This window comes from Neofelis nebulosa, chromosome 8 (genome assembly GCF_028018385.1).
Source record: "Neofelis nebulosa isolate mNeoNeb1 chromosome 8, mNeoNeb1.pri, whole genome shotgun sequence".
NCBI lineage: Eukaryota > Metazoa > Chordata > Mammalia > Carnivora > Felidae > Neofelis > Neofelis nebulosa.
Genome location: NC_080789.1, coordinates 47534128 through 47757651, shown reverse-complemented (window position 1 = coordinate 47757651; position 223524 = coordinate 47534128). Strand labels below are relative to the sequence as shown.

Here is a 223524-nt window from a genome sequence, read left to right as displayed (position 1 = left end):
TTTGCACATTGTTGGGTTGTTTCCTTCATGTAGATGCTTAGATGTAAAATTGTTGGGCCAAGGTGTATGTATATTTTAAAATATTTGATCTGCTTTGCCACATTGCCCTCTACAGCAGTTGATTGTATTTTTACAAATACGATCTGAAGATGACCTTGTTTTCAATCCTGTCTTCAAAGACTTGGTCAACCTTACCTATGGAAGATTCAGTCACCAAAATGGATGGGACTCTACAGACAAAAGGATATTTGAGTATGGAATGGTATGGACTGGTAGAAACCATCACTACCCTGCCCAGTTCAAGAATCTGAAATTGAGCATGAAAAGATCTTTGAAACTAGAATTTTCTGTCCTGATAAATAGTTACTCAAATGTGAAGGCATAATAAACATGTTCTCAGACTTTCAAAACTTCAGAAAATTTTTCACACAAAGATGCAAGTTAAAAGCACTTAAAAAAAGAAAAAAAAAAAAAACTTTTGGAAAAAGTACCTAAGGATGAAGATAAACAAATCCAAGGGATGCTACAAGAGATTTGGGTGATAAAAAGAGATACTTATGAGGTTTGTTGATGACTTTAAAAGAATAAAAAGTAAGGCTAAAGAAAATAAAGTATATGCATAACAATGTAGAATTAAAATTCTTTACAGCATCAATATAGTGGGAGTGAGAGGAAACCAGAGATCTTGAGGGTAAAGTTCCTATCTTATTAGAAGGAAGAGAAACATACTAATTAAATAGGAAAGAAAAAAGAAAAAAAGACCAACTAAAGAAATGAATAGAGTGGTAGGGAAATAATATATTTATACACAAAGCATAAGGACATGGAAAGGTTGAAATAAAAGCATGGAAAAAAGATAGGAAAATACTAAAAGAAAGCTAGTGTGGTTATGCTATTATCCAACAAAACACACATTAAAATAAAAGCATTATTAAGGATAGAGATAGGTGATATATAGTGCTAAAATCTGAGTTCAAAACTTAGTAAGAAAACCAATAGTAATAGAAATAATTGAAGAAACTTAAAAATACTAGGGTGACTAATACCAAACTTGAAATATATAAAGAACTCCTACAACTCAGCACTAAAAAGCTAATAATCTGATTAAAAATGGGCACACATCCAAAATAGACATTTTTCCAAAAGAAGCCATAAGCATAGACGCATGAAAAGGTGTTCAATGTCACTAATCGTCGGGGAAATGCAAATCAAAACCACAGTAAGACAGCACTTTACAGCGGGCAGAATGGCTAGTATCAAAAAGACAAGAAATCATGAGTGTTGACGTGGATGTGGAGAAAGGAAAACCTCATGTACTCTTGGTGGGAATGTGAATTGGTGGAGCCACTATGAAAAACAATATAGAGAGGTACCTCAAAAAATGAAAAATAGAATATCATTCAGTTCAGTAATGCCACCACTGCTGGGTGTTTACCCAACATAAATGAAAACACCAATTCAAAAAGATACATGCACCCCTATGTTTATTGCAGCATTATTTACAGTAGCCAAGATACATCCTAAGTGTTCATCAGTAGACAAATGGATAAAGAAGATACGGTATAATGATACATTACTCAGCCATAAAAAGAATGAAATCTTGCTATTTGCAACAACTTGGATGGAGCTAGAGAGTATAATGCTAAATGAAATAAGTCCGAGAAAGACAAATATCGTATGATTTCACTTAAACGTGGAATCGACAAAAACAAATGAATAAACAGAAACAGACTCAAACACGGAGAATAAACTGGTGGTTGCTAGAGAGGAGGGCAGTGGGCTTCCAGCAAAATGTGAAGGGGATTAAGATAAATCATGGGGATGAAAAGTGTATCATAGAGAATATAGTAATATACAATAATATTCTAGTTATATTATAATAATTATACAATAATATTGTAGTAACTTTGGTGACTGATAGTAGCCATACTTCATGTGGGGAGTATTGCATAATACTATGAAATTGTCAAATTGCTATGTTGTACACCTAAAATGTATGTCATATATATATATATATATATATATATGTCACATATATGTCATATATACTTCAATTGAAAAGTGTAGAGAAAGTAGTGCTTCAAGGAAAATTTTGTAGTTTTAAATCTTTATATATATATATATATATATGTGTATATATATGTATATATATATATATTTTTAAATGAGCTAGTGTTCAATTGAAGTTTCAGAAGGACAAGATAAAGCTAAAGCAAGAGATAAGAACAGAAATAGAAAATAGAATAGAAATAGGATCAACAAAGTCCTATGTTGACTGAAAAAATGAACAAAATGGACAAAAATTTCCGGTAAGTTTATTATGGAGAAAAAGAAAATGCACAAATAACCCATATCAGGAATAAAAAAGGTTATGTCACTATCAATGCTGCAGATTTTAAACAGCTGAATATTGTGAACAACATGCCGATATGTTTGAAAATTTAGGCAAAAGGGCAAAATTCTAGAAAATGTTATCTAGAAAAAAATCAGAAACCTGAACAGTGCCATTACTATTCAAGGAAAGGAAGTAGTTTAAAATCTCACAAATAAAACTCTAGGCATAGATGATTTTAACAAACTTTAAAGAGTGAAGAGTTATTCTAATCAGATACATTCTTCCAGGAATAGGATTAGTATGTCTTGCACATCAAAAACCAATATAATCTTGATAGTAAAACCAGATTGGGACAGTTGATACAAGAAAGGAAAATTATAGATTCATTTTGTCATGAAGATATCTGCAAAAGCAAACACTGTAACACACTGAGTGGCATTTATGCCAGGAATGCAAAAATGGTGTATTAGAAAATTTATAAATGGAATTCACATTTATAGAACAAAAGTGAAAAACCGCCTGCCTGATCAATAGATGCAAACAAACATTTAATGTTTTCAGCTTGATGAAGGATATCTTTAAAAATCTTACAGTAAACACCATCCTAAGGTGGGAAACAGTAGAAGCATTTTCTTTAAAATCAACACTGGGACCAAAATTATTGCTCTCTTCACTTTTATCCAAAATTGTACTGTAACTGTGTTAGTGCAACAAGATGAGAAAAATAAAGTTACAGTGATTGGGAAGAGACTGTCATTGGGATGTGATTGTCTACATAGAAAATCAAAAGTCTTCCACCAATTCGACATAATTGGAGAGTTTAGCAAATGCCTAAATATAGGACCAATGTCTAATTGTGAATTTTACTTATATACAGCCACAGTTAGAAAATAAGGGTTTTAAAAAGACAGCAAATAAGGGGACCTGGGTGGCTCAGTTGGTTAAGCATCTGATTCTTGGTTTCAGCTCAGGTCATGATCTCACGGTTTGTGAGTTCGAGCCCTGTGTCAGGCTCCACACTGAGCATTGCAGAGCTTGCTTGAGCTTCTCTCTCTCTCTCTGCCTCTCTCCCACTCACGTGTGCTCACTCAAAATAAATAAACTTTAAAAAACAAATAATTGCAAAAACAATTCTGATGTATCTAGTAATAAAGCTAACCAAAAATGTGCCAGATCTGTGTACAGAGAGTTCTAAAAGACATTAAAGAAGACTAGAGTGTCCTGTGTTCATTAGAAAGACAATTAAAAAGTCTTTCCAAATGGATGTATAGATTTATTAGTGCATCTCCAAACTAAATCCCAACATTTCTGCTGGAATTGACAAACTGTTCAAAATTTACATGGCAGATTTAAGGATGAATAATGACCAAGACACTTCTGAAGAACAAGAAAGGAAGGAGAGTTCATCCTACCAGAAGGACTTTTTATGAGGTTGAGGTGTTTAAGAAAGTCTTACTGTGCAAAAATAGAGAAAATGACCAATGGATAGAACAGAGAGCCCCAAAACAGGCCCACACATATTTGTAAATTTCATATTGACAGAGATGGTATGGTAGGTCAGTGACAGGACTAATAATTAAATGGAGCTGACAAAAACAAACATACAAGATTGGATCTTTTCCTCATACCACACACGCACACAAAACAACTGTTTAAATGTCCCAAAACTTTAGAACTTTTGACGTAGAAAATCTAGTTAAAATTGTAGGTGAAATATATTTTGAAAATACAGAGGGATACCTTCCTGATCCTGCTTCTAAGAACTTCTTAAACTGCAGGCAAAAGAAACCATAAAAGAGAACCATAAAGTGTGCTATATTATAAATTGTTAATTTAAAACTTCTGTCCCTCAAAAGGCATTTTAAAGACAAGCTACAAGCTATGAGAAGATATTCGCAAAACTCATAACCAATAATAGGTTAGCATCAAGAATATATACAGAAATTATACAAACCAACAACGAAAAAAACAAACACTAGCAGAAAAATGGGCAAATGACTGAAACAGGTACTCCATGAGTTGGCAGTGCAGTAAACCTATTATGGGCCAGTAAACCTATTAAATGGTTTTCATTTATTAATACTCCGGGAAAGCAAATCAAGAGTGCAGTAACAGGTTTACATTCATTCAACTGGCAAAAAGTCCAGCAAAGTCAAATGTTGCAGAGAATTTCAATAGGATTACTCCTATATTGCTGGTGAAAGTGTCAATTGGTATAACTATTGTGAAAAACCATTCATTTGAGAACTTGAACCTTCCCCATGGCCCACCACTCAATTTGTAGGCATATACACAAGAGAAATACTTGCACAAAGTGCCCCAGAATACAAATATAAGAATGTTTTAGAAGAAACCCGATGTCCATCTAATAAAGTGTGCTCACATAGTGGACAGTCACATGGCAGGCAAGATGAATGAACATCAGCTGCAGGCAGCACAGCAACTTAATGTAATGGATTGAGTGAAAAAGCAAAATGCTCAGAAGACAACATGACCTAATGCTTTTCTCCTAAAGTTCAAAAACTAAAACTGAATGAAACTAAGAAAAGTCCAAATAGTGATAAACCCAGAGTTCAGGATAGCGTTACCTCTGGTATGGAGGAGGAAAAGGGAGATAACCGGGGAACTAAATATAAGAGTAAGTCATTGTGAACGTTCTCGTCCCTGGGTTGGATGATGGGTTCATTTGTTATTAAGAGTAAATATGTGGATGGAGAGAATCATGCACAGACCACTGATAATGTGTTACGAACCAAGAGTTAACGATGAATCCAACTATATGCTCCTGCATTCAGAAACAGAAAACAGGACCTGTTGATGAGTTGGATTTGGGACAGAGGGAAGAAGAGAAATCAGGTCTGAATCCTAGGCTTTTGGCTTGAGCTGTTACTGCAATTTATTGATATAGAGATATCTGGGGTAGGTTCAAATTATGTGTGCATGGAATGGAGACAAGAACGCCTTTTGTGACTCATCGAGATGCCCGTGAAGCATCAAAGTGGAGAATTAAGTTGGTATCAATACACAAGTCTAAATTCAATCATAAGGTCAAGGTAGGCCATACATTTGGGGGTAGTTGGCCATAGGATTAGATAGGCACTTAAGGGATATGGAGAAGTATGGCACTGGGCCCTGTGTTACCGTGACAGGGAGAGAAAAATCCTGAGAAGACAGGAGCTAGCAGAAATGGCAAGGCAAAGGGGATGGAATAATTTGTGTGTTGATTAACTTCGGCTCTGGAGAGTATATCTGGACAGAATTCAATTGCCTAGATTGCCAACTCTAAAAAAGAAGAAAAGACTTTTTGATAAGTTTCTATAAATAGGTTCAGAGCTGAGGAGAGAGCCTGACCTCATGGAGAGAGGTTGGATTAGGAGTCACTCAGGAGACCTGCGTTCTTCAGGCTTGGTTCCCAAAGCTGATCAGTTAGGCAGGTCACCATTCCATCTGGTCTCCTCAATAAAGGCTAAACCAGGTGTCCTCTGTCGTGTTTCCAGCTCTAGGACAATCCACAACCTTTGACTCATCGTTTACACTGGAAGAACAGAACAGAGGTTTGGTTTCCGAGCATTGGATCTCAGCACTTAACTTGCCACCACCCACCTACCTACTTAGCACCACCACATGAATTCTGTGTGTTTTTGTTTTGTGCACCCAGAGTCTACAGTAGATGTGCTTTTATTCAAAGCTTTTGTTTTCGAAGGTTTTCTTTGTTGTGTTTTTCCCTCAGTAGTTTTGACACAATGTTTAAAACAAGGAGAGGTCAAAGCAGTGTGAATTTATATTTGTGTCTAACTTTTGTGCTAGAAAATAGTTCTTTGGGGTGCCTGGGTGGCTCAGTTGGGTGTTTGATGATCTCAGTTTGGGTCAGGATCTCAAGGTTCGTGAGTTCAAGCCCCATATTGGGTTTTGCACTGATGGTGTGGAGCCTGCTTGGGATTCTGTCTCTCCATCTCTCTCTGCCCCTCACCTGCTTGTGCTCTCTCTCTCAAAATAAATAAACTTTAAACAAGTAAGAAAGGGATGCCTGGGTGTCTCAGTCAGTTAAGCATCTGACTTTGACTCAGGTCATGATCTTGCGGTTCGTGAGTTCGAGCCCCTCGTCAGGGCTCTGCGCTGACGCTCGGAGCCTGGAGCCTGCTTCGGATTCTGTGTCTCCCTCTTTCTCTGTTCCTCTGCTGCTCGCACTCTGTCTTTCGCTCAAAAATAAACATTTTTAAAAATTAAAAAAGAAAGAAAAATAGTTCTTCATTTTTTTCACAGAGTGCAGTACAATTACCATCTCAGCAGACAAGTTTCTTGTCTCTGATATATAGGCAAATCAGGACCCAGTAGTTTCTATAAATTTTGTGCAGAACTTCTAGAGAGAATTCCACCTCATCGTCCACACACTTGAGTCTCGTGTGTGCCAGCTGCGACTGCAGGTGTTGGAGATACAGCAGTGAGCAAGACTGGGGAGCTCCGTGCTCATGGGGCTAGCTCTCAGTTCCGTGACGAGTGGACCAAGAGACTAATGTTAGAAGATGAAACAGGTGCTCTGTAGGTACTTAAAAGGGGGTAATGGGCTAGAAGGAGAATGGATGACTACTTCAGATTGGGTGGTCGGGAAAGGCCAAATCAGGAGGTGACATTTTTCAGCTGGGCTCTGACCAGATCCAGGCCTATGAAGAGAGGCAGGCAAGGGAGAGCACTCAAAGCTGGTGGGAGGCCCCTGAGGAAGACCTGCACTTGACGTACTTGAAAAATGGCAAAAAGACCTAGTGTACAGTTGGTGGCGGGGAGATTGGTAAGAGAAAACGAGAGGTAGGCAGGGGTCAGACCTATAGGTCCAGTAAGCTACGGTGGCGAATTTGGAAGTTTTCTGTGACAGCCGTGGCCACAACTCTACCTGGCTCTTTCTTAGCTCCGCTTTTATTTTATTTTATTTTTTAAGTTTATTTATTTATTTTGAGAGAGAGAGGGAGAGAGAGAGAGAGAGAATGCACATGCCAGTGAGGGAGAGGCAGAGAGGTAGGGAGAGAGGGAACCCAAGCAAACTCTGTGCTGCCGGTACAGAGCCTGACACGAGGCTGGATCCCATGACTGGGAGATCATGACCTGAGTCAAAATCATTAGTCCGATGCTTAACTGACTGAGGCACCCAGGTGCCCCAGCTCAGCCTTTCAATACTGGAATCACTATAGAGTTTTGCCTGAGCCCCCTTATCATTATCTAAATATTCTCTTTTAAAAAAATTTTTTTAAACGTTTATTTATTATTGAGAGAGAGAGAGACAGAGCATGAGCAGGGGAGGGGCAGAGAGAGGGGGAGACAGAGAATCTGAAACAGGCTCCAGTCTCTGAGCTGTCAGCACAGAGCCTGACGCGGGGCTCGAACTCACAAACTGTGAGATCATGACCTGAGCTGAGTCGCTCAACCAACTGAGCCACCCAGGCGTCCCTCATTATCTAAATATTCTTTAGATCATCTCATCTGGGTCCCTGACCTTGAAAACCAAATATCAGGTCCATATAAAACTACATTTCCAACCCTGACATCCCTTCCCTAGCTTTAGGCTATTGTATTCATTTGCCTATCGGCCACTCCACTTGAAATTTTAATGGGTGCATCTCAAACCTAACATTGACTCTTGGCCCAGTTGCTTAAGCTATAGCCTAGGGCTTATTCTTGGTTTCTGTTGCCACCACCTCCAATCCAGTCCATCAGCAAACCACATCAGCACTGCAAAACATACCTTGACTAGGTATGTCTACTTCTCTCCATGTCCACTACCACCACTGAGTTCAAGCCAGCATCTTTTTAAAACTAAAAGAAAAATTACAATACCACAAATGAGCAAAGCTGCTGAAGTAAAGAGAAGAATAGAAACCCTAATAGCTCTCAAGGAAGTACAGATCCACACATGGTCTAACATCAAGATGAAGCACTGTGTTGTGAATACTGGAGCTGTAGACCTCAGGGACAGACCTGAGAGAGAAAAGGTTCCCATCATTACATTCCCAACTTGAGCCACGTCACCAGATTTAACCACAGCAGCTCAGCTCCTACCTACTTATTTATTGGAGTTCTCTAGGAAACGTCAATACCAAAACAAATCTAAACCACAGCTACATTAGATTACTTCTCAAGAAACTAATCTCCCCCAAATTTGTGCAACATAGGATGCCCAATAGAATTAGAAGATACTAGAGATGTGGAGACTAAAGACCAGAATCAAGGAAATATGGATGGTATTTGTTATTCTCTGAGAGCGAAAAACCTTAAATCCCCATGGCCACCAGCTGGATTGCACCTTTCGCTATGTGCTCTGGACTCATTCATTAATACAGATATATTGTCCAGCCATTCCAACAAATTTCTTCCACATTCTCTTTACTTGCCTCAAACCATGTTGGTTGTTATAGGTTAGGCTCTAACCCGGAGATTGCAAACTGAAGTCCTACAGGCTGAATCATGTTTTCACATATATGCTATTTGCCCTTGACAGTGTTTTGGTTTACTTTCATGTTTGTTTTATTTTAAACAAATTAGTTGCAAAAACTAGAAGATGAATTTCTTTAAGCAACTTGTTGACTTGTCCTTAAAGGTCTGGAACCCGATGTGAGCTTTGAAATAGGATTCTAAGCCTCTTCCCCTCCCCCCACCCCCACCCTCCCCACCCCCAGTATAGAATTAGCTTGCCTGTTTTCAGGGAACCATTTATATGTATGAAGTTTGAAAATGCTAGGAAGCATACCACATCACCTGTACTGAATCTAACAATAATGAAACAGACAAATTCAGAATTGAGACATTCTATAAGACAGTGGGTCTAGATTGTTAAAAAAGTGTCAATGTCATAAAAAGCCGAACAACTAACCAACATGACAAAAGGAGAATGTTCTATATCTTTTAAAAAGACATACATAACCAGGGGCACCTGGGTGGCTCAGTCAATTAAGCATCCCACTCTTGATCTCAGTTCAGGTCATGATCTCACAGTTCCTCAATGTAGGATTGAGCCCTACATCGAGCTGTGCACTGACAGTGTGGACCCTGCTTGGGATTCTCTCTCTCCATCTATCTCTACCTCTCGCCTGCTCATGCTCTCTCTCTCTTTCAAAATAAATAAATAAACTTTAAAAGTAAATAAATAAACAAACATGACCAAATGCAATGCATTAACATTCATTAGATCCTTGACCAGGAAACAAAAAGTCATGAAAGATATTTTGGGGGACAAAGGTATTAATACTAATGAGATATTAGTATTAAATTTCTATTATATTTCTTGGGTATAACAATACTGCGGTCATGTGGGAGAATATCCTTATTTGTTAGGAGACATATACAGAATTATTTCTGGGTGAAATGTCAAGATGTCAGGAATATTTTCAAATGACTCAGCCAAAAGTGTATATAGCAAGTGAGAAAAAGCAAAAGTGGGAAAATATTAACTATAAATCTGGGTGAAGAGTAGGTGGGTATTGCATGGTATTATCCTTTCAGCTTTTCGATAGGTTAAAGACTTTTTCAAAATGAAAAGTTGGGGAAAAAGAAAACGAAGGGTTAAAGAGCCGATTGAATATCCTAATTATATTCTTAGGCTATGAAGTAAATTAGTAGTTAAGCAGTGAAAGCAAAACATTTATTTGCATGTAGTTTTATATTTAGGAGTGAAACCAGCTAAAAGTGAAGTGTATGCTCAACTGTAAGAATTACCGAATCAAATTTGCTCATCAGAGGCACTTCTCATGCTTTCTAGTTTATACTTTCAAAGAAAATAAAATCTGGAGGAGACAGACTAGGTGTGTATCAGGGAATGTAAGTTTTCATTGTGATTAAATTTAGAAATACTTAACAAATCCCAACTCTTCATTATCACAAGTCTGTCTAAATTATCTGCTCCTCTAGGTATCTATAAAAGTGATTATTGATTTGCCCCCTTTCTCTAGGTAAACACACACACACACACACACACACACACACACACTGTATATTTGCCTGGTTATGGCTAAATTGACCTGGTTGACAGAGGGGGAGATATAAATATATTGGTGTAAAAGGACAAATAAGAGATAAGACTATGTATTTATTGCCCATTTATGTAATTACATGTGTCACTAAGGACAAAGGTCCTTAAAGACAAAAGGCAGAGTAGAAACAGTTCCCTACAGTAAGATAGATTTGTTACCACTTCCCTATTCATAAGGTTGTTTTTTTTTTTTTTCCTGCATGGTCCCATAGCCTGGTCTTACAATCATTTGGAGAATTTAACCATCTTTCTGGACACAATTTGTTGGCAGAAGATATGCTTCACTCCAATAAAAAGAAAATGAAGAGTTTTCAAGAGCATTCATAGGCGTCAAGTCCAGAGGACGAGCACTTAGTTCCTGAGGTCTGAGAACCCTTGTTCTGTGAGGAAGCATTACTGGGACCGCGGCACCATGGATGTGGTGGGGGAAAACGAGGCCCTGCAGCAGTTCTTTGAAGGTAAGTGCCCGCTTTCCAACATGCAGTCCCTGCTTCTGAGAACTGGCTCTGCTCGCAGTCGCTGTTTTGCCTTTTTGGAATTCACTTAAACTTAGACTTGGAAGAAATGCTATCGTACTAACTGTCCTGAAATCTGAAGTGGAGGTTTATTTGCTCTGTTCATAGGAAAAATCAATGGTATAGCTAGTGATTTAAAAGAATACAGGATTTCCATCTTCTAGCTTGGTTGTTAAAAGAGTCACAGGGTCAGCATATCTATGTGGCTAGGGTTTGTCTCTATCCTGTGCTAGATTATATTTCTTCTAATCCCCTACATTTCAAAAATTACAGATTTGTCTTGTCTCTAAAGTTTTTGAGTATAGCACCAGAAAGGTGTAAGATTTCATTTAAAATAGTTTTTCTCTTAGTAAAATTAAATATAAAACAGTAAAAGAACACCTCCTTCCCCTTCTCATCTTTGTTTTTCACAACACTTTAAAAATGTGCAACCGAATAATGATTGGTTTTTGAAAGGGGAGCCATACTACAGAAATGAGTACTTCTTTCTTAAGGGAGGGGCATATTATAGGACGTGGTTACAGAGATTTTCTTTCTTTTACAAATCTAAACTGGCAGTATGGCTTCTATTATTTAATTGGGTTGATATTCTAATGGGGGTCTGTTGAAAATGTCAGCAAAGACTCGCCATCAGAGACTTCAGTCTTTGGTTCTTTATCAGCAATGCTCAGACTTCCATGTGAAGGGAAATGTGACCTTAGCTTTTACACATTTCAAAGGTATTTCTCAGGAGGAAGTATGAGAAGAATTGAGGGTAGACCTGTTTACTCACAGAATCCAGAGGGCAGTTACCAGCATATAGAGGAGTCCTTTTGGCATTTCTGGTGATCAGTAAAGTAACTGACAAATTCTAGATGCAAAAAGGTTGAATGGAATTGACCCAACACCAAACAGTACGAAATAACGGAGTGGTTGTACTAAAGAACTAGTGAGATTCTAGGTCACCATCAGAAAGAATCACATACGATATGGTAGTTTCTGTGGCTTGGATTTTGCCAGAAGTGACAAGAAGAAAGCTAAGACCAAGAGAATTATCACATTATCTCAGTCGTGATCTATCCCATTGAATTTTCTGTCTCTGACAGTAGCCAAATCAGTGTGTCTACCTGGGTCAGGCTTTGTACACAGTAGGCATGCTAACGTTGCACTGATCGATTGTTATTGCCTGATTTTATATTCTGTGTAACTTTCATCCTGGCAGGGGGTAGCAAGCCCCAGGCTACAGTTCCATACATATGCTTTATTTAAAAAATTTTTTTTCCTTAATGTTTTTATTTTTGAGACAGAGAGAGACAGAGCATGAGCAGGGAAGGGGCAGAGAGAGAGGGAGACACAGAATCGGAAGCAGGCTCCAGGCTCTGAGCCATCAGCACAGAGCCTGATGCAGGGCTCGAACTCACAGACTGTGAGATCATGACCTGAGCCGAAGTCAGACGCTCAACTGACTGAGCCACCCAGGCGCCCCATATGCTTTATTTTAGAGAAACCACCCATTCATTTTATAGAAGCATAGAGTCTTAGTTTCCTTCTGTAACTGGAGAAGACCTGAAAAGCGAATGTGGTCTACCTTCTGTTCTTTGGAAATTCTGCTGTACTTAGAGGATTCCTATACTATCTTTGTCTTATTTTCAGAAGTCTCCAGGGATATAGTTTCCACCAGTCTTCTCTGTCACTTGCTACAATATCTGATTATTATTTTAATAGTATTTTTCTTAGCTTAAACCAAACCCTGGTCTTCCATTTGAAATCTTTTTTTTTTTTTTTTCATGAGGGAGGGGTCATTTCTCTTCATTTTTAGAAATAAAAAATGGAGACATCAGCTTAAATGATTCTCTTCCCCCTGAAAACCACACAGCTCGTTGTCAAATGTTTATACCTCCACTATTCAGCAAATACTGAGTACCTGCTGTGTGCCTGGTCCAACACCACCTCCCTTAAGTGGTAGCTTATAAGGCTTTGAAGTCTTTCCCTTAGATTTTAATGATTTCCTTTCTCAAGTATTCCTTAGACTGAGGACAGCAGTGATATTCTAGTGAGGAGGACCAGTTGTCGCTCATTGTTCTCCTGTTGATGTGTTGATGTGTCGGTTCTAATTAAATGAGATCTTGTATAAAAAAAAAAAAATCCAGGGGCGCCCCGGTGGCTCAGTCGGTTGAGCGTCTGACTTCAGCTCAAGTCACGATCACGGTTTGTGAGTTCGAGCCCCATGTCGGGCTCTGGGTGACAGCTCAGAGCCTGGAGCCTGCTTCCGATTCTATGTCTCCCTCTCTTTCTGTCCCTCTCCCCCTCACGCTCTCTTTCTCCAAAACTAAATAAACGTTAAACAAAATTTAAAAAAAAAAACAAGGTCTGAAAAATCAAGAAAAGTTTTGGCAATTTGTTACCCAGCTGAAAGCTATTTTTCTGTTTCCTCAGACTCTTTGTTCTAAGAAACTCAGTCCTAGCTGCATTTTTCCTTATGAACGCATTTGTATGAAAAAGTATCTGGATTGACAAAAGTATCTGGATTGACAATAAATGGCCTTGAGGGTCAAAGCTCAGGATGATCTTAGTTTTTATTTTAAATTTCAAATATGTCTAAACCTTTACGATGTGTCTCAGGAAAATGATAAGAGCAAAGGGTGGTTTCGGGTAGCTGGAATTCTAATTCTAATTCTAATTCCCTGTCTGCCCCTGATGCCACAGGTAGGCCCACTAACTAAAGCAGAGGCAGATCAGGTGTGCTAGGGATCCCAACATCCTCTGGAGACTGATACCATGTGAAATGTTTGGCTTTTTCAACAAAGCTGGTACCACTACAAGAGAAAGGGTGTCAGAAGAGAAGCATATTATTTTCTTTTTAATAACTAAAACTTGGTTACAATCTAAATTTCTGATGGTGGTGGATTAATTAAATGAATTATGGTTTTTCCATATAATGGAATATTTTATAGCTATTGAAAATGATGATGAGGAAAAATGTTTATTATATAAAGGGGAAAAGTGGTTTGTAAATTGGTATATACAATTGAATATTTTTATATATGTAGCTTCCCAGAACAAAATTTATTATTAACAGTGATCTGAAAATATTTAATATATATACATACATGCTCACACATATACATAGAAACAACTGGATGAATACACTTCAAGTATTAATAGTTGTTATCTCTTAGTGGTAAAAATATGTCGATTTTCATTTTCTTCTTTATACTTTATTATCTAAGTGCTTCATAATTGAAATGTATTATGTTATAATCCGATTATCTTAAATAGAGGAGAATGAGTTTTAATCCAGCAAAACTCTTCTGTTTAAGATCCACGTCTAAAGAAAAATTACAAAAGACATTGACACAGATGAAAAAGATTATGGACATCTTCCGTAGAAAAGATCACATCCTTCTGGGCTATCTGATTCTGTGGGATTTACACCTTTTATTGTCTTAGAGGTATATTAAAACTCTATACATTGTAGATAACTGATATCAATGCAAATGACTTTTGTCTATAGATATGCAAATGAATTTACTTTTAGTGGGATCAACAGTTCTAGTAAAAGACAGTTTTGCTTTTATTTGTAAATTCATTGCATGGTGTAGCTAGATAGATACAAATGGGGTAGACATAGATCTAGAAATGCCGTTTGAATTCTCCTTGAGCCAGTTGTGACATCTTCCTGCCTGCTTCATTAATTAGGTAGTTGAATAAAATCTTTGATAGGCATCCATTCTATATTTGTATGAAAGTCATGGTTTTGGGGCACCTGGGTGGCTCAGTCGGTTGAGCGTCTGACTTCGGCTCAGCTCATGATCTTACGCCTCTTGAGTTCGAGCCCTGCATCAGGCTCTGTGCTGACGGTTTGGAGCTTGGAGTCTGCTTCAGATTCTGTGTCTCCTTCTGTCTGCCCCTCCCCGCTCGCGCTGTTTGTCTCTCTCTCAAAAATAAATAAACAGGGGCGCCTGGGTGGCTCAGTCGGTTAAGCGTCCGACTTCAGCTCAGGTCACGATCTCGCGGTCCGTGAGTTCGAGCCCCGCGTCGGGCTCTGGGCTGATGGCTCGGAGCCTGGAGCCTGCTTCCGATTCTGTGTCTCCCTCTCTCTCTGCCCCTCCCCAGTTCATGCTCTGTCTCTCTCTGTCTCAAAAATAAATAAACGTTAAAAAAAAAATTAAAAAAAAAAATAAACATTAAAAAAAATTGTTTTTTAAAAGAAAGTCATGATTTTATCTTTAAAAAGAGATGGGTAACTATTTTAAGTTGGTTAACTTGGAAACTTTATCAATTTCACCTTTAGTTTGACCCTGATTACTAACAAACATGTATTAAGCATTTACCATATGCCCACCCCTATGCTGTTGCCTTTACGTTCATTAATTCATTTAATTCCTACAACTCTCTGAGTAAAAAGGAATAAGAAAATGAAATACAGTAAATCTCAGTTCTTCAGTTTACTTCCTTTGTTTTTGAAAGCTGTGACTTCACATTCTTAATTTGTTTTCCTCATCGGTATTTTTGGAGACTGCCATGATATCAGAGGTCTCACTTTTTATTCCCAGGCTTTTTAGAACACTTTATAAAAATTGATTTGAGGGGCGCCTGGGTGGCGCAGTCGGTTAAGCGTCCGACTTCAGCCAGGTCACGATCTTGCAGTCTGTGAGTGCGAGCCCCGCGTCGGGCTCTGGGCTGACGGCTCGGAGCCTGGAGCCTGTTTCCGATTCTGTGTCTCCCTCTCTCTCTGCCCCTCCCCCGCTCATGCTCTGTCTCTCTCTGTCCCAAAAATAAATAAAAAACGTTGAAAAAAAAATTAAAAAAAAAATTGATTTGAGAAGACTATTTAGTTTTTCATTGTATCTAATTTTTAAAGAGGAGGTTTTCTGAATTGAGAAGATATTTAGCTCATGCTCTTGGTAATGCCCTGAAGTAGGTTCTCAAATGCCTGTTGGCTTATCCTGAAAGGAGAAGAGGAGATTCATTCCTGCCCTGATTGAATGGAGTGGGGAAAACCACCTACTAGGAGCAGATAACAAGGAGACACAAGAAAGACACTGAGAGACTGAAACTCCAGCACACTCACTGAAGTTTGTGGGGACAGGGACCCCCAAACTCTAATTGGTTGGTGACTCTGAATTCCCGTGAGAGGAATCAGAAGCTCTGAACAGCTGAAAGCAGGACAGAAGGCCGACGCTGCAGTGCCGGGACTGGCCCTGGGCAAGGCAGTCTTGTGGGTAGAGGGTATCTTTTTTTTTTTTAATGTTTATCCATTTACTTATTTTTGAGAGAGAGAGACAGAGAGAGAGAGAGAGAGAGTATGAGTGGGGGACAGGCAGAGAGAGAGAGAGGAAAACACAGAATCTGAAGCAGGCTCCAGATTCTGAGCTGTCAGCATAGAGCCTGAGGTAGGGCTTGAACCCACAAACCACGAGATGATTACCTGAGCTGAAGTCAGACTTAACCGACTAAGCCACCCAGATGCCCTGGGTAAAGGGTATCTTTGACCTCAGGCCAGCCTCTTAATCCTTTGTCTTTCTTGCACTTGGGGACCACCACTTTCTCACCCTCCCAGCACCCTTATGCCCTCCTCTTTCTGTCCCAATAAAACCTGAGCTTGCTACAAGGTACAAGCAGCAGATAATCTGATGCCACCATACATCTCTATAGAGTCTTACACTCAATGTACTTTCAGAGAACACAAAGATGTTTGGTCAAATGAATCAAAAAAGTCACCTTCTCTAAGGGTAGGTTTGGTTGCTCTCTAATGATGGAATTTTAGACATCCTGTTGTGTCCTAGCAACATCCTCCAATAATAACTAGAAATAAGGACTTAACAAATTTTTTTTTAACGTTTATTTATTTTTGAGGCAGAGACAGAGCATGAATGGGGGAAGGTCAGAGAGAGAGAGAGACACAGAATCTGAAACAGGCTCCAGGCTCTGAGCTGTCAGCACAGAGCCCGACGCGGGGCTCGAACTCATGGGCGAGATCGTGACCTGAGCCGAAGTCGGACACTTAACAGACTGAGCCACCCAGGAGCCCCAAGGACTGGTTTTTTTTTTTTTTTATTGAGCATTTACTATGTGCTAGATATAGAATTTTAATTAGGACCATGGCTTTGGAGTCAGTAATCCTGGATATGAATCCTGGCTGTGCCATGCATTTCCTCTGGGATGATGGAAAAGTAAACTTCTGCAGGTCTTAGTTTCCTTGTTTATAAAATCCGGATAACTGTATCATCTCGAAATGTGGTTGTAAAGGGCTATGCCTGGCACAGAGAGCTCAATTAATGGTAGCTATTATAATTCTCATTGTTGCCCTGTTATCATTTTCTCTGTGTAACATCAAAAGGGCCCTGTGAGAGATTTTTTTCCTCCCATGAGAATCATGAGGCTGGCAGAGGTGAACTTGCTTGAAGGTCATCCAGGCAGTAAGTGGCTACAAGTTCGTCATTCATTCCGATCCTTTGTTTATATTAACCAGCCAATCAGATGCTGCCCTAATGGCTGGGGATTCAGTGGTGAACAAGCAGAGGCCTTTTCCCAAAGCAACTCCTCTTCTAGCTGAAGAAAGAAGACCATAAAGATATAAGCAAGTGAATAAAATGATTTCAGATAGTCATTAATTATGAAGAAAATAAAGCCAGATAGCAGTGCAGAGAGACACTGAGGATGGGAGGGAGACCGGGTTACATAAGCTAAGGTAACCAGTGAATCTTCTTAGGAGGTGACATTCGAGCAAGTTGTCCACCAGTCATCATCCATCATCCATCAGAAGAGCATCCCAGGCAAAGGGAACACCAGTGCGAAGTCCCTGAGCTTGGAGTGGGCAGGTGGAGGTGGGGTGGGGTGAAGAGCGTGCTGGAGGGGGCAGGGGACAGTGTTAACTGACAATGAGGAGGGTGGTAGGGGATGACGTCAGAATTTGAATATTTATTCTCGGTGTGATAGGAAACCCTTGAGAATAGGCAGGACTTGCAGATGGGTAGGATGTGGGGGATGAAGAAGGCAGAGAAGTCAAGGATGATGCCCTGGTGTTGGCACCAATAATTGGTGGATGTTGGTACAATGTACCCAGGTGTGCAAGACTAGGCAGAAGTGCAAGTGTATATGTGTGTGTGTGTGTGTGTGTGTACGTATGTGGACACACACACACATATGAAATCAATAATTCATTTGTGGCACTTCAAGTTTTAGATACCTTTTAGACAGCAAAATGGAAAATATGAGAAGGCAATTGGATGTTTGAATTTGGAACCCAAGGAAGGGATCAGGGATATGCATATCAGTTTGGGGGTCTATGGTTGGTATTTAAAGCCCTAAGACAAGATGAGATCCTGAGAAGGGAGACAGACTAGACCAGGGAGACCCATGATAACACTTTGGGATGCAAGTGAGAATAACTAACAAAGGGATGTTAAATGAGGTAAGAGGGGAGCTTGCGGTGTTGAGCTAGGAAAGGATAGTGTTTCAAAGAGAACATGATCATATGTTTTAAGTGTTTCTGAAATGTCAGATAACTGAGCATAGAATGTGGGAAAGAAGGTTTAAGTGACTTTGACAAGCGGTTTCCATGTAGTGGAGGAAGAAAGCCCAGTCCATGGGGTTGAAGAGGGAACAGACAGTGAGTGGCTAATATGGGTAATGTTTTTGAGAAGTTCTTTTGTCCCATGAGCCAAGGAGTTGAGCCAAAGCCAGAGGGGGTATAGAGGCAAGAGTTGTTGATAATTTTGTTTTTTTAAAGATGGGAGATACTGGGGCACATGGGTGGCTCAGTCGGTTAAATGTCTGACTTCGGCTCAGGTCATGATCTCACAATTTGGTTCGTGGGTTCAAGCCCCGTGTCAGGTTCTGCACTGACAGCTCAGGGCCTGGAGCCTCCTTTGGATTCTGTGTCTCCCTCTCTCTGCCCCTCCCTGCTTGCACTCTGTCTCTCTCTCTCACAAAAATAAATAAACATTAAAAAAAAAACGTTAAAAAAATAAAGATGGGAGATAACGAAGCATGGTCTGCCGGTGGGAATGATTGAGTGTAGAGGAGTACGTGCATGATGCAGAAGAGGGAGGGGCCATTAATTGTGGGAGAGGAACCTTGAGAAGGTGGGTCAGGATGGGATTCAGAGCACCTGGAGACGCTTGCAACGCTTGCTGTCTTGTGATAGCAGCAGAGGTGGAGTATCTGAGCAGATGCAGGTGGTGTGGCAGATTTCAGGGTGGAAACCCATGACAGGTTACTTCTGCTTTGCCTATGAAGTGTGAGGTGTGTTAGGAGGGAGCTGGTGGCCGGAGTGTGGTAGGGGACTATCTGGGGGCGTTAGAAGGGAGAATAAGTTGTGAAATTCTTTTCTTTGAGAGTATATTAGTCTCCTAGGCTGACATAACAAACAACTGCAACATTGATGGCTTAAAACAACAGAAATGTGTCCTCTCACAGTTTTGGAAGTCAGAAGTCCAAAATCAAGGTGTTGGCAAGGTTGCATTCCCTCTGAAGGCTCTAGGGGAGAATCTGTTCCATGTCTCTTACCTAGGTTTTGGTGATGCTGACAATCCTTGGTATTCCTTGACTTGTAGACTAGTAACTCCAATCTCAGCCTCCGTTTTTACATCATCATTTTCTCTGTGAGTCTCTTCTCTTATCAGGACAGTCATCATTGGACTTAGGGCCCACCTTCATCCAGGATGATCTCAGCTTGAGATCCTTAACTTAATTACCTCTGCCAAGACATTTTTTTTCCAAAGTTCACATTCAGAGGTCGTGGGCAGTCAGACATTTTTTTTGGGGGGGGGCATTTTTCAACTCACTACAGAAAATAAAGAAGCAAATAAACTAGGAAATAGGATTGCTGGTCACTGCTGTGTCCACTTAAGAATTGTGTTCAATTACTTTAAGTGAGGCCAGTCAGTACACTTGGATGATTTTCTGAGCAACATTCAGAGGCTTAAGTGCAGGGTTGGGGTGGGTGAAGAATTGGGTTTTTGCAAAGTTGAGGTTTTCCCAGATGAATCCTGCAGATGGAGAGAAGGGAAGAGAGTGACTAGTCTTTGCAAGGGAGTAATTAGAGTGATGGGCCCTGACATCTAAGCTGGGTAAGAAGGGAAATGGGGATAGCAGGGGCATGAGGAGGTGTGGAAAAGTGGTAATAAGGTTCATGAATAGGGGATCCCAGTGGGTGGACTGATTCGAGTAGAGGCATAAGTGTCAGTGAGTGGAAAGGATGGGCCGGTCAGAGAATACAGCAGGTGGAAATGAGATTTCAGAGGTTGATGCAGTTACTGGTTTGATGCCAGGGTTTAGCAGCGTGTCAAGAGAGGAGGTGAATGAGGTGAGGTGGAGTAAAGGTGGTAGAAAAAGTCGTGAGTTGGGGCGCCTGGGTGGCGCAGTCGGTTAAGCGTCCGACTTCAGCCAGGTCACGATCTCGCGGTCTGTGAGTTCGAGCCCCGCGTCAGGCTCTGGGCTGATGGCTCGGAGCCTGGAGCCTGTTTCGGATTCTGTGTCTCCCTCTCTCTCTGCCCCTCCCCCGTTCATGCTCTGTCTCTCTCCGTCCCAAAAATAAATAAAAAACGTTGGAAAAAAAAAATTAAAAAAAAGAAAAAGTAGTGAGGAGTTTATGAATTCAAGAGGCTGGGAAGTATCGGGTGGATGTTGAAGCCACCAGCAGTGATGGCAAGAGTGGTGTTGCAGGGAGGAAAAGAGGGAACCAGACGGTGAACAAAGTGAGCGACCAAGAGGTTGCTGGATGCTCCTACCAGGAGGTGGCCCAGTCATGTGGGATCTGCTTCATTTGAAGAAGGGAGGAGGGAAGCTAATCCGGAAATAGCAGTGAAGACCAAAAACACCTCCCATTTTCAGCCCCCAGGGACATGTGGGAGAACCTCTATTGCGGTGTTTCATAAATGTTTTCAAAATTGGTTTATTTTTGCGGGGGGGGGGGGGTGGCGACAGAGCGAGAGGGAGAGAGTATCCCAAGCAGACTCTGTGCTGACAGCCCAGAGCCCGATGTGGGCCTAGATCCCGTGAATCCGGAGATCATGACCTGAGCCAAAATCAAGAGTTGGACGCTTAACCGATGGAGCCACCCAGGCACCACGAGATGTTCCATAATTTAACCAGTTCTTATTGCTAGACATTCGGGCGTGTTCTAGATTCTTACCTGTGAGAACCTTTAGTTATTTGCTTTGCATGAATTTCCTCAAAATAGAGTTACTGCCATATAGAATTTTTTTTTTTTAATTAGCTCTTTGATAAATATTGCCCAATTATCTTCCAGGAACATTTTTTTTTATGTTTATTTATTTCTGAGACAGAGAGAGAGCATGAGTGGGGGAGGGGCAGAGAGAGAGGGAGACACAGAATCAGAAGCAGTCTCCAGGCTCTGAGCTGTCAGCACAGAGCCCGACGCGGGGCTCGAATTCATAAACCGCGAGATCATGACCTGAGCCGAAGTCAGTCACTCAACCGACTGAGCCACCCAGGCGCCCCTCTGCCAGGAAATTTTTAAAAAATTAATCTGTAGACTCTTACTGTTACGGCTGCCTGATATTTTCATTTTTTGACTTAAAAAAGTTACTCTATTCCCAGAGTCCTTAACCAAGGGTAAGATTCAGGCGGGCTCCAAGCCTCTGGTAGTGAGTGGAAGTAGGTAGTTGTGTAGGTTCATATGTTAAGGAAAGTCTCCACACCTTTTATCGGAGGCCCAGTGAGCTCTACAACTCAGAAGATGTGAGGAACCCCTACGCTGGTCTCAGGCCATTGACGGCTCCTCTCACCTTCCCCTCCTGAAGGAGCCAGAGCCTGGAGCCACCCATGGTGGAGAGGACGTACTTTGAACCAGTAGAAGATCCTGGACTGGGGCATGTTTCAATGATCAGAGTCTACAAACTTATAGACCCTACTTAAAATGTGGTTAAGAGATGGGAAAGGGAGGTTTGATGACATGATTAAAAGCAGTGATGAAAAAAAATAACTGTTTCATCTCTATATTCTGAGTTGTAACTGTATCGGAAAACACTCCTGCCAGAATGATACTGTAACCTAAAAGGGAGTGAATTCTGAAAAGTCTGCTCTCAGTTTCATTGGTAGGTATAGAAAACCACATGACTTCTCCCCTAGCAGTTGACGTGACCAGAAAAGGGTGATTATTTCCTCTGTACTGGGCTTCCTTCTATCCCTGGGGGCTGTTCCAGAAGCACTTGAAGAGATGCTTCCGGAGGCCCAGTTAGCCAGGTGGAAGCTCTTGGCAATGGATTGACGTTTGTTGATTATTTGTGCCTAGCCTGCTTTTGAAAAGATTCTGGGAATACTTTACATTACAGGTTACCTTAAAAATTGGTATAATAAAGTCCCTACAAGGGAAAGGCAAGGGTAACAATATATACTCCCAGGGGGCGGGGAGTAATAGCAAAATTCAGGTATCAATGGGTCAGTGAGGAGATTTAAATCTCTTCTCTCAACTCTATCCCTCCTTCCAGACATTCACTTCTCTTTCTCTTCTCTTTCATCACCAAACTCTGAAAAATACCCATTCTCTTTATTCTTTGCATCTCAAGCCCAATAAAATCTGGCTTTTGCTCTGACTTGGTCTTCTGAAATTTCTTCCAATTGCTAGATTATATTAAAAAAGCCTTCAGCACTCATCTTCCTGGTGTTGTCTCTGGGATTGGTCACCATCGCCCATTGTTTCCTCATGGAAGCTCTCTCCTATTTAATTCCATGGCACCTTCACTCTGGTTCTCCTCCAGCCTCTGTTTCCTCCCGGATGCTTTCAGTAATTCACCCCCTCCTTGTCTGCCCAAGAGTCCTGTCTCAGAAACTCTTTTATTTGAACACCAAAAGCTTACCCTGAGTGGGCATTCCCATGGGTCAGCATATCCCAAGTTTCAGACCTGTATTTGCCAGGTTTCAGACCTATATTTATAGCTGTTTAAGGTACATATATATGTATGGATGGATCTCCATTTTCCCAAATCAACACATTCAATGTGGAACTCATTCCCTCCCTGATTTCAGTCTTCATTGCCTCCGTGTTCCCTTCACTCTCCAACAGACCTCCCAAACTAGAAACTGGGGTACACTCCTGATGACTCCTATACTCTATAGCTAATCCTTTATCAAATGGCTGCTTCCACCCTAAGGTGAAATGTCTCCCTGCTGCAACCTCCCCTTTGTTCAGACATTCATCTCTTGCCAGAGCCTCCTAACGTCTGTCCCTGTGCTAACCACCTTCCACTTTGCCATTGGCTCATGTGGATGCCATTGCTTAAACATTGCTGTTGGATCTCCATTGTCTGAGCTCAGTGTAGTTGTCCCAATATAACATTCCGGGCATCCTTACACTGGGGACTCCCCCCATACTGATATCTATTGCACGTGGTTTGGTACAGGTGGTTAAGAGCATGTTCCAGGGCCAGAGTTCTAATCTTGACTCTGCCTCTTGCTAGCTGTGTGATTAAGCTGTACTTAATCTCTCAGTGCCTCAGTTATGTGTCTATAAAACTGGAGGGTTACTAGTAACCGTCTACTAGGGTTATTGAGCAAGTTAAATGACTCAGTATACATGAGGCTCAGAATAGTACCTGGATTCTGTATGCCTGTTATTACTATTATTATCTTCAGTATCGTTCTTACTCTTATCTATACCCCAGCTACACAGCTTTTCATGGTTTCTTGAATACATTCTTTTACTTTCCCTTTCCTAACGCTGGGTCTTTGTGCCTTCTGCCCAGAATGTACTTTCCTACTTCTTCTTCTTTTTTTTTTTTTTTTTTTTTAACGTTTATTTATTTTTGGGACAGAGAGAGACAGAGCATGAACGGGGGAGGGGCAGAAAGAGAGGGAGACACAGAATCGGAAACAGGCTTCAGGCTCTGAGCCATCAGCCCAGAGCCTCACACGGGGCTCGAACTCACAGACCGCGAGATCGTGACCTGGCTGAAGTCGGACGCTTAACCGACTGAGCCACCCAGGCGCCCCTGTACTTTCCTACTTCTTTATCCAGTCAACTTCCTTGGGCAAAGTTAGAGGTACAGTTCTCCATGCTTCTGCAGCTCTTTGTCCATACCTTTGGATGTGCACCCTTTACATTAAAGTTCAAGTTGTGTGTTTACATGTCTGTTTCCCACAGAAGACACTTTAAGCATCTCCGTGTGAGGATTTGCCTTTGGGTCGTTCACCTCTGCAGGCTCAATGTCTTGCGTGGAGCACTTACTTAGAGAAATGTTTGTTGAATATGTGTTCCGTGAATGAGATTCTTGACCAGAATTTCTGGTGGAGAAGCAGGGCGCTTATTTTATTATACATTAGTGGTTCAGTTTGTGTTCATTTTCTCACCGACATTTTAATATCCAAACCAGCTCTGGAGAGGAAGTCACAGCTCCTCATCAATACTGGTTATGTAGATTACTGTTAGATCCATGACCTATAGTAATGATCTTCCTCTAGTGTATGGTAACTCTGTTTTCCTTAAAAGCAACTATTAGTAGGGAGGGAATGAAGGTGGTGTGGCCCTCAGTAGAAAACATGGAGGTGCTGGCTGGGGACAGGCAGATTCAAAACCCTAGTCCCTTTATAACAGGTTAAGGCTTTAACTCAAACTGGGTCATGAGCTGAGAATCAGAATCAATACTTAGAAGTCACTAGGAGGGGGCGCCTGGGTGGCTCAGTCAGGTAAGCATCTGACTTCGGCTCAGGTCATGATCTCACGGTTCACGAACTCAAGGCCTGCGTCGGGTGAGCTCAAGCCCCACTCCAGTCTCTGCATCCTCTCTCTCTCTCTTTCTCTCTCGCTCTCTGCACCTCGTGGGATTCTCTCTCTCTCTCTCTCTCTCTCTCTCTCTCCCTGTCTCTCTGCCCCTCACTCACTCACACTCTCTCTTTCAAAAATAAATGAATAAATTAAAATAAATAGATCTTAAAAAAAGAAGAAGAAGTCACTAGGAGGCTTTGCAGTCAAAATAGACAGGTGGAAGCTGCAGTCTGGAGAAAACTAAAGGTCCAAGCACCAGGAAACAGTCAAAGTAATGGCCCTGGGGGTTGTGGGAATGATCTTGGGGGGACTGTCTGATTACACAGCTTTCCCACCCACATTGCCCCTGGAAAGTGGGCACCATTACAAATCGCACACATTAACCCCAAGCTCCTGACTCCAATGTGCAAGTGTGGTGACAAGTGACATAGTGGTTAGAGCACAGGTTTGCATCCAGATTGCCCTGGGATCAAATCCCACCTCTACTTATAATGGACTTACAATGCAATCTTGGCAAAGTCTCTCTGAGACTGTTTCCTCATCTATGAAGTGAAGTAGATATTATTTCATAGGAGAGGAGTGAGAATTCAGTAAGCTGATATATGTGAAGTACTTTGCATCGTGCCTGACCCACAGTTACTGCCCAGCGAAGTGGTATTATCAGTAATCTATAATTAAGAAAGTGTTTGTTCTTTTATTTTTTTTTTATTTTTTTTAACGTTTATTTATTTTTGAGACAGAGAGACAGAGCATGAACGGGGAAGGGGCAGAGAGACAGGCAGACACAGAATCGGAAGCAGGCTCCAGGCTCTGAGCCATCAGCCCAGAGCCCGATGCGGGGCTCGAACTCACGGACCGCGAGATCGTGACCTGAGCTGAAGTCGGACGCTTAACCGACTGAGCCACCCAGGCGCCCCAAGTGTTTGTTCTTTTAAAGGAGGTCCCTGTAGCAGCCTGTGTGATCAGGAAGAAAACCACTACCATTTAATGAACACTTGACCTTATGTTAGACACTGTACTAAACTCTCAGGTGTATTACTTCTTAGTTTGTACAACAAAATGAGCAAGGAGATAATATTATCACCACTTGAGAGATGAGGATACAGATTCAGAGAAGGTTTGTACCTTGCCTAAAGCAACACAGCCATTATGTAGCAGAGCTTGAAGTTGGATAGAAATCTTTCTCTTAAGGTTTGATTCCTAGTCACTGTGCACGGTGTCTTCTAGACAGGTTGCGAAGGAACATCTGTAGAGTTAGCTGTGGAAATTATGGCTCCTGTTCAGATAACCAGGGTGTGTGTGTGTGTGTGTGTGTGTGTGTGTGTGACAATTTGCACGTAATTCCCTTCCCTTAGATGAAATTATTCTGGAGTGTGAGTGTTTGGTATATTAGTGCTTTCTGGCATTTTTTTGGCAAAGTCCAGCTCAGGTGTTAGTGGTAAAAGGGCAATAGTTTATGTTCATAGAGGAGGCAGCTACAGACACTCAAAATATAAGGCTACCAATAAGAATACAAGGATATAAGAACACCAATGCTGGCCTACAGTACTGCTCAGTGCAAACCAAAAATTTATAGAGAGAATTTAGGCAGCTGGGTTGCTCACAAGTGTAGTAGCAGATATTAATTCTCCTTGGCTTTTGGAAACCAGAGTCAGGACAAATAGTCCAGTGAGATGATACCCTGATATTTGATACCCTGATATTAGCAGCATACGAAAAAATTGTCGGGGGTGCCTGGTAGCTCAGTCGGTTAAGTGTCCGACTTCGGCTCAGGTCATGATCTCATGGTTCATGGGTTCAAGCCCCGTGTCGGGCTCAGTGCTGAACGCTTGCTCAGAGCCTGGAGACTGCTTCAGATTCTGTGTCTCCTTCTCTCTCTGCCCCTCCCCTGTTCATGCTCTGTCTCACTCTGTCTCTCAAAAATAAATAAATGTAATAAAAAATTGTTTAAAAATAAAAAAGAAACAATTGTAAGGTATAGCCATGTGGGGTCATGTGTTCTAAGGAGAACATTAAATGACTTAATAGTTGGAAATAGTGTCACTCCCATGGCGTTAAAGTGACCAATATCCTCAAATATTAGGAGCCGAGAAATATGCTTCCTATGAATCTATGGCTGTGGATGATGGCATAGGCCTTGGTTCAGGCATACTTGGGTTTGAATCCTGGTTCCTCTGCTCCTTAGTTATGTGACCTTGGGCCAGTTACTCAACATTTTAAAATTTCAGTTTTCTCTACCTGTAGGATGGGTATAATAACATCTGTTTCTTAGGGTTGTGAGGATTAATGATGAAATAAATGATAGTTATTGATTTTATTATAACATTTTCAAGGTGAAGGAACCAAATTTCTTTCTTTCTTTCTTTTTTTCTTTCTTTCTTTCTTTCTTTCTTTCTTTCTTTCTTTCTTTCTTTCTTTCTTTCTTTCTTTCTTCTTTTTCTTCTCTCTTTTGAAATAAGAATGAGTACAAGCTATATACACACACACACACACACACACACACACACACACACACACACACTTTTTTTTTTCCCAAAGAAACACTTCTGTCTCCAGGGAGTTATTACAACTTTTACATGTTCACATTAATTCCTGAGCCTTTATAATCATAAAATCCATTTATAGCCCTTAGTTGCCAAGCAACATAGGACAAAGTACTGAGTATTTCCTTTTATTGCAAAAGGTTCAGCTTTTCCATATTGGTCTTGAAATCAACATTTTTCAGAAAAGACAGAACAGTGAAAGTACTGTATTTCCAAGGTTTCATGAGCATTCCTTGTTTGGGGATAGAATCAAAACTGAAAGGAATATATTGTTATTATTGTACTGTTCTTGAATAGCCTAAAGAATTTTGTGCTAATTATACAGTCCATTTGTAAGAAATTCTGAAGACGGGAGACTGCAAGTTTAGTTTAAGGAGAGAACTTGCTTTGTGTAACCTATGTTCTGAGACGCTCTCACTGTAGGAGAACTAGATCTTTGATCTGTCAGTGTCTTTCCAGAAAGGCTCGGGGGTGGGGGGATGGAAAATTCATATGAGAAGTGTTATCTGCTGATCTTGGTAACCACTGACCTCAAACAGTCATTCAACTGGGCATTGGCAGGGTTTGGGGAAGCTGGCTTTGAGGCACATAACTAAATTCTCTTCTTTGAAAGGTATTAATGCTTTTAATTGTTGTTGTTGTTTTTGCCCGTGGATAATCAGCAAGTAAAGGTTGGAAATCCAAAGAAGGGCACTGTCTGATGTCGGCTCAGGTCGTGATCTTGCTGCTCACTGGTTCGCGCCCCACATCGGGCTCTGTGCTGACAGCTGGGAGACTGGACCCTGCTTCAGATTCTGTGTCTCCCTCTTTCTTCCCCCCCGCCCCCACTCATGCTCTCTCTCTCTCTCTCTCTCTCTCTCTCTCTCTCTCAAAAATAGATAAGCATTAAAAAATATTTAAAAAAAGAAATCCAAAAAGAATCAAAAGAGTATATTACTGTTTAACATCCTATAAAGTACTCCAGTACAACTTATATTTTTAAAAGCCCATAAAAGCATGCATAGAAACAGTTTTTAAATTCACATAGCTATTTTTCTATTTGTGTGTATTAAAACAGTGCAAAAGCAGATTAGAGTATCTCAATGGGAATTCTACCATGCAGTGGGATTCCATAGACGGAAAGAATAGAAGCAATGTTCCTCTTTCCTTTCTTCCCTTGTTGGGTTGGGCAAGCTTGTTGCTTTGAGACAAATCCGTCAAGTCATATACGATATATTATATTCAGGAAGAGGCAGAAAGGACACCTACAAACTATTTCTTATAAATTTTACAAGGTAAGAGCTAGTCAAGTCTCTTCTGCTAAGAGTAAATGTACTTTGGGATGACTCTGTGTGCGGGTATAAAAGAGTAAGATCTGGCTGTTAGCATGAGTAGGCTAATTCCAATCGATCGGTAGAAGGGCACTTTAAAATCTATTATCCACACATCTCCAGAAGAGTTGTGTCTTAAGAAGCAGTTGGAAAAGTTCCATTTCTTCTTTTTATCTGCATGGGGATAAGACCCAGACAATAATCTGCTCCTCTCCCCAGGGGGCATCAGGCTCCTGTGTGAGAATCTGAATTGACCTTTCATGGTAGTGAGGATGTCAGGGCTACAAGCTGTGCTCAGGACTTGGTCTTCCCTTTGCTGGTTGTTTATGGAAATGTTGGGAAAAAAATAAAAGTCCCTACTCGGCCACCAAATTTTTACATTTTCTTATTTCGCCAGCTCCTTCCTACCCATCTTCAAAGTTTTCTTCTCACCCTTCCATTTGTATTATGCTTGTGGATAATAGAGTTTGACATTTTACAGACTTTTTCATTTCTGTCACTCGTTGGTCCCTCTTGCAACCCTGGGAGGAAGGCATTTTACAGATGAACAAAACGGAACCTTGAAGTTGACGTATCTAAAACCACACTGGTAAATGCCAGTGGTCGTGGCAAAATCTTTGTCTTCTCATTCCCAGTCCAATGTTCTTTCCATCTTCATACCACTTTGCTTTCCCAAAGAAAAAAGAGATAACACTGGCCATGACTCACTGGCTTCCATAGTCTAGGGTAGATGTCAGACAAATACTTCAGTAAACTTAGCAGGTCTTTGGAAAACGCTCCTCTATTTTATCGTCCTCTTGCTTCCTGAAACCAAGTTACCACCTTAATTTCCCACAAACTGGCCACTGGCTACCCCACCGCACCTACTCACCAGAGCAGGGCCAGCAAGTTCTTGTTATTTGGGCCTTCGCTTAACACCCTGCTTTGATGAAACTGATCTTCCCTGATTTCAGCAATTGGTTCATTGTTCTGAGTCCTGTGTTTGGGAGTTGGGGGCAAGTAGCAGAGAAGGAACAAGAAAGGAGTGAACATTTATTATGTGCTGAACATTAGCAGTGTTAAAGAAAAAAAAATCAGTGATACTTGTTAAAGCCTAGTAAGGATGACTTTATTCAAGGGAAGGAGTGTCACAACAGGTATAGTGACAGCTGTGATGGAATTTTGCAGTAGGGGAGAGAGACTGGGCTCAACCCCTCATGGGTATAGCCAAGGAGCAGGGTAAGGGGGATTCTGGCTAGACCAACCTAACAGGATTCTTTCTGAGAGCTGACCAAGGTGACCAGACACCCCCTGGGGTAAGGTGGGGGTAAGGAAGCTGATCAGACAGCAAGGGTGATCAGATATGGAGGATGGGGGATTCTGGTTAAGCTGATTTGTCAGGATTCTTGCTCAAATTGGACGATACAGACAGAAACATGAAAGTAGGCCTTGTTGAAAAGGTCAAGGAGGCCTGAGTAGAGTTTGATCTGGGAGTCAGTCTGACAGCAGCAGGATGACACGTCACATTTAGTCTGTGAGCAGTGCTCTACAGTGCTAAAAACTCATCTTTTTTTCCCACCTCCTCCCCCCCCCTCGCCCCCGCCCAAGATAAGGAAACAGGCCCAGAGAGGTTCAGTAGAAGTGGAATTGACCCCAAGTCGACCTGATTGCAGTTTTCCAAATCTCGTTCTTTCCTTGCCTGCAGGTTACATGGGGCTGCCTCCTTCTGGAATGCCCTAGTCTGCCGTGTTCACCTGGCTGATTGCTGTGCACTCTTGAGATTTCCACTTTGGCATCATTCCCCGAGGGCTCCTGTGTATTCCATAGTATTTTGTACTTCACCTCTAAAAGCGTGTATTGCCTTTTTTTGTGTCCATCTCCTATGGACAACAGGAAGGAAGGAAATATGTCTCATTCATTCCTTTAGCCTCAGCAGCTAGGACTGGCACATAGTAGTCGCTCAAACATATTTATGAAACCAGTCAATAAATACCCCAAGCCTGACCTCTTTCCAAGTCTGCTGGGCTTCCCTCCTTATTTCTCCTACCCAAGAAGACGTGAACCTTCATCCTACACTTGACTGAAGACTCAGCCCTCAGTCAGTGCTCTGCTGGGCTGTCCCTTCCATATCCGCCTCCTGCCTGGCTTGGCAGGAGGAAGGCATTGCTGCGGCAGGACAGATACGCCTGAAAGCCACAGGGTGGGCAGCTTCCGCGTTACATTTTCCTTAATTTGTGCCATGCAGGGTCTGCCCACTGGGGCATCAATTTCATATTCAACACTGCCCATTCCAGAGGAACCAAACCACCCGCAAAGACTGTGGGTGGACATCCCCACTTTAGCTGACCTTCCTGTGGGGTGTCTTCCTCTTCGTCTTTTTCCTTTTTCCTCTTCTTCCTCCTTTTTGGCCCTTGGCAACATGAGACCAAACCAGAACAATAATTCTTCAAAATCTTCAACGTAAAACAAATGGGATTCCTTGATGTGTTCCTATACCATTTAAAAGAAAGTTTTCAGGGCACCTGGGTGGCTCAGTCGGTTAAGCATCCAACTTCGGCTCAGGTCATGATCTCACAGTTCTTGAGTTCAAGCTCTGCGTCAGGCTCCATGCTGACAGCTCAGAGCTTGGAGCCTGCTTCAGATTCTGTGTCTCCCTCTCTCTCTGCCCTTCCCCTGCCTGTCTCTCTCTCTCAAAAATAAATAAACATTAAAAAAAAAGAAGGAAAGGCTTCAGCTTCTGTTTCCCAAATGTATCTTCCACAGTTAAAAATTAGTATTGGTTAACATGCAGTTGATCATGATTTATTTATTCCTGTATATATTAATGTTAGTATATGCTATTGAAGAGAAAATTGACAAAGCATAAAAGTTTAATCCTCATGGTGAAGGGCTAGGAGGAAGTTCAGCTGTAAGGTTCCAAAACTCCTTGAAAAATGGATTCCCAGACCCCCAGAAAGTCCAGAGGATCTTGCCTAATTTATATTTCAAATCACTAATTTGAGAGGAAAAGAAGTGTGAACTTGATAAGCAACTAATGAAGACATTGAAATACTTTCATGAAAATTGAGGTCACGTGATGCAATAGACTGACCATTTTCACCTACTTTAAATCCCAGGCAAATTTTTAGATTATTCACTGAGAAGCTATGCAAATCACCACAAGGGCAGCTCTCCAAAGGTACTGAGCAATCATTTATTATTTACACTGAATGGCTCCTGAGTTTGTGAAAAAGCAAATTGGGCACATTCATATGGAATTATAATAACGTTAGTGCTGAAAGATCATAGATCTACTACATTCTTAAGCTGTATATGGCAGATGCTATAAGCTGCCTTCCCAGTAGTGGTCCAGCCACCTTCTTTTCTGCGGGCAGAAGCTTAATCTCTTTAGAGAGAGGAGAGTCCTTGAGCTGAGGAAGGGTAGGCTCTAATGTAATTGATTTAAACCAGTTATCACATTCTCAAATTCCTCCTCTCTCTCCCCTTCTCTTCATAATTCAGCAGCTGTAACTTTTTTTTTTTTTTGCAACCTTCTTCCATCATCCTTTTTATAAAGGGTAAGTTTCTCTATTTGCTGAAGCACCTAACAATATTAATAACTTGACATGTCCTTTACATTTTTATTAGGAATGTTATTATTTCTGTTAGTTTTTGAGTGGTTTGTCCCAACCCTACTTTCCTACATTCTTTCACATGATTTTGCAGAAAGCAAGGTTGTTCAAGAACACATTCATTATGGTATAGTAGAAAACACCTGAGTCCGTGCAAGAACAATTTGTTATTGCAACTTGAACAAGTTATGTAAGCTGGCTAAGAATATTTGCTCCTCTGAAAAATGGGGATAATAATAGGACCTATTTGATAGAATAAAATTATTATGAGGATTGAATGAGAAAGAAATGTAAAATTGTTAGCATGTTATCAGTACCCAAAAAGTGCTCAACAAATCTACCAAGTATTTATTATTATTATTATTATTATTATTATAATTCTACATTGACCATCTCTCATGTGGCTTGATTTGTGATTCTTTCCCACTCTGTTGGATCTCCCTTAGACACCCTATTTGTCAACATTCCTCTGAAATTATGGGGCCCAGGTCATCATGGCTGGACCTATGCATTGAGGAACAGGGACCTCACCATCCTACTTCTGTACTCAGTGATTTTATTAGTATAATTCAACATTAGTTTGTCTTCCCAATACTTCCTCATGATGACCCAACGAAAGGAACTTTGTCTCACCTATTCATCTCACCTATTCACTCATACGCCAAGTTTCCCCATCTCCTATTTACATAATTTAAAAAGTCAATGTAGAGCTTAATGCTACACCTGCTGAATGTCATCTTGTCAAAGTTAGCCATCAACCCAGTCATCGAGATTCGACTTGACTCTTTCAAAACATATTGTGCCCCGCCTACCTCCTTTAGGCCATCTCCATACTTGGCCAATTTGCCTTCTTTATACTTCTAAAAATCACAAATACCCTTATTGACAAGGATGAGAGCAGAGTCATTTTGTGCTGAATTTTAGGATTTTTCTCTCGGTTACCATGGTGGGGTACAGTTGTTCTCCCAGGTATAAGTTCACCTAACGCTAATGTAATTTCCACACCTTTCTCCATCTTAGCTACAAATACAACCATCTTTGACTGCCCCTCCCCACGTTGGATTGGAAGCCCCCCAGGTATCTCGTTGGGCCTGACTTACCACACTATGTTGGTGCTGCCTGTTTTTTGTTTTTTTTTCCTGTGCCCCTCCCTCACCTTGAGGGTAAGATTGAGTGTTGCTCGTTATTGTATACCCAGTGCCTAGCATATACACACTTCATTAAATATTTATCAAATGCTGAATGAATTAAGAATTCTGTTAAGTGTCCAGTTGAAGTCAGGATACACATTTCCATGGAGAGTCTCCTGATCTGCCAGTCTCAGGCAGCTGGACAGGCAAGAAAATGAAGTTCACCCACCTGGCTAGTTTTTGGTGGGCACATGAAGACTCTTCAATGTCTTCTGCTGTTCGTAAGAGTCCGGCAGCCAAGTTTTTAGTGACCCTTTCTAGAATTTTGCATCTGTGACAGTTCTGGAAGCCCCGTGTGGGCGTTGCCATCCTGTTACACAATGTGCTGGAACTATTTATTTACTCAAGTTGCATAAAGGTTAATTTTTATTTTATCGTTTGATTATCAGGCACATAAATTTCAGGTGATTCATATCATGTTAAAGTCCAGACAGTCTTTTAATTTGGTCACATTTCCAACAATGGGTCATGCTCCCTCTGGTTAAAAGAACTGATTAGATTCTTCCTGGATCAATGTAGGACTTCCTGTGCAAGGGGAACTGGGGAGACTCCAATGATTCTAGGTCATTAGGTGGAGTTTTTCTTGGGATCAGTGCCCTGCTGCTCCCTTCTGTCTCCGAGTGCAAAAACAGGATGATATGACACGAGCAGATGAAATCTCCAAGCTCCTTCTCAGGCTCCTCACCCAAATCTCTCATATTTCTTACCTCAAAGCATGAGCACAACCTCCCACCCAATCACCAAAACTAGACTAGACTAGAGAATTATCTAGCTTCCTTCCAGTCAGTCACAAAGTCCAGTAGGTATCCCTTCTCAAATACTACTCTCATCCAGTGGTGTGCTGGTGAACATTCAACAATCAACTCTTTGGGGAAAGAATTCCCAATTTGTAGTGTTTGCCAATTTCCATGGTGTAAACCCTCCCTCGTGGCCAATTGCAAGCTGCTAACACAACACAGCAAATAGGGGTTTGGGAAGAGATGTGCACACGCTTGTACAAGCTGGCTCCAGGACACCAGGGATTTTCCACCTTCCCGACACCCCCTCCCCGCTGCTGCTATACTGGATCAGAGTTTCATGGCATTTAAGACCCCAGGATCTGTCCCTGCTAACAATTCTAGCCTCATGGACCCCTATTCCTGGAAGCTTTGCCTGGCCCCTTTTTGTTCTTATTAGGTCATTTAGGTGACCCATAATGCCATATGTACATCTCTGTTGTCATATCACATTGCTGTGGTATGTGTTTATGTCAGTCTTTCTCACTAATCTGTGAACTTGCTGAGCACAGAAACTGATAGTACTGACAAAGGGTAGTAGTTATTGAGCTGGGAACTATGCTAAGCATCTTAAATGCATTATCTCATTTCATCTTTGGGTGCCTGGCTGGGTCTGTTGGCTGAGCATCTGATTCTTGATTTTGGCTCAGGTCATGATCTCATGGTTTGTGGGTTTGAGACCCGCATCAGGCTCTGCGCTGACAGTGCAAAACCTGCTTCGGATTCTCTCTCTCCCTCTCTGTCCCTAATCTGCTCGTGTTCTGTTTTTTTCTCTCTCTCAAAATAAATAAACAACCATGAAAGAAAATTTAATCTTCAGAACAATCCTATGAGGTAGATGCTCCTATTATCCTCATTTTGTAGGTAAGGAAATTGAGGCACCGAGGGGCTGCATGATTTGCCCAAGGTTGAACAGCTGGTTGCACAAATCTACAGCCAGAGTTGATCCCAGGCCTGATTGTAGAACCAGGACCCTTAACTACTAAGGCCTCTTCGTCTTTGTGTCTCTAGCAGTTGGGACTCTTCCTGGTCCGTAGCAGGTGTGTTGAGTGATTTAATAAGGGAAGGCTCATGTTGGCAGCATCCCTGACTAGTCTCGCTCAGCTTCAAGCCAGTCTCCCAACAGCAAGAAACTATAAACCTGCTCACATTACCCCTCTGATGGAAATGTTGCAATGTCTCCATAACTTTCAAGATAAATTCCTTACCTTGGTACCTATGAAGCTTCATGATCTGGTGTCTGTTAATTTCTCTAGATACCCCTTCCACTCTTCATCATCACATTTATTCATTCAAATTTTATTACTTATCCAACAGATGCAATATTTATTGAATAGCTAGGCCTAAGAAGGTTCCAGCCCTTGTTCTAGGATGTGTACGAAAGAGGCAGTTTATCCCCTAGAGAGGCTTAGAGGTTAGTGAGACAGACACACACCACACAACCACAGGGGTTGGAACAGAAGTGCATTCAGCTTTCACCAGGGTCTGCAACAGGCATTGTCTCCGTCTCTGACGTGTTCTTTACCTGGCTCTGGCCATACTATTGGCACATTTCCACAGGAGTCCTGCTGCTGGTTTTATAAATTCATCTGCACATGCTCTTCTCTGTTCTTAGAATTTTTCTTAATAACTACCTACTTATCTTTAAAAATTCCTCTCAAGTGTCACCTACAAGGAGTCCTTCCCCTCTCCCACCCCTGCCAGCCTAATTGAAAGCTCCCATAGTATTCATGTCTACACCCATCCTAACATTTAACTCGTACGGCTCTAGCTGACTTTCTTGTCCCTCTCACTGGATTGTGAACTCATTTCTGATTTTATTCCCGGACACAAAGTGGACACTAAGTATATATTGAATAAATGAATGGAAAAAGTAGTGAATTAATGATTGGAAATACCATCTTTTCTCATCTAACTCTGAATTGGCTGTGGCTCTAAACACTGACATTAGATTTGAAATCCAGCTTTAAAGACATCCAGATGGCCAACAGGCACATGAAAAGATGCTCAAGGTCACTCCTCCTCAGGGAAATACAAATCAAAACCACACTGAGATACCACCTCAGGCCAGTCAGACTGGCTAAAATGAACAAATCAGGAGACTATAGATGCTGGAGAGGATGTGGAGAAACGGGAACGCTCTTGCACTGTTGGCGGGAATGCAAACTGGTGCAGCCGCTCTGGAAAACAGTGTGGAGGTTCCTCAAACAATTAAAAATCGATCTACCCTATGACCCAGCAATAGCACTGCTAGGAATTTACCCACGGGATACAACAGTGCTGATGCATAGGGGCACTTGTACCCCAATGTTTATAGTAGCACTTTCAACAATAGCCAAATTATGGAAAGAGCCTAAATGTCCATCAACTGATGAATGGATAAAGAAATTGTGGTTTAGGAGCGCCTGGGTGGCTCAGTCGGTTGGGCGGCCGACTTCGACTCAGGTCATGATCTCGTGGTCCGTGAGTTCAAGCCCCGCGTCGGGCTCTGTGCTGACAGAGCCTGGAGCCTCTCTCTGACCCTCCCCTGTTCATGCTCTGTCTCTCCCTGTCTCAAAAATAAATAAAACGTTAAAAAAAAAAAAGAAAAAAGAAAGAAATTGTGGTTTATGTACACAATGGAATACTACATGGCAATGAGAAAGAATGAAATATGGCTTTTTGTAGCAACGTGGATGGAACTGGAGAGTGTTATGTTAAGTAAAATAAGTCAGGCAGAGAAAGACAGATACCATATGTTTTTACTCATACGTGGATCCTGAGAAACTTAACAGAGGACCAGGGGGGAGGGGAAGGGGGGAAAAAGTTACACAGAGGGAAGGAAGCAAACCATAATAGACTCTTAAATACTGAGAAAAAAAACTGAGGGTTGATGGGGGGTGGGGGAGAGGGGAAAGTGGGTGCTGGGCATTGAGGAGGGCACCTGTTGGGATGAGCACTGGGTGTTGTATGGAAACCAATTTGACAATAAATTGTATATATATATATATATATATATATATATATATACATACATACATATATATATATATACACACACACACACACACATCTATACAGATGTATGTATATACATACATCTGTATAGATGTATGTATGTACATGTATGTACATGGATGTATGTATATATACATCTGTATAGATGTATGTATATATATAATCCAGCTTTATTTTCAAAACAAAATGTCCTTAGCAAATGAGAGAATTTGGTTTCTCCTCCTCTCCTCCATCTTCTCTTCTCCTACCCCTCCTACTCCTCCTTTGGAGTACTCATTAGCATTTCTGCTTGAATTTCTCATGAACACTGGTGTATCATAGGGAAACTATCTTTATGTTTAAACCCAAAGGGCAACCATTTAGGGGGATCTTCACTGTTTCTTTTTAGAATCTTTTAAAAACCTAGGGGCACCTGGGTGGCTCGGTTGGTTAAGTGACCATCTCTTGATTTCAGCTCAGGTCATGATCTCATGGTTCATGAGATCGAGCCCTGCCTTGAGCTTCAGGCTGAGCATGGAGCCTGCTTAGGATTCTCTCTCTCCCTCTGCCCCTCGTGCTCTCTCTCTCTCTCTCTCTCTCAACTGAAAAAAAAAACAAACCTAGAGTTGTTGTAATAGACAAATGTTGTCATCTTGGCTGTTGTCTGAGTGCTCTGGACAGGGATGCTGCAGGACAAAAGGTGAAAGAGTCAGTAAAGGAAGGGACAGGTGGCATCTGGGTTGAGGAAAGTGATGTGGGAAGGGAGTCTATCAGAAGGTAACAGGAAAGGACTGGTGGGTGGTGGATGGGCAGGTGGATGGAGAAAGCAGAATAAATAAAAGGAAGGTTCTTGCTCCCTACTCACACTTCTGGAGAAGTATTGTTTCCTAACAAGTCCTGTGTATTCAACTTGGACTTGTCTGTGCTAATCCCTAGTGGATTGATCCCCTAACTATGTGTTTTTTTCTTGTCTGTCCAAGGCCGAAGGGTAGCAGGACAAGTTACCATGTGTCAGCTGTCGCTGTGCCTAGAAGGGGAGGCAGAGACCTAGGGTGAAGAAGGGCTTTCTTTCTGAGAGCAATAAAGAGGGCAGTTCTCTGGCATTCCCAGGAGGCCTGGGCAGCTTCTCCCGTTTTGAGCAGGATGGTGACAGCCACAAAAGACAAATGTAGAAAAGGGTAGAATCCAGGCTTGAAAGCAAGCCTCCCTGACAGGGGGTGGGCTGCCTAACAATGCCATCTCTGCAGGCTTGGGTGTAATAAATAAGTGTTTAAGACATTTATAGCAAAGTGATTATTTTTAAAAGCATGAGATTTATTTAACAGTCATTTAAGAGTTTCCCTGTGTGCGTGTAAAGACTTCTGAAAACAATTTTATCTGACAGTATGGATTTATCTTGTTGAGTAATTTCCTTTGAGTCTGGAAGGAATAGATGTGATTTTAGAGTCCTAGAGAAAGTTGGCTACTGCGGGGATCAACTCTCCTTGTTCATTAAAGTGTTTGGACAGGCTACATGGGGCAGGTCCTGGGAGCTGTGGACCATCTCCTATTTCTGCCTGGGGGATGGAGGTGGGGGAGCATGGGTCATAGAAAGCAAGTGATACATTGGTCAGGTCTTAGCATCTGTTGGCCACCTCCAATTTTTGCCGGGGCAGTGTGTGTGTGTGTGTATGTGTGTGTGTGCACACGAGCACACTGTATAAAGCAGATGGGACACCAGCAGGGGCTTCAGTGGGAAATTAAACAGATCCTTCCCTCCATCTGCTTCTCTTAGCAATTGGCTTGACCAAAGCCCAGTGAAGTAGTAGAAGCAAGTCAGTCCTGTCTGCAATTTGGAGCATGGGATGGGGTGGTGATGGTGGGGAGGGGAGTGGGCGCATGCTCAGGAATCAGGCAGCCTGCTTGGATTCCCTGCATACCACTTACTAGCTGTGAGACCCTGGACAAGCTAGTTACCTATGCAACCACTTTGTCTTCTGTGTAAGCTGGAAACATTAGTGTCCACCTCCTAGGGCTTTTATGAGGATTAATGAGTTAGGTAAAGTGGTTCTCTTTGCCTTGGCTCAGAGTCAAAAATCCAAGCTACCTCTGAATGTCCCTGGACAGCTATGATAGCCCTGGACTTCATTTTCCTTCTGTTCTTATCCCTTTATAGTCCTTTCCCACAAAGCAACCAGAATGGCCTTCTTTTTTTTCTTTTTGTTTATTCATTTATTTTTTGTGGATTCCACACATGGGTGAAATCATATGGTATTTGTCTTTCTCAGTCTGACTTATTTCACTTAGCATGGTACCCTCTAGGTCCATCCATGTTGTCACCAATAGCACTATCACATCCTTTTTGTGGTTGTGTAATATTCGGTTGTAGACATATACCACATCTTCTTTATCTATTAGTCCAGTGATGGACACTTAGGTTGCTTCCATATCTTGGATATTGTAAATAATGCTGCAGTAAACATAGGGTTGCATGTATCTTTTATTTTTTTTAATGCTTATTTTGGAGAGAGAGACAGAGCGATCAGGAGGGTGCAAAGACAGAGGGGGACAGAGGATCCAAAGCAGACTCTGCACCGATGCAGAGAGTCCAACGTGAGGCTTGAACTCACAAACTGCGAGGTCATGACTTGAGCCAAAGTCGGATGCTCAACTGACTGAGCCACACAGGTGCCCCTATAACTTTTCAGATCAGTGTTTCTATTTTCTTTGGGTAAATAACCCATAGTGGAATTGCTAGATCAGATGGTATTTCCATTTTTAATTTTTTGAGGAATCTCCATACTGTTTGTCACAGTGGCTGTAGGGAGGAAAACTTTTAAAGATGTCAAGCATATCATATCGCTTTCAAAAGACTTTCCATTGCTCTGACCACCTCCCCTGGCCCCTTCCTTGTGCTCCTGTGCTTTAGCCACCCTGGAATTGTTTCTCAAACCAGCCCTGTGCTCTTGCCCTTCCTGTTCTCCTCTGCCTTCCATGCACTGCTCTTGGTCTTTGCATGGCTGGCTCTTTTCTGAGATGCCCTTCCAATCAGAAGGAACTCTTTCCTTCTGATATGATAAGCCTGCAGCTTATCATATCACTCTGTTTCACTTTCTTATGAAAATATCCTGTTTACTTATTGTTTCTTATATGTCACATCAGTCCTCCCCTGGCCCCCATTGATGCCACTTTTCCCTCCCTTAGAATTCAGGCCCCCTGAGGGAATTTGTCTTTTTGTCTGTTTTACCCCCCTCTTGGTAGGTGCTTTTTTTTTTTTTTTTTTTTTTTTTTTTTTTATAGAAGAGTGCAAGCAGGGGAGGGGCAGAGAGAGGGGGACAGAGGATCCGAGGCGGGCTCTGCACCAACAGCAGCGAGCCAGCTCACCAACTTTGAGATCATGACCTGAGCTGAAGTCAGACATTCAACTGCTCAAGTGACTGAGCCACCCAGGTGCCCCGGTAGGTGCTTGATAAATATTAGTTGAATCAGTGATAGAACGAATATGTCTTCCCCTGCTCATCTCCATCCTATTCTTTCTTTAACATCTCACTCAAGACTAAACTCCAGTATGTACTATGAGGTCATTTCTCACCATCGCAACACTTAAGAATATCTTCCATCTATTTCCCTCTTAGTTTATGTCACTGAAAAAAGTGGGTGATCTCTCTTCTCATTCCCTCCTCTTCTCTTTCTTCCTCCCTCTCTTTCACCTGTCTCTGATATCCATTAATGTTTCCCATTTGGGAGGTGCTCAAGATTTTAAAAATTTTGTTTTAATTGGTGAAGTAGAAAGCCAAAAGCTAAACATACAATGGTCCTCCTGTCACTAGTGTTGTGATCTGAATATGAGCGTCCCTTGCCCCTGGAAGAATACAAGGAACTGGATTACATGAGGAATATTTGGTGTGAGGGCTAGACAGTTGACGTGTTATATATTAAATTGTGCCTAGGAAAAAACCCACGAAGTTAATAATTGGTGAATATAAGTGAAGGATGCAAGTGAGTTCCTGTAGCTTCTCTTTGGGTTTGAAATTATTTCAAAATAAATTGTTAAAAATTCTTTCCCTCTCAAAAAATGCACAAAGTTAAATTTATCAATCTTTTTCATCATAATTTTTGGCTTTTAGGCTGCGTTTGGAGAAACATTTATCTTAAGATCATAAGAATATATTCTTTAAATTTTTTTAACGTTTATTTATTTTTGAGAGAGAGATTGACAGAGTGCGAGTGGGGGAGAGGCCGAGAGAAAGAGGGAGACACGGAATCTGAAACAAGCTCCAGGCTCCGAGGTGTCAGCACAGAGCCCAACATGGGGCTCGAACCCATGAGCCATGAGATCATAACCTGAGCTGAAGTATGACACTTAAGTGACTAAGCCACCCAGGTACCCCAAGATCATAAGAGTATTAACTCACACTTCTTTCTATAGTTTTATTTATTTATGTTGGAATTTTTGCTCTATCTGGAATTTTGGTGTGGAAGTAGGAAAATAATCCATATTTTACCCCTCATATGTCTAACCAGTGTTCCCCAAAACTTTTATTGAATAATCACTCTTTTCTCACTGCTGTCAAAGGATTTGTTTATTGTGTACTTAAAGTCCTAATATGTTACATGTATATGTGATATTTCTTGATATATCCTGGATATATCCTACATCCTTTGATGTGTCCTTGCATGTATTTCTCAATATTTATTTACCTCCTCCTCCATAATTTTTCTGGTGATTTTTGACTATTTATTCTTCTAGAAGAACTTCAGAACACTCTAATTCGGGGATTAATTTCAGGCAACACACAAACCAGTTCAAAGGGGTTAATAGGGTATATGCAAGAGTTTGTCATCTAATTGGAGTAAAAGTCAAACAACCAGGCTTTAGTAAGGATTAAAAAATCAAGAAGGACCTGGGTTAATGTTATGGAGATATTTAGACTATTACTCTAGTTTGCCTAATAATTATATGACTTAATCTCAATCATCAGCTCTAAAGTCTAGTTCGGGGCACCTAGGTGGCTCAGTCAGTTAACCATCTGACTCTTGATTTTGGCTCAGGTCATGACCTCAGGGTTTGTGAGATTGAGTCCTGTGTTGGGCTCTGCATTGATGGCACAAAGCCTGCTTGGGATTATCTCTCTCTCTCTGTCTTTCTCTGTCCATTCCTCATTCATACTCTGTCTCTCTCAAAGTTAATAAGTAAACATTTATTTTTTATTTTTATTTTTTTCAATATAGGAAATTTATTGTCAAATTGGTTTCCATACAACACCCAGTGCTCATCCCAAAAGGTGCCCTCCTCAGTACCCATCACCCACCCTCCCCTCCCTCCCACCCCCCCAAACCCTCAGTTTGTTCTCAGTTTTTAAGAGTCCAATAAGTAAATATTTTTTAAAAATAATAAAATCTAGTTCAAATTCTTAGGAGAAATAATTGAATTGGTCACTGGCTAGCCAATGGATTGGTTCTTCCTGATTCAGGTGCCTGTAGAGGTTGTGTTACAAATATGGCTGCTAGAGACTATTTTCACAAGGGTAAAGTTCTTAGAAAATGAATGTATGGGTTTGGCAGATGTTATCAATAATGTCTAGTAAAAGTTTTATGATACTGAATCCTTTAGTCTAAGATCAATGTCTTTCCATTTGTTCAAATCTCTTCCTATGACCCCTCATAGAGTTTTTTTTTAATATTGTCCCCAAATATATGTTTAGGTATTTTATACTTTTTGTCATTTTGAATGGAATCTTCTGCACTATATTTATCAGAATAGTTGATTGGTTATTTTTTGTGTGTAAGGAGGTAATTATGTTTTTACTTTTAATCAACTACTTTATTGAGTTTTCCAGTTATTTTGAATTGTTGTCACTTTTTTCTCCTGAATTTACTAGGTATAGAGTAATATTTTCTACAAATATTGTTTCTACAAATTGTTCTACAAATATTTCTACAAATATTGTTTTGTTTCTTTATTATATATTCCTATGTTTTATATTCTTTTTAAATTCTAACATCTTTATTATTATCAGAAAGAAACCAGTAAGTTTATTTTCATTTTTTTAAATCAAGGAAAAGGATAGAAATACTGTGTTACATTTTGTGAAGTCTAACAAAAATGTGAAGCAAGATACTGAACTTCTTGTTGAGCTTAACTGGAAATAATCTGCCCAACCATCCCACCTTCCTCCCTCCCTTCCTTCCTTCCTTCCTTCCTTCCTTCCTTCCTTCCTTCCTTCCTTCCTTCCTTTCATCCATCCATTCATCCATCCATCATCCATCCATATATGCATACATCCATCCCATAAATGTTTATTGCTGCCTTTTTTATATCATAGATTCATGTGGCTACTTTAAGAAGGACAACACCCCTGCTCCTAAAGACTTTAGATGGAGAAACAGCCACAAAGACAAGCAATTATAATAGTGTATAAGGCAAAGCACAGGGTGTTAATGGAGGCACATAAAAAGGGTACCTACACCAGCCTTAGACAGGCGGGGAAGGAGAGTAAATCTAAAAAGATTTCTAAGGAAATATTTGAATGGAAGAAAGATCACACTCTCAGTAAATGTATTATGCCATTTAGTTGCTTTAAAATTCTTGGGTGTAGCCATGTCAATATCTTTAGCTGTTAGCCATTCTGAAATCTTCATGAATCTCAAGATTTTCAATTTGCCTTCGCAGCTCACGGGACCAGTGACAGTCTGGGGAACCCGACGCTGGATACAAGTCTGCTGGAGGAATTCTTGGGCAATGATTTCGATCTGGGGGCCTTGTAAGTAATGAAAGTACTGCTCTCCATTTGATGTTTTAAAAGTTATGAGATGGTTAAGTGAGCTAGGAAGTGTTCTCTCCTCTTCTGTTTTCCAGAAAGGCATGGATGGAGTTGATGTTTCTTCTATAAATCTTTGGCAGTTTTCACTGAGTGAGGTCAGCTGGGCCTGGAGTTTTCTTTATAGGAAGGTCCTCCCTTTCTAATTCAATATCTTTACTAGATACTGGGATATTCAGGTTATCTATTGGTAGTTGTCAGCTTAGGCAGTTTTTGTGTTTCAGTGAATTTACTGATTTCCTCTAAGTTGTCAAATTCACTGGCATAAAGTTATTCATCATATTCCCTTATTTTACTTTGAATGTCTATAGAATCTGTAGTGATGATCCTTTTGCTGTTCTTGATATTACCAATTTGTGTCTTTTTATTCTTGATCCATCTGGCAAGAAGTTCATCAGTTTTTCAAACCCTTTGAAGATCCAGCTTTGGTTAAATTTATATTTCTAATCATTTTTCTGTTTTGTATTTCATTGATTTCTGCTCTTATATTCCGATAATAGCATAGCTACTTCAGCTTTCTTTTATTTTTAATTTACATACAGTAATATTAAATTTTTATCCTGTATATAGTTTTGTGAGTTTTGACAAATTCATAGAGTTGTAGAACTGCTATCATGATCAGCACAAACAATAGCTCCCTCACCTGAAACATTTCCCTGATGCTTCATAAGGGAAACTTATCACCCATCCCAAGACCTTAGTGACAGTTGATCTGTTCTCTGTCCCTATAGTTTTGCTTTTCTGGAATGTTACATAAATGAAATCTATGGTATATAACATTTTTAGTATGGCTTCTTTCACTAAGCATAAAGTCTTTGATCGATAATTCATTCCTTTTTATTGCTGAGAAAGACTCTGTTGACTGTTTATAATACATTTTGTTTATCCACTTGCCCATTGGATTATTTCCAGTTTGGGACAATTACAAATAGCTTCTTTAAATATTAATGCACAGTTTTTTATGTGGTCAAGAGTTTTAATTTCTTTTTTTTTAATGTTTATTTATTTTTGAGAGACAGAGTGCAAGTGGAGGAGGGGCAGAGAGAGAGGGAGACAGAATCTGAAGCTGGCTCCAGGCTCCGAGCTGTCAGCACAAAGCCTGATGCGAGGCTCAAACTCACAAGCTGAGATCATGACCCGAGCCAAAGTCAGACACAACTGATTGAGCCACCAGGTGCCCCAAGAGTTTTAATTTCTATAGGGTAATATTTAGAATAAAGACTCCTGGGTCGTATTTTAAGTGTAAGCCTAACTTTATAGAAATTGCCAAATTTTCTAGCGTGGCCATACCATTTGCCATTACCACCTGCAGCATATGAGACATCCAATTGCTTCTCTTTATTGCCAGTTCTTGGTATTATCAGTTTAAAATTTTTTTCTTATAGCTGTTCTGTAATAAAAAGCCATTCTATAGTGGTATCTCACTGTGTTTTAACTTGCATTTTCCTAATGATGGATGATGTTGAGTATCATTTAATGTGCTTGTTTGCTATTTGTATGTTTTCTTTGGTAAAGTGTTCAAATTTTATGCCCATTGAAGTTTTCTTACCTTTGAGTTTAGAGAATTGTTTAAATATTCTGTGTATAAGAACTTCATTGGATTTGTGATTTGTGAATATTTTCTCCCAGTCTGTAACTTTTCATTCTTTTAACAGTGTCTTTCCCAGAACAAAAGTTTAAAAATTAAAAAAAAATTTTTTTTAACATTTATTCATTTTTGAGAGACAGAGAGAGACAGAGCATGAGCGGGGGAGGGGCAGAGAGAGAGGGAGACACAGAATCTGAAGCAGGCTCCAGGCTCTGAGCTGTCAGCACAGAACCCGATGCACGGCTCGAACTCACGAACTGTGAGATCATGACCTGAGCCAAAGTCGGATGCTCAACTGGACTGAGCCACCCAGGCGCCCCTAAAACTTTTTATAATGTCCAATTTATCCATTTTTTCCTATACAGTTTAAGCTTTATATCTATGCAATATAGATACTCCCTACTCTAAGTTCCCCCAAATTTTCTTGTTTCCTTCTAAAAGTTTTAGAGTTTTATATTTTACTTTTAAGCCTATGATCCATTTTGAGTTAATTTTTGTGTAAAGTTTGAGATATAAGTTGAGATTAATTTCCTTGTGTATGGATGTCCAGTTATTCCAGATTTATTTGTTTAATAACCATTCTCCATTGAATTACTTTTAGTAAAAAATCAGTAGTATTTTTTATCTAGCAAAAAATCAATTGGCCATATTTATGTAGATCTATATCTAGACAAATATTCAGTTCCATTGATCTCTGTGCCTATCATTTTGCCAATACTACACTATCTTTAAGAGATATATTTTCTGGCTAGAAATCTCCCCCCTTTTCAGCCCTGAGAAATAGAATAGAAACAGATGAGGGAGAGGGAGAAGATGAGGAAAAAAAAAACCAACTCTGTCACACAGTGAAGATAAATCAGACATAAAATGAGGCAGTGGGAATATAGGATATGACTAATAGAGAACTTCTGTTTTTTTAATAAATGTCTTCTCATTTGCAAATATCCTCTTTTAATGTGTATTTTTGAAAAAGAGAGAGAGAGAGAGAGCGAGCAGGGGAGGGGCAGAGAGGTAGAGGGAGACATAGAATCCAAAGCAGACTCCAGGCTCTGAACTGACAACACAGAACCTGACATGGAGCTTGAACCCACATTCTGCAAGATCATGACCTGAGCTCAATTTGGGCATTTAACCCAGCTGAGCCACCCAGGCACTCCAGGGAATTTCTATTTTTAAGGGATATATTTTCTGCACATAAAAATTCCCCCCTACTTTTCAGCCCTAAGAGACAGAATAGAAACAGATGAGGAAAAGGGAGAAGATGAGAAACAAAACAAAACTCTGATTTCTATCTTGGTTATTGTGCTTTTATTATAAGTCTTGAAATCATATAGTGTAAGTGCTCCAAATCTGTCTTTTTCAAAATTCTGGCTATTCTAGTTCCTTTGATTTCTCATATAAATATTAGAATTATCTTGTTAGTATCTGTACAGTCCTGCTGGGATTTTGATTAGAATTGTATTAAGTTCAGAGATCCATATGTGGAAAGTTGGTATCTTAACAAAATTGAATCTTCCGATCCATCAACATGGTATATATCTCCATTTATTTAGGCCTTCTTTGATTTCTTTCATCAATGTTTTATACATTTCAGCATGTAAATCCTGCACATACTTTGTTAGATTTATGTCTAAATATTTCATGTTTCTCTTTGAGGCATTATAAATAATAGTTTTTTTCCTCAGTTTTAGGTTCCAATTATTCATTACCAACATATAAAAATAGTATTGATATTTATATATTGGTTAGGTCCTGCAACTTAATGAAGTCATTTATTAGTTCTAAGATCTTTTTTTTTTATATAGATTTTTGGGGATTTTCTGTGTTTACAATGATGTCATATGCAAATTAGGACACTTGTATATCCCAAACTCTATGCCTTTAGATACTTCTTTTCTTTTTTTTTTTTTTTTTTTTTTTTTGCTTTATTGCACTGTGTAGGACTTTGGGTATAATGTTGAATAGAGAAGTAGAGACAGCAGATGTACTTGCCCTGTCCCTAATCTAAGAGGGCCATTATTCAGTTTTTTAAAATTATTGAGTATGATACAATGTTTTTTCCCCCTTTAAAATGTCTTTTTATTTATTTTGAGAGAGAGAGCATAAACAGGGAAAGGGCAGAGAGAGAGGGAGAGAGAGAATCCCAAGCAAGCTCTGTGCTGTCAGCACAGATCCTGATGCAAGGCTCAAACCCACAAACCATGAGATCATGACCTGAGCCAAAACTAAGAGTCAGTTGCTTAACTGACTGAGCCACCCAGGTGCCCCAGTGCTTTTTTTTTTTTTTTTTTTTTTTAACTGAGGGAGATTCTCTTCTGCTCTTGCTTCCTCTCCTTAACTTTTAAATTTTGAACAAACCTTATATTCCTGGGATAAACCTCAGTTTGTTGTGAGGTATTGTCTTTACACGTATTGCTAGGTTCAATTTACTAGTATTATGTTGAGGATTTTGCACCTACATTCATGAGGATATTGATCTGAAGTTTTCATAGATGGTGTTTCTCTGGCTTTGGTGTCAGGGTAAAATAGCTTCTTAAAATTATTTGGGAAGGGTTCCACCCTTTTAAATTCTCTGGGTAAGATTGTGTGGAATTGGATTTATTTCCTCTTTAAATATTTGGTAGACTTCACCAGTGAAACCATCTTTGCCTGTAGTTTGCTTTGTTGGAAGATCTTAACTACAGATTAAATTTATCCAATAGATATAAGACTATTCATGTTATCTCTTTCTGCTTAGTGATTTTGGTAGTTTGTCTTCCTTCTCTGTTGCCCCCAAGGAGTAAGTCCATTTCAAATATGGACACAGTTCAAAGTATTTCTTATTAGCCCCATACGGACTCTGAGTCTGTAGTGATATTTCCTCTTCTGTTCATCATATTGATAATATGCTTCTTTTATCTTTTTTTTTCTTGATCAATCCGGTTAGACACTTAAAAGTTTTATTAGCAGCTTTTGGTTTCATTGATTTTCTGTGTTGTGCTAGTTTTCAGTAGCACTGATTTTTACTCTTTATTTCCTTCTTTGGCTTGCTTTAGGTTCAGTTTGCTCTTCTTTTTCTAGTTTCTTAAGGTGGAAACTTAGTTCCTGATTTGAGATCATTCTTTGTTTTGTAATATAAGCATTTGATGTGTACGTTTCCCTCTCCTTATGGCTTTAGCTGCCTGCTTCAGTTTTTGACATATTTTAATTTTCTTCAGGCTTAAAATATTTCCTAATTTTCCTGAGGCCACCTCTTTGACTCATGGGTTGCCAGAACTGTGCTTCTTAATTTCCAAATATGTGTGATTTTTTTTCTATGTTTTTCTGTTACTGATTTCAAGTTTATTTCTCTTATGGACAGAGAACATAATTTGTATGATTCTGATTCTTTTAAATTTGTTAAGGCTTGCTTCATGACCCAAGATAGAGTCTATCTTGGTAAATTTTCCATGTGCACTTGAAAAGAATGTGTATTCTGCTATTGTTGGGTAAGATCTTCTATAAATGCTACTTAGGTTAAGTTGGTTGACATTGTTGTTCAGGTTATCTCTATCCTTGCTGATTTTTTACTGCTTTAATCTATTAGTGTGAGAGGAATATTAAGCCTTCAAGAATGATTGTGGATTTAGAATTCATACTTCTTTCCCCAACATTTAAAAAATTTTGACCTACTGTCTTCTGACCTCCATGGTTTCTGATGAGAAATAGACAGTTATTTGAATCATTTTTCCTTTGCATATGTCATTTTTCTCTGACTGTGAGATGTTTTATCTTTGGTTTTCAGCAGTTTTATTATGATGTGGCTGGGTATGGGCATAGTTTTCTTTGAGATTATATTGTTTGGGATTATATTGTTTCTGAATTTGTAAATTTATAGCACATTTGTATATGCTGAATTTATAAATTTTCAGGACATCCAGGAAGTTTTCAGCTATTATTTCTTCATATTTGTTTTTCTGTAATAATGTCTTTCTTACATGTTTTTAGGACTCCAGTGATACAAATGTTAGACCTTTGATACTGTATGGGTTCCTTGAGTCTCAGTTGACTTGTTTTTTTCAATTTCTTTTCTTTCTGTTGTTCAAATTAGATAATTTCTATTGATTCACTGTCTTTAAGTTCACTGACCCTCCTCTGTTATTTTCATTTTGTTATTAACCCTATCTTGGCATACCTGAAAATGTCCTCCCTCTTCTCCCCTGTGAAAAGAATGAAACCAGACCTGAATCTCAGTAATGAGAAAACCTATTTGTGGATATCTCTGGTACCTGGCTCTTGCTGCTGTTTGCCAACAAGAACATCCTTGCCAAATGACCATGGAAAAAGGGCAGCTCAACATTTTGCAAGCTAGTTACACACACACACACACACACACACACACACACACACACACACACACACAGCTAGTGGGTTGCCAAATGTGTGAGCCCACACTCTGAGCCAGCTCTTCTGCTGTAGGCACTGCGTGGGTTGAACCTAGACACTAATTACCCTTGTGCCTGCCCTCACATTCCCCCTCACTCCATCCAAACCACTGATGTGAGTCCCTGTAGGAAGACTGGGCAGGATGTATCCTTTCCATCTCTGGCCTAGAAACAATCTGCCAGAAATTGTCTAGTGTCTCTTCTATGTAACTGCTCCTTAAGAGAAAGTACAGCTATTTTTACCAGGGTTCTAATCATCTGGATCACTTTTATAACTAGCAGAAAGAATTTTGGCTGTTTGGTGGGGAGAAGTGAACAAAAGTCTTATTCAAAGAATGGTCTTCTTATCTGGGAAGTCTGAAATCTGCTATATGATCTTAGTCTCCATGATAATAATGGCCCTTCCTGTAGAACCAGAGTTATCTCCTCATGGGCTATCACTATTGGTTTGCCTAACCAGATTCATTCTCTACCTTTAGGGGTGGTTGGGTATAAGAGAGGTAGAGGAGGGAATTAATATTGTTGAGCGCTTACCAAGCAATGGGCAATGTTCTTTGTGTTTTACATATTCATTTATTTAATTACACATTTGATTTTTATTTTACACATTTCATTCTCTGAACAAATTTGCCAAATAGAAACAATAATATCTACATTTTATAAATATGGAGGTGGAACGAGAGTAAGTCCACAGGTCAATAAGTGGCAAAGCTGGGATTAAAATGTACCTGGCTCTCCAACACATGCCCTTTCTTCTATATGCAGCTTTTACATTAATTAGGTGATATTTAGGAGGATGTGAATCTCAGGGAAATACATTCAATGCATCTAAAATTATCTGACAAAAGATGTGACTCAGGATGGATCTGAGCCATAGTTTGCAAAGATTGTCAGAGTTCATGCCCATTAAAGAAAAGTCCTATGATCAGATAACCTGTCATTGCTTGATAAAAACTGCTCAGCTGCATGTAGTTAAATGAGGCTGCAATAAAAGTCAGAGAGAGAACAAGTGGAAACAGTTCCAGTCCATGACCATGGGGCTGTTCAGGTGATTCAATGATGATTAGTGCAGCCTATTCAAATATTCCAAGTGTTGAGTATTTCTAAATACCCGGCTCTTTTTTGCAGGTTATTGCATTTTTCATAACAGCCCTGAGATGTAGGTTTTCTTGCCTGGGCTCACAGCTAATAAGTAGCAGAGCTGGGATTGAAACCTGAGTTTCTACCAATCCTGAGTTACTTCCTCTCTATTATATTGCCTATGAATTGTGCTTTAAAAAAATGTCAGTGACAACTCTTTTCCTAAGCGATCTGAGACTACTGGGCTGCAAAATTGATGAGAGCCAGTTTAAATCTCATAGGGAGACTTTCATGTCTCAGTCATATTAAAAAATGGAATTGGAATTATTGGCCCTCTAAAACAGGTACCCCTAAATGCTGTATGGAAAACTGGTCCCATGAGATGTTGTGGGAAAAAATAAAAGTTCATGGGCACTTGGGTGGCTCAGTCGGTTAAATGTCCAACTTCAGCTCAGGTCATGATCTCGTGGTTTGTGAGTTCAAGCCCTGCATCAGGCTCTGTGCTGACAGCTCGGAGCCTGGAGCCTGCTTCAGATTCTGTATCTCCCTCTTTCTCTGCCCTTCCCCCCGCTCATGCTCTGTCTCACCCTCTCTGTCAAAATAAATAGACATTAAAATTTTTTTAAATAAAAAAATAAAAGTTCCATGATGAGCAAATGAACTTATGATTCACTAGCTTAAAAAATATTAAATGAACTTCGCTGCAGGACTTTTCAGAGCTTTTGATATGCTAATGTGCAACTGAAGAAGGGAAATTGTATGCAGTGTTTCTCAAATTTATTTGGCCATGAACCCCTTTTGGGAGGCATGCACTCATACATGAGCACTGGGATATGCTGCTCAGGACTTTCTCATCTTTCTGTGTAAATCTAATTGGTATGTTGAGCTGGGACAGTCCTGTCAGCACATGGAAATTTCTAAATATTGCCCTTAACCCTTTGTTTCCTTGTGTGGCAGAGTCCAGGGCAGCTGTCTGCCCAGGAGGAGCAGGCTGAAGTCCTCTGGTTTCCCTAGGTTAGCCAGCCAGTTACCTACTAGGTACACAGGTAAGCTGTGGTGGACGTACTGGGAAATGTCTAGGTGTGGAGAGCTGCTTGAAGGGAGGGTGGGTAGAGCTTTAAGAGATAGCATAAACCCTGGAGGATGCAGGAAAAAAGGACAAGAAGTGTGTGTGTGTGTGTGTGTGTGTGTGTGTGTGTGAAAGGAAGACTCCAGAAAAGGGACTAGTGAATCTGAAAACAGGCTTTATTTCTTTCAAAATGCCCAGAGGTTCACCTGCTTCCTTTCTTTTCTCTAAGTGTGGGTCAGGGAGCAGCAGCACCCGTATCACCTGTGAGCCAGAAATGTAGCATCTCAGACCTTACCCTGGAAAAGCTGAATCAAAATCTGCATTTTTCATGAGATCCCCATGGGATTCACATGCACATTATAATTTGAGAAGCCCTGCTTTAGGTCACATAAACATGCCTCCTTCCCCATCCCCTCCTATGTTCCAATCCAAATGATTTAGCATGGTTTGAGTAAGTGTGCTCTGTGGGGGTCATATCATATCAGGCTTTAGGCTGGCCTTGGGGTCCTGATTGTGGAGTAAGAGAGAACTAGCTGAGGGCACTGAGGTAACACCTATTCACAGGTTTGAATGGGTGACTTCACAGGAGGGGGACCTTAAAGGCACATTAAGTCTGTGAGGAATCAACTGTAATCAATATTTCATTCTAATGATGGAGCTTATTCTGGGTTTTACTTAGGACTTGGCTCATTGGGGTTGGACGGCAAAATGAGCTAGGAGTCAATGACCAGCTGTGTGCTTTCGTTCTGCTGCCAGTGGAGTGGGGCTGATAAGCTCTTTACTGTGGTGTTGTGAAAGGGGTGAGGTAACGTGTAGTTCTGTGAGAAGAGCTTGTCAAAGGCCGTGTGACCAGCTTGGCTTCTGGGTTCAAACTGATGCAGTAGGAGAAGGCTAAACAGAATCCTGTGCTGAAACATTACTGGCAGTGTCTCCATTCTAAAGATATTTGTGGGAAGTGAAATCACCTATAGTAATTAATTTGATTAGGAGAGTCTGTGTTTATTTAATTTATTTTAATTTTTTTTAATGTTCATTTATTTTTGAGAGAGAGAGAGACAGAGTGCAAGCAGGGCAGGGGCAGAGAGAGAGAGACAGAATCCGAAGCAGGCTCCAGGTTCTGAGCTGTCAGCACAGAGCCTGATGCAGGGGCTCAATCTCACAAACCACAAGATCATGACCTGAGCCGAAGTCAGATGCTTAACCCACTGACCCACCCAGGCACTCCAGGATAGTCTGTATTTAAATCACTGTGTTCGTTAGAGCATTAACTCTGGTGGGAGACCATTTGACTCCAGCTTGACTACTTGCCAGATGAATAACCTTGGATAAGTTATTTAACTGCATCAAGTCTTAGTTTCTTTGCCTGTGGAATAGGGGCATAGCTTTTCCTGTGATGGTCCAGAGCTTCAATAAGATAACACATGCAAAGGGGTTGCTCAGTGCTTGGACCAGAACAGGTTCTTCATAAAAGTTTATTTCTAAAGCAGCAGAGCAGTGGCAGTAAGAGGCTCAGGGTCCTTGCAGTTTGCCAATAAAAGGCTGGAGGGGTGGGGTGACATCATACTTCCTTTGCCTTGTCAAGAAATTATTTTCTTGGGCTACCTTATCTACTGACAACATTTCTGCCAAGACTCTTGCTCATCCCAACTTCCAGGGAGTGGGTACAAGCTTTAACCAAGCTCGATCAAGTATTTATTGTGTGCCTATGACACGTTCACTACCGGGGCACTATGCAGAACACACACACACACACACACACACACTCACTCACTCACTCACTCACTCACACATATATACACACAGTATTAAGACATATTCTTAATGCAGATATCCATGTGGGAGGGTAAATCGCATACTTAAAACATTGGAGAAAGCATTTTCAATAGCAGTTATTTCTCTAGTTGGTTGATGGGGTACAGCAGTGAACAAAACAGATGAAATCGCTGCTAATGGTTTACCAAGGGCAGTGTGTTGGGAAGCAGTCTTCCCTGGCAGGACACCCAGGAATTTTTCTCTGAGTTGGTGGTGCATGGTGATGATAAAAAGCACACTGGCTTTTTGTAGGTTTAAGTAGTGTTTTTAAGTTCCCAACAGACAATGCATTTCCTTATTGCCTGTTCCTGGGGTGAGCTGTTCCCCTGCCTTCACTCTTGATGCTCCACTGCTGTCATTCTGCTGTAGTGGGAAAAGAAAGACAATGGCATATGTCAGAATAATGGCAGAATTTAGTGTAAAGTCATTCAGTAAGATGAAGAAAAATAAGCATTAGAAGGTGAAGGAATAGGAAAAGGGGATAGGGAGGCCATTATTTTTGATTGGGTGGTCAGGAAAGCCATCTTTAAATATATGAATATATATATATATATGTGTGTGTATATATATATACACATATATATATATATAACAGGTTATATATATATAACATGTTACATATATATAACATATTTATGGTCATATGTTGTATAAAAAATCAGTCATTCATATTTATTAAGTACCAACTCTGTACCAAGCACTGTGCTGAGTTGAGATCACTGTGCAATAGAGTTTAAGAGAAGGCGCAGTTGGTGTGTGAAGGCACTAGGGGAGTCATCAAAGAAAACTGGGGATTGGATTGTGAGTAATCCCAGCTGGGCATTCACATGAAGCCCATGTCTCAATACTGTATTTCCCACGCAGTGCCTGGTATAGTCATGAGCACATAGTAGCCACTCAATAAAAACTTGGTCAAGCCTGGTTACAATCTGAGAGAAATATTGGCTGCTTTGGGCACAGTATGCAGTTGTCATGGATATACATATAATCTCACCAGCTGGAAAGAAGAGTCTATTTTGCACTCCCTCCTTCAGTTTGCATAGCATTCAACCCCCAGGAGACCATATTTATCCATATATCCTCCCAAACACAGAAACAAATTATATATCTGAGAAGAGGAGATTTAGAAGGCAAATTATTCATTTTTCATTAGTAGCTAAGAATCTCTTGATTATTACAACTATCTCCTACAGAAGGTGGAGACAAAGATGGCCACTGAAGGAGTGATCCATGATTCTGTTACTTTCCAAGTCCACTTCATGGAAATTACTTTAGCATAATAGGCAAATTCAGAACACAAAGGCCAGAACAGTCTAATATGCATGACTGGGTGTAAAGAGGAGATTAACAGCTCATTAACAGTCCCAAACAAAAGTATTTTTCTTAAAGTTAACTATTGCCTTTGTTTTAACAATTTGCTCAGTTTCAGAGGTAGCTGTCATTAATTCTTCCTTCAGATTCTCTTAAAAGGACTGTAAAATTTTTCTCAATACTATAAAATGCATCAAGCATGGAATGCAATGAAATAAAGGAGTAGCTGTGGTGAGTTTTGGAAGGGAGAGTAAACTGTAAGGAAAGCATTAAAAAACTTCAATGTTTTCATCTTGAAACCATCACCATATGTTGCTGCCACTCAACACAGGGACCTTTGATTCTCCATGCCTGTATTCCTACATAAAATATTCCATGCCATATTTCTTGAGTGAATTGATAATTTACTTCCGATTTTTAATTTTTATTAACGTTATTAAATTTGGTGGTGCCACTAATGTAGAGGTAACAACTGCCTAGAATCTTGAATGTGGAATTGTGAAATCACAGAGCCAATCAAAAAATTTAATTTATAAATCTATAGAAGTGATACATGTGCAGAATTTAAGAAGTCAAATAGAACTGTGGGTATATGGCTTATAATGAAAATCAGCAATCCTCTGCCCTAGTTTTCACCATGTTTCTGAGTCTGGCTCTCCTAGAGGCAGATACTTTCCAACTCTTTTAGAGATTTCTACCACTTTATATCTGAATGGTGTTGTATATTGCTATTCTTGCTTTATGTATTTTAGAACTTAATATCATCTTCAGGGAGGATTTAACTTTCTTATACCACATCTGACATCCACTTCTAGCACCAGCCTCCCAATATCATAAAGTTGTATAAAATTTTTGGTTAGGTCAGTAGCCAGGGCTTACATTATTATCACTACGTGTTCACATATTATTTATTACAATTATATTTTCTTTCTTGAACTTATTGTTTTTCTCAAACCTAGTCTTGTTTTCATGATTTTCTTGACTTTGAATATAACTATCATTAATTCTTCCCACAAATTCTCTGAAGAGAATTGCCAAATTCCTCCCAGTATTAAAACACATCAATTCCTTTTCTCCCTAAAGAAATTTCTCAGATGATCTTTGCCATTACTGACTTTTTTGTTCTATCAATTTGTACTACCTATTTCTATCAACTGATAAGAGAGGGATGTTAAAATCTCTATGATTGTACAATTATTTGTTTCTCCTTTTATTTCTGCAAATTCTGCTTCATGTATTTTGAAGCTATTAAAGAAACAATCATGATTGCTATGGCTTCTTTTTAAAAAAAAAATGTTAATGTTTATTTATTTTTGAGAGAGGCAGAGACAAAGCATGAGTGGGAGAGGGGCAGAGAGACAGGGAGACACAGGCTCCTGTGTCCGAAACATGCTCCAGGCTCTGAGCTTGTCAGCAAAGAGCCCGACGCGGGGCTCGAACTCATGAACTGTGAGATCATGACCTGAACCAAAGTCAGACCCACTTAACCGACTGAGCCACCCAGGTGCCCCTGCTATGCCTTCTTAATGAAAGAACTATTACTGTGGAATGAGCCTCTTTATTTTTAGTAGTGCTCTTTATTATGAAGTCTATTTTACCTATTATCCATGAAGTCACTTCTGCCTTCTCATACACTTTTTTCTCCATTAATTTTCAACTTACCTGAGTGTTTATATTTAAAGTGTTTCTTGCAGGCAACATAAAGTTGGGTCTTGCTTTTTAAAAACCCATTCTTACAATCTCTACCTTTTATTGGAGTCGTTAATCCATTAACATTTAATGCAATTATTGATGATGTATTTAATTTTGCAATTTTATTATTTGTCTTCTTTTTATCCATTTCTTATTTCTTTGTAACTACTTTCCTACTGTATTAGAATTCCATTTTATCTTCTGACCTTACCTATATACTTCTTTGAATCATTTAAATTTTCATTGCCTACTTAGAGTTAATTAATTAATATTGTACCACTTTACATAAAATGTAGAAACCTTCAACTGTATAATTCTATTTTACCCCCGACTCCCTTCCTCTATGCTATAGTTATCATAAGTGTTACACTTTCATACATTATAAATGCTACAAGATAATGTCATAATTTTTGCTTTAAATAGTCCTACGTATCTTAAAGAAACTGAGAAAAAATGATTTTTTTATTTAGATATATATTTTTTTTTATTCTCTACATTCCTTCCTAAAGTTTCAAGTTTCCATCTGATATCATTTTCCTTTAGCCTTAAATAATGTCTTTAACATTTCTTATTGTGCATGCCTATTCATGGTTTTACCTAAATTTTTTTTAATCTGAAAATGTCTTTATTTTGCTTTTATTCTTGAAGGATATTTTCATCATATTTGAAATTCTAGATGGTCAGTTTTGATTTTCTCCAGCACTTTAAAGATACTGTTGTACTGTCTTCTTGCCTCTGGAGATTTTGATGAGAAGTCATTGGTCATTTGCATCACTGTTACTCTACATGTAATATGTTTTTTTCTGGTTACTTTTGAAAGTTTCTCTTTATTTTTGCTTTACACTGATTTGACTCTGATGACCTATGTGTGGTTTTCTCTATATATCTTGCTTAGGATTTGTCGATCTTCTTGAACCTATAAATTTATGTCCTTTGCAAAATTTGGGAAGGTTTTGGTCACTATATCTTTAATTATTTTTCTGTTATGTCCTCTCCATGGTTCATGAATCTTTTTCTCTCCCTTTTTAAATTCATTTCTCCCTCTCTGTTCTTTAGGTTGGATCATCCCTGTTGATTTTCTTCAAGTTATTCTGTTACACCACCTAGGGATTTTTTCATTTTCTATTTTCATTTCTAAATATTTTCAATTCTAGAATTTCCATTTAGTTCTTTTTTAGTTTCTATTTATTGGCTAAGATTTTGTATTTTTTATTCTTTTTTTTTTTTAACGTTTATTTTTCAGACAGAGAGAGACACAGCATGAACGGGGGAGGGGCAGAGAGAGAGGGAAACACAGAATCTGAAGCAGGCTCCAGGCTCTGAGCCATCAGCCCAGAGCCTGACGCGGGGCTCGAACCCGCGGACCGCGAGATCGTGACCTGAGCGAAGTCGGACGCTTAACCGACTGAGCCACCCAGGCGCCCCTGTATTTTTTATTCTTTACAAACACATTATCCTCTCCTCCATTAGGCTTAGTTGTAACAGCTGTTTTTATAATAGCTGCTGCTAAAATCTGGATTTGTGTGCTAATCCAATATCTGAATCATCTCTGGGTTGGTGTCTTATAATTGTTCTTTTCCTCAAGGCTAGGCCATATTTTCTTGGTTCTTTGTTTGTTGAGTAATTCTTAATTGTATTCTGGAAATTGTGAATGTCTGGCTTTTTTTTTTTCTTTTTACATTCCTCTAAAAAGTATATATACTTTTGCTTTCCAAGTGGTTACTTTCTTTAAACTCAAATATAAACTCTGTCTCCTGTGCAGCAGCTCAAATATTTGTTCAGTTATTTTATTTTATTTTATTTTATTTTATTTTATTTTATTTTTTGTCTTGTTTTGTTTTGTTTTTGGTTGGACTGTGTATAGTCAGCCCCATACATTGATGGCTCAGGAGTCAGCCAGACATTTGGCCAGAGTTTTTATACAGAATCTAGGGTTTCTCCTCTCTGAATCTCTTTTCCCCAAGATTTCCCTTTCACTTTAAGCAGCTGTTTGCCTCCAACTCTGTTCTCTGGTTCTTTAGGTCAGAAAGTGTGTGTTTCTATCAGAGTTTTAGCTGTTCTGTGATTCTGCTGTCAACTGGGTCTGAGGCTAAAAGCTGTAAATAAGTGATTTACCTTATGCTATTTCCTTCATCCAAGTTTCAGTGTCCCTCCAGAATCTTCTTGCTTTTGACCACTTTCCAGTGTTTTCAGGCAGATTGTTTTTTGTTTTGTTTTGTTTTGTGTTGTTGTTGTTGTTTTAAATTTTTCAGAGTTCACAGTTTTTATTTATGGAAGGGTCAGGTCTGGTAGGAGCTCCAGTCATATGAGAAGCAGAAGAGCTTTTTGCGGATTTTTTTTTTTTTTTTTTTGCATCCCTTCTTTATCTATTTGCTTGTTCTTTGTGTTTAATGTTAAAGGTTTCTGGAAACGTCTAGTCCTTCATCTTTTGTTCCTGTGTAAGACGTTCTGTTTGCAAACCATTATTTTCAAAGGATGCGTTTCATCATAGAGTGATCAAGTGGGGATTGGCTATGTTGCGGGGGGGGGTAACTTCAAAATATCCTTTTTTCCCTTGAGGTCATTCAACTTTTCTGGGGAACAATCTTTCAATTTCCTATGGTAGGAAATCTGCTCGGATGCTTACAAAGTCAAGTTGAAGAAGGCTCTCAGGGTTCGGTATTTAGACTTTTAATGAATCCTTCCATTTTTAGCTCAGTAGTTTTACAATCTCCCTGGATCTGTTTCTTCAGAGAGTAAAACTTTCCAACTTGCGTTGCAGTGATGGAGGTAGTTGTCTGGATGTAGAGGTTGGGAAAGCTACTCTTAGGATCCAACCATTCTTTAATCAAGGTTTCAATCAATTCTTTTGTTTTCAGCTCCACCTTCAGCCTGAACTCAGAGGTTCCTGGTGACTCCAATGTCTTGGGCTTTTCTGAAGTTGTATTAAAATTGGATAACTTCTTGTTGGCTCCTATGTCCCTTCTGCCATCCCCAGGCAGTCTTGTTTTTGCCTTTTCCATTCTACTAATTCGAGTTACCATCCATCCTACTTCAGTGTGCCACAATGTTATTAAAATATAGTCTTGTTGTACACTCTCTCTGCACATGTACTCTATGTCCTTTTGTGTTTATGCCTCTTTATTCCTTTACTTTCATTTTTGGTGGCATTTTTGGAGGAAGGTGGTGTTTTTGTTTTTGTTTTTTTTTAATTTTTTTTTCAACGTTTTTTATTTATTTTTGGGACAGAGAGAGACAGAGCATGAACGGGGGAGGGGCAGAGAGAGAGGGAGACACAGAATCGGAAACAGGCTCCAGGCTCCGAGCCATCAGCCCAGAGCCCGACGCGGGGCTCGAACTCACGGACCGCGAGATCGTGACCTGGCTGACGTCGGACGCTTAACCGACCACGCCACCCAGGCGCCCCGGAAGGTGGTGTTTTTGGAGGAAGGTTTTCTGTTACTCATAAAGAGTGAATAAATTATAAAAGACTAATTTGAGGAGAAAGCCTAACTTTTCTTTTTTTTTAATGTTTATTTATTTTGAGAGAGAGAGAGAGAGAGAGCGTGCAATCAGGGGCGGGGGCAGAGGGAGAATCCCAAGCAGGCTCTGTGCTGTCAGTGTAGAGCCCGATGTGGGGCTCAATCTTAGAAACCGTGAGATCATGACTTGAGCTGAAATTAAGAGTCAGACGCTTAACCAACTGAGCCACTCGGGTGCCCCGAAAACCTAACTTTTCTAATAAATAATAAAAACAGACTTTTCATTGTAGGAGGTTGAAATCTTAACCAACCAAGAAAAACACGATAGCTTACTCTTCCAGCAGGAGAATCAAGTAGAGGGTGGTAGTGCTTATGAACGACTTAGAATCATGGAGTTTCTGAGCCATAAGGGACTTGTAGGTTTTTTGGAACAGAAGATTTCACACTTTTTTAGTGGTGGTACTCATTTTTTTCTTAAATGAAATTTTACTTGCACCTCAATATATAAAACAAAAAGTTATGATTTTTTTCCCCCAGGCATTTAAATTTTTTCTTTTGTAAAATCACTGAGCTCATTCCAATCTCTTTGGGATTTCCCAGAGCACAGATGGAAAACCATTGCTTTAGTGGTGACATTTCACAGCGCTTTAGCCTAAACAGTATGCTCAACCTTCTCTCTGGTATAAGAGCTTCAAGAACGTTAAGAAGCCAACAATACGGTTAATTAAACTGTATTGAGCATGCACTACATTTGGGGGTAATTATGTTATGGGTTTTACACATAGTATCTCATTTAATTCTCAACAGTGTTATGAGGAAGGCATGATGATTATTTCCACATGGTAGGTGAGGAAACGGAGACTAAGGTCTTGTTTATGAACACACAGCTAGGAAGTGGAAGAGCTGGGACCCAAACCCAGGTCTGTCTGACTCAAAGCCCATTTCCTTAACACATGACACCAGGCATGGCCTGGTGGGCTTTGGTCCCCATGGTGCACTGTGTGTTGTACCCAGCGGTGCCTCCCATTTGTGGCCAGGGTATAATGACCGCACAGGTTACAACAAAAAGCAATGCATGTCTCTAATCCTCAGGCAAGGGCAGCTTCCGGATACTCCACCTTATTCTGCGTCAGACTCCTGTTCTCCTCCGCAGATCAAAGGTGAGTGCCATCTGCCTCGCGCACGCCTTGCAGCGTCCCTCTTCTTGGACTCTGGGTGGTCAGAAAGAGAGCTCTTCTCACCTGTGTGTTCCCCCAGGTGCATGCTGCCCAGCGGTGAGACCTGCAGCCGGGAGGACTCCAGCTACTTTTCTCCACTCCGCGGCTGCACCTGACTCGCTGCCTGCGCAGCTGCCGCAGAGCTCGCGTGAAATGAGCAACTCTGCCCGCACCCACAGCGGCGTCCACAACTGCTATCCAGGCTCCGGTCATCTTACGACCCCCCCGGACCATTGCGTGTCCTGCCGTCCGGGGATAAGCCGTTCTTACCATCAGCAGCCTCTGTGCCACAGCCCTGGGTAAAGGGCAAGATATTTAGTTATGAAAGACCTCAGAGCAGCCAGCACCCCCCGCAGTGCCGGTAAAGAATGAACAGTGGCGTTCTCTCTCCAGGAGATGGCGGTGTTGAGACATATATCAGACACGGCAAGGCCCCCAGCGCTCTCGGCTTTAGGCCGTCTTTTAACTAAAAACCCGCTAAACCCAAAGTCCTCGTTGGATGGAAAGTGAAAATGTCAGAAATAGAGAGAGACATTCTGAGTGATGGAGAAAGCACTATTTACATTTGTAGTCTCAGCTAGAATACGCAAGTAATTTGTGAATTAACACATAGAGTCCTCAGATAAATATTAAGCATGAACTAATATGCGTTTTAATTTTCTCTCTTTTCCTTCTTCTCCTCCTTTTCTTCTTTTATTCTTTCTTCTGAATCTACAGAATGGCAAGGAGAGTAGAGGTCATCAAAAATTGTGGTGAAATTCCATGTGAAAAAAAAATGTCAGGTGTAAAATGGATACATATTTTATATACTTATATTTATAAGTATACTATAACACTGTCTTGTCTATACTGTATTTATATATAAGTTCATATACTATATTTTAACTTCTCTGTCTCAATATCTTCTCTGCCTTTGGAAACATTGGCAGTTTATTTTTCAGGTAGGTGAGTCTCTGATCCATTGGATATTGGGAAACTAAGTTTCAGACTCGCGGGTTTCTGGAACAGAAGCTTGCTCTTTCCACTCATGCACAACCTAGTGTTGCACACCAGTAGGGCTCAAGGAATCTTAGCTAACTGGAATTAGTCTTAAGAAGTCTGAGAGAAGACACCTGGGAAATTGAATCTGATTTAACGTAACATGGAGAGCACAAACTCCTAACCTGCATTTTGGGTTCTTGATTTTAGAGCCTCGTTGCCACCAACCAAGAAGAGGAAGTGCACACAGGCGCTGGAGGACTCCGGGGACCATCAAGTGTGGGCCCACCGCTCCAGACCAAGTGAGCCAACCCGGGGCCCATCTCTGCTCTCGCCATTAAGACGGGGATTTTGACCAGTCTTGCAGTAGCCCTACAGGATGATTTTCTCTCTCCTAGAAGGGCAAGGATAGGAGTTTCTTTCTTTCCTTTTGACATACAGTTTCATGCAGTCTTCGGTGGGGTCATGTAGGTGCTTCTCTCCTAGGAAGAGGTGCCATTGTCTCTCTCTTTGGTGGAGATGAAATGCCGGTCCTTTCAATTTTAGGGGCAAGGTTCTGATTCAGTAGGCTTGAGGTGGGGTCTGAGATTCTGCCGTCCGAACAGGCTTTCAGTGTTGCCTGCTCGTGGAGGGTACTCTGAGAAGCAGACTTGGGAAGATTTCTCCAGTGGGGCAGGAAGGTAGAGAGCTGAGCTCCTCTAGCATCTGCTTCAGGTTAGCGGCTCCCAAGTAGGTCTTTGAAATTTTGTAAGATCATTTGCGAAGTCTTTCAGCAGACTCATATGATGCCCAAGTGGTGAGACTACCTTATTTTTGCCTTCTACAATATGTGACACATCGTGTTTCAAGCTTAGAGACCTTTTCAAGTTATGAACAAATTGGGGATTTGGAGTCTGAAGCCTTGAGCTTTCAGAAGAAATGCTATGGCACTTATCGGGTGAAAGGAAAATGCTCCATGCCAATTCTGTTAGCCCTGGTAAATAATCAGATGTAGGCAATGTGAATAGAACCCCGGATTCAGGGTACATCTCTTTTATTCCAACATGCAACAGCTTGACGGGAAGGTCAAGATTTCTGTCTTCCAGCTCTCCCTCCCACTATTGTCCCCCAGTTCCAGAGGTTTATACTGCCCTGAAAGGGATGTGGTGGCTTCCTCACCTGCTTGAGTTGCTGCCTTTGTCTTTCACAGCCATATGACAAGTGCTGGTCTTCTGTGCCCATGGAGCCTGCTGGTGCTTTCAGGGATGGCTGGCCTCCGCTCCAGCATGGGCTGGAGGGTCCTTCAGCCAAGGCCCACACGGGGCCATTCCCTGGGAGTGCTGTGGCAGAACTGTGCTGGGTATTGGGCCCTTGCATGAACCAAACCTGTCACTGCCTTTTCTTTCACATGGATCCACCCTGGCCAGCAGGGTGCTTGGTTTTTCTTATTCAACGCTTGAGACACAAAAGGCTAAAGTCTCCTTTCTGGATAATATAGAGCTCACCATCCACCTTCCTGTGCAAAGCTTACTCTAATTTCTTCAAGAGTCCTTGCATCTAGCCTGCAGCCCCTTTGTGATCCTCAAACATAAAAGGCTGAGTGAATTTCTAGCCAGACGAGGGAACCATCTGTTCACTTCCACAGATGCACCAGCTCACTGAGAGGACTGGGCAAGCCACCCAAACCTCCCCAGCGTTTCCTCATCAAACCAGATTGCTGCTCAAATCATCCTGGCTGTCTCAGAGTTAAGCCCCATCCTGTGATGATTTTCTGCTGCCTGTCTCTGGAGAGGCCATTGATTTTTCACCATCTCCAGAGAAAATCATAGAAGAGTAACTGAAATGTCTCAACAGATAGGAAATCTTGAATCCCGTGTTTAAGTCCTATTCCAACAAAGGTCACTGAAAAGCTGACTAAAGATAATTGGCCCCAGACAACTGGGACAGAATGTAAATGAACAGGTGCCCAGGGCTGGAAAAAAAAAAAAAAGACAAAAATCCAAATGCCATGTTTTCCTTACAGCTTATATTTGTAGCAGAAGTTTTCTAGTAGAGAACTCATAGTTGGTGTGGCAGAGGCCGAGGGTGCTTACAAAGTTCCTGGGGAAATGGTACAAGGGCAGAGGAAGAAGGAGCTTATGCGAGTCTTATTAGGCAGGAATTTTGATGGGAAGAGATGTTCTAAATCAATCTAGTGACCGTCTCCTGAGCGGTTTATTTTGCCCAAGGGGTTCCAAGATCCCCATTTATAGGGCTCACGGTGTAGACTCACTGGTTTGCTGTGGGCAGATGTGAAATGTTGCTTAGAGAGAAAGCAGCTGGGGGATAGGCTCTTGCTAGCTGGTTCCAGCCTCACATGGCCTAGATCCCAAATATGAGGGGGTTCTGCTTCCATCTGATCTGAACCCCAACTATGAGAGGATTCATTGACTCACGTAGTTTGGACCTCAAATACAAAAGGACTTTTCAGCCCCAGAGTTATGGCCTTTGGCTCCCAGTGAGAGGTGCACTGGCTGAATTCACACTGGAGAGTCAGAAAAAGTATCTGTCTTGTCTCCTCAGCAGTTGGGGACTTTCTGAGCCTGACTTTTCTTGATTGCCAAATGAGAATCATAATTTCTACTTCACCCATTTCTAAGATTTTTTTTTTAAGTAATGTAGAAAAGAATATTTTGAAAGGCATTAAAATGCAAATATGAGTTTTTCCAAAAGGGTTGGGACTTGGGCAGTTTGCTGCCTTCACACTCCTATTTCTCTTCTGCTACATTTTCTCGAGAAATCCTCGCTGTAGCATGAAAAGAAGAGGGTGGTTTGAATCCTGTCTCTTCCACTTACCAGCTGTGACTCTGGGCAAGCTATTTCAGGTCTTTGAACCCCAGTTGCTGCACTTGTTAAATGAGATTAGGAATCCTTACTTCAGTTTGGCCGCACCTACAAAAGCATATCCTGTGACCCAGTAATTCCACTGCCAGGACTGTGTCTAACAGGAATGTGTACATATGCCCACGAAAAGACATTCACAAAAAAATAACCACAGCGGCATTACTTATAATAACCACAAACTGAAAATAACCCAAATGGCTGTCAAAGGCAGGATAAATTGTGGTATAGTCATACAGGGGAGTACTTACTCTACAGGCATGGGAATAAACAAAACGCCTGCCATTTGCAACAATATGTATATGAGTGAATCTCATAAACATGATATTGGGCAAAAGAAGCCAACACACAGGAATACGTACCATATTATTCCATTTCTATGAGCTCCTCTATGGTATGAGGTGTCAGACTAGTGATTTGTCTTGGGTAGGGGAAAGTAGTAACCGCAAGGGGGCATGAAGGTGTCTTCTAGAGTCCTGGACGTGTCCTATTTCCGGGCCTACTGATAGTTACCCGGTATAATTCACTTTATTAGAAAGTATCAAATTGTGTACTAATGGTCTGTGTATTCTTCTTTATGTATATTAGACTTCAACGAAGAAAGGTTATTGAAGAAAAGGCGTTCTTACTTTGAAGACTGGGTGAGAAACTGTGTCAAGTGTCTTGATACAGACAGGACACGGGAGTAGTAGACATTATTATTAGTGTGAGTAATAGTAAGTCCCAGTATTGGGCTCAGGCTTGTGCCTGGCATTTCAGTGTGGGCCTGGGGTCCCTGGATGTCACCAGCGGATGGCCAGCTCCCAGGGAAGCCATGACTGTGTTGGTGTTGTTAGAGTGACTGCCCCTTAGCTTTGCTGCTATAATGGGAAAAGGCAGGAACTGCTGTTACCCTTGACCTGGCCACCATGCCTGAGTGGGAAAGGGCCCACGTTAGCTGATACTCAGGCACTCGGTGTTAGTTATTTCACATCGGATAGAATTACCACAGAGGCCAAGAATGAAGTATTCCTCAAGGCTTCTTGGGAATAACTGAGTCATCTGAGCCAAAACAAGTGCGGGTGGTGACGACAGTGCCACTAACATTAACCAAAAGCGCCATAGTTTACATCCTTGCTAGCGACAGGCCCTGTGCTCAGCACCTACAGTCATAACTCATTGCGTTATGAGTGAATCTCATCACACAGTGAGCCCGGGAGGTTTCATACTGTTGCCTCCATTTTGTAGATGAAGAAACTGAAGCCCAGAGAGCTGAACCCATTTTCCTAGATTGTACAGCTATGAAATGCACAGTTGTGCCTCAAGCCCAGGCCCATCTGATTTCAGACTCCAAGCTCCTGAACTTCCTTTACCCTCTGTCCCTTGTAGGAGAGAGGAAGCAAAGAAGGAAGAACTGGTTTCTCCTCTTCTCTGAATTTGGTATAAGCAGGAGAACCGTGGAAGGTTTTTGTTTGTCCGTTTGTTTTAAAAAGTTTTTAGGTCTGGTAACTTTTGGAGGAGTGATGGCATGAGGAGGTCCTTGCATTGCTGACCCCCTGTAGTCTTAGCCGAGGTGGCGGGGGTAGGGGGGAAGGTTTTCATGATTCTGAGAAATCTTTTCAAAATGGTTGGTCACAAAAACTGGAAAAAAAAAAAAGAATGTTTTGCTTAGGTGACGTGTTAATAGGGACACCCCAAGAAAACACGTTTTGTATGACATTTGAGATGAAAGACAACCTGAAGCAGTGTGTTGTTTATTTATGTGAGCAAGTCTGCAGTGCAAGTATAAAGAAAGAAAGTTAGGTAGGTGAGTGAAAGAAAACCCTGCATTTTCTAAGCTCTGGGCTAAGTGCACGCTCCCCAGGAGCCCATGTTGTGTTTCTCTGTTGTTGCTTACAGCCTGCACCTGATCTTATGAATGCCCACTATTTCCCTTTCACTCCTGATGTCAGGCATGAGTGATATTAGGGGAGTTAAAAGAAAAACAGAAAACGTACCAATAGAATTTACATAAAAAGTATCTGAGGTTGAACCACACGGTCTGGAAGCATACTCAAATTAAGACAAACAATTTACAAGGATTATGCAAAAATAGTAGCTCGTGTATGTGAAATTGCTGTTATTTTAACATACAAAAGTGGCAATTTCATATCGTCAATACTACATACGGTATTTTGTTACTTTATCTTGGCATTAGCTTCTGAGTGCACTTGTACTATGGTATTCTCTCTGCTTGCGTGATGTTGCAAGATGGGCAAGACATCTGTTTTAATTTCTATTGTGCAGTTGAGGGAAGTAAGACACTAAGTGAATAAATAGCTCCTCTAAGCTCAGAAAGCTAGTGCCACAAGGGACCCGTAACAGAGTAGAATGTATGGGTTGCAATTAACAAAAACAAAGAAACAAACGACAAAACCGCCACACCTCAAACTGCCTTAAGGAAAAAACAAACCAAAAAACAAAACTGGAGGATTTATTGGCTCCTATAACTCAAGAGTTTAGAATTGGATCCCAGAACTCAAATCACGCCATCAAAACTGGGCGCCCTTCGTTCTCAACTCTGTGTTCTGCTGCTGTGGGGCTTCATTCCTAAACATTCCCAAAATGGTGCCGGCAGCTCTTGGGGTTATATCTCAGAGGTTTAAAGCTCGTGGAAAAGAGTCGGCATCTTTGAACCCCTGTCCGCTGAAGTGCAGAAGTGCACTGTGCTTGGATAGGATTGGGCCATGAGCCTACCTGATGGAATTATTGATGCAAGTAGTGAATGTTGTGTTTTAACTGATCCGGTCTGGGTCCCCATACCCTCCTCTGACTGGGAGTAGGCTTCCCTGGAGCCACGTTGGCTGGAAGTGGCTATGCAGGAAGTAGGGTAGACAGATACTGAGGGCAAAATATCCCAAGTACCATTGCATCTTAGAGGTCACTGACCCCAAATTGCTCTTTTTGCAGATGAGGAAACAAGGCTAGCCACACGTCTCCTGCCTCCCAACACTTGTTACTTCCCACGTGCTCACTCTACCTCATCCATGGCCAGTTCATTGGCTCCCTGCAGCTGTCTGCGAATCTAGGAAAAACAGCCTTGGAGGAAGGATCTAACATGCCGATTTCTTTGCAGTGACAAATAGGAGTCACAGCAGTGAAGTGCAAGACTACGACGGTGAGGGACAGAACATGATGCCTGTGGACCAGTGTTCTCCTACTCTGAAGTGGCAGCCGTATCAAAGTGTTCCTTGGCACAGTTTGTTAAATGGTCATTACGAGAAACTGTAAGTGGCCCAGGGATGCCTGGTGCTGTGCTGGAGAGTGAGGGAAGGAAGGCAGTGCTAATCTTCAGGACTAAATCCAAGTATTTGGGCTTTGATGCCACTCCTGATTGAATAGGATGGGCCAATGAGAAAGCGTGCTTTACTCCTTATGTTTTGCGTTCCAACTAGTGAATAGTTGAGACATGGATTTCTGGCCGTTAGGACTCCAAGCTTAAAATTCTAACTCATTATAATTTGCCCACTAAATGATGGAGGGAGAGCGAATCTTTCTGAGATCAATACCCAGTTCACCTAAATGCTGGAAAATGGAGATTTCCCAAATCAGTAACATTTAACCCTGCAGTTAATTTAAAATTCCATAAAATACTGTTTTAGGGGGCCACATTAAATTGCTAGCTGGTGACACCCCTACTTCCCCAATATTTATGCTGTGAATCAGTATTGTCAAGTTCATTGGCAACATCTACTGAAGCAGTCACAGTTGGTGGTGGCTTTGTAGTAAGAGACTGAAAGTAAAACATAGAAAATATCTTCAAACTGGAAAAATTTTCATCCTAATCTTGTGACATTATAGTTTCAGGAAATAAATGTGAACGTACATATTATTACTCTTAAACATCCTCTGAGCCTTCTCCTTATTCCTGAGGATATGTCACCCACTTAAGTCTTCTAGAATTTTTAAGATTAAAAACGCCTTCTTGAATAAACCTAAAACAATGTTAATGGATAAAGAATGGGATTTTCAAGTAATACATATAATATGAAATAAGAAATTTTGGTCTACAAACAAGGGCCTTTGTGGTATTTTCCAAATTCAAATATAGCTTATTTAAGAGCAAAACTTATCACTAGGACTTTCATGTTGGATGAACTAGAAGGAAGAAATCTTTTCCTTCAAGCAAATTCTAAGGACTTAAACAGACTTTGGGAGTTGGTATGTTGAATGGGAGGCAGAAAGAAGCAAATTGCTAATTGTATCATTGAACTGTCACAACTTTTGTCTTTGCCACTGAGTGCAATTAGAAAAAGAAAGGAAGGGTCCATAGGTCTTGGTTTTGAGTCTTAGTCCGCATTTAGTTATCCTTTGGGGAGTATTTCATAGGCTTTCCTAAATATGAGTACCAAGGTATGAAACCTCAACTTCTTGAGGTAACTTCTCTTTCTTCTCACTTGAGTAGATTTTTTTTTTTTTAATTTTTTTTTTCAACGTTTTTTTATTTATTTTTGGGACAGAGAGAGACAGAGCATGAACGGGGGAGGGGCAGAGAGAGAGGGAGACACAGAATCGGAAACAGGCTCCAGGCTCCGAGCCATCAGCCCAGAGCCTGACGCGGGGCTCGAACTCACGGACCGCGAGATCGTGACCTGGCTGAAGTCGGACGCTTAACCGACTGCGCCACCCAGGCGCCCCTAGATTTTTTTTTTTTAAGTTTATTTGAACAGCCAATCTAAACTCCACTGATCTGGAAAAAAAAGAGAACATGGATGGTATCAGCTCAAAGGTATAGAGGCAGATGTATTTTGAATGCTTAGACATAATTCACTTTTCTTAAGTGCAAGAAAAGGACAATATTAATCTACATTAGAATTCAGGTCATCTTAATTCCACTACTCATATCATTGAGACAGAATATCACTTGTCTCAGATTATTATGTCTAATTTGATACAAAAATATTGTTTCCTTAAGTTTTCCTGAAAGCACTAAAGTTAGGGGATTGAAAATTTATCAAAAACTTTTTTCTGAATGATATTTAAAACTTGTGTCAACAGAGCTTTTTAAAAGCCAGTTTAGTTGACTTTATGTATATCTTTTGATACCAAAATCAGAATCACTATTTTTAGGTAAATAAATTTCTATAGCCAGAGATTCGTGTTTAAGATTCACAGCAATCTTCAACATTGGGATTGTTGGTTGATTTAGTTTCTGCTTCTAGCAGTCTTTAAATTTCAGGCTAATGCTCATATCTGAGCTACAAACCTTACCTTCTTTGGAGTTTTTGATAGTGAAACATGGAAGATCACAAAAAGATATTTTACAAAAAGGTATTTCCTATTTTCTCAACCAAGACCGTTCTTATTACCCTCTGCAGTAAAATCTATACGATTCAATTCATCTAGCCTTTAGATGAGCAAATTAGAAGATTAGTTCTAGAAACCTGAGTCAATATGAAGTTCCCAGATGGCATAAGACATGTGGTCTTTATCAAATCCTTCATTCAGTGACTGTTCCCGAATTTGCTGCTGGCAGCCGCGTGACTGTGGAGCCTTTGACATGTCAGCTACTTGGAGGTGATCAATGGCCCAGTGACTTGACCCATTGGGAAGGAGCTTAACTTGCAAAGAACAGGAACACTCTTTTCCCAAGAGACTCATCCATATTTTCTGTCTCTGGAGTTAAAGGAAAATTTAGAAATTCAGTGTTGTTCATTATACTGGCAGCCATCCAAACTGAGATCCCGGGAAGCAGAGAACCACATACACAGCCGCAGAGAGCCGGCAGAGCTCTAAGTCCTGCTCGCCTCTGCTTGTGGTCCTGGGAAGGAGCTTCTTACCTGAGGAAAACCCCACATTTAGGAATCTTGATGAATTAGAAATCATGTTCCGTATCTACAATATGTATGGGAAAAACTTGCCAAAAAGTTTTCACCTTTTATATTCTCTTCTCTATTCATTAAGGATGTTTTATTTTCCTTAACATTGGAAGTAGTTAATTAAACATGTCATACACATAGCATTGATTTTGAACATCATTTTATGGGGCAAATAAAACAAGAGTCTGATTAGCCACCGCACCACTTCTGTTCCCGGCAAAAGTAACCAGCATAGTAGGTTTTCAGTGCTATTACCAGAGCAGGAGGCTAAGAAGGAAATGACTAAACTCTGGTGAAAACAGGTTTCGATCAGTGTTCTGACTGACTCTGGTTAATTTGGTTTAAAGCTATTCCTAGTAATCCTGACCAGTCTGCCTTTTTCTTATGACCACCAACAGGCTGAATCTGAGGGATTCACTCATCTGAGGGAGTATTTGAGTGTGGTGTTGCTGATGACATTTAGAGGCTTTTTTTTTTAAGGTGGAAAAGATGAATTTTATCCCAGATATTTCACAAGTCTGAGTAATGTGGTAATTTCTCAACTTCTGGACTACATCTTTCTATTGTGTGGTGGGGTCAAATTAGAATTCTGGAAAGCACAAAGGGAAAAGGCAGGCCAAGGCGACAGTCTTCCATTTGGCAAGAATTGTGCTTCTTCCTTGTGAGAAGATAAAATGCTGTGAGAAAGCCATCTGTGTTTTGAAATAGCATTTTCACTTCCTCAGCAAAAATTCACCAAATTGATTCAATATAGCAAAAATCACGTTCTACAATGTATTTTCTTGAAATGTTTATACAATTGATATTGTTAATGAAAGAAAATGTGTGGATAATGTTTGTTAAACTGGTTTCTTGATTCCTCTTTCCATAGACCTGATGTCGGTTATCGAGTTATCACAGACAAAGGATTTAATTTTTCACCAGTAGATGAAGCTTTTGTTTGCCAAAAGAAAAACCATTTTCAGATAACCATCCATATCCAAGTTTGGGGAAGTCCAAAATTTGTCCAAACCCAAATGGGCCTAAAGCCAATAGAAATGTTTTACTTGAAAGCTTTTGGGGTTAAGGTGAGTTTTTTATTTAGCTTGGTTTAATTAAGCTAACTTTTATTAAGTGTTCCTGTTATCTGTTGCTGCCTAACAAACTGTCCCCCAAACTTAGCAACCTAAAATAATAACAGCCATCTATTTGGGTCACAAATGTGCAGGCCAGTTAGGGGTTGGCTCTAGCAGTTCATGCCTGTTCAGGGGTCCTCAGCTAGGCCTGGATCCAGTGTCAAGATGGCTCATTTATATGTCTGTCAAGTTTGGACTGGCCATTGGCCAGGAGCTCAAATGAGACCGTGGCTGGGAGGCCTTGACTGTTCTTCACACAGACCTCTCTGTGGGATAGGTTGTGCTTCCTCACAGCATGGCGGATGGGTTCTAAGAGTAAACGTTCCAAGACATAGGAGGCAGAAGCTGCTAATTTCTGAAGTCTGAAACTGGCTCAGAACCTGGGGCAGCATCACTTCAAACCACATTTTGATAGTTTTCAGTATATAAATCTTGCACTCCTTTGACTAAATGTAATTATTTTATTCTTTTTGATGCTGGTGCATTTTCAAATGCAATAGATTCACAGTTTTCACCAAATTCTCAAATAGGTCCCTGGCTTAAAAAACCAAGGAACTGTTAATTTGGTCAATGTCCCCTTTTTTCCAGTTTAACAGAGGAGAGACTGAGTAAAGTTACACAATTCATTCAAGATAAGTGGATGAGAGAGTTGAGTTTAGAGTGCAAGTAGGATGATTTCTGAGGTCAACAACTCTTTCTTAACTTGTGACCTCAGATCCAGCTTCTCAGGGGGAAAAACATCCATTATCTACATATTTTGTTCTGATTATTAACCTGAGCTTAGCACTGAGTCTCCCAAAATGAGGCTTGACTGCTGAACACATCAGCTGCTCTTGCTCCAAACTGAGTTGCTTGCTCCAAACCAAACCCAGAGTAAATACAGATAACAAACAAACAAACAGCAACAAAACATATTTTTCTGATCATGGAAGTAATGTGAATCCATTGTGAAAATTTTGGAATGCAAAAGAAAACTATAAAGAAAGAAAATTCATTCATATTTGGGACCCACCATTTGTTAGTCTAATTTTTCTCTTATTAAAATTAATTTCGGGGTGCCTGGGTGGCTCAGTCAGTTGAGTGTCTGACTCTCTATTTTGACTCAGATCATGATCCGAGAGTCGTGGGATCGAGCCCTGCATTGGGATTCTAACTGGGCGGACAGCCTGCTTAAGATTCTCCCTCCTCATCCCCCTCCTCCTCCTCCTCCTCCTCCTCCTCTGCCCCTCCCCCTGGCTCTCTCTCTCTCACTAATAAAAAGTTTTTAAAATTCATTTCATATTGTTAATAGCATATTATGAAAATGACATGTGATATTAAAGATTCTATAAGGTATTATTTACAAAGATGATACAGTTTCTATTGTATAAATGTATCATATTCCTGCACTATTATAAATTTTGCTTGTTTTCAATTTTTTATTGTTAGTTAAACTTCAGTAAACATCCACGTATACCTGTCTTTGCATGAGGATACATTCCAGAAGAATTTATACATCAAAGGACAGATGTTACTAAAACTCTTGATGTAGATTGCCCAATTGCTTTTCAGAAAAATTGTTATTATGCTAATACCCACAAGCCATATATGACGGGGCAGATCTCACTACCCCCATGCCACTCTTCATTAAGAGCAAGAAGAGTTTTGTAACAAGTACTGAAAAAATACCATTCTCTGTATTTTATTTATTTTTATTGTTTATTGTTTATTGTTATTTCTTCTTATTCAAATGCAAGCTCTTCAAGGGCTGGGATTTCTCTTAATTTTGTCCACTGCTCATCTTCAATGCCTCGGGCAATGCCTGGTGCATAGCAGGGGCTCCTACATGAATGAATAAATGAATGAACGAATGCAGGTATCTATGGAATGAATGGATCAATGAACGAATGAATGCTTGCATCCTTTGAGCTGCCTCGCTGCTGTGTTTTGCTCCTGGTGTTTTAATCACCTACTAGCTCACACTATAATCACTGCTCACCTGAAGTTTTCTGTTGTCTTGTGTTTTCATTGTTTAGTTTTACAGATAATTGTTTCTTTTCTCACAAATAGCATACTGCTTAAGGTTGGGGCCATTGTCTTATATGTCTTTTCAGTGACTTGTTCCTCCTACCCAGTGACTATCATGATGCCTTGGAAAAGTTTTAAAGCACTTGAATGTTGTTTACTAATGAACATTTTTATTAATAAGTTTATGTAGTCAGTAACTAATTTACTTTTTGTTGTTCCAAACAGGTAGAAGCTACCAGTCAAATAATTGCTATTGAACAATCCCAAGCAGATAGAAGCAAAAAGATTTTCAATCCTGTTAAGTAAGATTTCTTTTCTGAATTCCTTTGTGAATGCTATGGTAAAAAGACCTATTGCCCAATATATTTTGTTTATTAAAAATGAATTTCACCGACCATGTGATTTCTCTTACATGTGGAATCTAAAAAACAAAACAAATGAACAAACAAACAAACAGAAAGCAGAAACAGACCTATAAATACAGAGAGCAAACTGATGGTTGCCAGAGGGGAGGGCTTGGGGCATGGTCAAAATGGGTGAAGGGAAGTAGGAGATACAGACTTCCAGTTATAGAATGAGTAAGTCCCAGGAATGAAAGATACAGCACAAGGAATATAGTCAGTGTTACTGTGATAGCATTGTGTGGTAGCTACAGATGTGGTGAGCATAGCCCAAGTAGAGAGATGTCACATCACTATGTTGTACACCTGAAACAAATGTAACATTATTTATCAACTATATGTGAATAAAAAAAAGTAATAAAAAATAAAATGAATCCCACTGCAGAAACTACATTGGTAATAAGATGTTAATATTATGAACACATGCGTATCAACAAAAATAAAATAGGTAAAATGCATTGAAATAATTTCAAACAAACTCTTGCAAAAAGCTTCATTTTTAAGTCATTATTTTCATAACCATTTATTACTGACACCTTTGCTAACTACCTGGGTTCCTTGACATAGGTTACGATGAGACCTTTCTTTTAAGTTACGCTGTGCTTACAATTCATTTTTTCTTATTTTTCAAAGCTATGTTGATAGATTGCCTAATGGGTTCCAGAATAGAAAGCGCACCGCCCTGGGATTATCCCAAACAATATGGCAGTCCAAAGTGAGCATTCAGCCTGTGGAATGACTTGGAGTGTGATTTGCTTTTTGACTATTTGGCTGGGACATAGTTGAGATATCCCAGTGTTCTGACCCTGAGGCAATCCCACTCCGGGTGGCACAAAGATGGTCCTACCGCCTGGAGAGACCAGGCAGGAGCTTGGCCTGACGCTCCGGTGGGAGCCATGTGTACAAGCTCAGCAGTAAAGTCGCCTGGTGCATCTGGTTCTCCCTCTCCCGCCTGGGCGGTCTGGGTGTGGTCTTCCTTAGGGGCCAGGCCCAGAGAGGGCAAATACGTCAAGGGGATACAAAGGAGTTCGAGAGGAACCTAGAGAAATTGCTTGTCGGGAGGCGGTTCTAGCAGCAGTGGCAGAGGCACAAATGAAATGTCTTTTCTCCCCATTGTGGAGTTAAAAGAACCCATATGTGGTATGGGGAGCATACTGCCTTTATGGGTGAGAAACTCCAGGCTCGAGCTTCTGCTGAATGAGCATATCTTACCTTTCAAGAATTATTCCCTGGCAGCCATTCCAGACCATGTTGTGGAGAGTTTATTAAAAATCAGCAACTGGAATAAACTGTCCTCTGCAGTGTGATGGGAATGGGGGACTGAACATACTTGAGACTCTCAGGATGAGTTAGGTATGATCGAGGAGTCCACGTTCTCTCACAGTCTCTCGGTATTTCTGCTGTTTGTTTTAGAATCGACCTGCTGGCCGACCAGGTCACCAAAATTACGTTGGGCCGGTTACACTTCAGCGAAACTACAGCAAATAACATGAGGAAGAAGGGAAAACCAAATCCTGACCAGAGGTACTGGCATCCCTATGTATGCCCCACGGTGGCCGGGTACTCTATCTGACTGGCCATTGCCCTCCAGAGGCCCCTCTGGTCCTCTTGGTGCTGCCAGCCTGCCACCCAGGCTGCCCTTGGCCACTTCCCCCTTCTTGAACTCTTCCTGTTTCTTAACATGTCTCATTTACCCTTACTGTCTTTCCATGCTCATCCCCCACAGTGCCTACTCTCCTGCCCAACCTCAAATCTGCGTGCCTTGACTCCCTCCACGATTCTCTAGAATGACCACATGCTTATGCCTCACTGCTGTCCAAGGGTTGAGGACCAACTGCCCTGCTGAAACCTGTGTGCTGGTCACTAGTGTAAAGCCCCGATTCCTGGAGTTCTGCTATAGCTTCTTTTTGATTAAGAAAGGAAAGGAACTCGGATCAATGATTTACACCTGTGGTTCTCATAGTGTGGCCCCAGACTGGCAGAGATGTTGTCACCAGGATGCTTGTTAGAAGTGTGATCTCTCACCAAAGATCTAAGAATCGAAAGCTCTGGAGCCGGGCCCAATAATTTGTATTTTAACAAATCCTCCAGGTGACTTTGATGCAGTCTCAAATTTGGAATCACTGGTTTTAGAACATACGTTTTGGAGTTGGAAAAAATTGAGTTTAAAATTTGAAACCACCGTTTACTAGCTGGGTGACCTTGAGCATGTGACTTAACCCTCTGAGACTCATTTTCCCATTCTCTAAAATGGGGACAATGTTCATATCCTACTCCAATGGGGTTGTTTTGGGGTTCTAAATGAAATACTATAGATAACCTGCTTAGCCCAGTGTATGACACATTTTGAGGACTCAGATGATAGCTAATAATTACAATGAAAATAACAATTATTACTATGACTGTTTTACTTTAGAGATAGGGGACAACTCCTATTCTCTAAGGATTAGAGAATCTGTAGCGTTGCAGAGGAAGTTGGCAAGGTTTTCTCATGCGGTTCTTAAAACTAAAGCTACTCTCATAGGGATAGTTTTGTTTCGGTTTCAAAAAATGAGCTGATGTTAAAAATGCCTCATCAGTGTTACATATGAAGAAGCTATTAAAATAACCTTGGTGAAAATTCATTGGGAGCAATTGGAGGGAAGGGTCCAGGTTTTTGACTAAGTCATGACATGGGGGTATGTAGCATACAGGGCCAAGAGCAAATGGGGTGGGAAGGGCCCGGTGTGGTTGGGCAAACCCTGCTGTGATAGGGTAGGTGGCTTGGGCAGCTCTCGGTAAGGGGACCTCTAAGATGGCTGCCTGTTGTGCATTTGTTTGTGAGCAGCGCTGTGCTGGGGGGCTTGCGGAACAGCTCGCAAATCCCTCAGACTGGGCAGAGGGTAGACCCAGACCAGTACCGAGTGAATCCACTGCTATTTCCTCTCACAGGAGGGGCAGCTGAAAGCAGAGTAGAAAATCTTTAAATGTGCAAACCTGCCGAGATAAATTCACCATTGATGAACTGTTGTGTGGCATTTGATCGCACAAATTATGTCTCTGTTTCCTTACGCGTTGGCCTTGATCTGTTGTTTTTGACTTAGGTACTTCATGTTGGTGGTTGGACTGTATGCTGCTAACCAAGACCAGTTCTATCTATTGTCTGCCCACATCTCTGAACGGATCATTGTAAGGGTAAGGTTCAGCTCTTTCATCTTTCTGGATCCCACCTGCTTTTCTCGGCTGAAGTGGAAGTTGCATTTTCATTGGCATGCTTGAAGTATGCAATTTCTCAACTGATGATAGTAATAGCAGATATTATTACTTTAGTTTTCACATAATGGTTCTCAACTAGGAGACCTTTTGTCCCCCAGAGGTCACTTGGCAATGTCTGCAAACATTTTTTGGTGGTCACAACGGGGGGGAGATGCTCCTGGCATCTCGTGGGTATAGGCCGGGGATGCTGCTCAATCCCTTACAATGCACAAGATAGCCCCCATGACAAAGAGTTACCCCTTCCAAAATGTCAGCAGTGCCACAGCTGAGACACCCTGGTTTAAATGCTGTATTCCAGGCACTGAGCTGAATAATTTATATATGGCGTCATTTTACATTGGGCCACATTTACGTTACCTTCTTTACATGCAGAGGAGCTGAGGCTCAAGGAGGTGAGAAACTCATCGTGATTGCACAGCTTGTGAAGGATGGAGCCTGAGTTACAACCTAGTTCTCTCTGATCCCAAAGCCCACAGGGTGGGGAGAGTAGTAAAGAAGGAATTTCATACCCAAAAGTGATTGGTGACCCCAGGAACCATCTGGGCCGCTGCCTAGCACATAGTCATGGTTCAGCACATTTTGCTGAATGAATGATTGGTCACAGCTGTGGACAGGCATCTTGGCAGCCACAAAAGCATAAAGCTGTTGGCAGCTGGAAATGCAGCTGTGTGAGGCCAGGCTGGCCACCGTTGAGAATACCAGGGGCATAAGGTAACGGGTCACCACGGGCCTGGCAGCCGGGGAGAAGCTAGCTGTCCTGTGACACAGGGAGGGCATGTGAAGTCCAACAGGAGAAATCGTCCAGTGTGGGCATGCCCACGTACGTGGCTGTGACTCTTAGGCCTGGGGACCAGATCGGCCTGTTTGGGGAAATGAGTCTTTCCTCTCTTGCCTCAAGCTGTTCTGAAACAAAGAGTCCTCTGTGTAATTCTTCCAATCAATTAAAAATAATAAGCCACTTATAAGTGGAAATCCTTAAACTGCATCTCAGACTTTTAATGGGGGGTGAAGTAATGTTGGAAATGAGGTAAAATGCTTGTGTTCAGATGTCCCAGAGTAAGGGCTGGACTATGTGCCTGCCGTTTTTGTGGAACCCGATCTAATCTGTGGCAAACAGGGTGCCACTGGAGCAAAAGCTGGTGGAGCCTTCTTCTTTGGTCATGGAGCAGGGGCAGTGGTTCCCCATCCCTCATCGGGGGGTGGAAGGGTGGGGGGTGGTTTGGGTTCGGGGCCCAGGGCGTGATGTGATCTGGGATTGCTGTGCTGCACTAACAAGTGTGATTTAAAGTAAAGTCACTTAGGGGCGCCTGGGTGGCGCAGTCGGTTAAGCGTCCGACTTCAGCCAGGTCACGATCTCGCGGTCCGTGAGTTCGAGCCCCGCGTCGGGCTCTGGGCCGATGGCTCGGAGCCTGGAGCCTGTTTCCGACTCTGTGTCTCCCTCTCTCTCTGCCCCTCCCCCGTTCATGCTCTGTCTCTCTCTGTCCCAAAAATAAATAAAAAACGTTGAAAAAAAATTAAAAAAAAAAAAAAAAAAGTAAAGTCACTTATTGTTGCTGGTTTTTCATAGGGAGAATAAAGACAGATAATGCCATTCTTTTCAGAGTTAGCATAGATTAGATATTCTGAAAATGTTGCTTTGAGCTGGGAAACTCATGCTTGAGTCTGGCAGCCTGCTAGTCACCTGCACACCTTGAATAATTTACCTGGTGTCGGGTTTCTCCATTTCCTGCTGGCAGGTCTGTACTCCAGCAGAGTGGAGTACAATGGGGGGTGGGGGGGTGGGAAGGGGGAGCACTCTACTGTCTGATGTTCTATTTCCAGAACTCTGTTAATTGGTGCTTGCTCGTATCCAAAACACAATTATCATTTAACTCGTGATGGTAGCTTTGAGAAGGTGTTTCTGCAATTCATATTTGTTATAAATACTAAAAAACATTAAATTATACTTAGTGAAGATTGGGTGCCATGTTATTCACTAAATTTTTATTTTTAAAAAGTGATTCCATTCCAGATTTGATTGCTTTCTTCCAGCCATAATTGTTGGTTAAAGAGAATGCCCTATTTTAGAAGTGTGCTGGGCAACACAAGGGTTATCCTAACAACGAGAAGAAGAAGAATGGTGATAGGGAAAACCATTCTGCCCCTCCCCCAAACTGGAAATATCTTAGTGATACTATTTTATTCTGACCCCAAATGCAGAAGTGAAAATGCATGCACTTTTGAATCTGCTTAATTGTTTAACGTCGAAACCAACCAAGAGAAAAAAACTGAATTTCATTAATGATGATATGTTTGGGGCACCTGGGCGGCTCCGTTGGTTGAACGTCTGACTCTTGATCTCAGCTCAGGTCTTGATCTCGGGGTCATGAGTTCAAGCCCCACATTGGGCTCCATGCTGGGTGTGAAGCCTACTTATAAAAGAAGAAAGGAAAAAGAAAAATGAAAAAAAAAAAAGAACCGGTGATATGTTTGAATCAGTGAGTTTTCAAAATGTCCACAGAAAATATTTCCTGCCCCTAAGTTTCTAGAGAGCTCTATATAGGTATATGCCTTGGATATATATAGTTAGTTAGTTAGTTAGACAGAGCACAGACCAGCTTACATTCTCCAAAAAAGCCAGAGGTGCCCTCCTAGGTTATGGCCTGGGTCTGTTAGTTTGAGCTCCAGAGTAAAGGAAGAAAAAATTGACAACCGAAGATGTTACAAGAGCAGACTATGTTATATAGAGAACTGAAAACTGCACTGAGCAAATGCAGGTTCATTTCGAAGCCTAAGAATCATTCTTCCCAATAGCAGAGATTAACATAAAGGGCAAATGCATGAGGCTTGGACTAGATGAGTTTCAGGCCCCCAAGAGGGGTTCAAGAGACCACAACTGTTAGAATTCTCCTTGGAGAGAGAATGGTGGGCCAGACCCAGTAATTGTTCATCTGGATTGTCAATCAGAACAGCTTTAGAAATATCTTATGGTCCTGTAGTGTAAATTGACCAATTTCATGGAAATTAAGCTTTACTACAAAGACAGGTTTATTTCCCAGGTCTTTGTTTTTGGGAGCATTCTGCAGTGGAGTTCCTTCACATTCTCTTGTTAATGACTAGGTTTTCATTCAACTCCACTTTCCTTCTAAAACATGTGATTAAACCTGGTTTGGAGTGCTGTGTTGTAAGCAGGAGGGATGATTACTTTTGTCTGCCCTTCAAAGGCGCACTGGGGTTTCCTAGTTTTGAAAACTAATACATTATTCCAGTTTCTTTTCCAGAAGAATATAAATGGGCACGTCCCCAAGAAGTCCCCCTTTACTGACCTGCAAACTGCACTGCCCTAAGATGGAAAACTGACAAACAGGGACAGGGAGAACAAAAGAAATAGTGCAGCTGCAGGGATGGAGAGGGATGGGCGTAGAGTAGGGCGTCTTCATTGCTACCAGCTCTCATCCTTTTCCACAAAACCCCCTTCCCTCCCCTAACACACACACACACACACACACACACACACACACACACCTCTTCTGGAGTTCAGATGAATTTTTTATTTACCCAGAGGAATAAGTGTGTGGAGCAGTGTCCATTTCACCCTGTAGTTGGGATTCAACTTGCTGGTTAACTATGGAAGAGATAACTCGACCAGGTGTGTATGGTACAAAGAATCTCCTGGAGAGTAGAACAGAGATACCTGGGTCCCACCTCCGCAGTTGTTGGTTTTTTTGAAATGTTTATTTATTAATTTTGAGGTGGGGGGGGGGGAGAACTTGAGCGGGGGAGGGGCAGAGAGAGAGAGAGAGAGAGAGAGAGAGAATCCCAGTCAGGCTCCACTCTGTCAGCACAGACCCCAACAACACAGGACTCGAACTCATGAACTGTGAGATCATGACCTGAACTGAAAGCGAAAGTTGGACACTTACCCGACTGAGCCACCCAGGCACCTCCACAGTTTTTGATTCAGTAAGTTGAATATACATTTCTGACAAGTTTCCAGGAGATGCCGATGCTGCTGCCTACTGACCTCCAGACCACACGTTGACTAACACTGGTAGGGAGCATTTCTGGGCCCATTTTCCATAGCCCTTTCAAAAGATACAAAAATTGATTTGTTATTAACTGCCTTCCTCAACTCAGGCTCTCCTATTATGCTCTTTGGCTGCTGCTTTAGAAGCCCAAACAATGGAAAGCAAAGAAATTCCAGCTTTCCATTCCAAATTTAGAACAAACCTCAAATTACTGTTAATTGCTATTTCCTATTCCAAGCACCTGCAGAGGGCGCCATTTACATTTTACTCAGTGAATGATGCTCCCTGGCAGAATTTCACAACTTTGCCACTGTGTTGCTGAGGAGAGCAGATTGAATGATTACAGGCATATTTCAGAGACATTGCGGGTTCGGCTCCAGACGGAACCTTTTAGAGATGGCGGAGGGTCCTGCCTCAAAGTTCATGGCTGCTGACTGATCAAGGGGGTGGTTGCTGAAGGTTAGGGTGGCCCTGGCACTTTCTTAAAATAAGACAACAGTGAAGTTTGCCACATCAGTTGACTCTTCCTCTTATGAATAGTTCCTCATAGCATGTGATGCTGTTTGACAGCATTTTACCCACTATAGAACTTCTTTCAAAATTGGAATCAGTCCTCTGAAACCCTGTCATTTTATCAAATAAGTTTATGTAATATTCTAAATCCTTCGTTGTCATTTCAACAATCTTCACAGCATCTTCACCTGGAGTAGATTCCACCTCAAGAGACAACTTTCTTTGCTCATGCATAAGAAGCAACTCTCACCAATAAAAGTTTTAGCATGAGATTTCAGCAATTCATCATATCTTCAGGCTCGATTTTTCATTCTGGCTCTCTTGCTCTTTCTACCACTTCCGCTAAAGCCGTGAGCCCCTCAAAGTCGTCCATGAGGGTTGGAATCAACTTCTTCCAAACTCCTTTAGTATGAATATTTCCACCTCTTCCAATGAATCAGGAATGTTCATAATGGCATCTGGAATGGTGACTCCTAGGGGCACCTTGCTGGCTCAGTCAGGAGAGCATGCGATTCTTGATCTTAGGGTCGTGACTTCCAGTCTCACGTTAGACATGGAGCCTACTTAAAACAAAAATAAAAAGAAATATAGAATGGTGAATCTTTTACAGAAGGCTTTCAATTTACTTTGCCCGGATCCATCAGAGAAATCACTATCCATGCCAGCTGTAGCCTTCTGAAATATATTTCTTACATAATAAGACTTGAAAGTCAGAATTACTCCTTGACCCATGGGATGCAGAATGGATGTTGTGTTAGCAGGCATGAAAACAATGTTAATCTCATTGTATATCTCCATTAGAGCTCTTGGATGAGCAGGTAAATTATCAACAAGCAGTCATATTTTCAAAGGAATCTTCTTTTCTGGGTGGTCTCTACAGTGGGCTTAAAATATTCAGTAAACCATGTTGCAAACAGATATGCTGGCATGTGGGTTTTGTTCCATTTGTAGAGCCCAGGCAGAGTAGATTTAGGGTAACTTTTTAAAAAATATATATGTTTTTAATGTTTATTTATTTTTGAGAGAGAGAGAGAAAGAAAGAACAAGGGGGGGTGGGTGGAGCAGGGAGAGAGAAAGAAACAGAGAATCTGAAGCAGACTCCAGGCTCTGAGCTATCAGTGCAGAGCCTGATGCAGGGCTTGAACCCACGAACCGTGAGATCATGACCTGAGCCAAAGCTGATGCTTAACCGACTGAGCCACCTAGGCATCCCAACTTAGGGTAGCTTTTTAAGGGCCTGAAGCTTTTTGGAATGGTCAGTGAACGCTGACTTCAATATAGAGTCAGCTTGTCCTTTGAAGTTTGGAAGCTAGGCATTGACTTCTCTCTAGCGACGAAAGTCCTAGATGGCATCTTCTTCCAATATAAGACTGTTTCATCTACATTAAAAATCTGTTGTTTAGTGAAGCCATCATCATTGATTATTCAGATCTCCTGGAGAACTTGCTGCAGCTTCTATATCAGTAGTACCTGCTGCTTCACCCTGCACTTTTATGTTATACATATGACTTTTCCCCTTAAACCCTAACCAACCTCAGCTAGCCTCAGACTTTTCTTCTGCAGCCCCCTCACCTCTTTCAGCCTTCATGGAATTGAAAAGTTAGGGCCTCGCTCTGGATTAGGCTCTGGCTTAAGGAAATGTTGTGGTTGGTTTGATATTCTATCCAGACCTCTAAATCTTTCTCCATATCAGCAATACGGCTTTCACTTTCTTATCATTCGTGTGTTCACTGGAGTAGCACTTTTCATTTCCTTTGCATTCACAACTTGGTTATCTGGTACGAGAGGCCCAGCTTTCAGCCTATCTCAGCTTTCAACATGCCTTTCTCACTAAGCTTAATCATTTCTAGCTTTTGATTTAAAGTGAGAAACATGCGTCTCTTCCTTTTACTTCAGTACTTAAATTCCATTGTAGGGTTATTAGTTGGCTTCATTTTAATATTCTTGGTCTCAAGGAATAGTGAGGCCCGAGGAGAGGGAGAGAGATGGGGAAATGGGTAGTTTGTGGAACAGTCAGAATAATACATATAACATTTATTGATTAAGTTATGCCATCTTATGATTTGTGGCATGGTTTGTGGCTCTCCAAATTATAACAGTAATATTAAAGATCACTGATCACCGATCACCATAACAAATGTAATGATAATAAAATTAAGAAGTTTGAAATATTGCGAGAATTACCAAATTGTGGCAGAGACATGAAATGAGCAGACACTGTGACATCCATAGTCTATGGTGCAGACAGACTGGCTTGATTCAGGGTTGCTACAAACTTCAATTTGTAAAAAAAAAAAAAAAAAAAAAATGCATAATCTGTGAAGTGCAATAAAGCAAAGCTTAATAAAAGGAGGTATGCCTGTATTGGTTGGACAGTAGTTGTTATGCACAGCAGTGTTTTAAGGATAATTTGAGATTATTCCTCCTCATTTTTGCAGAGTATTCCCATATATGTGATTTCAGTATATTCCCATGACACTGTGAGATAGGTAAAGAAGTCATTATTACCTTTATTCTTCAAAGAAAAAAGCCAGTACAGAAAGGTTAAGTGACTACCCCAAGGTCACACAGCCAGTTTGTGTCATAACATAGATTAAAATGTTCAGGTTTTCCCTACATATATGGGGCTGTGGGATAAATAATAAAAGTATTTGGAGACTTTGATTCATTTCAGTGTTTGATATCAATGAACCACCAATGGACCATATGGGAACACAACTTCATAATTCCAGAAAGAGCTAGTACATTAGTTTGTTTTGACACATTAAGATTGCGGATACCAGAGAAGGGAGAAGAAAGTTCGCAGATTTTATGACATCTCCCATTAATGACGAGGAGGACTCCTCCATAGGTCTATATATTTAGCAAATTGCAGATATGCGGCCCTTTCCCAAATGATCTGAACATATTTTAGGGATCTGAGTTTTCATCTGATGAAAGCCAAGTGAGATTGTTATAATTGTTCCAAAAAATTGAATCTACCTTATCTGCTATTCCAACATGATATCAAGTTTATGATAACAATTATTCCAAAGCTCATTAAGAAAAAGAAAAATCCATCACTGTCTATTTTGTTTTCTTGTAGTGGCTCCTTATGTTCAAGGTAGAGCAAAATATATCAACATTTATATGGTACACCTTGGTTTTAGTTGGCTGCTTGCTATAGAAGGATTTGGGTCAAAGCCAATTTGCCATTCGCAACCCAGGGGCCTCTAGGGACCTTGCAACAAAGTTCTTTGCTTAACTGACACAAAATGATGTTCAAAGTTGTTACTTCTTTTCTGCTTTCGCCTATCAAATGTCATTGGTTGACTCTTCCAAGTAGCTTGGGGTTCAGACAGGTGAGAATGAAAACCTTGAAGACTCCTACATGTGCTTCAACTGAACCCAAACTAAGAACTAAACTTTATGGGTTTTTAAAAAAATCATTATTTTAAAATCAGTAGCACATGCTTGTGGCAAAAATATTGAAACAATACCAAGAGAGTATAAGTTGAGCAGTGAATCTCCTTCCCAGATCAGTTTCCCATCTCCCAGTTCCTGGCCTTGAAGAAACCACTGTTACTGGTGTCTCAAGTATTCTCCGGAGATGATGTGTGCATATTCAGGTCATGAGTTTGCAATGTCCCCTGGGCTTCCCAGAAAGGCTGAAAGTCAAGACTTTGGTGTTAGCGTTGACTTCTTAGATGATCAGGGTCTATAGTGCTTGTCTGAATTTGTGACAGCCTTCCTCAAACACACAAAAGTTTCACATTTAGAAGAATAGGCCATCATGTTAAAAACATTAATTCTGTTGTGAGGATTTGGAGGGATTCAGAGATCCCTACTTAAAGATATTTGGAAATGCATTCAGCAGCCCCAGGAGGTGGGGAAGAGGGAAGGCAGTAGAGTGAAGAATCCCTCAGCAAAGGATTTCATTTAAGAGCAGAATCTCCAGAACTTTGTCTAATCTCAATAGTTTCACTTGGATTCTCGTTGAAGACTGCATTTGGCCAGGGCTACTTCTGATAGGAGAAGTCAGAATCATTAATAATTAAAGGAAGTATAGGTCCAGCTCCAGAATTTACTAGCTTTGTGGCCTTGGGCACAGAGTCTTTTCGATTATCTGTAAAATGAGGGGAATGGTACACATCTCCTAGAATGGGGATGTGCACTAGACGCAACAAACGTAGCTGTTGTTATCCTTTTTCAATGTCATCTGTGTTTGGGGAATCATTGAGGTGTATAAGTATATTTGTTCTGTCATTTGCTTGTCAATTGTGTATGAAATCATAAAGTGTTTTGAAACTACAAAAGGGCTAGCTAAATGCAAAGTATTTTTATTTATCTGGGCTTTAATAAACTCGTAGTATCTTCTGATGTAAGGTTCTGGTTTTAAATCCTTATTAATATTATCATCCCTGAAAAGAAGGTCGTTTTGAGTTTTCTTCTTCCTTATCGTCCACCCAGTATAACTTACACGTTCTCAACTCCACGTAGTTGCAATAGAGACTGGACGTCCCAAACCATGGCATGCTGAGCTCCTGCTCATGGGCAGCAGAGCAGTTAGGGGCTCTCCTGGTGCCACAGTTATTTGGATATGTCAGAATGTCCCATCCGATATATGATTCGCAGGTGAAAGACTTACACAACATTCTGTTTTCCCCTGCTCTGAGGAATCAAGCAATCATCTATTTGCTACTGTAACTTCAATGGTAACATAGTTCTGTATTTTTTTCCAGGCCTCTAACCCTGGGCAGTTTGAAAATGACAGTGATGCATTATGGCAGCGAGGACAAGTTCCAGAATCTGTTGTTTGTCATGGTCGAGTGGGAATCAATACAGATGCGCCGGATGAGGCCCTGGTCGTCTGTGGCAACATGAAAGTGATGGGGACAATTATGCATCCCTCTGACAGCAGGGCAAAGCACAATATCCAGGAGGTGAGCTCAGGGCAGGCCTTGGGCGCCTCCGCTGACACCTGAGTCAGGTGTGCTGGGCACTCCTGGACTCTGACACACCTCGCACAGAGCGTCTCTATATGTCACCTGTTTATAGGGGATGAACACAATGCGTAATGGTTATGAATGTTGGAGCCGACAGGCATCTCTGCTGAAAGGGTAATGTAGCTCCTACCCAGGAGAATGGATTCACCTGCCAGGAGCAGTGGGCAGTGACAGTATAGCAGTGGCTTCCCAAGCAGAAGTCTCTGAGCTATTTTCCATGGGCCATTGCCCTTCCTTCCACACATTGTCAGCTGTTGAAGCTTGCCTTTTCCTTTCTGTCTCCAAATGTCCATCTCCCTGTTCATCTGAGCACTGTCTCAGTCCAGTCCCTGCCTGTATTTCTACTAGACCCCCAGCCTCTTCCTCCCAGAGTCCCTGGGACCAGCCCTGCCAGCCATTGTCTTCCCCATTCATTGTCCTTCTCCGGGGAGCAGTTGGAGAAGCTCCTCTTCCCACCCCTAGCCTCCACCAAGGTCAATCCCGTCGCCTGAGGCTCCAGACCAAGACCTCCTCCCTCTGTGGAAAGACAGTTACCCAGTGGAAGGCAGAAATCAGGCTCATGAATCAGGTGGTGCTTCTCCACTTTAGGCTCGCCCTGGGCCCAACAACCCCGCCCCAACCCAGTGCCTCTCTGCTTCACCCCGCCAAGTCCTTTATTTGTTTTTACACATTGAGATAAGAAGAAGTGAATCACCATGGCAAGTCACAGCTGCCATGAAGACCTAAGAGATTAGGATTAAGATGCTAATCCCTTAGCCAGGCCACTCCAGGTTCTAGCTCTTCCATCCTTTAAGTCTGTTTCCCATTCACTGCTTCTATCACTTCTCCACCTTTGCACTCACACTGCTGCTCCTGTAAGCGTTTTTGAGGCTGTGACGGAATTGTGTTTTTAACCTCCTTCCCTTATTCTTTTTTAGTGAATAGGAGACACAATCTGTAAATCATTGGCCATTCTTCCAGACCGCATTCCTTTCCCAGTGCAAATCTGCACTGGTGTTTCCAAACCGGCCAAGGAATGTCCTCCTTTGCTGAGTGCATTCCAAAGAATGGTTGTAATTGTAGACTTTTATACTGATTGCAAAGCTGTGGTTCATGTTCGAAGAGCTGTGACCTGCTAGCCGGATGGGAACTCTTAGGGCTAGAAAGTTCTCACGTATATTTCCCGATTCCAGTCCTAGATACTGTGCTTTTTTGACTTCTAGAGAGAGATAAACTGTCTGCGTTTCAGATCACACCAACTGAAACTTATTTTTGCAATTGGCTATACAATTCCCTACAGGTCTTATCTAAATGCAAATGGAAGATAACAAGCTGGGAAAGTCCTCCATAGCTCCTCTCGCCACTATTAGGCTTTCCCCACAGTTCACTTACCAGATGTCTTCGGGCGCTGCCCCTTGTCCGAAGAAAACATATTGTCTTAAATAACAAGCTTCCCTAGAACTTCTCAAATCCCTTCCATGACACCTTCTTGTGTAAATAAAATGTCACCCCAATCCAGGCTCCAAATGTGGAATTTTTGTCTCCCCTGCCTGCTCTGCCTGATGGTGGAAGGAGGTTTAGTCCTGATTCGGGCAAGCGCTGGCCCAGGAACCTTTGCCCAGAGATGTCCTGTGCTTCTGTTTATTCTCCTGTGAGCAGGGAAGGCTCATGTTCAATTCACTTGTGTTAAGGGCTTCTTCTAAGCTCATATACGTGAAGCATTCTTTAGCGGGACAAATAGATATTATCATTACTTACTTGTATAAAATGCAAATTACATGTAATTCATTTATTAACTTATTTCATATTAATATATTTGTTTTTAATAGGTCTATCCACATGTATGAAATATAGATCTCTAGAAATCTTATCGTAGAGGCTGCTTTTAGGCAACAGACTTGAGCAATGAAATGTAGAAAGGGCTCACAGAGACCACGATGCTGAACACAGACAGACCGACCCATCAGGTGACCCACCTCAAAATATCCATAGGCCTTAAGTAACCAATGGGCTACTTACAACCAGGCACGGTTACCAGGAAAAGGAAAATTCCATATGTCCCCATGCCTCCTCGCCTTTCCCATCCAACTACAACCCCCATCCACCTACCTCACTGCAGACAGCCTCTCCCTCACTGCCTGCCCCTCCTCCTGTGGTATTTTCACTAAACTTCTATCTCCTTTGTTCTGCATTGGGTGAATTTTTTCATAGCCCGTGCTGCCAGCCTCCACCCAATCGAGTGGCCCCACATTTGGGGGCCCCCATCCAATGGGGAGAGACGTACTTACCAGTCCTGTTCACCATTACAGACAAAAGAGGCGATGATAATGCTGATGATGGGGCTGACAGATGTGTGAACTTGGTCTTCACCTCCTCCTGACTCAGTTTGCCCAACTTTTAAGAATAACCATTCCTCCAAATGCTCTGGGAAGTGGGCCCTTGGTTGATCTGATTACAAGCATAGGACTCGAGGCAATTTCTCATTGTTAAAGGATGCATGATAACCAGAGCTTGCTTCCAGATGAGCTGTTGCAAAACATAGTGGCCAAACACATTGCCCAGTACTGTGATGATTGGGGGAGGGGGAAATAAATATAAGTTGCTTCCTTGCCCCGGCTCTGTGCATCCTCACTCAGGGCAATGGAGGTTGTTTTGTAGGTATTAAGCACATGAGCACTCTGCATAGAGAGTCCTGGTGGAGATCCCTGTGCTCATCTGGACATGTCTACAAGACATGGAGAAGATAAAGCAGATGTGACCAAAGCCCGTGCCCTGGACCCACTGGGAAAATGAGGTCGGCCTTAATGAGGAGCAGCCTAACATATCCCAACATTGTGTTTACTGATGTGACTACAGACTGCAGAAGGAAATGCAGCTCTTTCAATGGAAACAGCAAAATTAGGGTGGAGATGATATGCTGGAAAACAGAAGAGCGTGAAGATCATCAAGGCCAGTGCAAAAAAAGTGAGGAAGCTGAAAGTTGAACGCATCAATGCAATTTTATGATGAAGGCTGAAAACAAGGTTACAAGAGATTCCAAAATAAAAACCAGGAACGAAATCAGTTAAGATGAAAGGCTCCAAGGGCCAGGAGCCAGATGCAGAAGTTCGTCAACTTGGGGTGAGCCAGTGTTACTCAAGCTGCTCCTGATGCGAGACTAATAGTCTAGGCTGTGGCCAGATGGTGGATAACAGGATCTCCCTCCCTGGACAAACTGTGGAGTCCCACAGACAAGAATGACTTTTCTGTGGTGCAATTTTGGGGTTAATGATAGAGAAGCCTTACAGACGTCACCCGCCGCTGCAAACTGAGTGAGTCCCTTTGATCTGGGCAGCACAGGGGCTGGTCTGCATCGTCTCCCTTGCTGAGGAGTGCACCTCTGAGCCCACCGAGCTGGGAGTGGTGACGAGATGGGCACAGCCCTAGGCAAGAATGCCATGGACTCCTACTGTTCTTACCCAAAGTTCAGCAGTTTTTCAAGAATAAATGCTTCTCAGATTGTAAAAAGAAAGAAAGAAAGGAAGGAAGGAAGGAAGGAAGGAAGGAAGGAAGGAAGGAAGGAAGGAAGAAAGAAAGAAAGAAAGAAAGAAAGAAAGAAAGAAAGAAAGAAAGAAAGAAAGAAAGAAAGAAATGATAGAGAAGCTTTGGGCGTGAGGCAGCATGACCACGATGGCCATGTACATTCAGGGTCAAAACTTTCCGAAACTGCTGTGGGCAAGGTCACCTCAGACACCTGAATTCAGCTTCTAGCTTCTTACTCAACCCACGTGGATGAGCAAGGTGTGGTGTTAAGTGTTGGCCAGTGTTTGGCTCCTGGAGGAGGATTCTGAGAAGGCACAGCCCTTGCCTCGAGGGCTTTCCCTAGGTCAAGTGTACACAGAGGGAGTGTGCAGCATGGGCAGTTTATATTTAACTTTGGAAAGTACAGCCCCACATTAGAAACCAGAAGCACATTGTCTTATAGAAACGTTGTTGCAGAAGGGGTTTAGATCCCCAAACCAACCCTGAAAATTTTCTTCAGCCAAAAATCTCTCTGAAGCACAATGGTAATAATACCATCAAACCCACAATATGCTTTGTCCAGCAATATGCCTTCGGGGGAAAATGCATTAAAGGATCCAGCTTAGTCACCAGGGGTCGTGTTCCCTCTGGGTAGCCTGGACAGCCTCAGTGAGGACACAGCCTCCTCTGCTTCCTGTTGGCAGCAAAGGTCACCCATGAGGGCTCGTGCAGGAACCACAGGGATAATGAAAAGTAGGCAAAGCAGCCACAGGATTCCCAAGGGTGCAGGGAATGGGGAACTGGGTGGGGCCTGGCTAGTGCAAGGCCATGCCACGCTGGCTCCTGATTGACAGGGATTGTTCTGCTGTTTCACTACCTTCATTCTTTCATGGCTTTTTCTTTCATTGAAGGTTCCGGGTGTCTATAACATGTGAGCCACTCTGCTGGGCACTCCAGAGGTCCTGAGATGAACTAGATGTGAGCCTTGCCCTCAAAAATAGAACTTTAATGGGGCGCCTGGGTGGCGCAGTCGGTTAAGCCTCTGACTTCGGCTCATGTCATGATCTCACTCTTTGTGAGTTTGAGCCCTGGGTCAGGCTCCGTACTGATAGCTTGGAGACTGGAGCCTGCTTCAGATTCTGTGTCTCCCTCTCTCTGTTCCTCCCCCACTCGCACTCCGTCTCTCTCTCAAAAATAAATGAAGATTTAAAAAAATTAAAAAAAAAGAAAAGAAAAGAAAAAGAGCTACCAGCATTTTACTTATAGAATAAGGTCATTATAAAAATTGATTCTGCTATTACCATGAATACATTAAAAAAAAACTCAAAAGGAAATCCTTTGAATGAAACATATTTAGCTTTAGGAAAAATTCACTCTATTGTGTATTACTATCATTTTGCTGGGACCCAGTGACATTATTTTGAGGAATTGGCAGTGGAAGTTGGGAATACCTTCAATAACCTGTAAAAGAAGTGAGCTCAGAGAAGCACACCATCACTGACCAGAGTGGTCTGGGGGAGAAGCCGTCTGTAGGAGAGGAAAGTCTGGATCTTGGAAGGTCCAGCAGGTGAACAATACAGCCTTGCAACCTGCCACTTGAGGAAATTTTCTCCAGTGAAATGTCCAAAAGCAAATCAATGGTATAGTAGTTATATCCATTCCTCAAAGGTTGTTACTTGAACTAAGCATTTTCAGTTTGTAAATACAAGGTTGGCCTATATTTATTTGGTGTTTATACTGTATGTCCATTTGGAAATGATCCCTTGCAATCTTGAGTGGCGATTTTTTCTCTCTAACGTGATCAGTCTCCATTCTCAGAAGGAGAGTTCACCCCTCAAAGGAGAGAAAAAAGGCTAGAGTAGTGAATGGGGGAGCTTTCACCCTGTAATTTAGACATAAAAACTCTGTCTCAGTTTGTCAGTGGATGGAAGTCATTGATATGGACCTTGAAGCTTTGGTTTCTCTGAGGAGAAAAACATAAACTTTCCTTAAAATAGTTCGGACAAGAGGAAAGAACCCTGCTGTCAACATTCCTAATTTCTCTGGGTCTCTTTGGGCATTGATTTGAATGGGAAATATCTAAATGGGTGAAATCCGCTCTTCTTTAATTAAATTAGGTTGACACAAATGAGCAGCTGAGACGAATAGCCCAAATGAGGATTGTTGAATATGACTACAAACCAGAGTTCGCATCTTCAATGGGAATAAACACTGCCCATCAAACAGGTAGGTATGCACACAAATTCCCTTTTTAATTTTGTGTTGTCAACTCTTAAAAGTTCAATTCCCTCTTTATGTGGAGATTGTGTGCTATGGCATTGATTTCCTCTGTGAAATCCATAATCACTAGAACAGGAAAGGTGAGAGAAATTTCTGTGTCATCTTGACTCAACACCCCCATCCTTACTCCTACACTCCAAGGTACTGGCAGAATATTTTGAATACATTGTTTCTTTTCACTGGAATCATCTTGCTCAGAGCTTGGGGGGGCAGATCACAGCTCCAGCTGTAAAAGGCAGACCCAGGAGAGGGAGAGGTGTGGAATAGGTCAGTCTAGGTCAGAGAAGGGGCCGAGTGGTGTTTGTACTCCGATCCAGGAATCCTAGAGAAAGAGGGACCATTTAGGTGGCAAATCCTCCTGCAAGAAAAGAAAGGAAATCAAGCTAACGCCCCACCCTTACTTCTATATACAGGGATTTGAAGGTATTTACTCCCTCCTTCCAAAATCCGGCCCAGAGTCTCAAGGAAAAGTCAAGAAAATGACACCCCTGCTTTTAATCCTATGGTGGTTATGGGCTCAAAATTCCTTCTTTGCTTCAAATGTATCATAGATCAAAGCGAAAGCTGTGAGGGGATAAGCATGTATTTGCAAAGATGTCCTGGCGGGGGCTGTCAGCCTTCCATTTTGATGTAGGCTAGGGAGGATATTCTCCAGAAAGGTCTTTTCCTGACTAAACCTGTTGGGAGTGTTTGCGTCTAGGAATGATCGCCCAGGAGGTACGAGAGATCCTGCCCAGAGCTGTAAAAGAGGTCGGTAATGTCACCTGTGAAAATGGGGAGACACTGGAGAACTTCCTCATGGTCGATAAGGTAACCACTGAGTAGATCTGCCATTGGAGCTATGACCCCATGGTGAACCCCTTTCTGTGGTACCACATGCACTGAAACTTCCAACCAGGAAACAAGACAGTAAAAAGAAAGCTTCACTCAGCTATGGAGTAATTGGTATCAGTTATGCTAAGCTGTTCAGAGGTACCAAAAAGAAGCCCCGTAAGGCAAAAAAGAAAAAGGAATATGTAACAGTGACAGTAGAGTGGAGCAGGTCTTAACTGTCGGAGAAAAACTGGCCTGGGGAAAGTCCACTTAACAGGAGCACAACTAAAATGTGACCCAATGTCATGTGAAATAGTGACAGCAAGATTTGATCAGCCTTGTCTTAGAAAATGGAACTCAAACTTGAGGAAGTGTAATTTATCTCATCTAATATACGTTAGGTTGTCATTAGGATCAAATAATTAAATTCTTAGCCTGATTAAAGGCTGAATAGAGTGTTGATTTTTCTTTTCAAGCATAGTTTTTCAACAAAGTTATATGTTCCATTTTCATAACACATAAAGTGGGTCAGTCTTAAAAAGATATTCATGAGCCTCATCGTTTTTTCCCAAGGGCCCATCTGAATTCTTTGATATTCAAATCATTCTCTTTTGAAGGAATGTCCCCATCTTGTAGATGAGCTCCCCTTCTCTTGGTAAGGGGTCTAAGGCTGTCATTCCCTTGCTTGCCATTGCTCTGTGTGTGTGTGTGTGTGTGTGTGTGTGTGTGTCTGTGTGGCTTGAGTGGTTCTCCAAGCTCAGGTTTATGAATTCTGTGAAATCCTGCATTTTTTGCAAGGTTGGCAAATTCACCCTGCTGCTGACATGCTGTACATTGCACTGTTATATTTGATGCTGGAGGGAAAACTGATTGACATGGGGATGTTATAGTTGTAGGGAGAGATGTCTGAGTTGAGACTAATTTGTAATCTGTCAGTTCACGGGGGCAGTGCTTCTCAAACTTCAAAGTGTACGTGAATCAGTGAAGGAACTTACAAAAATACGGACTCTGATTCAGCAATAATGGGGTGAGACCCAAGATCCTACATCTCTAACCAGCCTCTAGGTGATGCCAATTTTTCCACCCTCTCTGGTCAGCAAGCCACACTTGGAGTAGCAAGGTGGATAGATGGTGCCTTTCCATGCTGGGTCCTTCCTCGGTCTTCTCCCTACAAGTGCTTGGACAACAAATACTTAGATAATGGGCTTGGATGGCCTGCTCCGCCCCAAGACTGCAAGGACAGAGGGGCAGAGGTCGAGTTACTTACTCCTGCTTCCCAGACCCATCTCGAATAGAAGCAGCTCTTGGGTCATGCCCTCAGACCTGGGCTACCCTTGAGAGGTTTATCATGAGAAATCTATTTTTAATAATAAAGTACTGAAGTTTCCCAATTACCTACTTAAAATATAAGATAAGGGTGGGGTACCTGGGTGGCTCAGTCGGTTAAGCGTTCAACTTTGGCTCAGGTCATGATCTCGCGGTTCATGGCTCTGCGTTGAGCTCTGTGCTGACAGCTTGAAGCCTGGAGCCTGCTTCGCATTCTGTCTCTCTCTCTCTCTCTCTTTGTCCCTCCCCTGCTTGCACTCTGTCTCTTTCTCTCTCAAAAATAAATAGTAATATATATATATATATATATATATATATACACACACACACACACACATATCATGTATCATATATCATACCTATATGATAAGGGATATTCTGAGGTATTCATGTAATAAGGTCATCCTCACTGTCTTGCATTTCCAGAAGCTTCCTGGGTGAGAGAAAAGTATGTAGGCACAGCCATCAAGCTCAGGGTGCAGTCTTGGGAATGTGTCATTAGGCTACCAAGGTAGGGCTCTTGGGGTTACTCATTTGGTAGCAGCCATATCTCTTTTGGCTGTGGTCCTTTGCTGGAACACCCAGGGAAGAGATTTCTGTGTTTTCTGTGTAGGTAACATCCGTCCAGGGCCTTATGATTGTCACTCTTCAGGAAAATCATTAGTTCTCCCCTGGCCCCGTGTCTTCCCATTCCCAGTTGAGTTGAATGAGGATAGTCAGGATTATTAGCAACAGCAGTTCCGAGGGCTACCCACTCCCTCAGTCCCCCAGAGAGGCTACAACCCAAATTCATTCCTAAGAAGGCAAGCCTAAAGCCCTGAGAAAGTAAGCGTTGGTATTCCTATTGCAGGCAGCCAGGCTCATTTGTCATTTGAGAAGCAATCCATGCCAAGGCAGCATTCAGTTTATAAGTAAATCAAACTGACAGGAGTCCAGAATGGACAGGTTGTGATTCTCTGAGTAATAAGATCTTGTAATGATTCAATCTATGAGGACATCACCAAGACCGCCCTCGTTTACAAAATCTGTAACACTAAGAGCAGGTGAACACCTCCATGCTCTGAAGCCTGGCCTTCCACCTTGGTTCACTTCTGAGGATACATTTCAATTGCTGGTTTAATCCTCAACACTGTGAAATATCCCTCCACTACATTATAAATACTTCACAGAATATCTCCTTTATTCTGTCTTATTAAGAACATGGGTAATGTGACTCCTATTGCCCCATGCTGTTTGTTAATTGTACAATAGACAAGATATACAGGGAGCCTCTTGGTTTCCTGGCCTCCTACCCATTTGTATGGGTGCTATGTTGGCCTTGGTTGCCATATCCAGGACTGCTTGTTTTAAGGAACTTCTTTAGGACTTCCTGGGCTTCGTGTACCATAGTAATAGGTCAGGTTCAGTTACAGTTTCTCCCTCTACACTCTATTTCTCTTCCACTGAATGTCCCATTTTTATTTTTTTATTTTAATTTATTTATTCTTAAATGTTTGTTTTGAGAACAAGCATGAGTGGGGGAAGGCCAGAGGCAGAGGGAGAGAGAAAATCCCAAGCAGGCTCTGGGCTGACAGTGCAGAGCCTGACATGGGTCTCGATCCCACAAACCATGAGATCATGACCTGAGCCAAAATCAAGAGTTGAACGCTTAATCGACTGGTCCACTTAGGCTCCCCTGAATGTCCCTTTTTAATAAAGAAATTTTTGTTGAAGCTGAAGTGCAAACTAGAAATGCACATGAAAATGTTGAAATGTTGCTCTCCGTGACTGCGCTATATTTTCCATATGCACATTTTGCAACGTTATGTCCAAGTAAGAAACAGAAATGGCTGGATCTTTACAGACTGCCCATGTAACCAACCAGAGCTGGAGATTAGTGCTGTCGGTCAAAGTTGGCATAAGTCTCAGGACAGATGACTGTGCACGATGAACTTCTCTTACCTGGGATAATTTGCTTCTTCTTACAAAATCCTCATGGTTCGTGTACCCCAGTGAAAGCTCAGTGATGGGAGGGGGCTGGTCCTGAGAGCCAGGAGCCATGGCAGGTGACCACCGCAGTCTAACCCTGCATTAGACCGTGAGGGCTTCGCTGTTTGGCTTACTCATCTGTCTCTTCGCTTGGCAACTTTATTGATTTCTGTGATTATTTAGGACCAGATGGCTACATTTCTTGAGCAGTATTATTAGGTGTGTTTGGTGTAAGAAAAATGTGCTCAATAAATGTAAGAGTGGCCTGAAGTGAATTTACAACTAAGCTTCTATAAAGATGAGGTTCACTCTGTGAATAACTAGGCCTTGAGTAATGTGTGTGTGTGTGTGTGTATGTTACAATAGCATGATGGGGCACCTGGGTGGCGCAGTCGGTTAGGCGTCCGACTTCAGCCAGGTCACGATCTCGCGGTCCGTGAGTTCGAGCCCCACGTCAGGCTCTGGGCTGATGGCTCGGAGCCTGGAGCCTGTTTCCGATTCTGTGTCTCCCTCTCTCTCTGCCCTCCCCCGTTCATGCTCTGTCTCTCTCTGTCCCAAAAATAAATAAAAAACGTTGAAAAAAAATTTTAAATAAAAAAAAAAAAGATGAGGTTCACTCTGCGAATAACTAGGCCTTGAGTAATGTGTGTGTGTGTGTGTGTGTGCGTGTGTGTGTGTGTATGTTGCAATAGCATGATATAAGCCACCCTACTATGCCTTAATATGTAGTTACTTTTCATTGGTTCTCTTTTCCTTCAACTGTAATGTGGCAGGAACTGTCTGTTTGAGTCATGCAAAGCTCAGTAAGACAGGGTTCCTATCTTCAAGCAGCTAAGCGGGGTGTCTAAGCGGGGTGATGAGATAGGACGTAAGAAATAGAACTCTGAATGACAGTGTGACAAGTACTGTGGGATGCGCAGTGCTCCTGTCTGTGGACACTAGGCAGGGGTTCACAGATGAGAAGGAAGCGGGGGACTGAGAGACAAGTGACAGAAGACAGTGGTGGACCTTGGGGTCCAAAGGTGTGACTGAGGGTGGAACATCACAGATGGCCTTTCAAAGTTTCCTTTTTCTCATGCACAGTATTTGATTAGACACCAAGTGCTGCTGTTCTAACTTTGGTGACATCTCTTGTCTATTATCATCCCTCTTTATTCTCTTTATGTTTCTCACTTTTCTCCCTAAAACAAAACTAAACACCTCTAATCATACGATCTTCCTTTCCCACTTTGGCTCTTCACTGGTTTATTGCTAACCCTCCACAATCTGGATAGAATCTTCTGTTTCTAACTCATTTCCTAACACTCACACCCACTCCCCCCAACCCCAAAACACCTTCATAATACCATGTCTCTGCACACATGGGCACATCTGGTTTGCCTATCCCCTCCCCTACAACCTTCATTTTCTGTTCTCATGCTCACCAAAGTTTGTTGCTGCCTCAGAGCTGTTCTGTTGAGTGTTCTCTGCCCTTAAGACTCTTCCTTTAGATGATCTCATCATTTAGATCTCACTGCCAAGACCTTCCCTGACCACCTCATCTAAAATAGTCTCCACATCACTTGGTTTCACTGTTTTGTAAGATTCAGGACCACTGAGAGGATACGTAGTGCCTTTGCTGTAATTAGAAAAAGGTGCCTCCTCTGGGCCAGTGCAGACCCCATCCAGCCCCTCAGCTCGGCTTCTGTGAAGGGGGCACATTGCAAACTTCTTCATGACAGCCTGGAGACTTCTGCCTCTAGCTGGAATTATCTTATTTGCCTATTTATTCTTTGCCAGTCTCCCTGGTTAATTGTGTGACTCCAAACATCTTCTATATTTTTCAAAGCTATATCTCCTATACTTTATTTGTGGATTCAAGCCCAGGGCTTAGAGTACTGTAAGAATTCAACAAATACTGGTTGAATGACCTAATGAATTCTGTGATGCCTTGATTGATCCTGTCTCTACGTTGGCTTAGGCTTCTGAATATAACATCTTCTAGAGTATTTATCATAGTGTGTTGTCATTCTGTTTCTATTCCATATCTCTTCCACTAGACTGTGAGCTTCTTGGGGTCAGAGAATGTGCCTTGTCAATCTTGTGCTGTTTAGTACGTATTTGGTATATTGTGGGTTCTTGTAAGAATTTGTTTATGTTAATGGCTGAGTTTCTGAATCTCAAATAAAGAAGAGAAGTAGTTCTATTAATATAAGGAAATCTGATGGGAGAAGTGGTTTTCTAGTAGAAAAAATTAGTTCAGTTTTGAGTTTGAGATGTCATCCGAACATTTGGATGAAAATGCCCAGTGGCGAGTAGGAGTGTGGAGACTGAGAGCACAGTAGGGCTTGAGGAGAAGCTGCAGACATGGGTGAAGATGTTAATAAGGGAAAGGTTATGGATGCTGGTCACAGATCAGAAGCCTGTGGCCAAGTCTGGCTTACACTCTTCTTTTCCTCATGGTGTTTTAAAATTTTTCAAATTTATTGCATATCTGTAAAAATTAGGAGATCTTAGGGGCACCTGACTGGCTCAGGCAGTTAAGCGTCTGACTCTTGACTTTGGCTCAGGTCGTGATCTCACAGTTTGTGAGTCCCGTGTCCTGCTTAGGATCCTCTCTCTCTCCTTCTGCCCCTCCCCTGCTCGCTCTCTAAATAAATAAATAAATAAATAAATAAATAAATAACTTTTAAAAATTAGGAGATCTTCACGCAAATTTTGGATTTCTGGCTCCCTTGAAATACCAGATCTGGTGACATGATGCTTAGGAGAAGCTTCCCTACAAGGGCTTCCTGGGCCATCCCACCCCTACTTCCTGCTACTTGCCTGGTCTATAGGCTTTCAGTTCTTACGGAATAAGAAGAAAGTAGACTAAAAGCAGCAGATTTCTTCTAGTTGAGGCCCAGAGAGGAAGGAAAAGACCTGGGAAGGCTGAGAGGGTTGGGCTAATGCAGGAGACTAAGGGGCAAGCACAGTGTCAGAAAGCCAAGTGAGCAGAGAGGATGGATGAGGACATGGGGAGGAAAGAGACGGGATGGGAAGAAAATGAACGTTAACAAAATATTGTTGATTTTGATGACTGAAAAGTCACCGATCATATACGGCAAGGTGGTTAAGAGTATGGATTTCAGCATCAGGTAAGACTTTGTCCAAAACCTGGCTCAGCAAGTTTGGGGGATTATAAAGTCACTTTCATTACTATACAGACCGAATTACTTTATTCTTTATAGTTCTCAGTAAATACAACTTTAGTATGGCAACTTAAAATTCTACCTTAATCACTTTTCCCTCATGGAAGCAATTGCTTTTTTTTTTAAACGATTTTTTTAAATATAAGTTTTCTTAAGACCACAACTTTTGGGGTGCCTGTGCGGCTCAGTCTGTCAAGCAGCCAACTCTTGATTTTGGCTCAGATCATGATTTCACAGTTTGGGAGTTCAAACCCCGCATCAGGCTCTGCTCTAACAAGGGGGAGCTTGCTTGGGACTTTTTCTCTCTCTCCTTCTCTCTCTACCCCTCCCTAGCTCAAGCTCGCACTGTCTCTCAAAATAAAGACAGAAACTTAAAAAAAAAAAAAGACCACAACTTTTAGGTCTGTAATGTAGGATTAACCTAATAAATGGTTAATTGTTAATAGTTTTTTTCCAGATGCCACTCAGAGATGGCTACCACCTCAGCTGTCTTTGAAATGATTGATGTTTGTTTGACAGAATGACACATGCTATGTTTTTATCCAGAATAACTGAGTTGTAAAAAAATTCATATTAGTTTGAGTTCATATGGCTGGCCCAGAATCCAAACGTAGGCATTTATTTATTTATTTATTTATTTTAAAATCATTAACGTTTGAGGAGAGTTGACGCGCAACGTCACGTTAGTTTTAGGTGTGCAATACAGGGATTCAACAAGTTTATGTACATCATGCTACGCTCACCACAAGTGCAGCTGCCGTCTGTCATCACACAACACTATTACCTTCCCACTGTGTACTGACTGTATTCCCTGTTCTGTGCCTTCTATTCCCCTGACTTCTTCATTCCGTAACTGGAAGCCTATATCTCCTGCTCCCCTTCCCCCAAAATGGGGGCTTTTAAATGTCCTAGTCAGCAGCTGGTTTAAAAATCTAATCTTTTCTCATCAAGGGAGGTGGCAGAACTCATTTACTGGCAGTGGCGATAAGTTTCCTGTCGGAGGTAAACGTTCTCTGTTGCACTCACATGATTGATTTGACTCCAAGCCTGATGATTGCCTTACAGCTAGTATGTTATTAAAAGCAACCCTGGATATTTTAACAACTGATCATCTGTTTGTAGGCCATCTTGTTTCCTAAGAGCTCCTCACACTGGAAGCAGGGAGAAAATCCTCTTGTTTCTGGTAGTAAACATTCAAAAAAAATTTTTTTTAAATGTTGACTCATATTTGAGACACAGAAAGAAACAGAGCGCAAGCGAGGATAGAGCAGAGAGAGAGGGAGGCACAGAATCTTGAAGCAGGCTCCAGGCTCCGAGCTGTCAGCACAGAGCCCCATGCGGGGCTCGAACTCATGAACAAGGAAATCATGACCTGGGCCAAAGTTTGACGCTTAACTGACTGAGCCACCCAGGCTCCCCTCTGGTAGTAACAGTTTAAAGAGAAACATGACATTTATTGTTTTCTTGGGAAATTTGGTTTTGTAGGAAAATTTCTTTTTGTAGTTATGTCTTCTTTTAAAAAGTTACTGCTCATTTTTTTCATGTGTCAAAAGTTCAGAAGTAACAGAAGTAAAACCAATGGATCACCAAAATAGTGATTAGGAAAAGTTTATTATGCACACACAAAAAAGATGGTTTGCAAACTGGGAGCGCTGAAACCAAAACATGGAATAAGGATCCAGGGTGTATTATTATGAAACAGCTTATATAGAGAGAAGGCAGTGACTGTTTATTTTTCACTCTGATTGGTTATAATATTAGAATTTTCTTAAATCATAGGGAATTAGTCAACCTTGGGAAACAGTTCATGTTTTGCTGCTGATTTCCAGAGGCACAAGCAAGAGATGACCTATGTCAAGTTGGTTGTGCAAAATAAGTTAAATTAAACTTTGTTAAATGAGTAAACTAATTTTGTCTGCTCAGGGAATTTTCAAGTCTAGTCTCTGTTTGTTTTTTATCTTATTTTATTTATTTTTTTAAATTTGCTAATGATTATCTTTTTTTTAAATATGAAATTTATTGTCAAGTTGGTTTCCATACAACACCCAGTGCTCATCCCAACAGGTGCCCTCCTCAATACCCATCACCCAAATCAGGAGACTATAGATGCTGGCGAGGATGTGGAGAAACGGGAACCCTCTTGCACTATTGGTGGGAATGCAAACGGGTACAGCCGCTCTGGAAAACAGTGTGGAGGTTCCTCAAAAATTTTAAAATAGATCTCCCCTATGACCCAGCAATAACACTGCTAGGAATTTACCCGAGGGATACAGGAGTGTTTTTTATTTTAAAACATGTATTTAAACAAGATGGTTGGATGGATGGAGATATGTGAGAAAGTATGCTAATTGTGGAATTTAAGTGGTAGGATATATGGGCATTTACCAAACACTTTTGAAAACTTTTCTGTGTGCTTGAAAATTTTTGTAATGAAATGTTAGGAAAAGAAGAGGTTATTCCAGACACCTAAGACTGCAATTTAAATATTGTGGCAGCAGGTGGTGGCAATACTTTGAAAATCAGATAGGCCTGTTTAGTCAAGCCACTGATTTAATACCTGGAATTTTATGCTTTACTAAAGTATAACTCAGCAGCCTGCTTTTCTGGCTTAGGGATTCTTTTTTTTTTTTTTTTTTTTTTTTTAGTATTTATTTTTGGAGAAAGAGAGAGATGGAGCGCGAGCCGGGGAAAGGGCAGAGTGATAGAGGGAGACACAGATTCCAAAGCAAGCTCCAGGCTCTGAGCTGTCAGCACAGAGCCCGATGCGGGGCTCGAACCCACGAACCGTGAGATCATGACCTGAGCCAAAGTCGCACACTTAACTGACTGAGGCACCCAGGTGCCCCGCGATTCTATTTTTTAAATCCGTATCAAGGCCTGGCGAGCTATCTACAAAATAAACTCTTGGACAGAGATGTAAAGCTGAGTTTATTCAAAGGCCAAATAATTGCCTGGCACATCCATTGGCTAAAGGTTTTTCTCCCATTGGTAGTCATTTTCATGATGCTCAATTACAGGCTATTTTATTCCCACCATTTTATTATAAAACATTAGTTCATGCAACATCAGATGCCACCAGGAGAAATTTTCAAGTCTGTGACTGTCTCTGGGAAAGAAATAAGAAGAGCCTGTTTCAACTTCTCAAAGCTTGCTTTGTGATCAGACTTCATTCCCCTTATTTAGTGTTCAATAGAGGACAAGTTGCAGCCCCTCAGAGAGAAAAGGAATGAGCTCTGCTGCCTGGCTGCTCCTGTTGTAGGCTCCTTTGTCATCAGAGATGCCAGGGACCCGGGAGCCTGCAACCTGTGTTCTGCAAGGGTTACCTGGGGAGTGAGGAGGCACTGAAGGGCTTTTATCCATTTCCTGAGCCAAACCCTCCCAAAGAGGAAAGGACCTAACCCGAGTGGAAACCAGTTTGCCGGGTACCGTCCAACCAGTCACCCATTGTGCTGAGGGTGTTACACACTAGTATCTCTTTGTTTAATTCACCCACATTTCCATGGACATTTCCTAACATGGAAATGGAATTTGGACCTCAATCTTTTTCCTTTTCTGAGAGCAACCTCAGACAAAAGAATAAACTTGAAGTTTGGCCACTCTTTATTTCACTAGAGAATGGTGCTATGACCGCTCAATGCCACATGACACGAACAGTCCTGGTAAGAATATTCGTGGGGCGCCTGGGTGGCTCAGTCGGTTAAGCGTCCGACTTCGGCTCAGGTCACGATCTCGCGGTATGTGAGTTCGAGCCCCGCATCGGGGTCTGTGCTGACTGCTCAGAGCCTGGAGCCCGTTTCAGATTCTGTGTCTCCCTCTCTCTCTGACCCTCCCCCGTTCATGCTCTGTCTCTCTCTATCTCAAAAATAAATAAATGTTAAAAAAAAAAAAATTAAAAAAAAAAAAAAGAATATTCGTTCATTTAATCATCAAATCCATACTGAGTTTCTGCCTGTATTGGAACATCGACTACGGACAAGATGCGGCCCTATCTCTAGGTGTTTATGATATAGGTAAATATGACAGTAAGTGGAAGGAGAGTGGGAGGTGGGGGAGGACAGGTGGTTCAGGTAGAGGGAGCAGCCTGTGCCGTGCTAGCCCCAGACACTAGAGAAAGCTTGATATGTTCAGCAAAGGGCAAATGGTTCAATGTGATTAGAGCACAGAGAGTGAAGGGGGCTATAGGAAAGGATAGGGCTTAAGTAAGTGACCTCCTCTAAGCTCAGCATTGCTCTGATTTCATATTGCTCCTTGTTGTTTCCATGTGCACATATACTTGCCAAACTGCCCCACGTGTCTTTTCAGAAAATATGTCATGCTGTCCATTTGTACTTTCACCCCAAAGCGAGTCTTACACGGGCACAAGATTCTTGTGTGATTTGAAGCAGTTTCTGTTTTCCCCCAGAGTCTTCCCGAGCAATTATTGGTGGCAAGCTGGCTTCATGACTTTTGCATCACAGTTGTAAAGCTACATTTCAGCTGAGATAGTGGGTCCCATTAATATGGTTAATAATAACTGGACAGAGTTGAATAATTAAATTAGGTTCAATGATAAAATAGTTATGAACCAACACTGAGTATTAGATGGGGAAGCTTTTCAAAATGCCCCAGACTTATGCCCATCCAAGTCCTAATGAATATAAACCTTTACATAGGACCTGGATGTGTCTATTTAGATAAAGTTCTTCAGGGATCTAGGTGCATGTTCATGGTTAAAGTGAACTCACAGAGACCTTATCACTTGCATAGAAAAGAATATTTTCAGAAAATTCTGGATGATGTTTTTGAACGTATTTATACTGGCTTCAATATGGTGATAGAGGATACAAGTCAGAAGTATTTTAGTCAGAGTCAGTCCCTAGAACATGTCCTAGAAATTTATTTTTTGGTAATTTTCTATTGGATCCATAAAGTCAGGGCCATAATTACAACCAGGAAGGTAGTAGTAAATTCCCTCTCCATCTTTATTTCCTCTTAAGTAGGAAAACATGAATTATCTTCTTGCCTATTGGATCTACTTAGAAGATGTATGGTGCTAGTAAACTTGAGTTGGGGAGATCAAAGCTGGCTTTTTATCATTATTTACAAGTAACTGGACAATTGCAGCCAATCGTTCATATCTCGTGAGGCAGCATGAAAAGTCCCATTGGGTAGATATTGCAGAATGAAATTTACTGTGTTTAGAGGAGACGTTAGTATCATTCTCCATGGCCTGCTTTCAGTTGGAATCAAATTCATGGATCAAGCAAGCATTAAAAAAGAAGAGGAAGCCGGTTGCTGAGAAAAATAGAAAAGAATATTAGGTATAGTAGTGCCATTGAAGATGGATAAAAGTGGGTGGATTCAGGAGATTTGGGACATTGAACTGACAGCACTGCATGGTGGGATCGCCTGTGGGTAAGCAGACGGAGGAGGAGTCAGAGATGATGGCTGGGAATCTGTCTGGATTCCCAGTGGTCTGGGACCACTGCTTGGACATAGTGACCAGTTATAATTATAGTATAAAGCTTTCTACAATGTAAACATATGAATGGTCATATGACATTTACTGTGATTTAGAACCATAGAACAATATTCTTGTCTTCGTGATTGCTGCCTTATTTTTATTAAAATAAATTTAGAAGTAAGCAAAAATTTGTAACGGAAAATTTCAAAGAGCTTTTGTCGGGAGAGATTTTTTGTTTTTGTTTTTGCTTTCCGATTTGTTAACATTTTTAATGAAAAACTTCAAACATACACAAACTGAGATTAATAGTGAAACCCACGTATATACTTAGCAAATTCGACAGTTTTCAATTTGTGTCCGATCTCATTTTATTTAAACCCCCCACCAACTATCCTCCCTTACCAACTGAATTTTTTTGGCTTTGTTGAGGTATAATACGAGTTTAAGGCATACAACATAATGATTTGATACACATACTTATTGAAGAGTGATTCTACAATAAGGTTAGTTAACACATTCATCACCCACACAATCATCTTTTGTGTGCATGTGGTGAGAATATTTAAGATCTACTTTCTTAGCAGTTTTCAAGTATATAATACAAGATTGTTAACTATAGTCATCATGATGTACATTAGATCCCCAGAACTTATTCATTTTAAACTGAGTTTGTACCTTTTGACAAACATCTCCTCATTTCCCCCATCTCTCAGCCTCTGGCAATTACCATTTCTACTCTCTGTTTCTCTGAGTTTGACTTTTTTTAGCTTCCACACATAAGTGATATCATACAGTATTTGTCTTTCTATGTCTCACTTATTTCACTTAGTATAATGCCCTCAAGGTCCATCCGTGTTGTCACAATGGCAGGATTTCCTTCTTTGTTATAGCTAAATAATATTCCATTTGTGTGTGTGTGTGTGTGTGTGTGTGTGTCACATTTTCTTTATTCATTTATCAGTCAATGGACACTTAGATTGTTTCTGTATCTTAGCTATTGTGAATAGTGCTGCAATGAGCATAGGGTAAAAATATCTCTTAGAGACAGTGATTTCATATCCTTCAGACATATACCCAGAAATTTTTTGAGGTACCTTCATACTGAGTTCCATACTGCCTGTACCAACTGACCTTTCTAACAAAAGTGCACAACGGTTCCCTTTTCCCCACACCCTCACTAACACTTGTTATCTCTTGCCTTTTTCAAAATAGTCATCTTCACAGGTATGTGGTGATATTTCACTGTAGTTTTGATATGCATTTCCCTGATAATTAGTGATATTCAACATCCTTTCATGTACCTTTTAGTCATTTGTATGTCTTCTTTGGAAAAATGTTTATTCATGTCTTTTGCCCATTTTTAATCAGATTATTTTTTTTGTTTTTAGTTTTTTATTTTTGCTGTTTATTTGTGTGAATTCCTTATGTACTTTGAGTATTAACCCTTTATCAAATATATGATTTGCGAATATTTTCTTCCATTCTGTAGATTGCCTTTAAATTTTGTTGATTGTTTCTTTTGCTGTACAGAAGCTCTTTCATTTGATTTAGCCCCACTTGTTTATTTTGCTTTTGTTGCTTGTGCTTTTGGTGTCATCCAAAACATGGTTCCCAAGACCAATGTCCAGAAACTTTTTCCCTATGTTTTCTTCTAGGATTTTTATGGTCTTGAATCTACATTTAAGTCTTTAATTTATTTAGAGTTACTTTTGTAGAATAGGGGTTCAATTTCATACTTTTCTTGTGAATATCCAATTTTCCCCACACTGTTGAAGAAACTATCCTTTCCTCACTGAGTCCTCTTGGCTCCCATGTCAAATTTTAGTTGGCCATATAGGTGTAGGTTTATTTCTGGGTTCTCGATTCTATTCCATTGGTCTGTATGTCTATTCTTATGCTAGTACTATTTTCATTACTGTAGCTTTATAATATAATTTGAAATCAGAAAGTGTGATTTGTTCTTTCTCAGTGTTGTTTTGGATATTAGGGATCTTTTGTGGTCCATATAAATTTTAGGACTTTTTTTCCTGTTTCTATGAAGGATGCCATTGGAATTTTGATAGGGATTGTGCTGAATCTGTAGATGGCTTTGAGTAGTATGCACATTTTAACGGTATTAATTCTGCTGATCCAAGAACATAGGATATCTTTCCATTTTTTCATGTCTTCCGTTTCTTTCACCAACGTTGTATAATTTTCAATGTACAGGTCTTTCACCTCCTGGTTAAATTTATTCATAAGTATTTTATTGTTTTTAATGCCCTCGTAAATGGGGTTCTTTATTTCTTTTTCAAATAGTTCATTGTTAATGCATAGAAATGCAACTAATTTGTGTATGTTGATTTTGTATCCTGCAACTCTACTAAATTTATTAATTCTAATAGTTTTTTGATGGAATATTTAGGACCTTCTGTATATAAGATCATATCATCTGCAACAGATACAGTTTACTTATTTCCAATTTGGATAACTTTTATTTCTTTTTGTTGTCTAATTACTTTGTGTAGGACTTCCAGTATTATGTTGTGTAAAAATGGGGAGAGTGAACTTCCTTGATTTGTTCTTGATCTTAGAGGAAAAGCTATCAGCTTTTCATTGAGCGTAATGTTAGATATAGACTTATCATATAGGGCTTTTATTATGTTGAGGTATAGCCCATCTATACTTTGTCTAGAGTTTTTTTCAAAAAGATGCTGAGGAGTCCCTGGGTGGCTTAGTCCTGAGACCTTTGTCTCAGGTCACGATCTCATGGTTCGTGAATTCAAGCCCCACATTGGGCTCTCTGCTCTAAGTGCAGAGCCCACTTTGGATCTTCTGTCTCCCTCTCTGTCTCTGCCCCTCCTCTGCTCTCTCTCTCTCTCATCTCTCTCTCAAAAATAAATAAACATTAAAAAAAAAGATGCTGAATTTTGTCAAATGCACTTTCTACATCTATTGAGATGATATGATTTTATTAATGTGGTGTATCACATTGATTGATTTGCATATGTTGAACCACTTTTGTATCCCAGGAATAAATCTCACTTGGTCATGATATGTGATCTTTTTAATGATTATTGAATTTGATTTGCTGATACTTCATTGAGAATTTTTTATCCATGTTTATCAGGGATAATTGCTTATAATTGACTTTTTTTTGTAATGTCTTTATCTCACTTTGGTATCAGGTTAATTCTAACCTTTTAAAATGAATTTGAAAGTGTTCTCTCCTCTTCAGTTTTTTGGGAAAGGGTGAGAAAGATTTCTATTGATTCTTCTTCAAGTGTTTGGTAGAATTCACCAGTGAAGCCGTCTGGTCCTGGACTTTAGTTAGTTGGGATGTTTGTTTGTTTTGAAGTTTACTTATTTATCTGAGAGAGAGAGAGAGAGAGAGAGAGAGAGAGAATGAGAGACAGAGCAAGTTGAAGGGGTAGAGAGAGAGAGGATCTGAAGCAGGCTCTGCACTGCCAGTGCTGAGCCCAGTGTGGGGCTTGAACTCATGAACTGTGAGATCATCACCTGAGCTGAAGTCAGACACTTAACCAACTGAGCCATTCAGGCACCCTGATATATTTTTGATTATCGATTCAATCTCCTTTCTCTTAATTGGCCTGTCAGATTTTCTATTTCTTCATGATTCAGTCTTGGTAGGTTGTATGTTTCTAGGAACATCCACTTACCCAATTTGTTGGAGTATAATTGTTCATAGTAGTTTCTTATGATCCTTACTGTTTTTGGGGTATCAGTTGCACTGTCACCTCTCCTTTCTAATTTTATTTATTTGAGTCTTCTCTCTCATTCTTTTTTTTCTTAATCTAGGTAAAGGTTTGTCAATTTTGTTTATCTTTTCAAAAAATTAACTCAATTTTGTTTATCTTTTCTGTAGTGTTTCTGGTCTCTTTTTCATTTATTTTTGCTCTGATCTTTGTTATTTTTTTCTTTTTACTACCTTTCATCTGAGTTTGTTCTTTATATAGTTCCTTGAGGTATAAAATTAGGTTGTTTATTTGAAATCTTTCTTTTTTCTTCTTAATGTAGGTGTTTATTGCTATAGATTTCCCTCTTAAGACTATTTTGCTATATCCCATAAGTTTTATTATGCTGCATTTCCATTTTTATTTGCTTCAAGATATTTTTTATTTCCCTTTTGATTTCCTCATTAACTCATTAGTTTTCCAAGTATGTATTGTTTAATTTTCACATACTTGTGGATTTTCAAGTTTTCCTCCTGTTATGAATGTCTAGTTTCATGCCATTGTGGTCAGAAAAGATACTTGGTACAATTTTAATCTTCTAAAATTTGTAACACAGTTTTGTGACCTAAAATATAATCTAGATTTGAGAATATTCTGAATGCATTTGAGAAGACTGTATTCTGCTTTGTTGGGTGGAATTTCTGTATATGTCGGTTAGGTCCATTTGGTCTACAGTATAGTTCAAGCCCAGTGTTTCCTTTTTGATTTCCTGTCTGGATGAGCTATCCATTGTTGAAAGTAAAACACTGAAGTCCCCTACTATTATTGTATTGCTTCTATTTCTTCCTTCAGGTCTGTTAGTATTTGCTTAATATTAGGTGCTCTGATGTTGGATCTCTCTCTCTCTCTTTCTGGATACAGATATACCAATATCTAATCTATATATATAGAGAGAGAGATAGAGAAAGATATATATATGTGTGTGTATATATATATATATATATATATACACACACACATAGAATATAGACATATATAGATAACATATTCTCTTGATGAATTGGCCCCTTTAGCATTATATGACCTTCTTTGTCTCTTGTTACAATTTTTGACATAAATTCTATTTTATCTGATGTAACTATAGCTACCCCTGCTCTCTTTTGGTTTCCATTTGCATGGAGTATCTTTCTTCCATTCCTTAAGGCTACATGTGTCCTTAAAGCTGGTGTGAATCTCTCTTGTAGGGAGCAGCATATAGTTGGGTCTTTTTAAAATTCATTTGCTCTCTCTATGCCTTTTGACTGGAGAATTTAATCCATTTATTTTTAAAGTAATTTTTGATAGGGAAGGACTTATTAATGCCATCTTAATCATTGTTTTTTGGCTGTTCCCTTGTTCCTTTCTTCCTCTTTCACTGTGTTCCTCTGTGAACTGATTTTCTGTGGTGGTATGCTTTGACTCTCTTCTTTTTATTTTTTGTAGGTTTTAGCTTTATAGTTACATGAGGCTTATTTATATAACATGTTATAGATATAGCAGCTTATTTTAGGCTGATAACAACTGAATTTTGATCACATACAAAAACTCTACCCTTTTACTCACATCTCCATATTTTATGTTTTTGATGTCATAATGTACCTCTTTTTATGTAGGCACCATTAACCAATTATTGTAGCTGTAGTTACTTTTAGTACTTTTGTCCTTAACTTTTATACTAGAGTTAAGTGAGTTACACATCTCATAATACAGTATTGGAGTATTTTGAAATTGACTATATATTTACCTTTACTGTCGTGTTTTATACCAGTGTGCATACCTTTAAACTTCATGAACTAAGCTTTGAGTTTGTAATGTTGAGCTTTTGAGTCCTTTCTGAGTGGTTGCTTTACAGTGTTTGAAACCTTTAAAGCTTCATTTTGCATCATGAGAATCTCAAAGACACATAGCCCTGAGTTTGATCCCCCAACTACAAAACAATCTTTCTCTTTTGGCTTTGACCTCATCATTTTACCATAGTGGATCAGATTCTATGAGCCCCAAAGAATTCTTTGGCATTCTGAACTTGTAAACAGAGAGGGGGAAAGGAGGGGAGGTCACAGGATCAGGATATGGGTTGATGAGAGCTTTCCAGTGTTTTTGTTATGGCTGAGAGACAGACATACATGTTTCTATGACAACTAAAGTATGTGGGTTGGAGAAGAGATGGTTTGCACACTCTGGCTTTGGTTGGTTTCCCTTTCTTGCTCTTTCTGATGTGTCAGTGACCTTCCCTGAACAGATAGAATTAAGTGTTATTGTTTTAAATTTTGTTTGGGAGTTAGGCTAAATTTAAATTGTACATGGTAGATCATGAGATGTTAAAGCAGAAATTAACACTTCAAGAATTATCTTCTCAGTATGAAGAAACTGAAGCTCAGAGAAGTTGTTTTGTTTTATATGGGGTCTCACATCTAGTAAGTGGCATAACTCAGAGAAAAGCCCAGGTCTTCATTCCTTTCTCCTTCACCTAAGTAATTTGATGCATTTTACCAGGAAGAACAAGAATAATTTCTTATGAGGATTTAGTGATGTACACACAAATCACCATTCAGAAGCCTGTTCTGACTTTCTTTTTATGAGTTTTAAATATAGTATAATGGCCATACAAAATAAATCTTCAGATTCCAAACTTGACAATGTCCTTCCGCTCCATTTTCTCTCTTGGATTACAAGGACATATTTCCATTTTATTGCAAATTGAACACAAGCAGTTTGACTACACAGCCAGCAGTTTAGCGAGATCATTTCAAGTTGCAAACCTCTCCAGTTTTGTCTTGAATGAACTTGAGGTTGGGTGTGTATATAACTATTTTCAGTGGTATACTTTAACTGTCTTCGAATGGGCTCAGACAGTTCCCTGGTGGTCTCAAACTGAAAATTTATGCCCTCTGTACTATCTTCCTTTCCAGGACCAGATCTTTATGGAAAATGTGGGCGCAGTGAAGCAGCTCTGCAAACTAACAAACAACCTTGAAGAAAGAATAGAAGAGTTAGAAATATGGAACAGAAAGCTGGCCAGGCTAAAGCGGCTCAGTAGTTTGAAGTCTTCAGCCAGTGAAGCAAGCTCCATCAGGTATATCCAGGGGCACCACAGCAGAAAGGAGACAATAGGGCCTTTCCATAACCAGATCAAACTAGATGGTCTTTCTGATCAAGCAGCAACCACTACTTTCTGCTAATGAAGTCCCTATTCTGTTTTTGGAATGTTTTGGGACACAATTGCCTTATGTGATAATGTTCTTATTTTTTCTGTTGCTGCTTTGAAAATGAAACAAACCGTGAAGTATCTGTTTAAGAGCAAGGTGTTTTAGGAAATGTTGCATTTTACCAAAGGATGACTTCTCCTTTAAGGAGTAGAAGTGGCCATTTCTAAATTTCGAAAATCGTCTTTGGTTCTCAGGGGAAAAACTTCTAATTTTTTTTTTTTTTCATTTAAGGAGGTAAATGCACATTTCCTGGGGTCTAATTATGAGAAAAAGAGAAATACAACATTTAACGCATTCATTTACGCTTACTAAGGTTCTTTTTCTCAAAAGGAACTCTCAATTGCCTTGACTTTTCCTTTGTAAAATTACCACTGTATTACAGAAAAAATCATACTGCTGTGTTAGTGGCAGCCTGGGCTTTTGTCGTGTAACTCCTGGAGAGGCATTTGAATGGTAATTAACATTCTCTCTCTTTTTAAAGCAAATTTAGCAGAGCTGTTAGTGCATCTTCTCCAAGAAAGGCCATTCCCAAAAAAACCAACAAGGTAAATAGACTTATTTGTAATGCACAGTGATAATGTTTTATATATATAAAAAAAAGAGTGTTTAGAGAAATTGATCAAAAATGCTTGCCTTCATTTATCTGTTGATAGACTCCCTTGTTTGCATCTTCATGCACTTTAGGTATTTAATTACTACCCCTTTAATAGTTTTTTCAAAAAGATGTTTAGAGAAATAAGTACAGAACATGTTCATTTCAGAAATACTATTCTGCTGTTTTTTTTTTTTTTAAATATATTGCCTCTATCAAGTGAAATTCATCAGCTTCCACATGCATATGGCCTTAGGCTGCAAGATCTGTGTGGATGCCTTAACTCAACCTCATTCCTTATCTATGGCTTCAGAAGATCCCAGGGGGACTTCCATTAATCCCCTAAATCCCTCTTTTCCCTTTTGATAGTTAGTACTCTATGTACAAATGGGGAAATAGGTATTCACTTTCTTGCAAAGGTTAAAGTGTGATGGTTTTATTAATGAATAAAGAGAACTTTCATCAAATAGAGTAATATTTACCTTAAAAAGTGAAGACTAATCATTTATTGATTTAAAGTACACCCTCTTCAATGAAGAGGAGTGTCAGTAAGGGAGAAGCTGCACTATTCCCTTCCTAGTACAATTCATAAATGCCATGAAACCCAGCTTGTTCCCTCTGACCCACCAGTGTTCCCCAGGTGGCCCTTCTCTGGGAAGATATTCATGACCTTAATCTATATCTTATTAAGGACTGATCTGGTGTTTGGGCCATTGCCCCCAATTACTCTCCATTCTTCATGTTCTACTGCATTGACCTATTTTTTTTTTTAAGTTTATTTACTTATTTTAAGAGAGAGAGAGTAGGGGAGGGGCAGAGAGAGAAAGAGAGGGAGAGAATCCTAAGCAGGCTTTTCACCGTCAGAACAGAGCCAGACAGGGGGCTTGAACTCACAAACTGTGAGATCATGACCTGAGCTGAAACCAAGAGTTGGATGCTTAACTGACTGAGCCACCCAGGTGCCCCTGCATTGACCTATTTTAAAAGAATTCAGAAAGAGTTTAATATTCTACTAAAAACTGCTAAAAATGTTATGTTGCTGACAAGCTACTTGGTGTACAAATAAACATAAACACATGGGTAAATATATATGTAGAAGTGTCCTTGGGCAAGTTACTGAATTGCACTGAGAAATAAATATAATAATAGGCTCTATCTTGCAAAGATTGTTGATAGGATTAAAGAAGGTGAAGCCCTTAGCCACAGTGACCAACACATAGCAGTTTGCTCAATAAACACAAACAATTAAACATGTTGTGTAGGAAGGGTACTGTTTGTACTGACCGGTTTGCAATGGGATGGAGGAAATGGTACCTACATCCATGGCGGCACTGATTGGTGCAATTCGGTTATGTGCAACCTCTGTAGCTCTCACTCTGCACTTGGGGAATTTCTTTTATTTTGCAGCTATGTCAGAATAATAACTAGAATGTGTGATTCATGAGAACAGGCCCCATGTCTGCCTTCCCCAGGGACTGGCACATAGTAGGTACTCAAGCAGTATTTGTTAAATGAATACATGAATGGAAAACCAGGTCTGATCATCTTCCCTGAAGGCTCTAAATTAAAAACATTGGGGCACCTGGCTGGCTCAGTCAGAAGAGCATGCGACTCTTGATCTCAGAGTCATGAGTTCCAGTCCCACATTGGGTGTAGAGATTACTTAAATAAAAAACTTAAAAACATTTTTTGTTAAATTAAACACATTAAGTAGTTTGGTCTCTTGGGTATGTGGGTGGGGAAGGGGATTGGCTTGTGGACACAGAGTAGAGGATTTATGTGGGTATTGAAGAGCACCCATTGAACTCAGAGACCTCTTGCAGTCACTGTTGTAAGTGGGAGGCAGAAAAAAGTGAGTAAGATACAGCCTCTTCTCCGAAGGAATTTCTAGGTGGCCAGGGAATATTGGAGAACAATACAAGAACAGTTGTATCTGGATGTGGTAAATATTGTAAAGGCTCAGAGTGCTGCAGAGCATTATGGGGCCAGCCCTTCTAGGAGGAGTAAGCTCTGGCTAGATATAGGAGAGGTTCCAGAGAGGCTGGCAGAAGTAAAATCTGGGGGCCAGCACTGGCTTCATTGAAGGATTAGGTGAGAGTCGGCTGGGGGGAGAGTAGGAGGTAAGGCTGAAAATATAGGTAAGGTTCAAATTTCCTGGACCACCTGTTATGGAATTCCCTTGGTAGGCCATGAAAACCTTTTGAATAATAACAATAACATGTAAGTTGTATAGTGTGCTTTTGTTTTACAGACAGGAGAAGGGAGGCAACATAGCATTGTGGTTAGGAGCACAGATTCTGGAGCCAAATATTTTTTGGTTTAAATCCTGGCTGTATGACTTACTAGCTGTGTGATCTTGGGTAAGGAACTTAGCCTTCCTATGCTTCGTTTTTTCCCTTCTCTATAAGATGGGGATGATAACAGTACCTGCTCTGAGGGTTGTTGAGGATTATCTGAGCATTAAATAAATTAGTATATATAAAGCACTCACAAGACAACATGGCACATAATAAGTACTATGCAAGTGTTCACTCTTAGAACTTGAGTGTTCTCATACTTCGGCATATTATGAGTCTTCCAGGGAGCTTGATAAAGTACAAATAATGGGGATGTTTTCCTTCCCTTGTGTTGTCTTTGCATGAGGTCTTGGCTATTTCTCTGAGGTTGACTTTCCCTTCCATGACATCAACGCTTAGGTATCCTCTGTTCCCTGGAGCCCCCATGATCCTTGGGTCATTGAAATACATGCATGTGGGTGGAATGTGCTACTCTTAGGACAGGTGGCTGTGTTAATGAGCAAAGTGCTGGTTGTGAACAGTTGGTGGACCTTAGCAGATGGTAAGAGGCCTGGCTGGGCCTTGCCTTGCCTTCCACATAGCTGCCGATGGTGGCACTTGTTCTGGAGGAAGATTGAGGTCTCCTGAGTAGCTCTCCTCCAATCTAGTGTTCCTCTTCCTTCCTTCTCTTTCTCTACCTCCAAGAGGTAGAAGGGTGACCCCCACTGTGTATTGATGGTGGTGGTGAGATGGGAAGGTCTTCAGTCCTTTGAGCAGAATTTTCCAGGACCTTTAGGTTTTTAATAAATTCTGTAATAATTCTCATGCAGACCTAAATTTGAGAACCATTGCACTGTTAGTTGGACCCACCCAATAACTCTGAAATGTTGGCAGGTATTATTTTATCATTCCTATTTTATTGATGAAGGAAATGAGAATCAATGACATTTAGAGGACTTGTTCAGGACCCAACTCCAAGCCCGACTCCATGTCTTAGGTCATTTCCCTATACTAGGTCAAAGGATTTGAAGCAAAAGCATGGAGATTTAAAATAATTCAGCAGCCATGGGGAGTAGGTTGGAGGGGAAACTCTTATCCTGAGCCTAATGCTGTTTAATTACAATCAATTCAACAAATTTCATTGAGTTCCTTCTCTGTACAGCACATTTTTAGGACATCCTCTGAACAGTTCCAGTGAGATGTAGGAATGGTAGAAACTATTCACTTCTTAATATTCAGAGTGGTTTCCAGCTGCCCTTACGGGTGACTCTGTTATGAGAGTCCTAAGAGTTTGTATATTTGTTAAAAACTTGTATAATTAATCCCACCCCCAACCCTAATATAACATTGAAGAACATTTTATTGATTCAGATAACCAATCCAAGAAATTTAAATACAGACCAGTTTCAAACTATTTCTTAAGTACCACCATCCTTCAATTCTTTTCCAACCAAAAGTATGATTCTACCCTCTACCCTCCAGAAGGAAGCAAACATAATATTCTCTACTGCATTCATAGAAAAGCTCCTATTTAAGGAGCACTGTATTAAAATGGGCAGAAAACCTCTGCTATCTTTTCAGCCAGATTCAACAGTAATTACAGAGCTCTCTATTCTATAGTTCTTGGCCCATTCCTTATATGCAAGGTTTTATGCCAAAATGCATCAGTCTTAGAGGTTTGTCTCCTTTACTTCCTAGAAACTATAACTTACTTATTTTTAGAGCCCCCATAATGCGATACACAATAGTGCTTAATGAATATATATGATGAATATGAATATGAATTTATAAGAATAAATAAGACACAGGCCCAGAACTGCCCTTAAAAATAGGTAGCAAAGGGGTGCCTCAGTGGCTCAGTCAGTTAAGCATCCAAGTCTTGATTTCAGCTCAGGTCATGATCTCACCATGCATCGTGAGATCAAGCCCCTGTGTTGGGCTCCACCCTAGTCATAGAGTCTGCTTAAGAATTTCTCTCTCTCTCTCTATCTGCTCCTCCTCCACTTGTGCACATGCACAAAAGAAGAAAAAAGAAAAAGAAATAGGTAGCAGAATTGAATATTGATGTGTATGATTTAAAGAGTACTCACTAGCTCTCACCATACAAGTCTTTTCCATGGTTTGTCATGGTGCCTGAACTTCTTCCATTGGAATTGATTCCATCGTCTCTTGAAGACTTTATTTTCAAAAGTGTTCTAGTGAAAGAGATGAACATCTGGGTTCTGACACTATCTTGTCTGATAGGTCCTCTTCTCTCATAAAACTTGAAGAATAAGCACTAAATGAACGGCACAGACACTTGTCCTGGATTCAGGGTGCTAGGGAAAAGAGAGCTTACTGTAGCCTGGAGGGTCAAGGAAAGGGAGAGGCCTGAGGCAGGCTTAGAAAGAACTTCATTTTCAGGAGGCAGAGAGGAGGGAAATATAGGTTGAAGAGAGCTGGCCAGCCCATGGAAGCAGCAAAGATCCCTGCTGGGAGCGAGTCTTCAGGGGTCCTTCTCCCAGTTAGCACTGATGGTTTATCACTGCTCCTTACTGAATCTTCTTTTACAGGTTTATTTTTCAGGAAAAAAACAATTGTGTCCTAACTGGATTTTCCAGACCTTGGTTATAACTCTCATTGCTGTGATGGCCTTTTGGTAAGAAAAACGTCAGTGTTATGCTGTGTCAAGCTCTTTTATCCTTCCCATCTTCCTTTTCTCATATATGAACTGGGGACTGTCCAATTTACTTTGAAGACAAGGAGTTCTTTAACTGAACATTGACCTTTGATTTAACTTAGAGATAAGGGAGCCCTTTTTATTTTTATTTAAAAAAAATTTTTAAATATGAAATTTATTGTCCAAATTGGTTTCCATACAACACCCAGTGCTCATCCCAACAAGGGATGCCCTTCTTAAACTCATATTCTTTAGAAAAAAGCATAGGCTTTCTGTACTTAAATGTGAGAGGAAGGATTTTTTTTTTTTGCAATTAACTGATACTTTTTAGCAACTCACTGTGCCTTTCCTGTGTGTGTGTGTGTGTGTGTGTGTGTCTTTTTCAGTCTTGCAAATAACTCTCAAATTCTTCGTTCTCTTTCCTGTCTACTTGGGGTAATGTTGTGAGAGGGCAATCAGGTACAATGTATTCTCCCCAGACACTCATATTTATTAGGGTTCTTCTAGATTCTTCAGTGAAGACTTCACACCAAAGGGACTATGAGATAACCCTGAGAGGTACAATATTTTGAAATTGCAGCCAAATTTACTAGGCAGTTAAAGCAGGCAGACACAGTAAGGAAAAGCATTTGCTGTGCAAGCAGTGGGTGATTTGACTGCAATCCATCCTCTCTGTGCAAGGAAGTCGGGGGCATCCCTCAGTGGCATGCAGGGCGTCTTCCTCAGGGCCCTGGTTTGTAGGCTCTGCTGATGCAGTGATGGCCCCTCAGCCTTTGGGCCTTGGTCACCTTGCCTGTGTCCTCTGGGCCTTCTTGTTCTTAGGCTATTTGCATGGCCAAAGGGGTATTTATCTATCTCTCAAAAAATGCTTGGTGAGTGTGGGAAAGGACTCTCTTTGGGTCTTGTCTCAAGGGAGACAGTCGTTTTCAGAAGCAAAGTGAGGGAAGGTGCCAAGGTGTATCTAGTTCCTTGATCTATAGCTTCCTAGCTATAGAAGGTGATGTGAATCTCTCTGTATCCTTCTCTCCCCTCAGCGTCTTGTCGCTTGCTACAGCCCACTGCACGAAGCATCCCCAAGTGTCTGACACCAGGAGACAGAATTCCCATTCGAAGCCGTTGTCCTTTTCTCACGGTCCTAAGTGAGCCTTCTTCTGCTGGGATTCCCAGCGCAGGAGAGTGTGAGAGTCTACTTTAGCAGACATATTTAGCATTCTCTAGAGATACAGATTCCCATGAAAACCCAATGGGAGGGTTGTAGGAAGTATGTAAAGAGACTGCTTTTCAAATGTGCTTATCAGAATTATCTTATGAATTCCAATACTGTTGACTGCTAAGATCAAAATCGGGAGGTTATTAGGCTTTTATCTTGTTTCTGGCCCGTGGTGGCAAGAAGGGTCAAAACCAGAATTTGCCCTCAAAGAAAGGAGCAGATATGTCCATTTCATTCTTTGATCCTAGAAGTTCTCTGGGCCATGCATTGAAGTAGATGCCAGAAACAAATTAGAAAGAGTATTTAAGGATTAGTACTAGGGAGATAGAGAGTGGGGGATACGGGAGAGCAAATAAGGCAGACTGGACCACAGCAAGCAGTTGCCAGGGTGATACAACAGCTTCTGTCTGATGGCATCTTTGGGACTCAGCACCACTTTTCCCAGTCAGGGTTGTGCCTGCTGGGCAGTTGTGCCAGCTACTGCTAAGAACACTCTGGAAATGTTTTCTTTATGAGTAGAATCCCAACGTGTGGCACATTTCTTCGTGTGTTATTTAATAATGGTAAACCACCACCTTTGATGGGGGAAAATATAACAAGGAGCCAATGTAGGGAACCAGGTGTGAAGTCAAGTTGGCAGGATGTCAAGTGAGGTCACCCTGTGTTAGACCCCGCACACAGTGGAATTGTAATGTCATGGCAGACTTTCTGGTGCGGCTCATGTGAGAGGGCTACAGAACCCCCCAAAGAAGACAATGCTAAGTGAGCTTGGATGCATGAGCATGGCTAAGAATAGCTTCCCAAAGCTCAGAACCTTTAAGAAAAGCTTCTATTTGAATATATAAGTTCTGATCATTGGAGGAAAAGGACATAGTCATTATTTTGAAGTCACACAGTGTGGAAATGAAGGTTGTATTGCATTTATTTTCCTTCCTCTCCCCAATTTGGTGTATTGTGCTCTGAAAAGACAGGCAGCCGGAAGATGTCAGAGCCGCAGCCAAAGGGTTTGGCATCTACAGCTGATTAAATCTGTGCCTCCTCTCATCTTCCAGTGCCACAGTGTGGACGCCCTCCACCAGTGGGATGCGGACTCTGCCTTTTTCCTGCAAGGAGCAGAGGGTTGCCTCTAGTGATTTACAGCTTCCTCTTATAATCTTCCACTGGTGACAGACGCTGCTGAGGCAGCTTGCCAGGGCCAAGGGGCCGCTCGCTGGAAAAATCCATCGGTGCAGAGTACCCCAGGAGCCTCTTTGCTCTAGGAAGACGAGGGTTTTCTCTCACCAGGGCAGAGAAGCATAACTGTGCTGTTTCCATGGTGCTTCTGTCAGCCATGGCTGCCCCTCCCCACCTCCCATCTGTGTGGCCTGTGAGAACGTTGGCCAGCTGGTTGTGTGAGATATATATGAACTCAAATCTGTCACATAATGCTTTCTTCTTCTTTTGTTTTTTTTTAACAGTACCTTGACGATAGTCTCCCTTTACATCCTTAGCTTAAAAGATCAAGACCGACATGCCCCAAATCTCTCTCTGAGGTGAGAGTTCTGGTCTTGCTTTCCTTTGGGGAGAAGTAGTCTTGAAGGCCTTCTTCATTAATCATTTTGTTTTCTTCCTCCAGCAACATCACAAGCTCTCAGGAGCCAGCCCTGCCACCCACAGCCTCCCCCTCAGGTAAGATTTTCACATTCCTCACTCTCAAACCCAGCCCGTGTTTCATGTGAATTGTCAACAAAAGAACCAGCCTTTCAGGTTAACCTTGTTGCTTCCCTCGGCTCTGCCCAACACTTTGCAGCAGCACCTAATACATCTCTGGCAACCACACAGTCCTCCTTCCGAGTGCCAGAAATCACTTTCTGTGAGATTCTGCCTTGTCAGGAGACTTACTGCTGCCCCATCTGGGGAAAGAGAAGAGTCCTCTCAAGTCTTGTGCAAAGGCGTTCCAAGGAGGAATTCCATCAGAGGCCGTGGGCAGGTAAAGGATGTTCAAAGAGAAGCAGCCAGGGCTCTGAACCTGAGGTGTTTTGTTTTTTTTTCTTCTTTGCAAATATTTACTTGCATGATCTGTTAATGGTTCCAGACAATCGTTTCCTATTGAGGTGGCAAGATCTTTAAAAACACAAATACACAAACTTGCAGTCATCTGTAATATTAAGTCCCCCACCCAGGGATGAAATTTTGGTTGATTCAAGTGAAAAAGTCTCATCTGTCCATTGCTAGCAAAGACAGTAGTAGTAGAACATGTAAAGTAATCATGTGTGGATTGGGTAGATTTTCTGGCTCACTTAGAACTTATAAAATGATGTCATAGCTGGGCTTTCTGCCCAAACCAAGTAGGGAAAAATGTAAAGGGCTTTGGAAATCTAGTGAGTTCAGGGTAAGCTGCCAGTCAGTGAAAATCACAACCACTTTCAGAATATCTTCTACCTTCTAGGGACACACACACACACACACACACACACACACACAGAATGTTTTTGAGTAACAGAATTTTCATGTTGAAAACATTATGGAAACTTGAGTAAGGGCTAAAAGTGTAATTATCTCTATAAAACCAAATGTAGTACATCCAAATGTATACTAATTCATTATTATTTTGGAAATCTTCTGCATACACACAAGTATATAAAATAATAATGATGATAATGCTGATAATAGCAATACGTACATATTAGTAGGGATTATATATCAGGATGTTGTAGCAACAACTTCCACATTACAGTGACTTAATGTGGCAAAAATGTATTGCTGACTCTCTTTCTATGTCAAATATGGGTCAAAAGAGGGTTCTTGCTCATCATGTCATTTGGAACTTAACTAATGGAGACTCCATCTCAATACATATTTCTACCACCTCTGTAACAGTAGGTAAGAGAAAAGGCAAATTGTGCACTGGCTCTTCAAGTTCCAGCTTAGGTATAACACATGTCACTTCTGCTTACGCTTTATTGGCCAAACCAAGTGATGTAGGTCATGTCTAATTTAAAAACAATTGATAAAGTGCAGACCTAACATACGCTTAGAAGAAGATGAACCAGAATATTTTTGAGCAGTCCAAATGACTGACATGTAAAATATGGTCAGTGGTTGAGGTTTTGGGGCAGCAATGTAATTTCTTTTTCCTTTTGACATTATTTTATATCGTAGAGTTGAATAAATAACTTGTACAAATCATTGTCACCGTCACCACCGCCATTATCATTATCATTATCATGTAATGAGGTAGTAATGTATACAAAAGCACTGCCATAAGTAATCTACATGAGTAAACCATTCAAGTCCTCACCAACCTAAAAGACAGGCACTGTTATTATCCCCATTCTTTCCAACAAGAAGGTGAGACATAGAGAGTTTTTCCCTGCACCCATAGAAGGCAATGCTTGCACTATTTTTCCCATGAAAGCAACTTTTGATTGAACTTGGCAAGAGATGCAACACTACAGGGCAAAGATGCATCACTACTTTCACAAAGATGTGAAAGGAATTCGTTTGAGTCAGCTTATTCTCCATACTTTCAAACATGGAAAAATCCAGTATGGTTACAAAAATCCCCCAAAGCCTTCATCTCTTGTGAAAGCACATGGAAACTTGTGGCCGGTAAACTCTTTTCTTACCTCGGGGTCCACCTTGGATATACCTGGTGTCCTTTTCTGAGAGCAGTCCTCAGAAGAGACTACCTCACCCACGAGAGACATGTAACAACGGATCCTGTACAGGAAGAGGTCATGGACAGATCCAATCTTCATTTGCAAAAAGGTTCTTGACCCTTAAGCAAACTCATTCCTGTGGGAACCAGCTCTTCACATGGAGGGAAGAGAAGCCTTATCAAACCAGATGAAGGTTTATTGCTCTCTTCTCTGGAACAGGGGTATCTGCAGGTCTTATATTTCATGAGTGTGGGAGACACTGAAGAGACTCCTAAAAAAAGAAGGTCTGCCCCACAATCTCTGGCTGTGTTCTACTAGACACAATTATCAGCATTGTCTGGCTAAAAGTGAAATTGAGGGGCACCTGGGTGGCTCAGTCAGTTGAGTGTCCGACTTCGGCTCAGGTCATGATCTCGTGGTTTGTAGGCTCGAGCCCCACATCACGCTCACTACTGTCCATCCCCCGTCTCTGCCCCTCCCCCACTTGCATGCGCTCTCTCTCTCTCTCAAAAATAAATAGGCATTAAAAAAAGAGATGCGTCTTTCAAATAAATAAATAAAAATTATATTTAAGTCCTGCCTTACCAGGCTCCCTGATATACTGGGAAAGTTGTTCCCTCTTCTCTCTTTCGGCTGGAGAAAGATGGAAAGGATTTTCTTCGCTTCACTTCACAGTTCTCTTCACTATCCTGTTGAGGAAAGCCGCACACTTTGGGGGATTTCGAGTCGTAGAATGTCAGAGGGCAGTACACCAGTGGCACCCTAACTTTTTGACCCATAGAATCCACTATTAATTCATTATTCTTTTAGGATCATTTGACTGAGAAAACACCTAGAGGGAGAATGTTACTGTAAACTCAGTTAAGCTTGTAATCAAATGATTTTTGTTAGTCCAAAGCATAAGAGACTCTTAAAAACTGAGAATAAACTGAGGGTTGATGGTGGGTGGAAGGGAGGGGAGGGTGGGTGATGGGTATTGGGGAGGGCACCTTTTGGGATGAGCACTGGGTGTTGTATGGAAACCAATTTGACAATAAATTTCATATATTGAAAAAACAAACAAACAAATAAATAAATAAATAAAATTAAAAAAAAATTATTTTTGTTAGTCCAACAGGAATACTTGAAAAATAGTACACGTCTGTGGGAGAGTTGTTATTTTTCAAGTCCACAGACCCACTGACCACTTTATGCCATCACCTGGGGTTCCAGAGTCCCCAGGTCAGGAAAACCTCTGATTTATACCAGCTTACCCATTTTACAGCTGATGAAATGGAGGCCCAGGACCTTGCTTAAGGATCTGCAGTAAGCTACTGGCAAAGTTGGGATTGGAATTTGAGTCCTCTGTCTCCTTGTCCTGGATTCCTTCCCATCTACCATTGTGCGTCCATTTATTTGGGCACAGTGTGTACATGTACTCGGGATCAGCTTTAGAGGAATCAGAAAGTATTCATTCTATGGTTCTGGAAAGCCCCTTCGGCATCTGCCTCCCGCAGGTTAGCCTATAGCCATTGAGATGTCCCTGTTGTGGGGTATTTCTGGGGGTGTAAAGAAAGCCTCTTCTCTTCTGCTGCTGGTCCATCCTTCCCCTTTGTCCTGACCACTGTATAACACCGGGGTTCCTAAATCTGAAAGTGGAGAAAGCCAGGCAAATTCTTTCAACCAGATGTTTCTGAGGCATTGAAGACTAATTAAAAATTAAGGAATCGGGGCACCTGGGTGGCTCAGTTGATTAAGCATCTAACTTCAGCTCAGGTCATGATCTCACGGTTTGTGGGTTCGAGCCCCACATTGGGCTCTGTGCTGACAGCTCAGAGCCTGGAGCCTGCTTCAGATTCTGTGTCTCCCTCTCTCTCTCTGCCCCTCCCCTACTTGTGCTCTGTCTCTCAAAAATAAATAAAGATTAAAAAAATTTTTTAAGTAATAAAAAAATAATAAAAATTAAGGAATAAAAATAATAAAAAAATTCAAGGGTTCAGGGAAAACCAAAAAAACAACAATTTGGAATAACTCTGTAAGATGAATTGTAAGATCTAGCAGTTTACCATCACATTTTTATGATATGCTGAGCACAAGCTATTGTTCTTCTTTTGGGCCTAAATTGATTGTGTAAAATGTTGTCAGAAAGTTTATCCCCTCTTCCCACTTACTATGAAAGGTTTGGGGAAGACTAATCAGGATGTGGAGAGTGGGTATTTTGGAACATTGAGCTTCTAATCTGAGGCACCAACTGAGTGTGAGGGATTAGATTTTAATCTATGGAACCGATAAAGATTTAAATAGAGTTAGATATTAAAAAGTAATGAGCTTGTGAGGAAAAAAAAATCTGTGGATTCCACAGAGTTTTGGTGAAGATTTAAAAAATCTCATGAAGCTAAAAGGCATGGGAATTCCTGCTTATTTTGTTTTGGAGGTCAGTACTCTGAGAAAAGCAAATGGTTGCAATAAAATGGTTCCCTGTGTTAAAGGACTCAGTCATCAATTGGTTGGGCTCATTGACTTTTTCTTGGCATGAGTCTGGTTCAATCAGGAAAGAAAAAGGTATGCTGCTTTGGAACTTAGCCATAGAGCACAATTTTGTAAGTAATGCTATATACACATTCTATAAGAGGATATGCTTTGGTTGGACGCCACCTTAAATCTCTCCTCTCCACAAGTTTCTAATTTAGTTTATTGGGAGATCTTTTCCACTGATTGTGAAATATATCTCCAACTTTACAGGGAAAACCACTAGGAGTGTATATTAAGTTTATAGTGAATATTACTGGAAGGCATTTGTAAAATGAGAGTCACCCCTATATGACTACAGGGGAATTTATGGTTTTCCAATAACCAGCCTTTCAGAATTCAATAGTCTTGCCTCAGAGAGGTGAGAAATTAGAGGTGTTTTATAGGAGATTTAAAATTTATTTCCAATCCTGCCATTTTCATAATTCTAATCTGCAAGATTATCTCTCCACAACCTTACCTTTTAATTACTGTTTTAAAAAATACAGTTATCCCATAAGATACTACACCCTATCTTAGGATTCTATGTCCAGGAACCTGAAAACATGCTTCTGTGGAAGTGAGGCAACTCTGTAGTTCTGTTGTCAAAATTTATAATGAGCCCTTTTCTGCAAATTCAGCGGGAAAGTAAAAAAAAAAAAAAAAGAAAAGAAAAAGGTAAAGAATAAAAGCATACAGGATGGAGAAGTTCTGGTTTCCTCTTCTTTTTAAAAAAAAATTTTTTTAACATTTATTTATTTTTTGAGAGACAGAGAAAGACAGAGCAGGAGCAGGGGAGGGGCAGAGAGAGAAAGGGAGACACAGAATCTGAAACAGGCTCCAGGATCTGAGCTGTCAGCACAGAGCCCAATGTGAGGCTTGAACTCACGAACCATGAGATCATGACCTGAGCCGAAGTCGGACGCTTAACCGACTGAGCCACCCAGGCACCCCTGGTTTTCCCTTCTTTTCATGCCTCATTTGCTTTGTAAATTCACAGCCTTCTGTGGAAGCAGTCATAAGCAAAACTCATAGCAGGGGATATGTACTGGCAATTATTATTGAAATAGCTGGAATCCAAGAAATCTAGAGGCCTTTTAGGCAGCACATATATTTATATCTAAAGGGAAATATATATTCAATTTTCTAGGAAATCCTCATGTATCATGATCCATTTCTTCTTAATGAAAAGGATCATGTTAGGCAAGATCCTGAGGAAACCTGCCTCTCCTTCAAGTTCTATCTCACTCCCATTTGCCAATGGGGCAAAGGAGCCCAGGTTCCCATATCCATTCCCAGCATCGTCTGTACCCATCCGCTGGCAATTCCCCTTTGAGTGTGTAAGAGGAAACATTTTTCTACAGGGTATATGATTGGCTCTTCTTCTTTCCCTGCCTCTCTTCCTTCCATCCTCCCACAAATATTTGTTGAGCATCTGTGGAGAGCCCAGCATTGCCTTGCCTGGGGCTATGGCAGTGCACAGGATGTGTGTGATGTTCCAGAAGCTCACGGTTGGTTTTGCTGACAGGCAAACAAGCCTGTGTGCCTAGTGTAAGAAGTACTAACCAGGGCAGATTTACTTAGGAGTGATGGCCCCCAAGTAACGTGCACTCTTGTGTTTGCTTTCTATCCTGAAATTCCATGCAGAAAGTTGAATAGATCTTGTCTCTCTTTTCTTCCTGAGAGTAGCACACATTGTATTAACTTATGTCTCTTCCTAATTGAGGTTACTGTCTGTGTTTTCCCCAAAACTGTGTAGAGAGATATAAACATATTATTTAATGCAAATGAAGGAATACAATAAAGAGTACACATACTTGAGAAAAATCAGCAAAATTAAAAAATGCAAAAACTTTAAAATTCTTTTTAAAAGCTTGTTTAGCAACCCACTAAATAATTGCTTTCACTATTCACTTTAAGGACATTTGGGGTTTTTTTTCCCCCAAAGCCTTAACAACAATCATCTGAGTAGTTACCTTTCCAAAATTGCTTTTAAAATGACTTTTTGGCTATGACGGGGTCAAAACCACTCCCCCACTTCCTTCCTCACAAGCGAGCTCTGGCCCTGCACCAGTGATCTGACTCTTCTCTTCAGCTGCAGCACAGTCCTGACCTTGAGTTTTAAGTGTTCTTTTATTCCTGTGTGGATCATATTATGGTAGGAGTTACAGAGGAATCAAAGAATTTTAATAGAGGTTCCCTATTCTGGAGTTGTCAAGAAAGGGCAAAAATACATACGAGTTAAATGATAAAACAGAGATGACAGGCTTTGGATGTGGAGACAGATCTATCACTAATTAATCACCATATAGATGGTTCAGTAGTAATGCTGTGACACTGGAAAGGAGGGGACTGTGGGCCACAGTGATCTGATCTGCTAGGGCCGCCATAACAAAAAACCACAGACTGGACAACTTAAACCACAAAATTTATTTGCTCACAATTCTGGAGGCCAGAAGTGCAAAATCAGGGTGTTAGGAGGTCTAGTTTCTTCTGAAGCCTCCGTCCTAGACTCACAGATGACCACCTTTGTGCTGTGTCCTTGCAAGGTCTTTTGTCTCTGCACACCCCTAGTGTCTCTGCGTGTCTCTTCCTATGGGGAGCGATACCAGTCAGATTAGAGTAGGGCCAGCATAGCAGCTTTGTTTTAACTTCACGGCCTCTTTAAAGGCCCTATTTCCAAATGCAGTCATATTCTCAGGGGTGAGGGCTCCACCATAAGAATTTGGGGAACACACATCAACCCAAAACAGATGGCTTCTTGGAAGAAGGTGAGAATATGCTAGATCTGTAAGAAATGGGGTAGGGATTGGATGGGTTGAAAGGTGGGAGAGAGAAAGTGAGGGGAAACATTCAACTGACAGAGACAAAGAGGGGCTCCTACTAGGTTTCTTCTCATCCTGACCAAGCATTAAAGATTGACAGAGTATTTTCTTCTTCAGAAGACAGAAGCATGTCATTCCTGGCAAGAGATGCGCTAACCAGCCCTGACTGGGGGACTGACTGTGAGTTTACATTTACGTGACTATTCTTTGACTTTGTGGAGCCATGGCAGGGTTCTGGCAGGGTGCACTCATAGGGACACTCCAGAGGGATGCCAGAACACTCATAGGGATCATGTTTTTAGAATCAACGCCCACCTAACCATTAAGGAGACATTAGAGTTGGTCTCTCACTACTGGACCTGTTGAGGTTTATCTCCATGGATTTGAATAATTTATTTGAACTCTCTGCCTTTTTTTTCTATTCTAACTGTATTTTTAGCTTGTTTTCTGTTTTCTGAGTTTTTAAAAGCCATCTTTATTGGCCAGATGGCATTTCATATTGTACTCTCCATTTTCAATAAATGTCAATTTAGTAGGACTTCCAGGGTCCAGAAATTCTTTTGGATGTGATGAGGCTGCCTATTGGAACCTGGATTTTTATTAGTTTTCTTAAAATTTACTATAACAACAACAACAACAACAACAGAAGCCTTCTCCCTGCCCTTCTCCTTCTTTTTCCATTTGAATGCAAATGGAACCCATTTATCTAGGAAACTCTTATTTCACATTCAGTAATTTGGAGACTTTGCTGGAGCACAATACTCTTGTCCTCTGCAGAAGAGTTTACTTTCTTTTCTCTATTTCTTCTCAATTCAGGGATTGACACAACCATTAGTTCTATTCAGATTATGGAAATCCAGCAAGTAATAGATCATCGGTATTGCAATGGAGACCACCAGTGCGGGTGGGTAAGCCTCCCCATTATACCTCGATTGTTTCTGGAATTTACTCAGGGCTCTGGATTTCTGAGACTGGAATGAAAGCTAGAACTACATGGTAAAATCGATGTGTGCTTACATTGCTCCTTAAGTGAAAACACATTTGTTACACGGTGGACGAGGGAATCATAAAATGGTTGGTATTAGCAAATATCAATAAACCAAGGCTCCCACGATTCCAGTCTCCCACTTTAATGGGTAAAGCCAAGGCAAAAAGCTTAGAGGGCAGGTCTGTGGCTGACTCTCTGAGGACACATACCATAGGCCCAGAGCTGCTGGTTAATTTTATAGACAAGAAAGACATTGTTACTGATGGCTCCAAGTAATGAGTGAGCTGACATTTACACATCTTAATAACAAGGAGTACCATTGTTTTAATTGCTAAATAATATAGCTTATTTTAGCTTTTTCAGTTAGGAGGAAAAAAATCCAGATACTGAAAAAGTTATCAGCAACATCCATGTCTGTCGTGTGCCGTAAGGTAATGACGCATTTAGGAGCATAGAGTACAAGTAGCTTCAGAAAGCACAATATGCGAGTTGAAGGCATTAAGAGTGGGCAGGTAATTTTCTTTCTTTGATAAATATGTACTGGGTGACTGCTAGGTTAAAGGCAAGGCCCTGTATTTGGAACTGGTGTCACAAATCCTTTGCATTCTCAACCTTATTGCTTTTTTCAACCTAATGTAATGTAGGCTTCAGGCTTCAGGCTTGATTATACTGAGCTTTAAAAATAAGTTGTCTGGTGCATCATGATTTGTTTATGGCTTTGACATTCGTTACGTCATCGAATTCTCACAAAGTCCCTATGAGGTTGGTCTAGTTGATCCCCATTCTGCCATTAAGGAACCTGAGCTTCAGTGAGCTTAAACAATTCAGAGACAGACATTAATTACTATGTTAGGGTGACATAATGAAGAAGAGTAGGGTGATTCGGGTTCAAATACCAGAACTTTGACAAGGTAAGTTCATTCCCCCTGAGTGTCCATTTCTCATCTGTGAGATACTACTGCATGCAGATGCTGGGGGGCATGTGGTAGGAAGTAAATTCCATTTATCTAAGCTTCCTCTGGTAGAACAAGGCTCTCCTGATCTCAATTCAGATCAGTTTTAACAACTGCTTCCTCATTTTTAACAACCTACTTTAGTGTTATTAAAGAGAATCTAAAATGACCCTGGCTCTTTTTCCAACTTACCTGGTTTTGTTTCTCCATATAATTCAAGGTATGGCCCGGACATAAGAATTTGTGTTAGATATAATATGCTTTTCTGCTGGGGTTTTCATTCCAGTATGAGTCCCAGGAAGTCCCGCTTTCTCCCAAGTATCTCTCTTAAAGGGGATGTGTATATGGGGGGGTGGGGGTCGGGGGGTTGGGGGCGTGTCTCTGTATAAGTCCTTCTGTGGTGCAGTTTTCTCCCTTATGAAATGGTGATTCAGACTATAATAACACTAGTTGATTCAAGTTCTGAACGTGCATGGTATTTCCTGCTAATGTTGCCGAAAAGGGAGCGATTCAGGATAGAAAAGCTGGTATTCATTATTTCCAGTCCTCCTTTCCAGAGGGATTGTTAGTTTGCCTTTGCCTCATTTGTCTTCCGAAATCTGTGTCTCCTTAACAGGGACTGGAGTCATTTCCGGTGTGCTCAGTTTTATGCATTTGGCCTGGGATTTGGCTTCCCGTCATTTTGTCTGTGTGTTCTAACAAACCATAAATCTCTGTGGTATATTTTATATATTAAGACCTAAAAGAGATCACTTTGAAATTTGACAGGTACATCTCTGGAAAACATAGAACTCTCCTGTGCTAAATTTGATTTTCTGTGTTTGTTACAGAGCATTTCACAGTTCACATAGTATTTAATGAGTAACAAAAGCCTTCTGAAGCCTTTCCTGTGTATTTTGATTTGTGGTTTTATTTTTTTTCCATAATTAGCTCTGGAAACTACAATTACAATATTCCTGTTAATAAGCACACACCTGCCAATGTCAAATTCTCTCTGGAAATCAAGTAAGTGCATAACTGTAGAAAACAATTCCGCTTCTATCATTATCTGAATAGGAAGTCTGAACTTACTTCACAGTTGATCAGTAAGTTAGAAGGTGGGAAGTTATCAGTCCATGCCGGCGGATAGTAGTTGGGTTGAGAGGTGGGCCAGCTCTAGGGAGTTTTCAAAATGAAGGCTGGGATCTTCCAGGCTCCTCCAGTGAATGGAAAGACCCTAAGGATTCACACTCAGCACCTGTAAAATGGGAGCAGTTTTGGGTTTGATGCTCTCAAGTTGCAGACTCCCCCCCGCGCCCCCCCCCCCCCCCCCCCCCGCCACTGTGTCCCTTTGAATTAGGGTAGGAGCAAGAGTAATAGCACAGTCCCCGGGTTGGGGGGCTGGGCAGTTGGGAGAGTCCCTGGTAGCAATGCTGAGGCCGACACCACCCCCTCTCCCCAGGGGAGTTCAAGGAGTCAGAGTTTGGAGTTGGGCAGACCAGGGTTCAGATTTTGTCTCTGCCACTTACTAATTCTGTAACCTTGGAGAAACTACTTATCCTCTCTGAGTTGTTTTTGTCTGTAAAACAAGTTTGAAATAAGACCGGAACAAGTAGAGCTGCTGTGGGAACCGCTGTTAAGAATAGTGAAATTAATAACTACCGTTTGCTGAGCACAGAGCCTATGCCACACACTCTACACTTTAATAGTGGGTCATATAATCCTCACAATAACCCTCTGAGTTAGGTATTTCTCTTCTAGTTTATATTTTTCAGATGGGAACACTTAGGTCTAGGGAGGTCAAACACACTTGTCCTGAAACTCGCAGACAGTAAATGGTAGATTTGGGTTTCAAACTCAGCCCATCCTTTAAACCATCACTTTCCTGCCTTCCCAGTGAGATGAGAGATGTAAAAACGTTGCCCTTTCCTGGCACATATGAGACACTTAATAAATGATAGCTCTTTTTTTTATATAAAAATTGTAAGTTATTTTATTTTGTTTGAGAGAGAGACAGTGTGAGTGGAGGAGGGGCAGAGAGGGAGGGAGAGAGAGAGAGAGAATCCCAGGCAGGCTCTGTGGTGGCATCACAGATGTGGGGCTCAGACTCACAAAAGCGTGAGATCATGACCTCTGCCAAATGCGAGAGTCGGACACTTAACCAACGTGAGCCACCCAGGCGCCTCAATTGTAGCTTTTATTATCAGTACCTTTCCTTCAAAATCACAAAGCTCTAATTTAATCTATTCATACCAAATATTTAAAATAACTATGGTACTTCTAAGACTTTCGACCCACTTCACTCAAATTATGCAATGAGCTGCTCATCAGGAAGATAGATGGTTTTTATTTTGCATCTCTTGATTATAGTCTCTCCTTTTCTCCCCCCTCTCCACATTTCCTCTCTTCTCCCCTTTGTTTTCTGCCTCTCTTTTCCTTTTCTCTGTCCTCCACGCTCCCTCTCTGCTTTCCCAGCTCTGTTACTCCTCCTCCATCTGTCCCTTCTTCTGTTTCACTTGGGCTTCATACCTCTTCCCTCCTCAACTTTGCTTCTACACTGAGTTCATGACACTCAACCCAACGGCTTGCCTTGGAAAGGTTTGTTTCAAGCAGCAAGTGTTTCGTGACTCAGAGCCCATCACATTTCATGCAGAGCAAGAGCTAAATGTACTGTTTTCTAGCACCCCCTGAGTAGCCTGGAATAGCATTTCCTCCTTCATTCCTAGCTTCAATGGCAGGAAGTAAGCTGACACGGTATGTCCCCTGAAGTGGCAGAAAACCATCTTGAGCCACTAAATCAGGCTTTTTAGGTGAAGAGCCATTTGTCCAATATGTGTGATTTAAAAATAACACACATACTCAACTGAGATTGTAGGTTGTCCCACTTGTGCAATAAGATCATTTCCAAGGACAGATGGATCTCAGCCTCTTGATGATAATTAATGGGCTAACCTCCAGAGAAGAGTCATTCTTTCTGGCAGGACTTCTACTCTGATAGCTTTTAAGGGAGGTAAATTCTAATGGGGCTCACCCCCACATCCCTTCCTGTGTCTGTGCACCTTGCTGCTTCAAACACTATCTCCTCAGCTCAGGGGTGTGTAGAATCTGAAATCCTGGAAACGTCAGGTAGATGCACATTCAGTTGCCAGAGAAAAGAGAATGGATATCTTCAGAAAGTATTTTCTAATCTGTGGGGATAAGAACTTCTGATGCTAGGGTGATTTAAGTCACGAGATTAGATCTTAGGGACTATCATATGCTACCCCAGTAGTTGTTTTGGTCAATTCAGGCTGCTATAACAGAAATACCATAGACTGAGTGCCTTAACAAACACTTATTTTCCACCCTTCTGGAGGTTGGGAAGTCCCATACCAAGGCACTGGCAGATTTGGCATCTGGTGAGGGTCTGCTTCCTGTTTCATAGAAGGCCATCTTCTCACTGTGTCCATATAGCAAAGGAACAAGAGAGCTCTCTGAGGTCCTTTCGATAAGATCAGTAATCCCACCCATGAAGGCTCCATGCTCAAGACCTAATCACTTCCCATAGACTCTACTGCCTAATACATCACTTTGGAAGTTGGGATTTCAGCATATGGATTTGGGGGAGGGGAACACAAACATTAAGTCCATGACAGTAATTATCTGAGACTGAGTTTCTTTCTGTAATAATGAGATGGGGACGGGCATATTGGCATTGATGGGCTTTGTGTAATAAAATGCCTGCAAGAAACTTTGAATGGATTTCCAAGTTACATTCCCATTCACACCTCTTTTTATCAAGGTATCGCCTAGTGGAGCTGGTAACTGCTTTCCATTTGCCCTTTCTCTCCTTTGTCTCTTGAAGCACAACAGAACCATTGATAGTCTTCCAATGCAATTTCACCCTTGGAAATATATGTTTCCATAGTAAAAGGGAAGCCAAAGGGATACAAAGCCACCAAGAGGTCTCCCAGGAGATGACACAGGTAATGTTTTCCAGCCCCTGGGCACTCCGTCCCTGTTCCAGAAGAAGTGTGTCTAGAATTGCGGCACAGCCTCTGTTCCCCACAAGGAGAGGGATGCCGCGAGCCAAATGCCGCTGTTTCTCCTTGCTGGCTGACCCTGGTCACAGGGCTTTGCTCAGCATCCTCCGTGTGTCCTTCAGAAACTGCAGACTGTTTTAGCGACTCCTATCAAAAGCTATTGTCACGGATACCTTTCCTAGAGTAGTCAAGGAAATGCTTTCTCAGACTATAGTCTTTCCAACTGAGTGTAAAATGTGGTTATGAAATGGATCTCTCTTTCATTCATTATTTAGGGCTATCAGCACATTTGGAGCCTCCCTGTAGCCCCATTCTTTGACAGCACATACCACTTCCGTGTAGCTGCACCGGTAAGCTTTCTTTCTTTTTTTTCCCCCTTTTCCTTTTTCTTTTCCGGTGAGAAAGAAACAGACCATTAAATCAATCCATCGATCAATTCAATTCAGTCAGTCAATTACTTTAACTGATTCTTACATTAGTCATTCTCCTTTTTTCTTCTGTTCTGACAGGATTTAGCTGACTGTTCAACGGATCCTTATTTTGCTGGGATATTCTTTACAGATTACTTCTTTTACTTCTATCGGCACTGTGTCTGATGTATTCGAATTTGGTTGAGGACTTTGCCAAGGAAAAATACTCAAAAATACGGCGAACAGAAACATAACCTCTTGCAATCTCTTTCTTCTCTTTGTAAAACATTCACATTTATTGCCGTAGGGCTTTTTCAAGCTTTGGCTTCTGACAGTTTTGAGACGTTAATGAGGAGAATAAAGTGTTTGCCGCAACTTGAGATAGCGTGGTTTTTTATTTTCGGGTGATTATGAAGAAAACTCTTCCTGGAGTAAACAGCACTGTTGGGCTTGAAAATACTGCTTCTGGTATTAAGGAATCTGTGAGGCCAAAGACGCAGGTCAGAGTCTACTTTATGTTATGTATTTCTTACTGTAGCTTTCGAGAAAAACAAAAAGGCCCGTTTCTGCCAACGTGGGCCCACTAAACACAGACTCTTAACAGTGTGTGATATGGTGTGTGTTAGGGGGACGGATGGGTAGTGTCTCACAGATGAGCTCACATTTAGGCAAACTATTGCTATGTGTTTATGGAAGAGAGGGAGAGGAAGGTGGAAGGGAGGGAGGGAGAGAGAGAGAAAAACGACATATACTAGAGTGCAGAATGTTGCTTGTTAATGATTTGGATAAGAGAAATAGTTGCAATTCTACCCTCTAATGCCTAATGCCTGATGGACACTAAGTTTTGTGTGCTCTCTTATGAAGCACTAACTTGTGACAAGTTTTTTAAGGTAGCCCAGATAATCTAGGCCCAGGTTATTTTCCAGTTTTCATTGGTTTTGTTTTCTTCTCCCTCTACATATGATGGCATTACAACCCATCTCTATTGTTTTCAGCTAAATTAGCTCTTGGATACTTCTGCCTGGCTTATGGGTACATTCATATGCCTTTCCCAATTTAGAATGGCCAGAAAGCCTCTTAGCTGGAGTCTATCAACAATGTTTTTATTTTCTGTATTCAAACATTTTGACATTTGGGGGTCTTACTGACCTTAAGGGGACTCTACCTCCTAAGGTTAGCCAATTCCTAGAAATAGTAAACAACTTGTCCGTGAGTGCTTTTCAAATACAAGCCAAACAGTCCAGAGTCCACACTGCAACCCACCTCCTTTATTGGGCTCTCACACTCCACCTGCCCTAACCACGCCAGGGCTAGGTACCAGACAGCTAGGCACAGCCCCAGAGCCTGCTGAAGTTATTCACATGAGCCAGTCCCCAGAGTGTCCACCCTGCCTTGCTTCTTCCTTCCCACAGAAACCAAAACAAAGGCTCTTGCCCACAGTTCGCCCCCACTTCCTCTGCCTCCTGACTGACCCTGGTGCTTCCCAGTGTGGCCCCCAACATGTGGCATGTCCCCTTTTCTTGGAAACTATCACAACCTATCTTCTCAATGGCAATCATCTCCTGATCTGTTGGCCTTCCTGTACCTCGAATTTTCTGTATTTCAGGACATGGATATTTGAGCCACTGTAGCTCTAGTTCCGGGTGACAAGGCTGCTGAGTGGCTGGACTTCTCTTATCTTACTATTGGCCTGGGAGTCAATTAGGAGATGAGAGTTGTTTTTTTTTTTTTTTTTTTTTTTTTACCTTGACAGTGACAATCAGTAGTAATAATACATCCTCCTCTTCCTTGTTTGCAAATATTACTACACCTGTGCCATATGAATGGAATTGTGAGACCCCATCTATTAAGAAGAGATACGGTCCTTGCTCTCACAGAAGGCATTTTAAAATAAACTCAGTGACCCAGAGGTAGTTTAGCCCAGTAGGACCTGAGACTTCAGATCCAAACAGTCCTTGCCTTGAATTCAAATCCTGACTTTTCTCTGTGTACCTTTAGACAGGATACTTAACGTCTCTAAGTCTTGATTTCCTTCATAAATTTTTTTTTTTAACGTTTATTTTTGAGACAGAGAGAGACAGAGCATGAACGGGGGAGGGGCAGAGAGAGAGGGAGACACAGAATCGGAAGCAGGCTCCAGGCTCTGAGCCATCAGCCCAGAGCCCGACGCAGGGCTCGAACTCACGGACCGTGAGATCGTGACCTGAGCTGAAGTCGGACGCTTAACCGACTGAGCCACCCAGGCGCCCCTTGATTTCCTTCTTTATAGAAGAGGACAATGAGTATCTAGATAGGATTAAATGAGATAAAATATGTAAAGCACAGATAGGCTGTGAATAAATATAAGCTATTATTGTTTCAACTGCACAGAACAGAATCATTACAATGATTACACTGGGGTTATAAGGAGATTGAGTTACAAAACACTCACACATACATCAAGGCATGTTTGTCGACTATAAAAACCAAACTACAGACAGAACATATGCATGTGTGTTACATAATGTTTATGTTTTTTTCTATATTTGGAAAATTGTTTTACCTTTTACTAACAGCATAGCCCTTGTAGAAAATTAAATAGAGTAGTTAATTCTTGGGAGGAATATTTCAGGATCCCTGCAATTTCTTGGATTCAAATTCAGACTTGGTTGTCCTGGGTTGTATACTATCAGCCTGTCCCGGTATGACCTGCGTCTAGAGACTGTATTTTCCATTCCATTTTTAAATCATGTCCCAGGTTCGTGGTGTGGGAGAGACTTCATTAATTTGACCCTTCCACTGGAAGGAATGTTTGTGAGAAGCAAGGTTACAGAGTTCTTTCCAGCACATAGACCCCATGTTCTCATTCATGCATTTATGTTTGGGATAACATGGAGTTTCAGATATCTAAGGTAGTTCACTGACATTGCCTATAAGAGGATTTCTCTCAAATAAACACTGTTTTCAAGTTAAATTCTATTACAAAACTGAAAGTCTTTCCCCCCAACAAAACAAAACAAAACAAAAAACAAAACAGAAAAAGCATACTACAGGAGACTGTGTTGAAAATCTTCAGAAAGAAAGGATTTAACATAATGAAGAGACCTGTGGCAATCTGTGGCATCCTAGGATTAGTTAAGCCTACTAAACTTTGCTGGAAAATTCTCTTTGTATTTTCAGCACTTTCCCAGTTGTGAGATATCCACCGTGGACCATGCTGCTTCAGGCCAAAAAGATTTTTCCTTGTGCCAGAGAACTGTCTGACTCTACTGGAATATCCCCAAATTTAAGTAGTGTCTATAAATCTTCCTCCCCAAAGCTCATAACCTCAGTCCAACCATGAGCAAAACATCAGACAAACCAAACAGAGTGCTATTCTACAAAATACCTGACCAATACTCCTTAAAATCATCAAGGTTATCAAAAACAAGGAAAGTCTGGGAAACCATCGAAGCCAAGAGGGGCTTAAAAGAAACATGACAGCTGAATGCACCGTGGAGTCCTGGATGGGACCCTGGAACCAAAAAGGAGCAACAGATGAAAACTAAGGACTTTTGAATAAAGTATGGACTCTAGTTAATAATAATGTATCCATGTTGGTTCATTTGTTGTGACAGACATTAACAATAGAGGGAACTAGGTATGGAGTTTATAGGAACTCTGTGTCCTAGCTTCACTATTTTTCTATAAATCTAAATCTGCTCTAAAATAAAAAATATATATATTTCTAAAAAGTCAGAAAATAAGTCCATAAGAGCTGGGCTTAAGTATCACCTACTGCCACCAGGTGCCATTTGTGCTAACATAGGATAAGTTTAATCCTGAAAAACAGGTACCATTTTTAACCTCAGGTCATTTATATCTTAGTTATACTGTATTTCATATCCAGTATATATTTTCATATAACTATTATTTGCCAGTTTGTCAGATTCTGTATATCAGTGTCATAGAAAATGCCATATAATATAAGATATAAACACTATAAAATATAAAATAATCACATAACATAAACAAGTAGAATTACAAGAATTTTGAGTTCTAATAAACAAAATTTTGAAAGCTATGTCAGATTGTTTTTTAGACAACCAAACCATAAAAATTCACTTAAAACAATTTGCTTGCATGAGTTCAACCCTCCATCACTTAAAAAAAAAAAAAAAAGTAGAGCTCTTAACCTACCTCTTTTCCCATTTCCCATATTTTTACTTCTTTTGCCTAAGCAATTTTTGGATTTCAATTTTAGTGGCAGATTCCCAGCAAAACATCATTAAAGACCTCCAACAGAAGAGCAATTCTGTTGGCAGTTTACAAACCTCATCTCGCTGGATTCTCACCATGACCTTGTGATATGGGGAGTGAAGGGACTTCTAGTTCCCCATTCTATAGATAAGGAAACTGAGACACAAAGAGGGTAAGCAAGGACAAGAGTTGACACAGGTTTTCTGGTGCTGAATTTCATCCCTTTCCACTATATGACATGTCTTATTCAAGGTGGCTGCTTTCCAGAACTTAAGACTGGGTGGCTTATTTCTCACAGTGCTGGGGTCTGGAAGTCCCGCAGGCTCAGTGTCTGCTGGGGCTTCTGTCTTGGAGGTGCAGAAAATTGTCTCCTTGCTGTGTCCTCATATGGTCTTTGCTCTGTGCAGGCAGGTGGAGAGAAAGAAGGAAGAATCAAGCTCTTTGGTGTCTCTCTCTCTCTTTTTTTAATTTTTTTTTTTTTTTAATTTTTGAGAGAGAGGGCGACAGAGTGAGAGTGGGGAGGGGCAGGAAGAGAGGGAGACCCAGAATCTGAAGCAGGCTCCAGGCTCTCAGCTGTGGGCACAGACGCAGGGGCTCCAACTAACGGACCGTGAGATCATGACCTGAGCCGAAGTCAGTCACTTAACGGACTGAGCCACCCAGGCGCCCCCGTCTCTTTCCATAAGGGCGCTAATCCCATCATGAAAACTGTCTCCTCATGATCTCATCTAAACCTAATTACCTCCCAAAGGTCCCATCTCCAAATACCTGGAGTCCAGGGTTTCAACATATGAATTCCAAAGGGAGACAATTCAGTCCTTGGAAGTACATCCCTTACCCTTAGGAATTTTATTCCTTTTTCTTCACAACCCACCCAAAAGGCATTAACGTGTTAATGGCGCTGGTAAGTGATGTTTACACTGACCAGGTCTCGTAAACCGATAGGATTTATTAGAGGCCATTTAGTCATCACACAGAATGGAGGGAGGGCAGAGGGACAGAAATGAGTGGAATCCCCATCACCAGCCACGAAGTCACAACTATTTCTATTGCACCAGGGCTTAACAGCTCACTTAAGAATGCTCCACACCAACCTCATTCTGGGGAACGCTTCAGGAAAATCTTCACTTGGCAAAGCTAAAAGTGTTTTTTTTTTGGCTTTCATTTCTTCAAAGACATGTGTCATTGATTTTTGTGTCTGATTCTAAAGAGCCAGATGAGCTCTTAAGCATCCAAGGATTTAGAATCTAGTGCATTTTTCACGTGTGTTTGTTCAAAGCTTGTGGCAGCGCAGCCGCAGAGATCTCCCATTTACCAACAGTGTTCTGCGTAGACTTCATCTTCCCTTGGCTGGATTCTGTGAATGGGAAAGTCTCTGCCACATAATTGGTGGAAAGGATGGGTGCCGAAAATCACAGTCTCAATCCTTCAATTTCTTATGGCTCCACACAAACACGTGTGAGATCACATTTTAGAAAGACTCTTGACAACACGTCTTTGCCAAAGTTGGGTCCTCAAGCCATTATTGGCTGCACCAGCCAGACCTCCTGCTTAAATGCGGAGTAACTGGAAAAAGGACTAGAGTCAGAGCTGGGAAGCTTGGTTTTGGTCCCGGCTCAACCGTTGGCCTTTGGTGTCATCTTGGGTACTTTACTTTCTGGGTTGCAAACTCGGACCCATGATCATCCTGTCTGCATGACAGTTACTGTGAACACTGAAAGCGATATATACATGAGACCTCTTGTAAAGTGGAAGGTGCTGGGTAAACGCTACAGGAATACAGTTAAGAACGGTCCTTGGGAAGACATTATTTTGAACAAATAAATAAGAAGTCGGAAATTCTTGCTTCTTGTAATGAGTTTCAGTTCATGACACTTAAGGTAAGTAACTTACCTGTCCATTCACCATCTTCTTCATGTGGAAAACATGTCGCCTAGCACTCAATAGATGCTCAGTTAACATGTATTAAGTGAAAGGTGGGTAAATAAAAAATTTCCTTGCATTTGCCAGGCGTATGGCAAGATGGCAACGGTAAACCAGATTTGAACTGTTCTCTCTCTTCCGCTGTGATTTTTTTAAATTGGTATCATTTGGAGTAATAGGATGTTATTACCCTCTTCTCCAAACACATTTAAAATGTCTCTACATGGCTTCTGATAGAAACAAGCAAATCCATGGCCTGTTGTCTTTTAGAGGGTTTCAAACCCTGACAGTCAGCTACAGCCTATTATTCATCGTTTGTATTTATACTGCTGATTTTTTTTCCATACAGCACAACTGCATGAAAATCTAAATTAATTGCAGATTAATTATAAAGCACTCAGTGAATGTTTCATATTATATCCAAACATGGAGCATGACAGTAATTAGGCTGCTGCAGTTTTCCCCTGAAGTGAGTTGTAAGACCTCGGGCCTATCATCCTGTACAAGTCCCAAGAAAACATTTCCTTTTAGTGTGGATATTCTTGGCTCTCAAGAGCAGTCTCTGGAATTATCTGTAGTAGAGAAGCTACTCAAAATTATGCTAAGAAGCAAAAGTCTTCATGACTTCACGAAGGGTGCCTTTGCCTCTGAGAAGACACTCCATGATAGATGATCTTTCCCACATTCAGCCCCCAGTGCAGTTAACAGCTTGCTCATTTTCACTCTTTTGCTGAAACCTGTAGGGAGGACTTTCCATGAGCCAGACTCTAGGGAACGAAAGGAGCAGCGCATCACTGGTGACCTCTCTGAGGCATCCCCCCACCCAGTGGAGGAGCCAGACAGCCACACGGCCATCACACCACACGAAAAGCCCTGTGGCTGTGGCATTGATGTTGTGCTGTGAGCAGACAGGGATGGGCTGATAAGGCTGGCTCTCAGGTAAATGAGAAAGAGGATGGAAGGGAAGGAAGGGGGAAGGCTTCAAGCAGGAAGAGAAGTCTGAGCTGTTCTGGTTCCCAAAGAATGACAAATGTTTTTTGGTTTTGTGTCTGGTTTCTTTTTTAAACGGAGAAATTAAAAGAAGGTAGAGGTTGCCTATGAATCAATTCTTTATAAGAAAGAAGCTGATTTTTAAGTGCGCCGGGAACTGCAAAGAGAATAATTACCACCCCCACCCACCTGAGCCAGCCCTTCTGCGAGCTTCGCTCACAGGAGGGGCACTCCTGTTTCTAAAAGACACCCGTTCTTTCCTTTGGCTCCGGCAGCCAGCCATCTGTCCCAGGAGATTCGAGGGAACCGTGGGAAAAGCAAAACACGCTGGGTGGGGCATGGGATGACTCAGGGAACTGGCAATGAGACTGTGGGTGGGGAGGCTGAGCCTCAGGACAGTGACTGACTCATCCACAGGTACCCAGCTCTCTGTGGTAGGGGCGTGATAAGTACTCGTGCAGTGGGCGAGGGTTGGCTCCCTAGGGGCCATCTGCCTCCCAGTCTTTTGGTCACTCTGCCCATGTTAAAGGAAAGAGTTTTTCCTTCCTAAAGAAAGTTTACTTCTCATTTTTCCACCTCAGGTGTTCATGGACTATCTCTTAAAAGTTCTCCAGGTATGACTTGCCCCTTCTTTTGGCAACACTACCCCCCTCCTCACCCCCGCCCCGATTTTCTTTTGGCCAACTCTGTTCCCCCAGGTCTCCATCTCTGTGAATCAGGTGAGGCCGATACCACTCCCTCACTCCAGGGAAAAACGTGTGACCCAGGCCTGAGTGAAGAAAAGATGGCATTTCCTTGGCAACAGTGGTTGGTTTAGGGGTGACTGCATGACCCAGTTCAGGCTGATCAGAACCATCCCTGGGAGTTTGACCGGAACTGTAAGCAAAGAGGGAGTTTTCTGTGGGACTTATTAAGCAGGTAGGAGTAAGCCTGGAGCTGCTGGGGGCCATCTTACCGTCATGGCGGACTGCCTGCCTGAGTACGAAGCTCACCAAAGGGAAGTGGAGCTGAGGTATGAGGAAGGCACATTTCTGACTGGCCGAGCCTGGCTCAGCTGTCCCCCTGGGCTTTAGTGAGCTGTGGCCAGGTGAGAGGGTCATGCAGTTAGCAGCACTGCCTCTCAGGCGGGGTGTGGTGGTGGATAGATTCCACACGTACGGAATGTGGAAGGGAAGGGAATCATAAGCATCGTGGGTATAGCCCCTTTGTCCCCTATGGTCCCTATATTTCTGAGACACAGAAATGATTATTATTTCCATTTCACATGAGACTTAGGGTAAGTCAGAGACCATGCAACTGGTAGGTGACAGATGTGGAATCTTCAACGCAAGAACTTTTCATTTATGATCCAAATTGTTTCCTCAGCGTAGTTCTATCTACTGTGGAATTACATAGTCTCCCTTTCTCGAGCCTCACAATTGCATCTAGTTTTCATGTTCAAGGATTTAATAGTACTAACTCAATGTTTTAAAGAAACAGTTGGTGGTGATCCAGAAAGAGAAGATCAAGGAAGAAAATCTGAACCGTGGGTCTTGAGCGATATGCTATTGTCCATTAACGAAGCAGCGAGCGAGGGTGAGGATTCTGTTAGCAAATGTTCACGGAACGGCAGTTGGATAAAGGTGGTCCCTGTGCCTGGGACACCTGTGGGGTCAGTGGCAGCTGCAGGGGTTTTGGCAGCAGCTGAGGTGGCTGTGAATTTGATTCTTAATTTATAAGTTTGAGTAGCAAATGCTGCTAACCCAATAGTGGTATCTTGTTATAAAGTGCCCCATCTGGGGGGCCCCTGGGTGGCTCAGTCAGTTAAGCATCTGACTCTTGATTTTGACTCAGGTCATGATCTTACAGTTTGTGGGATCGAGCCCTGTGTGGGACTCTGCACTGAGCTTGGAGCCTGCTTGAGATTCTCTCTCTCCCTCTCTCTCTCTGCCCCTCCCCTGTGCATGCTCTCTCTCTCAAAAAATGAATACACTTAAAAAATAAAGTGGCCCACTGGGCCTTCTGTAAGCACAGGTGGCTGAATCTCAGATTTATAGCTTATGCTTCCACAAACTTAGACTTTTCTGTTCTATCCTTTGTTTTCTATATCCCACCAGTCTTGGGGCAGGCGGTGGGGGAGGAGGAGGGAAGGAAGCGTTCACTAATACAATCACAAAATTGTGTTTCTTTGTCCCTGCTGTGACCTGCTGTGCAGGACTTCCCCTCTCCCACCTCACCACCCCCCTTCTCCTGTTCTCAGTGTCCCTGAGGGTATGTCATTCATATACAGCAGTGGTCCTTAGTTGTGATGTGACAGCTACCATTCTCTTTTTCTCTTTTGTGGCTCTTTGAGGTGTTATCTCTGGTCACTGCCACTGCCCGATTTAGCGACTCACCCACTGATACTGACCAAAGATGCCACAAGGAGCTGCTGAAGGTACTGCTGTTACTGTCCATCAGTGTCGGTGCCTTGGCAGAGCGGTTGAGGGCTTTGTCTGCCAACACGGCCACCAGAGGTGCTGGGTCCGCTGATGCCAGTGCTTGTCCTCCGTGGACCCTGGGCTAAGGCAGCTCTGTTTTGGCAGCCTCCTCTTCCGACGAGTCGGCCTTGATTGAACTCATGCCAGTTGGATCAGGGGATGATCTGAAAGTTGGATTTTATTACATTAAGTGTTTATTTATTTATTTTTATTTCTAATGTTTTTTTTTTAATTTTTTTTAATGTTTCTTTATTTTTGAGACAGAGAGAGACAAAGCATGAATGGGGGAGGGGCAGAGAGAGGGAGACACAGAATCTGAAGTAGGCTCCAGGCTCTGTGCTGACAGCTCAGAGGGTCTCGAACTCACAAGCGGGTCTCGAACTCACGGACCGTAAGATCATGACCTGAGCCGAAGTCGGCCGCTTAACCGACTGAGCCACCCAGGCGCCCCTCTAATGTTTTTAATGTTTATTTACTTCTGAGAGAGAGAGAGAGCACGTGCATGAGTGTGGGAGGGGCAGAGAGAGATAGAGTGAGAACAGGGGAGGGGCAGAGAGAGAAGGAGACACAGAATCTGAAGCAGGCTCCAGGCTCTGGGCTGTCAGCCCAGAGCCCGATGTGGGGCTCGAACTCACAAGCCATGAGATCATGACTTGAGCCGAAGTCAAACGCTCAACCGACTGAGCCACCCAGGTGCCCTAAGGACTTTATTATATTAGAAACACCTCCCAGGAGGCTGCATTTTGTCCTAGAACCTAAAACTTGTGGACCTCTATCCTTGCTTCCCTTGGTCTGTCATTTTTTTTAAGTTTATTTTTTATTTATTTTGACAAAGATACAGAAAGCAAGGGGAGAGGGGCAGCTAGAGAAGGAGACAGAATCCCAACCAGGCTTCACGCTGCCAGCACAGAGCCCGACCCAGGGCTTGAACTCACAAACCCTGTGAGATCATGACCTTTGGTCTGTCATTTAAAAGACCCTGGGGACTCACCCCATAGCCAGACATGCTTGAAACCTAAGTGAATATAGATTTTAGACCAAAATGTAAACAAATACATGCAAATGTAGGGACATCTTCTGACAGACTTTCCACTGTTATCAAATAGTGCTTTATATAATTTTACCCCTGAGGCAGAGTGAAACCAACTCATATCAAACATTTTAGAAATGTAAATGTATCACACACCGCTTTACCTTAGCTCCTGTGCTCTTGGATGCAGAAGGATCTTGAGGACAAAGTCCTCCCAGGCAACTCTCCATGCCTTATGCAAACCAACTGGTGCTTGGCTAATCTCTCAAGGAGACGGTGCTCCCGACCTTTGCAGCTTGCTGGTTTCTGTTTCCTTTGTGGCAAGAGCAAAACCAAACCAACAAAACATGGAGAATAGCACTGCTCCTGAGAAGCACACAAACCCAACTGGAATATTCTCCGGGTGAGACATTTTCTCTCCCTTGACCCAAAGTTCTCTGACCTTTGAAGTGTTAGAAAAATGCACAGTTATTGAAGTCTGTGCACTAATACTTCTTTAATGTGTTTTAATTTTTTTATTCAAGTCTTAGAGACTTTCTGGAACAGACTTTTTTTAAACAAACCAAATTTAGGACATCTATTTAAATCTCTTTTGAAATGCAAAGAAATTTTTTTTTTTTTTTTTTTGGTAAATAGTGATTTACAAATGGCACCATTCCATTTCCATTATGACACTTTGACAGGTTATTAAAATTATGTGTTCACATGGTTATTTTTTGACCAGGGGACTGGAAGATGGAGAAGATGATAACAGTGGTGAAAAGAAGGAATAATATGTGTGTGTGCGTGTGTGTGTGTGTGTGTGTCTATGCCAGAATAAGGTAGTGAAATGTTTTCCTCAACCCACTTAAGATTCCTGGCTGGGTCTCAGAATTAAACTGACAAAGACAGATTATCAGGGGAGAAGCACGCAAATTTGTTTAGTGCAAATTTTACATGACACAGGAGCCTTCGTAAGGAAATAAAGACCTAAAGAAACAGATAAGCCTGAGTATTTTTATGCTATATTTGCTGAAAAGTGGACAGTCGTGTAGAAACACGATAGGCCAAAAAGTATGAGGTAAGTGTAGTAAACTGGGGGAAATTTAGTGAGGTCCGTTCAGATTTTTGTTGGTGGTGTCGCTTTGTCTTCAGAGATAAGAACACTCCTTTCCTCCGGATACAGGGAGAAGATCTCTTAATTGGGGATTTTATAATCTGTTTCTGAAGAGAAGAACTATAGGAAGGGGCCCATTTTGCTGTTTCTCCAACTCCTTCAGCTTAAAGTATTCAATAGGGGGTTCCGGTTCAAGATGGCAACCCCCAATTGGTTGGGAACTCAAAACCTCGGGCTTCTCCCTAAGGATCAAAGGGTTCATACCCTACATTTGGCACCCCAACTTTTAAAATCAGCATCTGAGAGACAAGCCCCCAAAATATCTGGCATTGAAGACCAACAGGGCGCCTATCCACCAGACCTGCAGGGCTATGGCAAACCGAGTCTCTTAAAGGGATCGTGTGTTGACTCACCCGATCCTGGGCCAGTGCAGAAGCAGCCCTCTGAAAAGTGCCCAAACATTATGCGAAACTCATTTCTTAATTTTAAAGTGTTGGTCTAAGGTGGTAGGAGCCTGCAAGAATACCCTCCAGGGAAAGAAGTTGTTGGATGTCATCTTGGTGTTTTCCCTTGGCCTTGCTAAAGCCAACAGGCACCATCTTTTTTTTTTTTTTTTTCCTTTCCCTTGGGTGTGGGCTCTATACTCCAGCTGGCAGGGGCCATCTTCCATGCGCTCCCTCTTCCTTGCTGAAGCTGGCAATCACTATCTCTCTCTTAAACTTCCCTCCTTCCTCCTCCTCTTTTTTTCTTTTTCTTTTTTCAAACTTATTTTCCGTGAGTCCTATCTTTGCACTTCCTCTCTGTCTCACTCCAGCCAGTAGTTGCCATCTTTATGCTCTCTGCCTGTCACTCTCAAGGGCCAGTATCTCACAGAGGGAAAAAGGGGAGCGTCTGGTGCCTTGGTTTTTACATCTGGTGACCTGGGTTTCGTCACTGCCACCTAGGAGATGCCCCGTGACTGCCTAGATCTGGAAGCCGTGCAGGGGTTGGGGGTGTGTGTGATCCTTATGGGTGTGGTCCCATAAGACTGTAACAATGGGGGAGACAGTTCTTGGCAGGCCACTACTCCTAGGGCACTCCGCAGACAGCAGACTGAAACACACCCCAGTCCTTCTGAGAATGAGGCATATTTGCTTTTCCAGGAACTTTGGACTGAGGGGCAGGCTTCTGGTTTGGCACACGTAAAGGTCTCAGAGGGGCTCTTGGTGAACAGAATCTTTGCATTCTCCCTCTGCCTTGCCCTGACTCCCCTCTATCTTACAGAAAAGAGTTTATACCCTTCCCTGGTGCCCTGGTTTTTGTGGCTGCTGCCTAAGAGATGCCCCTTGATGGCCTGGCTCTGGTGGCCAGGGGGGATGTGTTCCTGGGTCCGACACGCCTGTAACAATGGGAGAGACCGTTCTTGGCAGGCCACCACCCCCAGGGCACTATTCAGACAGCAGATTGAAACACAACCCCAGCCTTTCTGTGAAAGAGACCTACTTGCTAGTCCTGGAGCTTCAGTTTTAGGGGGAGGCTTCAGGTTTGGCACACATTTAGAGACTACAGAAGTGCTCTCAGGGAATGTAGCCAGAGGGACGCCATTTTTGCACTCTCCCTCTACAGCCCACTGATAGCTCAGAAATGAGCTTGTATGCTTGTCTGGAGTCTCGGTTTTTGTGACTGCTGGCAAGGGGACACTGGATACCACCAGATCACCTGGCTCTGGGGGCCAGCTAGGCTTATGTTTGTGGAATGTATATATTTGCCTTCTTCAGAAGCCTGGGGGTCCAACTTCCAATCAGCCTGAATCTAGGTGCTGACTGAGATTCTCCCCTTGGGACACTGATGGGTCCTGGCACATCCTCAACTACTGGGAGCTATTAAAAATAAAATAGGCTGCTTGGACAATCACAGAAGTTTGAGAGACAGCTAATAGCTAGGAAGATAGGTCAGGGTCGAACGACAAGGCTTATCTCCTACTTGAGGCCTCTCTTTCAAGACCATGAGAGGTGGCTGTTTCCTCTACTGCATAGAAATAGTGGTTGCCAGAGGCTGGAGGTTGAGGGTGGGCAAAATGGGTGAAGGGAGTCAAAAGGCACAAACTTCCAGTTATGAAATAAGTAAGTCACGGGGATGCACGGTGACTGTAGTCAATAATACTGTGTTGTATATTTGGAAGTTGTTAAGAGAGTAGATCTTAAAAGTTCTCATCACAAGAAAAAAAATCCTGTAACTGTATGTGGTGACAGATGTTAACTAGGTTTATTGTGGGGATCATATCTCAATATATACAAATATTGGGTCATTATGTTGTGTGCCTGATACTAATATACTGTCATATGTTAACTATACCTCAGTAAAAAAAAAGGAAAAAAAATATTCAAGATGCCATATTTGAGGGTAGTGTATCCTAAACCCCATTACTGGCCAAACATCAAGGGGTCCTTATATTCTAACTGTCTAACACCCCCATGTCGGCACAGGCTCACAATTGTATTTAGGATCTTTTCACAGGAAGCTGATAAGAGTATTCAACCCAGTCTACCAGGTGTTGATGAAGCACCTTTTATGTGTCTCTCATACACAACAGGGGTCTAACGAAACGCAAATGGTTTCAAAAGCACCCTCCCACTCTGAGTTGCTTCCCTTAGCTGTTGCTCCCAAGGACCCTGAACAGGAAAGATTAAAACCCACTTCAACTCCACTTCGGCTGCAACTTACATTCAGTCTCGTATTTAACCAACTTTCCCAGGACCGAGACGATTTTGTATACGTGGACTTGCATTTTATTGGCTCCCTCACCTCAAAAATCGCCCAGGATTATATAAGGCAGTGTCTCTCTCTCTCTCTCTCTCAAGTGGGCCTATCCTGAGCAAAGGGAAATGCTCACCAGGAGTAACCTGCTCAGTCACACCTGCTGAATTCAGTGGGATCCGGGAAGAGCATATGGGAACCTTTAAGAAGGCCCCGTCTTTTAAAGTTGGCCATGTTGTATTTCACTGGCAGTATATGAAAGGAAAACAGAGCTCCAATAACTGGCTGCATTTGTTTAGTGCCCCAGAGCAGGACTTCTCAAACTTTAATGTGCATATGATGAAGGGATCTTCTTGAAATTCTTGTTCTGATTCAGTAGATCTGGGGTGGGGCCTGAGAACTTGCCTGTCTATTAAGTCCTGCACGATGTTGATGCTGCTGGTCTCATGCTGCTGTTGATGCTGCAAATCTTTATTTGCCAAGGGTTTTCCTATGTCATCCCATTCAATCCTTAGGACAGGCCTGTAAGGTACTGGATACATCCCCATTTTACAGAAGTGGAAGCAGCTTCAGTGAGGAAAACAGGATTGCTTAGGGTATGCAATCAGTAGGGCCTATATGCAGTCATCTAAATCCAAAAGGCCAGTGCTTCCTCCCACATGACTGTGACCCTCCACCCATGATGTCACCCGGGTCACTATGCATCAAGGCTTTTGATTTCAGAGAGCTGGTTCTGCAGCACACCGCCGTGTGTTCCTAGTCCTTGAATTGTTAAATCTGCTCCTGGGGCGCCTGGGTGGTTCAGTCAGTTACGTGTCTGACTTCGGTTCAGGTCACGATCTCACCGTTTGTGGGTTTGAGGGGCTCTGCCCCCAAAGTGCGGAGCCTGCTTGGGAGTCTCTCTCTCTCTGCCCCTCCCTGACTCATGGTTTCTCCCTCTCTCTCTCTCTAAAGAAATTGAAAAAAAAAAAAGCTGCTCCTTGCTTGTTAGCATGTTTTGGTTGGTGACTCTGTCATCCTGCATGCTATCCCTTCCTACTTCATACTTTATCCACGGGTAGGTCTAAAATTCCTGGTTTCTCATATCTGAATCATAAATATAGGCTTTTCAGTGATGTTTGGAGGCTCAAGTATCGATGGGTACATAGAGGACTGATCTATGTAAGTAAAACAGGCAGTATATGGAGAATTGCAATGAGAGATTAGACATCTTCCTATTGATAATAACAACAGAATAAGAATAATAGTATATGCCAAAAGTTGACAAAAGCATAATGGGTAAACAGAGGGGCTTGGGAGTTGGTTTAAAAGTTTATTTATTTATTTTGGGGGAAAGAGAGAGAGAGAGAGAGAGAGAGAGCGAGTGAGTAGGGGAGGGCCAGAGAGAGAGAGGGGGAGAGAGAGAATCCCAAGCAGGCTCCTCACTGTCAGCTCAGAGCCCGATGCGGAGCTCAAACTCATGAAGTGTGAGATCATGGCCTGAGCTGAAATCAAGAGTCAGACACGTAACTGACTGAACCACTCAGGTGTCCTGGGAGTTTTGAATCCTGGTTCTACCTCTTACCAAATGAGTAACTTTGGCTCAGTCATTTAACTTCTCTGCGCTTTGATTTCCTTGTAGCTTAAAAGAAGATAATATGGTTTTTGTGACAATTAAAATATTTAATTCACAACTATGCCCAGCACATAGTAAGTACTCAATAAATATTAATTAGCATCATTATTACCAGTCGTACCAACCTCCTTAATTTTAAGATAGAGCCACAGAGGCCCGAAAAGCTCAAGCTATTTCAACATTCATTAGGAAGCAATCATGAGGCTTTTGCTATGCAGCAGATATTTACTAGTTGATGGCTAGACTTCTGTTATAAAATGGGAAGTCAGAGAGCTGCTAACCAAACACAGACCCGCCGATTTCTGTTCTATTATGGAGAGTGTGAGCAAATGATCACCACACTCACTGCCACTCTGGCTTTTTAATGGCGTTTTGATATTCCACACGGTTCCTTGGGTGGCAAGCATCACCAAATGAGTAACTTGGGGTCAGTTTCTTCCTCCATTTGTCTTCTTGGCATGGAGGGCCCTGCAGTGTGGATGGAAAGGCATGAAGCCCGGAGCTGAGCTGCGGGGGCCGCAGAACCGGCTGACGGGATACCTGGCGTGTAGGTCAAGAGTGCTCGCACAGCCTCATGCGTGGGGTTGCTCTTCTCACGCACACGTTTCCAACCCCACCCAGAGACTGTTGGGTTTAGAATCAGCATCGCTTACCTGGCTGAAGTTAGTGCTGTGGGCATCTCTGTCCCCAAGGACGGTAAGGAATCTAGTTACCCTGGGCTGCGGGGCAGGGGCATCGGTTTGCAGCTGACCCGCCGGCCGCATTATACAGTTCTCTATTGCAAAGCCTTTGTGTCCAGAGAATTCTCTGGCTCTGAACTTCGCTACTTTTGTTTGGAGCAATCTCACCCCAGTCTTCAAGTTTCAGGCAAGGCACCTGGCGTGTAACTAAGGGATAAGCAGAAGAAATAAAAATCTTTTATTACTTGAGTGAAGCCAGGTATGTGCAAATAAACAATGAAGAAGTGCAAATGACCTCAAGAGAGGAATTGTATAAAGTCCCAAGGGACTAGTCCCCATCTTTACAAACCAAGGGTTGCTTAACATTTCACTACTTTGTTTTCCTCTTCGTGCCGAATGCAAATTTATGCTCGTTGGCAGCAATCTAGGGGGCACATTCCCTTAAAAATTAAGCCTCTTATTTCAAATATTTGTCTCACTGCAAATTATTTCAATGTTATCAAATAATTCTTCCTTCAACAATAGCTCCTGTATGTGAAGCCTGTGCATGCAGAAAACCCAGACATGTTGAAAATAGACCTTCATAGACAATCTAGCCCAGGGGAGTTCACTGCCCCAGTTACAGTGTTTTTGGATTGCACAGGATAAAGGGCTCCAAATTGAGGAATGTGCAAGATGGGAAAAACTGTGATCTTTTGTCTTTATACAGGGAAGGAGGAATTAGTGATACTGACCTCCCAATGCACTGAGTTATGGAATTGGACAAAATTCAAATTTTTTTAAGTTTATATTTGAGAGAGAGGAGAGTGTGTGAGCCAGTGGGAGAAGGGCAGAGAGAGAGAGGGAGGGAGAGAGGGAATCCTAGGCTGATAACACAGGGCCCAATGCAGGGCTCGAACTCACGAACCATGAGACCATGACCTGAGCCGAAGTCAGATGCTTAAGTGACTGAGCCACCTAGGCGCCCTCAAAACTCAATGTTTCTAAATGTGGTTTTCTCAGAGCAACATGTGGAAGTGACTTCAGAAGTTGAATGGGACCAGTAAGCTCATCGCTGAGGCCATGGTTCTCTCCTACGCACCCATTTCACTGTCCAGTGGCAACTATTTTCTACTCTTTTAAGCTCTTTGTTCTTGAACGAGGCCCGTGCTTCTAAAGAATATGCTTATGCTGCTGTTGTCCATCAATTTTAGACATTACAGTAGATGAAGATTTAGCTCAACTGCCTTCCATTTCATCCTGCAATATGTTCATACCAAAATTCTGTAAGTTTATGTTCTGTTTTCATTATTCTGAATGCAACGTCATCATTGCCGAGCTTAGAAGAACGATTGCACTTTCTCTAAGTTTTATTGTTGTTTCCTACGGGAGTGGGGACATTTTCCCCCAGGTACACATTTCCCTTACTTCATCAGGCCAGTGACCAGAATTTGCCAGACTTGTGGTCGACAGATGTCTCCACTAACAGCACATCTTCGGGCAGCGTATTTATCCGGATTGATTCCCTCCGGCTCCTGCCTAACCTCGTTGCACAGCAGAACACAGAGACCCCACCATGACCTAAGCTTCGTAAGTCAGACTTAGAGATGGCAAGGAGAGAGAACAGCATAAGTAAAGGCGAGAGGCAACCATGAGGATGGCATCATCTAGAAAGGATTTTCTGAGATCTTTAGATGCTGCCTGCTATAAAATCTTACTACAACATGGATGTCGATACCAAGTCAGGGGACAGATAGCTTTAGAATCACTGGGAGGGTTTTCCATTCTCTTCATACAGATGACATGTACATCTGGACAGCCTAAAAGTCTATTTCATTCAGAAATGTATTGATTGGCTCATGAAACCTGGAAATCACTCACCCCGTGTTTTGCCAGCAAGCCCCTTATGGCTGTGTCTTCCTCCTTCTCCTTTCCTTGCCACTGTTGAGAAAAGACAAGCATCTGCCTGCGGTTGCATTCCAGCCTCTGAACAGATCCCACCGGAGTACCAAGCATAAAGGGATCGAAGCCTGTGCAACCACACACAGGCACGCACGCAATTACACACATCCCCAGGAGTAACAAGCACGCACAGACTCACACAGACACACACACACACACACACACTGATCTTCACTGGATTTCCATTTAATCCTCCCTGATTCTTTTAAAGCCTATTTTCCCCAGGAAAAGAGAAAGAGACTAAGAAACAGACTCTGAATTATAGAGAACAAACTGATGGTTATCAGAGGAGAGGTGGGTGGGGAGATGGATGAAACGGGTGATGGGGATTAAAGTGTATTCATGATGGAGAAAAATAGGAAAGGTAATAATGAATGGACGAACTGGCAGGGAAGGGATGATGGAAAGCTCGAAAAGCATTCCTGTTGCACTCTCGCTTTGAAACCCAAGATATAGAAAAACATATTTATAATAACCAATGCAAGTTACTGCAGATGGTAAGCCAAGGGCATGAAAGCGAAATGCTGGTTAGTAATTTTAATAAAAACTGAGAATTTCTCTGTTTCAGTTTCCCTGTTAATGTCCCTGCTAGGGATGGGACTAACTGAAAAGATTTATAAAGTGGTCAGTCTTCTCATGACCAGTGGAGACTCCTAAACTTTCTTCCAGGCTTGTCACTGGTATTTAGTCCAATACAACATGAATTGAGACTTTCTTTCTGAAACTTTCATTTTATTTTATTTTTTTCATTTATTTATTTATTTTTGAGAGAGGGAGAAGAGAGAGAGAGAAAGAGAGGAGGAGGAGGAAGAGGAAGAGGAGGAGGAAGGGCAGAGGGAGAGAGGGAGAGAGAATCCCATGCAGGCTCTTCACTGTCCGTACAGAAGGGCTTAGATGCAGGGCTGATCCCATGAACTGTAAGATCATGACCTGAGCTAAAATCAAGAGTCGACGCTTAACCCACTGAGCCACCCAGGATCCTCTGAAACTTTCATTTTAAAAGCCATGAATTCCAAGCAGGGAAAGCAAAGCTTCAATCTGAAGCACAGGCCTTGCTCTTAACTCCCCTTCCTCTGACTCCACATTTGCCAAGAACATGGCTGACTATAATCTGGTTTTCCATATAGAGTTTCCTATAGGGAGCAAATATTTGATCAACTGACATAAACATCCCAGTCTGCCTGGACGCTTTGGTTCTCATTGTGAATGAACTGGCCTTTGGGTTTTTTTGTTTTGTTTTTTTAACGTTTATTTATTTTTGAGAGAGAGCACACGTGCATGTGTAGGGGAGTAACAGAGAGAGGGACACACAGAATCCAAAGCTGGCTCCAGGCTCTGAGCTGTCAGCACAGAGCCCAATGTGGGGCTCAAACTCACAAACCTGAGCCGAAGTCAGACGTTTAACCAAGTGAGCCACCCAAGCGTCCCTGGCCTTTGGTTTATATGCCACTTGCTTGAGAGGTGGGTTTACATGAGGCTGACAACCAAAGACCTGCTACGTTATGGTGCTCTAACAAAATCAAATTAACCCGCACATACATTTGAGGGGATCCATTCACTCCCTTTCTGCCTACAGGCCTACTCCTGCCATTTGCAGAGCCCAGGACAGAAGTATAAATGGAGGACTCAAGCTTATGTCTTATTCCCCTTTTCTTCCCATCGATGGCTTTATTGTTCACATTAGGGGCCATGTGAGCATCCATGAGGACACCCCAGTCACCAAGTCCAAGGTCTGCCCCAGTCCCTGCCTGACCAATCGCCACTCTTTGGTCATCTCAAGGGCCCAGGGGTGTGCGTAGAGTAATGGCTACCTTTGCGAGCACAGACCCAAGACAGAAGCCCAAGCAAGATCTGCTGCTTGCTACAGGCCATTTGATGAGGATGGTCTACATGTGGGAGGTTGACTTCAGAGAGGACCTGTCTCCTTGACTTTAGGGTCTCCTCACTATGTGGAAAGGGTTTTGCAAAAGGAAGGACCTGGGGTGCATGGGGGGGGGGGTACCTAGTTGCCCAGTTCTAAGGATGATACTGCCTACGTGGCCATCCTTTCCCCACTCTGAGGACATTCAGGAGTGAATGTATTACCTTGTTGGATGATCTATCTCAGCTCACTGAACCTGGAATACTTCCTACTAGAATGTAATTTGCCACGTTGTGGCCGAAGGGGGAATCTGACTCAGGCCTGTGGACCATAAGCAAAGCCATTCTTGTTTGAAATTGCTCTCTAAAGACCTGGAAGAAACTTTGGGGTTTTCTATGAATATTTATAGAGGTTCCTCAGGCAATTGGACTGAATTCTGAACTATGTAGAAATGCAGTCAGGGGTCACAGTCTCATCTGTCTTAATTACAGGGTCAAGGACAGAGAAGACTTAACTGCTAATGGAAGCCCTTAATCTGACTGAACCTGAACCGTTTGGCCCAGAGAAATTAGCACACAGTGATAGCTAATGTTATTCAAATAGTTTTAAAATAATCTAATCTTCCAGAGCTCAGTGCCTGGCTGATGGGAAAGAGAAGGTGAAAGGAACAACATGGAACTTACTTGCTTATAAATATGCTTTGGGGCAGAATGGTTGCAGGAGCGATCTCATTTTGTTCCAAGAGATTTCACTGCTGTTTCAAAAACACTCCATTCGGTCTTGCTAATAAAACCAAGCCACAGAGCTGCGCTAAGAGAGGGGCAGAAAAAGATTTTAATCTACGTAGCCAGCTGGTCTGTCCTCTAGATTATACAGGGGGAGGAGGAAGAGAAGAGAAAAATGTAAAACACAATGTGACACACAGAGCAATGTGATGTGATTACCCAAGAGAAGATGCCTTAAAGGTAAATGGATGGGAAATCAATATTTATAAAGTTCTGGGGGGGGGGGGTGGAGTTGGCCCTTTCTGCTAATATCGAAACGGCTGAAGAGCTGTGGTCAGGAGGACTGGCCTGTTTGGCTGCTCACTCAATTTTATATCTGGTCAATCATCCATTCATTCAGCAAGTATCTAAGTAGCGGCCACATGCAAGGCACTGTTTAGCAAGAGATCATTTCTAAGGATCCTTATCTTGCACCTCCTTTCTTCTACTCTCCATCCTCAACCTCATCCTGAGGGAGGTAGCGTCACACAATAATCAGCCACTCAAGCCACATAACCATTATTTTGCATCCTGGAGCCCTGGATTCCGCATCTGGAAAACAGGGATAGTAATAGTGATTAGCTCGCATTGGTGGCTTGGCACACACTGAGCTCCCAGTAAGTGTTAAATACGAATAACGTTGTGAAAAAGATAATAATAAGTGGCTTCAGAGGCTGTTGAGGCTCACTGGGAACCACCTTTAGGAAGAAGCGGAGTTTGCCAGAAATGAATCGAGAATGTTTGTAACGTCCAATGTTTTGCATTTCTTTTTTTTTTTTTTTTTAATTTTTTTTTAACGTTTATTTATTTTTGAGACAGAGAGAGACAGAGCATGAACAGGAAAGGGTCAGAGAGAGAGGGAGACACAGAATCGGAAACAGGCTCCAGGCTCTGAGCTGTCAGCACAGAGCCCGACGCGGGGCTCAAACTCACGGACCGTGAGATCATGACCTGAGCCGAAGTCGGACACTTAACCGACTGAGCCACCCAGGCGCCCCTGTTTTGCATTTCTTGAGCCTGAAGAAACCACCAGCATTAGTTGGGCATGTGATGTGCTAGGATATAAGCAAGGCTTTTGAATCTGTGATATTTGTTGGGGCCAGAAAATAAAACAGTTTTTCATTTACCCTCTTAAGTTGAGGGGCAGAGGCCCTGAAAAATAGAGCGATAAGAGGCAGATTGGCAGGAGAAAAAGGTTTATTTCATATGACTATGGCAAGTCTGACAGGAATGAAGTGAAAAGTCCAAAGAGGCCGGAAGGCTTACGTACTATTTTAACGAAGAGTGATAAATGCGGAGACGGGATGTGACAAAAGAAAAAGAATCTGAGCTTCTGAGCTTGTGGGAAGTTAAATATATGTGGGAAACTAAGGGAAGATAAGGGTTGTTCATTTGAGGCAGGTTTGAAATGCAGATTCCTCTCAGTGCCATCTCTAGGCTGATAAGAGTCTTGAGTTGTCTCCGGTGATTGTCATTCTGCCCTTCCTGGTATTAGAGCGAGGAGCAGGGGGGAGGCCAGCGCAAAGGGAAATTCACGCTGTGCTTTGAGGCAAGGCAGGGTGAAGGTAGAAAGCTGTGTTCCGCGTCTATGGTTTCTCAATTCCTTTAGTTCAAAATAACCCTTCTGCCAAAATGCCGTATTTTGGGTGGCATATTATTATCCACATCGTATTATTTAATAACTCTCACACGATACTCTATAAATTGGGTACTCTTGTGATGTCCATTTTATATTTGGGTAAACTGAGGTTTGGAGAAGTACAGCACTTGCCACGTTTACAGAGACGGTAAGTGGTCGAACTGGGAATCAGTTCTGGAAATCCAGGTTTCATGAGTCTCGAATCAGCCCCCTCCCTGGAACTCTGTGGACACAGCAGTGGCAGAGATCCTGAAACAGTCAGGATGACAAATAAATTGCAATTCTAACCATTAGATGAGGGAGAAAACTGCTCAGGAGCTGGGCACTGGACTCTGGTTATTGTTGAAAGGAATTCATCACAGAGTGTCAGATGACAGACTTCTATTATAGGAAGAAGGGAAGCAAGTGCTGAAATTCTGAAGGAAGCCTCCAAGTCACTCGTCACTGTGGTTCCATAGTGACCAGTCATTTCTTCCTCCTTGGTTTGCATTGGCACTTGGTAGAGTCCTTGGGCATTTAAGCGGCTCCTTTTTTGTGGAATGAGAACATTTTGGTAGATTGGTGCTCCTCTCTGTAAATGAGACAGAAGCTGCTCTGCTGCTGGAGAAAAAACAATTAGGGCCATCAAGGCTCTTTAGGGTGGACTAATCGGCTTTTATTAGGTAATCATTGTGTGCAAAATGAGCACAGAGAAACTAGTTGTAGAATCTGGCCATACAAAACAGGTTGTTTTGTTTTATTTTGTTTGGTTTTAACTCAACAAATCTAAATTCACAAGGCCTAACTTCAACCCCTGAAACTCAAATCCCAAACAATTGGCTCTTTTGCTTTAACTGCAGATTTATCCCAAGTGTTGATTACTTGGTCTGCCTTCCCACTCGAAGACCTCCAGAATTCGGCGACATGTCCTTTGGTTTCCCACTGGATGGCTGTAAATATGCTTCCTCTTGGGGGATAGGAATTCTGAAGTCATTCTCCATCGGTGAGCCATTTGTAGACTGATTCCGGGTCATACAGATTCAGTCCCCATGTACCCACACAGTCATATAGGCTAAAGTAGCATGATGCTAAAGCAAGTATGAGGGGAAATCCGGACGCCTAAATACAGACATGCCAACATACAGGCAACTGATGTATTATCTCCACACAAAAACGTCTCTCCTCAGGATCAAACGTAAGCTCCTTCACACAGAAGAAAGTCCGGGCCAGTAGTTACAAATACAGTCCTGGAGACAGAGCTTAGAGAAACCAGGTCCTGAAGGTGCTGCAGGAAATCCAAACACTCCATCCCGAAATATGTCACTTTGGTAAAGGGATCATTTTGAGTTGGAGGAAAATGAGAATCAACAGATGCAGAAAGAAGCATTCTTGGAATGCCCATCATCTGACTAAAAGCAGAAACTTCTGAGAAATGAGGACTGTCCTCTCCTGGGGAAGTTTTATGGCAATGAGGTAGATGGGAAGTTGGCACCAAGATGAACCAGCACGAACAAATCTTCCTCTGTTAATTTTCCCCATAGATTTACCTTCCCACCGTTGGCTGCCCTTGAAGCCTAAAACCCTTTCCTTTCTCTTATCACTTCTGTACAAATTTATTCTTCTTTGTTAAGATGCTATATAAGCCCCAAGTTCTAACCACCACTTTGAGTTACTTGTCACGGAGTTTCTCCTATGTACATGCATGCTGCACATGTTAATTGGTTTTTTTTTTTTTCTTGTTAATCTGCTTTTTGTCAGTCTAATTTGTAGGGCTCCAGCCAGAGAACATAGGAGGTAGGAAAGTAACAGAGAAAAATTTTCTTTTCCTCCCCTACAATGCCAACAGGAGCCCTGATCGAGCTGAGCTGAAAGCCAGAACTATGACTAGATTTTTCAGACATGTACGTCAGAACGCTTTTGTTCTGCCTAAACCATCTTAGGTGGGTTTTTCCATCACTCACATTCTATTCTCTGGCTATCAGAATTTTGCCCAATATCGAAGCCTGTTCAAATGCACCTCTCTGTGAAGCCTTCCTTATTCTCTGAAGCTTTCCTTATTCCCTTTGGTCAGAGTGGTATCTGTCTGCCTCTCTCCCTCCTTCTGTTCCCCTGTAGGACTCAATCGGTGCTTCTCTAAATGTCCTTACCAAGGACACCTTAAGTGCCTCGGGACTCTGGAGCTGGATTGCCTACATTGTAATTTTGGTTCAAACACCTACTGGCTATGTCGTATAATAGAATGTAACTTCAAGCCAAGATCTCTGTCTTGAGCCCTTTTCTTATTGTGCCACACATCTTGCTGTCCCATCCCCTGTGAGCAGGGCCTGTATTGTAGACCTATCTTAGAATTCCTGTGTTGCCCCTCTGCCCTCCCTCTCATCAGAAGAATGATATTCCCTTGGCCTACTTACTATGCTCAGACTCCAGGTCTTTGCCTGGTCCTGCAAATATGTTGGAATCCCAGACTTCCTAAATCTTCTCCATTCTAATGATGCCTGGTCAGGATTACGACATAAACCAACCATCTCAGTGACTGACCCCTTCTTCTGGATTCTGGAAATGTCTGGTGCTTAAAGACAGATAAAGGTTGATCTAACAGTCTATCTTGACTATAAATAATTCATTCCACAGAATTAGAAAGTAAATTCAATTCCCTGACTACTATAAAATGTATTTTAAATCTGTACAGTCGGTCTTGCTTTTTTATTTGTCTGACAGGCAGTCTGAAGGGTTAACTGTTGACAAAAGCCCTTCATTCAAATGAATAGACTCTGAAGAGTTTGTGGAAAGAATATTAAATCCAGATGTTCTACTAAGATGTTGTCCTTGAGCTAATGGGAAAATAAAAACAATATAATTTAACAGAATCAAAATGTACGTAAACAGAGAACAGAAAGGATTAAAGGCTTTTTAGACAATAGCCTGAGTTATGGTTCCATTTTTTCCACTTAATAATATATGACCATGGGCAAATCACATAATTTCTCAGTGTTCCCTTCTGCATAATGGGATTAATAATAAGCTATTCTATCCCTATTATTCTGGGCTGGGATGATAATCTAACTGGCTGACATATAGTTGCTTTGCTACACACATAAAGTATTGTTGTTATTATTCCTATCTCCCAGTGACCCAGGGTGTAAAATCTAATTTCTTAGTGGGACTTTTACACACTATTGTACTATTAAAGTACAACATCCTCAAGAAATTCAAGCTTAATTCTTTGTGGAATGGCCATATTTGTTTTGTGCACAAAGAAAGTCATGTCTTAACTTAAGAAGTCTATTCCTGCTACTTCCGTGTTTAGATTGACCACTCTAATTAGAATAGGTGACAATAATATGATATAACTACATGATTATAGTTCTTACGACAGATGGATAAAAAATAGAGCAGAAAAGCAAGTGGGAGAATTGAATCCAGGTTTAGATGTTGGGTTAAAGGTTCTTAAGGTTTGTTGTTTGTTGGGCTTGAGTTTACCCCGTCCTAATCAACTTTGGGTTTCTCTGCTTTAACATCATATAGCTTATTTTCAGACTCCTCATCATTGGTGTGAACTTAGATTCTTAGGTGTCATGGAATTTGTTTCCTTAGAAGTATCCCTTAGCAAGATTAATATCACTGAGGTCTGCCCCTAGATTGTCACTATGTTGACATTTGCACTGATGTTGCCAAAGCAATCTGTGTAAAACTGACAGTTCCTTAGCAGTAATCAAGAGAGTGACACCAAACCTTACTAATAATCATTGATTGTATTCTTATCCACCATTAACTTCTAATCTTGACTTCCTGAATGCCTCCATGTAGGAAAAGCCTCACACAGGATGGCCACATAGTGTCTGGGATGCTGGACCACTGAGGCACTGAACGCATACATGTCAGGGAAGTCAAGAACATCTGGACTTTGGTTTGGGCAACACAGGAACTCAGGATGAACCGGGACAAACGAGAGATTAGAGGACCTTCTCCTGGTTCTGGGCTCCAACCCAGATTCTGGACAGATTCAGGCTCTATTAATGTCTAAAATGAAATTCTGCCCCAGACAGGTGGGATGGGAGCTTAGAGAAAAAAAAAAATGAAGTTGATTTAAAGGAAATGAGAAAATGCCAATGGTATAATTCTGGCACATTTGAGTTTGTGGGTGGAGATGAATATCTGCTACTACGATAATGTGTGCTGCATTTATATTCTCCCTGTTTAGGGGACAGCTTATTTTATGGAAGATGCGTCATTGTGTGGCACTGCTTTTGTCCTAAAGCCAAGGTGAAGTTTATTATGCTCTGCTGAGACACTAATGTCTTGCAGAGTGTTTTTAAGGCAACTGATGACACCCCGGAAAGAGCAGGATCAGAATTTGGAAAACCTTTGGCACGTTCTTTGGAGAATGGACAAATATAAGAAGAAAGGAGTCTAATAAGGGAAGAAGCAATTCACTAAAAGAAGAAAAATAAATGGGGGTAGAGAAAGTTGAGTTTGAATACGACATTACCCACTTAGTCACTGGATCAGAGGACAAACACAAATCAATAATTCCAGTCATCTCCTGGAATAATTCTTTTTTTTTTTCTAAATAACACTCCTCCTCTCATTTTAAATCCACCCAGATCAGAATTTTCCTTTTGCTCCCAGAGCCCACCCCATCCTAGCGAACCCACTTCATTTATTTCTTCATTTGGAAAATATGTTTTGAATACTTCCAGAGGTGCCAGTCATCACACACATAAAGAAAATACCACAGTCTTCACCATAACCACAAAAAACAATCCCAGTAAAGTTTATTTCTTTCTCTTCTAGGCACAAAGCTAGATGCAAACAGGCTAAGAGAAGATTAAATAAGTAAGTTGCCTTGATTATACAGCTAGTAAAGTTGCAGGGTGGGATTTAACTTTACGGTAGGCTAAGTTCAAATGTAGATGACAGGCTCAAAAACAGACCATTCGCTGACCATTCCCTGTATTTAAATATTTAAATCCCATGCCTATCTGAATTTCAGAAAGGACTTCACTACCAGGAAAAGGCCTGGCAACCTTCCCTGCAGTTAAGTAGAGTCAGGTGATGGTGTAAGCCAGTAGAATGTGGGTGGAAGTGATGTACGTCACTTCCGGGCCTGACCCCTAAAAACCTCTCTCACAATCCCCCAACAGGTTCTATTTTTCCTTGTCTTTCAGCCAAATGCTAATAAACTAGTAGAAGATTTGGAGGACAGAGAGGGTGAGGAGATCACAGGATGGAAGAACCTGAGACCTTAAATGACTGTGGGGAGTATATCAGCCCTGACTAACTCCCACTGGACCAGACATGAGTGCGAAAAAAACCTACCCTTATTATTTTAAGCCACTGTGAGAGTTGAGGCTTGTTTCAGGAGTTAGACTACCATGAATAATGCATGCATCCTTACATAAAGTGCATAGTCCAGTAGCGAAGAGGGAAATATAAAAATATCACACCCCACAATAAATAATTACATCCCTCAGATATATAATGGTGTTTGCGAACTCTCTTTGGTAACAGATTCATAGAATTGCAGCCCTAAAAGGAAGTGTGACAGATCTTCCCACATGTGATACTGGAAAAAGGAGTAAAACACACAAATGTTCTAGGGGCCAGGCTTCACACGTGCAAGCGTGAGAATATTTGAAAAGCAGTCAAATGTGAGACAATAGGGCGTCACGGGAAATGGGTCTCAACTAGAAAATGGCACGACCATACCAAAAAGCAATCATATTGACTCCCAAAGACCTTACTGGCTAAATAATAAATGTCTACTGGTTAATTTGCCTATGGAAGCCACAGTTATCATGTGGGAGATTTCACTTAGGTGTCTGTAGATGGCCTATGCTAGCTCTGATTGCCAAGAAGTTCTTGGGTATATACTATTTTCTTATCCATTGTCCCCAATATCCATATTGTCTTATCCATTGTCCCCAACATCCATGATATTAGGAATATCATCTGAAAGAAAAACTTCCAGTCCAAGATGCCACGGTTTCTTGATCTTCATGCTTTATTCCTTTGAGACCTAAAAGTTCTGATTTCCGAGAGTCCAAATTATTAATATATAATACATAACTCTTGACAAGATCAGCTACATAATTTGTGAGGCCCTTTGCAAAATGAAAACGTGTGGCCCCCCATGCAAAACGCAGGAAAAAAATGCGATTAAAAAACACTAAAATATTAAACCTTTTCTTTTGTGGTTTCTCTCTTGAAATGTCATGGTGTTTATTTAATGTGTGTGAGAAGTCAGTGAGATGACTCATTTTCAGAAATACCAAATAAAACCTGTGCTGTCTAGTTAACAATAGGTTTACAACCTGTTGGAAATACGTACGAACACCCCAGCCCCCAACAGTGGAGTCCCAAACACTTAGACACTTCACTTCCTCGTTCTTTTTCCCCCTTCTCCATTTCGTGGGCTTATTTTTTGCGGGCTTTGCAATGAGCATGCACCAAAGAACTGGAGTCTCTGTGTCACCTCAAGTAATGTACCTTTGTTCCAATCAGACTACTTAGTGCCTCACGTAGGCATAGGCGACTTCCGGGTAAGGCTGTAACCTCTGTCGTACTCAGCCAATGAGGAACCACGAGAGGGGCTTGCACGCTAAGAGATAAATTGCCTGCTGTAACTGCCCTGAGTGTGCCTGTCCATCAGACACCCGCTCTTGCAAGGACGTTGATGAAAGCCTCGCTTCACTGTGCTCCGCGAGTCTATGGAGAGTCTATGACCCTTCTTCGATTGGGTCAGTGGGCTTATTTCTCACAGTGTATATTTAATGTTGTTAATTTAATTTAAACTAATCTGATTTAATTTTGTCATTTAATGGCGTGCTCCCTTGGGTACTGGATGCGTCTGGGGAAATGCTGATCTCTGCGGGAACCTGGGGCCCCATTCCATGACTCACTATGTAGCGCTGCGTCTGATGTGCTGGGCTCTGGCTGGGGACAGGCAGGTCCTCCAAAGGCACTGCAGCCTCCACACCAGGATGCACTTGGTTCCTGGATCAGGTGTGGTGAGAGGCTTGCCATGGTGGAGTCACCCACTGAATGCATTTGTGGAGCTGCCCGTCCAGGGCGGGGTGGCAGCTGCCATGCCCATCCAGTAGATGCTGCAGGGCACAGGAACCCAGCGGCAGCCTTTTGGCATCCATGCCTCGGCCAGAGTCACTGTCTGCCTACCCCAACCACCTACCTGACTTGTCACCCAGAGCACTACAGGTGGGGAGTGTGCAGCCAAGAACCCAGAGAGGCAGCCGGTGTGGAGGTGGTGGGAAGAGGGACCACTTTTGAGCTGAGCCTCCAAGTGCCCCGCCCATGCTCCACTGTTCCATCAGACTTCATCCACAAAACACAGATTCAAAGATACAGCCACTACTGACTACAGAACAGTAACACCAAGCAAGTGTGGAGCCCTTCTGAGTGGGGGCCCTGTGCCACTGCCCTGCTGGAAGACCCATAAAACCAACTTTGATCATGGACCGTCTATCGCCTGCTGAGCACAGGGATGCAGCTATCACCAAAAGAGAGCAAATTTCTACCCTGATGGAGTTTACATTCTAATCAAGTCCTTATGGAAATGCAGATGAGCATGGGAGGAGTCACGCTTCAATGAACAGTTTAATTACAGGGAAGGTCAGTAAATGGTCAACATTTGAGACTTCCTCAAAGATGTGAACTTGGCACAGCCCTGGGTTTGGACCCTGCTCTTCCGCTCTTCCTAGTGTGTGACGGTGGGCCATTTACTCAACATTCGCTAAAGCTATTTCCTCATCTGTAAAATGGGAATGATAATAATACCTATTTCTATAGGCAGAGAGCCTAGAGGGGCACATGCTCATGTTCATTCTTACTGTTTTGTAGTAGTGGTGTTGATGGTAGCTTTAGGTTAAGGGAGCAGAAATAAAGCACATGAAATTGGAGACAGCAGGAAAAAGGAGAGTAGTCAGATGGAGGAGGCGTTTATCTCATTGCAGCTAACTGACCCAACGTTGGGTTATTTTTCCTTATTTAAAGCTAGCTGAATTAAATTGTCTTCTTTTTTTCTTCACAGAATTGACTGAATTTTTTGCCACTGTGTGAAAAAAATGTAACGGTACAGCTTCCTTTTATTTTTTGTTAAAGGAAACTTGGGTTTCTACGTGTAGTGAAGCAGTTTCTGATTTCTAGAGGCAAGGAGATGATCGTGTGTAATGGGCCTCTCACTATACCATGAGTCATGAAATTTGGCATTTATGGTTATTTCCACCACTGGCCTGCTAAGTGCATTCTCTTCAATCTCTGGAGAATCATAGTGGTACCACTTGTCACATTTCCTTCTGAAGTATTTTGAGGATCAGGTCAAATTCTTAAAATACTAGCAATTTAATGAAAGGTATTTGCTTAAAGAGGAGGCAAATCAATGCCGACACTCTGTTTCCTAATTTTAAAAAGAATCCAGGAATTGTCCGAAATACAGTTGGATTTCTACACATCTTGATTGTGACCTTCCAGAAAAACATTCATAAGTCTGGAATTTCCCAGGATTCTTTGCCTGGAATTAGTGTTAAATTACCAGAAAATCGATATGACACATAGTATCCATTTATGTAGATAGTAATTCAATACACCCGCCCCCCCCCCCCCACACCTCATTGTAGTGCTCCAATTCAGGAGAAAAGGGTGTATCCTAACCAGAGATGGAAAGGATTCATTTCACAAGTTGTTCTATATAATCATCCCTAGTTGGAAACATACATTTATTCATGATAAAGCAAAATTTCTATAGTTTTTATACTCATCCTGAAAAACAGATCCTGTATTTTTTTCAGCTTTAAAAATTTTTATCTTAGATTTATTTTCATTACTCATCATTCAATTCCCTCAAGCCCCGACTAGTACAACATTAATATTAACTGCACCCGATCTAACTCATCTCCATTTTTTCTCTCCATCTTCCTTTCTCCTACTCCGTGTGTGTGTGTGTGTGTGTGTGTGATTTCAGCAATCTTCCTTTAACATTTCCACAGTCAGAAGCCCTTTCTATGCCTGGCTGAAAGCCCAAGATATCTAGACCATCTTATAAAATAAATCTTTTCTATCTCTGGTTAGTGCACTCTCTGAAAATCCACGTGCAAGGAAGAGATCACAGGGTTAAAAACTCAAAGAGCTGGGGGAGGGGGAGAAAAAGAGAAGGGAGCCTGGGAAGAGTGGATAGAAAACATTTGGTTCTTCATCTGGACTGAGTTACTTAATCACTGTACCTTCAACCAGAGCCTCAAGACATCCCAAGAGAATTCCTGGAGTCTCTCAGGAAACAGATTACTCCATCTGAGTGAAATATCCCTTGGAAAATAAATTACAGAGAGAGGGAGAAAGAGAGAGAGAGAAGGAAAAAGAATGCTTCAGGCTCCCATATGTCTATTTCAAATGATTTATCCTCTCTCTGGAATACTTGAGCCTCTTTATGCCTTGGGTTTATTTTGTTTAAAATAAAATCCAAGTGACTATATGGAATTCAGCGACCTAGATTCTGCCCAATTTTGTATTCCTTTAGAAATTAAATAGGTAGTAATTATCAGGCACCATAATGGAATTTTCCTACTTCTTCAAGGGAAGATGAAGAAGTGACTCAGTATCTCCTCATTTAAATTACCTCCAGTTTTAAACAAAGCTTTGTTTAAAATTCCTTGATATTTGTCATAAAGGTCTGGAGCGCCCAGAAGTAAGCTGGCACATTTCGTTGTATCTGTTTAGGACCAGTTACAATATTTATGGCCTGCCTTCCACATGTGACAGAAATAACTGTAAGTTTCTGTGTATGTGTGTGCGTGTATACAGAGGAACACTTAGATGCCCTATACTGTCACTAATAGTTCTGTCCATACTTGAAGGCCTTTATGAAGTTTCTCATTGCTAAGTACTCCTCAAGAGAGGAAAACGGGAGGCAGGGAGATGGGTGGGAAGAGAGGCTAACATGTCTTTGGAGGCCTGTTGTGTGTGAGACACTGCCCTTGGCATAAAGCGCAGAGGCTGATCCTGTGCTTGTCTGATCCTGCTTCCGCCCTTTATTGGATAATTGAATTTGGGTAAGTTATTTAACTCTCTGAGCCCCAGTTTCTTCATCTGTAAAATAAGAATATTTATGCGATGATATCTAACATTTAAAATGGTTTTTTTTATTTATCTGGGGAGAGAGAGAAGGAGAGAAAGAATCCTAAGCAGGCTCCAAACTGTCATCATAGAGCCTGATGCAGGGCTCAAATTCACAAACTGTGAGATCATGCCCTGAGCCAAAATCAAGAGTAGGACGCTTAACCGACTGAGCCACCCAGGTGCCCCTAATATTTTTTGAGTGTGTTTTTTTTGTACCAGGTGCTACTCTAAGTGCTCATGTGCACACAGAACCCTACAAAGTAGGTACTAGGGATAGAAGAATAAATTTAAGTAAAGTGCTTCGTAAATGTTTAGCAATGGCTACTATTATTATAATAATATATTTTATTATTATCTAGTGTCTCAGTTAATTTTCTCAAAACCCCTATACATTTTTTTTAACGTTTGTTAGAGAGAGTCAGAGCATGAGCAGGGGAGGGGCAGAGAGAGAGGGTGACACAGAATCTGAAGCAGGCTCCGGGCTCTGAGCTGTCAGCACAGAGCCCGACACGGGGCTTGATCTCATGACCTGAGCCAAAGTCAGATGCTTAACCAACTGAGCTTCTCAAAACCCCTATAAAGTTGATATCATCCATTTTTTTTATTCATGAGGAAGCTAAAGGAAGTCAGGGAATTTGTAACGTTTATTTAGCTGCCAAGAGATAGAGCAGGAGATTCAAATTCGGGTCTCTGTGGTTTTAAACATGTTCTCTTCTTAATATATTACCAATTTTTTTTTTTTTTTAAACCAATCTGTGCTATAGAAACATTGTCTTCTGCTCTGCGGCTGCAGGATTTCCTCTCATCTGTGCCCCTGCCTCACAGGTCTGGACTTGGTTCCAACAGCTTCATTGAGAAGAGGGCTCCGCTTTCCAGGGCACCTGTGTCTGAGGTGGCATGTGAGAGTATTTGCACAGATGTGTTTAGGTGTTGCTGACATTATGCCCCCATCCCTGACGCCTTACCTGGGAGAACTCCTGGACAGCATCACCACCACCATCACGTTGCCCTAGCTCACCCTCCCTCAGCTTCCGAGGCTTAGTTTGGGCGTCATGTCCTTAAGGAGGCCTGCCCTACTTGCGGACCCTCTTTTTGTCTAGTCACTTATTCAGCAAATATTTGAGAGGGCCAGCTGTATGGCAGGCATTCTTCTAGAAGCTGGAGTACAATATTGAAACTCCCTGCCCTTGGGAGGCTTTCATTCTTGTTTAGGTTAGTTTCCCCGCAGCATCCTGAAATTCTCGTTCATAACCTCGCATGCTTGTGGTGATATATTTAGAAGAATTTAAATCAAAGCTATTCTTCCCCATTAATTTCTTCTTTTTTTAAAAAAAACTTTTTAAAATATTTACTTATTTATTTTGAGAGAGAGAGAGAGAGAGAGAGAGAATGTGAGCGGGGGAGAAGCAGAGAGAGAGGGAGAGAGAGAATCCCAAGCAGGCTCCATGCTGAGCGTGGAACCTCACGCTGGGCTTGACTGTGAGTTCAAGACCTGAGCCCATATCAAGAGTTGGGTGCTTAACTGACTGAGCCACCCAGGTGCCCCTACCCATTAATTTCTACATACAAAAAAGGCACAGACCACATGAGATTTTCTCCATTAGAATGGAACTTTGCACACAGTAGGCACTCAAGAAATATTTGCTGAATGACTCACAGTGGACACATTAATTCATCTTTTTTTCCAGGAAACCCTAGCAATGGGTGTTCTCAGTACCAACTCCCAGGAGCTTCTCAGGTGCTCTGAGCTCAGACATCCAGCCTGGGAGTGAGACACAAAAAGCCCATAGTCTCAAAGAGAGCTCCCTATTGTGACCCATTTCTTGTTGGTGATCCCTCCCCTGGGGATGTGGAGACAAAGGAATCGTCACACTGTGCTAATGCCAGTATAGATTGGTACAGCCATTCTGGTAAGCCATCTTGCAGAATTTAGTCAAATTAAGTACACACACATCCAGTGTTCCAACAGTACAGTTCCTGGGTGTATATCCCAGAGATGTTCTCCCGCAGGTCTGAAAAGACATATGCATTAACATTAACTGCAATATTATTTGTGGGCACCTGCCCATCACTGGAGTGCAAATGGGTAAGGTGTTGTGGAGATGCACAATTGACCCATCATGCAGCAGCCAGGAACAATGAATCCCATATACAGACAGCAATATGGAATCTGGCAACATATAGCCACACTAATGTTGAGTGGAAAAGGCAGAAAACAGAATCCGATGCTCAACGTAACCATTGATGTAAGTTGAAAATCCATGAACACAAAACGTTACATGTTTTGCAAAAGACTTGCAATTAAAATATCCACACTAAACACATTAAAATGATTGCCTGTGGTGAAAGGAGCATGGGGGTGGGGATGGAGGGGTAAATGGAAATTAATTTATGTAATAATGTAGCTTATTACATAAATTAATTTTTTAATTTTAAATTTGTTTAATGTTTATTTCTGAGACAGAGAGAGAGAGAGAGAGAGAGCGCGCGCGCGCGCGCGCGCGCGCGCATGAGTGGGGGAGGGGCAGAGGGAGAGGGAGACATAGAATCTGAAGCAGGCTCCAGGCTCTGAGCTGTCAGCACAGAGCCCAACGTGGGGCTCGAACTCACAGACCGTGAGATCATGACCTGAGTCGAAATCGGTCGCTCAACCGAATGAGCCACCCAGGCGCCCCTACATAAATTAATTTGTAAGTAAAATAAGGGAGAGGGCTTTCAGAGACTATTGATGTCACTGAATAGAAGATTCGAAAGCAAGCAAACAAAAAATGCTTGTCAGCCTCTCTGTCCTGTCTGGGGCACCGCTTGCCGGGCTTGTCTGTCTGTTGTGTCCATTCCTGATGTCACCTGTAATCATATGGCTTGCAGAGATACTTTGAAGTGTTTTAGATTTGTTTCTTCTTCATTGATGGTCACCCTTGCTCAGTCTTTGCTATGGCGGCTGCTTGACGACTCTGAGTTCTCAGCGGATGCTTCTGTCCAGCTCTCAGAGGAATTTGGCAAAACAAGCCATCACTGCAGCCGGCTCATCTGGTTCAGCTCCAGGAAGTCGCTGTGAATGATCTCTCTCTCTTGCTGCAGATGCTGAGGTCTAGCCTGCTCATTCAAATGTGGCATCCTGGCAGGGCCCGGTCTCTTTGTCATGTAGAAATGTTGACGTGACTCCTGCTTTTAGTCTGGATCTTGATGTCACATCGGTGCGGCTCTGGTTCTTGGGATGTATCTGGAGTTTCCTCAACAAAGACAGGTGTCTAATGTTCCTTTGTCCACTCCTAGCACTGCGGTTGATATTGAAATTGACATTGTTGTCTTGCCACAGCTCCCGAATCACTATTTCCAGAACACTCTCTAGTTACATACGTGCGCCTCTCCCTAGTAGAATCTGAGGACCCAGTTTTCCTCCACTTACTAGTATATGAACATCTCTTTTTCCACGTTTACAAACATAGAGCCATATCATTCTAGTGCATGGCTTCATACTTTTCATTGTATTGATGTCATAATTATGTAACCAAATTCCTACTGATAAATGTTCAGGTCATTTCCAATTTATCAGTACTATAAACTCTCTGGTAATTAACATCCTGTTGTTTATTTAATTAATTTTTTTAAAGGTTTATTTATTTTTGAGAGACAGCATGCAAGTGGGGGAGGGGCAGAGAGAGAGGTGGACAGAGGATCCAAAGCCGGCTCTGCACTGACAGCAGCTAGCGGGTTGTGGATCTTGAACTTACAAACTGCAAGATCATGACCTGAGCCGAAGTCAAACGCTCAACCAACTGAGCCACCCAGCTGCCCCGTTTGTTTATTTTAACACGTTTATCCAGTTATTTCCTTAGGGCTAATTTCTAGGGGTGGGACTTCTAAGTCAGAGACTTAAAAAAATTTTTTTTTAATGTTCATTTATTTTTGAGGGAGAGACAGAGAGACAGAGTGTGAGCGGGGGAGGGGCAGAGAGGGGGAGACAGAATCTGAAGCAGGCTCCAGGCTCTGAGCTGTCAGCCCAAGCCTGACATGGGGCTTGAACTTGTGAACCACAAGATCATGACCTGAGCCCAAGTCAAAGGCTTAACTGACTGAGCCACCCAGAGGCCCCAAAGGTAGAGACTTTTAAACAGGCTTTTCTACATGTTGCCAATTTTTTCTCCAGGAAGGTTCCATCAATGTACACTCCCATCCAAAGTGCATGCATGTGCCTCCCTCCCCAAAGCCTCACCAGCACTTGGCATCATCAGTATCAGTCTTCTTGATCATTCCCATTCTGACATCTGGTTCTTCTTTTGAAGCCTGGGCTCCATCACCAGTAGCTTGACCTTTTTCAAGGTTAAGCAGGCATGGAGGGCACTTTATTATTTAAAGAGCTAGCTTCCCAAGGGGACACATCAACTTTCTTCATAAGCCAGTATCTGTTCATCCTCGTTTTCTTTTTTTTTTTTTTTTTTTTAAAATTTTTTTTTTCAACGTTTTTTATTTATTTTTGGGACAGAGAGAGACAGAGCATGAACGGGGGAGGGGCAGAGAGAGAGGGAGACACAGAATCGGAAACAGGCTCCAGGCTCCGAGCCATCAGCCCAGAGCCTGACGCGGGGCTCGAACTCACGGACCGCGAGATCGTGACCTGGCTGAAGTCGGACGCTTAACCGACTGCGCCACCCAGGCGCCCCTGTTCATCCTCGTTTTCAAGGTTGAACTAAATTTCCCTTTAAACGTGTGCCTGGATTTCTGAGTTTTACTGGCAAGGATAGATTGGGCCTGTTTCAAAGCTGAGTAAAATTAATGGCCAAGTGAAGGATCGTCTGTGGCCAGGGCTGACCTAAACTGGAAAATCATTGTCAGGACACCGCTCAACTGCACCTAGGTCACCATCCTTCCGATTTATCTTAGAACTTGAGGTAAACAACGTATTTTTGTTCTTGAAAAATCTGTCTCTTGTTCAATCATGCTATTTGTTTTAAGGGGTTTAAATTTTTTTGGTGAATAATGAAACATCTCACTTAGAGCTAACAATATTAACACGCTTCATCAGATTTTTTTACTGAAGTAGTGAGATAATTACAGAAATTATGACATTTAATTTCCCAGAAATAATTTAACCTCATAATTTGTGTGTTTTTTTCATTTCAGGATATTACTTCCGTAAATACACACACACACACACACACACACACACACCACACCACACACTAAATAATTTTTTTCCCTCCAGGACTCACTGTCCTCTCAAGAGTTAATTTTCTGTGCCTTATTTAAAAAATGGTCAAAACAGAGCTCCTGGCTTTGTCCTGCCAGCTCCTGAGTTGGAGAAGACATTTGTCAGCTTGCACTTGCTCTTGTGTCAGTCGAGGGTGAAGTCCAGCCCAGGGCTCCACGTGGATCCTCATGTGACCCAGGTGCCTCTTTTTAGGCTGATTTTTGGAAAGAAGTTACAAGTGTTACTCAACCTATGTGCACATTTTATGGAGTTCTTTATAAAAGATAAAGTTATAAATGTGCCTTGGCCCGTCCTAAGGCAAGTTGACCGGATGACTTCCAGGACCCGTGAATGCGGAGAAGGGTGGTTCCAGAAAGATGGGCTGGCTGCAAGCGATGGCTGAAGGAGGATAAATGCATGAGCTGGGGGCGAACAATCAGGGTTATTTCCTGCACACAAGACCCAGGATTTCAAATTGGGGCAGCAGAGGCTGAAAGCACAGACTTTAAATGAGGCAAAAATGAGTCCAAATCCTTAGCCGGCTCTGCCATATTCCCACTGTGTGACCTTGACCATGCTATTTTTCTTCTCTCAGCCTTAATAATGTTATTTATTTTTGGACTGCTTTAAGGATTAAGTGAGCAAATGCATATAAAGCTCTTAGGCTGGCACTCGGTGCAAAAACTTGTCAATAATGAGAATTGTCACCACTATTCCTTGAGACATGGGGGTCACCTCTCTCCCAAGACAGTGTTAGGCAAACTACAAGCCCACAGGCCAAATCCTGCCCGCCATCTGATTTTGTACAGCCTGCGAGCTTGGGGTGGTTTTTACATTTAGAAATGGCTGAACAAAGATCAAAAGAAGAATGATATTTTGTGACATGTGAAAATGATATGAAATTCAAATGTCAGTGTCCATAAATAAAATTCTGTCAGAATACAGCCACAGCAAATGTTTACATATTATCTACGGTTATTTTTGTGCTACAAAGGCAGACTTGCACAGTAGCAATAGTGACCAGATGGCCAGTAAAGCTGAAAATACTGACTCTGGCCCTTTACAGAAAGTTTGCCAGCCCCTCCCTTGGGGAGTTGGTGAGCATGGAGCCTGTGAGGACTTTGGTCCTTGCTTAGGGTCAAGGAGGGTGCTGTTCTCCATCCCTTTCCACACGTGTTGTCTCATTCTCGCTAATGGAGCCATTTGCTCAGAGCTGTTCCCTGCAAAACCCAGAAGGATCGTCCTTGGCAATGGTGTGCTAGTAAATGTTCAAAACTGGCTTTACAGGAGAAAAAGGAGCCGTGATATGTACCATTGGCTGGTTTGGATGGTTTGAATAATCACACCACGGTTGACTTCAAGCCACCAACATGTCATCAGCTGGCTTGTAAAATTCTTAAGACTTTAATCACCCGTTCTCATGAGCCATGCCAGCCAGCAATAGCACAGCCTTGCCCTTGACCTCCACTACTACGCTGCAGCCTGGAGCTCCAGGGGGCCATGTCTTTACTGCACAGGGGGACCCTGATTGGTGACTGAGTAACAAGGAGAGGGCTTGACTTAGGTTTCTGTGAGGGGCTTATCGCAGAACACATGTTATTTAGAAATACTGACCATCTATGAGAGATTTGGTACGGAGGAAAGCTGACCCACATATGAGGAAAGTACTGTGAGCAAAGTTGGTGAGTAATACAGTAAGAGATTTGGTACATTTGGTTGGATCAGAAGGTCCCAGGGATGCTACAAACCCTACAGATTCATCTAACTTTCTTTCCTCCCTGATGCTGGCTTTTTTCTGAGCATGACTGAGGGAGTGAGCCACAAGGATATCTCCAGAGACAGCTTCCAGCTGAGGGAGAAGAACAGGTGCAAAGGTCCTGGGGTCATTGCCTCTTAATTCACTTCCTCCTTTGCTATTTCTGCAGGCCCTGACTCTTCAACTTGGTTTTTACTTTGGGGAAGTATTGGGTTGTTTACACATTGACTAGACTGGGAGCTCCTAGAGGCTAGAACTCTCTTACTTGTCTTTGTATCCCTAGTGTCTAGCACAATGCTAGTTATACAGTGAGTGTGCAATAAACAGGGCACATGACGCAGCACCTGATTAATCTAATTCCCTCTCTACACCTCCTCTCTATATTCTTTCCAGTAATTTGTTTAGGGGTTCTGAGAGGGAATCTTACTTCCATGAAGCAAGCACTTCCACAGTCCCACGGAATCCCTTTCCTCCTCTTTGGGCCTTCCCCTTTCTGATATTCTTATGTGTCAGGACTGAATTTTCCTCTTCACACATCCCAGGCACAGATTTGGAAGTTAAGACAGAGAAGCATAGCAAGGGTTATTAAACAAGCGTTTGCCAACAGAGTGCACAGAGCTTTAGAAGAGGCTTGAGGCCCTGTGGCAATTTTCCACTTTCAGACCAAGTCAGAGGATGGAGGGTGGAAAGAGACAGACAGCAGCTCCCCCCGCCCTGCCCCCACCATTTGACCAGTGGGTGAAACTAAAGAATAGCAACCGTGGCCAATGAAAGCTGTCTGGAGAGTTTTCACCTAGCCCTCATTCTCTTTCAACTGCCAATATGTCTCTCACCTATCTTTCTCTCTGCCCTCTGCCCAGCCACTCATCACTTTCTTGTGGTCACTGATTTGATACAGAGACAGGCAGTGTTGAACCCGCGTGATGTGGAGTCAGTCCCAGGCTGTTCACCACGTGATTGGGGCTGTGCAGGGCTAGCTACAGTGAGAACTTATTTGGGGCAGGAAATACATGAACTCATAAAGAGTTATTTTTGCATTACTTGTTTTTCTGATTATAACTATACTCCAAAACATATTTGGATTGAAGCTTTAAAAAGCTTGATGCATAAAAGCCCGCAGGGTGTTCTGAGCACAGGATAATTTTAGTTCAGACCACCGGTCATGCTAATAAGTGAGGGCACTTTCCACTTTAGGTTCTCATTCCTGCTCCGTTTGAACAGAAAGCAAACTTCAGATTTGCCTGTGGTTTGTGCGCTAGCTTACTTTGCTCAGAATACTCTGGAAGGCTTTGCTGGGTGAGGGAGGTTAGCTCTTGGTCAAAACAGGCAGACTAAACCAAATCAAAGATTTATTCGTGGGAGCCAGTTTCCAACTCTTGGCTTCCTCAGGGACTCTTGAATAAGGATCCACACAGGACCAGGAAATGGTTTTCTTCTTCCTCACTTTTCCTAACTGTTTGTGTGTGTGTGTGTGTGTGTGTGTGTGTGTGTGTTTAGTGTTGCTACTAGAGAGGAAGGGATAAAGAATGACTATAGATTCATCCAAGTGTTACCTAAAATTCACCACGGTTCAATGTAAATACTATATTTCATCAATTCAAAGGTATACATTTTTTCACATTTTAGTATTTCTAATATCAAAATAAGCCCCATGATCTATAATATACCATAGTTTAATTGGGTAGTTAGTAATTCTCTTAGTCATGCACAGAATTAATGATGTGTGTGACAATCAATGGTATCTTAGATTCAATGACATATGGGATCTGACTTGGATACTTTATCTGTACCTGTAGCTGTAAAGGCAGAGCTCACCTGTCAAAGTCCTCAAAGGTCATAAAATCAAGGTATTGCGCCATGAAAGCCCATTTCTGCCATCTCCAGTATTAATGGCTTAATGTTCTGCTGTGTCTCTCTATATTATATAGTTCACTGAGTTCTTAACTGCAGTCAGGCAATATTCTAAGCACATTAGGGATCTAGTCTCACACTTGCGTGAAGTAGGTGTTACTATCCTGTTTTAATCAGGGTCCAGGCAGGAGAGAGAAACCATGCTAGTTATTTAAACATAGAAAAGCGAGGGGGGCGGCGGGGGGGTGCCTGGGCGGCTCAGTCAGTTAGGCATCCGACTTCAGCTCAGGTCATGATCTCACCATTCATGAGTTTGAGCCCTGCATCGGGCTCTGTGCTGACAGCTCGGAGCCTAGAGTCTGCTTCAGATTCTGTGTCTCCCTCTCTCTCTCTGACCCTCCCCTGCTAGCACTCTGTCTCTGTGTCTCTCAAAAATAAATAAACACTAAAAAAAAATAAAAAAATAAACATATAAAATGGAACAGAAAGACTTGTTAACCAGGTATAAAGCTGGTAACTAGTAACTAAAAGAGTAAGGAGAGAACTCTAAGGTATCCAGGAGGCAGTATCTGTAGGAAGCAGGTACCACCCTTGCTAGGGGAGCAGAGAGAAGAGGCTGGAATCATTCAAACTTAGGAATGTGGAGGAGGCGAACTCAGACCCAAACCTTAGGCCCGTGCTGGCACGGGGGTACCTGAAGGGGGCCCAGGGAAGCTGGGAGAACTGCAAACTGTATAAAAGAATTGCTGTGGCTGTGGTGAAGAAGCCTGGGGGAAAATGAAGCTCTCAGGAACAGGAAGCAGGAACAAGCCCTTTCCTCCTTCTCAGCCAGCTGGCAGAGCCGAAATGTAGTCGTAGCCCCAGCACTGCAGAGCAGAGTACAGAGGGCTGGTTTGAAGAGGAAAAAGAGCTAAGTATCTGGAACCTGGCCTTACTTTTACATAGGAAGAAACTGAAATGCAGGAATATTAAAAGTAGCGGGCATATTACTCTAAATCATGCAAATCTGAAGATACGAAGCCAGGATCTGAAACCAGATCCACCCGACTCCATACTCTATACACTTAATGACCACCCAGACTTCTTTCCTATCTGTTGTCTTCTGTGTGTTTCTTTGTCTCACTTTTTCATGTATTCAGACAACGGTTATTTCTTGAGTGTCTACTCTCTGTCAGGCACTGTGCTTGGCTCCAGGGAAACTAGCAGCAAACGAAACAGACACACTTGTCCTCAGGGAACTGACAATCTAGCTCTATTTCGGTGGGTAGTATTTTGTCTTCCTGTGGCTTGCTCTCTCCCTCTCTCTCTGACTTTGCCTTTTTGCCAGTGCCTCTAGTCTGCAAGGGTATATTCCTTTTTTCCCCATAATTTAATATCTGCTTTTCTCTGCCTTGCTGTCTCGATCTCTTTCTATATTTTTTTAGTTTGTCCTGGTCCCTTTTTCAACTAATATTACCTGCTTTTTCCTTCCTCATATTTCTCTTCCTATTAGTGGCCAAGATGTAGACCCAAGTGTAAATTCTGTTTGTGTTTTCTCTTTTGACAATTTTCACGGGCTTTGTTATTAAAAATTTTTAAGCTGGGGCGCCTGAATGGCTCAGTCGGTTAAGCATCCAGCTCTTGGTTTTGGCCCAGCTCACAATCTCACGGTTTGTGGGTGAGCCCCACGTCGGGCTCAGCGCAGCTGGTGCGGAACCTGCCTGGGACCCTCTCTCTCTTCCTGTCTCTCTCTGTCCCTATCCTGCTTTGTCTTTCTCTCTCTCATAAACTTTTTGAAAACATTTAAAGATTTTTTTACGTGAATGAATGAAATAGTGTACAGTTCTTTATCTTACAACGCAAACAAATGTAATTCAGAGGCTTTTGCTTTTTGGACTTTCATTTTCATATGTGGCTAGCTATCCAAGGGAATCAGTCATTAAGAGAATAATGCAATAGATCAAAGGAAGCGCAACATTTATAATACTTTTTACAAGCAGGACTTCCAAGCCACCAGTCATGCTAGCAAATTCCTTTATGTTTAAAGAGTGACCATGTGTGTAGTGGTTAAGGGTGGGGAACCAGACTGCCTGGAGTCTGGACCGTAGGTCTTCCATTTCTTAGCTGGGTAGCATCAGGCAAGTTACTCATCTTCCTATTCCTTGGTTGTCCTCATCTGAAAAATGGGGGCAATGATATTAGCACCTACCTCAGTGGGTTTTGGGGAGAGTGAAATGAAATCATACATAAAGGCAGTCAGAAGAGTATCCTTTTTGTAATAGACGTAGTTAGCTGTCATTATTATTTACAACACAAATTATATCATGGAAATAATGGCCCTTACTCCCGCAGTCCTCTTATGCTGTTTCTCAATATTCTAGAGTACTGTTCTCCAGCAGTTTTTGAGTTATAAGCTCTCCTTTCTGTGGTTCTTCTCACATAAGTATGAGGAAATACATGATATCAAAAAACTACCAAGTCTGTCAGTTCATTCTGGTTGTACGTGACAGAAAACCAACTCAACTCAGCTTAACCACAGAGGGTTACATAACCGGGAGTGGAACTGGCAGCCATGAGCAGTTTCAGGCCTTCCAGTAAGATCATCAGGAGGCTTGCCCCGTGTTAGTCTCTCGTTGTGGTTTCTATTGGCTTCATCCCCTCCTACTGCAGTCAAGCTTTTGCCAGTGGGGCACTGATGTCCTCCGGCAGCCTATGCTTTTCATCTTCCCAGTTGCCCTGTGATGTCACACTCAAAAGCACTCCCCCCATGACATTCTATGAGTCTCTCAGGCTTAGGCCTCTCCCGGTAAATCCCTGCTGCCCTGGATAACTCTCTACCCCTGGGGATCGGGACAGCCTTGTTCTTTTCTGTGTATCTGGAATACTAATCCCAGTGTCCTGGCCCAGATAACAAATGTCCCCATCACCATTTTTGTCAGGTGGGCCTGGGTATCATCATATATATAGGACTCTTGGTGGCTCAGTATTCCCAAGACTGGCCAGTGTATTAGACCCTCGCTATGACCTGACCACACAGCACAGATACTGAGCCTGCCTAAGGACGGCTTGCACTTTGCAGATGGCCCTGTGTGGCAGCACTGGACAGGAACAAAGTGACCGATTTGTAGGCCCTGGGGCATTTTTTGCCAATGGGATTTTAGTGTCAGCAAACATCATATCCCATTCTTGCCCATGTCTTCCCTCTCTTCATATCTACCATTTTGTCCGTTTTCAGAAACTTTTTCTTCTAGTAAAGCAGATGCTGGATTTCTGGTGAACATATTTTCCAAAGATGTATTCTAATCTCTGAACCTCTTTACTCACTGAGTTAAGCAATATAAAAAGTTGTATTGGGGCACCTCAGTAGATGAAGCGTCCGACTCTTGATTTCAGCTCAGGTCATGGTTTCACGGTTTGTGAGATCGAGCCCAGGGTCGGGCTCTGTGCCGGCACTGCAGAGCCTGCTTGGGATTACTCTGCCCCTCCCCTGCTTGCTCTCGCACTCTCTCTCCCTCTCAAAATAAATGAAAGCTTACCGAAGCAATACATTTACAAAGTTACATGAAATGCCCCAATTTTCTAAAATCGTATGGAGACTTGCAACGTGCTTACACGGTTTCCATTGTTTATTTTGAAAAGTAGTTATTAAAGGGCAAGCGTTAGACTATATAAGTATCTGGTCACACAGCTCTTAGTTTTCAAAAGTACCCGAAGAACAGGCCACCACGATGCTTCTAATCCTAAGGACTGCTTGGACGTGGGGGGCATGTGACGATCTCCCGTTCTCTATCCTCACGTCTTCACTGACACAGTCTGATCCCAAGGCCTGAGCTACGGCCCAGCGGTTCCCTCACCACAGTGCACAGAGCTCTGGCAAAAGAGAGAGGCTGGATTCCTCAGAGTGGGGCCCAGCCCTGAGAAACTGGGCAGAACTCAAGGATCTTGTCAAGCACCCCCCCCCCCCCGCCCCCAATTCCTGGGGCTCTGAGAGCGGTGGGGGCCTGGTGTGAACTAGCCAGCAGGAGTGCTGGGTTGGGGGCATCTCTGGAAGGCTGCAAGCCTTGGACACCAGAGGCAGGGAGTCCTGCAAAGGCCTCTGGCTGAAGGAATGGGAACTGGGTGGCCAGGACAGCTGCTTCTGAGCTCTGAAAAGTTACGCCTTGCCAAGGATCATGCTGTGCTGCACTGGAAATGGGGGCGGAGGCTCCCATGAGGCCCTCTGGGAAGCTGTTTGGATGAACTGCTCTGCGGCCATGTGTTGATGCTTCTGTGTCCATTACTCCAGTGACGCCCTGGAGGGTTTTTTTTTTTTTTTTCCTGTCAAGGCGGAGACTGACAAAGGCTGCTTGTCCCCAGGATGTTACCCCTTCAGGAAGTCCGGGAGGCTGGGAGCTAGTGGCGTAGGAGGAGGATGGAGGGGTAGAAGGCCCTGTTTTCTGACCTAACTCTGCCACGCAGGCTGGTGCAGTGTTTACGCAGCGGGTGTGTGTTGGGGGAGGGGAAGGAGAACGCCTGCCTGTCTTGTCCCCTCTCAGGAGGTGGCAAAGGTGCCTGAGGAAAGTCGTGATTCCTTTCTGACCAAACTTGGTCTAGGGCCACGAAAGTAATTCATTTTGGGGATCATTTTGGAAAGGAGAAATACAGAATGTTCTCATTTATCTTCTTTAAAATTAAAAGCAGGGACCATATGAGTGTCCAGGAAAAACAACGATTAATAAAAAACACATATAGCAGTTCCCCATCTATTAAACTTTGGACAGGGATGATACGTCAAAAAAAAAAAGAAAATTTAAATGTTCTATTTAAATGTCAATGTTTAATTGTTCAATTAAATGTTTGATTTAAATGTTCTACGTTGGTTCAATTTAAATGTTCTATGTTTGTTAACATAAACGAATGTTAAATGTTCTTTTAAAACCAATTAAAAGTTCTTTTAACTTTCACACACAGATTTTTCTCTGCCTGCTGAATCTGAGCATGGGGAGTACCCCGGAGTACTTGAATCATCTTTTGGTGAATCGACATTGTCCTTTTCGATATCAGTTACAGGAAATGTCTCCAGACTCACACTTTTCCTAATTTTCTTTCCCTCATCTCTGTTGGTCTTTCACTTATTGCTGCCATGAATGTTCTCTCTTCTAGAAGCAGACTACATTCCCTCTTTTGTTTTTGTTTTTGTTTGTTTCAGTTTTTTTTTTCCTTACAGTAGGTAGGAAACTAGATGAGCTTATTAGAATTCTATCTAAAATTAAGGGTTAAGCAGGATGGATTGCTCAGACCCTGACTTTAAAATTTTTTTTTTTTTTAACGTTTATTTATTTTGGGGACAGAGAGAGACAGAGCATGAACGGGGGAGGGGCAGAGAGAGAGGGAGACACAGAATCGGAAGCAGGCTCCAGGCTCTGAGCCATCAGCCCAGAGCCCGACACGGGGCTCGAACTCACGGACCGCGAGATCGTGACCTGAGCTGAAGTCGGACGCTTAACCGACTGAGCCACCCAGGCGCCCCAGACCCTGACTTTTAGATACGACAGAGATGCCTATAAACACACATGGATATGTTTGGGTTTTTTTTTTTTAAGCTTATGTATTTATTTTGAAAGAGAGAGAGCATGCACACAAGTGGGGAGAGGGCCGAGGGAGAGAATCCCAAGCAGGCTCCGTGCTGCCAGAGGAGAGCTTGACACGGGACTCGAAGCTGTGAACTGTGAGATCATGACCTGAGCTGAAACCAAGAGTTAGACGCTTAACTGAGCCACCCAGGTGTCCTTGGATATGCTCTTTTGAAAAAATGCAATTTAGATTCACTCATTACATGTTTATGGACCTCTTTCTGTGTGCCAAAAACTAGGTTGGACACTAGAGGTCAAAGGAAATATCTTTGACCCAGGATCTTTCCTTGAGATCCATATAGTTCACAGGGGAGACAGAGACTAGTGACTGCCCCTGACAAAATAATCAGATGTCATAAGCAAGTGCCAAACTACTTGACTATCAAGGAGGGGCCTTGACAGCCAGATCTGAGCATCTGGGGAGGGCCTCACGTAGGACTCCTCCTCAGATTGAGTCTCAAAAGATTATAGGGCCTAAAGGCCTTCCCTATTTTCCCTCCCCTACTGCAGCAATTTAATTTAAAAATTTATAATGGGGTTTTCTCCCTTTTGCCCCTAAATTAGCTGAAGGCTGTAGGTCTTAAATTAAAAGCAAGCTAATGCATTTTTAATATAACTTGGCAGTTGAGTTTAGACACAAATGCCACATTTAAAAACTAAGAGTATAATTGGCATTTAATGAGGCAGAATGAACTCATGGCCCTTATAGAGAATGGTTAATGATTAAGGGGCAGGGGGATCATACTGAAGAAACCCACCAAATCCTTAAAAATGACATTGTCAAATGTCAATTCCTTCTTCCTCCAGGCTGGTTGTTCCAATTCTTTCCCTGATTCAGGGATCCACTCAATATGCATGCAATTATGTTCAGTTAAAAACAAAACAAAATAAATTGAAAATCAATGTAGTCATACCATGCTCTCATTCTTAAATTGCCAAAAGATAACAATGACATATTCATAGAAGAAGAATTACAAGTCATCTGTGGGTATATTAGAAGTAATCAGTACTATTAATAATGAAAAAGATGTTTCTCCTAAGAACAAGGGTATTTTCTTTAGCAATCATAAAGGCTATGATAAATTTGGGAAGTTCAATGTTGATTTAATACTATTATCTAAAACACATGCTGTGTTTAATTTTTTTTAAGTTTATTTTTTTTATTTTGAGACAGAGATCATGAGCAGGGGGGGCGAGGCAGAGAGTGAGGGAGAGAGAGAATCCCAAGCAGGCCCTGCACTGTCAGCACAGAGCCCAATGTAGGGCTCAAACCCATGAGCCATGAGATCATAACCTGAGCAGAAAACAAGAATCAGATGCTTACCCGACTGAGCCACCCAGGTGCCCCCTGTGTTTACTTTTGCCAGTTATCCCAGTAACACTTTTAGAGCATCTTTTCCCTTCTAACCCAGGATGATGCATTACATTTAGTTGTCATGTGTCTTTAGCCTCCCTTTATTTGGAATACCTCCTCAGTTTTTGTCTTTCATGACACTGATATTTTTGAAGAGTATATTTCAATTGTTTTGAAGGATGTCTCTCAATTTGGTTTGTTTTCTTTTGATCAGATTCAAGTTCTTATTTTTGGCAGGAAAGAGTTTTATGTATTTTTCTGAAGATGAAAATCTGTGTCATTTCTCTTTGTCCAACACTGTGGGTTCTGGAGCCCCACAAGACTTGGTTTGAAATCCTGCCTCGGCCATTTCTTGCCTGTGTCATCCTGGGAAGGTTACTTACCTCAGCCCAACATCCATATTCCCCTGGTGAAAAGGATATAAAGGATACCTATGTCTAAAGTTTATGGTAAAGATTAAGAGATTTAATGAATTTAAAGAACCTGAAACATTGTTTAATCCCTAGAAAATGTTTAATAATTTTTATTTTAAATATCAAATGACCATGCAGTAGACTAATATTGCAAAAATTGAGCAGTTTTGAAAGAATTTTTTTGGCAATGGTAATGTTTGGAGGTAACGAAGTCACCTAATATGGGAGAGAGTCATGATACCACGAGCTAATCCTTTCCTGAGATCCTCCTGTATATCTCACTATTCAGATCCCTGGCACTCTTCCCAGTACACAATTTCAAGCTGATATGCACAGGGTCCTAGTGAAGATGTTGACAGATTCCAGATAGGCAGAGAGTGGCTGAATGAGGTGACCTTGTTATTCAGAAGGAATGGAGGTAATTGGGAATATTCTGACACAGTACTTGAATGTGTGCAACTTTGCTTTTAATTGATAATGCATGAGGCCTTGATGGAATTTTCTGAAATAAGAAGAATAAAAATAGACATAATGAGAAAAGGTATACAAGTAGTTATAAAAAACAGAAAAAACTATTTTCAAAAAAAAAATACATCATTCACCACCCATTTTAACTAAACATGCCTATGCCCTCTGTGCCAGAAATTCTACTTCTAAGAGATACAAGAAATCAGAATTAAGCCAGATGTTTATCAGTGTATGAATGGGCAAATAAAATGAAATTTATCCAACAAATAAATATCGTAACGTCATTAAAGTGTTTACTAGAAAAGCTTTTTGCAAAAAATATCCACAGTATGAATGCACTCATGTGAACTTTAACATAACCAAGTCCATACATGTTTATTGGGCCACCTAAATGGAGCGAGAGAATTAAAAATATAAACAGAGGGAGACACAGTAACTTGAGAAGAATAGTGACCTTTGGAAAAAAGTCAGGAGAACCGAATTAGGAAGAAGTTTAAAGGACTTATGACTCGATATGCAGTCTTTATTTCCCTATTTAAAAAAATAAAAAAGAAATGAAGTAAAGAGGCCAGCGTGCTTAACAATCGCTGAATCCAGGTGGTCTGAATATATTTTCTATTTTGGCTCTTTACTGGTCAAAACCCTTCATAATAAAATAGAAAACTTGAGGGGGGGGAACCCTTTGTATTCAAATATAAGACTGTTCTCCTCCCAATATCAGGGTCTTGGAACGTGGCCATATAGTTCACTCAGCTGAGCTGTTAGTGCAATGTGGGAAGCACTGCTATTTATATGCGTCTGGCTTTTGGGGTAGGTTTATTTATGCCTGGATCATCTCTTCTCACTCATTGGATGTAACCCTTCAAAATCAGGAAGCAGAATTATTTTGCACACAGTGGACTGGCTCCTTCAGAGCAGGTCCCCTTTTTGTTTCCAGAACTAGCGGTATCTTGCTCGCAGTCGGAGTTCCATGAAGATGTGTTGGATGAATGAGTTCGAGCCAACTTTCCCTGAGCTCGGCTACTGCAGGCTCATGCGGAGCGCTGCCCTCATGGAGTTTACAAACTGGTACAGAAATAGACACAGGGACCTCAGTGGACTGGACAAAAGAATGACCTAGAACAGCCAGTGCAGGGCCCAGGTAGTTAATTTTGACCAGGATGGCAGGAGAAGGGGATACGGTGATTGAATTTCCCACATGTCCGTGTCCCTCTTTGCGGTAAGAGATTACTTGCCCTGGAGACTTGGTTAAAATATGAATCTCTCACCTGGAGAGAATAACAAACACATCAAGCCATCATCCTCCCATCGGCAGGTTGACTTTATCAGACTGGCTCCAATTCTTAGGTAGACCAAAAAAATTCAGACCAGTAGTGCCAAAGACTGGCTTCTGAGGCACGGGTAAAGTCTGGATATTTGAACGGAAGCCGGGAAGAATGGTTAAGCAGGTTTGGGGAGGTCCTGACCACTGAAAGGCAGTTTGAGGCCACCAAGTAGGAACCATGAGAGGGAGGAATAAGGTAGACGAGAGCAGGAAGGTGAGACAAAGCCCCAGGTGTGGGGCACAGCGTGGGGAAGACAAGCATTGGCTGGTTTGCCCATCAGAGCCTACACGACGTGATCCTGCACAAAGGCCTCGACAGTGTAGAGGGTAAACTCTTAGGAAGTGCCCACATCCTGCTTGGAAAAGACGCCGGTGGTAGCAGTGACAGTGCCGCCCCAGGAAGCTTCTTGGTTTCTGCATTGCTCCCGGTGATGGAGACAGCGGTCCCCCAGTTGACCTTGGGAACTCTCTGTGCTGTCCAGTGATTGTTTGGGCTCAGAATTTACAATCTAAACATGCCTCCAGTTCACAGTTCTCTCTGACATGCCTTGCTTTACAGCTGTCTTGTCCACGTGGTGGGTAAAAACAGCTTCGCCGAGTACGAGCTGGAGGGAACTCATCGTCCCGCTCACCCTTCGTAGAACACCTCACACACACTTTGAGTCCTTCCTTCCCCTCTTTTAACTTCTTCTTGGAGAGTCGTGTCACCTTCTCAAGGAAGTCTTTGCCATGTTCCCTTCATTCTTCCTGGAGTCGGGTAGGAGGACCCCAGCAGGGGCTCCCACGACACCTCTGGTATTGCTATCCTTCCACTTACAATGCTCTATAGTATTTATCTGTTTGTGTGTCTGCTTGTCCAGTCCCCTGAGACCAGGAGGACCCTCCCTTAGTCAAGCTTCATCCATGCCGCATGTAGTACATGGTACAATGCTTCTACTATTAGTTCAGTGGAATCAAGCTGATAATAAGCTGGAGACTCCTGCCCTCTAATTGCTACAATCTGCCCACTGATTTTCCTTTCTCTCTTTGTTTCATTTTGTTGTGTTAGCTACATAAGCAATACTTGTAAATGTTCTTGTAGAAATCCAAGAAAAAGTACATAGAGTAAAAGGCACAAGTCTGCATGCATTTCCCCTACTCCATTCCCTACCCCCATTCTCCTCCCCAAAGGCTGCCACTGTTATCATCTGGGTTTGTGGTCTCTGCGGAGTTTTCTATGCATTACAAATGTATACACGCATGAAGAAATATGACATTTTATTCGTGAGGCTGCGTGTTTGCTTTTATTGCATAATGATGATGTAGGCGGTCCAGGTCCGTGTGTATAACCTACTGAATCCTTTTTTAACTGCTACAGAGCAATCCAAAGAGATTAGGTAAGGGGCTAGGATTGGTTTAAATAAGAAGGAACATATCAAAAGATATTAGCCATTCACAGAATTTGTGGGAGGGCAGGAGAAAGAGAGCCTGAAGCCATGCATCCAGGAATGCCCAACCACACACGTGTGTGAGTGTTTTCAGGGTGGGGAGGACTTCTGTAGAGAAGATTCTATTGCCACCACTTTTCAGTCTCCGTGGTAACTCAGGGCCAGACTTCCAGAGCTCCTCCAATGCCACACTGAAAGGTCCAGATGCCTCTACCCCATATTTGCTAGAAAATTGCTCCCCCAACCCCCAAGGAACCTCCTCCTCTGCCACCATAACGGTCACATTTTTAAAAATGTATATTTATTTTGAGAGAGAGAGAGAGAGAGAGAGAGAGAGGAAGAAGGGCAGAGAGAAGGAGAGAATCCCAAGCAGGCTCCACACTCAGTGCAGAGACCGCCACGGGGCTCAATCTCAGCACTGTGAGATCATGACCTGACCTGAAGACAAGAGTTGGTTGCTTAACTGACTGAGCCACCGAGGCACCCCTTCATGGTCACATTTCTATCCTTAAGGAGACTGAGGAATAGAGTGATATTTAAGAGAAGATCACATCTTGGCTTGTCAAAATGAGTCAAGAAACTATAGTGGTTTGTGTTAGCAGTAAAGAGTTAACCACTAAATGGAAAAATTAGATCTCATGCACAATAGCAACAAAACCCATCAAATACGTAGGAACAAACTATGTAATTTAATTAGGATCCTGGCTTCTGGTGTCCAGGTCCCATATGGAAGCAGAGTGGGTTAGCCAATAACCATTCAGTTCATCCTCCTTTGTTATCATGCCAGGGAAGGCGACATAATTCCACTTTAGCACCTCTCATAGGTACTAAAACTTGTTGACAGAATCATAATTAAAATGACAGGTGTTCTCTGGAATTAATTAAATGCTCACTTTTATGGAGGATATACTATGACATAGAGCCTATTTCACTGTCTAACTACTCACGCTGAGTATCCCTCTACTAACCTCCACCCCATTTAATTTTTTTTAGACTTTTTTTTGAGAGAGAGAAAGCGGGCATGCATGTGCATGTACACATGTGAGCAGGGGAGGGTCAGAAGGAGACAAAGAATCCCAAGTAGGTCCATGCCCAGCTTAGAGCCTGAGGAGGGAGTCAATCCCACAACTGTGAGATCACGACATGAGCTGGAATCAAGAGTTGGGTGCTCAACCAACGGAGCCACCCAGGCGCCCCACCTCCACCCCATTTAAACACACACGCGCACACACACACACACACACACACACAGAGAGAGAGAGACTGGCATATGGCTCTTTCAGTATGACAGCATGAATAAAAGCTCAATTTTAAGAAGCATTTAAATAATTTCCTATTATCATATCTATAGAGATCATGTATTTTTAAATTTTTAAAAATGTTTTATTTATTTTAGAGAGAGAGAGAGAATGAGCGCATGAGTGGGGGGGGGCAGAAAAAGAGGGGGACACAGAATCTGAAGCAGGCTCCAGGCTCTGAGCTGTCGGCACAGAGCCCGATGCTGGGCTCCAACTCACTAACTGCGAGATCATGACCTGAGCCGAAGTCGGATGCTTAACCGACTGAGCCACCCAGGTGCCCCTTAAAACCAACATTTAAAGGACAAGTGTTAATATATATTTATTTTGGTTTTCTTTTCTTTCTTTTTTAAATGTTTTATTTATTTTTGAGAGAGAGAGAGAGAGAGAGAGAAAATATGAGCGGGGGAGGGGCAGAAAGAGGGAGACACAGAATTGGAAGCAGGCTCCAGGCTCCGAGCTGTCAGCACAGAGCCCACTGCAGGGCTCAAACTCACAAACCGTGAGACCATGATCTGAGCTGAAGTCGGACACTTAACCGACTGAGCCACCCAGGCGCCCCTACAGTGATCATATTTTCTGAACCCTAACTCAAATGCATGCTTTCAGAAAAAAAATTTTGAGGATTTTTCTCTTGGTCTTCCTCCCCCAAAGCCCCGAGTTCAGTAATTTGGTAACAATTATCTGTATTGAGAGTATTTTGCTGTGATATACATAACCTTTGAGTTATGTTCACTTGAATAACATATGTTCCAAGTTAGATGTAGACCTAGGACAACTCCTTTGGAATCTCTCACTCTCTTGGAGATTAAAAAAAGTATACATACCAAGCAAAAAGGAGAGTTGAGTGAGGTAATATAGAAGAACATCTTTGGGGGAACAGTGAACTAAGCTGTCTGCGCGCAAAATTTCTCTTTGGGCTGCGCTCCTGGAGGTCTGGAGAACAGTTTTGTTGTTATTGTATCTGGTGGTCTCTCCCGCTAATGAGCCCAGAGCCTGATGCAGAAGCAAAGCTGAATAACAGCACCCACAGTGGCAGTGACAGATGTTTGTGACGCTGGGCTAGGCGTATGCGCTATCTCACTTTAAGCCTCAAAAATTCTTTAGTGTAGATATTATAACCCGCACTTTGTGGATTTTAAATGATTTATGTATTACATTAAAATTATTTTTTTAAGTTTATTTATTTGTTTTGAGAGAGACAGAGACAGTGTGAGTGGGGGAGGGGCAGAGAGAGAGAGAGAGAGAGAGAGAGAAAGATCCCAAGCAGACTCTGCACAGTTAACTTGAAGCCCGATGTGGGGCTTGAACCCATGAAACCATGAGATCATGACCTGAGCAAAAACCAAGAGTCAGATGCTTAATGGACTGAGCTACCCAGGCACCCCTATTAAATTAAAATTCTAAACACACAGGGAACCTCTCCCTACGAACTCCTGCAAAGAGAGTCTCTTTCCACTGATACCTGAAATTACACAATTAGAGATTGCTTTGGTTGACGTGAAGCTTTGTTGCCTCTTAAAATGCAAACACTTTGGGAGAGGGATAGACTGTGCCTCTTCAGGGCCAGCTGGCTTGTCAGATCTTCTGGGAGCCAGGCTTGGTAAGGACAGAGACAGTGAAAGACTAAAGAGCCTCTCACAGTGGGGAAGAGAGATTGCCTCTGAGGAATTTGGGGGGATTGATGGAGAAAGAAACAGAATTTTCTCAGAGCTCATCAGTCAAATAACCAAGCCCACTGGCAGAAACAAAACGGGAGAGTGGGAAGGGGGCCTGGAAAACAGGGTGGGCTGGGCAGAGGCCAGATGTTGAGATGCCCTGTGGAATAGAGACAAGAACCAAAGACACAAGGACAGAGGCACACGGAGAGCTAACAGTGCAAGCCTATAAACACACTGTATGCATACAACTGCACATGTGTCTCTGAGACACGGGCCCAGCAGAGCAACCCATCCGTCTATAGCTCAGAGGCCTCATTCCCTCAACTTGGTAAGGACTTAGGCCTTCATTTCCTGCTCACAGAGAAATATTTTCCTCTCCTCCCCTTTGTACTACCTTTCCGTCATCTGTCCCTTAGCCAGCCGGAAAACAGGTTGGAGGTGGTAAGTCAAGTCTTATGTAGGAGTCGTATTTACACATGCACTAGGCCACCCGTAGGCCACTGATCTGCCTAATGAGGGAAGCACAGTTAAAACAAGTTCCCACATGAGTAAGAGACACACAGGCTTGCCTTGCTCAACCCATTACTCAAGAGGCCGGTTGCATGGGAGGAGTTCGTCTTTGACCCAAGCTTCCCAAGTGAAAGGCCTCCTTTTCCTGTTAAGCTTACACATTCGATCTGAAGGTGCTCTGTCATATCTGAAACAAGGCAATGCTCATCATACACTTCAAACTGAGATGACTAGATCATGGGCATTAATTTAAAAAAATAAAATCAAATCTAGAACTTTCTCATGAAGCACACGATCTCACTGTTCCTTTTTATGATAGTAAAAAGCATTAATTTAACAAATTAAGTTGTTATTATTATATTTTTATTATATTATATATTATATTATTACAATTATATTATAAATTGTTATTTAACAAATATTAAAATGAGTTTGGTAAAAGAATTACAATATGCCATACTGTTAAAAATCTCATTTGGGCATTTTTCATTTTTTCTTATCCAGAGAGCCTTTCCAAGAAGCCAGCACAATACTTTGGCTGGCTTCACTGTCCACTTTAAAATTAGGAAAGTGGAGAGATTGTCCATTTGTTTGTTTACTATTGTTATCACAGTGTTTTTAACATTTCTTCTTTTTTCAAGTTCTACAATTATTTTATTATTTTTCTTTTTCCACCTACAGCTGTCCTAGGCCATTTTCACATCCTACCTAGTCCAGGTGTGTTCTTGGTTGTTAACTAGAATATATGTATTTAACTAGCTTTTTTTTTTAAAGTTTATTTATTTATTTTGAGAGAGAGAGAGAGAGAGAGAGCGAGAGCATGAGCAGGGGAAGGGCAGAGAGACCGTGAGAGAGAATCCCAAGCAGGCTCTGCACCGTCCGCGTAAGCCCAGTGCAGGACTTGAACTCATGAACGGTGAGATCATGACCTGAGCCTAAATCAAGAGTCAGAAGCTCAACTGACCCACCCGGATGCCCCCTAACTGACTTTTCAATACTTCTCCCAATTTTTTGGAGAGATTCCAGGGTCCTTGTGCATTTGCTCCATTCACAGTCTGGAGTTCTCATTCTCTGTCCCCTCCTTCCTTCTTGCAGCCCTGCTGGCCTCCTCCTCTAGAGCCTGGAGCCGAAGGGTTGATGAGAACATTACTGAACTGTGATTTTAGTGTTTGCTGTGCCAGTTGAATAATTTCACAATGCTCAAAAACAGAAGTTCCGTCCTGTATTTTGAAGCCATTACATCACTCTTGTAGGAGAAGCAAGCTGAATAAGTTAATTAACAATAGCTGTTGCTGAACCAAGTATGAGTACAAACATCCTCTCTGGAAGGCAGTTCAGGGCACCCAGGGAGGACTGGGAGAGGTAGTTGGGACCCCGGATGCCTATAGAGTGAGGACGGAGGGTGAGAGAGGGTGAGGACGGGTTTCTTATCTCAGAAAGATTTGCGGGAGTATTATAAAGCTAAATACCTATTTGTCTAATTAGCTGCTGAGGACATAGCTAGACTAGGTGGGTTGGTTGAAAATGGACTGGGGCAGCCTTGGTGGGAGAAGGTAAGAAAATAATATTTGAAGGTCTTAAAAGAAAGAGATATTACAAGTTCAATAAGAACAGTAAAGAAATAAAAGGTAGTTCTCCTTGCTATCCTAATTATCAAGTGGACAATGAAGTTAGCCAAAGCGTGAGGGGCTTCTCAAAGAAGCTCTTTGTATGAAAAAGTGAAAAAATGCCAAAACAAGATTTCTAAGGATGTAGTCTATTGTAATTGTCAACATTTAACAAATGCAAGACTACCTACACAAAAGATTAAAGAGGAAATGGAATCTTGCAATGTAGTACCCAAAATGTCCAGGATATAAGTGAAATCACTCATCATACAAAGAACCAGGAAAATCTCAACTTGAATTAGAAAAGACAAATTAACAAGCGTCAAAAAGGAGATGACCCAGACCTCAGAGTTATCAGACAGGATTTTAAAACAGCCATCATAAAAATATTTTAACAAGCAATCGTGAACATACCTGAAACAAATAAAAAATACAAAATCTCAGAAAAGAAATATAATATAACAAAGAATAAAATGGAAACATTAGAACTAAAAACCACAGTAGCTGGGGTGTGTGTTTGTGTGTGTGTGTGTGTGTGTGTGTAAATAAAACCCAATATAGTGAGCCTATTTCCTTTATTGGGGTTGTGGAGAATTCATGAATATACAAAATACTAAGAAATAATGGGGAAATAGCAGGATGTACCAAGACAATTTAAAGAACTACAAGGAGGGGCGCCTGGGTGGCGTAGTCGGTTAAGCGTCCGACTTCAGCCAGGTCACGATCTCGCGGTCTGTGAGTTCGAGCCCCGCGTCAGGCTCTGGGCTGATGGCTCGGAGCCTGGAGCCTGTTTCCGATTCTGTGTCTCCCTCTCTCTCTGCCCCTCCCCCGTTCATGCTCTGTCTCTCTCTGTCCCAAAAATAAATAAAAAAAAAAAAAAAAAAAAAAAAAAGAACTACAAGGAAATGCTTCGGCTAATACAAAGCTTGGATAAAATAAATTAGTTCCTAGGAAAATACAAGTTACCAAAATTTTCTCTTAAAGGGAGATAGAACTAGACCAATAACCTCAGGAAAAAATGGCAATTGTTTCAGATCCAAGGAAAAGTTTCAGATGTCAAGAAAAAATGGACAATTAGCTTCAGAATGTTTTCCAGGCGAATTGTTTTTAATCTTCAAGGAACAGATGCCACTTTAATCTCTACATCATTTTCACTATGCAAGAATATAAGGAATGCTATAAATACTTCCAGACTTTTGGGGCACCTGGATGGCTCAGTCGGTGGAGCACACGACTCCTGATCTTGGAGTTCAAGCCCCACATTTGGAGTAAAGTTTACTTAAAAAAAAATACTTCCAAATTTTTTACTGTGATAAAAAATACATAACACAATTTACCATTTTTACGTGTATAATTTAATAGCATTAAGTGCACACATATTGTTGTGGAATCATCGCCACCATCTATCTCCAAAACTTGTTCATCTTCCCAAACTGAAGCTGTACCCATTAACCAGAACTTCTTATTACCCTCCCCACACACGCACACACATACTCCTTGCCCCCGATCATCACCATTCTACTTTCCGTCTCAGTGAATTTGACCACTCTGGGTACTTCATATAAGTGGAGTCACACAATATTTGTCTTTGTATGTCTGGCTCACTCACTTAGCATAAGGTCTCTGAGGTTCATCCTCACTCTAGCATATGCCAGAACTTCATTCCTTCTTAAGGCTGGATAATATTCCACTGTATAGTACTACCACATGTGTTTTATCCATTCATCCATCAATGGACATTTGGGTTGACTCCACCTTTTGACTATTGTGAATAATGTTGTTATGAACACTGATGTGCAAATATGCCTTTGAGTCCCTGCTTTCAATTCTTTTCAGTATACACCCTCCAAATTAGTTTTCAATATATTTTAAACCCACCTTCATGGAAAACATCTGTAGAATTCCTATTAAAGCTGGAACAACACAGGCGGCCACAGTTAAACGTATACATCATGATTGTTCTGGAAGTCCCAGACAATGCACGTGGCCCAAAAAAGAAAAAGAAGTGTAAATACTGAAAAAGAAGAGAAGGAAGTTGGCAATATTGTCCGTATGTGGTGTTTATTTGTATAACTGAAAAACCTTAACTTTATCCAGTTGAAATTATTACAGAAAAGAAAGTAGATTTTCAGTATGTGAATGATAATAGAATATATAATGAAGAAAAGTAGGCTGTGGATGGTACTGGGGGGAAAACTTGAAGTGTGTTTAAGATGGGGATGATTTACATGATAACAGGTAGAATTCTTGACTGAGTGATTGTATAACACCCATTTCAGGACTTCTGCCCGACTTGACCAGGTGGTGAATTATGGTTCCACAGCACTGCTTAGCTCCCAGTGCAAAGCCTATGGCACCAAAGTTGTTTACAGGTCTGTCTCCTCCAATGGTCTGAGAACTCCACGGATACGGATGGATGGAGTCATACTAGTATTTCAATTGCCTGAATCCAGGAGTTTCAAACTAATTGAAGGGCCAGATTTGCTTAACAAATGTGTTAAAGACCTGCCCACTTTTTTTTTTTTCATTTTAATTTCTTTGGATAAAGTATGCATTCTGCATTTCGCCATGAGGTTGACCACTCTCTATTACAGCCTGATTCAGTCTTTTATATTATCAGCCTTATCTCTATAGGAATTTTATTTCTCTACCACTGCATGAATCTGGTACATTCTTTCATATACTGTATATATGTTCAATAAATTTTTGTATGTATTAATTAATTAATCACTGTTTTCAAATGGAATGGCTCACAGACTAATTCTGCTATTCAAGTAGGTAAATTAGACTTGGAGTTCTGGAAGAAATTATTTCCAAATCAGATTTTTTTTTTGCATTACCAAAATTATGTAACTTTTTTAATAAAATTTTTTTTTAATGTTTATTTATTTCTGAGAGACAGAGCATAAGCAGGGGAGGGGCAGAGAGAGAGAGGGAGACACAGAATCTGAATCAGGCTTCAGGCTCTGAGCTGTCAGCACAGAGCCTGACATGAGATCATGACCTGAGCTAAAGTCAAGTCGCTTAACCACCTGAGTCACCCAGGCACCCCAAGTAATTTTTGGTTTTTATGTGGTCTTTTCCAAGTTACATTTGTGGGGACCAAACACCAAAATAAATGGACTATGCCACACAGTCTTACTCCTATTCCTTCTGGGTTTTAGTAACTCTTTTTTTAAAATTACATTTATCATGTTACTTATATAAATAACTTCACCATGATTGAAGTCTCATACAAACAGTCACTAGCATATGTATCTGTTTATATAATTGACCTTTGGTCAAAATCCAACTGATATAAAAAATCAATTGTACGATTGCTAAACTCAAGAGGATATAGCAATTTGTCTTTTTTGGAAACTTTCCAAGCTCTACTGGCCAAAGAAAATCACCCCCTCTGCTGAGTTCCTGAAGTAATTTGCACATATCTTTACACAATTTATATTATATTATACTGCTATAATTATTTCCTATATCAGCCTTCTCCACAATGACCTTTCTTATCTTCTAGTATCTAGCATAGTGCTTGACGCCTAATAAACATACAATATTTGTTCAGTGAATGAATTAAGGAACTAAATGGATGAATGAAAAAAATCTTTTGGACACAAGGGAAAAAAGCGACAGCGTTTTTTTCCATTTTCTGATTTGGTTATGTAGCATATCTGCAAGGGCAGAGATTATCTAAATATTTTTTATAAAAGAAAGTTTGTCAAACCGAAAAGGTGATGGAGTCATAAACGCTGTTAACAAACATGAGACTTAAAAAGGCTGGTAGATCTGAGTCCTGTTTGGATTAACAGCAACTGAGTTATTATTTTAGAAATACGTTACTGCCACACAAGTGCGTTGAGGTGAATGTCTTCATTAAACAGAACCCTATGGGAATTCATCATAGTGAAAACAGCTTCAGATGTTCCCTATGTTATTAATGAAAAAGGTCACTGTTAGCCTTCACAGGACCCACATCAATAAGGCTATGAGAACACACTGGCGAATATGAAGTTCTCTATCCTCCGCTATCGCTGGGAACAATGAATGTATGGTGGTTTTACACATGATGTGGGTGCTGGGTTTCAAATACAGTGAAAAAGGGAAAACCAAGCCATATCGAAATTGTTCTTGAATCCCTTAAACCATCCATGATTTGGGGTAGATAATCGTCTATCATTATATATATGTATATGTGTATACACATATATGTATATATGTATATGTGTGTGTGTATATATACTATGCATACTAACATACATGCTGGGATTTTAGGAAATAATAATATTTCTTTTCTTTTACTGACTTCAGAGCCAATTAAGATACAAACCTAAGACGATGATCAAACATTACCTTACTATTGAACCGGTATTTGAAAACCCAAGTGTATGGTTACAATGGACTTCCTAATACATTCTCCTTAATTGGACGATATACACACCCAATCACAAATAGGATGGACAAGTTATCCACCATGGAGATGAACTCGTAAATATGAAGCAGAAAAAGGATTAATGCAGCATGCTTCTTGTGGCCAGGCTGGGTGCAAATGAAGAGATGCTAGAATGTGAGGAGCTGAGCATGCTCAGATCCTACTCATAAAATTCACCAGTCACATAATCTTCTTCCTAAGGGAAGGGATAAGTAAACACAGAGAAGAGAGGCCAAGAATATATCTCTAGCTGATATTCTCCACATGGGAAAATTAGGCCAGGAGAGAGTCGGTTAACTCTTTAATAGCACAGTATATAATTGCACAGATGGGTTCTTTTTTTAAATATTAAACAACCAAAGCATTTGATGTTTAGACCACTTCAGGAAATTTATTAATATCTTAACTTGCTGATTGTACCCATTCACAGTCATCATTGTTACCTGCCAACAATTTAATCGGTTCTCTAACTCATCCTTAGTGAACGCTATCCTCTGGCATTCAATTAATACTTTAAAAACGTCTTAGACATACAACACAGTACTAACGGAACTGGAGTTTCCAGATTGAAAGGGCCAACTGAGTGGATGGAACTAGAGTGTATTTGTTATGCCCAGAATTCGTGATCCCCAAAGACCGCCAGGGAGCCGAGTCCACTGCAAAAGCAAAAGAGCCTTTATTCGAGCTAGCTCGAGCTCAATCCCCTACCTGCACCAATGCAGCGGTGAGATACCAGGGAGAGAGAGCGAGTTTCAAAAGGACAAAGGTTTTATTGGGGCCTAGGGGCAGTTGGTGAGGCAATGGTTGGGGCCTCAGCCGATTGGCTGGGGAAGGGTCCAAGTCCTGTTAAGCAAGTGGGGGGGGGGGGTTACTCAAGGGGAGGAGGTGTGGTCAAGGTGAAGGACACAGAACAAGATGGAGTAAGATGGAGTCGGCCGGCGTAGGCCCGCCCTTTCATATTATGCTAAGTAAAATAAGTCAGTCAGAGAAAGGTGATTTCACTCATAAGTGGAATTTAAAAAACACGACAGATGAACATAGAGGAAGGGAAGGAAAAATAAAATAAAAAGAGGGAGTGAGGCAAACCATAAAGAGACTCATAAATACAGAGAACAAATTGAGGGTTGCTGGAGGGGAGGTGGCGGGAGATGGGCTAACTGGGTGATGGGCATTAAGGAAGGTGTCTGTTGTGATGAGCATTGGGTGTTATATGTAAGTGATGAATCACTAAATTCTACTCCTGAAACCATTACTACATTATATGTTAACTAACTTGGATTTAAGTAATTAATTAATTAAATAAAAATGGCCAACTGAACGCACGGTGCAAGGAATGATAAAAGCCACAATGCGATAAGCATCTTATGAAGAGAGAAAGAAGACAGCACAGGGATGGCTTAAATTTTCTGATTGAAAATTCTTTCTTTCTTTTTTTAAGTTTATTTATTTATTTTGAGAGGGCGAGTGAACAGGGGAGGGGCAGAGAGGGAGGGGGAGAGAGGATCCCAAGCAGGCTCCATGCTGGCGGCACAGAGCCCGACGTGGGGTTCAAACTCACGAACAGTGAGATCATGACCTGAGCCAAAACCAACAGTCAGATGCTTAACCAACTGAGCCACCCATGTGCCCCTGAAAATTATTTCTAAGCTAGAATTCTATTTGTAATGTGGTATGAGGTTACAATAAGACGTTTGCAGACAGCAAAAGATTCAGTATGTATCTTCCATGCATCATTTTTCAAGAGGCTGGTCAGAGCATGTGCTCGAAAAAAGAGGATGTAAACTAAAAAGTTAGAAAACATGGCATCCTGGACACAGCAATCCCAAATGGAAGAATAAAGAGCCCATGACATTAGCTGTGTGGCAGGCCTGGAGAGGAGGTAGTCTGGACTGAAGCAGAAGGAGGAATGTGGGGGTGAGAGGGGAATGGAATAGATATTTTCCGGCATGTTTGAACATTTTAAAAATTATGTATTCAAGTATGTAATCACGGACCAAACAAAGTAAACAAAAGAATTTATAAAATGTTTATTAACTTTCAGAAAAACTAGAAGTTGTACCCAAACTAACATACTGCTTGACTCCAAAGCAAATAATATTTACACTGTCATAATAAGAAAACACTAACTATTGATTCAATTAATTAAAATTATGCGGTGTGGGGTGCCTGGATGGCTCAATCGGTTTAGGGTCCGATTTGAGCTCAGGTCATGATCTCTCGGTTCATGAGTTTAAGCCCTGCCTCAGGCTCTGTGTTAACAGCTCAGAGCCTGCAGCCTGCTTCAGATTCTGTGTGTCTCCCTCTCTCTCTGCCCCTCCCCTGCCCACACACACCCAGTCTTTCTCCCTCTCTCTCTCAAAAATAAACATTTTAAAAAATGAAAAAAATATATATACTGTGGGGTGCCTGGGTGGCTTAGACGGTTAAGCGTCTGACTTTGGCTCAGGTCATGATCTCACTGTTCGTGAGTTCAAGCCCCCTGTCGGGCTCTGTGCTGACACCTCAGAGCCTGGAGCCTGCTTCGGATTCTGTCTTCATCTCTCTGCCCCTCCCCTGCTCACGCTCTCTCTTTCTCTCTCTCTCTCAAATAAAATAATAATAATAATAATAATAAAAACATTTTAAAAATTAAGAAAAAATTACACTGTGAATATAGGAGGAGGAGATTCTGGGGAGAAAAAGGAAGAGAGTTTAGTCTTCATCTCCCATGGTAGGATGTTAGTAGATAATGTTTAATACCAACAAATCCAAAATGACAATAAATTCATACTATTTAGAAATATCAAGGTAAATATCAAGTTAAGCAGCTGGAAGAGTTCATTGTGATTACTTTGAAAATAAAACAACTGGGGGCACCTGGGTGGCTCAGTCAGTTAAGTGGCCGACTTCGGCTCAGGTCATGATCTCGCACGATCCGTGAGTTTGAGTCCCTCATCAGGCTGTGTGCTGACAGCCCAGAGTCTGGAACCTGCTTCAGAGTCTGTGTCTCCCTTTCTCTCTGCCCCTCCCCTGCTCACTGTCTGTCCCTGAAAAATAAACCTTAAAAAAAAAAAAGAAAGAAAAGAAAAGAAAAGAAAAGAGCTGGAAAAAGATTAGAGTGAAAGCACTGTACGGACCAAACAAAATACTTAACAGAATCATTTAACCTGAGGTCTACCATGTGAGACTCCACCCTCTTGAGACTTTCAGGTGCTGTTCCAGGTGGGGGAGCAGGGGTTGAGGAACACTGAGCAGACAGGGTTCCAGACCCTGCACCTACATCAACCAGAGCAATAACCTTCTTATCTAGTTTACCTTGTAGGCGACCATGTACGATTATATTTGAAGACAGTCTTACACTACCTTAACATATCAGTGTTTGAAAATTATTGTTTCAGAAACGTGGCACTGGAGAACACTTCCGAAGCAAATATACAAACCAATAAACCACCCCAGCTTTTATTGCTGCTTTCTGGAGTGGAGGCTTAGATCGGCTGGGGATACTAGTGAGGAGAAAATACTGTCAGCTTCAGACAATGCCCCTGGCAGATAGAGGCAGTAATAGTCACAGGATGTGACGCTCCGGTGAAATAATATACCGGCCCTCGGAGTTATCATCCACCAGGTTTGGAAGTCTGGCTTCAGCAACGTGGGAGGAGCAATAGCCTTAGGTCCTGGAATGCACATTCAAAACATGCCAAAACTACACACGAAAAGAGAATCAGCATCCACACTATATAGAGGTCAAAAACTCATAAATATAAGGGAAGCTATGGGAAGAAAGAATGATCTTTGAAATCCTAAATCCAAGGGCACTGGGAAATATTTATATTCATGGCATAAATAAACGTTTTTAATGTAGTCAAAAGTACAAAAGGCCAATGTATACGATGGAGGTTAAACCAGGACTGAGTTAAAAGAGCATATTTCAAATTTAAGTTAGGAATTTGGAAATTTCCTGAGATAGTCCCAATTTCATGTAATTTACTCTTTTTAGCAAAGGTGGTTTATTAAAAGTACAATAACGTTGGGGCGCCTGGGTGGCTCAGTCGGTTAAGCGTCCGACTTCGGCTCAGGTCACGATCTCGCGGTCCATGAGTTCGAGCACCGCGTCGGGCTCTGGGCTGATGGCTCAGAGTCTGGAGCCTGCTTCTGATTCTGTGTCTCCCTCTCTCTCTGCCCCTCCCCCGTTCATGCTGTGTCTCTCTCTGTCTCAAAAATAAATAAACGTTAAAAAAAAATTTAAAAAAAAATAAATAAAAGTACAATAACGTGACTTAATTTTTATGCTTTCATAGAATTTTTATATAAGTAAATTCACAAATTTGGGGGAAAAATCCTTTTATCAGACTAAGAGCTGGAAGTCCCCCGACACTCATTTCCTTTAGGGGCCATAGCAGCTAGAACCCAAATAAACAGGAAGAAAACTTAATACCCTCTATACACAATAAAGCTAATTCTTTTAGCAGTAATGCTTCCATGAGTGGGAAGGCTGGCGCTGGCTATTTGAGTTGGAGAGCAAAAACAAACAGCAAGTGAAACTGCCAAGGAGGGAAGGCGTTTGCAAGAGAAGGATTTATGTGAAGGTGGTCAAAATACAACTTCCAATTATATATAAATAAGTTCTGGGGAGGGCCTTCTGGGTGGCTCAGTCAGTTGAGTGTCCAACTTCGACTCAGGTCGTGATCTCACGGTTAGTGAGTTCGAGCCCCGCATCCGGCTCTCACCACAGTTTGCTTCAGATCCTCTGTCCCTCCCCTACTTGCGTGCACACGTGCACTCTCTCTCTCTCTCTCAAAAATAAAGAAACATTAAAAAAAAAAAAAAAAGTTCTGGGGATGTAATGTCCAGCATGCTGATTATAGTTAACAACACTGTATTGTATATTTGAAAGCTGTTAAGAGAGTACATCTTAAAAGTTCTTGTCATAAGAAAAAGATTACAACTGTGTGAGGTTATGGATGTTAACCAAATTTATTGTGGTAATCATTTTGCAATATATACATACAACAAATGTATGTATATACAACTAAAACTTATACGATGTTCTATGCCAATTATATCTCAATAAAACTGGAAAAATTAAAACTAAAAGGGACAGTCATCATGCACTCAATATATGTTGTTACTATACACTTTTTGAAAAGATTTTCAAAATAGTTATAATTTTAAATTTTGCTCAGAATAAAACATTCAGTTTGTTCTTGTGGGAACAACAAAAAAGAGGATTCATAAAATTCATGTGACAAAGAATAAACTCTATAGCTGGTTCTGTGGTTGTGGAAATGCAGAAAGTTCAAAGTCCTGCTTCTAAAAAGTTCCCCTTTCCTGGGGCGCCTAAGTGGCTCAACTGGTTAAGCATCTGATTCTTGATTTCAGCTCAGGTCATGATCGCACGGTTCCTGAGACTGAGCCCCACGACGGACTCCATGCGGAGCGTGGAACCTGCTTTGGATTCTCTCTCTCCCTCTCTTTCTGCCTCTCCCCCCTCTCAAAATATATATATAAACATTTTTTTAAATAAAAAATAAAAAGCTCCCCTTTCAGATAAATTTTGTGATAATTTCATATTCTTCACATGAACTGTGAATCCACTCCAGAACTCTGAAATCTCCCAGATGCATCACAAATTAGGTCAATTCAGATTGTGTGTTGTGAGAACTTACTGATTTTTTTAAAGAGAGTATATAGAAATTGTGCTACTGTGATATTTTTTAAAACCTTAATCCTGAAAATGCCACTTGGACTCCTAATGCGTAAGGAACATAATTTTTCAATATTAAAAACTATACTGATATAATTTATTAAATGGTTAAAGGAGAAATAACATGACTATCTAGTTAAATAAATTGACCAAATCTTATGTATATTCTATTAAAACCTTAATAATAGAATTCTGTATATATAATTGTTCTTGATATATTTAAAAAAGCTCTATCTCAAATCAACAGCTATTATGCTTCCTGGTGAACCTATAAGCATTCCTGTTATGTGCAGGGACAATTTACTATTATTTTGTTATAGTCTATAACTAAGAGAAATTATAGGAAAGATAAAAATACACCTAGAACCTACTATATCTCAAGTACTCCATTAAGATCTTTTTCTGGGGCGCCTGGGTGGCTCAGTCGGTTGGGCGTCCGACTTCGGCTCAGGTCACTATCTCGCGGTCCATGAGTTTGAGCCCCGCATTGGGCTCTGGGCTGATGGATCAGAGCCTGAAGCCTGCTTCCGATTCTGTGTCTCCCTCTCTCTCTGCCCCTCCCCCATTCATGCTCTGTCTTTCTCTGTCTCAAAAATGAATAAACATTAAAAAAAAAATTAAAAAAAAAAGATCTTTTTCTGGATTACTCATCTCATTGAATCTTCGCATTTTTATGAGATAAACACCAAGTCATTGATGAAAAAGGAAACTGAGAATAAGAAAATTTAACTCAGAGTTGTGGTAACATATCCAACAAATGGTAGTCAGAATTCAACACCAGCTAGTCTGACTCCAAAGCCTGGTTCTTACTTATTGCCCTACTAATTTAATCAACAAATGTATACTGAGTGTTTACCACAGGTCTGGCCTATGGGTACTAGGGATACAGTAGTATATAAAAGAGATAAAATTCCCTGCTCTTGTGGAGCTTACAATATAGAAATAAAAATTTTAAACTCTAATTTTGGAAAGAAAGGCAAAATTATTATCAGTTCACGATATAAAGAAGACCTATACATTTCAAATGCATAATTATAAGAAGTAAGAACTTTCAGTAACTGAATAGTTTCAAGGAAATTTACAAGCCAATTTATTTCCTGTATTCAAGCAACAATACACTGGGAAAATAGAATACTAATTTCTATTTATTAACAGCAGAAAAAGGAGAAAATATTCATGTAACTTACTCATGTAGAATTTTCCAAGGACTTATATGAAGAAAATCTTAAAGGAATGAGTTTCATCAAAGAAGATAAGTAAATGAATATTTCCCTCTAAACTTTCTGTTAATTTTTTCGAACTTTGGATTGAAATGTAATTTAGTCCCAATGAAAATACTAATAGTAAACTTTTTGGGGTGCCTGGGTGGCTCAGTCGGTTAAGCGTCGGACTTTGGCTCGGGTTATGATCTCGCGGTTTGTGAGTTTGAGCCCCGCATCAGGCTATGCTGACAGCTCAGGGCCTGGAGCCTGCTCCAGATTCTGTGTCTCCCTCTCTCTCAGTCCCTCCCCCCTGCCTGTGTGTGTCTCTCTCTCTCTCAAGAAATAAATAAACATTAAAAAAAAATTTTACAAAATACTAACAGTAAACTTTTTGTTACATGTCAAAATTATATAAAACCTCGTGTGAAAATGTACACAATGACAGAGGCATTCTGAAAAATGAGAGACACGATAGTATTACCTTTACTAGGTAGTAAATATTTCATAAAACTACTGTAACAAACCACTTTGGAACTGGTAAGTGAATAATAGATTATTAAAACATAATAGAAAATTAAGAAATAGGCTTACAAAAGAAAATTGAATGTTTGGTAAAGGTAACAATTCAAATGAGTACAAAAAAGATGGATTAATCAAAAATCTTGGGGGTAACTGGGTAACTGTTACAGTCATGTACGGATACATAACAAACTACCCTAACACAAATGGATAACCATCACCATTTTATTTTATCTTGTGATCTTGGGGGTCAGGAATTTGAGTAGGATTTGGCTGGGTGATTATTTTGCTGCATGTGGCAACGACTATGTCACTTAGTGGTATTCAGCCAGCAGCTGAGCCAGTCTTGCGTGTCCAAGAGAGCTTCACTCACACATCTGACACTTCAGCAGAGAAAACTACAAGACTGGGCTCCTCTTGGCTGCTCTTTCTCAGGTAACCTCAGGACCTCTCCATACAACTTCTTTATCAAGCCCATGACAACCTAGGGCTTCGAGAAACCAACATAGAAATTAACACTGCCATCAAATCCTAAGTCTAGAACTGACAAGCATCATTTCTGCTGTACTCAACTGGCCAAGGCAATCACGAAGCCAGATCAAATTCAAGAGGAGGGGAAATAAAGTCCACGTCTCACTGGACTCACAAATTTGTGGATGTCTTTAATCTTCCACACTAGCTAGCTAAAACCAAAACCAAAACCACAAAGCTATAGACCAACCTCCCTCCTCACATCAAAATAAATACAGAGAAACCAAAGATTTAAATGGAAATGAATGAAGCAATCACTAAAAGAAAATGGATGAAATTGTAATATTAATTTATTGTAATTGTAATAGCAATCCATAGTGTTAAAGGAATCCAAAAAGTTTGCTAAATTTAACTTCTTTAAAAAAATTTTTTTAATCTCTTCTCGGCCTTTTGGCTAAGATCAAGTGTAAAAAAAATTTTTTTTACACTTATTTATTTTTTGAGACAGAACACAAGTTGGGGAGGGGCAGAGAGAGAAGGAGACACAGAATCCAAAGCAGGCTCCAGGCTGTCAGCAAAGAGCCAGACACGGGGCTTGAACTCACAAAGTGTGAGGTCATGACCCGAGCTGAAGTCGAACGCTTAACCGACGGAGCCACCCAGGAGCCCCACTAAATTTGACTTCTTATAACATTCTTAAGCTTCTACGTGGCAAAAAAAAAAAGAAAAATGCCATCAGAAAATTCACAAGGCAAAGGATGAACTTCTGTTTCTGTCTGTGATGGAATAAGTGGTACCGAACTATCACTTCCCAAATAAACAAGTGTCTTCAGACTCTGGACTATAGGCAGCCCAGAACTATATTCCCTGGGGGAAGCAAACAGATGAAGTGGGCCCAACAACTGTCCTGACTTTCTGCTTGAGCACCTTTTCTGGGTACAGCTGCCAGATTTAGCCAATAAAAACAGAATGCCCAGTGAAATTTGAATTTCAGAGGAGGAAAAGAAATTTCCCAGAGTGATGCCTTTGCCTATGCATGAAAGGGACTGGAGTCACTGGCCTTAGATAGATGCGTGGATAGTGCATCCGAGGAAGAGGCACAAAGGCAACATATATGTGTACAGATCCTGCCACAGGGTAAATGTGTAGCAGGGGTTGGAAGAAATTCACGTGTGAGTACTTCAATGTTCTTAAGGAAGTAAGAAGGAAGGGGATCATCAGAGGCGGGGATGGAGAAGGAGGTTTGTTAGGGATTTGAAGAGAGAGGAGAAAGTGGAAAAGAGTGGTGTAGGAAAGCTGGATGGTGGATGGAGCAGAGAAATACAGTGAGACTGCCAGGCAGCATTAGGCCATTTGATGTGTGTAATTACGAATTTAAAATGGAGCTAATAGCAGGGCAGAGTGCTTTCTTTCAACCACAAACTATGAAGAGTAAGTAGGTAGGGAGTTAGATTTCATCAGAGTTGTGTTTTTCCAAGTTAATGTGAGAGAGAGGCAAAGGAATTGAGGGTACGTGCACAGAAATGAGGATAGTGGTTGTTACAGACTTGAAGACAGGAAGGGATGGATGTGAAGGACAGGGAAGATGTGCCGGATCAATGGGCTAGACATCCTAAGGGGGGCGGGTGGTGCCTGGGTGGCTCAGTCAGTTAAGCTTTTGACTTTGACTCAGATCATGATCTCACGGTTCGTGGGTTTGAGTCCTGCTTCAGATGAGTCCTGCTTCTCTCTCTCTCTCTCCCTGTGTCTCTCTCTACCCTTGCTCACCTGTGCCCTCTATCTCAAAAAAAAAAAAAGAAAGAAAGAAAGAAAGAAAGAAAGAAAGAAAGAAGAAAAGAAAAGAAAAGAAAAGAAAAGAAAAGAAAAAAGAAATCCTGATGAGGTGAGAGAATTGTTAAAGTTGAACTTTAAAGGGAGTGAACTGGAATGACAGGAAGTGAGGATGTTAAATTCAGATAATAACTAAGTGGCAATTATTGGTAATGATAAGATTTACGATATGATTGTGGGAATGGCTGGCTGAGGTAGGGTAAAGGACAAAATCAATGGAGGAAAAACCCTCAGAGGGATTGAGCAATCAGGCTACTAGAAGAAACATATCTGCTTATTATCAAACTACCAAGAATTTACACAGGAGAAGTGTGGGAGAGAACGACTCTGAGCTGCGAAATAAAGGCTTTTTATTTGATCGATTTCTTTTGATTGATAGGATGACAGTGTAAGTATTGGCCAAGATACTTGATGTGTTGGACGAAGACCCAGACAAACACATTCTGACGAGATGTTCTCCATTCCAGCTGGTCCTCAGAGGGCTTCAGGTTTATGCTGCACTGAGGAGTAAAGGTTAATTTATCTGGCGCTTCCCCCGGAAGGCCTCCCAGGGTGAGGCTGGCTTCCTGCAGGGTGGGGCTGCTTGGCAAGCATCCTGAGAAAGTACTGAGGTGGAGGGGCATGATGGGAGGCCAAGGCTCCATACATCAGACACCTGGAACTGCAAGATTTGCACCTGAGCTCCTGTTCACACCAGGGAGGGTCTGGTCACGCTGCAAACAGGAATGCTGAGAAGGCCTGACGGCGGAAGTCCAAGGCTTGGACCGCAGGCCCTCGTCATACCAGAGCTGATGCCTACCTTCCTGCGTGCAGTTTATTCGCCCAGAGTTTAGATGGCGGTCTCGCCAGATCACTGTGCACTGTCTCAGACAGCAATTGGCCAAGAAGGGACCTCATACCTCCTCCTCTTCCTGCTTCTGTAAGTTTCTCTGAATAAATGCTATTCTGGGTCTTGGGTGTATGATGTGGAGTCATTCTGCCTGTGTGTACTCTCTCGGCAGCCATTACCAAACTCCCCTCTTTTCTTCTTCCTAGCTTTATATTTCAAAAACAAAAAGAAAGAAACAGATATATATTTCCCCTAACCATACATACAGTGCCGTGCACTGTAATGACTTGTGTTGTGAGGGTTTGAGGAGCTGGACTGGGAAGTCCAACAGAAGAGGGAAACAAAGCGGGAAGGCATTGTCAGTATCACACATGGGTTGTTACGGCAGGGAGAGCCAGTGTAAATTTCCCTACGCATCGATCATACTCCAAAGTTATGGTGGATGTCAAGGCACTCTGTTCCGCTGATTCACTCCTGGAAGAATTTTTGCATAATACTCCAGAAAACCACTTGGTTAGTTGTAGTTAGCACCAAACATCCTCACATATGCCTTCTGTGATAAGGAATGCGTTGATTATAATATTCGAAGAACATGGATCCTGGGCAGCAAACACTGGCTGGGGGGGGGGCCGGTGCAACACATCTGAAATGTTTATTTAAAACAACAACAACAACAGGAGCACCTGGCCCACTCAGTCAGTAGAGCATGCAACTCTTGGTCTCAGGGTTGTAAGTTCAAGTCCCATGTTGGGTATAGAGATTACTTAAAAATAAAATCTTACAAAGAAACAACAGAAACAAATTTTTAGAAGATCTACTGGCTTCTCCAATAAATGCATAAATCAATAGGATCTAACGTCTTTTTTGCTTCTACTTCATTGTCACCAGTCACATGTTAGCAGACCTGGGTAAATTACTGATGACATTTGAAGCTGAATAGAATCCATACCTTGGTTTTATAATCCTCAAGTCCACGGTGAAACTGAGCTATTATGAGATTACCAACAAAAAGGAGATACTATAGTGTGGCACAGTATTATGGATTTTAAAGTCAAACAGATGTGGATTTGTATCCAGTTACCATCACTTCGACCTTAAGTTAAGCCTTATGATATTCCTAAGCCTTAGTTTCCCTTCTACAAAAAAGAGAAAATAACACTTACAACCTTGAGGGTAATTGTGATGTATCATGAAAATTCAATATTATTTGTGAAGTAACTAGTACAGATGCTAGAATAGCATTAGTGCCTAATTAATAACTATTATAATAAATATATAAGTAACATACATGCAACTCACTCTAGGTCATGCGCAATTTTCTTATGCTAAGGGTAGACTTCTCTACTCACTCTCTTTAGCCAAAAAGAAAAAAAAAATTCAGGCAGCTGCTTCCATGTGGATTTCTGATCATGTGAATCACTGTTAAAAACCTTGGCTGCCCTGACCAAAACTGTAATGACTTTGCAAGCTGTTCCAGAAATGGGTCACAGGGTTTTTTGTTTTGTTTTTTTTTTTTTAGTGGGAAAATGGACAGGGCTTTAATCTGTGAATGCTGCAATTTGTTAGCCTTTCTATTTCTTATAAACTTATGACCTTCTAGAAGGAAGCAACTAGGTTGATTGTAACCACAACTACACCCCTGTGGACAAGGAGGTGCCATTAAACTGTAAAGAGTGTGTCTCTAGCCAATTATCTTAGTTCCAAAATAAAGGACAGGGGTTATCACGATGTTTTACCCAAAGCCAAAAAAATTCTAAAGCTGCAGAGAAGACATTACCACTGCCAGAAAGACTCTCCTGGGCCAGGAAAAAAAAAAGAAAAAAAAGGTAGAACTATCTTAGTTTCTCCCTTTTGCCTACCTTCCAATCGCCTACCAGTTCTTTCTGTTGGTCCTATTCAATAGAGCCACCTGACCAGATGGCCTGACCCAGCCTGCAGGATTCAGGGCCCTGTACTGCATACCAGGGCTAAGGGCAGGGGCGGGGGCAGGAATTAGGGGAGGACCAACAGGAAAACAACCAATAGGCGGCCTTCTTTCAGTTCCTTAGAAAGGCCAAACTCTTTCCAATGTCAAGATATTTATATATTCTGTGGCCTCTGCCTATAATTCTTTCCCCACCACTATTCACCTCGCTGCCTCTGCTCATTCTTTAGGTCCAGCTTAAATATCATTTTCTCAAGGAGGTCTTTCCTGATTATCAGTCTAGAGTAGGTCTCCCCTATTACTCTTTTTAAAAAATCCCCTCTTCTTACTAACCTTTATAAATTATACACTCTCTGTGTAATTATCTGTTTAATAGCTACCTACCCAGGGGCAAGACATAGCTGTTTTGCTTCCTGCTGCATGGCTAGACTCTAGCACAATGCCTAGCATATAGTCAGCACTCGGTAAAAAGTAGCCACAATTATTATTACCTACTATTTTTAACAATAATCAATAATCAGATGGCAGTATCAGCCTTTTCTAGAGTGTGTGTTAATTTCTTTCTGAGGCCCCTTTCCATTTTTTTCCTTCCTAATATTTAGTTAATGCAAGTTGTGTGTTCCAGTTCCATGAATACTTTCTAAACATAGCGTACAAAACCAAATTTCTACATCATGAGTCTTCACAGGCCATTAGGAAAAGTTGATACATCCCTTGAACTGTCAAAACAAAAACTATGTTGGCAAACTTGGAATAAACAAATTCTTTCCATCACATGATCTGTAACTGAAAAGAGAAAAATGTGTATAGGAGAGCAATTCATCGTCTGCAAAACCTGTTTATGTTTCACACATTCCTGGTTTGGACCTTTTGATTTTTGTTCTTTAAAACTATTGAATGATACATTTTCCCTGACACCTGCTAGGAGATCTTCATTATTTTCCTTCTACAATCAATTAATTTTTTCCTCAGTAGCATTCAGCTCCCTTTTCTTTCTTAGTGTTTTATTCTATGGGCTTCATGTGGAGTAGAGGAATGTCCCATCCTTGATAGATAAAATAAATCTGGACTCGACATAAGGAAGGGCTGTTTCATCTTCAGAGACGTTGTCTCTAAGGTTCCCAGGCTTCTTGACTCCAGGCTTTCTGACCCCATCTGCCACACTCTCCCCATGTTATCATATGCAGAAACAAATGCCTGCAAGCTCAAGAAAGGAGGGGTTAGGAAGGTCAACAGGCTGGTGGGGGGAGCGGGAGCACTAAGGTGACCATCTTGGGGCAAGCAGCATGGATGGAGCTAAGGAGTCCACTTCCTGGTTCAAATTCACTGTCGCTCTAAGATTTGGCAGCAAACGTATATTGAATGCCTACTGTGCATTAGACACTATGTTAAAGATAAGTGACTGAAGTTCCTGTGCTCAAGGAGCTCACTGTGAAGAACAGGGAGACAGGCAAGTAACAACAATTTGTAATTCATTGCCAAATGCTCTGAGAAAGGTAAACACAAAACACTGCGGGGTGGGGGGGGGGGGGAAGGTCCTTAACCCAATCTTGGGCAAGTGAGAAGTGGGGATGCTACAGCAAAGGCTTCCTGGAGAAAGTGACGCTTGAGCTGAAAGATGAGTAGGAGTTGTCCCAACAAAAAGTAAAAGAATATTCTAGAAAAAGAGAAACAGTATGCGCTGAAGTCCGCAGCAGTGTGTTATGGAAGAGTTGTAAGTAATTTAGGGCCAGGGCCAGGAGAGAGAAGGGAGAGGGAGATGAGGTGAAGAGATAAGCACAGGGCAGGGTGTTGACACGCTTCCCGTCAGGTGAGAACCTCTTCTTTATGATCAGGTCCTCCTGAATTAACTCCAGTTACGAGGAGCTGATGACAGACAGTGGATTTGAAACTTGCTCCTGTCACTGGTTTGTGACCTTGGGCAAACTTACTTCGCCTCTTTAAGACCCAGTTTGTTTCACCAATGGAATGGAGATAAGAATATCTGCTCTAAAGAGCTGATTATGATAAAATGATATGCACAGTATCCAGCACATTTCATGCTATCATGTTAAACCTCAACTATTGTAGAATAAACTGCTGTAATTGAGAATAACCATGCAAAGCCTTGAGTCACGGAGTTAAGGGAACATGAGGTAGACTCTGGGGTTGTCTCTAGTTACCAGAGAACCATTTGTCCTGCCTGGACTTGTTTGGATACTTTTGTTTAGTCTCTGGCTCTTTTATTTTAATGGTAACATATGTATTTCATAATTCAGTGCTATTTCACTACCTAATAAATGAGCAGTTTGGAAGTGAGTTATTATGTCCTCAGATTCAGTCATTTCATTTTCTTCATGCCACAGAAGTTTTGAGGTAAATGGCTGTACAACTCACCCATGGAAATGGGGAACAGAGAACTACATTGGAATAGAAACATGGGCTAGCTGCAAACAAACTAAATATCCATCAGTAGGGGAGGGGCTAAATAAACTTGTATCTCTGTGTGGCAAAATACTGTGCAGCAGCTAAAAGGAAGGAGCTAGCTCTCTATGTACTAGCTAGAGCTCCAAGACCTACTGTTAAATGAAAAAGCAAGCTGCAAAAAGACATTTGCAGAATGATGCCATCATTTTTTGTAGAAAAATACACACACAGTCACATACACATATAAACAATATTATGTGCTTTCTATGGTTACATGCATAGTGTATAAATGCATAGAAAAGCTCGCACTAAAATGATAAGAGTGGTTATATACGGTGACATGAGAAGGTCTATCAGGCTGGAGTGGGGTGGGGCTTGGGGAGGGATAATAGTCTAAGGAGACATGAGCCTTTTCAGAAACATTTAAACTTTTCTACAAGTAATGCTCTTATGATTTCTGTAATTCTAAATGTTTTCAAAACAGAAACAAAAAAAGAGCAAGGGCTTTGAGGGTGGACGAAAGTGACTCAAATCCTGGCTCGGCAATTTGTTAATTGTATGATTGGGGGAAGACTTGGCCCCTCTGTCTCAGTTTGTCGACAAAATGTCTTGCAGCTTTTTGTAAAGACTGACAGTAAAACTCCTGTACATTACCAGTACTCGCATGTGTTATTTTCCTTTCCCTTATCCTTAATCCAACTGCTTTTTCTTCCTTCCCTTCCCTCCACTTCCTTCCTTCCCTCCATTTCCTTCCTTCCTTCCTTCCTTCCTTCCTTCCTTCCTTCCTTCCTTCTTTCCTTCCTTCCTTCTTTCTTTCCTTCTTTCCTTCCTTCCTTCTTTCTTTCCTTCTTTCCTTCCTTCCTTCCCTTCCTTCCTTCCTTCCTCCCTTCCTTCCTTCCTTCTTTCCTTCCTTCCTCACCCCCTTCCCTCCTTCTCTTCTTCCCTTTCCAGATTAAGCAATCAAATACAAAGTAATCAAGCCATTTCCTCAAGGTCACACAGTTGGTTGATGTGAGAGCAAGGGCTGTAACTCGGGTCTCCTATATCTTAATATATCAGCATTAACTCTGCTGGAGAGGTGAATAACTGTGATGTAGTTGTTTCTACTAATGGTTCCAATTTTCAGAATCCATGTGGCAGGTTGGTTTGAAGATTTGAAATGCAAAGCACCATATGCTGAGCTTGGGCAGCCGTTGGACCAACAAAACCAAAGAAGTCCAGACAAGGAGTGTTGGGTAGACCTGCAAGGTTATTTCTGCCATGTCTGTTCTTTTGGCCGTGCTAGCTATCAAGGACGTCTAGCAGTAAATATCAAGGACGTAGCTACAAGGAGAACATGGTACCAGGCAAAGAGTCAGTTAACAGGAAAGGGGAAACGGGGCAAAAATGGATGCGACATTCTTTCTGGCTACCTAGAAACTGAATGCTCTTCCTATGCTTGGATAATTCTTCTAATTTGTAAGAAAGATATTGCCATTTAACTAACTAACTATATTAGTTAAAAATGACAGATGCTTTCCCAGTTGCCCTTGCAGTTAGGGCACAGTCAGGTGGCTTAGGCTCTAGCAATCAGAAGACCTTCCTTTTCAGGGTCCATTTTCCTTAGGACTATAGGGAATAGTTCCAGCCTATGGAAATTTATCCACTAAGGGCTTTTTATCACTAAGAGCCCTGAATTTAAATTTTAACCAAAACTAATTTTAACTGAAACCAGGTGTAGTATTTTGCTGAGTCCAAAACAAAGGGAATTTTGTTTTCTGAAGCCATTGCGCAGAAACAAGACATTTTACCAGACTCTAGATCAGGGAGCATTCTATATAGTTCAGTGGTCTTAACCCACATGGTCCAACCCAGATGAAATCACACTCTCATTGGTTGCACTTCCCACCCCAGAAAAGAAGGTAAACTTCTTGGGAAACTCCAGGAACTGATTGGACACTCCCTGGTAATTTTCTGGGAAGAGTATTTTCATATTCCTCTCCTCCACTGTTAGATATTTTTGTGCTTTGTAACTGCTGTGGTTCGAGGTGCCTGAAGACTCTTGCTTTTTGCGCTAGGGCCTGAAAATTTATTTCAGCGTCTACATGCTAGCTTTCTTCATCTTAGTCATCAGTAGGCATCCCAGCCACCTGTAGCATTCTAGAACTAAGTTGCCTCTTTCTATCCTGCAGAAAAAAGAGGCACATACGTCTGAGACACTTCTGAGAGAACCCCTCAGATCCCCCCAGCCACGTCTGTCTCTTGTTTCAGTCGCAGCAGTTCTACGTGGGCTCTTGCTGACAGTGCCTCCGCTCAGGCTGCATCACTGGCCTCTCGTCTCCCACCCCAGGGAGGCGTTAACGCCTAGACCCAGAATGCCACAGGAGTCTGTTTGGGACTCTCACATGTGAATCACTGAAGTGCAAGGAGTTAATGCCCCATGAGGCAAGCATTTGACAGAAGGAGATGACTAGTAGATAAATTTTTATTCCTTTCTCCCTCCAGATTGACTTTTTGAAATGTAGTTTATGTACCTTCCTGGAGGATGAGCCTGTGGATTTGAACAATCAGTCTCACTTGGCAGCCGCCAACTTGATAATCTTGTCTCATATTGGCTCCTCCTTTTCTGTTCCATGAGCCTTGTCCCTCACACCTGGAAATGCATTCCCTAATGGAGTGGACTTACCATAAGCTCCTTGCTTCAGGCTCTGCTTTCTGGGTAACCCAGACTAAGACAACACCACGGAATTCACAGACAAAGTTATACCAATTTCACGATTATTACTGGCTTTCCTCATTTGGGAATCCTTTCTGGCTACTCACTCAGTTCAGTCCTGAATGTGTGACATTGCAAGTTACCTAATCTCTCTGAGCTGAATATTATTCAAGATAATATGGAGATAATAATATATAATGCTTATTTCATGCAGAGTTAGAGGAATTAAAAGAAAAAAAGATTGTAATCAATATACACAGTGCTTGGCACGTCATGAATGTTCAATGACTGTCAGTTGTTAATATTATAAAAATCAGTTTCATTTGCAACTGATAAAGGTCTAGTGGAGATGGAAAAAAGGAAGGGAGTTCACTTACAGATACTTTGGGGAGGCTGGAAACATAGGTTCACACGTCTGTGAGCACATGTGATAACGCTATACAATAAATTCTCTACTCTCCGTTCCATTATCCCCACCATCCAAAAATGATTCAGATATGGACCTGTAACTCCTTCCAGAGTTAGACTTTTGCAGCCTTGCCGAAAATGATCATTTTGAGTATTTAGCATATTGAAAGGCTTAGTAAATTTAAACTGAATTAGAACCACAGTGGTCCCAGGTTTTATTTGACATTTTCATCAGTGGATTCTCTCTCAAGGGGCCGGCACAGCCAAATGATGGTCCAGACTTCTCTCATTTGAAGCTCTGTCCATTCATCCTGAGCTGTGCCCGGGACTCCTGACAGTAGATGGCCTGCCTTTCACAACTTGCCATTCTTTGATCCCAGAATTTCAGTTGCGTTGCTTTTGGCTTTTACTTGCTGATGAACAGATTTATGTGGATTTAATTTTCTTTAGTCTCTGGCTGCCAAAGATTTTGGTGTTTGTAATTTTCAATGGGAGCTAGATCAACTAAAACTTTTGTTTTGTTTTGTTTTGTTTTGTTTTGTTTTGTTTTGTTTCTGGGTGTAGGTTTTCACAGTAGCGGGAAGTCAGAAGTGATTTGTAGGCTACTAAATCTTGGGCTTTGTTTAACATATAATTTTTATGGTCAGCAAGAGTGAATAAGGTCCTAATATTTCAGAACTTCATATAAGAAGTAAGCCAGAATGGAAAATTACACTCTCCACCAACCAAAGCTAGAGATTGCATAATGTATCTTCTCAGAAATCATAATCCTGACCCCTTCCTCCTATCTCATTTTTGTTCTCCAGGTCTGGAATTCTTGCTAAGTGAAGGTTTGGTGCTTATTTTTCTTTGGTAATGCAAAACATACAAAATGTCCCTCCCACCACACAAATGTGCAAAGCAGATGTGGCTTCCTTGAGTACCCCTTCACTGATGTTCTCTCTCTGATGATCCCTTAGCCTGCTAGATAATGAAAAATTAAAAACCCAGCTTTAGTCAAATTATGGAATCTTAGTCTGATCTAGTCATTAAGATCTCTTTAGGGTTTTCACTCTCTGGTCTCTTAGCTCTGGTAGATGCTAAATGCTTCAGTGCTCCTTTTGTTCCACTCCAAGATGGCGTCTGGATGTGGAGAGTAATATAGGTGTGGTTTAGGTGGCAAGGTGGGGGTCCTCAAATCTGTGCCTGTCTCAGAATCTCCCTGGTCTCACAGGTTCAGTGGCTGGAAGGGATGTTTCCTCAAATGGCATTCACTAACAGGCTACTGGCCCTATTTGTCTGCAAATCTACTCAGCAGCCTCTTCATCCACTACCCTCTCAATACTCAGAGTCTGCCTCTTTGGGGCTAATAGGAACTTCAGAGTTGGGTAAGGGGAATTAGGAACTTTGTGTCAGACTCACAGGGGTAGGCATAAAGATCTCTGCCCAGATCCTCCTTCAATGAAAGATTTGCTGCCTTGGTGGCTGAGAGAGTGGTCAGCAGATGGTCTCTGGTTTACAGCTCCTTCAGGATCTGCTACAGCTACAGAAAGACATCTTGCCTGAGGCAATGCCCTTTCCAAAGTGACCCTCTTCTTATGACTGACATGGGAGTATAAAGGACTGGCCCATTCAGCAGACTGCAATACAATACTGACTGGCAACTCCCCACTCCAGAGTTCTCCTTTGGGTTGGCTAAGACTTTGTTGGGTCTCATCACAATCTCACCAGTTTCTCCCTCTAACCAATCCTGCTTTCTCCCTCCCTTTTTCATAGGTGTAATTCATAATAAACATCTTGCACCCCAAATTCTGTCTCAGCATCTACTCTCAGAGAAGCCAGCTTACAACACTGATCTATTCACCTATAGCAGCCTCCCCATATTATGTCCAGACCAGGGAAGCAAGCCATTAGCCTTGATGTTTCTGCCACTACCTTCATGCCATCCCTATACAACGTGGAAATAAACTTTGTGTGAGGAGACCTACCAGCATCCACTATTGGAATCTGTGTTTCCCATTACCAGTTTCTAGGGTGGAAGTCTCTGCTCTTCGCTGTAACCTTAGACTTCTACCGACCTCTTGCCTCTTTGGTGCCTCTGCTTATTTTCTTGCATATATTTGCCACCTCTGAGTTCTAGGGAACAAAACTGGTGCTATGGCTCATTGCCCTGGTCTTTTCTTACCACCACCTCCATACCTTTGCTCCCATACCATGTGGATGTAGCAATTAACCCCAAATGGGGCTTCTCGAAGAGGTCAGCAGCCTCCCCATATTATGGTCAGACCAGGGAAGCAGGCCATTAGCCTTGATGTTTTTGGAGGCTTCCTACTATTCTGGGTGTTTCTGAAGGTGCTTCTTTCTACCTGCTTTCTTGAGGTGCTTTCTGGGGCTCCCAATCTTAAGGAGAAAGGACTGTTACAAGGACTCTGCTAGCTGACTTCCTTAACCTCCTTTTGCTATGCTTTTTCTAATCATCCCTGCTTCCTCTATGCTATGTCCTTATTCTCATCTAGACAGAAAGCCAATTGAGAGTGACTTCAAAGAAGAGTCTTCCTTTGCCAAAGAAAGAAATTTATATTTTAGACATTCAGGCTCCATTCTCTATGTTAAAAAAGCTTAAAGACATTAAAAAATCATTTCTTTCTTAGCAAAACTTGGCTCTCGAGTCTTGTTTCAATCTCACACAAATAAATAAGCAATGATCTTCTTATTCTAATAGGTATCTATCTTTTTCCTGAAGCATTTGAACCCTATTCTTTACAGGGTGAGAAGTTGCCAGTTAATATTTATAAGACATGAAAATGTATCTGAATAAGATTCAAGAGAATATACCTGTTGTATAGAAATAATAAATTTAATAGTCATTACCTATGTAGCAGTGATTATGCTTTGCATATATTACCTCACTTAATTTTCATAATGACCCTGTGGGAAAAGTATTATCCAATTTTGAAAATGATAAATTGAGGCCCAAGGGGGATAAACAACTTGCCTAAGGTCACATGATTAATAAAGGTTGGACTCAAATTCAGGTCTGACTCCAAACTCCTTGTTCTAACCACTGTAATTTCTCCATTAGAAAATTGTTGGCTGGAGCGCCTGTGTGGCTCAGACTGCTGAGTGTCCAACTCTTGATTTCAGTTCAGGTCATGGTCTCACAATTGTGGGATTGAGCCCCACATCTGCTCTGTGCTGAGGCCAGAGCCTGCTTAAGATTCTCTCTCTCTACCTCTGCCCCTCTCCCCAGCTTGAGCACTCTTTCTCTCTGAAAAGGAAAGGTAAGGAAAGGAAAGGAAGGAAAGGAAGGGAAGGGAAGGGAAGGGAAGGAAAGAAAAGGGAAGAAAAGGGAAGGGAAGGGAAGGAAAGGAATGGGAAGGGAAGGGAAGGGAAGGAAAGGAAAGGAAAGGAAAGGAAAGGAAAGGAAAGGAAAGGAAAGGAAAAGAAAGGAAAGAGTTGGCTACAAAACTCTTGGCTATAATTTTGATCACAGACAACTCTCATTTGGTGGTTTAACTTTTCTATTCAGCAAGAAACAACCAGGCATAGTGTTTGAGAACCAGGCTTTGAAGATGAGCTGTGTTCTCTGCTTCATCATCTATAAAACGGAGGTAATGCCACCCTTAACCCACAAAATCGTGTGAGGTTTAAATGAGTTAATATATGACAAGCCTTTGGTACAGTGCTTCGCACATAGGAGGCTTTAGTAACTGTGAGCTCCTGCTGTTAGGAAAGCCTCAGGACAGCACTGCCTTTATCATGAGGCTGAAGATTTTGAAATCAAATGCTAAAAAAATGAGTTTTTAATTTTTGACATTCATAAATATTTAAATTGGGTTTTGTTCTTTCTTTTTCCCTTTTATATCTTAGAAATTAACCTCCATTCAACTGTAGGAAGAAAAATCCTGCTGGGAATGTTTAGGGAGAATGGAATCACCCTGTCAGAGATATCACTGATTGCTTTGTTGTTTTGCTCTATTGTAGAAGACGCAATTGCTTTAATGACGCATCTCCATGACTTATTTTTGTTGTCTTCTTATAATTACCATTGACATTAATATTTTGCTTTTGCAGAGAAGCAAGGAGGGAGTAGAGGAAAGCATCTAGCCTTTGCAGTCAAACATAGCCAAGCCTGAATCCAATATGTAATTGATCCTTGGAAAGTGACTTATTTACTTTGAGTTTCAGCTTTTGTCATTTGTGCCTACATCCCTGATACAATTGATATCAGATAAAATGATATAATATGCTCCAGATGCCTAATATTAACTAGCACATTACAAGGGTTAGTGAAAGTTATTTCACTTTCTTACCTCTGCCTTTTATTTGCCCTTCCCCACTGCCTTTACTTTAGAAAGTTGGCTATAAGTGCATGGGGGCTGGTGGGTGGGCGTGTGGGGCATTGGAATTCTTGGAGATCTACTTATTATATGGTAAATGGTATAGGTCAAGTTATACTCCCTTCCAGTTCACCTATTGATGTCCTGTACCCCAGAATGTCACCTTATTTGGAAATAGAATTGTTGCAAATATAATTAGTTAAGATGAACTCATACTGGAGTAGGGTGGATCCTAATTTAATATGATAAGTGCCCTCATGTAAAGGAAAAATCTGGACACAGACACGCACACAGGGAGAGCACCATGTGGAGATTAATACAGAGATTGGGATAATGCTTCTATAGGCCAAGGAATGCCAAAGATTGTTAGCAAACAAGAAGCTAAGTGAGCAGTATAGAACAGGTTCTCTCTAATAGCCCTCAGAAAGTATTAGCCCTAACAACACCTTGGTTTTCGATTTTTAGCCTCGAGAACTGACTGAGACAATAAATTTCTGTTATTGAAGCCACCCAGTTTGTCATACTTTGTTACGGCAGCCCTAGCAACCTAATAACAATGTGGACTAGAACTTTCTCTGAAATGTTCAGTGCAGAGATGCTAAATGTTGTGCTTATTAAACATTTACTTATCTAAAAAATTAAATCCTTCAACCAAAATCGAGAGAAGTTGGCAGTTTGTTCAGAGAAGAAGTTACTAAAAGTGAAGAATGACAGATAAATCTGTCTTGGGATTTCATAGAAAACTACTATAAAAAACTGAAGAGTTAACATTTTTAAATGACTTCTGACACAACTTTTACCAATTCTCCACTAAAATAATTAGAGGGACGCCTGGATGACTCAGTTGGTTAAGCATCTGACTCTTGATTTCGGCTCAGGTCATGATCTCATGATGGGTTGTGAGATCGAGCCCTGCATCAGACCCCCTGCTGAGCATGGAGCCTGCTTGGGATTCTCTCTTCCTCTCTCTTTGCCCCTCCCCTGCTTGCATGCATGTGCTTTCTCTCTCAAAATAAATAAGTAAACTTTATAAGATAATTAGAAATGATATGGGAAAAAATGTGACAATCACAATGATCCTGTAAAAATCTAAGACTGGCAATCAACCTTTTGCTAAAATCTAGTATACATATAGATCACCAGTGGATGGAACTGAATTGAAAATCCATTTTCAATGGTCTGTAAATATACAGTAAAACCTTGGATTGCAAGTAACTTGTTCTGTGAGTGTTCTGCAAGACGAGCAAACATTTCCAAAAAAATTTAACTTGATAAATGACCAGTGTCGTGTAGTACAAGTAGCACGTGATGACAAATGTCACATGATCGCAACTGAGCCAACGGTTCTTGAAACTCGCTTCAGTATACAAGTGCTTTGGATTACAAGCATGGTCCCTGAACGAATTATGCTCTTAAACCAGGGTTTTACTGTATTCCTCTCTGACACCGAGGACACTGTTGGCCTGAAGCAAAGTGAGAAGACCTTTCATTTCTCCCCCACACCCATCTCCAAGCTATGCTATTCAGGATCTTTACCCATAAGAAAAGTGCACAGCCAGAGGCTATGATTTTTTATATGTCCAGATTTTTAAAAAAATTTTTTGTTTATTTATTTTTGAGAGACAGAGAGAGATAAAGCATGAGCAGAGGAGGGGCAGAGAGAGAGGGAGACACAGAATCTGATGTGGGTTCCGGCTCTGACCTGTCAGCACAGAGCCCAACGTGGGGCTCGAACTCACAAACTGCGAGAGATCATGACCTGAGCCGAAGTCGGACACTTAACCGACTGAGCCACCCAGGCGCCCCATATGTCCAGATTATTATTCACCATTCTCCTCTCCCAATTAGTGTCTAACTTTTCACATACATTCAGAAAGTGAATTTCTTGAATGTAACAGTGCAAAAAAGAGGTAACAGGAATGGCTCATGAACTCAGGAAACACTTTATTTACCTTTACCAGTTTATTACAAAAGATACAATTCAGGAACAGCCATATGAAAGAGATGCATAGGGCAAGGTCTTGAGGTAGGGGTGTGGAGCTTCCAAACTCTCTCCAGGGTACCACCCTCCCAGCACCTCAAAGTGTTGAGCAACTCAAAAGCTCATCAAATCTCCTTGTTCAAGAGTTGTTATAGAGCTTAATCTCCAGCTCTGTCTACCTCCCCTGCCCTGAAGTCAGGAATGAAGCTGAAGTTTCAACCTTTTAATCAATTGGTCTTTCTGGTCTCTGGTCTCATCCTGAGGCTTTTAAGGGACACTGCCCTAAGTCACCTCACTAGCATAAACTCAGGTCTAACCTAAAGGGGCTTGCTATGAATAACAAAAGATATTCCCACCACTCAGGAAAGTCCAAGGGTTTTCAGAGCTCTGTGCCAGGAATTTGGGACAAAGATCAAATACATTTATTTTTATACCAGACCCTCCACAGAGGTTGTACCATTTTGCATCCAATATTGTATGAGAGTGCCCTTTTCTTCTTAGCCATGTGAAGCTTTTAAATTTTTGCCAATCTAATGGTTGGGTATAGTATTTCAGTTTTCTTTCAATTTGTTTTTCTCTTATTATAAATAAAATTAGATATCTCTTTATATATTTAAAAGCTATATACACCTACACACATACACATATAAATAGTTTATATCTCATGTCCATTTTTTTTCTATAGGAATTTTGGTGTTTTTCTGTTCAATCTTTATAAGTTTTGGATCTGTTAGGGAAATTAGTATTTTATCTGTGATATATGTTGCAAATATTTACTCTCAATTTGTTGTTTGCTCTTTGACTTTGCTTATGGTGTTGTGGGGTTTTTTATTTTGTTTTTGTTGGTTTTTTTGCCATGAAAAAAGGTTTAATTTTGATTTAATCAAACATATCAATTTTTAAAATTGCATCTGACTTCTAAGTAATACTTAGATACTTTCCCTTACACCGAGGGCATAAAAAAACCATCCATGTTTTCTTCTAGCACTGTATAGATCAGTGTTTTCTTCCAGCATTGTATAGATCAGAGATCACCTAGATCTCTGATTTATTTAGAGTTTATTTTGTGTGCAGTATGATGAATTGATCGAATTTTGTCTTTAAAAGAACTTCCAGGAGCACATAGGTGGCTCAGTTAAGCGTCTGACTCTTGATTTTGGCTTAGGTCATGATCTCTCGGAGAGTGGAGCCTGCTTAAGATTCTCTTTCTCTCTCCCTCTGCCCCTCTCCCCGACTCAAGCACGCGCTCTCTCTCTCTCTCTCTAAAATGAAAGGGAAAAAATAATTTTCAAAGATGTGGAGAAATACACCTCCACCAAAGATGTGGAGAAAAAAAGGAAATTACAAAATTATATGTTCAGAATGAACTCCACACACATACAAAGAAAACACATTAGAACAAAATACACCAAAATGTTACAAATAGTTACATCTTATTAGCAGATTATGGGATTTAAATTATTTCCTACTAAAATATGCTTTTCATATTTTCAATAATAAAGATGTCTTACTTTAAAACCAGAAAGAAAAGCAGTATGGGGTCTTTAATTTAAAAACAAAAAAACAAACAAAACATTCGGCCCTGCTAGTTTTTTTGGTAGTCTGAAACAGAAATGTAAAAATACATATTGAGTTGATGCAAAGAAGAATAGGATCCATATATACTTCCCCTCTCTTCTTTGCACATGTCTCTGCCTTTCTTCATGTTTTTTTCTATCCCATTTCCTCCCTCTATGTCTTACATAGCAGTAAAATAACATGCAGAAAATGAGCAAGCCTTTCACAGCGTATTATTTTATTTCTGCAAAAGCTACTTGGGGTTAATTCTTTCATAAAACACCTCGCAGGTTATGACAAGAACGCAAAGAGACCACAATGCTAATGGATAACGTAAAGCCTCTGGCATACAAATCACCCCTTCCCCCTGAGCTAACAGTCCTGAGACCGGCAACAGGGTAACCTATTGCAAAGCTTTCTGTGTTATCCTAGAGGGTGTAAAATTCCAGGGCTTTTTATTTTAGCAGTTGGATGGTCAGAGAATTCTTGCTTCCTTTATTTTATGGCACTAGTGATGTGCAGCCGAAAAATCAATGCCAGGATGGCTCAGCAGGAGACAGGGCTGTGTGTTGTTCTCAGTCTCCCCAAGAGAAAAGCTCTGTGCTGGGGACACTCAGGATTGTCACCTCTAGTGGTTAACAATGACATTTGTTGAGTGTTCGTAGTGTGCTAAAGTCTGTTTTACATGCACTGTCTCATGAAATCATCATGGTAACCCTGCAAGGTAGTCCTTATTATTATGTCATATATATGTACCTATCATATAAATAACTGCAGATAAATAACTTTCCCTGGAGGTGGCAGAATCAAAACTTGAACCCAAGCCTGTTAGGCTCCAAAGTCAAGACTTTAAAGGGTATTTTAATGCCATTGGGTGAAGTGTCAGTACCAAGAAACAATAGGTTAACACGTGTCAATTTATCAGTGAAACTTGTGACACATCAAGATGGCACAAAGCCTCCTTTGAAGATATTTT

At 41.5% G+C, this 223524-nt stretch overlaps 1 protein-coding gene, 1 long non-coding RNA gene and 1 pseudogene across 5 annotated transcripts; 2 read left to right on the top strand and 1 right to left on the bottom strand.

Moving 5' to 3' along the window:
- The first annotated feature begins 9950 nt into the window (after positions 1-9950).
- MYRFL (myelin regulatory factor like) lies at positions 9951-135385 on the top strand. 4 transcript variants are annotated; one of them, XM_058682142.1, is made up of 25 exons: positions 9951-10807; positions 43613-43703; positions 61269-61336; positions 61434-61692; positions 62582-62673; positions 68325-68475; positions 71939-72134; positions 74415-74491; positions 76004-76114; positions 77674-77764; positions 87087-87287; positions 92948-93056; positions 93811-93920; positions 112453-112616; positions 113231-113294; positions 118170-118255; positions 120977-121018; positions 121102-121154; positions 121279-121455; positions 128557-128619; positions 129256-129343; positions 131311-131385; positions 134204-134324; positions 134657-134731; positions 134891-135385. In XM_058682142.1, exons 1-25 carry the CDS (start codon positions 10762-10764, stop codon positions 134975-134977), a joined length of 2697 nt encoding a protein of 898 aa, XP_058538125.1. In that variant the 5' UTR covers positions 9951-10761; the 3' UTR covers positions 134978-135385. The 4 variants fall into 4 exon arrangements, with proteins under 4 accessions (XP_058538125.1, XP_058538124.1, XP_058538123.1 ...); XM_058682141.1 differs by having other exon boundaries at positions 10434-10807; positions 121276-121455; XM_058682140.1 differs by having other exon boundaries at positions 10436-10807; positions 120944-121018.
- Positions 128022-157951, bottom strand: LOC131483764 (uncharacterized). The gene is made up of 7 exons (XR_009247893.1): positions 156024-157951; positions 153399-153458; positions 151512-151745; positions 145576-145724; positions 144312-144545; positions 139248-139408; positions 128022-128203 (listed from the first exon to the last, which is right to left on the bottom strand). It is a non-coding gene; the product is annotated as an uncharacterized LOC131483764 (long non-coding RNA).
- Positions 157952-205033: 47082 nt separating this feature from the next.
- On the top strand, positions 205034-205114 carry LOC131484240 (U2 spliceosomal RNA; annotated as a pseudogene).
- Positions 205115-223524: the final 18410 nt, after the last annotated feature.

Bases quoted from the DNA above. Each gene is read 5' to 3' on its own strand.
- MYRFL (XM_058682139.1), top strand. From the start codon at position 10,762: ATGGATGTGGTGGGGGAAAACGAGGCCCTGCAGCAGTTCTTTGAAG. The intron at 61,693-62,581 runs GTAAAGGGCAAG...TCTTGATTTTAG, and splicing joins CCTCTGTGCCACAGCCCTGG to AGCCTCGTTGCCACCAACCA. The intron at 74,492-76,003 runs GTAAGATTTCTT...TGTTTGTTTTAG, and splicing joins AAGATTTTCAATCCTGTTAA to AATCGACCTGCTGGCCGACC.